This window comes from Pteronotus mesoamericanus, unplaced genomic scaffold (genome assembly GCF_021234165.1).
Source record: "Pteronotus mesoamericanus isolate MK-2021 breed Mesoamerican mustached bat unplaced genomic scaffold, CSHL_Meso_final contig_101, whole genome shotgun sequence".
Taxonomy (NCBI): Eukaryota; Metazoa; Chordata; class Mammalia; order Chiroptera; family Mormoopidae; genus Pteronotus; species Pteronotus mesoamericanus.
Window position 1 is genome coordinate 3075710 of NW_026555001.1, and position 288358 is coordinate 3364067.

The following is a 288358-nucleotide window of genomic DNA, read 5'->3' on the forward strand; positions in this document are numbered from 1 at the left end:
CTTGTTCTCCACCCATATCAGGCTTCTGCACGAAGCAGGTGCTCACTGAACATTCGCTAAGTGGCCTGGCTAATAAGTCTTCTCTTTTTATCCCCCGACCTCCACCCACCATTATTTGGAAGACTTTCCTTCCCCTTAAAATTCTGAGGAATAAAGGACATTGCTTCTTCCTTCCTCAAAACAAAAGGAAGACTCCTCCCTGACAATTGAGTTTTGTATTAAGTAATTGATTGGTCCAGACCATTACTCCATTAACTGTACTTTAGACAGCAGCTCCTGCCTCCCTTCCTCCCTCCTCCTCCTTCTCTCTACACTGAAGTCATGGTGTCTAATTTAGTCCACCATCATAATTTCTACCCACAGCAAGCTGATACCATTGCAAGCAAGCACAGCCTTAGACTATTCTGAGACAAAGAGGCAGAGACCCAAGAAAGAAAATTAAGGCGCATATTCATTTCTGCCTCTGTTCCCTGCTCAGTCACTTGCCTATTGTCCTATTGTACTATAGAGCTTGCTCTTTTACAAGAATATCTGTGGCTCAAAAGTACATTGCAAAGACACAGACTGAAATTCCCTTAATTCTGTAGTAAATTTATATATATATAGTTCTTTTCTTGTAATATATATATATAACAAAAAAGAGGAAATGCAAGTATTGATTCCCTCTAATTGATTTATGAATTTGAATTGTTTTCATTTGAGAGAAAATTACAAAAACAAAGGACCAGAAGGGTTAAATCATCACAGAACGGCCTGTCCTCATTACTTGTGTGAAGTCCCCACTGCATCACAGGGACAGCATGTTAAATCAATAGAGACTTGAGCTGTTAATTTCCAAAACGGAAGAGATGATTGAACTAAAATAGCCTATGTCGAGTCTCTGCCCACTGGGGACGGAAGTCCCTTTAGTTTCAGGTCTTTCTACAATTAGGTAAGTTCCAGGAAGATCATGAGCCACTTTAAAAATTTCCTTATTTGTTTTTTGAGGGGAGAGGAAGGGAGGGAATACTCTGCTGACATAAAAGTTTTAGTTTTGTATAGCACTAATTTTACAATAAGGTGATAAAAATATAAGTGACATGTGATGAGGGTGGGGTGGGGCTGGGGAAGTGGAGACACATCAAGGTCAGTAACAGGTAGGTCTCTTGCCTGTTTTTAATTTCATCTTCTCTCCTTCCCTGGGATATGCCTCTGCATTGAGAGTGGAGAGGAGGAAATGCCACTTTTACATTACACTGATTTCTGGCCGTCTCTCTTTATTTCCTTTCAAGCAGAGGCTTGCTTGCATAGGCTCATGATCAGTGACTTTTGATCAGGTTTGCATGGTCAAATATTTGCAGGGTCCAGTGAGGACCAAGGTGATACAATAAAGGGCAGCTTTTACTACAAGTCACTTCATGATGCCACTTCTTGGTGGGTCTGTTCCTTGTGAACTGTGATAGGTGTCATCACCCCGATGACCTTTCACATACACAGACTGTGGAAATTCACAGAGAACTAGGCATTTTCAAATAAATGTCATCTGATCCTAATTTTTTAATGAGCTCCTCCCTTTCATTTCTCATTCTTGTTCATGACTTCTTCAAACTAAGAGTCTGTTGCAGCTGGCTAGGGATTCTTTTTTTTTTTTTTTTTTTTTTTTTTTTAATCTAAAAAGAATTCCTTTCATTTTTAGAATAGCCATGAATTCTAAGCTGTCATCTCTGAGATATTCCCCAGGAGAAGTGAACAGCCACTCTCCACTGGCTTTTCCCTCTGTGGCTGGAGTGGATATGAAGGAAAAGGAGGTGTTCCTCCAGCCCATCACCTCCTGAAGGAGCTCCCTCCTCCCAAAGAGTAGCTGTTCTCCCCTGGCAAGGGGTGAGAGGCAGGCAGGATTTTGAGATCAGGAAGGGTATGTCTATTCAGCTCCTTTTTCAACCCCTGTCTTTCCCCGCACCCTGCCATCGGGTCTGTGGATGGGCCAGCTCTGGTGCCAAGCTAGTCCTCACCAGAGTAGGTGAGAGAGTAGCAGTGCCCCCGCCTCCGCCCCCGCCCCCGCCTCCGCCCCCAGCATCACCACCATCCATTCCCTCAGTTATACAGTCGGGGGGCCTAGCTGCAAACTTAGTTCACACATGGCCTGTGAGCTGCGGCACTTCCTGCCTCTTGTAGATGGGGCTGCCTTCACTCTAGAGTGGTGATACTTGGTCCTCCCCACATCAGAATTCTCTGAAAAGCTTTTAAAAATGCCCAGTCCTGGATCTACTTTAGAGGTCTTGAAACCAAACTGCTGGAGGTAGGGACCAGGCAAGTGAGTTTTCAAAGCTCCTGAGTGAGAGGAGAGAATGTGCTTCCTACTGCGCACTGCCACCTTAAGGCACCTGGCAAGTCAGTGCCTTTGAGCTGGCCTCTAGTGATGGCCCTGTGACAGCCAAATGCTACACGCAATCTCACTGAGACCTCCCGCACTCACTTTCTGTCTTTCTTGTCCTGCTCTCCATCAGACCTGGGTGCTGTCTTGCTCCTGCTCAGTTCATATTTCCTCTCTTGACAGACTCTTGCCTTAACTCCATTCAACTCTGCTCTCTTTGGCCAAGGCCAGGGTGGCCCACATACGCCTTTCTCGCAACTGTTCACAAGCCTAAAAGTCTATTTGGAGCGTCCCTTCTTGTATTCCCTCCATCCATCACTTATTGAGCATCTATGATGTGTTAGGTTCAATGCCAAGTGCTTCATATTATTACCACGTTTAATCCTTACAACATCCTAATGAGACAGAGATCCCGAGACATAAAAAACCTTGCCCATGTGCCTTACTTCAGGTTTGGTTTTCAAACACAGGGTGGCTGACTCCAAAACCCATGGTCCCCACCTTGCTACACTGCTCCTCAGTGGAAAAGACTGGTTTCTACCTGGAAGTGTTCACAGTCTAGTCAGAAAGACACACACAGGAGACAAGCATGGGGGTGAGAGGGAGGAGACTGGGACTGTGGGAGCAGGTAGGAGGGGCATCCACCCAGAGAAGAGTCCTGGAGAAGATGATACTGTGAGTTGAACCTCAAACAATAAGTAATAGTTATTCAAATGAAGAACCTCACATACATAGATGTGGAATCCAGAGAAGTCTAGGCTTCCTCAGGGACGTGCAAGAAGTTCAATATGGCTGGAGGATGATGTGGAAGGAGTAAGAGGTAGAGAGGGACAGGCAGGTGGGGCAGGGCATGAGCCCTTCAGTCATGCTAGAAAATTTTGTACTTTATCATAGGATCAGTGAAGATTTAAAGTAAAAGAGAAATGAAAATCAAAGTTGCATTTAGGAGGAAGGGAACATGCATGACTGGAGCCAGGGAGAACAGTTAAGAGATTATAGCGCAAATTCTGGTGAAGTTGTGACCAGGACTAAGACATTGTCAGTAAACTGGCAAAGAGGGGAGAAAGTTAGGAGCTATTTAGAAGGCAGACACAACTGGTTTTGATGAAAGGCCAAATATGATGGGTGAGAACAAGAAAGACTCAAGAATTAATCCTTTCCTTGAAATAAAGAACATCCAAAGAAAAGCAGGTTGGGAAAAGCTGGTGAGTTCCTTTGGACGTGTTAAGTTAGGGGTTCAGTGGGATATGAAGGTCTAGAGTTCAGGAAAGGGGTCTAGACTACACCTAAAGTAGGAAGTCAGGAAGGTGGTCAGTGACTCCAAAGGTGCAATAAGGTACCATTACAGAGTGAGCAGAACAAGGAGAGGTGCGTCAGCAATGACTATTAGAAGGAAGCCCACCTTCCCTCTAGAACTTGAGTATTACTTTGATCCCTGGATTGCTTATTCAGGACCCTGACATCCTTGCCCTCTTGCCAGTTCCTTTCCCTGAAAGAAAATGTACCCTTTTTTGTGCCCTCATCTATTTGCTGGTACCCTCCACGAATGTTCAGCTCTTTCAGAACCACATCTCTGCTGGATCTAATTCCTACATGCTTGCCTGGAATCTCTCCCTGCCACGCACCACCAACCAAACAGAACACTGTGGTACCACCATTTGCCCAGGCTTTCTTTCCCCTTGGGCACTGTATCGTGAATAAATCAAGCTCCCTTGTGGGGCCAGCTTCTGGAATCAGGTTAGTTCCTTCTGGCCCAAATGCTATACCCTAAGTTGGCAGGGTCCTCCCTGTTTACTCTCATTCCCTTTTGGCCCAGGGCTGTGGCCTGATCCAGCATGCCTCACTTCCCAGCCTGTGGAACAGGAATGCAGGCCCCTGAAGATGCTGAGGCTGAGGCTGAAGCTGATGAAGCCTGGGGTTGGGGCAGGGGTTCCCTGGTCTACCCAGCTGCACAGAGCAGGGAAGAGGGAACACAGTGGAGGCTAACAGAATGGAAAAGTAGAACACCAGAATTTGCTCCCAGCGGAGACTGGCTGTGGAATACCTTAAATTAGAAGTCTCAAAAAATGTGTTAGGGATCCCTGTTGCCCTGGCTGGTTCTGGGTGTGGTTCTTTCCAATGGAGGATGATTGGTGATGTTTTTCCAGCCCTATAATTCTACTTGCGATGAGGTAGAATTAAAGCTGAAATGTGAGTTCATAAATGGCCTAGTTGGTGAATAAGAGTTTAAATCTCCTCAAAAAAGTTAAATACAAAATCATACTAAACTCCATAGCCATCTGTCTGTGATGATCTAATTTCAAAATTGAGTACAATTAATTTTTAATCCTCGGTCAGCTTTCCCACTGCCACCTGTCCCTCTCCTCCCCACCTCCCCCATCGGATAGTGTGTGCTCAGAGAACTCGAGACCATTTTAAATATTAACTGGAGCCACACCTACCTAGGAAGATGAATCCACACACACGCCTCCTCTTCTTCCGCCTATTATTACTAGTATAGTTGCTCATATATTTCTAAATGTAGTTCTGGTTAAAAATAAATTTTGTAAACTAGGAATGTGGGGTGTGCCTGCCTCCACAAAAATCCCTTTGTTCTCTGTTGAGAAGTGAGCAGAGATGCAGAAGTAGAAAGCCAGAGCTGCCTTTAAGGAAAAGATACTGCGCCGGTGTTTCACAGTGTTTCAGCATCCGTCTTTCTGTTAGAAGCAGGGGTCTCTGAATTTAGGGGAGAGGTCCGGGTGCTTCAAGGTTTTATGGTATAGACTTCCTTCCACAACTACTCAGTTTTGGATGGGAAGAAATTCCATAAGAAAGGGTACAGGAATAGACAGGCATGGCAGGCTAAGGCCAGTTATCACCAGGAAGCTGACATGATCAAGCATCCTCCAAGAACAGCTGACCAGGGCTGAATCAGCTAGGTCAGGAAGCTGTCACCAGCATCCTGAGAGGCCAGCATACTTCGGGAAGGGAGCTCTTCTGAGGGAGGTCCTCTGCTGAGTGAGGCCTTTTCTCTGGATGAATTGAACCATGCATATTTTTAATGAGCCTTGTTCTCCTTAACACTGGAGTTCTCATCTTCTGTGACAGACACACTCACCCTTGGGGTCAGGAATACCAGGGTCTCATGTGCTGGCAACAGCACAGATCTTTGTAGAAAGGACCAGGAAGAGGGCAGTGAGTCCTGGGGATATGATAGAGTGGACCATGCTCAGTGAACTCAGAAGCCAGAAGAGAGTTGCTACTTGTTCGATACCATTCTAAATAAACCCTGGGTTGTTCACATCCCAGGATTATTTGATTTAGGCAACCTAACTGTCCTGTACCCAAAAGACAGCTGGCAACAGTATCAAGCCAAAAAGGAGAAAACAAACCTTAGAGACAGCCATCTGTGAACACTGCCCACCAGTAATTTCTAGAAGCTACCAAATTTGTATTCACCTGTGCCAGAACCAGTGTTGCCCCTGAGACCTCCTGAAGACACCAACGTTAGCTGTTTAATAATTGATCTGAAATGTGTGACTAAAGAAACTATAGCGTGGAGGGTTTAAGCATTTACTTTGACATGGACCCTAGGAAGTGCCACAGAAGATTAGCCAAAGTTAGGCTCTTAAATGGAGACAAAAACATCTAATTGAGGAATGACCCATCTTGGGAAAACAAGGCTGATGATGAGAAATGGGCCGGGCCTGGAAGCTAGAATCTCTTTTCAGTGAGTCATGAGGAGAGGGCATTCAGGGGCTGAAAACTCATGTCAGCTACACGTGGGCTCTGCAGAAAGAAATTCGATCACAAGTACAATACCTTGAACCACAGGTACTGCAAAGAAAATAAAGTAGTCGCTAGTAAAAACAAAACAAAACAAGGCAATTATTAACATCAGGAAAAATAAAAGATAACAAAGAAAAATAATATACACTACAATGCTCTGCTTTCCTTGCATGTGTATTATGCAAACACCAAATATTAATTTAACCAAAAATTATAATATCATTATATAGGGAGGACTAGGGGGTTAAAACACAGGGATAGCTGAAAAGAGTGTTAAATCTTCATTTACAATAAGAGGAAGATAATATATCTAAGTTGTTAAACCCAAAGAGAATAGCACATGCATATTATATAAATTATGGCAAAGTGTTAATGCCAGAAGCAATAAGAAGACTAAGGGGAGTGGGAAGGAATGAGGAAGGAAACTGCTGAATTTCATTAGACTTTTAATGTTATTTGACTTTTTAAATTATAGGCATGCATTCATTAAAATAATTTTTAAGTGGTCTTTCTCCAGAAAGACACGATAGAACAGAATATCTTTACAGTTACGAATGTGTTGAAAAGGCCGATTAACTTTAAGCTCCAAATACACTGGATAACATAGGAAAAAGTTAGGAAGGAAGAGGAAGGCCTAAGGCCCCCTTACTTGATTTAGGCAAAGTTTGGTAACAGTTAAGTTTAATAACAAGAGCGCTTAATCTGTACCTAGATCTTGCATGTTTTTAAATCTTGTTATTGCTCATATAATATTTATAATAGAATTTATTAAAACTTCTTTCAAAAGGAGGTAGTTTGGGAACAGAAATATACTGAGTGGATCATGCTCTATATACTGTTCCTTTCATTGTCCATACAGGAAGAATGTCTAACCAGTAGGCCTGTGCATACATAAACACCATTGTTACTCAGCTACCCAAAGAGCAAGTGGACTAGGAGGAATTAATCATCTTCCATAAGATTTGAGAAAATGATTGTCATGGATTTAATCCATTTCTTTATTCCTAACTCTTTTTCAGAAAATATAATATTCTGAAATATAAAGGAGTTTGTCCAAATTTGTCTTTTGGTGGCAGGTAACACTGTTAAAGTAAACATGTCATCACATCGAATGGACAACTAATGTTGAGCAGACCTTTACCCTTTAACATAGGATTCCTTAACCTTAACGCTGTTAACATTTGGGGTTAGGTAATTCTTTGTTGTGGGGGTCTACACTGAGCATTGCAGGGTGTTTCAAAGTATACCTGGCTTCACACACTAGATACCAGTAGCATCCATTCTCCCTAGCTATGACAACCAAAAAATGTCTTCAGTAGCTCATCAAAGATTTAGGTTTAGTCTATATGATTAACTCTGCAGAAAAGAACATCTAAACAGTGATTAAAATTTATTATACCGCTCTGCATCTGATAACTGAGACATGTTAAGTGAGAAGTTTCTCCCTAAAGTATAATTAGGCTATGTAAATTACTCAAGTATTTTTAAACCTGGAATAAAATTGAAAATGAAAAGAATCCCATCATGACATCCTGACACATTGGTTAAGTCTTTCTCCAGGGAGGGGAATCTTGCTCCCAACATCTTCATAATTGCTGCCTCAACTGACGCTGCTTCAGCTTTCAAGAAACCTCGGGTAGAACCATAGGGGTCTGAGCAAGCAAAGGCATGCCAGTGAGGATTCCTGGCCAGAGTGAGGAGTTCTGGCTCTGGGACATAAATAGCTGCTTCATCATCAAAGCCTCCTGCCCAAGAGAAGGCTTTCATGAGAACTCAGGCTCATTGTGTGAAAATTCAGATGACTGAACTATAATTAGCTCGATTAGTCAACATTTTAATTCATAGGATTCTGGCTTTGATGTACTCCTTTCTCACAGAATCAAAGCTAATAATTCTGGAATCATAATTGGGAGCTGAGTGCCAGCTTGAAGCTTGGGGAGCTCCCTTACCTCTTTGGCAAGCCCTGCTTCCAAGACAGCCACTTCCTGGCCAAGAATGAACCTGGCCCAGGCACCTCCACCTTGACCCGTAGCTCCATGCTTCAGAGAATATTTCTGAGCACCTCCTCTCTGTGAGTCAAGATCTCCAGCATTGAGGTTCTAAATTTGTAGTGGTTGACCTCAAACTATGATGTCAGTACCTCCAAAGCCTGAACACATACATAATAGGTGCTCAATAAACTTTTTCTTTTTTTAAATATTACTTAACGAACAGTGAGGCAGATCATTGGTTGGCTCCTTATGCAATAACCATCTGTCCTGTTTCAGGAATAAAAACCCAATTTAAACAACTGATTGTCTTCTTGTTCAAACATAAGCACATGAGATAATTCTGGCCAATGAAATATGATGAGAAGTCTGCTGGGGGGATTCTCAGAAAGATTTCCTTGCTTAAAAAGACATACATACAAAGAGACAGTTTTCTTCTGCTATTGGATGTGGTTGTGTTTCCATGTGACACCTAGGACTATGCCCCCTACCTTGAAACTCTGAGGAAGGCTACCTGAGGACAAAACAGACAGGCTAGGGATGCATCAGAGGTGGAAGAATATGTGGCTTCTATGACATTGTTAAGCTGTGGATCAGCCATCCTTGAAGCTTCTTCTGGATTTCTTAAGTAGATGATACATTTTCCTTATTGTTAACCTATTCTCAGTTGGATTTCCTGTTGCTTATAGCCAAAAGTATTCTAATTAATCTAAGTGATTCACCAGATCTTTTTGCATAGTAAGGGATTTAGGTAAAAGCTTAGCCTGTTGGGAACTGGATTATAACAGCCACTACTTACTGAGCATGAACCACAGACATGCTCTGGAACCATGTGAACATTGACTCTAAATCTCACAAAAACTCCATGATGTGATGTTTATTATTTGCATTTTATAGCTGAGGAAACTGAGGCTTTGATAACATAAGCAAACTTATGCAAATCACCTGGCTACTGTACCAGGCAACTCAGATTCAAACCCAGACATAGTCTGACTCTGTTTTTCTCTATATTCCACCTCTCATTAGCTTTCCAAAGACATGGTGGAAGACATGAGGGTGAATGCACACAGGAAGGCTACTTGGTTCAGTGCTATAAGATAGAAGGGACAAAGGAATGGACATCACATCTCCTGAAACTGTCTAAATGGGTAATGAAACCACTGTCCTCAAAACATCTCTTACCAGAGACCTTGGAAACTGCTTCCAAACAAGGGGTGGGAAACTCTCCAACATTTTGACATGGGGCCTCCAAATTAGTCCTGCAAACCTGGTCATTGCACTTAGAATTTGCAAAGGCCATAGATGGCTTCTTTCAAGCATTTTACCGAGGAATATCCTGCCTGTCATACTCATGACACAGTCTCTGAAGACAAGATTAAAAATGTCTTTTAATCCTAAACAGAAAAATATCTGTTTCCTGTGCCCCCAAACACTCCCGATTTCTGCCCCAACACACAAATGGGATGGGTGGAGGAGGGCAAAGGGGGGGAAATTGAGACAACTGTAGTAGAATAAACATGACTTAAAAATATAAAAAAATAAAAAGAAAAACTTATTTAAAAAATGTAACACAGAAATAAAACTAAAGTCTATTTTTTCTAATTAAAAATAAAACCCCCACAAAAATAAGGCACCCAGTAAAGACTAAGAAGAATACTGTAATGGTGCAAGGCTCTTGGGAATAAGCTCTGGTCCTGGTTTGCTCAAGAGAGGATTGATTCTGGTAAAGACTTGTAAAGTGCTAGAGACTGAGTTTTATTTTGGACGGACCCCACAGGACATGAGTGGGCAAGGGTGAGGGTTTCTCTGTACAAAGCCCTATTGAACCATTCCCTGTCCTTATATGACCCTGACCAAGAAAACTGATATATCCCATACCCTCCCTGCTTCTATTTTCTTCCCTTGTAAAACAGGAATAATAGAAACCAGTTGGCCATAAAAATCCAGAGATGAATATCAGCATCTGACTGCTGAGAGCTCCCAGGGTTGTATGAGACAGAATAGGGGTCATTGCGGTATCATCTCCAGTTTCCACTTGTCTCCCCCTCCCTTCCCCAACTCCCATCAGCCTCATGCATTGGATGGTCACCAAAGACGGAAGTTTATTCACATTTCCTGAGGCACTGTAAAAAACTGATACATGAGCTAATCTCTGCACATCATACACCCCAAGAACTCACTTAGAGCTGGCTTGCTGGCATGGCATGGGGACAAAGCTGGAGAGGCAGGAGAAGATCCAGGTTTCTTGGGTCCAGGAGATCCCTGGAAGCCTAGGCAAGAGGCTATGTCCACGAGACTGTCATCTCACTGGGCCAAATGCAGCTAAGAGGCCAAGGAAGAGAAAGGTGACCAGCAGATGAAGCAATGTGGTGCTCACTGGTGACCATGGGAGGGGCAGTTTGGGACTGAAATGCTAATGAGTTGTGTTAAGGGCAGAACAGGAGGGAAAGAAGCGTCTACAGACAACTCTTAGAAGAAATTTTGCTATGAAAGAGATCAGAGAAATGGAAGAGGATGTGAAATCAAGGGGAGTTTAAGATAAGAGATATTAGAGCATCTTTATAAGCTGATGAGAATATTCTTTCCAGAGGGAAAAATTAAGAATGCTGGAGAGAGAAGTGATATTTATGAAAGGGAAAGCTTTAGGAAGGGGAAAAGTGGGGGGTACTTTTTTCTCTCAGTGTGAGATCTTTCTGGTTACTTCACTTGCTCTGGTCTTCTGATGGACATCTGCTCCATGTGCCCTCTAAGGGCAGCCTGATCCAGGACAGGGTCAAGAGGTATTAGAAAGATTCCAAGCTAAGAGCTTCTCTTAGTGTTCTGTACAGTTTTAGGATCGAAGCTGTGGCAATCTGCTCCTTGGTTCATGCCCTGATTTCCCGGTGTATTATCCCCAAGGGCTGGAGCAGATGAATCTACTCCACATTTTTCAAAGGTCAAAAATTTTATATCTGAGCTCTCTCAACAATATTAATATAACCCTTAATATGGGCCAGACATTGCATTTATTGACACACTTACTGTTATCACCCCACCGAGGCATGGAAACGGAAGCACGGAAATGTTAAATGACATGCTAGAGGTCATATATCTGAGAAGTGGAGGAGCTGGGAGCGGAACCCAGTTAGTGGGGTCCTAGAAGCCCATCTCTTTAACCTCCCCCACATTCTGTTTGCTCCCCTTGGCTCTTCTTCTAGAAGACCTAGGATCATTTAAACCTATAGAACCACTTTTGGCCTGCCTTGACTCAGGAGGCCCTATGCCAGGACCACACACACACACACACACACACACACACACACACACGCCCGCGTGTGCACTCACACACACACACACATGTGACTGGTCCTGTACCCATGAGGAATGCTGCCCACGCAGGGAGGGAGGACTCTGAGCTGCTGCTTTCCTGACTTCCTATTTATATCAGGTCAGACCCGGGCAGGAAACAGATGGCACACTCAAATTGGGTAATTTGAGGAGAGTTGAATAAAAGGGCTATTTACAAAGGTGTGGGCAGGATGTAGGGAAACCACAGAAGTAGTGCAATAAGTAACAGCTACTTGACCACCTCTAGGCTTGAAGGGATAAGGGGAGGTGTGAACACCAGAAGCTGTAGAGCAGGCCCTGTGCGGTTGGCCACCTGACAAGAGCTGTGACCATGGGTCAAGGGATGCAGCCAGCCCGAAGGTGACCTCCTTCCCAGGTCTCCCTCACACTTTTCCTTCCCTTTGATCTCCTGCCTCGGACTCCCACTGGCTAAACTGAATTGAAAGCCAAAGGGTAGGGGGACCCACTGATACCGTTTGCAGCATGTAGTGGGCATGCAAGGGTGGAGAGTGGATCTAGAAGGGCAAACAGAAGTATCCAGCATTGTAATCAACTTAAAGTGAAGAATGGGGCTCTGGAGCCAGGCTGACTGGGTTCCGGTGCCACCTGCCTCTTACTTTCCACGTGACTCTGAGAAGTTACTTAACCTCCCGATGCATCAGTTTCTTCATCTGTAAAGTGGGCCACCTCACAATAGCTGTGGCCATAATAACACCAACCTCACAGAGTTGTAGTGAGTGTTAATCTTAGTTTATCTCATTTAGAGATGACACAGGTAAATACTTAGCATATAGTAGGCACTCAGTAAATGCCAGTTCCTTGCCTTTCTCACCTCCTTCAGGTAAATGTGTAGGGATGAGGTCCTCTAATTTATATATGACCCTATTTTATATCGTTGATAAATATTGCTTGATTGATGATTTGAAGGGGCCTTTCTTTCCTTGGAGGTCTCAGGATATCCTGAGCACTGTCCAGTCTGTCCTTGGAGGCTGCAGCAGTTACTGTGGATTCAAAAGTTCTTTTTGGGATTAATGACACAGTCCTAGTTCTTTTCATGGGTGGTTGCAAGGTTACTAGAGTGTTGGTCTTATAATTTATTAAACTGTACATTTGTTTTATGCCGTTGCCTTCATTTGTTTAATATTCAACAAATTAGAAGTTTTAAAAACATTAAAAAAATTTCCTATAACCATACAAAATAAAAAATAATTCACTGTTTGCTTTCTCTCCATTTGCTCCTTCCTGTGATTAAATGGATCTGAATTATTACCCGGTTCTTGACAAAAAGCATTTGAAAAGGTGCTTTTTGTGGTGGTAAGTGAGCCTGCGGCCTTTTATTTCTTCCTACTCATGTATTTATTCTGAGACTGGGTCTAATGCTTGTCCAGACTGTACACCTGAAGACAGCTATAGGGAATGCTCCCTGCTCTGGAACTTTCTTTGAACTTCTTAGTTCTTGTTGACTAGCTCCAAGTCCCTGCCCTTTTATGCACCATTTGACCCCCAGCAAGAGGCTTTCTCTTTCCTCTCTCAGCCTCTTTCAGGCCCCTGAGTGCTGGGAGTGTGGGGCTCCTGCCTTGCACCAAGCGCCTCTGCCGTTGTTGTCAGGCCCCGTCCCCAGTCCACTCTCAAGTACATGCCAAAGTGGAGGAATGCTTTTCCAAGCCATTTACCTGGCATTCTCTCTTCTACTATAATGTCTCTTTCAACATGCCTTTCATTATGTGCTTTCCAAAAGGAACAAAAAACTCCCTATGACGATAAATTCTACCAGACTCAAAGTTGCACAGTGGCAGGAACTGTGTCTTTTCATGTTTTTATAACTCATACTGTCTGAGTGGTTGACATAGATTAGAGCTCAGGAGATGGTTCTTGATTCAAACTGAATAGAATTTTCTGTCCCTGCCTGCCTGCAGGGAAACCATCTATTTCTCCAGGCCAGCATGATCGCTTTGGTGGGTTGCACACTGCTTGAGGAGAGGGATTTGGCCTTCTCTGGGAGTTTGTTTTTATATGGAAGTAGAAGCAGAAGTGTGTGAAAGGATGAAATGGGAGGTTGATAGGGAGGAACCAGCACTTAGGAAAGTTGGAGGCTTGTTTATTTTAACACGAATTCACAGATGATTTTCTTTCTTCTCCTTAGCATAAGATGCTTCTACCCTCTTCTTGTAAAGGATTGCATAGCTGAGGAATTGTATTTGTTTATCTTGCTTCTTGAACAGTCACACACACACTCCCAGCCCCTTTCAGTCCCTGCCTACCAAAGCTGGCCCAGCGCTTTTGATGTTTTTACTTCTGCCAAAATGACACAGGGCCTGGAGATGAGAAAGTGAGCTGGGACTTTCAGATTCTTTGTGCCTCACTTTTCCTCATCGGTAGCTGGGAAGTGTGGGAGTAATAAATAAGCAGTGATAAATAAGTGGTGCTTGTTGTTGTTGGGACAAAAAGTTCCAGCCTGTAAAAGGCGTGATTTATGGCGATGAGACATTCAGATCCAATTCCTGGGTGAGGGCATCTGAGGCAGGGGCCTCAAGGTGTCTCCCCACAATGAATCAGGGCTGGTCAACCGACTGACCAAATCAGCTGTTTCCCTTATTCTGCCAAGTTCTGAAGTCCAAATGCTTTCTTGCTGAGTAGTTATTTTATAAGGGGAAAAGGGAAGTAAAAAGCCAGATTCCAGAGGGCTCTCGGCTGGCGCTGGCGATGCTTCCCAGACACCACTGTAACATCTAGGCTCCCCTCTCTCCCCAGTTCGGGGCTTCAAATCTAAAGTGACAAGCCCATAGCACAGACCAACGCGTCGCTTCTCCTCCTAAAGATGAAAATTCCAAGGGTTTGTAAATAAACACTCCTCGCAGCACAATTTCATTGTCCAGAAGAACAGCATGTTTGTCCCGACGCCCACAGAAGGGCCTTTTGCCAAAACGAATGGGAAATCATTGGCCCAATTAACATCCTGTGATCTTAGATCTAAAAATGACCGGGAACCGGGTAAACAAGGTGACGTAAGCGGCCGGGCGAGGGGTGGCTCTCTACTGCCACCTGGAGGAGGGCGTCAGCCATGGCGCAGAGGCTCTGGGCTGCGAGGAAGCGAGCCTGGGCCCAATGGAACCAACTGGAGGAACAGGCGGGAGGCGGGGAAGAAGCTAGGAGAGTGGGAGAACACAGAGGAGGCTAAACGGAGACGAGAGAATCCCCTTTGCGACCTCAGCTACAGGAAAATGAGGTCTGTGTTATCCAGGCCATTGGACGCTGTGGCGTTAACCCTGCTGACTTCCTCCTGGGAACATTCCTTAAGACTCAGGCACCATAACTCGCGCTAGAAAAAAATTACGGCCACAACTGTGTGGGGACAAGATCGCCAACGTTTCAGGCTCTTGATAAAAAAAACAATTCTGTTTTTGAAAATAGAAGCGTGGCAAGGATATGCTAATAACAAAGGGCCACCGGATTTTCTGTTGTACTTTGGGCTACCCCGTGACTTAAGTGGGGGAGGGAGTGCAGGCGTGTAACAACGGTCCTGATTTACTTTCTTGTCAGGCTACTGTGAGAATGAGGCTGCCGAGCTTTGTGCGTTATGTAACCGCGCGCTGGGAGATGCCCCAGAAATGCGCTGGGGGCTAGGTCAACTACATGTCATCACTTTCCCCCTTGCAGACGATCCATAAAAGAACAACAGAAAGCTGATTTTTAACTTAATAAAAATAAAAACAAAACAAAACCCACTTTACTTTTGGGTTAGTCAGCTTTTGCTGCGTTGCAAATCACCTCTAAGTCTCAGTGGCTTGGGACAACAAACACTTATTTTTCTTGCTCATGGGTCCGCAGGTCATCCTTGCTCTGATCTCAGCTAGGCTTACCTGGCTGACTGAAGCTAATCTGGACTCCAGGCTTAGGGTCAAATACAGGTCTGCTCCACGTGGGTTTCATTTCTGGACCCACGTGAAAGGACAATGGTTCCCTGCCCCTTCAAGAGGCCAAGTCAAAGCAAATAAACACATTTGAAGCCTCTGTTTTCTGTCGTGTCTGCTAATACTCCATTGGCTAAGGCAAATCCAACATCAGTGGGGGTGGGGGGCTGGGAGTGGGATATACCCTGCTTATACTCCTAAGCTGATCCAGACTGGAATTTAACCAGTGGGTCATTGTCTGCTCCCTGGACACATCTGCTTCTTGTGGGAAAATTGTGAAGCAAGAATGGCCTAGACAATCCTTATGTAGTATTGGTGGTCATCACCTCAAATTCATTGTTGCCTAATAGACCATTTAATGCCTTTTTATTTACTTCTCCCACTCGCTATACCCTCTACTTGTGACATTGTGTGTTCAGGAATACAATACCCTTGGCCATGTCCAGTCTACCTTATGACGTTCTGTCTTATGACAGGATTTACTCAAAACTCCCTGTGCGGGGAGGGTAGACATTACCTATGCAGGTATCATCTGTGGAATGAAAACAATAGGCAGAGAGTCTTTGAGGAGGCAGCATGCTGAGAAGAGTGCTAGACTTGAGAAGCAACAACCTGGGTTTCTAAGTCCCGATTCTGCCAGTACTGTATCAGAATTTGTTGGAAGGGTTGGCAGAGAACTTTAAAGCCTTATTGAGTAGCTTGGACTTTATCCTGTGCACTGGGGCAGGGCAGGGTCAGATCAGAGTTTTTGAATAACGTTTTTGGCAATAGTGTGGAGGGTGGATTGAAGGAGAAAAACTGGATTGGAGGCAAGAAGGTGGTTAGGATATAGTCCAGGTGAAAGGTAACGGAGGCATAGACCGGGAACAAAGTACTGGAGAAGGAAAAAGAGACTTTACAAGCAGAAATGACAAGAAGGACTGAAAGACTAATCAAATATGAGAAGAAAGAAAGGGGAAGAGGGAGTCAAAGCTGAATCTAGGCTCCAGAGTGTATCATACAAATAGGAGCAATACTGTTTCTCAAACTCTTTGTTACAACTGCATAAATAAATGTATGCATGGGTGGACAGGCATTGTAAAATGGATTTCTTTCCAGGGTCGGCCCCCCTCCCCAAATTATACAAAATGGACTTTATCAGTGTTTCCCAAACTTCAGTCATTTGCATACGTCATTCACAATTTTTGCCATATTCAGATAACACTGGCATCATTAATATTTTTTATTGTTCTTTAAATGAAGTCATTTTTTTTTACCTAAACACTTACTGCAGGCTTATCCTAAAAAATATATATGTGAAATTATGATGTTTATGTGCCAATTTTGTCTTTATAAATATTGAAACAAATACAAGGCCATTAAAATTAAAATGGATCTCTACAGGGGCTGGCAAAAGTAGGTTTACAGTTGTGTGTATGGAAAACAACTTTTACAATACAATAATCATACAAAAATAAACTCTGTTTCCCATACTCAGAACTGTAAACCTAGTTTTGTCCACCCCTGTGTATTAGCTATAATAATAAAAGCATTATTTCCCATGTCCTCAGTTGTATGCAGGCCAGATGGAGGGAACCCCTGACCCAGATGATAGCTAAAGTCACTAGGATTACACAGATTTTGCTTTCTTCTCTCTCCTCTTGGTTTCCATTCAGGCTGTATCAGTGTCCATCCCTGGATGGCAGGTCTGGTGTTTGCATCCGTCGTTGGCAAGGCCTGGCCCTGCAGGTAACGACCTTTAGCGGAGCTAGGCTGGAGATTGTCTTCCAAACAAATGGGTGCTGACCTGGAATGTCTTTTTAGTTCAATATCTCAAACCCCCAGTCTCTGAAAGCCACTGCAAGAGCAGGCAAGGCAAACGAGCTGGGTCTCTGGCATTCTGCAGCCGAGAGTGCACATGGGACCTCGTGATGGCCCTTTGCTTCTTCAGCGTCCTTCCTGATACCCGCCCTGGGGCCACGTGCACAGGTCTGAATGTGGAGGGTTGCAATTCAAACTGCTTTTGTGCGCATTTGATGTATAAAGATTTCTATAGACCCTTCCAAGGTAAAGTGATGTTATTTCTGCGCTAATGGTTGGATGACAGGAAGTATATCACCAAAGTTCCCTGAGCCTCATTTCCCCCTGTATAAAATGCGGGGTTGGGCTGGTGAGCATGAGTGTCTCACTCTAACATCTTGCTGTCCTCAACAGTTTGGGGACAGTTGCATTTCTTCTTCTTTGAACTCTTTATTCAAGTCCTTGCCCTTTTTTTCTCTTAATGGATTGTTTGTTCTTGTATGTGAAAGTTATTATCATCATTGTATGAAAATGTTTTATGTATATTTTATCTTATCCTTTGTCACTGATATTGCAAATATTTTTTCCCAGTATTGTTTCAATGGTTGTTTCTGTGAGAATAAGGAGAGCATCCCCATTTCATGGAGGTATTTCAACTTAAAAAAGCCATTCCCCTCGCCAAAAGCCCCAAACTGACAATCTTTTCCACAGAGTTTCTGCTTAAAAAGAGCTTTTTCATTCCAAGATTATAAAAATATGCGCTCAGTTTATCTTCTGGAAATTTAATGAATTCATGTATTCTATTTTAAAATTTTAGAACTTTTAAAATGTATTTTATATAAGGAGTGAGATATTTATTTTCTTTTTCGAGTAGGTGCACCATTTATTGAATTATCTATCATCATCACAGATTTAAAAAATACTATCTTTATGAAATTTTTAAATCATTGTTATATGCATATAACAGTAAAAGCTATTATCAGTTCTACTACGGCATATTTTAACTATTGTACTAATGGAATTATTATTTTTATTTACTTATATTTTAAAACTATAGCAACAATATTTACTTCCAACCTCACTACCACCATTTTAATGCATTTAAAAATTTATCATAAATGGTTATTATAACGAGTGTCAATATATAAAGTGCTCAGAAAGAGAAGACTTTTCTATCATTATAATTAATAGAGTTAATCATAGCAATTAATATAAATAAGACATGAATCACAATTGTAAAGAACTCAGTTTCTATGATTTGGGGGATAGTAGGACTAGGACGCAGGGAGATTATTTCCTGTACAAAACTGGAAAGTTAGAGACATTTTCTCCCCAGGGTGCCCCCTCCCTACTCCAAGTACCCACTGTTCTCTCCTCTCTACCTTACGTCATCTCTTCAAATCTACTGTCAGATCTTCACTCACCCTGAGGTGCTGATGACCCGTCACTGTCCAGTGCAGCTGTTCTCATTAAAGTGTGCGGTATGTGGGAATTAACTTGAAGAATAGAGTGTCAAAGTTTGAAATACTTTACTTTTTAATAAATCTGAGTTGACTCAGTGTTTCCCCTGAAATAGGTTCACCTGATCTTACTTATGCACTTTTGTGAGAGAAGAAAAAGGTGTGCTGGTAATTGTCTGTGACCTCTTCGTCACAACCCAGGGGGGTAATGATGAATCTACCGTTAGTAGCTGAGGCCACTTCAAATTGCTGTGTGAGTGAGTTGAGCTTATATGGCTGCTTTTATTTTCTTTTTAATGTTGTCCAAGAATAATTTTTAATAACTTCACCATAGCTATATTGCAAGTGAGAAAGAATGATGCTGGAAACATGTGTTAGTAAAGTTGTAAATATTATGATTACTTAATGAAAGATAGATAAAGTAATAACAAATGAAATGTACACTACTATTATTCACAATGGGTACTCAATAAATATTTGTTGAATTAATGAGTAAATTAATATTTAAAACATCAAAAAATAGGGTTAGTTTATGCTTTTCTGAAATATTTATTCACTTTTAATATAATCTATGGTGTTAAAAACAATTGTTTCAAAAATGTTTTTTAAAATAGAGTTTAATATTGTCTTAAAAGTTATTTTATATACTTTATCATAAAAATGTCTATTTTTAGGAGCAGAACATAAGTCCTAAGTGATAAAACAAGACATAGAGAACAAGAGAATGATAATATTTGAGTATAAAAGGAGTGGCGATTGGCCTCTAAATTTTGTACAGAATCCTCCTCAGGCATATCTTACCCTACCATGTATGTAAGATACTTTTGTCAATACCTTCTCTACTTCAGAAATATCTTCACTACTGTTTGCTTTATTTCTTTGCCTGCTCCCCTGAAGCTATTTCATTTGTTAAATGAAACAAAATTGGCCCTGGCCAGTGTGGCTCCCTTGGTTGGAGTGTTGTCCACTCCATTTGGGGGGTTGTGGGTTCAATCCCCTATCTGGGTACGGATGTGAGTCAACCTGATTGATGCTTTTCTCTTGCATTGATGTTTCTCTTTCTCCTCTCCTCTTTCTCTAAAAGCAATGAAAAAATGCCCTTGGGTGAGAATTAAAACATTTATTAAAAACAAAACTGAATTCTCCAATAGGAGCAAGTCTTTGTCCTTCAAAGTAAAGAAAAAATTTGAAAAACAAAAATTTGAGAGTTGGGACCCTAAGCTAATATTCCCAGTGCCTACACATATTCACAAGTGCAATTCAGAGCCTTCAGCTAGAGGAAGGAGGCCCCCAGAATAAAACTGAGACAATAGCCCACAGGTTGAACCTCTGAAACACACCTGAGGGCAGCCACCACCCCCCAAACCTTGTCCACTTGTAGAGTCAACCCTGCTGTGCTGCTGTGTTTTTGCGTCCCATGTGTCATTTCTGATTGCTGGAAGGAAAGTGGAGCTGGGACAATTATTGGGGGCCAATGACCAGAAGTGCTACTTTTACCAGTTGAGTAGAATATAGACAATCTTTCCATCCTCAGCCTGCTCACCCTGGTCAAAGAGGAGGATAATTGAGGTCTCTCTGGCTTATCAAATATTTGCCTCAGAGTCCTTACTAGAGGCTCATTGACTTGGGATTTCAGTTCCTACTCCCCAAGCAATTTTCCCAGCAACGAAAGGTTTTCAGTCCTTTTAAATTCATCTAAGGACACAAGCTATGCAGAACAGTCAGGATATAAGCTATGTGAGCAACAAATAACAAAGCACTAATTGCCTCTAGTGGGCATAGAGTTTCAGTGACTTCATGTTGGCTAAATATAGGCAAACACTTGGTGTGTTGTGCGTGCCAGGGAGAACCATGATGCAATTATCCCTCCCCTCTTGATTGAAGGGGGAGGACAAGGGTCAGAAGGCAAGAACAAGATTGCTTAATAAATGGTCACTTGTAATGGTCTCAAACTCCACTGTGTCCATGGTTTGTACACACACACACACACACACACACACATAAAACAAAGCAAACATTACTATATAACTTTAAAACTACATAAGTACTAAAATTCTGACCATAGTTAAAAATAATGGCTTTTGTTTTTAATTTAATTGCTTCAGTTTTCTTTTTAACCTTTATAGCAAATTCACATCCACCTTAAAATTTTAGAAATAAATAACTGCTAATTTTTATTGAGCAATTAACAGATGCCAGGCACTGCCTGCTCTAAGGGCTTTACATTATCAACCCAAGTTATTCTCACAATAACTCTCTGAATGAGGTGTAATCATTAATCCCTGTTTTACAATTGAAAAAGAACAAGCGATGGGTTGGGTTCAGTAAGTTATTTAAGGTCATCTAGTTAGAAAAGTGAAGACTGAGAGTTAAACTCAAGTTTGCTTGATACTGAATGTCCTTCTCTTAAGCTCTAGACCAGCGCCGTTCAACAGACATACCCTGTGAGCCACATATATAATTTAAATTTTTCCAGTAGTCACATTAGAAGAAGCAAAAAGAAACAAGTGAGATTAATTTTGATAATGTTCTACTTAATTCAATATATCAAAAATATTATCATTTCAACATGTAATCAAAATGAAAAATAATGAAATATTTCACATTCTTCTTTTCATATAAAGTCTTAAAAATCCTCTATGTATTTTCCACTTACAGCACATCTCAATTTGGACTCGCCACATTTCAAGTGCTCAATAGGCACATGTCCAGTGGCTACTATATTGGATAATGCAGATGTAGAACATTTTCAGCATGGCAGACAGTTCCATTGGCCATAGCTGCTCTAGATTCCTCTAGTAGTCAAAAAGAAAAAAAGTCACCTATACACTCCATCTATTTCAGTGTATTGAATGCCTCTTGTTTTCTGGTATGTATATACATATATAGATATACTGTCATCCAGATGAAGGCCATATATAATTTTAATCAATTTTTTTAATGATAAATTTTTTTCTTTAATGAAAGTGTGCAACCCTCCAGAGGTTTTGCCTCTGCATAGGTAAGTGAGGCAGCTTTGATGTGCTGAAAATAGCATGGGACCTGGAGTCAGAGGGCTCCACCACTGACCACCTGTGTGACATTGGATAAGCTATTCTCCAACCTTTGGTTATCTCATGTGAGGATGAAACAAGATAATAGTACATAAAAAATGCCTTATAATCAAAGCCCCTTTTAATAAGTATAACTCATTCTTCTTATAACATGGACAATATATTCTTATACAAGGTGGGGCAAAAGTAGGTTTCCAGTTTTGAGTATATGAAACACAGAGTTTATTATTGTATTATTATTTATTAATTATTGTTTCTTTCTATACAAACAACTATAAGTCTACCTTTGTCCCATCCTGTATATGTAGTGTGTGTGTACTCAATCAAACTACAGCGATTTCAGGTAATGGTCACTCCAAAGGGTTTAGTTTTACACTCCTAACCCAGGCAGAGTTTTTGTTGATCAGTGATAATGGTGGCATTTTTCCTACAGTAAGTGCACTGTCTCTTCCCCCTCTTCTCCCTTTTTGCATGTGAATGTTGTAATGTTCTTCTATCTTGGGCCTAGCAGAAGTTGCTGCATGAAGAGGAAGCCTGATTTTAGGAACAATCTCTCTCACCTCCACCCTTGTTTGATGTGTCTTGCACAGCCCACCAGGGAAAGCATAGTATTGGCCCAGAACGAGAAGAGTCTGCAGGGGCAACTTGAAGCCACCATAGCCACTTGATCTTCCTCAGCAGGCACATATTTTAACTATGAGGGCAGAAAACAATCATGATTCTTCATCTCTACAGATGGCTATCAGCATACACTCTCCAATCAATAAGGAATCTATGAAACTCTTGAGTTTTCACAGGGTCCAGTGAAATGACTTTCATAGGGTTCAGGATACATTATCTCAAAATATGGCACCTTGGTATACTAAATATTTTAAGCTGAAAGTGTTTGAAGGAATAAGAAAGAATATCTTTCTGACCTTCCCCTGCCTTTTGCCCCTTAAATAGGTCATAAGATCCTCATGTGAAGTGCCCTCCCTATTCTTGGAGTAAAGGGGCATCTTTATATTTGAAGATGGAGGGATACTGAAGGGAATTCAAACTCACAAGACTTCTTAAGTTTCTCCAATTTACTACCCTTAGCTCATACCCTTCAGTTCCCTATCATGTTTTTCTACAACTTTCCACTTTTTATCAAACCTAGCATAAAAACACTCAGGTTTAACTGGTCCTTCAGGTCTTCATTCCTTATGAAGGCTCTTGTGTCACATACAATTTATATTAAATAAATGTGTATATATTTACCTTGTTAACATGTCTTTTGTTTCAGGGAACCAGCTAAGAACCTAGAAAGTTAGAAGGAAAAAAATTTTTCCTCCCCTAGAAGTTGTTAGAGCAATAAGGCACCGCTGATTTTAGAAACTACAGTGATTTCCAATGTAGATTTCCAGCAAAAAGAAAGTAAACATTGGCTTATAAACCATGATAAAAGCCTTAGATAGTGGCTTGGCACCACCAGGTGTAGGAATACAAAAACATCCAGCAACCAACAAGGTAAAATTCACAATGTCTAGAATATAATCAAAGATTTTTAGGCACACAAAGAAGCAGAAAAACATAAATATAAATAGGAAAGAAATAAATCAATCAAAACTGACCCAGACTGACACAGGTGTTAGAATTAGCAGAGGATGTTGAAACATTACAAATGTTTCACATATTCAAATATGTGAACATGTATTTCACATATTCAAAATTTTAAGTGAATAGAAGATACAAAAACCACTCTAATAATCTTCTAAAAATGAAAATTATATTGAGATGAAAAATACAATGGATAGGAAAAATAACTGATTAATAGATATTAGAGAAGAAAATATTAGTGAATTTGAAGATACAGCAAAAATCCAACCCAAAACAAAACTATCATATGTATGTGTGTGTGTGTGTGTGTGTGTATTGAACATAAATAAGTAAATAATAAAGTGCTAGTGAGCTTTGGGATAGCTTTAAACAGCCCCATATATGTGTAATTGTGGTTCCTGAAAAAGAGGAGCACAAAAATCCTGTTTGAAGGAATAAATGTCCAAAAAATTTCTAATTTGATGAAAACTATAAACCCACAAATTTATGAAACTCGGTAAACCCCAAATACAAGAAACATGAAGAAAACTACACTGAAAACTTTAAAGTGTCAAGTTGAGTGAATATGCATTTACTTACTCTTATGCCTCTAAGTCTAGATATGAATTTAAAATAAAATAAAATCTGTCCTTTGCTAACAGAGAAAGCCTTAAAGGTCCCTGACTGCCTTCATGGGGACTGTGGAGGAATCAAGAAGTCTAGGCAAATTGATTGATGGTCATCTCTACCACCTCCTGTAGGGCCACGCACTGTCTCTGTGAATGGCTACCCCTCAAACTGTGTAGCGCACAGTCTGTTCATCTGTATCCAGTCATGCTAGTACGCTCTGTCTCCTTCTGTCATCCCACCCTGGTAGTCACCAACTCCAAGAAAAAAAGAGAAGAAAAAAAAAATCCCTTCTCGCAACATCTGTTTGCTATCTTAGTGTTTAACCTCTCCATTTAGACTATAAAATCCTTGAGGGCAGCCCATATGTCTACACAGAAACATCTGGCACACAGATGTATATACAGCAGGCATGCAGTCAAGATTTGTGGATACACCAATTGATTGAAACATCCAACCCAAGCTTTGTCGCTGAGTGTGGAGGGTACAAGTACCCCCAAATCCCTCTGGAGGATCTGGATGCTCTCCATATTGACCCTTGCTGTACCCTCTGGTGACGGACTCAGGACAGAAGCAGTGGGTGTTGGCACTGCACTTTGGAATCTTCATTACAGTCTCTCCTCTAAGAAACTATCACACTATGCTCATTCTACTAGTAAAACAATTTTCACTTGTAGTAAATGTTACCTGTACGTGTCTCCCTTCCCCCGCAGAGTGTGAAAACTTGATGCAACATTAGCACATTAGAAGGCAGTCAACAACTTAGCGTAAAAAAGAAAACAAACATAAACAAATATGTTCAAGAAAGAAATCCTTTTCAGGTAGGATGTGGAAACTGCAGCTAGTGTAACAAAAGCAAACAGAATGGGGACTCTTCAGAGCAGCACGGAGCAGGCGGAGGCATGGCCCCTGGTCTCCAAATGTTCCATTTCCTGTGTGATGGACCCCCTCTAACCTACCCAGACCTAATTCAACCTCCTCTTTTTCCCACCCCAGTGCTGAAAAGACCATGTTTCTGCTTTCAAATTTACTTGTTATAATTTTTGCCTCAGGAGGCAAAACAAAATAATAGCTAAGCTTGCACATCAATGAGCTGCCTGTTTGCCTTGTAAAGGAAAACAACATCAAACAACCATTTTGCACTTTGGATTTTGATCCACAATAAAATGTTCCACTGGAAAGCAGTATTAACTTCTCACTGACTCCAGGTCAATGTTGCTTAATGAAACTTGATGTGACCTCCTCTTTCTCTACTCCTGCATTCACGCTGCTCACCACACCCACCCCATAGTGCTTATACATTCCCATTCAGCCTCTTTCCAACTGATTAATCAGAGTATTTTCCTCTTGTCTTTTGAAACACAGATGGTAGCACTCGGGTGTCAATCTGGGGACCTGTTGCTCTTAGGGTAATGCTAACATCTGCTTTTGTCAGCTCTAGGGGTGCCTCACAGAAATTCCTAGTTGCTACAGTTCCAGGCAGATCCTATTCTTTGCTTAAGGTAGCCTCTGGCCATTGGGTAACAGGGATGGGAGGGAGTCTTTCAGTTTTCGCTTTCTATCCCAGAAAGTGACTGCAGAAGTCGCACTGCACTGATTTCACAGTCCCTTTCTTCCTCAGATGCGCTCCTCCCACCTTGTTACCTAGTAATCAGTACCCAATCATTCCAGAAATGCCAAGCATTGTGTCCTTTATCTGCCTTATCTCATTTGTTCATCTTGACAGATCTATGACTGTTACTACTACAACTATCCCCATTTCCTACACAAAAGTGAGCCTTGCCCTGGCTGGGTAGCTCAGTTGGTTAGAGTGTCATCCTGACATGCCCAGGTTGTGGGTTCAATCCCATTGGTTGATTCAACATACAAGAATCAACCAATGAATGTATAAGTGGAACAACAAAGCATTGCTTTTTTTCTCTCTCTCTCTCTCTCTCTTCCCCCTTCTTCTCTCTCTAAAAACAATCAAAAAATTAAAAATTACTAAAACAAAAAGAAACAAACTGGGCCTTAGAGAGGTTAATTAATTTACCCAAACCCACACAGATAATAGCTCGCTAAATGTGACCTGACACAAGTTCTGTCTGACCCCTAAATCCTAGCTCCTAACCTTTGTGGCATCAGGTCTATGCAATGTTGCTCTTCATGTTACTTGGGTTCTTATTAATCTTAGTATAATGATGACAAAAACTGAGACTCAAAGAAGGTAAGTAATGTATCCAGATTCATCCAGCGTATAAGAAGTGATTCTAGGGTTCAAACCCAGTCCAGCTGACTGCAGAACATAGCCATAGTTGACTGGGATTGCATTTTCTGCCCACACCTTTGCTGACACTGGTTCTACCCCCAACGCCACCCACACCTGCCCCCTAGTCCTCTCAGCTCCTAGCAAAACATGACCCTCCTTTCCATCCTTGACTCCCATCTTCTCTGCCAAAGTAAATACTCTCCTTCTGGCACTCCTCAAGTCCTGTCTTCTCCAGAAACTCTCCAGAAGAGAGCTCCTATTGCTGTACTTGTCTCAGCCATCCATTTGTCAGGCCTCAATATCGCTGTGTACTGCCATATGTATTTATACTGTGTGCCATGAGCATTGACAGTGGAGATGTCTGAACTCCTGGACTGACCCACATGCTCCTTGGTCCTATATTTCTTTGAACCACTCACCATACACCGTGCCTGACATTCAGAAAGGGTGAGAATGAAGGGATAGTTAGTTGAAATGGTGTGAGCAAGTTCAGCAGATATTTATTTAATGTCCACTAAGTGCTACCTGCTGTGGTAGGCCTTTTTACACATGTCATCTCACTTCAGTTTATTTCAACCACTCCTGCATGTTCATTGGCTTCCCTTTCATCACAGTGCACAAGATCGTGGCTTCTGTGTGCTTATGGGGCAAAAATTGGTCTACTTCAGTTTTATGGTAAACAAAAACAAAAGAACACGTTTCCTGAGTCTCAGAAGCAGACAGCTACTTACAAGGTGCTGCTTGAAGAGAATTTAGGCAGAATTCCTCCCTCTGAAATGCCCATCCCACTGACTGTCATTACAGATTTATTCTCTTAGACAAAATATTTTATTGCTTCTCTGAGGTCCCCTCTAAAACATACCTCCTCTCCCACCTTCTCCATAAACATTAAGCCTTATCAGTAGACAATAACTGAGAATCAGGAGGAATGGAACACAGGACAAGTTTTTGGTGCCAGGGAAAGCAGTCCAACTCTTCAGCATGGCTCAGAATACCTATCATAATCTGGTCCTCGCCTGCCTTGCTAGCTTCTCCCTCATCACTTTCATAGATGGCCTTTGCAACCCTCTCATGCTGTAACATTCAACATCTTTCTTACCTTTCATCATTCCACACGCTTGTTTGCTTTCTGGAGTTCAGGTATACTGTGCCTGCTCCTTTGGCTGCCTAACTCCTATTCATACTTCAAATTTCACTTCTAACAGCACTTCTTCCAGGAATCCTTCCCTATTCGTCTTAGTATGGGTTGGATGTCTTGACCATGTATCGCCATAGCTTCTTGTGCTTTCCTCACCACAGCATGTAATACGCTGTATCATGTGAGTACTTATTACCTGTGTCCCTAATCGATTGTAAGCAACAAGGGCACAAGTTCCATGTCGGACTTTTCATTAACCCAGCACCAGACACAGCCAGGCACATAGTAGTCACTCAAGAAATGTTCATTGAGTGAATCAATAAGTTGGGCCTTGATGGACAGATGGGAGTATTAGGGACAGACTTCGTCTTCTTCACATGTTGTCAAGGGCTTGCCTTGCAGAGCTTCATTTAGTTTTCCTAACTCCAGAGAAGTGTATGTAGATCACAAAGATCCTGAAAATGCAAACAATTTATGCAGTCCATTCCCAAACTTAAATGTACAACTCAGAGCATATGCCATTTCCTTTTGATGGGAAACAATGTGCCAATGTTCCTGGAGTCTATGTGCCCATCTTAGAAGTTTCAGATATCGCTCTAGGCTTCCTATACCATATTAGCATGAATGGGATTTCCAGGGTCCTGGGGGACATTCTAAAGATGATCTTGAAGCCAATGGTCAGATTCCCATTGTCCAAAGGTGGGAAGACAATGACTGTCCTTTAATCTCTGAGATGTGCTTGAGAGAGGCCAAGAACTCTGTCTGATGAAGGAGAGTGATGGAAGCCAGGTGCTCTGTGTTGGGTAATGTGGGCAACACAGGTCTATGTTTAATAGCTTCCGGGGAGGCATGGTCCATGTCTCTGAGGTAGAGAAAGGAACTGGAAACAGAGCTACTTTTAAAGAGTCAAAACAGATATAATCACAAGAAGCCAAGCATCCCAAGCTTGGCTGAATGACTCATTCAGGGAACACTTCTTCCCATTTGAGCTTATAATCATGGTAGTAGTCACAGGTGGTTATTTTTCAGCGCTTACAATGTGCCCACTCCCGGTTCTTGGTGCTTTACGAGTAGTCACTAAATAATTCTCACCATACCTTATGATGAGGCTGGTCCCTATTTTTACTCCCCATTTCACAAATTAGGATACTGAGGCAGGGATCTATTAGGTGGCTAACCCAGGATCACACTAGTAAGTGGAGGAGAAGGGATTTGAACCCATAGACTCTGACTTCAGAGCCCACAGGCTGAGCTGAGATCCTTGGCAAGAGTGAAGATTGGGCATTAGTGCAGATGACTGGAATGACGATCCAGTGGGGGAACTAAGGCTCATTGGTGGACGGTACCACGTTGTTCTCCTACGCAATACTTTTAAGCTTTTCTTGTGCTGTGTGTCTGACACTGGGCCAGAAACTGGGTACACGAAGGTCAGCAGAATCCAGTGCCTGGTGTAGCCAAGCTCTCAGTCTCAAGGGTGGACAGTTCCGTGTAAGGGCTATCATGGCTGAGACATGGGAGCCAAGATGGGAAATCGCTGCCTGCTTGGCGAGGATTTATGGAGGGAAGAGGTATTTATCTGGCTCTAGGAGAGTGAGAATTGTGATTCCTGCTTTATCTCTTTGCCTTCAAATTATGTCCAGGAAATAGTGCACCTGAAGGCTAAGGACTATGTTTTACTTAACTTCATGTCTTCAAGTGTTAGGGATAATGAATGGCACATAGTAGGTGTTCAATAAGTGTATATGGAATAAATTAATGAGTAAACTGATTAAACAAAATTGATTGTAAAGAACTCTAAGTTAGGAGAAGAAGCCGGCAAAACAAATTTTTAGGAGATCCAGGTAGGAATAACAGCCAGAGTGAGTGATGCACAGTAAGAAAAAATCCTTTACAACCAACTCTTTGCTGACAGTGAGCAAGTCTTCTGGAAGCCTCTGCTCTCTGACTGTGTCCCTCTCTACATCTGGAAGGCTGAGGGCAGAGAGTGATTGTTCCTTGCAGGGTCCTCCAGGATGCTGTCATTGTATCTGGAACCTGGGCAGGAAGGCTACTTCCCAGAGAAAGTTAGTAGAACCTTTAATCAGATCACATACATCACTCCAGAAAGCCCTCCAAATACCACAGATGTTGTGGCAACTGGCTGCTTCTGGCAAATCTAGCTTCCAACCAGCAGAGTGGGACCTGCATGATTTTATCACCCATCGTAGGTCACCTTTGGGCCCTTTCAGATTATTCTCAAGATGGAGAGGGAATGATAAAACCCCAGTGTCAAGTTCTCTTTATGAAAGAACTTATAAAAAAAATTCATCGATTATCATTATATCAAGTTAAAAAAAAACACCTAAATAATCTAATAAAGATTAGTTAAATTATGGCATGCCTATGCCATTAGATATTTAGTAATCATTTAGAATGATGGTATAGATTAGTATTGACATGAGAAGATATTTAAGACATTAATAAGTGAAAAAATAAATTATAAAATGGCTTGTAGATATATGTGTACATGTGGATAGTTTATATACACAGAAGAAAAACCCCTGGGACCTTATACATCAAAATGTTAAGTGTTGGTTATTCCGAGTTGTAAGCCTCATAGATAATTTTTAGTTTGTTTTCTATATCTATTCTTAATTTGCCTACAATGAACAATCAGCAAGTAATCATAAAAGGTTTGCCTGAGTGACTCTCTTGGATGACTTTAAAAGCAGCCAGCCTGACCCTGGGGTTTCGTCAACTCCTCCCCACCATGAGAATAATATGCGAGGCTCAGAGGTGGTCTGGAATAGGTGATAAGATCATGCCAGGTCACAGGCTGCTGATTGGAAGTTGGAATGGCAGGGAGCTGGCAATGGCAGTAGAATCTGCTGTGTTTGGGAGTTGTTCTTTTCTGGATAGCAATATATAGTTCTGATTGCAAGCATTATTAATTTTCTCCTTTCTGCCCTTTTTTTCCCAAAGTCAATGGCGGCACTGGCAAGTGATTGTACCTGAGACTGGGAGGTGGGAACTCTTCCACCTACTGAGATGGCCCAGGTCAGCTCTGATAACCCTCCCCCCCACCCCCAGTTTAATTTCTTCTCCTTCTCCAGTCTAGTTCAGCTCAATCAGGGGTGAACCTGAGCTGGAAGCAGATCATTTTACTCACCATTATTTCATTGTCTGCATTTCCCTCCTGCCCTGGAGGCCAGCTCACTTTTCCTCTGTAAATTATTTACATACAAACACTCAGAAAAGATCCTTGATCTTCTCCTCCCAATTCCTCCAGGGTCTTGCCCTCCAGCATTTTAACTCTCTCCCTTTGTTTTCTCCCTGGACATCTTCCTTAGTTCTGGGTCTATCTGTCAACTACACTTAGGGCTGGAGTTTGGGGGAAATGAGGAACTGGGTCAAAGGCATCAGCTCCCAAAGATCCAGACCCTTGGGCTATTTAGCAACATAAAGATTTCTCTCCTTGGCTAGAATTGGAATGGCCTCCACAGTCTTGCTAAGATGTTCCATCAAAGAGAAGAATAAGGGAGCTCTTTCCCACTTAGCCCTTTTCTCATACCTGCCAATGAGCATCCCCATACAGGTGTACACAGAGAGAGGAATGTACCACATCCAGAAATGACATGCACACAGTCATGTATGCCTGCTGGTTCCACATACACATTCTGAGACACATATAGACAAACACCAACATCTCTTTTCCTTGGCATCCATACCTATAAACAACAGACAGGCATTCATAGAGGCATTTGAACACATATACAACATGCAGACATGCACAGATACAACTGCGTACCCTCACACATGCAGATCTCAATACTTGCACACGTATTTAATCACACGACACAGACATAAGCACACATAAACTTACCACAGGCAGAGAAAACAACTGACAGATGATCTATGGCTAGACAGAGACCATACCACCCACCTTGACCCTGGAGTTGCTTTGTTTTGTAGGAAGTTTTTGTAGAAAGTTGGCTGAGTTTGGCAATGAGTTCAGCCCTCTTCTGTCTCCTGCCCCCCAGTCAGCTTCCTCCTCCCTCTCGCCCCATTTTTCATCCATAGCTGTGCCTGGCCAAGGGGAATGCTAATCGCCATGACAGGAACTGTTTCCACCTGTTTACATCCCTGCTCGCCTCCCCCTAATGCCATTTCAGACTCTGCCAAGCAGCAGAGGAGGCCTGCTGCGCGGGCCCTTGTGCGAGGGGGAAAGGAATGAGCTAGAGGACAGTTCGAGTGTGAAAAGAACCCGTCGTTAAGTGACTCCCCATTCCAACAGCCACACACAAGATGCACATAATTGCTTTTAGCACAGTGGGATGGATAGAGATACAAAAGGTCAAATCAAGTATTCGTCCCATAATATCTTTGCTAAGCAGCAGTGTCAGACATTGGAAAAGCATATTCATGAATTGAGTTGCCAGAGTGTGAGGCAGGCTTTTCAGAGGCGGCTGTGTGTTCCCTCTTTGAGGTGTGCCTGCCGTGGTGATTGGATTCACACGGAGCAAGTGACTTCTCAATGCTCAACAAAGCTCAGTCTGTGAATTGGACTAAATAGACTACTTGGCAGGCAGCTGAGATAACTATGCTAAGTGAATGCCATAGTTGCTCCCACTTCCCTTATGCCCGAGCCTACTGGAAAATGTAGGATAAAGGCCAAACTTCTGAGTGTGGCATTCAAGGCCTCCCACCATCTGATATAAATCTATGCTTCTAGGCACTCCCCTACATGAATGCAGATGCCCACGCCACTGGGCCCTTCACTGGGCTGAATGCATCCTGACACTCACTCCTTTGAGGACCTTGCTCGTGGTATTCCCCAAAGGGCAATGTCTGTCCTTCTTATCCATTCAAATCCTATTTGCTATTCAAGCTTGACTCAAGTCCTAATCCCACCAGTCCTTTCCTTGTCCCCCTACCTAGAAGTGACTATACCCTTCTTTGAAGGAGATGGCAGCAGAATATTAGAGGAGGAGGACAACTCTGGATCTTGGGATCAGACTTAAATATTGATGAGCTCACTAAGACTGGCATGTTGAGAACAGTCTGTGAGGCGGGGAGGGAGAGCAGAAGCAGAGGGCAGTTTGGAGGCTATTTGCATCATCCAGGGGAGGGGGGTGGAGGACTTGAGCCAGGGGATAGCCATAGAAGTGGTGAGCAAAGGTTAGACTCTGTCACATTTGAAGGTAAGTCTCAAAGGAATTGTCCAAGGACTGGTTGTGGGGTATTAAAAAAAAATTAAAGATGACCACAAGATTTTTGGCCTAAGCATTTACTGATATATAGAAAGAACAAATTTGGATGGTGGATAGTAAGAGTTTACTTTTAAATGTATTGAAGGTAGCTATTGGGCATCCAAGTAGAGATGTCAAGACTGGAAAGGACAAGTAGTAAGACACCGGAAGAGGCGATACCCTGAAAGTATTTCAAGAAGGAATGTATGATCAGCCATGTCAAATACAGCGAATAGGCCAAGGAAGAGGAGACTAAAAACTGACCATTAATTATATTTAGCTATTTGGAGGCCTTTGGAGACCTTGACAGTGTGGTTTTATGAAATAGTGGAGGTAAAAATCTGAATTGCAGTGATTTCAAGAGGGATAGTAAACTTCTGAGAAAATTCGCAATAAAGGAAAGCAGATCAATGGGGTAGAGTAGTGGAATCAAAACAGGGTATTTTTTAATGGGAAAAAAATGCTGTCTTCAAAACAAATTTGCCCATGCCCTCTACTCTCTTCTGTTCCTCTCACCCAAAGACACGGGCTGCTTCAGGTTTTACCAAAACGAAGTGCCCTGTTGAGCTCTCAGTGATGAAAGAAATCCCCTTCCAAGTTTCCCTGAAAACTGGGATAACTCTTGCTTATTTTAAGGCCAGTCCTGAGGCTCTGGCCACGTCAAACTTTCTCCTGCTCGACGCCATAGCTAATTTATCACTCTCAAATTTCTCTTCTAAACCCATGAAGGATGGGTGACATTTTTCAGAAGAGTCATATATTTTCTAGTAAGTAATATTGGCAAATCACAGAGTTCTTCCTAGCAACTTAAAAAGATATAGCAAATAATTTAAAATTATTTAATTATTTAATAATGTCCTTCTCTAAAGGGAAAAAATATCTGGCATAGCAACTACAGAATTGTTAAGTGCATTTTGAGTTTTCAGAAAATATACTGTGGGCCAGGGTACATAATTTCATTAGCTATTGTATGGAGTGAGCTAGTGCCAGGGGGTCTGTAATGTCTCCATTATTACCAACCCCCAGTGGGGTTTAATCACCTTCTGGGCTATTTGCAGCTATGTTTTCCCATTTCAAATCACATTTGGCTAAAATTAAGCCTATGAGTTACACTTTGGGATGTAAACATGCAACATTTTCCATCAGTGTATTATACTGGTTAAAGTGTTTCTGTGCAATGTGAAGGAAAAGTAAAATAAAAATATCCAACTTAGTGTGAGACCTTGAGAGCCACTGGCTTTGTAATTTCCTTGAAGGTCATCTCCAGTAGGGAAATAGCTGGGAGGGCCACTCATCTTGCATTGGCTGTATGGCTGGGACCCCGTCAACCTCACATCAACATTTGTGAAAAGGTCAGTTGCCCCTCTCAAGGCAACAAGTCTCTTTGAAATGGCAATTCGGGGTTGGCTCCTGGGTTCTCTGTGGTTGCTGGCTTCACAGAGCTGCCAGTTAGAATTGCACAGTGGTTGTGAATGGTGCCTCCTAACATTGTCTATTGCACAACCTACACGATCATATGCAGCAGCCCTGCTTCACGGAGCTTACATGGGTAGAAGAGAATGATAGAGGGCAAGTACTTGGAGTTTCTTCATGGACAACGGCCCTGCCTTACTGCCACTGAGTCCCTTTCTGTGCCATTCCAAGGGAGAGGGCTCTCAACCTGCCACTACCATCTCGTTGTTCAAAAATACCTTACATATGATATTGACTGCTGGGTTTGCAACCATGATGCACAAAGGAACCCACAACCCAAATGTGGCCTTGCGCTGCTTCTATTTGCTCAGAAAAATGGTTCCAAGGTCTCCATACAGAAAGCAGCAGAATCTCATGACAGCCAGAGAACCTGTGTCCTGCACACTGCCAGCTGAGGCTGAACCAGCAGTTCCTACTGCTGAAAAAGTGCCACCACCCAGGCATTCAGGAGCCACTTCTCTCTCCTCCCCTCTCCTCCTCCACAGCCTCCTCCGGTTTTTCCTATACTTCTTCCCTGTCCTCAGAACACTGGCTCTACCGTGGAAAACACTCACCCCTTGTGGTCTCTGAGAGGTTTTGGGTCTCTCAGAGGGAAATTAAAAGGTAATCGCCTATCTGTCCTTAATATCAGTTATATCTTACCCAAGACTCTAATTAAGGACTGAATTGTGTGTCTCCCGCAAATTCCTACATTGAACTTTAACCCCCAATGTGATGGTATTTGACAGCTGCAGGCAACCCCAGAACAGTGTGGGAGTGAGGGGTGCCGATCCACCCGTCGAAAAATCTTTGTATAACTTTCAACTCTCCCCGAACTTAACTATAGACATTGCTGAGTCTCAGTTTTAGCTTCTTCCATCCATCCTGGTCCCTTCATCCCACAGTGTGACCCAGAATTTCCACTTTATAGAGAGTGAATTACCTTTAGTCAGTTCTCACAAGACCAAATCCTATCACTCAATTGTGATGCCGGTAAAATAAAAGAGAGGCACTGCCTTGTTTTTCACAGCTTCCCCCTCGGTGGTCTCTGACCATTGAGGACTTCCCTCATTCACTGAGCTGATTGTTGCTTCAGAGTTTTGGCTTCTCTTCGACACATCCCTAGCCAGCACTGTGTCCTTTCTCCTTCCCTTCCTTGTCCTCAGTCTTCAGGTTGTGGAGCCTTTATGGAATATTCTCTGGTCTAATCTGACCTCCAACAAGCAGCCTCTTTTGTTGCTTTCTCTTCCTGACAAGCCTGATTTATCTTGATGTGCTGACCTTTGGGACGCTGTGGCCGGCCGTGCTGACCTCTTTGGGGAGCTCAGCTTCTGTGGTACTCAGGAACCCCCCTCCCGAGGGCTGTAACAGCTTATTCTTCATGACGTTTGAGCTTGTTTTTCTAAAAAGGACCGAGGAGGGCAGCCCATGCCATGACTAAAGCTGTGAACATCTGTCTTTTCTTAGGAGGTCTTTCTCTCTCCCCAGCTGCCTACTGGGCAAGAGCCAGGGGCTGGGGGTGGGGTGGCGGGGAAACCTCAACCACCATCGCATCAGTTAGATTATAGTCTTTTAGATGCTGGACACGCTGACAAAAGAGGCAAAACATGATGCATCATATCATGTGTATTATATTATAATCGTGCATTGTATCATTTTGGATTAGTTTGCTAGAACTGTCATAACAAAATACCACAGACTAGGTGGCTTAAACAACAGAAGTATATTTTCTCACAACTCTCGTGACCATTAAGTCCAAGGTCAAGGTGCCAACAGAATTGCTTTCCTCCGTCCTTGGCTTGCAGATGGCCACCCTCTTGCTGTCTCTTCACACGATGCTCCCTCTGCATGCACTCCTGGGGTTTGCGTGCCCTAGTATCCTCTTCACGTGAGGACGCTAGTCACACTGGATTAGGGCCCCCCCCAATAGCCTCATTGTGCCTTAATTACCTCTTTAAAGGCCCTATCTCCAAATATAGCTGCCTATCCAGGGGTAGGCATTCAGCATATGGATTTTGAAGGGATGCGATGCTGTCATGATATTATCCCCCAATCCCATCATCAGCTTGCAGTGAGATCATGAAAAAAAGAAACCTCTCAAATTGCAGCGTGGGAGATTTCAGCTGCAGGTTGAACAAAGATTCAGGGATATCCCAAGTTGAGAACCTGGGGTGGAATCAACTGGAAGTGAGGAAGCAGAAAGAAAGATAAGGCAAGCATCCTAGAAAACATACATTCCCATTCACTGGGGACCATTTCTAGAACTCAGAGGTTAAACTAAATGAATTTTTAATATTAATTAATGTGGATACACTAATTCATTTGATCATTCATTTAATGGACATTCACTAAGCTCTCACCATGTAACAGACATGAGGAATCTAGAAGTATACCAGGGAAGGTTCTTGCCCCCATGGAGGACTTATACTTATGATTTGGAAACCCGGGGTGGGATGGGAGGAGCTCTGTCTCTATTAATTTATTTCCCATTTCCTTGAATGTTAATGAAACCACAGCTGAGTGTACAGGCTTGTACACATCCCTGCTGGCACTCAGTAGTCCCGACACTCTGGGCAAGACCCTGTATCCCTGTATTTGACAGACACTTGACAGAAGCTTGCATAAAGCATAACCTCCCCAGGTTTGGCACATCTGAAAGACCATGCACCTTGATTCAGCTCAGGGAAGCTGGAGACATTTCTTAGCCCCACACCTGGGGCAGGCAGGTGGGAGGAGGTGTGGCTGGCACCAAAGTGGAGTCACAATAGCCGCAAGCCATGAGGTTTGGGATCCAGGAGGCCCTGGCCTGATGCCACTGCAGGTGCTATCAGGCAGGCAGGCAGTCCCGAACCAGACGCCTCTTCCCCTTGCTTCCACCCTCACCGAAGCTCAGTCACAACCTCTCTGGGGAGCCCACCAGATGCTTCTGGGATCTGCCTGAGAGGGGGTGTCAGCTCCCAGCAGAGGAAAAGCTGCCAGTACCAGATGCTTCGGCTAGGAAGTGCTAGACGCCTCCATCTGGAAGGTAAGTCTGCCACCCAGTGTCTAAATCGGGGAGGTGCAGGGGCAAAAAGCTTTCCTTGGCCTGCCAGCTGGCCCTGCTCAGCCTGCGGCTTATCTTTTGGCTCTCCTCAGTGTTGGCAAACCACTCTGCTTTTACAGTGAACTTTATTTTTTTAGAAACAGCTAAAAGTCATTCTAAGCTAAATGGTTACTGATGGGAATACAAAGAAATAACATAGTTCTTCCTCTGTGGTTTCTAACCACCTAAAGACAGGTGACTATTTTGGGAAAAAAAATACACACACACATATTTTCAACAAGTGTCTTGAGGGGATTAACAGTCTCATTATTTTAAAGTCAACAATGTATACCATGGGACTCCACTAAAGTATATTTTTATGGAATTTAAAATACATCTCCCCCCAAGAAAAGAGTGTTGGTCCCGCTTTTTCCATGCAGGCCTGTCTTTTTTAAGAAAGGAAGAATAACCTGTCTGATTTATTCTGCTGCTGACTGAGTAGGGCGTTGTCCACGTAGGCTGATGGAGCTCATTCTCCACTCAATCCTGCTACCTCAGAGCTGAGTATTAAACCCAGAAACTGGGCCCTGTCTACAAGACTGTGTGTCATGGGGCTTTCTTCAGAGATTTCAGATCTAGGAGGGACACTGGGCAGGAGAGCAACTCTATTTTTGTTTCTCAAAGAAGATGCGGAGCCCAGTGCCCACATCAGGATGGCAAAGAGCCTGGAGTCCATCTGAGGACACAGAGGGAGGGACCAGGAAGTCAGCATCAGAGGCTCAGATATTTGGTTTCTGGGGTCAGTGGTTGAATGGCCTCCACTTCCCTGAAGAGGAACAGGAGAATCAGAGCCCCCAGCTGAGCCTGACTAGGATGGGAGAGGCTCAAGAGAGACTTCCCCACACCAGCAACGCCAGTCCCTGGAGGTAAGGCCTAAGGTCCTCAGCAGCCCTGAGCTCCCTGTGTCCTGGAAAAGGCTTCTCCTGCAACTCCTAAAAAGAGCTCCTTTTTCCTGGAGCAAAGGATAGGCCCCTCTCCTAGGATCCACACTGACTTCAATATTATCTGAGCACAAAGCATCACTTCAGTTGGAACAAGGTTGAACTAATCTTTGTAAATATGGAACAAGGCCAGGACAATCCTCACTTGGCACCGAGTGCTAGCATCTCCAGTATTCTGGAGCTGGAAGAATCCCAGCTAACAAATATAGAAGGAATAAAATAATTTTTTAAAAATCACTAAAACTCCAAATTAATTAGTGGACCTTGGTAAAAATCATCAATAGATGCTAAAATCATCAGATGAAAGGTTAGCAGGGAACTTTGTGAACTGACACTACTGAAACCTACTGATCAATCTTGGCATTGTTAAAAGAGAAACAACCAGGAAGTATATGCCTAATAGTAACAGTACCACTATGAAGTATTGGTGCCTAAACATATTGATCTTCAGCCTAAGTAAGTGCCTAAATATAACTACCAGTTTACAGGAAAGACAGAGAGTAGAGGAACATGTTACCTTACTCCACAAGAAAGCAGTCAGACAAATACAGAACACAAGACATTACTCAGAACAAGTGCCTTGGTTCCTCCCCAAATCAAAGGCAAAAAGAGACTGCTTTACAATAAAAGAGACACAGCTATGTGAAATATGTGGATTTGGAAAAAACCCACCATAAAAAAGATGTCTGAGATAATCATGAAATTTAAATTTAGAGGACATTGAGGAATTACTGTTAATTTTGTTAGGTATAAATAATGACGTAGAATGTAAAAAAGTTATCAATTAGGAATAAAAACTGAAATATTTCAGATGAAATGATAAGTTATCTAATAACTGCTTTAAAATACACCAGCAGGAAAATAGGAAGGGACAGACAAAACAAGATTGGCAGAATGTTGGTAATTATTGACGCTAGGCAATGGATACCTGGAAATTCTTCTTATTCTAATTTTGAATAAACCTAGAAATTTCCATAACAAAGGAAACGCAAACACACACACTGTTGTGCCCTTAACTCTCATGCAGATCCCAGTTCATATCATATTAAGTAAAATTCAACCTCAGTCTGGGGTCTGGGGGGAACAGGTAGAAATGTAGAAGAGGTGAGGAATACCACTGGGAAAGCTTGGGAGACCCTTCCTTCAAACATTTTGGATTTGAAATAACATTTGAAACAACAAGATAACACTACACACCTATTAGAATGGTGAAAGTTCAGAACACTGACAACACCAAATGCTGGCGAGGGTGTGGAACTCTCCCAATGGGAACTCTCATTCATTGTTGGTGGGAATGCAATGTGTCAGCTGCTCTGCATGATCCTATCATGGTGGATCCATGTCATAATATACAGGGGTGGGCAAAAGGAGGTTTACAGTTATAATACAAATAAATAATATAATAATTAATAAATGATAAGAGAATAAATTCAGTGTTGCATGTACTCACAGCGGTAAACCTACTTTTACCCACCCACGTATTTGTCCAAGCCCATAGAAAATATGGAAACCAAGGATGAATCTTAATGTAAAGTAAAGACTTTGGATGATAATGATGGGTCAGTGTAGGTTAACCAATTGTGACAACTACCACTCTGTTGGGGGATGTTGATAATGACGGAGGCTATGCATGTGTGGGTCAGGGAGTACACGGGAAATCTTTGTACCTTCCAATCAATTTTGTCGCGAACTTAAAACTTACCTAAAAAATAAAGTCTGTTTAAAAAAGACAATTCACATCATCTTTTAAAAGATACTCTACAGTCTCCCAAATGGACAGAAGCCTTCTATGTGAGAAGAATCTAAAAAGCTACTTCTTGGCAATGCTGGGGACTGACTACTAACAGACCCGAAACTCAGCATCTCCCTCAGACACACATGCAAAGATGCCTTCAAGGCACACATTGCCAAGCTACAATACAACAGGAAGAACAAATGACCATGTGTGCTGTCTGTCACACCCACAAAGGCATACGCAGATTGCACACATGTGACCTGGCCTAGGACAAACACTAGCACAGCCACTGGGATGTGTGCAAATGTCCAAATACTCACAAGGTTCAAGAATCCTCACTTGCCAGACAGTGCTAAAATAGAAATACAAATACAAACAAATGACTTAGTAGCACTGAACATTGATGCGTGGCTACATAGAGGGGGAAGGCTTTGGAAACTGAAAAAAAAATTCTCAAATGTTCACCTTAGTACTTCTGGAGTATCTCTGTTAACTTGAGGATACATCTGAAGCTGTGTCTCAAAAAAAAAAAAAAGTCAAAAGAAAAAAGAGAATATTTGACTTTCTTGCGTTTAATTCTTCTCACACCACACATTCCCTCTAAGAGAGCTCATCTAAACAGAAGCCTCACTCAGTGCCTATATGCTAATGACTTCCAATTCTTTCTTGCTGGCTCATGCCTGTCTCTGGATCTGCAGACCTGTATATCCAACTGCCTACTGACCATTTCCTCTTGGTATTGTATTGTAATTAAGGTACAGACTCAGCGTATTTTTTTGCTCATACAACAATTCAGAGGTAGAAGGCATTGCCATCCTCAACATGTGCTTTTCATTTCTGAGCCCAAGGTGGCTGTTTCAGTTCTGGTTATCATCTTTCAGCCAGTGGAAAGGAGAAGAGTCAGCAGAGTTCATACCCAATCCTTCTAAGAGTAAGACACACATCACTTCTTCTCACATCCCACTGACTAGGGTTTGGTCACATGGCCACTTTCTGCAAGAGGAGGTGGGTCATAAAGACTTTAGCTGAGTGGCCAGGTGCCAGCTAAAACTAATGACATTGAACAGAAAGACATTGGGGGATAATTGGAAGTCAGCCATATCCCTCAGATATTTCAAACTCAATATAAATAAAAGTAAACGCATCATCTTCTTCTTCTCCTCTCCCACAACTGTGCCTCCTCCAATCCCTAGCTTGATAAATGATGTACCACTTACCCAACCACCCAAGTAGGTTTGTAAGGTTAAATATAGGATTCCCAGTTGAATTTGAATTTCAGTTAAGGAATCTTTTTTTTTTTAATCAATGTCCCAAATACTGAAAGTACTTTTATTTGCTAAATCTAGCAATCCTACACCCAAGCCAGAAGCCTTGGAGCCATCCTGAATTCCTCCCTGTTTTTCCATTTTCAGTTGCCTTCCAAGTCATGCTGATTCTTTTCTAGATTTCTTATTCTGTCCTCTCTCCTCTCTCTCCACTGTGACTTCCCTGGTTCAGGCCATTGCGCCCTCTCTCTCAAGCTCCTGCAATTGCCTCCCACTTGGCCTTTCCGTTTCCAGCCTTACCCCTTCTAATTCCTGCTATGCACACAGGTAAACTTATCTTCCTAAAAGGCACTCCTGACCGTAGCACTCCCCTGCTTAAAATCCTTCCTTGCCTCCCCACGGCTTTCAGGATAAACTCAAGACTGATTAGCTTAGTCGATAAAGCCCCTGGTCATTTGATTTTTCTCTCCCTCTCTCGTCCCAGACTTCTCAGGCTCTAACCCATCACACATGCTCCAGGCACATCAAGTTTCTAGGAGTCCAAAAGGGTACCACACCATCCCTTTTGATGGTATATGTCCATATATTCTTATTTCTACCACCGTTCCCACACCCATCCTACTCTTCTCCTTTGCCTGGCTAAATCCTACTCATTCTGTTTAAAAACCTAGTTTAAATGTCACTTTCTCCAAGAAATCTTCCTAATTTATTGTTTTAAGCACATGTTTTTGCCCCCATAGCCCTAGACACACTATATTACAAACAGTTGACTTATCTGTGTGTTTCTCCAACTACTAAGTTCCTTCAGTGCAAGGACTGTGTCTTGTCTACATAAAGTCATCAGCTGATACAGTAACAGCACTAATAAAAATTAATAAATGTTTATTGTATGAATGATGGTTCTTTAGCTTAATATGATCCTACTCCCATCCCTGGCTGGTCCAATATGTCTCAGTAGGACACTCTCCTCTATTTCCAGAAGTGGTCCTTCCTGCCTGTTGTATCTTTATCTTCACTAAAACTCTGGGCTTTGATTTCTATGGCTCAACCATGATGAAAAAGCTTCTCATCCACTCCATTACACTCTTACCTAATGGATGTTGGAATGAAGCAATGACACCTTGTCAAGTGAGGCCCTAGCCAGTCCCCCACCCAAGCTGAATTTCAGTTTGTCATTCCAGCTGACATCGGGCAGCTGTTGGATGAGAGATTTTCTCTCGCCCTCCCAACACTACCGTTTGCCCTCGGCCCTACCTCATCCCCTGGGGAACAACTCTATTTTTTTGGCTTGTTTGTTTCGGACCACAGCAGTGTTTAGCAGGAGCAGGCAGCCATGCCTTGTCTGAGCTGTGATCTAACACCATCTGACAGGTGGGTTTCGGGGCGTCTCTGGGGCCGTGGCCTGTTTAGTGGATTTACCACTCTAAACTCAATTACAGAGACTTTCACGCTCCACAGGCAATTCCAGTCCCTTTTTGATAAAAACTCCAGTGAGTAAATAAGTCATGATGGTGATAGGGGCTGCCATTTAATATTCATTGAAGTACACATGTTTGGAAATTGGAAGCAGAGTTTAATCCATTTTCATATTTATATCAACATGAAGCTTTAAAAAAGATCCCTCCTTTTCTCCAGCAACTTTGTCAATGTCTTGTTTGGAAAAGTAAAGGTAAACTGGACATACATTTTATTTTTTTAAAAAATTAGAAATATCTGAAGTTATAGTTATTAAATTGTGAGTTTGGGATCTATTAATTTTCAACTCAGAACCAATTCTTGCATTTCATTTGAACTACTGGGAGAGGCAAGTAACAGATGGGTCATTGCCATTTCTGGCAGCTAGATTTTTGGATCTAACTTTGCAATGGGAGCTCAGTGAAAAAAAAGGGGTTGGGAATATGGTGATCTTGCCCTGAAGATCTTACAATTTAGGGGAACATTTCATAGCCATCCCAAGTAAATGCAAAAACACCCCTTTTAAAATAAAGGTAAGATTCACAAAATAACAAATGTTCATGCTCACCCGTAAGTTACAGGGCTGCTCACTCAGGGAGATCTGAAATCTGGAGAGAAAGAGTTAACACAGTGAGGGGTGTCAGGCATTGTTCTGTTCTCCCTTCCCCCTACTCCCTCCCCCCACCTTTTTTTTTTTGACTAAGGATGAATGTTTAAGTATGGTGCCATGGTTGAAGGCGTCTCTTTTAATAATGTAGCACATGGCTTCCTGAGGGGACAGCAGCTGATTTGGAAACTGAATATGGTACACTCTAAATTCTCCTCTCCGACGAAGGCTGACTAACTGATAAGTGCCATAAGCTAGCATGGGGACTCATTCTGTCAAATCAACTTGCCGGAAAGGCCCTGTGCGGAATCTTATCCAGTCTCCGGGAGCTAATGTGAGCAGACACTTGTGACATTAGATAGTGCAGCAGGCCTGGCATGAAGAAAGAGTTCACCATCCATGGACAAGGTGGTCTTTAGATGACAAGGATAAAGAAATCAGTGCAAATTTGTTAATGTAACAACTTGGAAAAGTATGCTTTAAAAAAAAAGGCTGCTCTATGGGGAGAGAGGATCTGAAAAAAAAAGAAGGCGATAACAGAATTTAGAAGTTTTCTTTGGGCTTTCTGTACCTTTTTGACATTGTCTTTTCTCCTGATCCTTCTTCTAGCCTGGGGTATCTTCAGTGAAGGGAGTGAGTCCCAAACTTTGTCATTCCACAAGCCACTTTTCCATCTAAAACTGAATAAAGTAAAAGAAAAGTAAGGAAAAGAAAAGCAATGAAGAGGGGAAAAGTTCTGTGCCTTTGCCTTACTGGAGTGAATAACATCTTTCCTATTTCAGATGGGTGATCATCTGACTTTCTAAGTAAGAACTGTTACCTGTCTAATCTTGGTACATTAGTGCTGGAGGAAAGCTGAAGTGATCATTACCTAGGAAGACATATGGTGATAAGAGGATGCTACCTCTGTGTCTGATACAACATATAAATAGATGTCTATAACTGGATCAAGTATTTTAAGAATTACAACATTAGAAGGGAAGATGTAGTTATTAATATCAGATAGACAAATTTGATGATGTTGGGTGTCTAATTCAGAGAGGTGGTTTTGCCAGTTTTTTTTCCTCAATGGGGTCAAGTTTATAAAAATAGAAATTTGGTATAGCATGCTTATTCCAAATAATATGACATGTCTTTAAGTATGATATGCTGAATCAGCTCCTCCATGGCAGCTGTGACAGCACGGTTTCTGGACAGAGACACCTGAGTTCAGGGCCTGGTTCTGCCACTTATTAGTTTGTGATTTGGGGGAAGTTGTTTGGGAAAAACATTTACCTCGTTAGATGATTCTGAAAACACCTGCCTCATAGAGCATTATAAGATAATACATGTGAAGTTCTGAGGTCAGTGTCTGGGGTAACTAAGTGCTTCCTGGATTTGGTCACAATTATTATTTAAATGAACCTGGGTTCCCAGAGGTTCTTACTGATTGTAACTAAAAAGAAGGGTTCTGTGGTCAAACAAGCTTAGGAACCAGGTTTAACATAAACATTTTTTTAAACCATTTTCTCTGAGTCTTCACTATGGAAATGTATATATTATGAATATCCAAGGAAGAATTTACTTTCTAATATTTGACCACATAAACCTTTTTCACAGCTGATGCTGTTTCCCAAGTGAAAAAACAACAGTATTCCTAACACCTGCATTAGAATTTAAATTTTGAGTCATGGGGCCTGAACCAGTAGAACAGTAATTTAAAGCATGGTAATTGGTTACCATATCAACCTCACTGGTCTCAAAATACTCCCATCTTAACAGCATTTTGTAAAGTGGGATTGGCAGGAGGCAGAATAGTGTATGCTTAAAATAGAGACACTGGAGTTGGGCAGACCTGGGTTTCAACGTGTCAAACAAGCTATTTAATATCTCCGAGTGTCAGTGTCCTTGGCTGTAAAAGGATAGTAATAGTGATATTTACCTTCTAGGCTTGCTATATGAATTCAGTCAGGTAATGCCTGGCTCTTAGCTATTTTGATGTATATATTCCAACAGAGGGGCTAATATTTGTCAACAAATAATGCATTAGTTATTCTGTTCTTAACTAACTACTGTACTTATTCAGAGCACTTGGTGCCTCTAAGGTTGCAGTTAAAAAGAAAAAAGCACTGGAATGGGAATAAGCACCTCTGGGTTTTAGGCATCTTTTGCATTTAAGTAGTTAGTTGATGGACATACATGGCATGTTTAGCAAGATTACCACATACCTCTGAGCTCACTTCTCTCATCCGTGAAAAACAACAACTATCTAACAGCAGCACACCTTGCCCACTTGTCTCAGGGTTATTGGGAGTATCAGAAATGCTTATGTACTATGATTTTCTTAAACTATAAAGGCTTATAGCTTTTTCAGAAATAACTTATATGTTTACTGTAGTCCAGGCACTATACTAGGTGTTTTAATTCTCCCTATGAGCTGGTTTTACTACACCTACTTTAGAGATTAGGAAGAGACTGAGACTCAGGGAGGCTAAGTACTGCAAATTTCCCCCAAAATCACCTGGCTAATAAGTGGTAGAGCCAAGAATCAACTCCAGATCTGGCTGAATCCAAAGCTCTTAGAACCACTGTGCTTTAAAAAATAATAACATTAAAATACATTTTAAGTTTGAAATTAGTACTGGCCACATAAAATTCATCTCTTCACCAGGTTTTACAGACACCTTTTTGATGTTGTGAAAGTCCTTACCTTGGACAACAGTCATTAGTTAAATGAATGAAGATGAAGCATTGCGTAGAAAATAGAATGGTCAACACAGGATGATTATTTACGGACACTGGCTTATTTGAGTAACTTTCCCTGTAACCTAGGTATATTTCACTAGCATATATTTGAGGGCACAAACTCCTGGAAGCCCAGTCACCTGTGTTAATTGATCTCTATGTCCTGAGAGTTCCTGGATGACAAGTTGACATGCATGGCAAGTAGCTTCATGAGCTGCAGTAGAACAAGATCTGTTAGAGAAGGAAAATCCATACTAGCGATATGCTATAAAACACTTTTTGTTAGTTACATATATTCCTTTACTTTCATTTCCTAAGAATAGCTCAGCTGTCAAAGCATTTCCAAGATTTCCATAGATTCGTCAAATACTGTGCGATCGAATTATTGCTCTGAGAGAAGCTACAATTAAAACACATTAATCATTGTAACAAAGGATCCTTATTGAGGCTGACAAAAATGGTAAAATCTGATGAATAATTAGTCTGGTTAATCTTTTAAAAGTGAATTAAACTGCTAACAAGTTAAATCACTGTGATTTTCAAAATAAGCCTCCAGGGTGAGTAGAGAATGGGGATATTATCATCATTTTAAAAGGTACTTGCTTTATTTTCCTCATCTCTGGGCTTGTACTGGAAGCCCTGGATTAGAATTAGGGGGGCCCTGAAGATCAGCTGGGAGAATGAAGTTGGTCAAAGTGTGAAGGCATGTTCTTCACTCCCCCACCAATGATCTCTAAATATTTTTAAGAGAGTCACACAGTGGATGGAAGAGGAGCCATGCATGACCTTTAAATCTGATCCAGAACTCAAATGGCACCTGGTTACCAGCCATTCTCAATGACCTCAACTGGATCCACCATGTGGTTCTGATTTTGTCCCCACTGTAAGTCAACAAACCATGACAATGAGGTCACTCTTGTAGTTTTCCCTTATGCCCTTTTCTCTAGTCAGATGGCTTTCCTTCCAGACACCTCTCCTCTTTGCATTTCAATTACTGTGGAAGATCTGCCATACTCTGAAGTAAAGTGAAATGGGCAAATATGAACTCAGCCATGGGAAATGGACAGAAGAGGACTTTTGAGCTAAAGTCTTGACTCTGGCTGTGCTTCCACAACTCAAGAGTTTCAGTGGTTCTGTGATGAATGGTCCAGACTCCCCTCAGGAAGGAAGGGCTAATTCCCCCAGCTACTGGGAGGGATAATAGATTTGGCCCTCAGCTGTTAGCCTGGAGTGAAGAAAAACTGAACACCCTCTCCAAGGTCACAGTTCCTTCAAGGGGTAGCTGACATCCAATTACTGATCAATATGGGGGTAAAGACTGGCCCAACTTGGGACAACTGAAGAGTCATCCAGTTGCCACAGCTCTTTGTGGGGTTGGCTAAAGTCTTTGTTGGGATGGCATCACTGCCCAATTTCTCCCTTGGGGTCTTGACAAAAAAAATCTGTAAAGAGAATACACAATACCCGTAAAGACTGGTATGTCCTAGGATCTCCCCAATCACTCTGAGGCCATTTCCTAGCCATTTAAAACTCTTTAATATGCTAGTGATACTGTTGCCTCAGGTCATTTTGAGAAAATGACAAATTTACAGTCATCTTCCCATGAATCAGGTCCCTATCTCTCTTAGGCTTGAACCCAGAAAATCTTAACAAAACTATACAGTATCAAAGAAAAATTTGGGAAACAGGCTAAAATTGGGCCTTAAAGAAAGTCAAAGTGGAACTGGCCCAGGATAAAGGAAGTTCTATTAACTCCTTTCCAATGCAAAAAGTCTATTGTGAGGAAACTGTTGAACTCTTCTTTGACTTCCTATTGAAAGAAACAAGATTGAAGGAGAAAGGATTTTGACTAGAATTTACTAAAGATTATTGAAATCTTTAGAGAGATTAAATCAGACTACTATGTGTTTTTGTATGTGCTTAATTTTTTTCTTTTTAGGATGGCTTTTTAAGTATTATTTTGGTTTATAACTATGTAACGTATTTATATGGCTTCAAAGTTAAATCTACAAAACAATGCATATTCAAAGAATTCTAACTATCTCTAAGCCTCTCATTCTATTCTCTCCTTCTCCTAAAAGAAGCATTTCTGTTTTTACTTTGTTTTGGCTTGTATTCCTTTTTAAAACATCTCTTTCTCCCTTTTTACTCTCTATTTCTCTTCATTCATTTATCTATTGCACTTATTCTCTTTTGTAGTCTTCACTTCCTAATGTAGTCTTCATGTCTGAAATACATCTTTCCCTTTATTTCTAATTCTTTCCTGGATATATAGCCTCATTTACAATTTTTAAAATTCTAAGTTGTCATTTTTTTATATCCTCTATTATGTTCTCAATTTCTTTTAGCTCATTTGAAATATTAAGACAACTTTTCTTCTGTTTTGTGAGCATATCTTCTAACTAGTTTTAATGGGAGGAGGGGAGAGAACATTTCCTTGGTGTCCCAGCTTCAGCAACCTTCATCTTCGCTCCTCTCTATGCACCTCCACCAATGACTGTGCTTAGGAACTGACCCTCTGGATTCCACCTTCATCACTCCTCCAGTAGCTTGCTCTGCCAATTGCTGTCTCTTTTCTTTTCTGTACTTTGAACCTCTCCCTCTCTACTAGAACTTTTCCTTCATCCTATTCATACTTGTATCTATCCTACGCTTTAAAAATTAAGACAAATCACACCCCTCCCCATTTTATATCCTCCTTCAGCCACCTTTTTCCTCTAATTCTTTTCTCAGCCAAGAGAAGGTTTTGCGAGGTCTATTTCCATTCATGCATTTCCCATTCCCTTGTCAATCCATGCCATCTAGTCTATGTTACACACCTTTGCTGAAATGCTCTTTCTAAGGTCCCCACCAACCTTCCTGTTGTTAATTTTAATTTTTTAATTTTCACCTACATGACCTCTTTCTACTCTGGGGCACCATTGAGCACTTCCTCTTTTCTGAAATGTTATCCTTTGCCAGTTTTCTTCAGTTTTTCCCTTCTCAGCCAACCACATAAATTTGCTGTTCTTGGGGTTCCATTCTTGGCCCTCACCTCTTCCCATTTTGCCCCCTCTCCCTGGGTGATCTCAACTACTGCTTCAGTTTCCACTATAATTCAAATGCTAACAACTTTCTATTGACTTAATTATTTTCTTATACTCCACTTTATTCAAAAACACACTTTAGATATCTCACACCAATATACATTAAAAAATTAACTGAGAAACTCTACACCAAGTTGAGGAGGGGCATACAAATAAGGTAGAACACAAAATTTGGTTTTCTAAGTGTTCTTAGTTTTCAAACTTTCTTTAACAGCGAGTTTCTCTGTTAAAAATGAAATACCATGTGGCATCCCAACAGTTCAACTGATCCAGTTGAAACAATTGCAGTTGAAAGGGGAAGCAGGGCCCTGTTCTTCCTCCTCCTGCCTATCTTCACCTGCCTGGCAGCCTCTGAGGTTTAACAGAACAACTTTGAGAAGCCACTGTCCTAACTTAGTTTCAAGGGTAAGTTCAGAGAATCAAATCTTGAATGAAGTGCTTTAGATAGTTCTTCGTAAAAATTAGGGAAACAGTTATTTATGAATATACTAAGAAAATTAGTACAACTATTTTGGAAGACAATTTGGCAATACCTATAAATAAGGACTGGACTTTTATTTCCCCCTGCTTGTTCAATAACTGTTTGTTGAGTGCATTAAATAATGAATCCCTTCCCATGACACCTAAGGAAACAGAGCAAATAAGTAATTGACCTATGTTAAACAGAAAGTCTTTTGGTAAAATTTGCAAAGCAAGATATTTCTAAATAGAAAGTTTTCTAGGAGGAATTCCCATAGCAACCTTATGAGAATCAAAAGAATCCATTTTGATTTCATCTTCTCTCTGTTCTTCCAGTTTCTGCCTCTCTCTGCCCTTTAATATCATAGAAATATCCCAGGAAAATTCAATGTAAAGATAAGAAACATGAAAATCCACTAGAGATGTCTAAAAATGAATTGAATGTCAAGAGGAATGGGGTTTGGGGGGAAAGACAAGACCAGGTGTGGGAAATGCCCTCCATCCTAAAGTAGACCTGTGAGGACTTCCCTCTTAACCCCCGACCCACCAGGTACAAAGTTCTCAGAATTAGGAGGAGTGAGGGGGCAATAAACCTGGATCTCTAAAGGCTGAAGTAAAACCAAAGGAAAGAATATAAGACTGAATCCTGGGGAGAGGATCAGAGAGTTTCCAGTTTCCTGAGGATCCACCGCTAGCCCAGGTCAGCAGGTAACAGGAGGCCAGACATCTTGGCTGGGAAGTGTCTCAAGTTCCCCTTCTCTTTATCACCTTGTGAGTGATAAACACTCCAAGTGACTCATGTTCCCAACAGCTATTTGGTCACTTGCATTCAGGTATGATAACCAATCCACAGGATGGCTCACAGGGAACCCTGAGCAGTGCCACAGCCTTGACCGTTCGAGTTGCCCCACGAAGGTAAAATATGACATGAGATGAATATCCAGTGTTGATACAAGTGTTCAGTGTGGGTAACTGAATCTGCTTCCCCAGCAGAGAAACACAGTAGTCCACATACATAATGGCTATACTGATTAAAATGTTATGTTTTGAGGCAGAAAAAGATTCCTTACATTATAGTCAGACTGAGAATTGCATGTCAGGCTGAAGCATAATACAAATTAAACAGATGAGTAACAAACCCGTCTGGAGAGGAGCTCATAATGGAAATACTGATGGGATATAATTATGATCTGGATTTTGAGCATTACATTCTATTCAAGATACCTTCAGTATACAGTAGTTATGTAAAATACCTATACAGTGTTGTCAAGTGGCATTTTAGAAAAGCATTAGGGTAAAGTTAATTTTTAAGAGCTTCAAAAACCACAGTGATGAGTAAATGAGAAGGCCAACACCGCTTTCTCTTTGCTACAAAGGAATTCAACAGGGGAGAGGGAGGGGAGTGACTAGTAGCAATTCACTCAGGTCCTGCCTGTTTTTTCTTTACTTCTAACAGGCTCATAGTCTATGTTGAAGGTCTATTTGAAGGACTGGTGCGCAAGTGTGTCCTGATATACAGAATTTTCCCACCTAATTAAACTCAGTAAAGGCTCATGAGTTGCCCTGTGGCACATACAACATGAGTCACAATTATTTATCTCAAGGAATGTACAGTCTAGTGAAGAAGAGATAACCCAAATGCATAAAGTACCAGTATGCAAAGCTATGCACTGTAGATACTACTGGGTCTTAAGTCTCCTTATTAAGTTGTGGGATTAGGAAAAAACCTATGAAAACAAAGAACTTAAAAGATAGCCCCAGCCAGTGTGGTTCAGTTGTTTGGACATAATACAGCAAATCAAAAAGTTGTGGGTTCAATTCCCAGTCAGAGCACATGCCTGAGTTGCAGATTCGGTCTGGGTAGGGGCACATACAGAAGGCAACTGATAGATTTGTCTCTCTTGCATCAATGTTTCTCTCACTTTCTTTCTCCCTCTGTTTCCCTCTCTCTAAAATGAAAAATATTTTTTTAAAGATGGGTAAAATATTCAGGAAGAGACAAAGTGAAGAGCAATTAGGGCATGCCAGGCTGAGGGAACAGTGAGAACTATGGTGCAGAGGCCCCTCAGGTCTGATTTGGGCAGAACACTAGGTAAGAGAAGTAGAACCTACCAGTGGGTGATAGTCATTGGTATGCAGTCAGCCTGGAGAGTAAGACTGGGAGAAGATCCCATGCTAAAAACTCAGAACAACAAGACTGCATTTTCTACCAAAGTTTTGTTATCAGGAAGTAATCCCACCAGAGTTAGGTTAATGTTCTCTAATAAGAGCAAAACTGAATGTGCCCCTCAGTGACAGAATTGTCTCTTTTTTAAAAAAGATGTGCTGCGGATGCTTTTTGTAGGCCCTAAATAACTTTACACATTTCTTTCCATCCTTTTCTTTCTCTTTTAAGCAAAGAATACTATTCTACCCTGGCTCCAGCCCATGAGATACCATTTAGGCCCAACCTCAAGCTAAGCCTGATTGTGAATTATGCAGATGAGAATTAATACATTTTAAAAAAACCAAAATATACTCATAGAATTAGGCCAACCAGCCTCTGCAGGGTGTGTGTGTGTGTGTGTGTGTGTGTTTTCTTTTTGTCCTTTTCTATCTTCTTCGGCCTAGCAGGAGGCAAACTGGGGCTCTCAGACTGGAGATAACTGGCTGATCCTTTTTTTAAAAAAAAATCCTCACCCAAGGACATTTTTTCATTGCTTTCAGAGGGAGAGAGAAAAACATTTATGTGTGAGAGAAGCATCAATTGGTTGCTTCTATATGCATGGGGATGAGACTTGCTACCTAGATATGTGCCCCAAACGGGAATTGAACCCATGACACTTTGGTTATGAGATGATACTCCAACCAACTGATCCACACTGACCAGGGCTAATTGGCTGGTCTTAAGGTGCTCAGTATCATGGACAACTGAGTACTATGTCTTGGTACTCAGGAAAAGTTGACTTAAGAAGGGCAAAAATGTCACTTTAAAAATATCCCTATTTTCTTATTCAAAGGTCTTCAATATTTGTAGAAAGAATGAGTCTTAATTTTCTGAAAGCATTGATTTTTCTGTGCCCATGGGTACGTGTGTGTGCACATATGCACGTATCTGTACACCAAGTCTCTGAAGAGAGTGCATACAGGGCTCTCCTCTCCCTAGTGGGAGTTCAAAGAAAGGGACTCTCGTAGAAATGTTAGTCTTTTAAATTGACCAAGAGATTCCATTCGACTAGTTTGGTGTGACAGGTATACAACAGCAAGTCAGCTCCACAGCCTGGAGAGGAAGCAGGTGGCCAAGGTATCGCTGTCCGTGGTGCTGACACATCACTGTGAACTAGGAAGACGTGGTTGTTTCTCTTAACTCCGGGACACTGGTGAATTGAAAGGCCCTTGTGAGCTCTTATGTCAAAATACTCATAGTTGTATGTATTTTATTTTCTATTTTTGGATGTCAATACTTTTAATGGTTCACACCTTGTTTTTTTTCTGGAATATTCATAATAAAAATACATGAAACAATGAGTTTTAATACATTGGGCAATTATAAACATCTAAACAAGACAAATCCATAAATTATGATCCTTCTTGTGGGGACAGAACCTTCCATTCCAGTAAGCAGAGAGAACTACAACTGCCTATTGTTTTAATTTCAGAGATTGGCATAGTTGGAAATAAAACAAATAAAAATAAATAAAACTCAACACAGTCAACTGCCTCAATCCCTCTATCCATTTTTCCTTTTCTCATTCTAACCCTATAACCAGATGGGGTGAGGGCACGAGGAAGAGCTCTATGGGACAGAGTTAGGTGCTCTATGGACTGAATACCAGGCAGACACGTAAGTTTCCTGAGATTACCAATAAATGTGCTTTGAATCAACCACTTGGTGCTGGAGCTGAGAAATACAAGCAGAGTGAAGGGAAGAAAAAAGGAGCTACCAGAACTACTTGTGGGAAGTCTGATATCCACAGCACATATTTAAAATCCAACTTACATAGTGCAAAGATGGCCTGAATATAATCCTTAGTCAGTACATTTACATAGAAACATGTAAGTGTGGAGTTAATACCTCTTTGTAATAAGACAAATTGGAATGCTAATAAAACATAAACACTTCTGCCAAAATCATACCAGGTACATTCATTCCTTCAACAGAAGTCAAAACCATTTGGTTCTTAAACAAAAATCCTTCACATTCACTTGTGTTCAATAATAATAACTTAATAACAGCTTCCTTTAAAAAGCAATGATCACAAAATAATTAAATCACAAGTGTGGAAATATCTATTTTCCTACAAATGTAGTGTTTAGGAAAGGATAGGTATATGTATACTCACATGAAAAATAGAGCCATGATATTTTGTTCTTTGCTTAAAGCTACCAAAAAAGTTTTAAATAAGTGCTAAGTATTTCAGCTCACTTAGATCAGCATGCAATAAACTAAGGACATCTATTGTTTTTCCCCCATTTAAGGTGCACATCTGCCTCCATGAGGAATAATGATGGAAATCACAATAGCCTACCAAGTTCCATGCAGTGGAATATTACCTCAAATAGGCTAGCCAAGTTGCTATTTTCTTTTCTAAACAAAACTAAAAATAATAATAAGTGATGTAGCATATGGGGGCAAATTTGGCCAAGATCAATCATAAATTTACTGGTTTTGACATGTATGTATCTTATTAGGGGTGACACAGCTCAGTCGAGTAGAACAAGTCAGTTGAGTAGAATAGTACGTTTGAGCCCCAGGGTAGTTCTCTTTCATGGGACAAGCCTATTAGCCTCCAAGTGAGCCAAAACATGTCTTCAAGCAAGTAAACTTACCTGCATACTCAAGAGATGATGTGCTTTCAGATAAAAATTGAAAGCTAACTTTTTAAACTCTAATATCATTAACACTTTTTTTTATTATATTTGGTTGACTCCTTAGTGGCTGCCAGTCCTCCTGAGCCCCTCCAAAATTGATGAGGTGATAGTCATAGGACTCAGAAAGATCCTTCAAACAACTCATTAAATTTTTTTTAATTTATTGATTTGAGAGAGAACAAGAAAGAAACTGAAATTGAGAGATTTGTTATTCCACTTAATTCATGCATTTATTGGTTGATTCTTGTATGACCCCTGACTGGGGATGGAACAGGCAACCTTGGCATATTGGAACTACACTCGAAACAACTAAGCTACCCAGCCAGAGTCAGAGCCATTAATTTTTAGTAGGTTTTGAAGTCTGCACTCCTGAAAAGCCTCTAGGGTTGGAACATGGCTGCCTATTTTTCTCTGTTTCACAAACACAATGGGTACATCAGTTTCTGAGATCAGTTCCAACAATGCTCCCTTGAGGCCCATCCCATCCTTTGAACATAAACTCTAGGATATCATGCTCTTCTTCAGGAGTCTCACCACTTTCTGCCCCCATGCAATGAAAAACTGAACTGTATTTTATTTTCTATCTTAAGGGAAACTTTAATTTTTACTATGTTGCAGAACAAAATTATGATTTACACATCCCAATGTATGCAGAGAATTAGCATACACTGAAAGTTCTGTCAGATTTCAGTTAATTACAAAATCTCCCCCTCTGGAAAGCACATGAACTATCTACTCTTCCCCATATCTACCTATAACTCGACCTGGCTTTGAAAACACTCTACAATTTTATCACAATGCTTGCATAGCCCTATCTCCTACTTTCAGCACACACCCTTAGCAACAGTGAGAGCAATTGCCTTTTCACCTCTCACATGCCTCTGTCATTGCCCTGTTTCTTGGCTCATTCTGGTTCCCAGATTGCAATCTCCCCTCAACTGCTGTGACTTTCTGCCCATAAAAACTCTACCCAGAATCCGAGACCTAGCTCCTCCATGAAACCTCCATGAGAGCCAACTTTTTTAATTCATTCTCTTCTCTTAATTCCTTCAGAATTTATTATTTGGCATTTCCTCTTGGACAGCAGTGCATTTGGAAGGGAATCTCAACTTTAATTCCCTGCCATTGTGGTACAACATACAGAGCATGTGTTTTAGTATTGGACATTTCCCGATTTCAATTCTAGCACCTCCAATTCCTAGTTTGAGTAAAGTTTTTAACCTTTTGGAGCCTCTCTTCTTCACTAACTATGAAAAATTATATTAACATATCTATTATGAAATTATATATGCAGTATAAATTACTTGGCATACAATAGTCTCTCAATAAGTTTTTGCTCTCTTCTTCTTCCCTCAGTAGCCTACATAACACATAGCACCATGTTGAACACATGGTAAATGTGGCTTTACTGAAATGCATACACAATTCAGCGTGCCTACTCCACCTTGCTATATGATCCACCTGCAAGAAACTGGACATATCTGATCAAGCACATTTTAGGCAGAGAAACAAACATAAGCCTAAGAGAACAAACATAAAAGAGACCATTTGGAAAAAACATTGGCTCTTGAAATGCTTATTGTTAAGATTAATTTTATGTGTCAACTTGAACGGGCTAAGGGATGTCCAGAAAGCTGGCAAAACATTATTTCTGGGTGTATCTGTGAGGGTGTTTCCTGAAGAGCTTAGCATTTGAATAGGAAGACTAAGTAAAGAAGATCAAGCTCACCAATATGGGCATCATCCAACCTTCTATGGGTCTGAAGAGAAAAAAAGGTGAAGGGAGAATTTCCTCTCCTTCTGAGCCAGCATATCCATCTTCTCCTGCCCTTGGACATTGAGGAGCTCCTGGATCTCAAGCTTTTTGATTCAGACCGGGACTTACACCATTAGTTCTCCCCCCACCCCCCCAATTCTTGGGACTTCAGACTTAGACTAGGGTTGGTTCCCACAGTTCTCAGTTCTTCGGATTTGGTCTAAATTATACCACCAGTTTTTCTGGTTCTTCATCTTGCAGACAGCAGTTTGTGGTACTTCTTGACTTCCATGGCCCTGTGAACCAAGTCCTATAATAAATTTCATCTGCCTGTCTGTCTGCCCGTCTGCATATATACCCTATTGGTTCTGATTCTTTAGAAAACCCTGACTAATACAGTCATGTTCTCAGTTGGGGTCTGATGAATGAGTGCAAATACTCTAAAGGCATTCATGGACATGGATGATGATGGAATATACAACATAGATGTGGAAATTTGACTCCTTAGCAACCTATGCCCCCAAATCTTTAAAATTCAAAGCAGTGTTGGAGGAAATTTCCGCTTGCTAGAGCATGCTGAATTTGGACATTCTCCCCCTGACATTTTTTATTTTCTATTATCAGACAGGGCAGAATTTCTTCTGAAAAAGAGAAGAGAAAGAAGATACACAGAATATCAGTTTTAAGTGTTATTTTTGTTCTTGGAAAGGCTTCTCATAGGCTTTAAAAGAAAGCTTTTTTATTTCCTTCAGAGATGTATTTTGATAGAATTATCCAAGCCTTGTCAGGGAGAACAAAATTTTGTGAGCCTACCATACCAGTAAAATGCCAAATTATAGGCTGTAATTTTTTTTGTTTTATTATCTCTGGGTCCAGTCAAAAAGAGAAAAGAGTTTGAATCCAGAACTATTAGCATTTGGAGACAAAAGAGAGCCTTCACTGCAGCCTTCCCCCAAGGCTTGCTTCCCCAGCCCCACAGGCTCCATCATTCAGGTGGGAAGATGCTGTACCCACCCTCCTGTCTCTGCCCACCCCCCGCCAACCCCGCCACACACTTCTCTTCTGGAGATTCAAGGAGTTTACTAATAGGATTAATAGGATCAATTTCCTCAGTAACCTTCAAAACCTTTAAGCCAGCTTTATAATGAGCACCAGGACACCCTGGTGCTCTCCTCTCTCTAAAAAAAAAGAGTAACATTTTACTGAGGGCATTATGCCTGCACTGGTCTATCCTGGTCACAAAGAAGTAGAACAATGCAGTGAAGAGTTTAGACTTTAATACCAGACACACATGGATGTGAATCTCAGCTCTACCACTGCCCAGCTCTGCTATATTAGGCAAATTACCTAATCTCTTTGGGCCTCTGTTTCTTTATTTGTAAAGAGGAGATAATAAGGTCCATGTTGAGGGGTCATGGTTAGGATGAAAAAGATATGTAAAATGCCTAATGTACTGACTGGCTTGCAGTAGGAGCTCAATAAATGATATACTGTTATTATAAGTAAAACCTGGGACTATGACATCTGAGAGACAGACTTTAGGTTTCGGAGACACCACAGGAATTTGTGGGTGGAAACAGGTACCAAGAGGGAGCAAGTGGGTAAAGCTAAAGAAATGGGCGGGGGTCATATCATATAGGATCTCATGCAGACATGGTAAGGACTTCGGATTTTTGTTTAGAGTGTGATGGAAAAGGTGTAAGAGTTTTGAGTAGGGGAATAAAATGCCTAGATTTGTGTGTTAAAAATGTGACTTGCGTTGCTCTGTGAAAACAGACTGTAGATGAAAACAGGCAAGAAATGTTATGAAGTGCAACGTGTCTTGATGGTGCTGTTGACAGGACTTGATGGCCTGGATGCACCAAGTGAGACAGAAAAGAGGAGCACATATGATCTTTAGGTTTTTGCTCTAAGGAATTCAGAGAATGGAAGAGTGATTAAAAAAAAGGGAAGATGTTAGAGAAGCAGTTTGAGACACGGTTATCTTTTAAACATCTGAGTGGGAATTGGAGACTGGACCTCAGAGGAGCAGTGAGACAGCAATTTTGGTGCCATCATAATAGAAATGGTACATAAAAAGCCACAAGACTAGAAGAGTTTGCCAAAGTAGACAGAGAAAAAAATGCAAAAACTGAAGCCCAGGACACTGTTGGCAATGTTGAGAGTTTGGAGAAAGGAGAAAATCCTATAAAATAGATATCGGAGAAATATTCTCCTCTGGATTTGGCAACACAAATGAAATGGTAAATGAAATGGTGCAGACAAAAGCTTGACCTGAATAAGTTCAAGGGTGAACAAAAACAGATGAAGCAGAGGGGAAAAAGAGTGTAGACAACTCTTTTCAGGAATTTTATTGTAAAGGAAAAAGTAGGGAGTGGTTTCTGGAGGGAGGAGAGTCTAGAGGTTTTTTCTTTCTTTCTTTCTTTTTTTTTTTTTTTTAAGATGAAATGCATACTAACGGGATTCAGTGAGCAGACAAGGGAACTTAATGGTGCAGGAGAAAAGAAGAGAATTTCAGGAGCGAAGTCCTAAGCAGGAAAGAGATGAGCTCTGAAATAAGTGGGGTGATTGGTCTGAGACACAATGGGTTGTAAGGGAACAGAAGGCCAAGTCTATTGGCACAGATGCAAGAAGCTGGTAGAATAACTGTCTTGCATATTCCAGAACAGAGCCTGGGCCAGGGCAAATTACTGGAGAGTATTTTATTTTGGGGGAAGGTGGCATTCTATCAGCTTGAAATTTTGCAGCACAATATAGGGAAAGTTAATTTTATTTTTCCCCTGGTTCCCTCCCACTGACTCCTCCTGCAGTCTCTGTGGCTGTCTAGCCAGACTCCAGCATGGACACTGCATGCTAATGAGATGACACTTGGTCCAATCCCAGGCACTTGTTTCTGAATAATTAATCTGGCACTTTACCAGCCCCTACAAGCCATGGATTTTCTGATGATTAAATAAAAGGCCAAGGCTCTTAACAACCATCAACTAGCTCTTCAGTATGGTTTGGCTCCATGTCTTATGAACACACTGGGAAGTCTGGACCGATCTGATGAAAGGAAAACATCCCCCGTCCCCAACCTTGGCCCTCCACCAAACCATAGCTCAGATAGCAGGGGGTTCAGCTTAGTCATTCCAAGAAGATGAAGGAAGATAGGATAGGAAGACAATTCTGACCCTTCACATCCATTTCAAGCATCACCTGAAGCCTCTCTCTCCCCCAAGTCCCTTCCAACCATTCAAGTGTCTTGTTTTTGTTGCTTTCTGGCAATTCTCACATCTCCCTCCTCCAGTCTCATATTTCTCCTGAATGTGATCAACATCAGCTTAAGTTCCCCAAACTGCGTGACTCAAGCCCTAAATTCAGAATAAAAGAAAGCCTTCTTTCTTCTGAGAATTAAAAAAAAACAAACCCAGATTGCTCTCAGCTCAAATTTGAAAATGCCAGACAGAAGCCCCCCCTTTTAAACCAGCTTTGAGACTGTCTCTGAAGATGACTGGAAGAGAAAGAGGATGCGTTAGCAACCGGCTTTGAGAGGTCCTGCTGGCACTGCAGAGCTTGCTGAATTCACGAGGGGCATCAGAGGCACTGACGTGACAGGGGTTGTTGTGGCAGAAGCAACTGGAAAATGTCCTGAGACTGAAACACAGATAGATTAACATCACCCTGGTGGACACTAATGACTTGCACTTTGAAGTGCCAGAGGCTCACACTGTCAGTTAAGACAAGGGGAAGAAAAACCAAACACATTTCTAGTCTCCAAAGACCTTAGACGTCCCAGACTCTGCAGGCAAATGCAGCCGTCAGGAATTTCTGTAGCTGGGCAGCCCCTCTGCGCCACTCGGGGAATAGTTGCCAGAGTTGCCGTGTGCAGTGTAGTCAATAAAGACGAATCAAACAATCACGGAAACCTTCCTAGAGGTTGTTAGTAATGATTCAACTTATAATTCAGTGCAATCAAGCCTACAGCATTTCCAAATACCAACCTTCTCTTGGCAGTACTTAGTAAAACACTCTTTCCTCTGAACATTTTTACAAGCTCAACAAATGGGTTTCCAAACAAGTTTTATGATTCGCCATTGACAGGTAATTAGAAAGTCTTCCCAATGACTGGGCACCTAGATAAAGTAATTTTGTCCCAGTGTGGACTTTTGTAGGAACTAAACAAGAACCAAATAGGACAGGCTTGCTGGAAGCTTTCTCAGAAGGAAAATCTTTCAAGAAAGGAATGTTCCCACACCAATTGATTAGCAAACTAAATGCAGGCTTTGAGTAGTGCAGAGCAACAAAAGGCTATCTGATGTGACTGAAGGAAGGAATATCTGGTTTAATATATGGAAGTGCAAAGGGATAGGAACTGATAAAATGTAATGACAATCTCATGAATTCAGTCCTTGAATGAATCTAAAATTCCCAAGTAACAGGTTTCGAAAGTCAATTTAGCACTTTTAATTTTGGTCAACAAATAACAGTGCACTGCATCAGGTTCTACACGCAAGGGGAGAAGTAAAACCAAATGTGACATCTCAATTTATGATACAGTTGAGAAGGCAAGACTCACTGAATAAAAGAGGATATAATTAAATGTCAAATTGCAATTCTGATTTTAAGTTAATGTAAGATGTTGAGAAATAAGAGAAATCAGTGTTGGCTAGGGTGGAAGAGTTCCTGGGAGGAGCAACCTATACATGTCTTTTACTGGCCTGCCTGCAATTGTCATCTTTATTACTGTGCCTTTCCATCACAGCAGTTATTTTAAAACAGTCCCGGGTAGCGGTTAAACATCCTGGCTCTGGAACCGGCCTGTCTGGGCTTCAAACCTGGCTCAACCATTTACTGGCTGTGTGATCTTGATCAACTTAGCCTTTCTGTGCCTCAGTTTCCTCGTATATAAAATGCAGTTAGTAACAGAATCCACCTTATAGAACTATTGTGAACGTTAAATGAGTTAATTTATGTAATACGCTCATGAAATTTATAATTAGGTGTGAGTCAGAATAACCTGGGAAGTTTATAGAGAATATATATGTCAAGGAATCTGTTCAATTTGAAAAAACAAAGCCTCCTAGAGCAGCAGATTATATTTGGGGAGATAGTGGTAGTGAGTAGTGTAGTCCCATATTTCTAGGTGATTTCCATTCCTCCCCATCAGGCGTGGTAGGCAAGATGGGCAACCAAGGACAGCTGCCATCGTTGTCCTTGTAACTTAATGCAAAGGAAATTCATATATTCTTTCCTAAGCCCAAGTAAACTCTATTAGTCTTCCTCTCTAAATCAAACGGAAATGATCAGAAGGTAAGTCACATGAAAGTTTTCAACTTTTGAAAGAAATTTTCAACCCTTAGACACAAGCTAAAACTGAAATTCTACATTATCTATTTCTCAGAGACATTAAATATATTTCCTAGTTCCTTAAAAATAAAACAAACAAAAAATCATTTAACCAGGAAATGTAAGAGTTTCATGTCACATTTTAGGAATTAACTATGACTATGAATTATACTTCCTAAAGTTTATGTTTAGGAATTAACTATGACTATGAATTATACTTCCTAAAGTTTATGTTCAGCTGTTACAAGAATTTTAACTGTTTTCTGTCTTGAAAGGACCCAGTTGTTTAGTCTATTGAAATGCTGATTATGTTGGACTACTATTCTATATTGATTTATTCTGACACTATCTGCCCTGTGGGAAACACACAAACTTTCAGCTTTCACACGTGGTAACACTGGGAAAATATCAGCAACAACCCCTTGTTGCCAGTGCTGGTTACTTTCTTACAGCAAATGACCCTGCATCTGTCTTCCTGGTTTGTGGGCTTATGAAAGAATTATTGTTTGACAGAGTGCTGCTGAAGGGTGTAACAATAACAAATTGGGCCTCCACTTATAATGAGAATCTTGGGTCTGTGTGCAAATAAGGGTCTAAGCAGGCCATTTTTTGAATAATTGGGAATTATATACATGAATAAATTTGGATATGAAAGATGTAGTCACAGATGGAAGAAGCCCTTGATTCATCAGACAAGTTGCCTTAAGAGAAGATACAATCATAGCTAAACATTAAATCTGCTGCTTAAAATGTTAAGGCTTTTAGGCAAAATAGGCTTTTAAACTCAAGACAATAACTCGGTTCTTTGCTAACCCTATTTTGAATATATTTGTGTGAAAACTGGAGGAGACTCCAAAGAGGCTGACAAACAATTATGAGTGATCAGCTATTTTCTGATCCTTTGTGATTCATCATAAACTGTTAGGATGCCAAAAAAAAAAAAAAAAGATTAATTGACCAAAGTGAAATGAAATTAACGTCCACTGCCTTGTAAATTTCCCATTCAGGGCATTGAATACCATGATTTCAGCTCAGATTTTGAAGATAAATACAATACATGCAATACTTGACTATTTAGTCAAGGTCACTGACCTGTTTTCTCTTAGATTGTCCAATAAAAAAAATGACAACAGCCAACACAATAGCTGTCTGGTGTGAATGAATCAAAATTACACCTATTTTTGTCAGATCAGCAAAAAAATATACTTTTTGGTGTGCCACAAAATTTTAATAATTAATTTCTGTGTGCCAGGAGATGAAAAAGGTTGAAAATCACTATCTTAGACTGTAATGGCTACAAGCTCAGATATTTTATGTTTTATGGAAGATGATTTAGCAACAACACTGAGTTTTGATGTTAGGGCAACTTTTCACTGGAGAAGTGAATCAAGCATGTTGTTCCATGGACAGGTTTCCAGCTCTGAGGTACCGATTGGTACGTCTGTTGGCCTGGTGGACATGACTGAATACAGTGTTCTTCAAACTCCAAGTCATTCTGTATTAATGAGTAGTAAAATCAAAATATAACCAGCATTTAAGACTTTTTCTTTATAAACATTTAAAAATATACACTAAGTAGAGGGAACTCTAAAATGAACCCCTACACACTCATCAGCCTGATTCAATGAATATCAACATATTGTCACATTTGCTTCTTATATCATTTTGTTCTTTCTTTTATTCTTTGGAGAAGTATCTTAAATTAACATTCCAGACAGCAAGTTAATTCACTTCTATATATTCCAGCACACAGCTCTAAAAAAAATTTCTTACATACCCACAAAGCCCATTATGACACCTTAAAAAGTTAGCAGTAGTTCTTGGTATTGCTCAATGTACCTCAAATGTCTAAAAATGTCTTCTTATAGCTGGTTTGTTCAAATTAGAATCAATCAGCATTCAGCTGTGTGCAGTGGCAGTATCGTAGCCAATGAGATTTATCTGAGGTGCAATTACTGCTAATTGAAAACTTTTCCCAACACCCCACCATGATGACTTCAAATATAGTCGGCTCTGGCAATTTTTGACAGTCTTTATGGAAACTGAGAAGAAGAAAAAAAGAATCAATCAGCATTCTTAAAAAAATGTAATAGAAGAAAATAGGTTAGTAAATACCCAAGTGGATCACATGTAATACGACTCATTATTTTCTTGAGAAATTTTTGTATGTCTGTATTTGTGTCATTTATAAAATGTATTTTCTTACCATTGGTCTTAGTCACAGAAGCGTGAAAGACATTGGTTTAGTGATTCTTTCAAGGCTGATATGTGGGTCCGAAAACCACTTTCTGTAGTTTAAGGAGTGATATATGTATGTACAGGAAGGAACTCTCTCTCTTTGCTCTTGCTGTTCCCTGTGCTTAGAACTCCCTTTGCCATCATGTCTACTATTTTACACCTTCCCTAGCCTCCAAAAGCTGAAATGTCATTCCTACCATGAAAACTTCTGTTCTCTTGCCCAGCTGCCACTTCGTTTGCCTCTTCTTTGGGACACTCATCACACTGCCTTATGTAATGATTACCTGTATAGAATAGTATGTGTTTTATCCTCTCTATAAATTAAGATCGTCAAGTATAGAATGCGTAACTTCTTTGCCCTGGGATGTAACTTGTCCTGTGCTCAGCTTACTTACACAAAGCACTTAACAATTGAATAAACTGAGTTAGGAGTTTGAGACACTAGCTATTGCTTACTAGCAGTGAAGATGTTGGTGTCAAACCGACTGCAAGGAAAGACTGGAGAAGAACCCAAATTCAAGAGGTGTAGACTTGATCTTGCAAAGCAACAACAATAATAATTGTAGCTATATTATCTTCCTATGTGCCTGGTACTGTAAGTATAATACTTATTTTAACTAATATTCTGACATCAAAATTACAACTAAACTATAGAACAAATATCATTTAGAACTGTCAGAAGTTGAGCTGAATGGAAGTCCTACAACTATGGAATTAAAGAAGAAATCACATTAAGACTGGTAGGAGGTGTGGAGACGAGAAGAGGGCTGGTCCCAGCCCTACACCAAGCCCTCCAGCCCAAGGTTCCAGTGCCAGGGAGATAAGTCTCCATAACTTCTGGCTGTAAAAACCAGTGAGGATTAAGGCTGTGAGAAACAGAAACTTCTGGAGTCCCAGGCAGTTCCTCTGACAAGGTCCCCACACAAACTTACTCAGACTCACTCCCTCTGAGCTCTAGTGACAGGGTAGCAGATTGAAAGGCATCAGAGACAAATGGGGAGGAACTAAATTGTCTGGCATCAGAGCAAGAGCTGGGGGACAGCTTTCACTCAGACAGAAGCGCTGGAGGCCACTGTTTCTTTTCTGAGACTTTCCCACATGGAGCAGAGCAACAGAACTGGCAGGTGGGTGCCATATCTAAGACTTCATCAACCTGGCTCACACTGTTTGCCCCACCTTGGTGATTCTTTGAGGCCCTTCCCCACCCTACTTTTGGGCCCACCAAACTGGTGGTTTTTCCATACAAATGGCTTATCTTGGCCCATGCTTCTGATTTTCCTAAATTCTCTCAAACAAACAGCATCTGTCTTCAGTGAGCCCCCTATCTGTTGATTAGTAGCCCCAGGCACAGCACTAGCAGCAGCTGGCCTTGGTTCACAGCTTGCCCTCACCTGGGTACCTCCAAGCCCAGAACAAGTAGCAACCACCTGCAGATTGCTCTGTAGCTTATGCTGTGTGATCCTGGACAGGACACAGGTGGTAGCTGACCTTGGATGATCCAACATCAATCAAGGCTGAACTACAACAGGAGGACATACACAGCTTACACGGTGGGCACACCTTGAGTACCCCACTTGGGGAATATGAAAGGCTATGTCACTGGACCCTACAGGACACCTACTACATTAGGCCACTCTACCAAGCCTGAGAGACATAGCAGCTACTTAATACAAAGAAACAAAAAAAGGGAGGTTGCCAAAATGAGGAGACAAAGAAACACGGCACAAATGGAGGAACAGAACAAAACCTCAGGAAAAAAAAACTAAAAAAAATGGAGAAAAGCAATCTACTAGATGCAGAGTTCAAAACACTGGTTATGAGAAGGCTCAATGAACTTAGTGAGAACCTCAACAGCACACAAAAAAAAAAAAAATCCAGGCACAAACGAAGGTAACACTAATTGAAATAAAGATTAATTTACAGGAAAATGACAGTAGAGTGGATGAAGCCGAGAAACAAATCAGTGATCTGGAACATAAGGAGCCAAAAACAACCAATTGGAACAGCAAGAAGAAAAAAGAATAAAAAAAAAAATGAAGATAGTGTATGGAACCTCTGGGATAACTTCAAGTTTACCAACATTTGCATCATGGGGGTGTGAGAAGAGAGAAAGCAAGAAATTGAACACCTATTTGAAAAAAATGACAATACGTCTCTAACTTTGTGAAGGAGATAGATATACGAGTCCAGGAAGAACAGAGTCCCAAACAAGATGAACCCAAAGAGGCCCACACCAAGATACATTATAATTAAAATGCCAAAGTTTAAATACAAAGAGAGGATCTTAAAAACGGCAAGGAAAAAGCAGGTAATTGCTTGCAAGGGAGCTCCCATAAGAATGTCAGCTGATATCTCAAAAGAAACTTTGCAGGCTAGAAGGGATTGGCAAAAATATTCAAAGTGATGAAAAGCAAGGACCTACAACTGAGATTAGTCTACCCAGCAAAGCTATCATTTGGAACTGAAGGACAGATAAAGAGCTACCCAGACAAGAAAAAGGTAAAGGAGTTCATCACCACCAAACCAGTATTACATTAAATTTTAAAGGGTCTTCTTTAAGAAGAAGATCAAAAATATGAACAATAAAATGGCAATAAATATGTACCTATCAACAATCAAATCTAAAAAACAAAACAAACAAACAGCAGAAAAACAGTCACATGGTTTTCATGGTTGTCAGATAGGAGGGGGGTTGGAGGGATGGGCAAAAAAGGTGAAGGGATCAAGAAGTGCAAATTATTAGTTACAGAATAGTCATGGGAATGTCAAGTACTGCATAGAAATAAAGTAGCAAAAGAACATGTATGCAGGACCCATGGGCGTAGATAATGCAGTGTGGAGATTGCCTGAGGGAGTTGGGGAGATGGTGGAGTGGGCAAAGGCAGAAAAATTGGACTGTAATAGTACAAACAAGAAAATATAATTTAAAAAATAAAATAAAATATTTTGGATCATGAAAAAGAAAACTTAATATTCCCCCCTAAAATCCTAGAAGGAAAGGATAGGTTATCACCAGTTTTACACATGAAGAAATGGAGCAGTTAAGTACTTTTCCAAATTCTACCTCCTAAGCTGTCCTTCTAATAAGATTCTGTTCAGAAGGTATACCATTCACTGGGACAGGCAGGGGTCCTAATTTCCTAACCAATGTTTGAATCCATTTCATAATTCAGAATAAGCAAAGGGAGGAATCAAGGATGATCAACTTGGACTTCTCTTCCACTTTGTCACAGCTTCTGGAATCTAAAGACATCTGAGAACTTAGGAAGTCTCACTGAAAAACAAGCAAATACCACTTTTTCTCTCTTACACACACATATGAAACACAGAGACACATGTGCATCTTGCATGTGTTGAGAACTAGTCATTCTTCTAATTCCAACCTAAGGAATCTTTCCCTGGGAACCTTTTTACTTCCAGGTGAGGCATACTCTCATGGAAACATGTTTCTTTTTCAAAATGCCTGTTTCAATGTATAACTCATTTAGTGTGATTATTTGATGAACATCTGCCTTGCCCTCTGGAAGGTAACCTCCATAACTGTAAGGACCGCTCCTGCTTTTGCCCATCATATTTTTTTTTTCTAGCACTTAATTTGCTGCTTGGAAGATCTTAGGTGTTCAATAAACAATGAATACATTCATGAGTGAAGAAATGAATGCCTAGATAAATTTCAATAGAGGCTTCATACTTCTAGGGGTATCTGGGTTTAAAACAGAGATAATGTTGGTTGGAGACTAAAGGTTTCAGAGACAGTAGCAACTAAGCGAGATCATCAATTCATTCTCACCACTACTTCTACCAGCCTCAGTACACCTGTAACCACATAGCTTGTCTTTCCTTCTATGACAATGGCTGCACTATCTGGATTCTCCTCTAAAGTCAACCCCTTCATTTTTGTCCAGATCCCATGCCCTCTCGTCTACTCAGTGTACTCTTTCTCCTCTGCACTATCAATTTTTCATTCTCTACTGCAGCACTGACCAACAGAATTTTCTATAGTGATGGCAATTTTGTGTCTGTGCTGTTCAATATGGTAGTTTCTAGCTACTAGTGGCTATTGAGTACTTGAAATGTGGAACTGAGGAAATGAATTTTAAAAATTTAGGTTAAATTAAATTAAATAACTACATAAGAACAATTCCCATCAGCATCAAAAATGCTGTTATTTCACCTTAAAAAATGTATCTCTATAAATTGGTAGTTACAAAATAGTCATGGGGATGTAAGCAAAACATAGGGAATATAATCAATAACATAGCAATAACTACGCATGGTGCCAGGTGGGGTACTAGAAATATTGAGGGGAACATTACATAAAGTATATGATTGTTTAGCCACTAAGCTGTGAAACCAACATAATAAAATTGAAAGAAAAGAAAACACTAATCTCCCTGATTTCACACCTCCTTCTAGAAAACCACCCCCTTTCTTGGCCCAGTCCTTCACAGTATAGTCTACAAAGGCTTGTCTATTCTCCCTGTTTCTACTTCCCCTTTCCATGTTAAGTTCACTTAAATCAATCTTTTAATTCAGCATATCATCAAAATTGCTCTTTGTGGCATCACCAGGGACCTGCAAATTGCGAAGTCCTCTGGTCAATGTTGAGTGCTCATTTTACCAGAACAAACGACAACATGTGGTTGGTAATGCCCTCCTTGAAAGACTTCCCTCTCTCTGTTATTTGAGATTCCATCTCTTTCTCTTCATTCTCCTCCTACCTCTCTGGCTATTCTTTCTCAGTGTCTAGTGCTGGATTTTCATTTCCACATCTTCTAACTATTGAAATGTGACAAGCCTCAGTTGCTGGATCTTATTTTGTGTCTACGTATATTTTCCTCCTAGATGTTCCATGGCTTAAAATATTAGGTAAAGTCTGTAGATTCCCAAATGTATCTCTAATTCTGAACTCCAGACTTGAATGTCACATAGCCAATTCCCTACTCAAGCTTGACATTTGGATGTCTAACAGGCACCTCAAGCTTAATATTCCAGAAGATCACTGTTGATTTTGATCTTTAAATCTGTTTTCCCTCAGTCCTCCCAATTTTAATCAGCGCCATCTCCCTCTTTCTCAGGCCAAACATTTTGGAGTCATCCTTGACTTATACCCAGGCCTCGGTATATCCTGGTTCTACTATTTAAACAGAGTGAAAATTGACTCTTCCTCATTATCTCACCTGCCACCCACTCCATCCAGCTCACTACCATCTCTAGTCTAGATTATTCCAAGAGCTTTCTCACTCATCTCCCCACTTTTATTTACCTTTATTCCTTTAAAACACCTCTCCAAAAAGTAGCCAGAGTGATCCTTTAAAACTACAAATGGTTTCATATCATAGCGACACACCATACTTTACAATGGTTTCCTATCCCATTCCGAACAAAAATCGGAGTTCTTATAGCTGCATATCAACACTCTGCAATATCTGCCCCTCACCTACATCTGACCTCTATGCCCGCCAACCCTCCCCTCCCTGCCCTGCTCTTTTTTCACATCCACCGTCCCCCTTTCTCCTCTTTGAAGGGGCTACAGGTGTCCTTCTCAATCCCTACGGCGATTTATTTTACATCACAGTTCTTATGTATTCCCAGTTTAAATTACGGAATGCTTAATCGGAGACGAGACTTGGTCTGTTTTGGTCTCTGCTGTATCCCCATCTCAAAGAGAGCCCGGCACTCAATGTATGTTCCATAAATGTGTTGAAATGAGTGAATAAATAAATTATATTCCTAATGCCTAAGAGTATAACCCAGAGTAAACCACTGAACCTTTCTCTGGATCTCATTTTCCTCATCTCTCAAGGGAGAGATGAGTTTGATAATTTGAAAATACACACTTTTTTTTTTTTTCCAGTAAATATGTAATGCAATCTACTCGGTAGACTGACCCTGAGTATGTGCCTAAGCTACAAGAAAAAGTCACACAGTCCTTGCTCTCAAGAAGCTGTCCAGGGGGATAAACAGCCAAACGGGAAATGACCGTGGAAGGCTTCCAAAGGAAGCTTCGGAGGGCTCACCTGGGAACGGGAAGGATAAAGCTAGGTGAAGAGGGAGCGGAAGCCTGCTCCGGGCTTCCCGCGTGTGCACAGGGAACCCTTCCAGACTGTAAAGCCTGTGAAAGCAAGAGCCTCCTGTTTAATCCCCAGATTTGGCTCCAGACTCTCAAACCTACGGCTCTTATCTCTCACGCTAGTACATATACTGACGGAAGGGGCAGCGTAGGAGTTAGGGAAGATAACGAGTTTAGTTCCAGCTTTAAAACTATAAGACCTTAGTCAGACCCCATCTGTTTCATAACGCGAGGCACTGCTTATGGACCTAGGATTGGACCTCTGTATTCCTTTACACTGCCCCCTGGCCCCGATAATACTAATCACGTTATAGGTAATCCTGGAGGTCCCTAGCACAGTGCAAAGGTCCTCAACGGTTTTTCGTCCCACGTTTCTGAGAGTTACGGCGCGCTCCCAAGAGGGAGCGCGGCAACTTCAACACGGAGCAGCAGCCACCGAACGCCGGCGGCAACCCCAGCCTCTGCAGAGAGCGCCTCTGCACGCAGGGATCTTCATAGTCGGCTGTTCCCGAGAGCACTCCGGAGTTCCGGTCGGTTGGCCCCCCGCAAGCCCCTGCGCTAACCTGGGAGGAGTCGACCTCTTCCGACTCTACCAACTGAAGAGCGTAGGGGTGCAGCGACTGCACTTGCTGAGACGAAACACAGAAGACAGGAAGAGAAGCTCCATTCAATAACACGTCAAGCCACATTGTCATTTAAATGTTGTGTGTGTCTCGTGTCTCCTCAGAGACGTAGGCTTTTTACACCTTCTAAGCTAAAACGACACTTGCCTCCCCTGATGTCTGGCGCGCTGGGCCTTTGGTTTCTCCCGCGCCGGGCGACCCTGAGGTCACGTGCTCCCCCTGTCCTTCTTGCGGAACGTGCGAAGTGCTGGGGACAGCCGAGCCATGGCAGCCCTTCTCAGACCCGCACGCTGGCTCCTCCGGGCTGGGGTGGCTGCGCGCCTCCCGCTCTCCCTACGCCTCCTCGCGGGCGGCCCGGGCCGGCCGCACGCCGCGGTCTGTCAGCCCGCTGCACGCGCCGCGCCTGTCGCCGGGTGAGTGCCTCAGCTCTCCTGCAGCTCAGGCATCTCCCGGGGTCGTTGACGCTGGTGGGGGACAGGTGCTTCCTGTGCCCTTTTTCGAGCCGGTCTGCCCGCTCCAGAGCCAAGCATCCCGGGGCCTCGGACCATGCTCTCCACCAGGGGTGTTCGGGTGACTGGGTTGGTCGCCTTCAGAAGGTCATGGCCGCGGGCATGGCTTGTTTCCGGCTTGAAGTCTGCCTTCGGGCTACCTTCAGCCTGGGACGCTGAGAGGGGTCCTGAAGGCTGCTGCGAGGTCGGGTGGCACTCCTGTCTTCAAGGTTGACCAGCTTGTGTTCTGTCCCTTGTGCAAGCATTATTGGTGATTAGCAGTAACCACCGAGGAGTTAGTTTTCGAGTGTTACTTATTTTTGGGGGGTGGGGGGAGAATAGGTTGGGAATTGGGAGAGTTAGGAGTCGCTTAGAGATAGATGTTTAATAATGATCAGCTTGGGTCTTTGCCTGAATTTTCTTGGAGTTTTCCCTGTAGTATTTACGAAGGTGTGATTTGGGTTGGAAATTGTCACAGTAGGCTCAGTAAGTGTCAGTGAATGAGAAGTGAACATGTGCAAGGCACTTCCGGGGCGGGGGTCTGGCGGGGAGTCTGGGGGGTGCAGAGGCAAGTTAAATTCTCAGCGGGTGTCAAGAGTGTGAGTAAATGCCCGCAGGGACTGAGGATTATCAGGAGATAGATTTGGTATTAGACTTTTCGGGGGTGGGGGACAGGAAGCTTGATGAAAGTGTTCATTTGAATAGTATTCTGACCAGCTGAGAACGGGACGTGGGCACTGAGGTTTTAGGTTTGGGGGAAAGCTGGTTTTTGGAAGGACTAATATTTAAAGTAAAGGTATTTTGGGAGTCAGTGTAAGGACTAAGAGCTAAGGATCTGGAATAGGCCAGGGCTGGACTGCTGACCCCTGTATTTATTTGTATAATGCAATTGGACAGGTTACTTAACATCTCCAGGCCTATTTCCTTAGTTATAAGGTAAGAGTAGCAATAATGTTGGTGGTATTGTATGTAAAGCACTTAGCATGGGACCTGGTACCTAATACATGCTTTATTAGTTTCTAGAATAATAACTATGATTACATGGGTCTTTGTGGACCATCCTGGAACCCTACTCTCTACATAAAATTATATGGAGGAAATGTTTTATGACTTCTTAACAACTTAGTTACATATTTGGGAGTGCAGCCTACTTGTAATCTGGAGCCTGCCTAGATTTTCTCATTAGGCCTCAATAGTTAACCTTCATGCCTCTGCTTTCTTGACACTGCTACGGCTTTTGGTTTTCAAAGAGTTTTTTTTGACAAAGAAAGTCATGCCAACTCCTCTTTTGATGTCATTCATCTTCAATGTCGCATGTGAGGGAACCCAGTCTAGGAGAAAGGGTATTATAAAAGGTTTGGGTGGTCATCAGACCTGGGTTCCATTTACTTGGTGGGAAATCTTAACTTCTTTGATCCTCAGTTTCATTATTTGTAAAGCAAAGATAACAGGTCTGCTTCTTTGTAAAGTTGATTTCTTGTCTTTTAGGACTCAACTTAAATGCCCTTCCTTTCTTTCCTTTCCTTCCTTTCCATCCTTTCCGTATTCCTCATGCAAGGACATGCTTATTGATTTTACAGAGAGGGGAAGGGAGGGACAGAAACATCGACGTGAGAGAGAAACACTGATAAACTGCCTCCAGTACGCACCCAAACCAGGGGTTGCCGGGACCTGCAACCTAGGCATGTGCCCTGACCAGCAATGGAAGCTGTGACCTTTTGGTTTATGGGACGACTCTCCAGCCAGCTGAGCCACACCAGCCAGGGGATATGCTGTTTCTTCAGGCAAGCCTTACCTCAACACTCTCAAAAAACTACCCTCTTTTAGTTTTTATCAAAGCATGTCTCACTTGTCTGATATTATTTACCTTTTCTCTTGTTTTCTTAGTAGAAAATGAGTTACATGAGAGCAGAACTTTGACTTGTTCACCCCTGTGGTGCTCAGCTCATAGCAAGTGAAGTATTTGTTCCCTTTTTCTCCTGGTCACTGTAAACTTTTTCTATGCAATCTTTTATCCTTCAGCCTCTAAGCATGCCCCACATGAAAGACAGAACCTTTCCTGGGAATCTGGGAATCAAGACTTACTCTAGATGCTTCCCAATCTCTCTTCCCTGTCTGTACTCCCATCCTTCATTTCCTCACTTCATATTCACTCTTCTACCCACTGCAATAACCACCGCAAAAGCCATCGTTGTCTTGTTTATTAATTTTTTATTGTATATTTTTAAATTATAAAACCCATGTGTCTTGAGGAACAATTGCAAAATACAGGGGGGAAAGCAGTAAACTAAAAATTTCCCTTAAGTCCCTCATTGATATATATATATATATATATCTTCTTTTAATCACTTATGTATGTGGGAGATGATCGATGTTCAAGGCCTTGACCTCTGGCGCATCACTCTGACTTCCTTTTCCCCTTTGAGAGACCCTTTTCTTGGCATCAGTGACACCAGTTTTCCTTGATTTTCTTTTTCGGCGTTTTCTCACTCATTTTGTTGCTTCCCTTTTCCTCTGTTTGTCTCTTAAATGCTTATGTTTTGTCCTTAGTCTTTTTTTTAAATTATTATTATTAATCTTTCTATTTTCAGGGCATCAGTTCCTACCTACCTATCTGATGATGGCATTATTTCTCCTCCTGTACAAAGACTATCTATTTAGACATCTATTGGTTGAACTACAGGTACTTCAGACCCATCACATCTCACATTGGACTTGTCTTTCCTCCCAAATCTGTTCCTTATGGGTTCCCTTCTTTAGTGAATATTGCTATTTCTGTTTCTTCGAGATTTCTTATTCATACACCATTGACACCTTTCCACTATGTGTTGCTTGCACAGATTAGTAAGTCCTGTTTTATCTCCTTCATCTGGAATGAATCCCTTCTTCCTCCAGCCTCCACGTCAATCTCTGCTCTCCTTGGTAATTTTATCATGTCATTTTCTTACAGTCAGGTACTGGTGGCTTCCATTAGGTCCAGGATAAGTTGCTTCATGATATGGAGATGCCTCTGGAGCTTCACTTACGGGTTTTTCCCATTGTATTCTATTGGGTTGGCCAAAAAGTCTGTTTAGTTTTTTCCATAAAATAAAAGACTACATTTTCATTTTCACTAATAACTGTATTGATTTGTATATTTTGAGTATGTAAGCTGTCTCCCATGTGGTGTAACATTAATTGTTCTCAATTAACATCTCGATTTGCTCACTATCAAACTATTTTTGACATGTTCAGTCATCCCCAGCACCTTCTCCATACACTGCACAAATCTTTTTTTACATTTCAGTTGTGTTTTTACCTTTCTTGAAATAATAAAGCATAGTATGCTGAAAATGTTGCATATTTTCTTCAATCTTCAATATTAAAATGACCAAACAAAAATTCACCACTATTGATAGTTTGTTTTTTTTAATGCATGCCAATATGACAGCTGTCACAATACAATCTAACAAAATTGTTTCAAATGAAGTTAAAGACAGCTAAGTGCTACAAGAGCCAACTTGGGGAAAAAAAGCAAATGAACTTTTTGGTCAACCCAATATATTCTAGTTATACCAAATTACTGTTTTGCAGTCAGCAGCACTTCTGAAACTATAATGAGCATTAGAATTCCTTGGGGATCTGATTATGTAGGTCTAGGCACAGGACTGAGATTCTGCATTTCTAACAAGCCCCCAGATGATAAAGATGCTGCTGCAATGTGGACCAGCAAGGCTCTGATGGACCATGTTGTCTTTCTGCTTGCCTTTGAATATAGTGTTCACTTTTGAAATTTGTCTCCCTTCACACCTACTCAAATTAAATCTTGGCTACTTCTCTTACTTGACTGCTCCTTTCTTATGCTTTCCCTCACAGCCTGAATCACTGCAGCATCTATTAACGTGATTACATGTGTACTCACCAGTACTCCAGACCTGGTTGTAAGTTCCTTGAAAGCAGGAACTTTGTCTTACTCTTTTTGCCTTGAGTTGAGTATATCAGTGAAAATCACAGACATTGAGGAAGGAATACGAGATGCAAAGACATTTGAAGGAGTACTTAATCCACAAATTCACCCTGATCTTTATTTCCTGAATGTCCTGTCTGAGGAGGAAAGATGAATATTACAATATTAAGTGAAATTATTAGAATTTATTGATCTGTTTTCAAAAAGTGGAGCACCAAAAACTATATATTTTTATATTCTTTAGCCTTACTCTTCATTTTCCTATCTCAGCACTTCCTTTGTTTTTTTAAACAAATATTTTCTTAAAAACCAGCTCTTAACCCTATCCTCTGTGGGGAGGTAAAGGAGCAACATTTTTAAATAATTTATATGTTAATTTATATGTTAATTTTTAAAATTATGTTTATTGATTTTTAGAGAGAAAGTCGGGGGCGGGGAGATAGAGAAACATTGATTGGTTGCACCCATCTGAATGCACCCCCCCTGGGAATCGAACCCACAACCTAGGTATGTGCCCTGGCTGAGGATTGAACCCACAACTTTTTGGTATATAGGATGATGCTCCAACAAACTGAGCCATCCAGCCAGGGCAAGGAGCAGTACTTTTGCTTTCTCACACTTTTTTTTCTTACACTTCTGGATCAGAAGCTGCTTATATTTTTCTTGAGAATTTTAAGAATAATAGTTGTGTCCTTCAGAGGAAAGATTAGCTTTCGGCTAAATCAGTTTGGAAGTTGATGTAGATTGATGGTTGGCTCAAAGCTGAAGATCACATATTGCCCAATGACAGAATGATGTGACTTCTTCAACGATGGAAGGAAAGAAAACTTTCCCTTATTTACCTCATTAAAAAAGATCTTTTCAACAAATACTAAGAGTATGTCTGGATCCTTTGGGGTTGTGATTCAGCCTCTGCCCTTTGTATGTATAAGTTAGTCAATTACAGAGGACTATGATAGGCACAGTACAATGATTACATATGTACTACCCATAGGAGATGAATTTACTGTGGCATTTCAGAGGGAAGAGCAATTTACTGTGGTATTTCAGAAGAGCAGTCACATTTGTTTTGTGGTAGGGGATCACTTGAGTTTGAGAGAGCACGTGGTAATAACTAGACAGTGTCACGGGAAGAGAAGAGCATGAAGAGGCTATGTGGCTATGTGATGGAAGCTGATGTTGCAAAGGCCTGTTGATTCATTGAAGCTACCAAGGTAGATTAGAAAGTTGGTCATTTGATGGTTGGACGCCCTTGGAGTGTTTTGAGAGATACAGGTGTTGACAAAGTTTACATAGACTAATGGAGAGAGAAAGGCTGGAGATGGCCAGACCAGTAGGGACAACATTGGTACTACAGGTTAGGGCTAATAGGGCCTTAACTGGTTGGTGCAGAACTAGGAAAGATACTTCCTTTTCTTCTTGAGAGACAGAGAACAAGAGATTAATTAGGATGTTAGAAGAATTGGGAAGAACAAATTTGGAGATTAATATAAACAATAGTATCTTTAGACCTTTACCATTTTTAAAAAAGATTTTATATATTTCTTTTTAGAGAGGGGAAAAGGGGAGGAGAAAGAGGGAGAAAAACATCAGTGTGTGGTTGCTTCTTGTTTGCCCCTAACTGGGGACCTGGCCTGCAACCCAGGCATGTGCCCTGACTGGGAATCAAACTGGCAACCCTCTGCTTTGCAGTCTGGTGTTCAGTCCACTGAGCTACACCATTTAGGGTAGATCTTTACCATTTTCAAAGTGTATATGTATGAATACATCACACACTTTGTGGGTTAATATTACACAGTAGGAAATTGAAGCTTAGAAGTGTGAGCTGATTTATCTAGCATTTCCAATTGAAATTCAACTACTGTGATTCCCAGTTCTGAAGTGTTTTGAGTATGTTGTAACTTAGGTGCTGGAGGTATTTAAGGACATAAAAACATCAAAAAAAAAGACAGTACCTGATACATTATAAATTTAGGAATTAAAGACTTTCACGGGTAGGTAAGCACATGGTACGATTTCAGAATGTAAACTCCGGAAGAGATCTTTAGAATAATCTACTTCATCCCACTTTTCACTTTGTAGATTTGAGTGTCCACATCACATTATAGGCTCCAAGCTGGTTAACTTGACTCTTCATCACTTCCTGTCATAACTGAGATATCCCTATGAACTGGAGGAGGCTGAGATGGACAGGACATCTGGATAAGGGGAAAGGAATGCATTGGAGTTTCAAGCCAGGAGACTGTTATCAAAGTGTAGGAGGATTGCTTTTTTTGATCTGAAATTCTGTGACTTACCGTAAAGCATAAAGCTGTGTTTGGGGGACAGCTAAACTGGGCAAGACTTTTTAAAGAATTGAAGTTTCGCAAAATAGTTCAGAGAGAAAGTTCATTGTGACAGCTCTACAAAAGATTAGGAAAGGTCAGTCAACAGATGTTTTTTGAGTACTTTCTATAGTAAGAGCTTTATTGAGCAGGAATCAACACACACGCACACACGCACCGCCCCCCCCCCCCCCCCCCGTGTTTTTCTTCAGATGAAGAAACTAACGCTTAGACTACTTGTTAAATAGTATAGCTTGGATTTAAATAGGCCTTTTAAAATAAATCTTATGCTTTCTGCTAATACATTGTAAAAGGAAGAAAATGCTCTAGTAAATATTTAGTTAATATTTATCACACTTTGCCAGGACCTTTATATACACTTTCCCAGTGTTGCTCAAACTTTGGGCATTTGTGTACTGCCTTCAGAGAACTTTTTTGCCAAATCTGAGAACTACCTAAACTATTATTATTTATGTTTAATGTTTTTCTTGACTTTGGTTTTAGGTTTAAACTGACATTTTTATAACTTAATTTTATCTTAAGGGAGTATGCTAGCAAAATAAAGAGCTTGCTATGATGGTTATTTTAAAGTTCTTATTAAAATAAATACAACTACTAAAATGGAAAAATCTTTCTGTGCAATCTAAAACCATCTTCCCTAGCAAAAGTGTGATATTTTGGGAAACACTGCACATCTCACCCAGTCTTTGTGAGGTAAACACTGTTCTCTCTCGGATGATACAAGGTTAGGGAGAGTTGCAGTAACTTGGCCAATGTCACACATTTTGTGAATGGCAGAGCTTGAACTCAGGCCAGGCTGCAGGACTAAAGCCCACACAATTAAAGCTTATGCATTTCCCCCAAGCTATAGAGCCTGCTCTAAGATTCTGCTTATCAAATGTTCATGAAAATGATACATAATAGGATAGGATATATACAGAGGACTAAGTAAGAACTTGTATGTAAAATTTTCTTCACACAGAGGTGAGAATTAACAAATCATGTGGTGCAATTTGTTTCCTGGAACTTGTAATTAAATCAGGTGATGGCTTTGGTGGTACATATTTCTATCCTACCTACACTGCCCGCTGTGTTCTAAGCTTCCGTCAGTCTCCCACCTGGGCTACACTGCAGCAGCTTCCTAAATGGTGTCTCTCTTTTAATTCTTGCTGCTTTCTAATTCTCCACTGACTGTTCTGCCTTGCTTGGAAGGATTTGGCAGATGAGGTATGAAGGATAAGAGGGACTGAGCAATAAAATAATTGTCCTAAGATCTTGAGCTTCAGAGAACAAGATAGTGGTGTAGAGTGGGTAGCTACGGAGCAATATGAAAAGAGTACCAGCCACTTTTAGGAGGAGTCATTTTTAAAAAAATTTAAAATATTAAAACAAGTGGAATCAGTATATATATATAAAATGTAAAAAAAATTATATACGGTGCCAGGTTGGGTCTATTCCACATGTGCAGGGCTGGCTAAACACTTGAAAACCAATTGATGTAATCAATATCAACAGGCTATTGAGAATGCAAGTGGAATAGTTAAGGGATTGGTGATAACATAGTGATATTTGAGATCCCCATTGCCTATAGAATGGTACTACAAAATAAGCTGAGAGAACAGCTTTAGGAAAATCAGTCTCATGTTTTATAAGCATGTCATAAAATCCAAATCCCTTACTTACCAGCCATTGGAGGCTTCCCATTATCTAGGCTCACCTTCCCTAGCTAGGTTTAATTTTTGCCCCTTTCCAGTGTGAGACCCCTTTGCAGACAGATTAGTTTCTTCGATGCCCTTCCACTACATTGCATTCATTTCAGAATGAGACTACCTGAGTACTCATTTTGGCCCTATCATCCTGTCATTAACTAGCTTTTACTGTGACTTTGGGCAGATTGCTTCAGTTTTCCTAACTGTTACTGTAGGATTATAGCCATAATTTTCTATTACCTAGAGCTATAATTAAATGTATAATAGACATTAAGTTAACTACTGATTATATCTATCCTATCATGTATTTGCATCCTTCTTTAAACTCTGATAGCTCAAAAGTGATGCTGAATTGACTCCTAAGAGTCATGAAGGTGAGGAGAATCGGGAAGGGAGAGTTTTCAGAACAAGTGTGATTAGTTTGTGGATATTCCAAGTTAAAAAGGAAGAATAACACTTTAGTAAAGAGTTTACTTTAAAAAATAAGCACTGAGACCATCTAAAACATACAAAGAACTCTTAAAACTCAAGAATGGGACATGCAGATGGCAAATAAGCGTATGAAAAGAAGCGCAACATTATATGTCATTAGGGAATTGCAAATTAAAACAACAATTAAATAACTACTTCATACCTGTTAAAACGACTAAAATCCAAAACGTCTCTGGCATAAAATGCTGGGTATGTAGGGCAATAGGGGACTGTCAGTCATTCTTGCTGGGAATACAAAAGAATACAGAATGGTACAGCCATTTTGGAAGACAGTTTGGCAGTTTTGTACAAAGCAAAATAAATCTAAACTTACATTATGATCCAGCTCAGATATTTACCCAAATGAATTAAAAATTTATATCCACACAAAAACCTGAACATAAGTGTTTCTAAAGGCTTTATTTGTAATTGCCCAGAATTGGAAGCAACCATTATGCTCTTCAGTAGGAGAACAGATAAATCGGGGTACTTTCATACAATGGAATATTAATAAGAAATGAGCTTTTGAGCCACAAAAAACATGGAGAAAACTTGAATGTACGCTAAGTGAAAGAAGCCAGTCTGAAAAAGGTTACATACTGCAGAGGAAAACTCTATAATATTCTGGAAAAGACAAAACTGTAGAGAAAGTAAAAAGTGCTTGCCAGTGGTTCAGGTGGAGGCGATAAGGGATGAGTAGTTGGTGGAGCACAGGGAATTTCTAGGCAGTGGAACTGTTTTGTATGGTACTGCAATCCATTTCATATATTTGTCAAAACCCATAGATAATGTACACACACAGTGAACCCTGTTTTAAGGTACAGACCTTAGTTAATAATGTATTAATATTGGTCATTTGTAACAAATATATCACACTGATACAAGATGTTAATAGAGGAAACTAGGTGGAGGAGGAAGAGGATATATGAGAATTCCTATTTTTTGGACAATTTTTCTGTAAACCTATACATGCTTTGAAAAGTAAAGCGTTAATTTTATTTTTAAAAAGATTTTATTTATTTTAGAGCGAGGGGTAGGGAGGGTGAGAAACATCAGTGTGTGGTTGACTCTCACGTGCCCTCCACCCAGGATCTGGCCCGCAACCCAGGCATGTGCCCTGACTGGGAATCAAACCAGTGACCCTTGTGGTTTGTACACTGAGCCACACCAACCAGGGCGGTAAAGCATTAAGAAAGGCAGAACATTTTGACAGTTGGAGTCTGTTATAATAATCTGGTTCTTTCCCTGGCTGGTGTTTTTTTTTAAGGAATTGCATAATTTTAACTTGGACATTGGTCTTTTAATAAGCTTACACCTTGAAAACATTTGAGATAGTTATTAGAATTTTAGTTATATTTTAGAATCCTTTTTTCATTTGCAGAGGTGGGAAGAGTACTGTAGCGTAAACTACTTCATTTTCCCTTAATTAAACTGCTTTTAGTTAAGGGGGATTTAAAAAAACCTTAAAACGCAGCATATCATTGTCTTAGTTTCAGATGATTCCATATGAAAGGTTATCAGTACACTGTCAAACAATTATTCAAGAGATTTACTTTGCATACAGTTGGTATGTGTGTCTATGATTTTATTTAAAGCAGAAGTCCAAACTTTTTTTCCTACCAGTTTATACTTCCCCTGAGCAAAATGCTGTTGCACTATGAATGTTTTTGGATTTAGTAACTGATAAAAAAGCTGTGTATAAATTTTGCTCAAAAAGACAACCTGTACAGATAGTAGTTGACTTGGTTTATTATTAATTGTGTTTCATTTTATAGACAGCTACTGAGCCAGGTCAGGCTGTATGCCATTGCTGCTGAAAAAAAGAATTATCTTCAAGAGGAGTCCACTTCTCAAAGAAGGAATGCCAGTCAATTTGACTGGGCTCTGATGAGACTAGATAATTCTGTCCGAAGAACTGGCCGCATCCCAAGGAGTCTTCTACAAAAAGTCTTTGATAACACCTGTCAGTCAGGTATTTCTAACTTTTCTATTCAAAACTTTGAACTCTTAGTATGTACTTGTTTGGGGGCAAGCTCTTTGATACTTTTAGTTTTGTTGGTTATTTTTGGTGATCATGATTTACTGTTATGATTGTGATCTTTCCAATTCATCAGGGTAAAGTTTTGAGTAAGACATTTTGTCTCAGATATTTATTTCAAAATCAAATAAAAATTGCCTTTTTGCTTTCCACAGTATAAAAGAGTCACTTTCAGTGGTAGATTTTCTTAGAAGATACTAGTTTTTATTTTCCATTACATAATATCAGCTTTCCCTAAGATCAAATGACAGATTTTCAGAAACATTGATAATCATTTCCCTTTTACTTTCACTTAGCTATTAAAATTTAAGTCACTTATTCAACTTTGAGAATTTGATGGAAGCTCATAAGCCATCTACTCCCCTGACCCCTCACACACACACACAGAAAAGCCCACATGCAAACACATAGTTTTGCATCTAGTTTAAGAGCATTCGCCAGCTTCCTAAAGCCCATCCATGGAGTTTAGTCACATTAAGGAGCTATAGAGTGCAATGATGAGGGATACCGAAAAAGTGTCTATTAAAATTAAGGTGCATTAAAATAATGCTTTTCCTTTTCTCTCTTTGATTTATTCAGAGTTGTCCAACTATTACCATAATCCATTTCAGAACATTTCTGTCACCCCAAAAAGAAACCTCCATATCCTCATCAGCCCCAAAGCCCTCCCATCCCTTCTGGTCCTAGGCAACCACTAGTGTATCTACTATTCGTATAGATATGTTTACTTTATAAAATGGAATCATATAATCAGTGGTTTCTTTTTGTTTTAAAGTCAGCTTTCAGGGACATTTTGAAAAAGAACTTGAATAAGGGAGAAAGAAGTTTATATTATTTTGTAATTGTTTATAAACCTAAAGTTGATATTCAATGGCTTTTAATTGTACAGCTTTGTGTTATTTCATAATATGGTGAGAAATTTAGCCTTTGAATTGCAGTAAGCACTGCTTATCAGTTAGATTCTGTGTATTTTGTAGTCTGTAGTCTTGCAAACTATATAGATTCATAACTTTAGCTGCCTTAAGAAATTGGACTAATTTTGAAAAACTCAGAACTTTTAGTAACATTAAATTATACTTGTGGATTAGGGTAGGATTTCTCCAGTGTACAGGTAGCCTCATAATACTATCTTTAAGGATTGAGAGGTTTTTGAATATTTACAGATTTCAGTTTAAAATTTGATATTTATATGGTATTGTACTATGTTAAATGTTACCCATTAATCTTTTTTTCATAGGTTGCCCAGGCAGTAATCATGCCTTGCTGCTGCTGCGCAGCTGTGGTTCTCTCTTACCTGAACTGAAGTTCTCCGAGAGGACAGAATTCGTTCACAGGATATGGGACAAACTTCAGAAATTGGGTATGATTATTTGAATATGGAATGCATATAAAATGTGTAGATATTTTTTTCCCTGTAGTTAAAAGAAAGTATTCTTTACATAAGTGCTATAGTTAATTTCATGGAAGGACTACCTGATTCATAATTTTTTTTTGTAATATGATTTATTTGGTGAGTTATAGTGACATCTAGGGGCATTAAGAATAAAATAATTTTTCTTAACAGTGTTACTTTTATGGTAAGCTAAAAAGCAAAAGAACAAACTGAAAAGTCCTTTGGTCTGTCAAAGTTATAAATGCACATACCGCTTGACTAAGCAGTTCCATTTGTTAGAATTTAGATGCACGTATTTTCACATTTGCAGAGGGATATTCTTCATTGTAGCTTGTTTGTAATAGTAAGAAAATGAAACCAATTTTAATGTCCCTCGCTTGGGGATTGGTTAAATAAATTTTTGAGTGTTCATAAAATGGAATACTGTGCAACTGTTAAAAAATGGAAGGAATGTTTTATATACTAATATGGGGTGTTCTCCAAAATATAAATAAAAATTACGATGCACAACAGTGTGTATAATACGCTTATTTTGAAGAAAAATGTTTATAAGTTTATGTGCATATAATATTAAAATATTTCTGGAAGAGTGATAAACACTAGACATAATTTTTATTGTGTACCTTTTTATACTTTTTCAATCTTGAACAGTGAACATAGTACCTATTCAAAAAATAAAGTAGCTCAAAAGACCGTTTCATAAAATTCAACGTTCATTACTAATCTTAAAAAATTTAAAAGAATAGATGGATGCTTCTTTTAGATGTTAAAATCTAAAGCCAACAAATAATAAATACTATGTATAATAACAGTGACATGTAGGAGAAAAGATGTGAAAAAATACTAGAAATTATTATTTTTTAGGTCATATGCTTATTTACCTGTAAAATCCCATAAAATTAACTTACAGAAGTTGGAAATATTAAATGGTTAAGAATCCATAACTTTTCCTAGTTAGAAACTTAAATAATAAAAGTATTCAAATGTAGTCACATATATAAAATGTTTAGGAATATCCTTTAAGAAATATGTAGCACTTACATGAAAAAGAAAACAAAAACCTGTAGAATAAAGAGGGAGCCTCATCTCAAAATTTTGAATTCATCTAGAATTAATTGTGTTGACAAGTTAATTTTTTTAAAGTTTTAAAAATAAAGATGAGATAAATGTATTTCATAATGGAAAAGGGTTTTCTAAATGTAAAAGCAACAGAAAAGTGAAGGTAAAGAATTGAGTGTAAAAACTAGAAATGTATATATGCCAATAAATCACATAATTTTAAAAAAATGTTGAACTAAGAAATATTTGTGAAAAAAGTTATGTTCTAAAATACAAAAAAGCCCTTACACAGCAGTCATAATGTTAACACCTTAATAGAAAGATAGACACATTACTTCCTATTGTAATTGTTCACAAACATGTCTTTCCTCTATATCTTGAGAGTGTAATCCATAACATCTTTGTTTCCTAACTTTGCCAGTACCATGATGCTTTCTTTTTACATATTACTCTTGATAAATAGTTGTTGAGTTAATATTGCCAGAAGCCTAGTCAATTGCCAGTGTGACTCTTGTTCACAAACTTGTAAAGCTGTAAGAGATAGTTTAGCTTAGGTAATGTGTCCAAAGTTACAGAATGAGTTATTGACAAGTCTGAGACTGGAACTGAGATTTGCAAATGAAAAACGATTCTGGAGGAAACACTGGAAGTGATAGAATCTTATTTCAGTGTTACCTTTTGCTAAATTTTTAAAAATGGAATTACTTCTGGTGTATGTCTTTGGCCACACCATGATAAATATGTAAGTCTCCCTAACTTCCGTTCAGGTTGTTCAGCTTTTCTGGAATGGTCTTTATTACTCTTTAAATCAACCCAGTTTTCAAGCTAAGGTTTAAATCCATTCCAGAGTTTATCTCCCTTTTGAGTAAGAAATGACCAATGAAATTAACTGGACAGAATAGTAAACATGGGGATAAAAATTAGTCGCTGAGCTCACAGAAGCATTTTTGTCATCTATGACACTATGCCAGTACAGGAGAAATAAGGAGATGAAACTTAGTAGAGTTATATTGAGTAATAATGTTGGCTGAAACCTATATGAAAAGCTAGAATAGATGTTCATCTGGGTTTTGAGCAAGTTTCCCCAGTTTCTCCAACAAACCAGAGTAATACTTTTACAAAATTTTAGAATATAATTTTCTTCAGCCATAGAGTTGTAGACAGCCACTATTAGAGTTCTTCAGCTTGACTTCATGGTTTTTTAGAAGTTTTTAGACCCTATGTGGTAAACTTTTGCATAATCATATTGCAGATGTTAAGTTGCACATGGTTCTCTGTAAAGCCCTATATAAAGTATTATGGTGGATAAGAGATTGGGCTCTCAAGACAGACCACCTAACTTCAAATATATGGTCACTTACTAGCCATGTGGTCTGAGACAAGTAGAAGTCAATTTTCTTCATCTGTAAAATGGGGATGATAATAGTGCTCGCCTCAGAGCTGTTGTGAAGAGTAACTGAGGCTGTATGTGCAGAACATGTAGCAGAGTACCTGAAACATAGTAAGCACTGTACATGTCTACTAAGATAAAAAACAAATATTAATTTAATAGAAAAGGTCTCTGCAGCCTTGAATATCAGACTGAAACCAGATACTGACCACAGGCCTGTGTGGCCACAGGCAGATGAATAAAGATAAGAAATTTAATTCATGAAAATTTAGTAAAACATGTTAGCACTAGATTGATATGATGGCCATGATGTCATGAGTGGGTACAGTAAGGCTGAATGGTAACCTTAATTGATGTGGCCTTAGGTAAGACGGACACAGAAAGAAAACCAAGGGCATTGGAGTACAGGTAATTAACGATAGCAGGCTAGAAATGCTGTTCAGCAACTGAGAATGGAGTAGAAGTGGAACCTTCAAAGACTTTGAGTAGCCTGGTTGGTAAATAAGCATAATTACCAGCATAGTCCTACCTGTATAAAACAGCTACTGTCGTAATCCGTCCATTTCAGTGTATAATGGAGCAAGGACTGCTTTATATAGAAAAATCTTTCAGCCACTTTAAATACAGAGGTAATGTCAGCATTTTCTAACAGGAGGGAATGCTATGCTTCATATGTAAGAGACCTCTTAATATCTGAATAGGCAGTTGATTACTTGTATCTGTATAGTAATTCAGTAATTACTGTCCTACATGGTTAGCTTGCTGTCTCTTCTTACAGGATTTCTATATTTGTGGGTCTAAGTTTGGGGTGAACTACTGAAGTGACCATTTCACTCTTTTTGTTTGTTAAGTTTATACGTGTTTTAGTTGTGATAAAGAATATGATTTTAAGTGCTTTTGTAAAAATTTGATTTAAATTTTATTTGTAGGTACTGTGTATGATGTAAGTCACTATAATGCTTTACTTAAAGTCTACCTTCAAAATGAACATAAATTTTCACCAACTGACTTCTTGGCAAAAATGGAAGAAGCAAACATTCAGCCAAATCGAGTAGGTAGATGCTACTGAAACTGTTCGTCACAGTCACTTTTTTTTTTTAACCCAGAAATATTAAAAATATATTAACTGGCCCATTTCATTGACAGGTAACATACCAAAGGCTGATTGCTGCTTACTGTAATGTGGGAGATATTGAAGGTGCCAGGTATGGAACTCTATAAAAGCATGTATAAGCAAACAAATGTATGTTATGAAATCTAGATATATCCGCTCTTTTAGTGAGACTCTTCTTAGTAAGGGAAATTATTTCAAAAGTATTTCAATCTAGCATATTTGGTAATATGGTTTATATACAGTATAAAATTGTGTAAGGTGAAAAAGTAAAACTTGGTATTTTAATTAAAAATTTGATTTATTGAAGCAGAGGTTTAAAAATATTGCGGTATAAAGCTGACTTTATAATTGATATTTTTTAAAGGAAATGTTCTTAGCCATTTAAACTTCATTCATTTATAAAACTCACTGATTCATATAAAATCAGTTGTGACATTTCTCTGCTTGTGTAAAATTTATTACTACTTTTGGATAGGGGGTTTAGGAAATAAGGTGTAAATGAAAAGGTACAATCTCACTTTTAATCAGTAAATCCTATTAAACTTTTGCTTTTTAAAGGTTAATTTAGTTGTATAGAAGAAACAATCAGATTTTTAAAAACTGTTGTTTTTAACAAGAATACTTCAACACTATTGTACAATGTCAAGGAACGGGGTTTTGTGTGTACATGTTATAGTGAGTGTTTTTGATGTCAATTCCAAGGAGCATTTTTGTTTCTTTTTTATTGCAGCAAGATTCTTGGATTTATGAAGACTAAGGATCTTCCTGTCACAGAGGCAGTATTCAGTGCGCTCGTTACAGGGCATGCAAGAGCTGGGTAATGTTCAACTGAAGGTTTTGTTCTCAAGTGAGGTTTAACTTACAGGAAAATCTCGCAGAAAATTCTTAAACCATGTTTATCCCCTCAAAAATACCTTGAGCATGTGAGATAGAACCTGCACATTTTAAAAATACCACATTCTTAAATTTATCAGTTTCATAAAACTTTTATTAGAAAATGTTTTGTTTTAAACATTGGACCTGATCAAAAGTAACTGACTTTGTAAAATTTAGTAACTGATTTTCTGGTACCCTGAAAAATATTTTTTGTTTTGAAGAATAACTTAATGTTATTCCTCATTAAAAAGGTAAATCTGAGTCATTAACACACTTAGTGAAAGAATGCGAACTATTTAATGTCTATGTAATTATGATACAATTTGATTTTTCTTTTGGAAAAGCTACCTTTAAAAATTTGAGATGTTTATGATCTTTATTATGTCAGAAACTTATAACCAGTTTAGTATGTTTTCCTTTTCTGATGTTACCATGTTTCTAAATGGTACTTAAGAATTTTTAATTTTAATAAGCATAGGTAATAGAGTTTAGATTGCATGATAATGTTTCATTTGACAGTATTACAGTGATCTGTTTTATTTTTTTTCAATTAACTTACAGAGATATGGAGAATGCAGAGAATATTCTCACAGTGATGAAAGAGGCTGGAATTGAGCCTGGTCCAGACACGTATCTAGCCTTATTGAATGCATATGCTGAGAAGGGTGACATTGACCACGTTAAACAGGTATGACTTGTGTTATATAAAGAAACATACTTTAAAATCATTTGTATAAAAACCAAAGGGGAAGAACTGAGGGAGGGAAGGTGGGAGGGGGCAAGGGAAAGAGGTGGGGGGAAGGCAGAGACAAATGTATTTAAAAAGTAAATAAATTAATTAAAAAAAAAAAAAAAACAACAGTATAGGAAATGGAAAGACCAAAGGACTTATATGTACTACCTCTGGACATGAACTAAGGGGGGGATGCAGGTGGGAGGGAGGGTGCAGGGCGGAGGGGAATATAGGGGAGAAAAAAATGGGACAACTGTAATAGCATAATCAATAAAATATACTTAAAAAATTAAAAAAAAAATAAATAAAATAAAATCATTTGTATAAACTTTGTTTTGCATGGAGCAGAATAATTTAGTTCATATCTGTTTTTAAAGGTATCTCTTGTAGACAGTAGTATTGCTAAAAGAATTCCTATAGTTTGTTAACGTAATAACATTGAAATAGAATATTTCTGTTTTATAAAAGAAGTCTCGAATCTTTAGATGATATATGTTCCTAATTTTTAAAACAAAATGTTGGTATTTTAATATATTTAGCTTTAATTTAAAAACACTAGTTTCTAACTTGTATTTCTAATTTCTGGAATTGTCTATAGACTCTGGAGAAGGTGGAAAAGTCTGATCTTTACCTCATGGATCGTGATTTATTGCAAATTATCTTTAGCTTCAGTAAAGCTGGGTATCCTCAGTATGTCTCAGAAATTTTGGACAAAATTGCATATGAAAGAAGATATATTCCAGGTAGTTTTAAAAGTTTTGTTTTCATGATTTTTCTAATAATCTGAATTACTATTTTTACATGATGAAAAAGGCATTCTCTTAACAATAGGGGGTTGTGGTAGATGAACATAGTGCTCTTAAAGCCAGCTTAATAAACTGAAAAACTTGTGTTAACAAATACACAGGAATGCTTTGATTTGGAAGTGCTTCATTATTATTTAGGATATTATCCTTTTGTGTTTGTAGTTCATAAGTTTGTCTTTCATATTGGTTGCAGTGTAAAAATATTATTCAGTTTGATAACAAAAGACATCTTTGATTTCTTTCCAGATGCAATGAACGTTATTTTGCTTTTAGTCACTGAAAAATTGGAAGACACAGCATTGCAAGTTTTGTTAGCATGTCCTGTATCAAAGGAAGAGGGTCTGAGTGACTTCGGCAGTTTCTTTTTACGGCACTGTGTGACTATGAATACGGTATTCTGTCCGTTTTTACATTGTAGACAGTGTAATGGGTGGTGAAATAAGATTTTTTTAAAATCCTCACTGAGGATATGTTAATGATTTTAGAGAGAGAAGAGGGGAGGGGAGGAGAGAGAGAGACAGACAGATAGAACATTGGTGTGAAAGAGAAACATCAATTGGTTTCCTCTAGTAGGCACCCCGACCAAGACTCAAACCCACAACCTACGTACGTGCCCTGACTGGGAATTGACCCTGTAACCTTTTGGTGTATGGGATGATACCCCAACCAGCTTGAATGACCCAGCCAGGGCAAAATAAAATTTTTTAAATGTATAAAAACCTATTAAAGAGATTAAACAAATTTTAAATATAATGAAAACTTTGTTTTTCTGTTGTAAGATGATTGGGTAGAAGAGGATGGGAAGTTCAGATTTTTCAACCCAAAAGTGTTAGAATATTTGCGGAAGGTCAAAGGGTAGGATATTTGTAGATATAGCTGACATGTCCTTTTTATCTCCTACCTAGCCTGCAGAGAAGCTGAAAGACTACTGTAAAAAGTTAAAGGAAGCCCAGATGCATTCATCTCCTTTGCAGTTCACACTCCATTGTGCTTTAGCAGCCAACAAAGCTGGTACTATATTTTCATAATTAAAAACAATAAAAATAAGTTTTTGTGAGGCAGCTTTGTAATATTTCATGGTATTTCTTTCAGATTTGGCAAAAGCTCTAATGAAGGCTCTGAAGGAAGAAGGTTTTCCTCTCAGAACTCATTATTTCTGGCCCTTGCTAGTTGGACATCAGAAGAAGAAAAATGTTCAAGGTTAGATTTTACCTTTTACAGATTTGTAATGGTTCAGAGATCTGGTATAACAGTTTTCATACACATCTAATTGAATTCTTTGGGAAAGTGTACTTACTCGTGAGTATCAAATCTTCCTAGAAAATAAGAGTAAATTTAAATTATAATAAAATATTACGTGTTTTAAAAACTTAAGTGTAATGGGTTTCTTTCATCTTAATTACATTAATTTTATTTCTTAATTCATCTCTGATCTTGATATTCAAACTTGTGTGCCTAGTTTTAAATAGTTCATTATTTTTATGGTTTTCTAGAACTCTGTAGTTCTTGATTTTACATACAGCATTTGAAATTAGTTTGCCTAGTCTCATTAAAGATAAAGTTATACATAATCAGGCCATTTTCCTTGTGGACCAGTCTATTTCTCCTTCCCTGAGCTGACTTACAATAATAGGAAAGACAGAAAAACTTTTATTGCAAAATGAGTGCTCATGACCTGACAGCCTGCTGATTGAAGGACAGAAATGTTCACTCTCAGGTTCTTAAGTACGTTTAAGCATTTAGCATACTTTTCCCTTGTACACATGGGATGTCTATAGGATATGAATAAGAATTGAACAAATATTAAATTTTAGAGTACAGTATCTAATTCTTTGGTTTGCATTATTGGTAATTCAGAAAGAGTAGTATCATAAAAAGATGCTTTTAACAGAAGTACTTCCCCCTTGGGGAAACAAAAAATGGTCTTTTTCATTTTATGTCGAAGTATAATGTGCTTTAGAATGAGATGCAGAGTTGTTAGTATGACATTGGGTGACAAACAAAATGCACAAACAACAAAAAAAGTGCTTTTAGCAGACTTTCATATTGCAATTTTATTTAAAATATATAGCTGTCTTCTGGCTTAAAGGAAATAGTGAAAGAAGTATTCCCTAATTGTTTCAGGCTATAAAAGTCTCTAAATCCTTTTTAGAAAAATCTTTGGAAAACAATATGCTAGTTGATTAACTCTTGCATATCCTACAGTTCTGAAAGCTTGAAGAAGTAACCTTTAAACTGTGTTTTTGAGCCACAGAAAGTTTATATCATTCCATGAAAATATTTGGGTATATTAGTATTGTCCACCTCTACACAGATATGACTATACTTCTGGGGCCCCTGTTAAAATGTTTGTTTCTTCATCAGGTAAATTTGCTTTCCTCAACCTTAGCACTATATCTAGACTTGAATTGGTTACCACATTTTATCTACTTACTACACACAAAAGAATTCAGGTAATTTTTTTCTATAGTTGTAGCTCAAACTAGTAGAAAAGTGGGTTTTATCTTGAATCTGTCCTTTCTTAGAATGTTAGGATTTAGATTTGTGAGATGCCTTGTTGAAAGCTTACCTTCATCATTATATTGATGAAGGAACTGAGAGCAGCAGAAAGATTCAGTGACTGACCTTAAATTCCACACCTAGCCACCAGTAGTGGTGGGATTACATGTGAGAATCTCTGTCCTCCTATTTTAAATACTGTTTTTTAATATCATAACACCTCCATACTAGACATTTGTAAGTATTATGCTGAATTTATTTTATGAAATATTTTTAGCTGTTTGTTAAAACCTAGATACTGATTTTTGCATTAGGGACATTTTAAAAAGTGTTAACCAATTTTTTTAATCAATGAAGGTTTTTAAAAAAACTTCATTTACCTTTCAATTACAGTTGACATGCAGTATTTTACTAGTTTCAGGTGTACAACCTAGTGTTTAAACATTTATGTATCTTAAGAAGTGATCATATCACTAAGTCTATTTCCCAGCCGACTCCATATGTATTTATTGCAATGTTATTGACTGTGTTCCCTGTGCTGTACTTTACATCCCTGTGACTATTTTTGTATCTGGTAATTTGTACTTCTTCATCCCTTTCACCTTTTACACCCATTCCCCCAACTTCCTCCCGGGTAATAAAGGTTTTATTTGGAAAAATAGAAAAGCTAAGAAAGGAACTTGAGAGAGTAAGATACTGTCGATTGTTTTACAGTTTTTAAAAATTAATTTCTTCTTTGTAGGCGGTCCAGAAATATAGTAAAGTAATAATCTACAATCTTCATGTAACAGGGAAATGTCTGTATGTGTTCTATATAGTTTCTTTAGTGTAAGGTAAGCAAGTAACATTTTTATTAGTGTAGTGATGGTCCAGGGAAAGTCACATAGAAACTGGTAGAAATAACAATAAAATAATGGCTGCAGTGATGAAGGATTTGGTGGAGTGTTTCCAGTGGAATAAATAAAACCCTTTAGGATATCAAAGAAAGGTATTTAGGGGTCAGATCAAACTGAACCAAGAGTTTTCAACAATAGGATGGTCAAATTTTTATTGAATCCTAGAATTTTTCTGACTGCAAATTTAGCCATCACAAAGTAGTAAGAAAGACTCTTATAATGACTTCGTCATGGCTCATCTTACTAGTATTTCTCTGTTGGCCTGAATGAGAGGAAATTACCCAGAATGATTGAGGATTTATTTACATCTCTTGGAATATTCAGACAACATAAAAATAAGGATATAGGGAGGGTAAAATATAAGGAAGGGCCAATATGAAAGGCTAAATGGTAGTTGAATGAAGTGTTTGAATAGAGAATACTTTTCAAAAAGTAAGAACTTGGCTTCGAATAAAGAGAGTACTGTGGTTAGAGTCTAAAATCAGGTCATGTAAATGCTCATAGATGGTGAAAGTTGCTCAGTTAAACCATATATCTTTCCCAGAAGTTTGAACTATTTTAATTCTTATAAAATTTTTTGAATGGAAACTTTCCTCTAGATTCATAAACTTCCTTATGATTTCATTTGAAATATTTTTATTAGATTATTTAGTTTTAGTTTAGAATTTCTAAGTTCACGGAGATTTGGGATCTCTGCCTATCTATGTTAATATATGATTATTTTAATCTATTTTTTAAAAAAAGAAACATTTTATTTTTTAGGAGGATATATGTAGGTATGTCAGATCAGTCACCTTTTTTCTTCTTATTGATAGGTGTTTCTTCCTGTCTGTTATATTATTATTACTTTATTAAGATTTTTTTTTATTTTTAGTGAGAAGGAACAGGAGGGAGAACGAGAGGGTGGGAAACATGAATGTGAGAGAGAAACATCAGTTGGTTGCCTCTCTTACGCGCCCTGACTGGCATCTGAACTCACAACCCAGGCATGTGTCCTGACCAGCAGATGAACCAGTGACCTTTTGTTTTGTACAAAAATAAGAATTATCAATTTGTTGGCCATTTTCAGACATTAGAAAATTGAAGTTACCTTAATGCTGCATTTATTCTACATACTTAAGGAAATTTTTAAAATTGTTAAAGTATTTTAAGACAGGTAAAAAAAATTAAATCATTATGGTTTCTACTAACATTTATTTAATATTTTTAGGGTTTCACATTTTTTTTTTAAATTTTTATGACTGCCCTGGGAGGTAAGTAGGGAGGTTTATTATCATTTCTATATTATAGAATTTTACTTACCTTATTTCCCAGTTCTGTTGCTTTTCTGCGTTTTAGACAAAATGCTGAGTACTCTTTCTTCATTATGATTCAGAAAGTAAATGAACTAAACTTTCTGATATTTGTTAATTTATTCCAAGTTCTTCATCTCTGTGCCTTTAAATTTTAACTTACAGGTATAGTGGAAGTCCTCAAAGGAATGCATGAAATGGGAGTAAATCCTGATCAGGAGACATACATAAATTATGTGTTTCCATCCTTTGATAGTATAAAGTCAGTTCGTGCTATTTTGCAGGTAAGTACAAATACAGTTTTTATTTCATAGTTTAAGAGAATATCTTTCCTCCGTAATGTTCTGTGTAACTGAAAAGAAAAGTCATTTGGCTGAGCATTAAAGATGGTCATGTTTGTGTACAACATTTTTCTAAAGTTTTATAAAAATACTGGTTAGTGTAACATCTGTAGTAGTTAAAAAAAGAAACTTGAAAGTAAAGCAGCATTTTTGTGTGTTGAAAGACAATATACCAGTATCAGAAAATATTTAAATAAAACAATATTTGCTCCTTAATCCCACTCTACAGTGCAACTGTAATTTTCATTTTTTGAATATTATATTCCACTTCTATATGAATTTTCACAATACACTCAATGTATTTACTATTCTGTTTTTTTAATTAATCTTTTAATTTTTTACTCCTAAGCACTATTTTTCTACCCAATACTTCCTGTCCACAGGAGAATGGAGAAGGCCTTTGTGAAAGAGCATATGAAGAAATTGACTTAGTATATTGGATCAGCAAGGGTTGCGCTTCCCATTTTCTCCATTTTCAAAACAAAGTGCTATATGCAATTACAAGTGACATGGCAGAGCACCAAATACTTTAATGAGAAATGTTTTGTTCAAAAATACCTGTTTTTTACATGCTTATTCACATAATGCCTTGACTTTTCTACTTTGAGAGTGTTTTCTTTTTTTGAAAGAATTACATAATTACAAACCTCTGAAATGTAGAGTTTATGTCTTGAGTGTTTTTACCTCTCATCCCTGAGTACCATACCCTGCCATGTATAATGTGCATTTTTTAGCCCAAATTTTTGAGGGAAAAATAAGGGTGTGTATTATACATGGGTATAATGATTACATAATCCCATGTAATGCACACAAAAACGTGGATGCACATTATACATGGGAGCACGTTATACGTGGCAAAATATGGTACTTAGAGTATTTTGAGTGTGCTGTATATAATTTACTGTTAAAAAATATATGGAAAAGGTAATTTCCGATATATCGCTCTCTCTCTAAATCTTTTTTTTTCACATGGCACGTTTCCATTACAGCCATTAAAGCATGTAACTCCAATTATTTTTTAATGCTTTCATGCTGGTTTTTTTCCCCCCAAAGATTTTATTTATTTATTTTTAGAGAGATGGGAAGGAGAGAGGGAGAGAAACATCAATATGTGGTTGCCACTTGTGCATCTCCTATTGGGGACCTGGCCCGCAACCCAGGCATGTGCCCTGACTGGGAATCGAACTGGTAACCCTTTGGTTAGCAGGCTGGCACTCAATCCACTGAGCCATGCCAGCCAGGGCAGTTTGCATGCTGTTTTATTGTATGAATATATCATAGTTTATTCATTCTTAGTATTGATTATTAATATTGTGCTGTTATATAGTGATCCAGTAAGTGTATTTTTTTTTTTTTTTTTGGCCGATGTACTTAAAGTTTAAACAAATGATATTGTTGGGAAAAGTGATAAACCATTTGGAGATAAATTAAATTTGACTTTTACCTTGCTGTATGCCTCATAATGTCATTTTAGATCAGTACGTTCGTTTTTATTTTGTTTTAAATTAGAGAATTTTTATAGTGTCATCAATAGTAAATTCTTTTTAGAAAGAAGGCACTATAAGGGTAATAAATTATCTGAATTTGAAGATAGGTATTTAATTTGAAATGTTGGAGCCCATGCTAAAGTTCAGTTATTCAGTTTACTTATTCTAGAAAATGAAAGATTATTAGAATATGGTGATATAAAGAAATGGGAAAACAGGAAATTTAAATAGGATATCAAAATGTTTTTAGCTGAGGCATATTATTGAAATGTGTTTTATCCCTAGGAAAATGGATGTCTACTTGAAAGTAATATATTTTCTCAAGCTGAATTGAAAAGTGAAGCAGTAAATGGAAACTTGGACTACATTTTATCATTTTGTAAGTATGCAACATTAGCAGTGCACTTGATAGATGCTGATTTCAGTTACTATTGAAAGTATACAGGGTAGTTCATGTGCTCATTGCCTACCTCAGTGTAGTTCAAAGTAATTTCCTTGAAAGCAAGGAAGTTTTTAAATGTCTTACGTAAGTCAGACTGATAAGACAGTTTATGATTTGAACTTGTGGATAATTTGGATGTAATTTGAAAGTTAAAAGGACATTGGAGATGTCCAATAGGTAAGACTGGGGACCCAGAAAACTTGGGTTTTGTTTATAATTAAACCACTGATTATTGGATAGTATCTATTTATTTACTTTGTGGGAGTTGTGAAAATCATGTGATAACTGTTTCTGAAAGTGTTTTCTAAACTAACTCCTGTTTTAGCTATAAGTTACATAAAGCCAGTGCTCATTAACAAAAACACAGGAAAGTTTTACTAAATACTTCTAAATGCAGAGGTGCTTTAAAATGTTCATCACATGTTAATAAAATTACCTCCATTGATTGATGAAGAAAGGCATGGAAAAGTTAAATGGTTTGCCCAAAGTTAGTGATTTAGCTAGAACCAAGATTATCTAATTTTAATTTCATTCTTTTCACCATACTGCATTTTAATAAATAGGACATTTCTTAAGATCTTCATTTTTTAGCATTTTTTTGGTGTTTTTTGAGAGTTTTTCAGATCATGTAGAAAAGATATCCCTTAAAATGTTAAAAATTAAGCTATAATTAATATATTTTCAATTTTAGGTGGAAGCTTTGTAAAAACCAGATTATTGGTATATATTACCTGTGTATATGTTATTTAAAATAGTTCATAATATTGTAAGGAAAAGGCAAAATGTTCAGTGTTAAAAAACGGTTATTGTTAGAGGTGTAGTTATTTGAGGTAAATGTTGTGTATTAATGCTGGTTGCTGAATGGATTGATTTGGCCTTCCACTCTGTATAATATATAGATTTTTCATTCTGACAAGATGAAAACAGAAGCATTAGTAGAAGAATCTGGGCACATAAGGTGCATACATGAGAGCTGCCATTTCTCATTATCATCCCATCCTTTCCACTTCATTGTCAACCTCTTGATTTTTCAGACTTGTTTGTTGCTAAGGAAACTAGATGTTTTTTGTCAGCAGCCTTCAACTTGCTGAGATGTTTCTGGTCGCTTTTTTAATGAATAAAAATGTGACAATATTCTGTAAAATACTAATTTGAATAGTATAAAAATAATTTTTCAAGAGATTGCTTATTAAATTTGAAAAAAAATTTCAGGAGCTTTAAGACTAGAGTATTTCAATTCACTCGATCATTGCCTCCCCTCCCCTTTTGATTTAGAGGTTTTTGGAGAGCAGTTGGTTCTTTAGTTGCCAATGTTCACTATAGGCCGCTCCTAGGTCTGCACTTTTGGTCACCACATCACAAGGAATGGCAGGTAGTAAAGAGTCTGTGGAGTAGTAGGAAATATTTTCTCACTTGTGTTTGTAGGCATGGTAAATTAATATTATCAAGCAAAGTAAAGGTTGCTGAAAGACATTTACTTTTAATTCCTTGAGTGACTAAATACAGGTCATTTTTTAAATGAATTTTGCTTTTCAAACGCTGTATAAAACCCTGAGACTTAGACTCCCTGTTCAAGAGATATAACAGGTGATCTAAAACAATTCTCCTTACATGTAAGTTAAATTTTTATTCACATTTAGGGGAGATGAACAAATAATGTTATAATCTAATGTGATTTTTCCCATGAGGTTTTCTTTTTTAAGTTACCCAGGTATCTTAATCTTCTCCTAAACTGTATTTATTGTCTTCAGAATTTGCTTCCACTATGAGTTCCTCAATAATTCAGTCCATCTGATATCATTCAGTAGCCAAAATTCCGCATATTAAAAAAAGATTAAATCAGTTACATGTAACATGGCACCATTTTAATACAGTGACAGGGAAAATACAGTGGCAGGGAAAATAGAATCAGGAGATGCCTACTGTGATTCCACCCTTTGCTAGTTAAGGCCTGATTCTAGTATTAAGGCCGATCAGACATATGGTATCAGCACTGAAACACACAAGGAGGTAGACGGTTAAATAACAAAACAAGTAGTAGAGCAAACAGATGCTCAGAAAAGTGAAAGATCAATATAAATCAGTTACGAGATTTATAAATCAGTTTACGAGGTAAAGACCTATTTTATTATGACTTTAGGTTGTCACTCTTGCATGAATGCTTGCCATTGGTCATAGTGGAAAATAGAATGAGAAAGTGTGAATGGTTTTAAAAGAACCCAACCCAATGCCCAGAAAAAAATTTTCCCCCTCATCTTCCGTCTTTAAAGGGCAGAGGTGCCATAGCATAGTCACAGTCTCTCCCTTGGTAGCGCCACACTTGTCCATTCGTATACAGCCTTGGTATGGGTACCAGGATGATTCTGAGTATGTTGGTAGATTAGTTATTGTCATTTTTATGAAAGAATATTTATAAATACATTAGTTGTATATATTCATGAAAACAGTAAAAGTGCTTTAAGAAGGTAGTTTATATTGCAAATATATATTACTGCATTATCTAGTTAATTTTATATGAAAGCATTTCCATTTTAAAAATAAAACTTCCAAAATGAAAATGAAAAGGTATTGGTATAAATGTGCTTCCAAATAAGATAGTAATTTCAGTTTTTGTTTTTGGTCTGAGATTTAATGATGACTGTTTTCTTCTGCAGTGGAATCAAATACATTGCCTTTCTCGTTTACTTCTTTGAGGGGCAGCCTAATTCTAGGCTTTAGGAGGTAAGACGATCACCGTATATAATGTTCTTTACCTGAATGTGGTCTGATTTCTCCTGTTTTTTTTAACCTGCTGTATAAGGAAAGATGGATATTCTTCCAAATCTTCCAGTGTACAAATTACCTGAAATAATTTCAATCTGTTTTTTATTCTTCCTATTAAGTAGTTGAGTTCAAGTAGCCTTTTATATCACCTTTTCCAAGAAATACACACAGATTTGGTGATGTTCTTGTTTGAAAGAAGAAAGCACTGTTTGAAAATTGCAAGTTGGAGTTATAGATGAATTTACATGTATGTTTGATTTATACTTTGAATATTGAATTACAAGGTGACTTTTATTCAGTATAATACTCCGCCTCCTCTGTGTCCTAAGAAAATGTTAATGACTTTTCCCTTCCACTTTTGTTGTTTTGAAAACATTTAAACATAAAGAAAAATTGAAAGAATAGTGAAGGAAGCATCCACAAACACTTTTATATAGATTTACCATTTGTTGATATTTTGCAATATTTACTTTCTTACATATTTTTAAAATATATATCTATATATTATGTATAGAGAGAGATATATACACACAGACAGAGTGGGGTGAAAGGTTTACAGTTGTTTATATGGAATATAATACAATATATTTACAAGAATAAACTCTGTTTCACGTACTTATATCTGTATACCTACTTTTGCCCAACCTTGTAGATATATACACTTTTTCCTTTTTTTGCTGAACCACTTGAAATTGTAGACTTCATGATACTGTTGATGCCTGATCCTTCATCTTGTATCTCTTAAGAATAAGGTCATCTGCATAATCACAATAGCAATATTACTCTAAAATTAATAATACTATAATATTACCATATTTAGAGTGTCCCAGTTATAAAAGTCTGTTTTATAGCTGTTTTACTTTTTGATTGAGGATTCAATTAGGATCATGCATTGCGTTGATTGCTGTCTCTACATTTTCTTAAAGCAAGAAAAATTCCTTTTTTTGTCTTTTATGACACTTGACTTTTTTTTTTGGAAGAGTCCAGGCTACTTTATCTGTAGAATGTCCCTCCCACATTTTTATTTGTCTGATTTTTTTTTCTCATGATCAGATTTGGATTGAACATTTTAGCAAGAATACTTTATAGGTGATAAGTATTTCTTACTGCATCAGGAAATATTAATGTCAGCTAAGTTTGATCACTTGGGTATTGTGATGGTTCCTATGTGTCTCCCCTGCAAAGGAACCTTAGTTACCCACTTTGTAATTAGTAAGAAGTCTGTGGGGTGATACTTTGAGACGATGTGTGTATCCTGTTACCTAGCTCCTTTCATTTCAGTGGTTTTAGCAGCCACTGGTAGTTCTTGTTGAATCAGTTGTTAACAGTGGTGGTTGCCAAGGGATGGATTTCTAATTTTATCATTTTGCATATATATTGTTAATGACTTTGACTTCTGATATTAACTCAGTGATTTTTAGTCTGCTTATTGGTTGGAGGGCTAGAGTTTTCTATAGACATCTGGGAGTCACCATTGCAGGCAAGAAAAGGCAGAACAAGTAGGTGGGATTCTGTGTTGCTGCCCTTTCTTTAGCCAGTGCAGTTCTACTATTTCCAGTGGCAGTTTTATGTAAATGAATTACAAAAAAGCAAGGGTCTTTGTCTTTAAAAATAAAGTTTGAAAAATACAGAATACATAATCAAGTGGATAAGACATACTAGTAGAATCAGATTTTTAAAAAGAACCCATGATACATTATGAAGTAAAATATAGCAACATTTTCTTATATTTATTCTTGAAAAAAGATTGGGGAATATTTTTCTTATAAACTTCCAGGTGGTAGTTATTTCCTCCTTTAATTTCACTAATGTTGTATTTTCTTAGTTTGAATGTCAGTTATATTTCATGAAACCTAAACTTACGCAAAGTACTTGGACTATAAAGTTCATCCAATGTGATGGAAAGAAACAAATTATCTTCTGACATATATTCAAGTCAGTCATTAAGCTTTTAGTGGCTTAATTGATTAAAGCGTGCAGAGCTGCTTGCCCCTCTAGAGTGTGTATCTAGTTGCTGTGTTATCTCTGTTTCTGCTTTTTAATTTTGTGTCATCATCTTTCCTGTCATATTTTTGGCTGTTACTCTTTTAACAGCTTTCAGTATGTTTATCTTAAGTATACATACTTAAATAATATGCTGTTTCTGATTTATTGCAGGCTGGCAAATTAGGCAACTGAAGTCGTGTTTGTTTGGTTTATTGTACTATCTTCAGTGTGTAGATTAATACTTGGCACATGACCAGTACAATCGAATTAATTATTGAGGCCTTATTTTCTGCCTCTGTTTTTAGGCATTCTCTTTAATTCAGCAAGTTTTTACTGTTGAGACTGGAGATGTTGGTTGGGATTAGATTGTGAAATATTTTAAATAATATAAAGGGACTTGTCCTTTATTTGAAGAAGGTAGACTAACTTGTGCAATGTAGAGGCTTGGCTGAACCAGAGATACATTTGGAATATATTTTCATTTCAGACATTATATTTTTCATTTCTAGAAATTCATTTTTTTTTTTTAATGTCTTCCATGTCTCCTTAACATGCTCATGCTTTTTTCTTCCTTCTCAACTATATGAGGATTTTAATGATAGATATTTTGATGTCCTTGTTTACTAATTTCATCATCTGTATCATTTCTGGGTCTGTTTATTGGTCAATTTTCTCCTCATTATGTGTCATACATTTCTGTTTCTTTGTAATTTCTGTTTGGATGCCAGGTATGGATTTTGTGCTGGTAGATCTGAATTTTTCTTTTTTGGTATTTCTTTAAATATTTTTGAACTTTGTTGTGAGACAGTCTCAAGTTACTTGGAATGGTTTTCTTGGTGTTCACTTTTATGCTCTGTTAGGCAGGACTGGAGCAGCCTTTAGTGTATGATTATTCCCACTACATTAATTTAGCCCTAGTATTGGGGCTGAGTATCCTTCTGAGTACTCTACCCGCTAGCTCCCAGGTATTTGGAAATTACTGGGAATGTGAGCTGTTCAAGTCCCTGTGTGAAATCTAGGAATTGTCTTTTTCAGAGCCTCTGCAAAGATCGCAGGTAGTTTCCTCAGCTTCAGATTGTCTTCTCACTTAGGTGTGCCTTTCAGCTAAAAGCTAAAGACTGAGGGCAACTCTCTGAAGCTCTCCAGGGCTCTCTTTGTTAAGCTTTCTCCTCTGGTACTCTGCCCTGTAAAAATCAGTTTTAACTAGTCTCTTCCAGAAAAGTATTTTAAATCTGTAGGTTCCAAAACTAATTATGTTGATGAATTTTTTAAATTGGAGATATACAAAAGTTTCAGGCCATGGTAATTTGGCATTATTCATAAAAATATGTGCATAATTCGAAGCATTTGTTACTAGAGGTGCTTTCTTTCTTTTCTTCCCACCCCAAAAACTACCAAAAATACAAAATGTAATCAATGTCATTATAGTCCATTATCTTCACTTGGTGGCCTTTTATTTCATTTGATACTGAATCAAATAATATATATTTTTAAATTCCTTTGTCAGCACATTCAGTACAGCTTTTGAAATAGTCACCTATTGTGTGCTTCTCAAGGTCCTTTTGTAACTCTAGTACCTTTAGAATTGGCTGAGTAGGTAGGAGAAATTGAGTGTTTAATGACATTCTCAAGAGTCCACATTAACTACCTGCAACTCCTATAAGGATTATCACATAAGAGGTTGACTTAATTACTCCCTACCAAAAGAATTATTCATAGTTGTCTGAAATGTTAGAAGTTATAGAACATTATATGAAATATCATAGTCACTGGAGCTAATCTAAGGGAAACTTGGGTATGCATTTCAATATGGGAATGCAATTTTTTGAATATTTGGCTACCTTTAGTATATTCTTCCACTTAGTGGTAGGTACAGGGTGTATGAGGCAGTAGTTCCTGGCATCTGTTCTATAACCTATTTTAGGCAAGATTAATTTTTATACTATCCTACAATATTTTGGAAAAACCAACAGTGATGTCTTCTGGTCAGGTGGAGGCGTAGGTAAACACGCCTTGCCTTCTCACACAACTACAGAAAAAATGACAACTAGACTAGAAAACAAGTATCACCCAGATACATCAGAAAATTGAGCTGTGTGGAAGTCGGACAACCAAAGATTTAAAGAAGCGACTTTCATCTAGACATGTAGGAGGGGTGGAAACACAGAGACCCGCAGAGAGGCATGGAGAAGTGGAGCAGTATGGAGACGCATAGCGGCGCAGAGAGGCACAGAGACCTGAACGGGTGATCCCACACCCACATGCGGAGGATAAAAATCGGGAAGGATATCTTAGGAGCAAGGGATATCAGTCCCAGACCAGACCACCTAGCCCAGGGTTCCAGTGCCAGGAAGCTAAGTCCCCGTAACTTCTGGCTCTAAACATCAGTGGGGGTTGGGATGGCGGAAGAAACTGGGATTCACAGGAGACTCCTATTAAAGGGTCTGCAATGGACTTAGGACTTTTAGACAGACCCACTCCCTGTGGAATTAACACCAGGACAACAGCTGGAAGGGCACCAGTGGCATATGAGGAGAAATAGAAGTGACTGGCATCAGGGCGAGTGCCGAATTCCTCCTGGGCAACACTCCAGAGGCCAGGCAGCGGTATTGTTCCCTCTCCTAGCACTTCCCCACACAGAGTCACAGAGCAGTGACACTAATTTCCCTGCCCTGGCGATTACCTACGGCTCTGCCCCATACAACTTACAGGTGTGTTTTTCAACTATAGGCCATGTTACTAAGACAGGGAATCAAAGCACCTCTACCTAATACACAGAAACACACACATATGAAAGCTGCCAAAATGAGACCAAGAAATATGGCCCAAATGAAAGAATAGAACAAAACTCCAGAAAAAGAACCAAACGAAATAGAGATAAGCAATCTATCAGATGCAGAGCTCAAAACACTGATTATAAGGATGCTCCAGGAACTCTTGGGTACTTAAACAGCATAAAAAAAGACCCAGGCAGAAATGAAGGTTACATTAAGTGAAATAAAGAAAAATCTAAAGGGAACCAACAGGGGAGGGGGTGAAGCTGAGAATCAAATCAGCGATTTGGAACATAAGAAAAAAAGCATTCAATCAGAACAGCACGAAGAAAAAAAAGATTTAAAAAAAAAAAATGAGGATAGGCTAAGGAGCCTCTGGAACATCTTCAAATGTACCAACATCTGAATCATAGGAGTGCCTGATGGAGAAGAGGAAGAGCACAAAATTGAAGACTTATTTGAAAAAAATAATGAAAGAAAATTTCCTTAATTTGGTAAAGGAAATAGACATACAAGGCCAGGAGGCACAGAGAGTTTCAAAGAAGACAGACCCAAAGAGGACCACACCAAGGCACATCATAATTAAAATGCCAGCAGGTAAAGAGAATATCTTAAAAACAGCAAGAGAAAAGCAGTTACCTACAGAGGAATTGCCACAGACTCTCAGCTGATTTCTCTAAAGAAACTTTGCGGGCTAGAAGGACTGGTAAGTATTCAAAGTGATGAAATGCAAGGACCTACAATGGAGATCACTCTATCCAGCAAAGCTATCTTGTAGAATAGAAGGGTAGATAAAGTACTTCTCAGACAAGATAAAACTAAAGGAGTTCATAATCACCAAGCTATTATTATATGAAATGTTAAAGGGAATTATATAAGAAGAAGAAGAAGAAGATCAAAACTGTAAACATTAAAATGGCAGTAAATTCACAACTATCAACAATGGAATCTAAGAAAGAAACCAAGCAAACAAGCAGAACAGAAACACAGTCATAGATACAGAGGTCCTTTGGAGGGTTATCAATTGGGAGGGGAAGGGGGTAATGGGGGAAAAGGTGCAGTGATTAAGAAGTACAAATTGGTAGGTACAAAATAGACAGGGAGATGTTAAGAACAGTATAGGAAATGGAGTAGCCAAAGAACTTAACATGCATTACCCATGGACATGAACTAAGGAGAGGGGAACTCTGGAGGGAATGGAGGTACTGGTTAGAGGGGGGCAAAGAGGGAAAAATTGGGACAACAGTAATATCATAATTAAAAAAAATATATTTTTTTAAAAAATGTTTTTTTCCATATCTTTTGAAAGTAACTAAGGGGCAAGTTAGCATTTCTGTAAATCAATATTCTCAGGAAATGATCATTGATTACCAAGCAAGTGCAATGCCTTCCTGAACTTTTCCAATTTATAAATTAAATTGTCTAACATATGTAGGCAAAGTAACCTGTAGAAAACTGTTTAAAATCAATCAATAACTGCTTAGATAAGGTGAGATTATTAAAGATTATTAGGGAATTTTTACTTTTACGTTTTTTTTAAAGGCTATTTTTGAGAGTATATTTTAAAGGGCATTTAGATCTAACTGATAAAGTTAGTAAATTCTCATGTCAAATCCAGGGCAAGAAGATGTTTAGTCTGAATAAGATTTTCTTTCCTCCCAACAGTAATACTGGCTGAACAAAGTTCAAATGAGAAGTAAGACAGTGTACCTTATATATATTACTGAAAACTCCACCACCAGAACTATTGAGTCACTTCAAAGAGACAATATGTCACTGAAGCTTGTTCACAACTTGACAGGGAGTATAACACATCAAAAAGAGAAATGTTTCAGAATTTTTATGGAGCCATTTAAGTATTTGTAGGGTATAGAAAAAGAGTTCTGTGATCTAAGGAGGGATTTTCTGACCTAGTGGCAAGTGGGAGCCTGTATGTTGGTGTGTCTTTTCACATGTTGAAAAACAAAAAATCAAGTTTCTGTTGCTAGTTTTATTGAAGTCACCAAATTAAATGCTAGATATTAAGGTTTTCTTTTTAGTCAGCCTGTGATGTTCCTTTGTGACATTTTTACAGGGGGAAGAGAAATGCTACATAAATGTTGTGAGTGCTCAGAAAATATTAGCTCTTTAGTTTGTGCTGTGGGCTGGGACTATGAGATAAGTAATTCAAGGATGAGTAGGAACCTTGCTTGCCCCCTAGTTGTTCATAGTTGGAGACCAAAGAGTAAGAAAGCAACTGCAAACTAGTCTTGATAATCATGAATGTAGAGAGAAGAGAATCTCTCAAGATGTGCAGAGACAGTGCTGAGTTGAGTGTTGATGGATGAGTAAGAGTGTGTCTACAGGGAGGGAAGGGCATGCCAAGCAAAGTCACTGAGGCTGAGAGAACACTGCATCTGGGAAGGGAGATTGATAAATGGTAGCCCAGGAAAGCACGAAATAATGGCAAGAAATAAAGCCAAAATGGTAGTGCGTGGTTCTTCATTAATGATTTTATTCTGGGTTGTTAGGTTTGGACCTTGAGTCATGGTTTTGAGCCACTGAAAGTTTACATAATGAAGATAACTGACAGTAGATATTTGAAGGGTGGAGGAAAGGGTTCAGGTAAGAGATGAGGAAACAGGACAACATGAAGGGATGTTCCGCAAATTGTGGGATCTTGGAGGAGCCTGTGAGACTTAAGGTGGAGATAATTAGTCTTCCTAATACTGTTTCCTCTTCTGTGAAACAAGGAATTTAAGTACGCACATGCAGTATTGTCTTAAAAATAACAAAATAATACACTTGGAACCTAGTACAGAGGATTACTTTTAAGGAGCAACTAGGGAAAGAGAATTGCTGAAAGAGATTGAGTAGCATCACTGGGAAATTGGCAGATAATGATCAACAGCAGCACATCTCAAAATGTAGGCAAAGAGGACTGGAAAGTGTTGGGTGAGTTTCTGAATATATAGATTAGTGGTAATTTTACCAAGAGTACTTTTGGTGGAGGTTTGTGGCCAGAAGCCAAATTGCATTTGGGAGTGAACATGTGGTAAGGAAATGTTAACTTTTTTTAAAGCTTAGTTTTAAAAGATTCTGCCTGTGTTTTTTTGAATTTTGTCCCACTTACTATGAAGCTGCACATTCAAGGCAGTGCTTTCAAACACTTTCAGGTGTGGAGATATCTGTATAGTTTTGGAAGTTTATCTCCATGCCTTTCCTAGTTACTTCGTGCCACGTTTGAGGGCAATTTAATATCTTAGCAATATTTTTATTCTCTATTGAGTTAATATTTTGATAAAAGAGATATTTAAAATAGCTTTTCTTAAAAAGGAAGCCCAGCTTATTAATGTTGAGAGTTGGAATACAGATGCAAAATTTAGATCAGAGTTGGTATGTATTAATTGTTATTTTCTAGAGTTTTCAGACATTTGCAAAAGGGAAACTCCCAAGTCCTGATCAGTCCAGCTTCAACAGATTTTGGCAAAGTTGTTTCATTTATTTCTTTTGCAACTCTCCTCTGCGCCCCCCCCCCCCCCCCGTTAGATGATAGACCTTTTGTCATTCTATCTGTAAATACTTCAATATACATCTTGGAATTTATTTTAAATAAAAATAACCACTGTATTATTATCACACCTGACAAAATCAACAGTAATTGAGGAGAAGAAGAATTCATCAAATTCCCAAAGGAGTACATGATACACAAAAGGTGAAAAACTGCAAGTCTTGCCACTTAACATTGTGCATTTTTGGACATGGCCTCTCATATCCTCGAAAACTTTGCTATTTCTACTACTCCTCCCTCCATTCCTTAGATGTGATAGACCACTACAGGTTAAGAGTCCATGGAATTAAGGCTGTTCCTAACCTAATGAAAAATGATGCCTAATTTTTTATCATTACAGATTTTTACTGTATCTTACCCTTCACTGCATAGCATTTCATCCTCGTACTTTGAGTTCTCTAATTTACTATTTGGGAGGAATTTTTTTTTTTTTTTTTTTTTTTGCATATGAAAATGTCAAGTAGTCAGAGGAAGCTTGCTCTGTGAGCAGTGGATGGGTGAGATGAAAATGAAAACTCCCTTGTAATAAGCGACAGATGGTCTCCTGCTGCCTCGTGCAGTTTTGATTTTTAGGTCAGTTTATCATTTCTTCTGTTAACTGATTTCTCAAAGTGGTTTTTTTTTTCCCAAATCAAGCAGTATTATAAACACAGGGCTCCGTAACCTTTTTTTCCCCCACCTATAGATAAAATCCCATCTTCTTTTTCAAAACCTTTCCTTAATATGCTTCAGTGGGATGGATGATTTCATCATAAGGAAGAAGATTCTAGAGGAGCATGGAACATATTTTTGTTTTTTATTTGAAATAATTATTGAATTGCAGGAAATTGCAAAGTTAGGACATAGTCTCTGTACTCTCCCCACCGATTTTCCCCCAATGGTTACCATTTTATGTAACTATAGTACATTATCAAAAACAGGAATCATATTGGTGCAATGTGTGTGTACAGTTCTCATATTTTATCACATGTAGATTCGTGTAACCATCACCTGAATGAAGATACAGAACTATTCCATCACTGCAAATATCCCCCTGGTACTAACTCACTATGGTCATACCGCACTCCCTCTGCTGTACCATCTATAATCCAAGACAGCTATTAATTTGTTCTTACTTTCTGTATTTTGTCATTTTGCAGTAGTTATGTAGGTGGATTCAGAAAGTATGTTTTAAGATTGTCCTTTTTAATTCAGCATTAATGCCCCTGAAATCTGTTCAAGTTGTTTTATCAGTTCATTCTGAACATGTTTCTAAAGTACAAAGAAGTGCCCCATTAGGTCCCTGTACCAAAACTCAGTCTACCCAAAACTGCCCGACCTCAAGTTTAAAAAGGCCTTTAACTTTTGTGGGCATTTTACACTGTATATAATATATAATTATAATGAATATATAAATTACAATATATTTACATTGGAAAATTACTATTAAAACACGTAGTCTTAAAGTAGATTATGTATTTGAATTATATAGACAAAGCTTATAGATAATAAGTTAACCAAACTTAGAAGTACTATGGGACCAATGTTCATTGGTTATCTTCTTTTGTAAGTGGATTTTCATTTAAACAGGCAAAATTTGGGTGGGCTTTTCTTTTTGCTTTCTTTGAAAAAATTTCAAATTTACGTAGTTACAAGAATATTATGTTGAACGTCGTGAACGCCATTTACTTTAGCATTTTGCCACATTAGCATTATTCATTCCCTCCATCTGTCTGACAGTCTGTATATACACATACACACATACAGATACACAAAGTTTTTTCGGGACTATTGGGTTAGGTTGTGTATATCATGATCCTTTACCCTTAAGTATGTCAGTATATATAATTCTACAGAACAAGGTTATTTTGTTACACAACCATATCACAGCACATTCAGGAAATTTAATAATAATTGAGTATTTTTGTTTAATATAGTTTATGTTTTAGTTTCATCAATTCTTTTTTCCCGTATTTTCCTATCCTTACAGAATCTAGGTCAGGGATGAATGTTAGTTGTCTTTCTCTTTAAATTCTCTAAGTTGGAACAGTTCTTTAGCATTTGTCTTTTATGACATCAATGTTTTTGGAGAATATAAGCCAGTTATTTTATGGAATGTTCCTCATGATGGTTCCCTGTGGCTGGATTACCACAGGAGTGATGTATTTCTTGGAGAATTAAATCTGAAAACACACAGTGTCCATCAGCATCTCATTAGTGATGTTAAATTTTCATCACCAGATGAAGATGTTATTCAGTTTCTCCATTATATGGGTACTGTCTTTACCATTACAAGTAATAAGCAGTCTGTGGGCAGACACTTTGAGACCATGGAAATATTTTGCTCCATCAAGCTCGCCAAGATTTGGGGATGGTTCTTAATGATTCTTGCCCAAACTAACCTTTATTTTAAGAGTTCAAAGTCAGTGAGAGCTAACCTTTCTAAATTACCTTCGTCTGAAAATTCAACTTGATTTTAGAAACATTTACTTTTTTGTTTTAAAGCTTTGATCTGTGTGCATTTCATAAAGTAATTGCTAGTTCACTAACTTAAAATGGTTTTTAAACCTGAGTTTATTTTTAATCCTTTGCTGCCCTCTGCAGGTCTATGAATATAAATCTTTGGAGCAAGGTAAGTACCCCTAATAATGCAAATCATAAGGTTATGTACAAGCTATTAAGAGCAAAAGTTATAATAGGTATACACATTTATAATATATTATTATGTTAGTTAGAATCTCGAAGTTGATAATTTTAAAACTGCCTTTTGGAGCATGAAATTTATTATTGCAGCAATCTGACTTCCTAGTCCTAAATTCTTCGTAGGGTTTTTAACTTTTCCAGAGGACAGCTGTCATCATTATTCCTTTAACATTTGTCCATTAGGTTTAATAATTAATTTTTAAAGTATATACATTTAGATACACTTGTATAAGTGTATCTTTATATGAATGACATACAGACCAATTTCAAACTGCTGTCTTTTTTAAGAGGTTAATCACTTTTATGCAGGAAGGACATTTCATGTTGAATTGCTCGAAAAATTTGTAACTAAACCAGAATGTGCATTGTTGGTTGAAATTTCCAATTTAAATATTTTTTAAAGTCTAAATTTTATTCAATTTTGCTTTTAGTATTATGCTGCTATTCAGACTATATAGTCAGTTATACTATATGGTGAGGATAGTTATATTTGGAAGTAATTTTTCGACTAGAAGCGTTTTTTATTGTTTTATTCATTAAGTATGTCTTTGTTCAAATTTGGTATTAAATGTGGCTGACTTAATGTACGACTACAACTTCTGATAGAATTTATTGTCTGTCTTTTGTATATGTCTGTGTTGGTTAAAAAACAATTTGTAGGTGATGAATGTTTTGCTTTGTTTTTGAACAGTTTCTACCTCAACTATCCTTTCGATTGCCATTAGCTACAGCATGATTTTCATGGTGGGGGGAAGTGAGATATGGTTAATTTTGTCTAATTTTATATTAGCAAATAAATAGTAGTAAAAATAGCTGCAGTTTGAGTTACTAACATTTACAATTTGTGCCAGGTGCTATTTTAAGCTACTAATTACAAATTTAGTAGTAGAGTACACATAACATGGTTCAAAATTCCTAACTCATATCACTTTGGAAAACAACTGTGTTTTTGTTTTTACTTTCTTTAGCCCAAGGATACATAGTCAAATACCATGTTTAAAAGTTACAAGTCAGTGCTATAGATTTTGTAAAATTTTCATCATAAAATACATGTTTGGATTTTTAAAATTAAAAATTTGCGAGCAGAACTAATGTTAAATAAATGTTGTATATGTCTTTTAGTGTCTGCATTCAATTGATAATAATCCATGAGAACAAATACATTAGAACTTTTGGCCCCGTTTGTTTTAATGCTTTTAAAACGACTGGGAAGATGTTGTTGAAAAACTGAAAAATAAATAAGTAATCCAGGATATTTTACTATATTATTTCTGTAATAACTTCATTTAAAAGGAGGCAACTGGTCCAGTTTCAACAAGACCAAAACAATATTATGAAAAATAATATCGGTTGAAAATTCCTATAAGCTCTTTCCTATTTATAATAATTCGTTTAAAACAGTATATAAACAAATCCGTTTAGAGGCTTTCTTAGTGACATTTCACAAAACATTGCAGTTTTCCTTCAACATGGGTTTGTTTTGGTTTTGTTTTTAAGAGACAAACCTATTATTTAAAAACGAAACAATCTCCTTGGCAGGTGGGGGTGGTGTTAAATTACTGTGATATAGAATAATACCTTACTGGGGAGAAGCTTTATTATTTCAAGAATTCAATTTCAGATTGTATTTGTTCTTGTTTGCTTCTTTTGCTGCAATGCACGAATTTTCTGTCTTACCAGATAACGGAACTGTTGTACAAGGATGGACGTTATTGCCAAGAGCCTCCAGGACCAATGGGTAGCGTTTCAATTTCGATGATTGTAACTTATCCACAAATTCATTCTTCTGTGTAATGATGGGCTAGAAAGATTACAACAGTAAACATTCTCTTTTTGAAAGTGAAATTTGAAAACATTTGATTATAAATCTTTATGTTGATAACCACAGCATTTTGAAATCTATGAGGTGTTTAGTGTTATCTTAGTTATTTTCTTAAAAGACAGCCATGGAAGGCTTTTTATTTTCAGGAATTGAGGAAGTGCTTCTTATAGCACCTATGAAAGTATCCTTAAAAATCAGTAATCCTTAGTGTTTATGTGATTTTAATGTTTTGCAGGTGTTAATTTTAAACATGTCAAGTAGTAAAGAGGTCTTGTAGATTTTTTCCACTTAAATATAAATTATTGCATTATTTGACATTTAATGATTTTCATTTTTTTATATAATGAGGCCTAGAATACATAGTTTTCTATAAGAAGGTACCTTTCTTGAAAGTTCAAATTTTCTATACTAGGTATTAACACATGGCCCTATACATTTTATGCTTGAATGCAGAGAAAAATTACTGTTGTTACAAAACATCTTTGTTAATCTTGGTTTTTCATTGGCTAATAGGCAGCTCTCCACAGGATTACTGTATCTGCTTATTAAAATTATTTAACTTTCTATACACAACATTTAACAATCCTTTCTAATTTTATATGTTTCCCTAAATATTGCTGATAAAAAGTTAGTGTGGAAATGTGTACAGCGCATTATTTATTCTCACTACTGTGATTTGGACAGGAAAGGGGTAAGGTCTTTGGCAGGACCACTTCTGTCATGGAGTGGTATAAAAAAATAAATGGAAGTAAGATTCAGTACTGAAAAGCTGTCACTCGGTCTGAAAATAATTAATATTCCCTTCACTCACCAGTTAGGTATGTGCTCCCAAACCACATAATCTCTATGCCTCAGTGATCATTGTTGCCATTTCAGAGCCTCTCATCAGGGTGACATCTCACACCAAAATGATTTCTTATAAATTAATCTTGATAACATGACAGTCTCAGTAATTTTAGTGGAATGCTTTCTCTTGTTTTTTTCCACAGAAGCTGTTGGCTATTTTCTTTATAACTTGATTGACAGCATGAGTGACTCAGAGGTACAGGCCAAGGAGGAGCGTTTGAGACAATACTTCCATCAGCTGAAGGAGATGGTACCATTTCATTTTTTGCTATATAATGCCTGTCCTGCCTGACATGTATCTATTAGATTTGAAATTGCTGCTTTTAAGTACAACCAGACCACTTCTCAATGACATACACGAGTTGGAGACTTAAATTATGTCTGAGATAATTTCTGTTAGACAAATTTCAGTTTGCTTGTCTAAAACTGAGGGGTTTTTTCCTCCCTTTCCTTTGCACAGAATATAAAAATTCCTGAAAATATCTACAGAGGCATTCGTAATCTACTGGATAGCTACCACGTTCCTGAATTGATTAAGGTGTGTGAGAACTTGTAATGGACTTTCTAAAATAATGCTTAATTTATATTTAAAATCATGTTAAAATGTTATTCATTAAATAGGATGCATAGTCCAAAAAAAAGTTTATTTAAATGACCACAATTAAAACAAGGCTTTTTATTGACTGATGGTAAATACTGTTCATATATTGAAGAATACATTTAAAACATTTATTACAATGGTTAATAAAGTATGAATAGAACTTCTGGAAAATTTTTGAAAGATAGAAAAATAGCAGTAAAATGAGGCAAGACTTTTCAAAATTTGCTTTTGATGTTTGCTAATATATTTTTCCATGTGTTTTCTAATTCTAATTTAAATCCCAATTTTAGGATGTTAATGCATTGGTTGAAAGAGAGAAGACAGACTCTCGAAAAGTAAGTAAGTTTTTTTAGTAGATTCTACATACAGTAGTAACCACATTTAATGAAAATTCTAGACTGTCTTTATAAAATCAGTGATTCCTAACATTTTTGCCTTCAGTATATACCTCTAAGAAGTTAGTAAAAGCTATTCCCCAACTCAGAAAAATCAGCACATCTAAGAAAATTGCATATAATCTTAGGAGGTTCATAATCCTCTAGAGTCCATTCACAGATCCCCAGATTAATATCCTTGATAGCATTTATGACATTTAGGAAAGGTCAGTTTAAAGGCAAGAGTGACAAGGGGTACATTTTCTTTTTGTAGTAAATTTCTTTCCTTTTCTTTCCATTTCTGTAGACTACGCAGCTTACATCATCTGATTTGGAGTCTACACTTGAAAAACTAAAAGCTGAAAATCAACCTATAGGAGATGTCCTAAAGCAACTCATATTAATGCTTTGTTCAGAAGAGGTAACATTTGTTTAAATATTTCAAATATGCTATTAAGGTAAAAAAAAATTCTTTATAGATAAAAGTAAGCAAAGCCAAATACAATATTTATGATTTTTATAATTGATTATTATACATCATGCCTGTGAAGAGTGCAATTAAATGAAAGGTTAACTAATTTCAACTACACCTTGAATGGCATGTTTTCGGGTTGCTGTAGTTTGTTTACAATAATCTGCAAAGTGAATGATAGTAACAGCCGTGATAGGTTTATCATACATGCCAAATGTCCTTTCAAGCCATGGCTCCGGTCTCTTATATCTAGATTGTCAAGCAACTGATACATGCAGTAGTCATTTGCAAGTCAAATATTACTAGGTTGTTAATGCAGGGATTGAAATTCCATTTTCCTGCTGGAAAAAAGCTCTTTCTGAGATAAAGGGTCTCTTGCCTTTTTTTCAGCAGGCATACAGCTGTACTTAGTGTTTATTTTAGTGTGTCTGCAATTTGTGGCGTATCACTAGACTTTTTCAGTTTCTAGTTCAATATAATTTGGTGGTATGCCTGTGATTTTAGAGAACAAATATAACTGAGTTTTAAGATTATAACATGGTACTGTTAAATTCCAAAATATTTCTTCACGTTACTAGGAGAGTAAACTAGACTGTGAGGAACTCTGCAGTGATATATAGTCTGTGTAAGGAAATTGTACTGTGAGTAGGAGGTGACTTGGTACATATATAATCTGGAAGTCTTTTTTTATAATGCAGTACTAAAGCTAAAACATCAAATTTGGCCTAGTGGCCTATTTTGCATTACAGATAACACATTCTAAAACCCTACATATCTATCTTGCCTGTTTTTGAAAAGGTGAATGAAAATTTCAAAGAGTGAGGTGAAGTAAACAGCATGAATCCATTTATTTTTAAAGTACTCTTAACTTTTTCTAGTCAGAAAATAAAACCAGAAATTTTACATTTTCTTTTATATTTATTTCTTCTTTTTTACTTCTGTCCTTTATTTTAGAACATGCAGAAAGCTCTTGAATTGAAAGCAAAATATGAATCAGATATGGCTGTTGGTGGCTATGCAGCTTTAATAAATTTGTGCTGTCGACACGATAATGCAGAAGATGCACTGAACCTGAAACAAGAATTGTGAGTGCCTTCGCGCTGCAGCAAATCATCACTGTTAGAGTTGATACACAGTCCTTGATGGATCATGTAGATTGAACATTAGTTACTTACATAATGTAATTTTTAAAATGTCTTTCTGTCACTGTTTTTGCATAATACGAGACTCCGATTAATTATGGCTTGTTTTCAGCAGAGTCTTTGTTTAAGTATAAGACATTCTATTCCTGTAAAGCCAAGGTTTTTTCTCCACTTTCACAACTGCATATCACAACAGTGGTGATGGTAGCTATTTTATAAGACTTGTTAAACAGCTCCCTTTCTATACTGTAGTTTAAACAATTTTCTGTCCAGTTTTTTAAATATCTTTGGTTTCTCGCCTTTGATAGATTTATCAAATAAAAATATGTCTCTTTGGGCATTTCGTTGTTCATTACAAAGTTAGAATCACCTGAAGTACCACCAAGTGAAAGAGTTCCTATATTCCTATCATTTGAAGATGGAGTGATGCAATGTAAATGTAATGTTAGTTTTATTTCTTTTGTCACTTCAAATATTATAACGTGAATTTGAATATGGCTTCACAAGTAAACCTTAACTGAAATGTAGAGGCGAATATTTAATAACAATTCAGATTATCTGATGAGTTTTTGAAAGTGAGAAAGTGGATATTGCTGTTCTTTTTGCAGTTAATTGACTTCTAACATAATATAAATGTGGCTTTAATTTTTAGTGACCGTTTAGATCCATCTGCTGTTCTTGATACGGGCAAGTATGTAGGCCTTGTAAAAGTGTTGGGAAAACATGGCAATCTCCAAGGTAAGCCTGGTCATATAAAGGAAATATGTGATGCAAGTATCTTGCCACTGGAATAACATGTGAATTGAAATTAATGGTATATCATGTCCTGCAAAGTGCTTGAATACTTTGCATACAAATTTGCATGTGAATCCAACCAGAGCTGCATGGACAGTGTAGGCCATTAGTTTTAATGGATTGGCAAGCTTGTCATTTACATTTGCACAGCTCAGTGCTTTTTGCATTTCTGCAGCTAGTTTTTATTAGCATTGCTGTTTGGATTGAGTTTGAAGATCATGACTTATTGTCATGATTTGCTTATGTGCCTGCACTAATGGCTTTGTTTTTGCTTAAGAACACCTGAAGGCTGAACATAAAACCTCTAAACGTAACTTTTATTTAAGAATATGAATTTTGCAGTAGTCTTTGCCTTAACTTTTGATAACATTAACAAAATATATAATTGACTGAGTTTTTATCTGGAAGTTTGCAGGGAAAGCCTATATGATTATACAGTTCATATTCATACTCTGATTTTCTCATTGTTCAATAATGCTAAGCCTAATACAAATAATTACATTTGATGATATACTCTATTTGTTTCTTAACTTTCTCATTGGGTTTTATTTTGAAACTTCCTATATCATCTTCCTCTTTTCCGTTTATTTCCAGAGAAGATTCAAATACATTTTTTATATTGAAAACTGTATGGACAGAATATTTGATTTGAAAATTGATTTTTTTTCCCCCTAGGAAGCCTTTTTAACACAGAAAACTCTTTATAAGGATTAGCCTGCTTTTTTAAAATCACATTTTGTAAAACGGTCAAAACATTTTGCCTGTGCAATAATTAAGAACAACATTATAAAAATGCACTTATTCCATATCCTAAAATGTTTGTTTCTGCCTTCCTAATGAAGCTTAATGAATCTAATGTATTAACATGCAGTCTTTTGGAAAGCTTTCATTGGCTCTGCTTGGCTAATTAGTATCGACATAGCAAACAGGCCCTATCGGTATCAGACCATTAGTCTGGCTGTATATACAGTGTAAACACATCTTTATTATCTGGCTTCCTGACAAGCCATCTGCTGAAGAAACAATGGTGTGATTTAGCAGATGTTAGCTCTGAACGATAAAAGCATCCATTTAGGAGGATCTTACAGCTATAGGGCAGACCGTACAGGGTTATGTGGTGCAGAGTGGGCACACAGTCTCTATCTGTAATTTGTAGTCAAAGTTGCAGGGAAATGATAAAACCATGCTATTGTGGATTTATAATTGTAGTCTCGTTTAGAAATGCAAGTAGTAATTAACTTGAAATCGGCATTATACACTAGAATTTACATTCCTGCTGGGCTTGAAATGCTGTTTTAATAGCAGTTTGTTTTCCCTACATGAAATTACCTAAGGGTCTTTTGTGTTCTTTCATTGTAGATGCTATTAACATTCTAAAGGAAATGAAAGAGAAGGATGTTCTTATCAAAGACACAACAGTCTTGTCCTTTTTTCACATCCTAAATGGAGCAGCTTTAAGAGGTGAAACTGAAACAGTAAAACAGTTACATGAAGCCATCATGACTCTAGGCTTAACAAAACCATCCACCACCATAAGTTCCCCATTGGTTACTCTGTATCTGGAAAAGTAAGTTCATTGAATTTCGAATTTTAAATGTTGGCAGTAAAAGAATGAGCGTAATCGTTTGGGGATTATACTTTGTAAATATTCTCTGGTATTGTGGAGGCCTTGAAGGTTATATGCCAAGAACAAGAGGACTTACATGGACTAAGTGACCTATAAAATCACCAGCAGCTCTGTGGTCCTATGGATTATGTCTTGATGGGATGATCTCTGGTGAATTTTTGTGGGGCATGTGGTGATATTACATGAAATCAAATTTATCTTTTTCTAGTTTTTAGCCTGGTAAGTGTTAATTATTAAAAAGTATAAGAAAGAAGGATTCCCTGGGGCTTTTGATTATGCATCATGACTGTTAATCAGGTAGCAGTGGCAGCATCTCTTCAGTGTTCCTTTTCTCCATATGGTATTTTATTTTAATTGCATGTATTGATACCAGTACAGTTTTTTAGCTTTGATGAATATTATAGACGATATCTCTGTGCCTTGTGAGAAGATAAATTCTATTTATAGGGCAAGATTTACTCAGTTTAAAATTGTTCTATTTGAAATGCTCATGTTGGTGTCCAATTTAATGTATTATTTGCAATGCAAATCATGAAATCAACCTACTCTCATAATGAGTGAAACATTTTAGTAAGATGATTAAGTACCCTTTATTGTCTTCTTTTCCTTTTGTGTTTGTTTGTTTTTTAATTTCCTAGATCTTAACTCTTTGTCATCTTTTCCATGCTTAATGCAGTTTATAATCTGCTTGTTCCCTGACTGGGACTTTCTGATTTTAATATGGATCTTGTCCTGTCAATGCCAGGAGGAAAATAAAAGCTATGTCTTAGTTCTTATATTTTCCCCAAATTTCTGGTTTTTCTTTATTTATTAGGGGGTATAATTAATTAAATATAATGAAAGGTTTAGTATTGAATTTAAAATGTAGAATTAAAAAAATCTTTTAACTTGCTTTTTGTTCAGAAATGCATATATAAATACATGTGTATACACAAATACATGCACATACATGTTTTGTGAAATAATTCCTTTGCCATCCAATCAAAAAACAGTTTATCGAGTTAGATGATTGGCCAAATCTTAACCTTCACAATCTCAGCATTACATCCTTTTAAAGAAATAGTGATTCAAACAGTTATTGTGTTACTGAGTTCTCATGTTCACAGCCAACTTTATATAGAAATCCTATAATTAATGTGCTTTCTACTAGACTTTTTTGATTGTTTAAAAAAGACCCATCTCTGCAAATTGCATGTGGAGCGCTGCACAGGGATTTGAAAGAATGGGCCCAGTGCCCAGAAGAATTAGGCCCTCCTTCACTACTGGGCAAAAATAAAATAATTAACAATGAAAATGAGGCCATGGTGGAAAAGTATCTTACAAATAGAAGTACTTTGAAGACAGGAGACACAAAAGTCTTCCAGAACAGGTCTGCAGATGGGGCTCATGAACCAGGAGAGCTTACCCAAGGGAGCATGGGAATACCATGGGCTTCAAACCTAACCTGGAGCTTGCTCTGTGCTTTTGATTCTGTAGTATAGTCTGAGGTTTGTACGTCTCAGTAAAACCTAGCTGTCCCTGTTAATTGGACCAGAGAAATCTAAATTAGCATCTTTTCTTTTATGACTTTGTACTCCTTTCATATACAGAGAGAAATTACTATTACCTTTCATTTTTATTTGCCTAGGGTTTGGGGTATGTTTTTTTCCTGTCTTTGCTTTGGAGAGGCATGTCTCCATAAGATCTTTCACATTTATCTGTCATGATAAAAAGTTTTGTGGACTGTTTTAGAGTCATGAGAATAATGAAAAGGAGGCACAGGAAATTTCACATTTATAAATTGCAGAAAACAGTAGTAGCACTCTTAGTTGGGGATAAGTTGAAGGAAAGAAATTGACTTTAAACTTCTTTCCAATTGTGTTTTCCCCAACTGATAGAAGATAGTTAATTAATTCAGAATTTTGACAGGTGCAGTACTAGGATTAAACTAAACTAGTCTGCCAAAACGTCCACATGTATTTGATTTGATTAAAAGTTTAATCTTCAATAATGTAATGTGATTGACCTCAGCAGGTATGAACTCAACTGGGGAATGAGTCTTAATTATTCAAATTTGAGATAAAATTACGAAAAGCATTCCAGAACACCATACAAAATCTTCATTTTTTTCATTCAAAGGCAAGCATGTTTTTGGAATGTCATAGCAAAGACTCTTAAGAGACTATTACTTACACATTGTAATTCTGGAACAAATTCATGAAATTGAGTTCCTTAGAAAGATGATATAAGATACAGTAGATTTTAGTTTTGAGCTGACTTTTCCAGCATCAGAAAGAACACAGAAGAAATTAACACTGTTAGTTTATTATTTGAATAATATATAAAAAGTTTTTGGATATGGAAAATAATGCATTTTGTTTTTATCCATTTGCCAAAATAACAACTGGTTTACCCAGTTAAAAACAAGTTTGTAAACTAATCTGCTTCTGTAATATCAAAATGATAATACTTGCATTGAACAGAAAAATAAGAGTTGAACAAAATTTCCATGAGTTCCATTCACATTAGGATTGTTTTGTAAACCATGTGTCTACATGTAGTCCAAATGTTATTTTAAACATTTTCTTTTGTGGCTATTTAAATTTTGTTTTTAATTAAAATCATTCCTGATTCTGGGAAATGACCTGAATCCTCCATATTAGAGAAGGAAGAAATTCTTTAAAATAGGTTAGAAGAGCTTTTGATTAGTCTTTATGCAATGTTTAAAGGAAATAAAATTAATAAAATCTGGGTCATTAGGTTTAAAGGCATAAGAATTTGTATGATGCAATTTCAGATTCACTTGTTTTATAGCTTGTCTGTTTTGGTTTCATTGCATATGAAAAATATCTCAGGTTGTTTAACTGGATTATTTAGTACAGTTGATCAAGGAAGCTTTAATTTTTGCTTTCCAAAAAGGGTTTTTCTGTGCTGATTTGTGCTATAATCTGTATATGCCCATATACATTTCATGTAAGTGAATCATGGACTTTATATATAAACCTTTCAGAACCCTTACTAAATAATATAATCTTGAGTTCTTCCTAAAGGTCATAATTTCTGTTAGATAACAATGTAGGTTTTAAAACTCACTGTAACACTTTAATATGTTACATAAATGGAAAATATACTTTATTAAATGCTGGTTATTCTGTCATATACACGCCCCTTCAATTTTAGCATCTTTATTTGTACTGGATACTTTTATTATTTATGGGAATGCGTGCCTTCTAGACTAAAACTCTTTATGTGCTGAAAGGAAATTAAGGAGGTTTGCCTCTTTTACTCCATTATTGCAATTAAGAATTTAGCATCATCAGTGCCAAAGGACAAAAGTGTGTCATTTGCCCTAGGGGGACAGGACAGTGATAAGATGATTTTTCGTCAAGGATCATTGGGTCGTAATTAAGTTACATTCATGGCTATTGCTTTTTGAAGGATGATTGGTAAATGACAGGCTTCATGTGCTTAGTGCGGACAGTGTTCAGTAGGGTTTTTTCTCCCTCTGTCAGAAAATCCTGTTGAGCCTGATAATGTAAATGTGGCATTTTATTCTGAACAAAAGAGCAGGGAAATGAGCTATCTTGTCTAATCATTCAGTTGTTTAACACCGACTTCCAGTTTAGACTCAATTGGCTGGAAAGCACTTGACATGTGAAGTTAGTTAGTGCTGTTCCGAACGCATGTTTGAGTAAATTTTAAAGTAAGTGACAGCTAAATTGTACCTAGGGAAATTACAAAGCCTTCAACACAGTTAATTTTTTGGGGAGGATTAGTTGTAATTGCAACACCAGTCTCCTTGAAGATTCCTCATTTATAAATGATGAACAGAAAAAAAAAAAAAAAAAAAACAACATGTAGCTCTTTCACGGGCTGGTTCTTTTAACAGAATAATTTTTGTGAGGATGATGGTTTCTCCTGAATTGATTTCTCTCCAAACAGAACATCTGCTTAAAATTTATAGAATAGTTTGTTTTTAGAATGTTGGGGTGTTTTTTTCCCCTTTTAAAAAACTTTTTTCTCCCCCCAAAGCTCTTATTTTCTCTAGTGATTTCAGATTTTGAGAGCTTTTTAGTCAGTAAGCCCTTTAAGTAAATTGCCACTTCTCTAATACTTTATGCATAATGTTGAAGCACTTTATTCCAATTAAAAATCAATATTTGTCATATTTTAGTTGTTAAAATTAAGTATACTCTCTGGATTGGAAAGTTATTTATTATAGTCAAGGAGACTAGGTCTAAAGCTACTAAAAGCTGAATAGATAATTGTGGTTGTTCTTGGCTAACAATTCAAGATCATATGAAACACATTTGGGATTTTTACAGTTACATATAGTGAGGAATTTCGGTCAGGAGTGCTTTGTTTCCTGGTACCTTTAAGTGGATATTTTTATGATCTGTAAGTGAATGTATGTCCAGCACTTATTTTTCTGTCATGAACATTATAGCATATTTTAATTTTATAATAAGGACTAAAACAAGAGGTAACATACAAAGGTTTGCCTTTTTGGATATTCCTCCATGTAATAATGAAAAATTAAGTTTGTAGTAGTTTTATATATGGTCATATTCCCTTAGAAAAGTGAATTAAAGATTTCTAAAATGAATTTTAATATGAGCCAAGTGAGCCCATTCATGTTAATAAATAAAACTCTCTTTTAAGTGTTTGAATTACTTATTGGATTCAGACTAATATATATGTGTTCTTAAAATTTAGAATCATGGAATCTTTCCTCTGTTCTGCCTTTATTTCATAGATATACAGAATTTTAATAAAGCTTATGTGAAGATAATTTGCATCAATCAAAATATTTTTAAGTGAATGCCTACTTTATTAGCATATAGTTTTATTCACGGAAGTTACATATTTCACTGTATTTTGGGGGGTAGTCTAGTCACTGAGCCATCACAGTGGGTTTTTTTTTTAGAGATAATAGTATGTTGTAGAGTTGATTTTCTTTTAGTATTACTTGAAATTTGTGAAAGCAGTGGCTAAATTTTTCCCAGGCACAGACTTATGATTTTTTGACACATTTGTATATAAAACTTTAGGAATTATGCATACAGAGGTGGGCAAAAGTAGATTTACAGTTCAAAACAAATAATAAAATAATAAAGAGTAATACAAGAATAAACAGTTTTGCATACTCACAGCTATAAACCTACTTTTGCCCATCCCGTATATACTGAAATAAGCATGGACTCAAAGTTTTTAACCCAGAATTAGTGTTATCTACAAGATTTCTTAAAAGGATTGTTGTTATTTTAGGGTAGGGTTTTAAATCAGTTCTAGTATTTTAAAGTATACAAAGGAAATGACAATCATTCTGGGTCACAGAAGCTAGAAGTACACTGATTTGTAGTACTGTGTCCACATTTGGGGTATAAAGTAGTTTCCACATTTTCCTTTAGATATTTTGCTGCTCTTAATGCCTTCATCTTGCCTAATAAAAATGGTATTTTCATGAGATGATTTTCTTTGCTAGTGTGAAATGAAACATTTGAGTTGATGAACCGAATAGGCCCAAATTCATAGACCCTCACATTAGAGTATTACAACTGAGAGGGAACCTAAAGGTCCCTCAGCTCAGCCATTGTGATAATATGCTTTTCATCACCACATCTAGAAATGTATCACATTGCTGCAGCTGACTACATGTAGTACTTATCAGGATTGAAATTCAGAATCTCATGAGTATACAACTATTTTCATTGCAATATGAATTTTACGTACTTTTTCATGTTTTTTATTTCCATTAATCAGAACTGATTAATAATGACATAAAGTTATATGAAAAATGAACCCTTTTATCTCTTTTTAAAGTGACATAATCCAACCACAAGTCAGAATGTAGATAACAGGGATTGAAAAGAATCGACTAGTTGTTAGTTCATTTCTATCAGTACAGTTTGTTTGAAATGTTTCATTATAGATTTCTAATTCTTTTCGTTGGCAACCTGAGGGCAGTAACGTCAGTACTTACATTTCTAACAAATACATGAATTATTTCCATTTTGCTATTCTTGTCTTTCCTGTTGTTGTTCTGAGCGTGTATAATCTTTAGAAGCGTATATTTGGAGACCAAAGACTATTAACATGTCTCTTTGATTGACAGAACAATTATTCATTCATATATTGATAGCTTTGACCTAATGTAGGAGAAATGCAATTGAGACATTACTATTCTAGTTTGGGAATTGATCTGAAAAAGCAAATCATACCACTTTTAAAAAATCAGTATGTGTTAGCTTTTCTCTTAAAAATATTTTAGTAGTTTTCCATTAAATGGAATTGTAGAAAGGTAATAACTGAACTTGTGTCTGAAGCAAGGGAAAATACTGATTATATAAAGCTTTATATCATATGTGGTAGCTACTGTAGCATTTCTCTTGTATGACAGTAATCTAGCCTGCAACATCTACTTGCGGTTTTGAAATTAACCTGTAATTTAGTCTTCACCCCAAATGACAAAAATTCAAATGACTCTGTGGGGTGCTGGAAGATGCACTGTAAACAGGGCTCAGTAAGGGGATAAGGTAGAGTTCCATCAGGATAGACTCGTTTTCACTGTGTCAGTATTATTGCAGTAAAATTAATGCTTCTTCATGGTATTTTACTTTTTTAGTACAGCTTAAAATCTTAATCTAGATAAAATAGTAATTCAGTCTATGGCAACATAACATTTGTATAATGGACCAAAATGTTAGGGCTTCAATAGCAAATTTAAAAAGGCTTTCTTCCTTTTGAAAACTGTTGCATGCAAGAGAGACATGTGTTTTCTCCACTAAGGTTGTCACTGTCATTAGTACTGTGGTCCATGTCTCTAACCATGCCTCTTTTTCTTTTAAAAATACATTTCATACTTTCTTTTTAAAAAAATCTTTAATTTCTTAGTCAAAATTGCATCGACTATTGCATCAGTTAAACAAACAATAGTGCGTTTAATGGAGCACAATCTATAATTAGATATACTCCTTGAAGGTGGGAAGTCCAGGGACCTGATGGCGGTATCTTTCTTGCCCTGTTCTCCTAGTAGTGCTCAGTCAATCTCTAGATGCTTTGATTTCCTTATACACTTAAAAGTGGAGGATGGTGGCATTTAGAATTGGATCAGATAATCTCTACAGTTTTTCCAAGGTCTTACATATTTCTCATACTGTCATTTCCTTTTAAAGGAAAAAGTAGTTTTTGAGGATTCACAAGAATGTATTTTCCCCATTCTTGCTTAAGAAACTTAAACTTAATGAAAATATTTTTTTAATTTATTACCACATAAGAGAAGCCTTGACTTTATATTTGGAAATAATTTTTAAAAGCTTATCCTCTAATGAAAAGCCTTTTAAGAGTTCTTCTAGAATTCAGTGAATTCATAAGAATATCCTAGTTAGAGCAACAATGCATTTCTGTATGTATGAATTCTGAAGTTATTTCCTCCTCATCTGGAGAGGTGACAGTATGAAAAATAAGATAATGTTAAAAGTGCTTGAAATTCCTTGATAGCTGTGGATGGACATTTAATAAAGTTTCCCAAATTTGGAATTATTGAGAACTGTAAAAACATAAGTAGTTAGAAAAAAATTAATATTAATATTTAATTTTAAAATGTTATAGTAGTCATTGTTTTTAGAAATAATGAGTTCTTAGAGTGATGTTGGAGAATATGGTACCGTCATCTATTTTGACTTTTTTTATAGTGCCATTTAGCAGGCAGAATCATAAAAGATGAAGCAGGGGAAACAGGGAACTGCTACTGATGTCTGTACTCTGAACGTGTATTTATATGTAAGGATTGTTTCTCTTACTTTTTTTTCATTTTGGCTTCTTGGTTTTCTGCCTTGAAGCTCAGTTAGTACATTTTGACTGGCCATTGTACATCTCTCTAAACTAAATTAGACTCTTTTTTCAATATATTTGTTTTCAAGGGATGACTTACCTGCTGCTCTTGAAGCCACCATTGAATGTTATGAAAAGTATAAAGTATTACCGAGGATTCATGATGTCTTATGTAAACTAATAGAGAAAGGCGAGACTGATCTAATTCAGAAAGGTTAGTCACCTTTTAATGTCTTGGTGTACGCGAGAGTTCCCTGCCGAGAGTTCGCTGCCACCCTCGCCCCTTGCTCCCGTTGCTGCTTTAATCTTAATGCATTGCTGTGAAGAGAAAATTGAACAAGAAGGCAAAGCACGTCCAGAGAAATGTTGTTACACTTCTAAATTAAAAAGAAAAATATCAGGTAGATTTTAAGTATTATAAACGTCCTTGAGTTTAATAACTGTTCATTTTGTAAAGTTGCCCCCTATTAAATTTTGTTCCACCTCTTGGTGATCTAGCTTTATAAGGACTTTTTACAAACGTCATTGTCACCAGTTCTCTTTGAAGTTAAGTCGTAGTTACTTAATGTCATAAATGTGTGCTGTTAAGTAAAGACTGTGACAGGAAATTGGTTGACATAGCTATAATCTTTAAGATGTTCTAAGTAATTTGTTTTAAAGTTTTCTTGTATTTTTCCAGAACTTCAACTGATTGTGTTTGTCTACATTTTTTTTCTTCTAATATATTTTCTTCTTTCCTCTCTAGCAATGGACTTTGTGAGTCAAGAACAAGGTGAAATGACGATGCTCTATGATCTCTTCTTTGCCTTCCTACAAACAGGAAATTATAAAGAGGCCAAAAAGATCATTGAGGTGTGATTTTAACTACAGTATTCTAATTGTACAGCTATTTAGACTCTTAATTAGAATATGTTTTAAAACTTTAACCTTTAATTATACTTGTTCTGATTCATGTTAATATAATTCAATCCCAATAATGGGGCTGGGGGTAGGAGGAAACTCGGCCAGCTTCTTTATTGTGTATAATTAGAGTTCAAAAAAGGCAGCCTCGTTGTATATTGAATTTGTTTCCTCACTTTGTTAAATTCACTGTTATATATCAAAATGATATTTGCATACATCTTGGATTGTGGAACAATTAAATTAAACTGGCATTCCTGGGTGTAAAGTTACTAATCCTCTTTGCCAAGGAATTCTTTGTTCTTAAAAGCAGTGGAATTTAATTTGCTGCAGTTCATGCTCAGATTTATTTGTAATGCTTGTCTACAAGTTAATCAGCCAAACAAGTGCTGTCTGCAACTGTTTGGCATTTAATTTAAAATTTCTTCTTCCCTATTTTTAAACTGTGGTAAGCAGCTTATAGGAAATAGTAGGTGACAAACCTGGCCTATTTAGGATTTAGTATATTTTATCTAAGCTTGATTGAAATTCTGCTTACTAAAATTAGTAAGTCAACAGGCAACTATAAAGTCTGTCCTAATTATGATTAATTTCACTATAAAACAGTTGTGTCCCCTAAAAAAACATTACCCAGAAGGTAGAACCATAACCTTAAAAAAATATTTAATGTGATTAAATACATTTGTAAACACATCAGTAATCATGTATCTCTCAGATCATACTTTGCCGTTATTCTGTGTCTCTTTCCCAAAGTGCCCATGGTGGATGGTACAGAGAGGTGGTGTTTGGCCTTCTTTTTTGTATATTGATGATTGCTTATTACGAAATTGAAAATGTAGGCACACAACCCATAAAATTATTAGTTTCTATCGATGTTTTTGAAAGAAAAGTCTAGTAAGGAAAAGGAGGACTATGAAATTAATTAAGGACTTTCTTCTCTTTTTGTCTCTTATAACTCATTTGATCCTCCTGCCAGAGGAAAGTGGGACATGCTGTCTTGGAAAGGTGTTTCTGTAGCTTAACTAGTTCATTTGTATTTTCAGAAATGGTATATAAATTATTTCACAGTAAGTGCATAGTATGTCTATCTGAAATTGTGAAGGGCGCTGCCCGCCTGCTGAGTTCTGCTCTTTATGCATGGTTATCAGTGTTAGCAGGGCACCGGTCAGAGAGTAGCAGTGAAGCTCAGGTATTCAGATAATGGTGATGAAAGGTCCTACAGAAGACAGTTATGTGCCTTTGTATGTAATAAGCAAGACAAATAGGAAGAGCCAAAGGCATAAGAGTGAGTTCTCCTTTTGCCATCTACTTGCTAGGGTGATAATGGACAAGTTACTAAACCTTTCTATATTTTCCTATCTATAAAAGGGAATACAGAGTGGGGCAAAAGTAGTTTTACAGTTCAGATGGAAAATATTACAATAATAAATAATAATACAAGAATGGTTTCATGAACTCAGAACTCTAAGTCTATTTTTGCCCCACTGTGAATAGTATCTTTTTTTAATATTCAGTCACATAATGTATGTAAAGTAGCTTACCTGCTTCCTGGATTATGTTAGTAATAAATAGTATTAATTTTCTTTGCTCCTTAAAGGTAGGAATTGTATTTTCTTCTTTACACCACATAATTTATAATATGATGCTTAGCAGAAGGTGTATGCTTATCACATGAATAGGTGAAAGAAGACTGTCTCAATTATCCTAAAGCTTTGCCACTGTGCATCATCACTAAGTGTACTCATTTAGGAATAGCTGTCTACCGATAACAGAATTTTCATAGTGGATATGTATAAAATTGCTTTAAGGATACAGAATAGCTTTATAGAATCCCTGCAGTCCCTTAGAGTAGTTCAGCAAGGTGTGTAATATGAGAATATACTGAAGCACATTTCAGTTGCTTTTTTTAATGGTTAGTTGGAGTTGAATTAAAGCTGGGAACTTGCTTTTTTCATTATTGAAATTTAAGACCTGGAGTTTTTCTTACAGTTTTCTAAGGATTATGGAAAATATAAAAAGTAATGAAAATTAATAAGATAGGACTGTATCAGCATATGAAGGAATATTATAAAATACTGAGCAACATTTTTATCATTTCCCAAAATGAAATAGTGTCTTATCAATGAGTAGATTCATTAGGGTTGAATTTCTAAAGCAAAACATACAATGAAGCTTCTTGGCTTTGAAGCACTGTGGGAGATAAACCAGTGACTAAAATGAACATAGTCTTATGTGTTATTTCTTACATGGATTATTGCAGGAGGGTGGGATTATAGCAGATATTTTGCTTTATACTTTTCTGTATTTTCTGATTTTTCTGAGCATATGTGGGCTGTCCAGAAGGTATCCAGCCATGTACTATGAAAAATAGAGATATTGAAGATACAAGATACAAGCAACATTGTACATGGGACAAAGACACCTCAGTCCCCTTGAAATTAGGCACCTTGGGACCTCACACAGTATTCCCAGTCTCCATCAGCTGCCCCCTTGTATTTTCCTGAATCTCATCAACTGTCTGAAATCACTTCCCTTTCAAAGGTGATTTTAATTTTGGGGAAAGCAGAAGTTGCAGGATGCTAAATCTGGGCTGTAGGGAGGCTGAGTCACCTGCGCAATTTGATGTTTTCTCAAAAAAAAACTGTTCACGAGACATGATGCATGCGTGGGTGCATTGTTGTGATGAAGCTGCCAATCACCAGTTGCCCATGGCCGCAGCCTTCTGAATAATCTGAATAGTACCTGCAGAGAAATGTTCAAGTTTAACACAAAATTTTGATGTAGATTCATTGCTCTACTCAGTCATTTTGAATGTGATGGCCACACAGTACACATGCTCATTCAGTGGCATCTACTGTTCCCGCAGACTAGTACAGTGAAGTCATCATTGTTCAGCCATGCTCACTGCAGTCCACTCTCCTTGGCTGCCAGGTTACATCAATGTCGCACAAACCATTCTCGTTACATTAGCAATGGCTGGACTTTTTCCGGACAGACCTCGGGTATACTCCTTTTTTTAATATATAATCTTTATTGTATTTTTCCATTAGCATTTATTCCCCTTATACACCCCTCCCCCCAGCAGTCATCACCCTGTTCTCCATGTCCATGAGTCCTTTTTCTTTTTTGTTTAATCACCTACCCCCTATCCTCCCCTCTCTAGCTGTCATCCTGCCCTCCCATCTATGAGTCTCTGTTTTGCTTGTTAGTTCAGTTTGTTCATTAGATTCCACATATGAGGGAAATAATATGGTATTTGTCTTTTTCTGACTGGCTTACTTAGCATAATGTTCTCCAGGTCCATCCATACTGTTGCAAAGGATGAAATTTTCTTCTTTTTTACAGCTGAGTAGAATTCTGTTGTGTAAATGTCCCAGAGTTGTTTTATCCTCTCATCTGTTGGACACTTGGGCTGCTTCCATATCTTAGCAATCATAAATAATGCTGCAGTGAACATAGGGCTGCTTGTGTTCTTCCGAATTAGTGTTTTGGGTTCCTTTGGATATATTCCCAGAAGTATTTGCTGGGTCAAAAGGCAGATCCATTTTAATATTTTGAGGTATTGCCATACTGCTTTCCCCAATGGCTGCACCAGTCTGCATTCCCACCAACAGTGCAAAAGGGTTTCCCCTTTCTCCACATCCTTGCCAGCACTTACTGTTTTTTTATTTATTGACGATAGGCATTCTGACAGGTATGAAGTGGTATCTCATCGGGGTTTTTATTTGCATTTCTCTCATGATTAGTGATGTTGAGTATCTTTTCATATGTCTATTGGCCATCTGTATGTCCTCTTTGGAGAAGTGTCTGTTCAGGTCCTTTGCCCATTTTTTAATTGAGTTGTTTGCTTTTTTGGTGTTGAGTTTTGTAAGTACTTTATAAATTTTGGATATTAACCCCTTATCAGATATATCTTCGAATATGGTCTCCCATTTCATACACACACACAGACACACACATACACATATATACACAAACATATTTTTTTTTAAGATTTTATTTCTTTTTAGAGAAAGGAAGGGAGGGAGAAAGAGAGGGAGAGAAACATCAATGTGTGGTTGCATCTTGCGTGCCCCCTACCGGGGACCTTGCCTGTAACCTAGGCATGTGCCCTACACTGGGAATCGAATTGGCGACCCTTTGGTTTGCAGGCCAGTGCTCAATCCACTGACCCACACCAGCTAAGACATATATCCTTATACTCAGAAAAAGTGTTATTTTTCTTCCAAATTAAGAGAGTAAGAAAAAGAAGCTAATCAGACTTAAGATAAACCCTCAGGCAGCTAATATGAAACTCTTTGAATGTGAGATTAATATGTGAAGGGAACTGCTATAGAGACTGAGAAGGGTTAACTGCTGTAAGTATAAATAGTCCTGCAAGTTTAAGAGTAGAACTTATTTACAAATAGGAAACTAGACAAGACTTTCAGAAGGAAATGGTGTATGAGGAGGAGACTGATGGATGTCATAGTACTTACCATTGGGGAGTTTGAAATTAGAGCAAAGAAGTAGAAAAGGGGAAATCACTAAATATCCCTCCCCTCAGCTTTGTTGAGATATAGTGGTAATTGACATATATTATTGTGTAAGTTTAAGGTGTACAGGATATTGATTTGATATATTAATATATCACAAGAGATTACCAAAGTAGCATTAGTTAACACCTCTTTCACTTCATATAATTGCCATTTCTTTTTTGTGGTGAGAACATTTAAGGTCTCTCTTAGAAACTTTCAAGTAAATAATACAGTATTGTTAACTATAATCACCACTCTCTATATCAGATCCCTAGAACCTATTCATCTTATAACTGGAAGTTTGTACTCTGGACCAACTTCTCCCCATTTCCCCTGCCCGTGAGCCCTTGGGCAACCACCAATCTACTTTCTGTTTCTAGAGTTTGAATTTTTAAGATTCCACATATAAGTAATATCATACAGTATTTGCCTTTCTTTTGTCTGACTTATTTCACTTAGCATCATATCCTGAGGGTCTGTCTATGTTGTTGCAAGTGGCAGGATTTCTTTCTTTCTTGTGTCTGAATAATACTCCCTTGTACATAATATATACCACATCTTCTGTATCCATAGACAGACACTTAGGTCATTTCCATGTCTTGACTATTGTGAATAATACTACAATGAATGTGGAGTACATATATCTCTTTGAGATCCTGATTTCATTTCCTTAGACTATATATCCAGGAGTGGATTTGCTGGATCATATGGTATTTCTGTTTTTAATCTTTTGAAGAACCTCTGTACTGTTTTCTGTCATGGCTGAACCAGTTGACATTCGCACCAGCAATGCACAAGGGTTCCCTTCCCTTTCCTCCCCGTCCTTGCCAACACTCATCTCTTGTCTTTTTGATGATAGCCAATTTAACAGATGTGAGATGGTAACTCATTGCAGTTTTGGTTTGCATGCCCAGATGACTAGTGATGTTGAGCATCTTTTCATGTACTTGATGGTCGTTTGTGTATCATCTTTGGAAATATGTTTATTCAGCTCCTCTGTTCATTTCTTAATTGGATTGTTTGTTTTTTTTACCTTTGAGTTGTATGAATTCCTTAAAAATTTGGATATTAACCCCTTATCAGTTATATGACTTGTAGATTTTTCTGCCATTTTGTAGTCTGCCTTTTCATTTTGTTGATTGTTTCTTTCGCTGTGCAGAAGCTTTTTAGTTTGATATAGTCCTGCTTGTTTATTTTTGTTTTAATTACTTGTGTTTTTTGTGTCTTACCCAAAAAATGTTTGCTAAGACCAATATCAAGAAGCTTTTCCCTGTTTTCTTCTAGGAGTTTAATGGTTTCAGATCTTACATTAATGTCTTAAATCCATTGTGAGTTATTTTTTATGAGTGGTATTATCCAGTTTTCTGGATGCTATTTATTATAGAGACTGTCTTGGCTCCCTCATCAAATATTACCTGGTCATATATGCAAGGGTTTATTTCTGGCCTCTTGATTCTGCTCTATTGGTGTATGTGTCTGTTTTTTATATAGTACCATACTGTTTTGATAACTACAGCTTTGTACAATAGTATAGTTTGAAATCAGAAAGTATGATGCCTTCTGCTTTGGGTTTTTTTTTGTTTTTTTTTTTCAGGATTGCTTTGGCTCTTCAAGATCTTTTGTGGTTTCATATGAACTTAAGATTTTTTTTTTATACTTCTGTGAAAAATGCCATTTGGCGTTTTCCTAGGGATTACATTGAATCTGTACATGGCTTTGTTTGGGTAGTATGGACATTTTAATAATATTAATTCTTCTGATCCATGAACAGGAGATGTCTTTCCATTTATTTATGTCTTCAATTTCTTTTATCAAAGTCTTACAGTTTATACTGTACAGATCTTTTACATCCTTGGTTTAATTATTCCTAAATATTTTACTGTTTTCAATACTATTGTGAGTGGTGTTATTTATTTGTTTTTCAGATATTTTGTTGTTTGTGTATAGAAATTAAACTGATTTTTTTGTATGTTGATTTTGTATCCTGCAACTTTACTGAATTCATTGATTAGTTCTATAGTTTTTTGGTATAGTCATTCAGATTTCCTTTGTACAAGATTATATCTGTAACCCTGACTGGTGTGGCTCAGTTGGTTGGGCATTGTCCCACAAAGTGAAAGGTCGCCAGTTTGATTCCTGGTCAGGGCATAGGTCTGGGTTCGGTGCCCAGATGGGATATGTATGAGAGGCAACTCATTGATGTTTCTCTCACATCGCTTTATCTCTTTCTCTCCTTTTCTTTCTCCCTCTCTCCCCTTTCTCTAAAAATAAATAAATAAAATTTTTTTAAAAAAGAATATATCTGCAAACAAAGACAGTTTTACTTCCTTTCCAGTTTTTCAAGTAATTCATCCTGTGGTGTAGGATTTGTGAGAAATATTTTGTAAGGGTAAATTGATCCCAGAGACCTTTTATTATCTGAATAAGCAGGTTGGAGTTCAGTCAGAAAACAGTGGACTGTGAGCAGTGTTAAAAAGAAATTTATACTAGCAAAAGAATGTGTGACAGATTAAAAGGGGTTTGAGGCAGGCAGTGAGATTAATAGGATCTGAATTACGATAATGGTTATAGGGATTTTTAAGACACTTTAGTCAGTTATTTCAAGTGATATTCAATAATTGGAGGATCACGACCTTAGCAGAAGACAGGGAGAATTAACAAAGGCATGAGATCACTTAAGCTCTGACTTAAGATGAACTAAACTCTAACTTAGATCTGATAAAGCAACTGCCATCAAAAACCAGCAAAGCTGGCATTGACATTCTTATCTGAAACTTCCTGAATCAAGCCCTTTGACAAAGGTGGTTGATAACATTTGCATGGCTACCCAGTCTGACCAATTCCCCTCCCTCCCTACTTACTTACTCTCTCCCTCCCAACCCCCTCCCACCCTTCCTCCCTTTCTCTTTCTCTCTCTTTAGCAAATAATTGATCACATACTACAGTCTAGTCCTAGAGATAGACCTTAGAAAGCAGAATCTATAAAATGCAGTAATTGCTGTAAGAGAAACTGCTGTCGAAGAGACCTATTTCAGACTAGATTTTTTCCGAGGAAGTGATGTTTGGGATAAGAATTAAAGGACGAATTGAAAACTAGCTACATAAGGAGTGAAGGCAGAAGCATTGCAATTTGCCTGTGCAAAGGCCCAAATGCAGGAGGTGCTTCCATCCTTTATCCTTATTCTGTCTTGTTGGACCCAATCAGATAGCACTATTAGACCACATCTAGAATGGTACATCATCAAACACTTAATAAGTGTTAGTTTTATTCCATTCTTTCTACGTGCATTTTTTTAAACTGTGTTGAAGTCATTCCTTTAATCTCTTCTGTAGTCTCATCCCCTGCAAGCTAACTGTCCCTAGCGCCTTCCATAATTCTTCTGGCTCGTTCTGGAATGAAATACACCATTGAGGAAATGTTCACACATTATTTTTACAAAATTACATAATAATATCAGGTAAATAAATTTTGTGAACTGTATCTCTCTCACAAATGTTGGTGACCAATCTGATTTTTCTTCTGTGTATAAAGATCCAAGTAAAACTTATGTTATTGTTCAAAATATGCCCAGGTATAACTACTACTCAGTAATCCCATTACTCATCTAGTTATCTTTGTGGGTTTTATATCCATATTCAGTGCATATTTCTTTTAAATATAATTGAAATAAATTGAATCATAAAGCTTAATTCTTTCTTCACCTAGTTGTTGTCTCTGCATTTCCCTTTATGTAATTAAGAACTCCTCTAAACATTATTTTTAATGGTCACATCATTCCATTGCATAAGTGAACTAAGGTTTATTTGTCCATTTCTCCTTTGATAAAAATTTTCACTGTTAGTAATCATCTTAATTCATGTCTTAATCTATAGGTGTATTTGGTTTTCAGATATTTATTTAGAATCATTTCTTAGGGGTGGGTGAAATGTCATTACCATTTGTAAGGACTCTGATACTGACAGGCAAAAGTTTTTGTTGTGTCTTTTTGTAGGTGCTACCTCTTTTATAGTTACTAGTAACAGAGATTTGGACTAAAACCCAGGCTGCCTGAGTTCTAGTTCCACCCTCTTTTTGCTAGAAATTATGATAAAATAGATGGAATTTTTGTTTAAAAAAATACTTGATTCTTTTAGTCAAGTATGTTTTAAGGTCCTTCAGTCACCTCACAGGACGGAAGTGTTACAGGTCATTTAAATAACTTAACACTGGATAATTCTTTTTGTATTTTAAAACTGGACATTAAGTCCAGAGAGATGTTACATACAAGTATAAAAAGTTAAATAATGGTATGAAATGTTAAATAACCATATTAAAAGTTTTATAAAGAAATATATTTAATTTTATTCTATGCCCTTTGAGCAGTTCAGAACTTAGCCAGGCACTGCTAAGTTCTCAAAATATAAACACAAAGATGAGTGAGAGCCTACTTATTCTAATGTCTTCCCTTGAGGTTCAAACATGCTAAACAATACAGCTAATAATATTGGTAATACTTTTATGCTTCTTAAATGATTTTTATGTATCTCTTCATATGAGCTTCACAAAACAACTCTGAGAAGTAACTAGGGAAAAGGAGCTTTGGCATGTGAATATGGATCTTATTTAGTTAGTAGTAGTCATGGAATTTGAAATTGGGTCGTGATTTTCACATTTTCTCTTGGTTTCCTTATACCATTTCTACCTTCATTATCTCATTTTTTAAAAAAAAAAATGATAAGACATTGTATAAGTTTAAGGTATACAATGTGTTGATTTCATACATTTATATATTGCAGTATGACCTCCATTACCTCTAGACCCTTCAGTATCTGAACCACCAGAACAACTTACCCTTTTTCTAAAAGCACTCTGTCCTGACTTTTTCCCTCTCTTATCTGCTGTTATTCTTTATCACACTGCAGTGAGAGTATACTTGCTGTCCTTTCAGGGGAGTGAAACCTTTCTTTTTATAGTTTTGTGTTTGGGATCAAAAGTTTGGATAATGGTGATCTCCCAATCTTTGTTACACATGCTTTTGTTCTTGACTAGATCAAACTTGGGGTTTTACCTTCATTTGCTTTCCCTGATAAGCCAGGGTGGATCTTAGGTATACAGAAGGAATTTTAGAGCTATGTCCGCCCACCTCCCAAATTTTAAGAGATATCAGTTCCCATGACAGTTCATACCCCCTCCCATGAGTCTATTTACTTATCGTCTCCTCTAAACACCTGGTTAAGTGAATCATGTTTAGTTTACCATAGTTAGACTGTTGGTTTGACTTGCTCAACCATGCATATTTTCTTAAGTTTATCTCTGAAGATTTGGGACAAAAGGACAAACACTGAAAGGTCTAATAAGTTCCATGATACCTTTTTCCCTTCCTTGCCATCCTGGCTATGGGGATAAATAGTTGGGTTCTTGTGTTTTTGTTTGACCTATCTCCCTTATGCACTCGATTTCTTCCTAATACTCTGGCTAAACAACAAGAGGCTAGGGGTAGATGTTTGTTTTCCATTTCCAGCAGTAATGGCCAGAAAAATTGAATTAGGTGAAAAATTTTATTTCAGTCAAATTTAAGGTGGTTTTTCTTGAGATAGGTTTTGAAATAAAAGAATATTTTTTTCACTTTAAAGGTAATAATTATTTTTACTAGTGTACATAAAAGCCTATTACAACAAACTTATATCAGTAACATAATGAAATTAAAGTAATGAAAATTATTTTTGATTTCAGATTGCTTTTTGATCTTATACAAGTGAACCTAGTACTAAATCAGGAGTTCATAAAGTGTTCTGAAGCACAGTAACCCAGGTGGAAACAGACATGCCAGTTTTTTTAATACAGTAATTATTTTACTTTCACTGTCCATTAAATAGATTGTATGTAGCAAAAAGCTAGAGGTGAGTCCATTGTTTTAATTAAGCATCAACTGATTTTTGATAAGTTATATTCTACATCCCAATTAGAATTCTATTCTCCTCCATATTTTTATCACATTTTCTATTTCTGCTTTCAACTTGCAGGGTTAAAAATTCAATAAGATGGTAAGAGAAAAGCTAGAAATGTAGACTATTACTGAAGCCTAGGAGATTTAGTTAATCTGGCCTAGATGTTCTTTTGATGATTGAGATTTATGTGAAAGCAGTTCTCAATTTCAAAATGAAACATAGGAATATCTGCCATATAAATCAGCTGTTCTGCCAGTGACAGAGAGATTAATCAGCTACAAACAGGAAGAGTTTGACATAAAAGTTGTGCTGTTTAGAATGTTGGCATTTGGATCAGCAATAATATTGAAAGTTGTAAGTTAATGTAACCCTTGCATTATGCCATGTCTGACAGAGGATTATTGAGTATTTTTTCAAGGACTTTTTGTATGCAGTTGATGTTGGTTTCATTTTCAGTGTAATGCATGTGACACAAAACATAATGGGAGAAAATCCTTGCATAGAAATTATGTGAAAATGTAAATAATAATCATGCCTTAGAATATATTTCAAAAATTAATTTATTCAACATTCATTTCTTGTATCCCAAAATGTGGATATTTGCACTGTTAGGATGAGAGCACTTACACAACTTCTGCTCTACCAATTTCTCTGTCATTTTACCAAAGCTCTGAGATACTAGTTTCTGCTTCAGTTGTTAATTTAACATTGTACAATATTATTTTAAGAAGTAAAAAAAACTAGGACTTAGAAGGTGGCGGGGGGGGGGTACCTGGTTTAGTCAACAAAGCTGAATGGAGAAAGTAAATAAAGGTACCTCCTCTAGACTAGAGCAGCCAGGGCTAATGAGTATGTCGTTTTCTTACCATAATGCCATGATTGAAATGTAGTATTTAATGGTGAAGCCCTCTTACAGATTGAAATACTATAGTTACAGTGACAGATCCTTGGAATTATATGTGAAATGGTGTATCTTTTATCCCAGTATCCAAATTTGTAAAATAATTGCTTCGAAACCAGGGTTATTGACTAAACCTTAGTAATTTCTAATTGAGGATATAACATGTTTCCGTTATTGAAATAAATTCAGACTCTGAACTAATTTTAAGTACTTAGCTCTTTAAGTATATTTTATTGATTATGCTATTACAGTTGTCCCATTTTTTTCCTCATGTTTATCCCCTCTGCCCTGCACCCCCTCCTCCCTCCAACATCCCCCTCTCCCCCACCCCTTAGTTCATGTCCATGGGTCATACATACAAGTTCTTTGGCTTCTCAATTTCCTATGCTATTCAACCTCCCCTTGCCTGTTTCATACCTACCAATTATGCTTCTTATTCCCTGTACCTTTTTCCCCATCCCTCCCCACCCCCTCCGTCCTGATAACCCTCCGTGTGATCTCCATTTCTGTGATTCTGTTCCTGTTCTAGTTGTTTGCTTAGTTTATTTTTTTTTTAGTTTTTTAGGTTCAGTTGTTGATGGTTGTGAGTTTGTTGTCATTTTACTGTTCATAGTTTTGATCTTTAAGCACTTAGCTCTTTAGACATGTTTAAGATACTAGGTAAGCATTTGTGATAGAAGACTTATCAGTAAAATTTTACAAAGCAGTTTTTAAAAGCCATTGGTTTATTATTGTGACAGTTGTTAATAAGTCTGTGTAACATTAGCAATTTTTGCTTCCTGAATATATTGGGGTATCTGAGAGGGAGTGTGGAAGGAGGACGGGAGGACGGGAGGTAGGATGTATTTAGTTTGACATATTTTGGAGTTCATTTAGTTCTTTATTTCAAAGTTTCTACTTGAACTAAACGCTTAACCATTTTAATAACTAAAGATTTATGGAATAAAAGTTGATCTACAAAGCAGCATTTTGAAATCACCCATATCTTCTAGACACAGGTTAAGTATAGGTCTTGTGCTATGCTCTCTTCTAATCCTAAAGGTCTTTAATAACTATGGGTTTAAGTTTATAGGTTTCTTTAATATATATATTTGAAAAGGAGGCAGCAAATCCTTTAAAGGAAAACTATTTGTCTTTAAGGGAAAATTAATATTTAACTAAAGCTTTACCTTTTGTGCTGTATGATTATTTTATTTTACAGACTCCAGGCATCCGAGCTCGGCCTGCAAGACTTCAGTGGTTTTGTGAAAGATGTATTTCAAGTAATCAGGTTTGTGTTTAAGTTATGGTTTAAAGCACCTAAAACTGTGAATAGAAAGCAAGTGTCCTACATGTCATATGAGCACTTGTGGATTTCAGGAGACAGAATGTTATTAATGGAAGTAGTATTGTTTTGGTTGTTTTCCAAATAAGCTATAGCTTAATTCTTGTTCCTGTAGTAGTTCCGAAAAGTTCTGAGTTGGGCCATGAAGATTTTAGCTTGGTTTATCTGACTTGTTTTGAGCAGGTTAACCTTATTTTCTTGGCAATTAAAATCTGCCTCAGTCCTTAGTGACCAGAGGAGTTGCTTGACAGAAACCCAGTGGAAATTCTACTTTACCTCTTTTACCTCCTCCCCTGTAGTTCAGATACCTGTTTATATCCTGCCAAGTAAAAGCCACAGGGGAACAGTAGTATAACATTTGGGTGGACATTCTTTTGAACAGGTACTTATAGGATATACTCAATGAGTCCTCCACCCCTAATATTTTTCACTTCTCCAAAATATACCTGGCGGGTGTTCTCTCAACTAGGTAATTGGTCCTGCTGTGTTCTTGACTCCAAGGAGTCCTTGAATCCTTTAACTTAAAAAAATATATATATTTTAAATAGTGATAAAATACAAGCAACATAAAATTTCTCATTTTAACCATTTTAAGGTGTATGGTTTAGGGGCATTAAGTACATTTACGTCATTGTACTCAGCCCTTTAATTTTTGAAGTAAAGTTAATTTTCCCTTTGGGTAAAGCTAATTTCAAGGATTATTCAACTGAGGTATGTCAACTATAAAATACATTTACTGTACAATCTAGATCCATCTGTCATTCTAATTTTTAAGGTTGAAACTCTAGAAAAATTAGTGGAGCTGACACAGAAGCTATTTGAATGTGACAGAGACCAGCTATACTACAACCTGCTAAAACTATATAGTAAGTAATCTGACTGTTCCTCTTGTTTTCATTCTGATACCTGATACCTTTATACATTCTATTCAAGGCAGTAGGCAGGAAAGGAGTCTTAGGCTTTGAGGAAGCTCCAGGGATTGTCAAGTGTAGAATATTCAAAAGAGGCCCACGTAGAGGCCAGATTGAACTTTATCACAAAATGTTATACCGTATCACTAGACATTATAGTTTCTGATATACTTACTACAGTAATGAGAAGATGAGAAAAGTCTTTATCAGAATTGCACGATTTAATAGGACTTTACAGGATAGATATTCTTTTTCTTCTTTTTATTTAAATTTCTGGGTCAGCTATTTTCATCTCTTTTCATCTCTTGGCGCACATAAACTAACTACTAAAATCCTGCAACACACCAAAAAATACATTTTTTGCCGATCTGACAAAAACATAGGTATAATTAATTGATTCATTCACATCATATGGTTATTGTTGTTGTTGTCATTTTTTTATTTGACAATCTAAGGGGAAAGAAGTCATGGTTCCTAACTAAATTAGTTAGGTATTGACTGTTTTAGAAATTCTTGTAGAACACCAGTTGGAAATTGCTGTATCGCTCATTTCAGTAACTAGGTAATGATCAGCAGTGTTCATGAGTATAGATCTTTTTCCAGAAAAGTGCGTATTGATGTCCAAACTCATTGCTAAGCAGTTTCTCTTTAAAATGTGATCATACTACAATACAGTTTTTGACTCAGTTCTGTTTACAAATATTTTTCTACATTTATCACCTGTAAATGACTACATTGATTAGAATTTAATCAATCTCCTATTGCTAGACATGTGAATAAATTTCAGTTTTCCATATTATAAATTAACATTGCATTAGTCATCTTTGTACCTTAATCTTTTCTCACATCCTTAATTGCTTTTTTAGGCTGAATTGTATTTGTATTAAAGGTTAAAAGTGATTGACGTTTCTGAAACTTTTGATCTGTTACCCAGCAATGCTCTTAATATGTTTTTTACACATCTGGGAACTTGGCAGTCTCTTTTGGGGTATTTGGGTAGAGAGGAACAACACTTAGAATAGTCAGTGAGCTCTTTTTTTTCTTCAGAGATAGTTGATCCAAACTTATTGTCCTCTTTTTCTAATGCGAAATTTTCCTTCACCAAAAATAGTGTGCATAAGTTGATTCATTTATCTTTTTGAACTTGTATTTGTTATTATTGGGAGCTTTATCTTACATCTTGATGGTGTAAGTAAAATAAGACTTGCTGTAAAATTTACATTTCACTTGTTGGTTGCTTTGAAGTATACACTTTATATACATTCTTACAGTTGTTATTTTCACCCTGTATTGTCAGTCTTAAAATTTTGGCTTGAATCATCAAATTGTGGCTCACAATAATGCGGTTGTTATTGACGATATAGAATTTTAAAAGTTATATTTTAGACATTTGGTCCTTAATTTGTGGATTATAACCTATAATGAATACTAATTGTTTCTCTTTCCCCTACATTTTCTCTTTGGAAAAACTGACTATTCCATGCTTAAATTCTAGTTTTATACAAACCTTAGAAAAATATTGAATTTATCCAAATGAGACTCAGCATTTACAGTAGTTCCCATAGAAAACTGTATAAACTGTCATTCAGAAAAAAATTGTAGATTAAGAGACAAACTATAACCATTTTCATACTAGCTGTACTAAAACTGATGATATTTTCCACTTATTCTAGATAGTATGGTGTTCATGGGTGATCTGTTACAAGAAAGTGTCATAATTCAAACTTTAGTTCTATCCTTTCTAATACATTTTGACTTTTCATTGTGATAGCCTTGGAAGATTAGATGCTGAGACCTACAACAAACGTTACATGAAACAACCTCTTCACCTACATAAGGAATATACTATTATATCTAAATGACAATATTTTCACCTTCTTACCAAACATTTTTTATATTGTAAACACTTCAATTTCTTTACATATACAAAATAAAGGTAGTTTGTTCTTTGAATACATAAAGTATTATATCCAAAAATAAAGCTGCTTTACATTTGTAATCTAGCAATAAAAATTTTTTTGAATCTTTTTAAAAACCCAACATTTACAACCTTAGCATGTATTCTACCTCAGAAATTATTTATGTACTATTTTCTTCAGGTACTTATAGCCATTGATATTTTCCCCACACTATACGGTCTTTCCCCCTTCATTATGAAACAAATAAAATATCAATATATTCGAAATTACTAAAGATTTCAACAGTACAAATGGGCGACAGAAGAAAGTGTGAAAATGTCATTGTGTCCACCCAACTTGTCCACTGCCCATCTTTCCAATTCTCTGTCCATTTATATCCAGTATTTTTAATTAAACATCTATTATTTTGGTTATATTCTCTACATGTTTGATAGTCTAGTCTTGTTCCCTGGCTTCCTTTTTTACTTAATATGAAATAAATTCACAGGGAAAGGTAAATGCTTTGTCCATTTAATTACCAATTTTTAAATGGTGGTGTCCTCAGAACCTCTAAATTTGGTCACTGATTTACTTTATTTTATGAGTTCTTCAATTTTTAAAAAATGTTTATGTTTGAATTTGTTACAGCATTACTATTTTTGGTGCTCAGATTGACTCCTCTTTGGCCAGTGGGAACCCCTTCACATAGGTTTTGACATCATTTGACAGACCGTGTTAGTCTTCGATAGTTCCTTGTTTTCAGGCAAAACAAAACAATCCAGACTTATGGGGCGTAATTCCTGTCCTTGACCTGGAGTCTTTATTTTAGAGGGGAATAATATTTTGAGACCATAATCCGGTGATTGACAAATGGGGAAGTTGGAAATTGCCCCATTTTTATGTAAAGTAATATGTAAAAATTTACCAGCTTTGTGAGTAAAACTGTAAACTAGAAATCTTTATCTCTTAGTTTTAATACCATAGAGACCCATGTATAAAGTGCTGTTTTACACACTCATCTTGTAGCCTTAAAATGTAGCCCCACAGCTATCTTTATGCTTGTAAAATTCACTAACAGGTCAAAAATCTTCGGTTTTATACCTTAGGAATTCTCAGTGATATTTAGTAGTGAGGCTCTTTAGGATATTTAGTAAAGAGGAGGCTCTTTAGAGGGAACCATGAGTTCTAGGAAAGAGGTGGGAGTGTAGAGGCGAGAGTCATTCCCTGGTCACAGCACAGGTTCAGGCCTCTTTGACTTTTCATATAACAAGTGTGATTGTTGTACTCATGGTAGAAGGAATTTTAAGCCTCGGATGGATATTGTGAAAGAAGGGCATGGCTTTTCTCTGCCTTTGTGAGCTTTTACACACAGCTGCAGATTTTGGCACACTGGCTAATTTGGTTGCCTCAAATCGATGTGTTTTGTAACCCAGGTACATTTCTGAAAGATACTTTCCCTTGGCGACATGTATAAGGTATAGGAAGGTCCAGAATGTTTGAAAGTATGCAACTACAGGATTCTCTTTAAAAGTGACTAATCAGACTTTTTTTCACATAGTTGAGTAGGGAGAATTCCCTTGGAATAGTTATGTTAGTGTAAAAGTTAAATATTTTACTTTTAACTTTTTAGTTTGGAAATAAAAGTTAATTTTTTTAAAAAAGAGCACCTTAGCAGTGCTGTCCCCCATTCTTGGACACCTTCCTTCACTGTGTGCTCTGTAGTGGACTATACCCTTGGGCTGGAAGCAGAAGCTCTCCCTTTCCCCTTTTTCCGAATTAAAGATTCTGGGGCCTGGTGTTTTGTTTGTAATTTATTTATCAAATTTAGTTTTATACATTCACACACTTGAAGAAATACTTTTACAATTTGAATTTTGCATTACATGAGAACATTTTAATGAAGGAAAAGCATAATTAGTTTATTAGAGTCCTATTTTGAATATTGACTGTAAATTTAAGGGTTTTAAATTAATTAGACTTATTTATTATTAAAGTTTGTATAAAATAAAATTACTCTGAACTTCAGATTAATTTCTGTTGGGGCCACCTTTTAGTATATTCTATGTGAAAGTTTAGGCTGCTTCTACATATGACCTAGGGAAACTTTCTAAATCATTACTTACCTTTTTCTTTATTGCAGGTTTCTGATGGGGTGTGAATATTTTTTGTTCTTTGACTTTTTTACTCCCAGGAATCATTAGTTATCAAAAACTGCTTTTAAATGTTGGGGGGTGGGGTAATCTAGGAAAATTCCATTTGTTTTATTTAGCATTTGGGTATATTTGAGAGACAAATTTACTTAACGTTTTCTGGAACATAGGTGCGTTGATTCAAACCCCCTTCCCTAGAGCTGACCATACACAATTGAGATATTCTATCTTCATATTTGCAAATTTTAAAAAAGAACACATTTAAAACTATTTTTAAATTTTTTTCTGTATGTTAATCCACAAGTATTTACTGAGTGCCTGCTGTGTACCAAGGGCACACAGGTCACCTCAGGCGCAGGAGGGCCCTCACATGGCAGATGATGTCCAGAAGGCTAAGCAGAGGAGCCATCATTTTGGCCACACGGCGCCCCCTTCCATGCTTGTGGGACCACCACCTCCTCAAAGCTTTCTTGGTTCCTTCCCCAGCTCTCCTCCCATTGTCCCAGAGGGCACACCTGTCCTTGGCCATGGGACATCTTCTTGTGTTTAGGCCAAGGAAACAAGGGACACTGGGTTCCTTGCTGAACCCTGGGAGCAGCAGTGTCCAGATTTACAGATGGGAAACAGGCTGGTGGCTGGACAGGGCGTGGATTTGAACAGGGAGCTGAGGGCTTTCTGCAGAACACCTCCCCTCAACTCCATGCCTTGGTCCTGCCTGGCAGCTGAGCTTTATCTCCTCCCCGGTCCCTCGGCTGCTGTTCTACCCTGCTCCCGGAAACCCTCGGCAGACCAGGCCTCTGGGAATGCAGGGCACGGCGGGAGCTCCCCGAGTCTTGTGTCTTCCCCTCTCTGTGGGCCCCAATAGCCTCCTGGACACCATCTGCCATGCAGCCGCCCTGGTCCTCTACCCTTTGTGGCTCCAAAGTGAGAGTCTGGAGTGGTTTCTTTGTGTTTAGTAGTTATTTAGAACTTAATGTGTCCCACGACATTTTTTTATCTTCTGCTAGTTTTTCACAAGCAGAAGTCTGTTGAATGATTTGATCTTTTCTCTTTTGAAGACCCATTAGGTGTTTAAGTCTAAAGTCCTTTTTTTTTGGCTTTAGTAGATTTAATTGAATTTATTAGGGTGACATTGGTTAATAAAATTATATAGGTTAAAGTCTTGATTTTTAAGCTTTTGCTGTTTGTGAAGACTAGGTTACCACATAGAAGGAACTAGCTTTTTCAACATGAAGGAATCTGCCTACTTCCTTCCAATAAACTTCCTTTCCTTTTAATACTTCCTTCGTCTGATAGCAATGTCTGTTGAGATAAAAAAAAATTATCACACACTGTCATAGAAATTTTACAAGTCAACCAAAGAGACAGAATTCTCCCTACTCAAATATGTGAAAAAAGTTTGTTGATTAGTCACTTTTAAAGAAAATCATACAGTTGCACACTTTCAAATGTTTTAGACCGTCAGCCGTGTACTGTACTTGGACATGTAGCCATTATCTTTCCAAAGACTGAACTACCTGTCTCTGATTTTGATTTCAGCAGTAGGCAGTTTCTCAGTACTTTAAAAAGACAGACTTTTTATCAACAGGATTTTTAAGGTGTTTACCAAAATGCCAGGGGGTTTTTTTGTTGGTTTTGTTTTTTAATAAGTAAGGAATTTCTGTAGTTTAAAAATCAAAAGATGTGCAGAAAAGAAGCCATATTACCTTTGGTCCACAATCACCTTTTCATTTCCCTGGAGGCAGTACTTGAAATAATGCTTGCTTCAACATCAGATAAGAAAAAGTCCCAAATATTTTCATGAATTCTACTTAATATGCTCATTAATTTCTGTTTCATCAAATTTTATAGAAATAAATGGTGACTGGCAAAGAGCTGATGCTGTCTGGAATAAAATGCAAGAAGAAAATATTATTCCTCGTGGGAAGACATTAAGATTATTAGCAGAAATCCTTAGAAACAATAATCAGGAGGTTCCATTTGATGTACCTGAGGTAATTTGTTTTTAACTGTAAGCATAATAGATTTTTGTTTCAGTATAACTTTAGGTCATAGATCACCCCAGTTTTATACTGAAAAGATCACTGTATATACCACTTTTTGTGTAACTGAATAATTTTGTTTTTTAAGTTGTGGTATGAGGATGAAGAATATTCCCTGAATTCTTCAGCACCCTCAGTTGGAGAGACTAATTTCCAGAAAGATCTATCAAATGCCTGCCAAAAGAAGAAAAGCAAAGGTAAGCATGCATACTGGGGTCTTCCTTCTAATAGCAACATGGGATCTAAGGCACCAAAATTAAAAGTGTTCTAAGGTAGAGGCAGAACTTAAATTATATATATTAATTCTATTTTATTTTTTAAATTAACAAAGACATTTTGGGGAAATCGGGAAAATTTGAATATTGACTGAGTAGTAGGTAATATTAAGTGCATTGCTTTCATTTTTATTAGATATTATCATGATACGATCTATAGGAAAATGTCCTTAAATTTGGGGATATATAATGAAATATTGAGAGAAAAAAAAATCTAAATTTCTAGAATTTCTTTTCAAATACTTAAGCAATAAAGAACAAAGATAAATATGGCAAAATGTTAATAATAATTTTTAAAGGTAGGTTACAGGTGTGGGGGTAGTTCATTACATTATTCTTTAGAATTTTATGTACATTTGAACTTTTTCATAATGAATACTAAAAGAGGTATACATTTTCTCCGAAAACACACTTTGAGCCCTGGCTGGTGTATCTTAGTTGGTTGGAGCATTGTCCTGTAGGTCATGGGTTGGATCCTTGGTCAGGGCGCATGCCTGCGTTATGGATTTGGTTCCAGTTGGGACGTGTACAAGAGATACCTGACCAGTGTTTCTCTCCCCCTCTCTAAAATCAATAACCATGTCCTCAGGTGAGGATTAAAAAAAAACTTATGCTTTGAAAATAGCATTATCAGGAATGGTTTTGGGGAAATTTATTACATGTTCTGCTTTAATTTGAAAGCAAAAAACAGTTAGGGCATTAACCACCCTAATCATAGTGTGTGTTGAAGTAATTAAACAATACAGTAATCTTCCTTTATCCATGGGGGATACGTTCCAAGGCCTCCAGTGGATGACCAAAACCACAGTAGTACTGAGCCCTATATATACATCCCGTGTTTTTTCCTATATATGCATATTGATGATAGGGTTTAATTTATAAATTAGGAACACTAAGAGATTAACAACAATAACTAATAATAAAATAGAACAATATACTGTAATAAAAGTTATGTGAATGTGACATTATTAATTAAAATAAGTGGTACTTGAACATAAGCACTGCAGAAACAAGACAGTTGATCTGATAACCAAGCCAGCTATTAAGTGAATCTAATGAGAGGGTTGCATATATGGCATGGATGCGCTGGACAAAGGGCATCCTGGGCAGCTTCGTGCAAGATTTCAACATGCAACCCAGAACAATGAATGATTTCACACGTATAAATTTTTTTAATTTCTGGAATTTTCCATTTAATATTTTTGGACCACAGTTGACCAAGAAACCATAGATAAAGGAGGGACATGAGCTTTGTTTCTGGGTTTCCTTCCCTTTCTCTGGTGGTAAACTTTCCTGAAGGCATGCCTGCTTCTATTATGAGTACTTCGTAAGTTTTACGACTGTCTTGAATGCTGATGCCTGAGGTTGCTGATTGCATTCTAGCTATTTTCACTTAGACTTTGTTGTACTCTCCCAAAATTAGATATTACTATTGTTTCATATATTTTTGTTAATTTTTCTCCATAGAATGGTACCATTATTTTTAAGTCCTTCAGTTTTTGTGTGGATTTTCAAGTATGCTTTATGATAGTTTAACTATTATTATGCAGCAGAATTTTTTTTTTTTTTTCATTTTAGTATGACAGTTTTGAGCTCTGGTCAGTAGAAAGAAATCAGTTTAGAAATGTATAGAGCCACTTAATTTCTTAACTAGAAATTTTGTGACCCAATGGGAAATATACAAAATAAGACTAAGCTAAGCTCCTATGCTTTGTCAATCATACAGAGGTTAGTCAATGTTCATTGCTAAATATTCAGTCTGTACATTCTTGAGTCTTTCCCCATGCAACTGTTGAACCTAAATGTAGAATTGATTATCATTATCATTATTTTAAAAATATTTTAATGGAGTTTTGATTTGTTTCTGTTTAAAGATTCCCAAACTTCTTCATGTATTGCCTTTTTTTAAAAATTGCTGTTTAGGTAAAAAAAAAATAAATAAATAACCAGTTATTAAGTAAATAAGTATATAAGTAAATAAGTAAATTAAGTATAACGTGGTATTTATTATAAAGGTAAAGCTACATTCCTCTTCTGGTTTTAATATACAGTTTGCACTTACCTAATTGTTTTCATCCTGTTAATTTTTTCAGAGCTTTTAGTCCCTTTTGGGTATATCTAGGGTTTGGATGCTTAGCAAAATATGAATACTTTGAAAAGATAATGCTTGCTTGTATTGAGTACTTTGAGAAATGAATACTTGCATTAGCGCTTCATCAATTTCTGATAGTTATGTATACTAAACGGGACAAAGTGACCTTCCCACCAGAAACGAACCTGTGGCGAGTGAGTTTGGTGTATTACAATGACAGCTTTTTTTTTTTAATTACTAGAAAATAATAAACACAGCCATATCAATTTGTATGAAGACTACAACTTTTAGGAAACAACTAGTAAGATTTTCTAGATTATTTTATTGATCTTAAATATTTAAATTGTACTTACTTATTTTTATTCAGCAATCTAGTGAACTGTTATATATGCCTATTGGGAAGTAGACAGTAATCATATTACATTTTAATTTCTTAGCCCCCTTAAAAGGAAAATAATATGCATTGTGTACTGAATGATACATTCTATCTGTTCTAAAAGTTAAGATACAAATATTAATGTATTATCTTTTCTCTCTTGTTTTCTGTGAATTTTCCTTGAAAGGATAATTTTTTGATATGTCACTTCAGTTTGAGATGCTAATGCAAAGTCCTCTAATTATAAATACAAGCATGGTTTCTGCTTTCAGAAACCTCTAAAATAACTTGTAATGTTCTTCTGAGCATTAATACCATGTTCATTCCTAGCTCTGTGCTCTGTATTTCCTTACATTGAGCTTTATATCCATAGAAGGTTGTATGTGGTAGTTCATTTATGCCCAATCTTTACTGTGATTTGTTTGTATACACCAGAGAGTGGATTGTAGTTTCAGTTGGATGTTTATAGCCAAGCAATTTTATTTCAGAAAAGTAAGTGACTGAAAAGTGTAGTTACTTCTCTTTTGGTAACATCTTTTCATTCACTGACAGTTATTGTGAACAAGTGAAATAAAACTGTTAATCAGTCAAACAAATGTTGCTTAGTTTACTTGTTAGATATCTGTATATTTGAAAATTGTATGTTTTTGTATAAGTCCTGTCGTAGCCAAATAATTTGATCTCCTAATTTTAGAATTATAGGCTATATTCACTTTAATGCTATTGTGTGGAAATGTTAACCATTGTAACCACCCACTTATAGATTACAGATAGCTTTAAAATGAATCTTTTGCTCCCCTCAATCTAAATTATACCTCTGGTTTATTTGGACTTTAAGACACATTTTGCCGTTTATTTCGAAACTGCTATCTTTTGAAAAACAAATTAAGAAGAGCTGTTTCTTGTTTTTATTGGCATGAAAACAATATTGACTTTTGAAAGTGAATTTGAAAAAAATAACTTTAAAAGGAGACCCTTTCAGGTACCATCCATTTGGATTAAGTAGTTTCCAAAACTCACTTTATATTTTAAAGATTAAAAAGGCAACAGCATTTGCTTGTGTGGGCAGTGTGTGTCTCTGTAGAGTGGTGTAGTGGGTGAGTTTTAAAAGAAACAAATATGTGGGTATAGGTCTTTGTTTTAGGGGTTTTTTTCCCCTCCTCTTTGCCATTTCAGTTATGTCATCTTATTTTGTGTTGTTTTCTTTGTAGATGCATATAATATTTTCCTGAAAGCACAAAAGCAAAATGTTGTGTTTGATAGCGGAACTTACAACAATCTTATAAAATTACTGTTGACAAAGGATAGCTTTACAGAAGCGATGCAAGTGAAAGATTGGTAAGTATTAGTCTATTTATTAAACCTCTCACTCAAACAACTATCACTTCTCATTAAGGATTTTTCTAATGATGTATTGTAGTAGCAGTTGCTTAATTATCCTCAACTACCCACAAAAATTATATTTCTAATTTTATGGGTCTTTTTAACCTATAACATATATAACTTTACTCACCCAACATGGTGCAATAACTTTTATTTACCTTATGTAACCTCGTAACTTATTTATGATATCCATATGTAAGTAATTTTTATCATATCCTGTTTCTTGTTCAGCAGCTAGATCCATGTACCTTTTGTGGTGGGAGCAATATGATACCAGGAAGACACCAAGGGCCTTGAACTTAGGCAAGACTTTGAATCTTACTTGAAAGTTCTGTGACCTTTCTTGTATCTGAGCCTCAGTTTTTCTTATATACGATGAGTGGATGACAATATTTACATTAAAGATTTCTTATAAATAATGAAAGAGATAGGAGGAAATAGAGAAAATTTAGATACTCAACACATTTTAAATACCTTTCCCCCGTTTTGTTGTGTTTTTTTTTTTTGGTTTTTTTTTTTTTTTTTTGAAGCCTGCCTGGTAGTATTGGGTATTAGTGGTAGTAGTGGTTTTGTCCCTCTAGCTAGTTCCCTAGAGTGAAATACTTTATTAACCAGAGCAAGAGTAAAGTTTTCATACCTGGTGTGTCAGTTAACTCACGGGTCCCCAACCCCCAGGCCATGAGCAGAGCTCACCTGAGCTCTGACTCCTTCCCCCCACTCCCACAGTCTTCCATGAAAGCACGCCAAGAAGGCCAAGGGTGGGGGAACCGCTGATTAACTGACTCTTATTCCCCAAGTAGTTATCTTGAACAGTTGAGTAATCAGAGTCCTAGAAAGGAGTAAGGAGTAGAGCAAGGTCTGCTCTGGAATGGAGACCTGTCCTGTTGATGAGTCCATAGCTTTATTTTCAATGGCAGAGGTCACCCTTTTCTTAGTATATTGTGAGTTCTGAAATAATCTCTGTTGGCTAACTTTTGGCCTTTAAACTTTTTTACCAAAATTTTATATTCAAAAGTCTAAAATCTATAGAAAAATTGCAAGCTCCCTTCAATTAGTACTCATAAACCCTTTAATTCACCAAATGTTAATATTTTGCTACAATTGCCTTACTTTCTCACACACATAGTTGAGCCTTCAAATTTTTTGTCTCAGCCCTTTTGAAATATTAGAATCTTGAGTAGAAAATGGATGCTTGCCATTCTTGCAATTTGCTAGAAAACCTGGTGTAAATACAAGTGTTATATTAAAGTTATGCACCATATGGCCATATTTACTGTTGTTCAGTGCATTTTGAAAAATGTGTTGCATATGACTGTACTTGTCTGTGGAAATATATATTCACAGAAACATGTACAGTATATATGGATATATACATATATGGTATATGGATACATATGTATGTACACATACCATATATAACTACAGTCTTGACTCATCATTTGTATGTTGATATTGGACAGTCACACTAAGACTTTTTAAGTTCAAGAATACTCACTGCATCCTCAATTAGTGACTCAGAAAATTTGACAGTGAACAGCATCCTGTTACCGCTAATCATTGAGGTCATCAAGGGGGTATGGGTTTTTCCCAGAATTATTTTCTCAGGAAATCGTTATCTAAACTCTCTCCCAACACTGCCTATTATAATCAAAGGTGTTCTGAAGCAACAGTGGTTTGGAAGGAATGGGAGGCAGGAAAAAGAGAGGGGCATTTTGTGTTGAGAAGTGGGTATGAATAAGTGAGGGGATAGAAGCAAAGAAGGAAAACTTTAAAAAAAAAACAAAACACAAAAAACTTTTAATCCTGAGGTTGGTTTCAAAGATCTCTAAATTACTTCCCAAAAGCACAGATGATAATTTTATTATTTTTACTGAGCTTCTTCTAGAACAGGGAGCCTCGCATTCTGGTAGCATAAAAAGATTCCCTGCAGCCAAAGGTTCTGATTCAGCTGACTAGGAATCTGCATTTTACTAAAACACGCAGGTGATTCAAGAATCATGTCAAGCATTTCAACTGCATACCAGTAATAGTGAATCGTACTAATGTCTCTCACATAAATATATTATAAAACATACTCAAAAAATAAAAATTTTTCAGAAGATTTAAAAAGAGGTTTAAATATTGTTTTGCCTCACCCTAGAACATTCACACAATGTGCATGCTTCTTGTTGAAGACAATGGTCTTGTAGTTTTTCGAACTGCACTTGTAACCAGTTGGTGGATCATGGAGCCAACCTAGTGGGACATTTTCTTAATTAAACATCAAAGCACTTTATGTACTAAAACTGCTTAGCGACTGGCATGTGTTATAAAAACCTCATTTCTTACTATGTTTGTCTGTGAATCTTGATCACACAAGTGTGTAATTTGCCAGCCTAGAAGATGGTTACAAGCTCTGCCCTTCTGTTTCCCTTTATGTCCACAACCTGGAAAATGTAAGCGTCTCTTCTTTCCTTCCCTCCCTCTCTAGATCTTCATGGAGCCTTTCTGTACTTTTGAGGTCACCATTATCTTAGCTATCTTACTCTTCGAGTATCATGCAGCTGCCTTCTCCAAGTAGCTGTGTGGGCCTAAGAAATCCTAGATTCAAAGCCGCCAAGTGCCCAGAGGCACCTGATCTTGGGATTGAATGCACTTCCTTTCCCTCCAACCAATGAAATGTTATATTTGACAGTGAAGAATTGTATCTTGGGTCAGATCTACACTGAGTACTTTTGAAAACAACTCTAGACAGGGAAATCAGAAGTGGAAGTTGTAGTTCCAGTTTCCAACTAATGAACTGTGTTACTGAAGAAATATCATGTAACTTCTCTGGATTCATTTCCTGGTTCATTATCAACATGAGGCCAGGTTATCTCTTCCCCTTCTATTTCTGTGTCCATGATCAGAGCAGAAAAGAATTGTTGCTTTGTTTTGTAGGCATCTTTATTATAATATGGTGTAACCAAATGAGCCACTGTAGCAAGAGGCGGTTCCTTGCTATGATTCTGGTGCTATTACTCTCAGTTAATAAATAGCAATCTGTTGTTAAAGTTACCTACTACATGATGCCACCTGTTCAGTCTTAGGAGCAATGGTTTTCCTCTGAATTAAAAGGCGCAGTCTTTGGGTTTTGCTGTACCTTTGCTGTCAGCAATGTGTTGCAGATTCACTTGACCTCTAATAAGATTTCTTCAATTTCACTAACAAGGTCATTTAACCTTCCCAGCTAGTAATAGAACCTCAGAAGTAACAGTAAGAGCTGCCTTTAAAAAATTTTAAAGAAACCAACTTTTTTTCACTTTTAGTTAGAATTACATTTCTTCATGTTTCAAAGTAAAACTTTACGTATAGTGAATTATTTCACGGGAGTGGAATTGCTTATTCAAAGAAAAGTAACGGATATAAATTATTGTTTAAAATTGCTGATGACACTAAACTGTACTTTAGAAAATTTGAGAATCATACAGAGTAGCATCACCTTATTTTTCGAGAATAGTACTTTGTTTTCTCTTGTTCCTGCCAGCTTCTTATTTTATTCTATCTATAAATACTGCTAAATCAGCCACTGATGGTTTTTACCGGATTGGCCAGTTTTTCTTATCAAAAGTAAGATAAATTATAATCACCAACTATTGTTCTGTATACAAATTAAGTAAGTATTTATATCCATACACCAGTCATTGCTCTGAAATCTTTCAGGTGAAACTCTCCCTATAATACTATAATCTTTGGCTAAGACAGATTAATTCTTGCAGTTGATTGTAAGTTAAAAGATTTATATCCTTTATTCTTTGTAATTATTTCCTTTCTTTTGGCACTTCTAAAAATGGAAAGAAAGTTTCTAGAATTCTGTGTTGTTCAATCCAGTGGCCATTGTATATGTGCTTGTTTAAATTAATTAAAATTAAATATAATTATTTCCATTCCTCTATCCTATATAGCCAGCCCCGTGTGGCTTGTGGCTGCCTTACTGGACAACGTGCATAAAGAATAATCCCATTGTTAAAGGAAGTTTGATTTGACAAACCTGGACTAGATCGTTTTCCAAAAGAAAAGATAAAAATTATGGATCAGAAGTAAACTTACTGTATTGTATTCTGTTGTATTCTATAAACAAGTCCTACACAAAGATCTCTTCCAGTAACTTTTATAGTTGTTTTTTTTTTTTCCCCATTTTGCCAGTTTGGAACATATTTTGGAGGTGACTGATCAATTCTACATATGTAAAACTTAAGTGATCGGTATATGATGAAGTTTACTAATCTGACTTTTATATGTGTATTGAGTAGGCAGCTTCTTAAGGTGGGAAAGATGATCTGTGTTTTGAGGTTTTTGAAATGTTTGTAATTCACACTTCATGTCAGTTAAAAAAGAGAAGTTTTGTTACTTTGTGGTTTTAATAAATTTTATGTAATATTTTCAAGTAAGTATGGGATACATGTAATAATATCTTCATAAGAAGTGAGCTTAATTTTAATAGAATCTACTGTTTACTTAATCACGCTAAAGATTGAGAAAGTAAATCCTTTATGTTAGGCAGTTTATAGTCTCATGCAGGAGTTGTTGACTTAAGAGCTTTGACAGATGGTACAAAGGAAAAAAGTCAAACAGCAGTGGGTGCTTTGGTGGGATTAAGAGGATCGGTTGGGGGATAAGAAAATCCTGTGCCCAGGGACTGCGGGGTGAACCTCAGAGGCTGGAAGTGGCAGCGGACGGGCACATCACAGTGTTTTTGGAGGATTTTCTTGGGATTGATGAGAATAATTTAGCAGTGACCCTGCTGTTCTCGAAATCTGCCCAGCTTAGATATTCATGTTGGCAGGCTGAGGTTGGTGGCAGCGAGATTATCGCTGAGCTTGATAAGGCAAATGGCAGCAATGCTTTTGCTCCTTGTGACCTGTGGAGATTTCCTGATTTTTTTCCTGGGGGCATTACAGATCCTGAAATTGCATCACAGGACCTGTGCCAGCAATGTAGCGCACAGAAATTATCTATGACTAGGGTTTTCTTTGGTTTGTTTTTTTAAAGTCACGTAGGTTTTAGTCATGAGCAAAGCAATATTTTTTGCTCTTGTGTTTTAAAAAGTTGGGGGGAGGTGTTCATTTTATTTATTTATTTATTTATTCGTTTTAAATTTAAGGCCAGGACAGGATTGTGGTGTGAAATTTTTAATTTTAATATAAGAACGGTTTTAGTTTTGCAGTATGTTCACCTTTAAAAACTGCATGTATCTAGATGACAGAAATTTAAAAATTAATCAACCAAATGATATGGGGTTAGTTAGTAATATGCTTTAGTTTATACTTAAAATATACAGTGCTGAAAGTAAGTGTTCATTTTTGTTGCTGAAAGAACAGTTTTACATTTTATAATTATGGTGAATGTAGAAAAAAGAGGAAAAAGGATCTAGCTTAGGATACAGCAGAACAATGCAGGGCATGCAGTTATTTTAGTCATCTAATATGTCAGCATTCAAGAATCCGAACCGATTGTTTAAAAAAAATCTTGTACTTTGTTTCTTTTGTTGCTCATTTCCAACTTTGTCATCTGTCAGAATGCAAAAAAAAATTATCCTTCTATAACCATTGACAGGATAACACAAAAGCTGTCTCCAGGTCGATATTTTGCAGCAATATTTTTAACATACGAACAGTAGTTTTTATAATTTCACCTTGGTGCTCAACCATTTATTATCGTATCAGAAGCATGTCAGTAATTCCTTTCTAAATGTCTGCTTCTTTTAGCGCTGAGACCCACATCAAGGGCTTCACACTGAACGATGCTGCCAACAGCCTCCTCATCATAACGCAAGTTAGGCGGGATTATTTGAAAGGTATGTCACAATGCTTGACCTTTACGTCACATTAATGCCTCTGCAGATTTTTCTTGTAACGCCCTTCGAATACTTGGATAAAGGAGTCCATTTAGCAAATTACCTGCTTATCAAGAGCCTTTTGTGGTAGCTGAGAGACGTAAATTACTGTACATGCATTTATAATACAGCTTGAATATGAATGTACTTGTCATTTGACCACTTAGTCCAGTTTCCATTCCATTTAACACAAGATGGGTTTTCTTAAGATGAATCACAGCTCTTCAGACATGCAAAATTTGTGTTCCAGAACGAGAGAAAGTACAGGCTTTCAAGTACGTTAAAATTCACAGCACAAGTCACTTTGCTTTGGAAATTAACATACTTTAGAGCATCTGAAACAATTCCCAGCAGTTGTTTCTTGCATATTGTGTTGGTTGTGTGTGAGACAGCAAATGAGTTAAATTGAGTGTTAAATGTGCAGGATTGTGCACCAAATGATTATAATATTGATTTTTAAAACTTAATCTAATACTTTTTTAATAGTTCATAATACCAACAGCAATAAAACACAGTGTTTGTTTGGAGTTTGAAATTTAGAGTTTTTAACTTAATAATAAGAGGATAATACCAGAAAGATGTGGAGATGACTTTGGGGAGGATTGGGAGCAGGAGCCGATTGTTTGGTGGAAGCTATTTGTGGGTTTGTAGAGGAGTGGATTTGAGTCTGGAGGTCTTATGAATGAGCTCTCCATGGGGGGAAATGATGAATCTTAACTTTAGGTAAGCATCTTTTCACGTTTAAGTTTACATTTGAATTTTAGTCAGTACAGTAACACCACAATTTTTCCAGTAGAACAAAACCCTCTTAAATCTTTAAAGGAGGTTGAAAGAGCTCTTTAACTGTTTGTTACCGGTTTCTCCCTCAGCCTGTAATAATGGTGTTATTCCTCACATGTATGTTTATTAAATAATTCCACATCCCTCCGAGAAAGTTGCTATCCCGTTGTGCAGCTTTAATGTTGTCTGTAATACTAAAATGTGCTTGTGTGTAGATGTCTGCCCACTTTATTAGTACAGACTATGTAAGTGATGATTTCTCCCTTTGCAACATTTTTGCCTCAGCATTCCACAAGCAGGACCAGCATATATAGAGTCTTTTTGGACAGCCTTAAGTCATAATTGAGAGATGTAGGGTGTGTTATTAAAATTTTTAATGCTTTTATTTTCAAAACAGGCTTTCTGTCAAATTGATATTTTAGTGTGTGTATACACACATACTCTTAGATATGAAGATAAGAATAAAACACTTTAATTTTAAGGGGTTAATTTTTGAGCTGAATCTGAACTGAATTTGTTTAACCTGACTACTCCCCTTTACGTACATGTTAGGTACCCCGGGAAAACTACACGAAACTTTGTGATGTAATTTTCACATCTCAGTTATTCAGTTCATCTGGAGGTTGGCTAAGAGCAGGAGCCAGGAGCCCACTGTTCCCTCACTACTACCTCCGCCCCCACATACCGCCTCCTGTGCTTACCGCAGACTTAGCTGTCATTAAAATGATGACTGGCAAGGATGGGGGTGGTGTTGGCACTGTCCCAGTGCCCTTATTTTGCTCGATGGCTGAGTTTTGAATTTTTAAAATCCCCTTTTTCAGGTTCCTTTTTCTCAGTCCCATCTAAAGCAGGAAAAAAAATAATAGAGCCAGTTTAATTATAATCTAATTTTATAAACTAATGCTGTTCTGGAATATTAATAGCTGATATGTGTCACAATTGCAATATACTGAATATGTATAGTAAACTAGGTGAGAATAAGAAAAGGATCAGGGGGAGGGGTATGGATAGGTACCCATTTTTCTTGTCCCTTAAGTCATAAACTATAGAGAAGGCAGGTCCTGGGGATTATGACTTAGGTTCTAAGGTTCTATGCTCCTTTTGAACAGACACAATATGATCTATTCTTGATCCTCTACTGTCATGCACACATGTACCCATGGATGCAGACTATGGGATGGGTACATTCTTGGATTATTGTGTAGCAATATGATCTTAGCCAAATTATTTAAACTCTTTGTCCCTCTGTTTCTCTCCTATAAAATTGGTACTTGGGATAGTTGTGAGTGTAGTTGCTTATTACTGTGTCAGGCATGTGGTAAATGTTCAACAAATGTAGTTCAAGCTCAATAAATGCTAGTTACTACCATCATCATCATTATCTTATTTTTGTTATTATTTTGATTCACTGATAGAAAAATCCTCCCTAGCTGACAATATTCTTGGTTAATGAGAATTTTCTGAAGTTGATTATCTATGTATGACCACCAGTTAAGAAGATTTTATCAAACTTATTTTTTATAAATTATATTACTAACATTTTTGTTTCCTATATATATGTATTTGTAAAATTTTATTGAATATGCCTTTTAAACTATTTCCTATTTTCTTTCCCCTGTTGAGAATTGCTGGTTTAGTTTATAAATCTGGAGTCATTATACATTGTTTATTCAGTAATAAACACTGAATTTATTATGTCTTTTACTTTATCACTTTTAGTAGACTGTTTAATAATTACCTTTTCCCCTTTCTTCTGTAAAAGATAGGCTCTTATTTGGAAAGCTGCTTTGGGAGTCTGATTTTTGTCTAGGTTACATTGCTTTGATTGCTGAAAAGCCATGAAGTTCTTTTTATGCTAAGTATTACATTTTCTGTCCAGTCCACCACTTTATTTAATATAATGATTTCACTATACTTGTACATGAGTCTGTAAATCAGAAGTCTATTCCAGATTTATCCATAATCAGGTACTAGTAAGTATCATGCTTAAAAAAAAAAAGAAAAAAGAAAACCCTCCTGTGGCTAGATCCATGGGAATCTGATGAGCTTTAATGCCTCTGAAAAATGAATCTACAAGGTGTTATTTAATCATGTAAAATGAATTAGTGTGAAAATTGAATGTTCCAGTTTGGCTACTCCTGTGCGATCGATCCTGTTTGGAACTAGAGAAAGACATTGCTTTCAAGAAAGAATCTTTGGAATATTAGAAGAATTTGATAATCATGTAATCTTTTAGTATAATAAAATCTGGGAATGCATTTATTTGGGTAGAAATTCCATAATTTTGGAAACTATTTGATTTTTAAAATTCTTATTTATATGCCTTTGAACTTGGCAACTTTCTTGAAATTTGTCACTAAATGTTACCCCAGAATGGTACCCACAGTCTTTGAGTAACATTTGTTACTTTCTCTGTGACTTAAAGAAGACATTTCTCTGGTCTCTGATACCTTATAGGTAGTCAAATAAATTATTATTTTTATAAACTATTAGTATTTTCTATAATCTAGAATAAATTATTCATAGCTTTTTGTCTATAGCCAGTTGGTGCTCATATTTAAAAGCTGGTTTTCAAAGTGCATTAAAGTCAGTATGATTCATAATAGAAAAACTCGGTTGCCTGCTCTTCTATTGTAGAGGCTCTAGCAACACTCAAAATGGCCTTGGATCTGAAGCAAACTCCTTCTAGGATCGCAGTCACCCGCCTGATTCAGGCGTGTGCTTTGAAGGGGGATTTAGAAGGCACACAAGCAATTCAGAAGATGGTAAATGGACTCGAAGATTCAATTGGACTTTCAAATATGGTTTTCATCAATAACATTGCTTTGGCACAAATAAAGAAGTGAGTATTTTTAAGCTTTCTTTTTCTCCAGTGGATACTGGAAAGAGCATTATCTCTAATACCAGCTGTTAAAACTTCCTAAAGCTATTAGAAACCATACTATTAGGGAATAAGTTATTGTTATATGTTATAAATTAAATCTTAGCTTTGAATTAAATCTTAGAATAAAGAACATTTATCAGATTTTTCAAATTCGTAAAATTTGTTCTGTAGTTAGTAACTTTTCTCATTCATATAGGCCAGTCCCTTGTTGTGGAAACACTTGGTTACAGAGTGAAAAAAGCAAGTTCATTGATTGTCAGCAACACTGAGGGCAATGCTCCGCTAGAACATTGTGAAGCAGAGGGCCCAGCAAGCTTTTCAGAACTAGGAAGCTTTGTTCTATCCACCCTCCTGTCCACCTAGCCCTGGCATCACACACCCACAGAGAGGGAGCTACGTAGAGGTGATTCTCTTCACCACCACCTCTAGGTTCCTTGTCAAGCGTCACGACTGTAGACAGAAATAAGAACTTGACTTTTCTCAACTTTGGTCAAGTTAAAGATTCATGGAGATAATTACAGAATTGACCCTGTTCAGGCCTTTAGAAAAATATATTCTTAAGTATTTAATCTTACATACATTTAATGGGTTGTGATACTAAAATGTAATGTTTGTGTTTTTTGTCTGTTTCTATTTCTTTGGGCAGAGAAAAAGTAGTGTTTTGTTTTTCCTTTTAAAACTATTTCCCCAAATAGAACTTTTTACTTTCCCTTTAATGAGAAAATGTGATTATGTTAAGTTGGAAGATCAAGGAAATTATCTAAGAGCTGGATGAATTTTTAAATGTTATCATATAAACACAGTTTTTTAATAAGATGTGGAGAATATGTTTTTCCTAACTAAAACCCATAAGAAAAATTTATTGTAATGGAGTATTCATATTTAGTTAAGGAATTATTATGTTTTAGGTAAATAATTTCAACATGAAATTGATTATTTGGATTTGGAATGCCATAAATGTAAAGTAGCAACTAAAGAGCACATTAATCAACAAGTTGTAAAGATAATTTTTATTGTAACTTGTTAAGTAAAGCCATGTGATTCACTTTTTAATGTAAATGTGAAGATACTTCGTTCTGAAAAGTTTAGTATAAATTGAATATTTTTCAAATGTTCTGTAGTACCTGACAGAAAAAATTGTAGTGACTGGGTTGACAGACTTGAAAATACACCTTTTAAAGACATAATTAGTATTTTTAAGAATCCTGAGATGGTATATAGTCTCTTTACTTCATCCAGTAGTGACCGTTGTAGATTATAAAGCCAAAGTTGTAGCACTTTTACTTTACATCTAAAGAGCTGCAAAATGAAGTTAAATGCTTACAATATTTTTATCATCATTAGTGTTTCTGTGTATATAGTTGTTTGATTTTTATCTGTAGAGCAGTGTTTTAAATAAGCAACTACTTCACTTATTGTAGCATAAAATTCTGCTACGTAATTGTAATCCAGTTCAACTGGCCTGGTGTTTTTTATCTGGTTAATTGTGAATGTATCTCCCTTTTTTCCTAAAGCATTTGCATGTGTGAATCCCAAGTAAGTTCTCAAACGAAAACTGTCTGCACTACTAATACAAGAGCAAATATTTCTTTATAATTTATTTTACTTTTACAGCAATAACATAGATGTTGCCATAGAAAACATTGAAAATATGCTTACTTCGGGGAATCAGACTGTGGAAACCCAATACTTTGGTTTGGCGTACTTATTCAGAAAAGTAATAGAGGAGCAGTTGGAACCAGCCCTTGAAAAGAGTAAGTTAGCTGTTCTTGTTAAAATAATCAGAAGCACATTTTCTCTCCAGTGAGACTGGACCACATTTCTTCGGTAGATGATTTAAACAAAAGATTTTTCTTACCTTTCACTTTTTTTAGTAAGCATCATGGCAGAGAGATTGGCCAATCAGTTTGCAGTGTACAAACCAGTCACCGACCTTTTCCTTCAGCTCGTGGATGCAGGCAAGGTGGATGACGCCAGAGCTCTCCTGCAGGTAATGGCCCACCGCACACAGAGCCGTAGGGCTGGTGGCTAGTGAGAGGTAAACTGAGAAATTACTTAAGTGTGTGCTAGAATATTAGAAATGAAGTGTAGTGCTGCTGGCACATTTAAGTCCGTTGCAATTAAGGTTGCATGATAAGGACTGGATTGTAAATTGTAGGTTGCTGGTTTTAAACATGCCAAATCAGACAAGAAATGTCCTTCGATTTAGTGGGGAAGGGACAAGAGGGAAGAACTTCTTTTGCTGAAACGATTTAAAAACAAATATTTCTGTGCAGATAGGTAATGCAAAACAATTCCTTTGATTTCCTACTTTAATTTCTCTAATGCTGTAAATATTGTGTATCACCATGGCAACACAGTTTGCAAACAAAAAGTAGGAAATGTTTCCTTTTCAAGTACAGCTTCGCACTTGAATACTCAAACATTCTCAGTGCCTCATTCAAGGTTTATTAAGAGTTGAATTTGCTTTCTATTCACTTGTGTGTCACAGACACATTAAATGACAAATGCAGGTCTCTGTGGCCCGCACTCTCAGTTAAATTAGCAATCTTCAGGGAAGGAGACAACTGCATTCATGCTATTTTAACAGCACTAAATATAAAGCTACTCCAAGTGCCAAACCGGTGGGTGATCAGAGCTGCCACTGGCAATGTACACAAACAGGCACCACCAGGGAGCCCCTTCCCAGCAGGTGGCAGTCAAACAGTCACCGTGATCCTGCCAGCGGCTGTGTTTGTGTAGACTCCCTGTGTCAAGTTGAGGTCTGGGACCAATTTCTGATAGTAAATAGTATTATATTCACTTACATTTTTATGAGCTGTGAAACATTGTACGTAGTAGATAGGGATGATAAAACTACCCGTTTGCCTGAGCCCAGGTTTTGATCCTTAAAGTTCATCTAGTCTGACAGTAGAATCCAAGCCATTTTTAAAAGGCATGCGTGGGAAATATCTCTCTGTTAACAGTTTTGTAAAAAGTGTAAATTGGCACTGTCTCTAAGGCTTTTGTATTTTTGCTTCTGGACAGAAAAGTATTAATTGGAAATTTTTTTTTGTTTCTTTACCTTTAAAAAAACATAACAGAAAAGACAGTTTATGACAGCTAGGGATTTCACCAATTTTTTTTATTTTGCTGCCTTTGGTGTTTTAAGCTCTGTCTTGAAATAAACTCTAATGCTTTATCTTTGTACATATCTAAGTGTACCTACTAGGGATATATGCATATCTAATTATACATGTGGTAGTATTCATACAATTTTAACACATTATTTTAATGGTTCTTTCGAAAGGTGGCACCTGATACTCCTCTAGCGCCTTGGTCTGAGCTGGACTCTTTCAGGGCTCCTCTTAGTGCAGCTGACAGCAGCCTGGGGTGGGAGACGCAGGGGCCTTGCCTGCTGCCCTCAGGGCTGCATTGATGGCCTGTCAGGGGCCCTTGGTCACAGCTGAGTGTTGATAGAACAAGCAGCACTCTTCTCGGTTTCACGTCTTCAGTAGACTGAGGTTTCAAGTAATAAACGCTTTACCCATCCTCTACCTGCCTGTCAGGCAGTAAAAGGTTATTCTCACTGTGCTGAAGAATGCTTTAGTCACAGATGTCGAAAACATCAGTTTATAATGTAAATGTTCTGTGTGTCCCCAAAAGTTCTTTTTATATTATTCGTTTTAGTATTGACACTGTTTTAAAGCTTTGAAAGAGGATTGTGCTTTTTGGAAACTTAAGGAATGACATCTACGAAGAGTGTAAACTAAAATATTGTCTTGCCATATTTGATTTTACTATAGGATCTAAGATTGGATAGACACTTGATTTATCTGGTCTGTCATATAAACTTTTTTTTTTTTGAGTTTAACTTTTGTCTCTTTCCCTAGCACTAGCTGTCTTTTGCAATGAAAGCCTTTTATAAAATAGGGAGATTGAAATCAGTCCTTTTGTATGCATAAGTGTAGGTAATTATACTTTAAAGAGAACGTGCTTTGTACATTTTAATTTTTATAAAGAAACGAGCAGTTATCTCCCTGACACCTTATTAAATGTATAATTAACCTTATGATCCCTAGCTCACTTGTGAATGCTTGGCAGTATAATTGGAGAGGAATAGTGTTTCTTTTTTTCCTCTTTCTTTGCAGTCCTAAACCTTATTCTGTGGTTGTTGAAGCATTAGTTTAAATTTTCCCTTGTCTTTTTAAACAAACTTCATACTTGAAACACCAAGGACAGCATTCAAAAAAGCTTGACATAGCTTGCACTTGTTTTCTTTTTTCTTGCCTTAAAAAAAATTGGTCAACTCTTAGGCCCTCCTATTAGTAATAATACATTACTGTATTATTGTGAACTTTCTTAATTGGAAATACTCACCTTGGTCTGCTTGTTTATCAGAAATCTTCACTTACTGAATAATGTTTTAATTTTTAGAGATGTGGAGCAATTGCTGAACAAACCCCAATTTTCTTCGTGTTCTGTATAAGGAGTTCTCAGAGACCGGGAAAGGTACTGTGCTTAACTTGCTGACAAATCAATGAGGCTATAAGCCAAAAAGATACAAGTATCACAGAAAAACTTACTGATTCAAGACCTGTCTGTACTTATCTTTACTTTTCTGTACTTGATAGAAAGTCAGTTCTGGCTCCTTAGTTGTACTGGAGGTGCAAAACAAGTTCACGCAGTGAATTCACCATGCACATAGTTACGCATTAAGAGCCCAAGAAGGGGCCCTGAGAAATGGAAGATGAAAATCCTGTTGCTTAGGTCACTTGGTACAGGTAACAGTGCAGAAGCGCTCCTCCCATTAGGTGGCTATTTTTAACCATTTATCAGCTGTAAACCATTGGAGATGTTAACCATTTGGCCTTAAAACTGGTAAGTGCCAGGGATTAATGTACACTTACTTTATAAACACTAAAAGATGCATGTGTGGTATGTAAAACAGAACAAAATCCTATTTTTGATGTTAAAAAGAATAAAAGCATATTTCCAAAAATAGTTATTTAGATCTGATTATACTGGTTAAGCACCAGGACCCCCATTCTTCGTTTATTTGGGCACATTATGAAGTTTCAAACTGAGCACCAATTATAATGTTTGTTTTATTGTGAAACATTGAAGTTGTTTCCAGTCTGGGAAGTCTAAGTTTTAATTCCTACGTACTTCACACACACATAAACACACTTAAAACAATTTGTTTTTACCTAATTGCAAACTTTATTTCTGGCTCGTGTATTTTTTACAGAAAGGGACTTTTTGAAAATATTGAGTTGCCCTTTTTTTTCCTTTCAAAGAGACTAATTTTTAAAAATTGGTGATTAAAAAGTTTAAGAAATCTAAAAAGCGCTGGTCACTTCACATATGGGGCTATGCCAAGTAAAGCACCTCCTTACCTTGCTCTTAAGATGGAACGGGAAATGTACCAACATTCCTCCCTGGAGACTTCACATCACAGCAAGTTCGTGAGAGGTGCAGGTGCAGGTGTAGGTTGAATAAACATGCTAAAAAGTGATTTCAGATTTTTAAAAATTCCAGTTATAGGGCCTGCATGTTTGACAGAATAATTAAGCCAGATTTAGCTTCTTTTGGTGAGATGGAAAGAGGGCATAAAGCTATCTAAAATCTACCTTTGCTTTATCCAGCAATGTTGAAGTGTTTGGAAATATTCAGTGGTTAGTTACTAGGGTGCAGCACTTCTCGATTTACCTCAGGAATTGAAAACTGAAAGCAGTCAAGTAAAAATTCCAGTGAGACCTGCAAATGCTCTGTTTATATATCAAGTAGGGAAAACTTCAGAATGTTTGGCTGAATTTATCACATTTCACCAAGAAATTTTGGAAGTGAAAGAAACAGTTATTATCTCTTCTACTTTTGGGGATCTTGTAACTTCTTGCTGTGGCTACCAACTGACAAAAGAAACCATCTTTGTAACATTTTAGGAAAATATTCATGGAAATGTAAATGGGAGTGTATTAACTTGAAAAATACTTGTTCATTTTGTCTGTAAATTGTTAAATCAACATCAAATACTGAGGTACAGCCATACCTCATTTTATTGCATTTTGCTTAATTGACACTTAATAGATGTTGCTTTTTTCCTTTCCTTTTTTTTTTTTTTTTTTTTTTTTACCAAATTGAAGGCAAAAAGGTGTACGGTGCACCTGCACCTGCACCATCCACCAGGAAAAAAAATAAAAAAATTAAAGAAATTAAAAAACCACGACTTGCTTTATTACAATACTTGCTTTCCCTCAATTTTCTGGAACTATAGTATCTCTGAGGTATGCCTGCATACAGAAGGGGAAATAGTCCATTAAATTAAGTAGGCAGTTTTATTATGATTATTGTCAAGATTTTGTGATATAGTGTCTGTATATCAGTGTTGCATTTCACAGTATTTTGACCTGTATTTTGATTCCTTAGGCACAAACATTGAAATCTTTGTTAGAATTGATTCCTGAATTAAGTGAAAAGGAAGAAGCATACAGTTTCATCATGAAAAGCTATGGTAATAAGTGTAATCTGTCTATATTATTTAAGTGATTTAAATATTTGTACTGTAGTCAACTAAATCTTCAGCCCAAAGGTAATAATCCTAAATGTTAAGTAATTATATATATTTTAAAAAAATATTTCATTTATTTATTTTCATTTATTTATTTTTAGAGAGAGGAGGAGGGAGAAAGAGAGGGAAAGACACATCAATGTATGGTTGCCTCTAGCGTGCCTCCCACTAGACCTGGCCTGCAACCCAGGAATGTGTCCTGACTGGGAATCAAACCAGCAACCCTTTGGTTTGCAGGCCAGCGCTCAATCCACTGAGCTATACCAACCAGGGCTTATATGAGTTATTTATTTAGCTTTAGAATGTTTACAAACTGTAAGAAAAATATGAAACTGTTTATATACCTTGAACATAAAACAAGTATCACCAAGCCTTTTGAGAGTGGCCCTTGTGTGTTAAGCAGCATTCCAGGCCCCTGGAAAGAGTTGCAAGTCCACTTGAGTATACATACTGGGAACAATCCAGTCTCCCCAGGACCCTGCCACCTGGAACATTACATGAAATAGGTGTATACTTGTCGTCTTGCTCCTTCAGTACCCTGCCTGCCTTCTTAGGCCTTTAAATTAACAGGCCCTTAACTAAAAAGTGGGCTCCCGAATATTAAGTCACAGTTGAAATTCCCATCTTTTAAGCAGTTTCTTCCCTGATTGCCACTCACCACATATGAGAGGGAACCAATCTAAAATTTCCTCAGTGATCAAGATTAATTTAGTGTTTCTAAGTTTTGATCCCTGTCCATCGGCCACCCACTGAGTTGCTCACTTTAGGCAAGGGGTAAATAAAGAATTGCTTTTTTGATTTTATTGTTGGCAAGACAACAGACTGCAATCAGAATTAGTAAATTAGTTCTCCACTTTTCTACCCTTGTCTGGGGAATGTGATGTATGAGGTCTGTCCAGAAAGTGTCCAGCCATGTAATAAAAAGAGACATTTTTTGAAGACAAAAGAAACACTGCACATAGGACAATGACACCTCAGTCCCCTTCAAAGTAGGCATCTTGGCACCTCATACACTTCTCCCAATTGCTATCAGCTGCCCCTAGTATTTTGAATCTCGTCAATGGTCTGAAATCTCTTGCCTTTCAAAGGTGATTTTAGTTTTCTAAAAGCCAGAAGTTGCAGAATGCCAATCTGAGCTTTAGAGGGGCTGGGTCACCTCGGTGATTGGATGTTTTTCCAAAAAACTGCACAAAACGTGCTGCATGAGGGGACACATTGTTGCGATGAAGCTGCCAATCACCAGTCATAGCTGCAGCCTTCTGAATCATCCAAATAGTTTCCGCAGAGGAATGTTCAAGCTTAACAGAAAATTTTGATGAGCATTCATTGCTCTACTCAGTCATTTTGACAGCATCCACCACACAGTACACATGCTCATTCAGCAGCATCTACTGCCCCCACTGACTAGTACAGTGAAGTCGTCCTTGTTCATGCAGGCACGTTACAGCCCACTCTACTTGGCTGCCAGGTTACATTGATATTGCTCAAACTGTTCTCATTAATATTAGCAGTGGCTGGGCTTTTCCCGGACAGACCTCATCGTATTTCCAAACATTGCTATAATCATAAAACTCAAAATTCCATGTGGGGAACTGACAGATTAAATAGTAACTAACATGAAATGGGGTCAAATGGCCAAAAACTACTAAATTGTGTAATCCCACTTGGGAATTGGGAGGGCGAGGAGCAGAGAGATCAGGAAGTGGTGAAGGGAACATGGGAGAGTTTTCTGAGCAGCACCTGGAAGATGGTAGCTTCCGAGCTGAGCCCCTGGCAGTGTCAGGATTGACACAGGAAATTGAATTCACCCAACCAACAACCCACAGGGAGCTGTTCATCCCCAGAGGCATCCATCCTCGCTCCCTAATGCAGGAGGAAATCTTGCATTAATTCCTCAGCTTCTCACATCCACCCTAGAGGCTCATCCTGGTGCTGCTACAGTTGGGACTGATCATAGAACATCAGTGTAGGCTAAGGGGGTTATTAGGTGCTTAGATAATTAACAATTACCAACAGTAGCAGAGCTGCTGTAATCTTCGCAGTAAACTTAAAAAGAAAACTTCCACAAATCAGCCTTAGTGGAGAGCTAGCTAAACCTAGCTCCTAGATACTCCGTCATCCATTTAAGTGAAATATTAGTGTAACTTGTTAATATTATATAGATGTATATAGACTTTTATGTATATTAATTTCATATGCATTTTTTTTGTCATAGCTAACATTCCTCATATTTGCTTATTTTATAATAGAAGAATGTATTGAAAGTTCTCTTGGTGTGGTTTAGCTGATGATCTTGATATTGATGTAGATAAAAATTTCTACATAATTTATGTGCCCCTCACCACAAAATTCTGGAATTAACTCAATTTCATAGTGTGATTTTATGCAGAAGAGAGTTGAATGGCGTGTGCTTACCCTGTGGTTGAGGGACTTCAGTTTGTGGTCACTTTTATAATCATGGACCTTTTAAAATAGTCTTATCTGTCATTTTCTTTTCTTTCATGGTGACTAACACTGAATGAGGTGTGGGGAAGGAGTGAGGGAGCTTGTAGATTCTGAATGCGGCTTTTCGCTAAAAGTAGTTAAGTGTTCATTTGCCTTGGGATAAAGGGATCCAGAGTCCTTGAATAGCTAAGTGTTTTGGGAAAACAGGAAGATGAGTTGTCTTTATCTATGATTAATTAGTATCTTTTTCTTCAGTGTTGGACAGTGATGTCTCGTCTGCTAAAGTACTGTATGAAAACTTGACTGCAAAGAATGTAAAATTGGATAATCTGTTTCTCAAGCGTTACGCAGTTTTGCTGAAGAAGGCTGGAGAGTCTGTCCCTTTCACTGAACCCCCTGTGAGTATTTCTTAATTAAGGGGAAAAAGATTACCTCCACATATTTGTGTATGCTTCACAACAATGTGTGCAAAAAATAAGTTGAATACTTAATTACATGAGGATTAGATCTCTGTGAAGAACCCTCAGGGGACAGTTTCAGGAACTGAACCCTCATGCCTTGGCTGTGGGTGGGGGAGGGCATAGCTCTGTGGGACTGAGGTTTAAAATACAAAGTCAGTTTCAGACCTTCACCTATAGGTATGAGTTTATCAAATGTCCTTGGGGTGGCTTTCTCATCATCTCAACTGGAAATAGGATTTAATAACCTATATTTCAATAGCCAAGCATATTATGATACTATAATTGCTTATTTATTTTAAATAAGTTTGTTTTTATTTCTTCATCTAGGAAATTTTTTATTGAGGTTTAATTGACATATTTCAATTAGTACAGTGTAATGATTTGATATTTGTATATATTACAAAATGACACCACAATAAGTCCAGTTGACATCCATCACCTTACCTAGGAATGAAATTTTTTTCTTGTGATAAAGACTTCTAATCACTCTGCTAGCTACTTTCAAATATACAGTACAGTATCATTAACTACTAATCACCGTGCTGTATATTACATCCCCATGACTTACTGGTTTTATAACTGGAAATTTGTTCCTTTTGACCCCTTTCACCCATTTCACTCACCATCCCCCTCAGGCAACCAGCAGCCTGTTCTCTGTATTTGTGAGCTCGGTTTTGTGTTTTGTTTTTTAGATTCCACATATAAGTGAGATATATAGTGTTTATCTTTTTCTGTCTGAGTTATTCACTTAGCATAATGCCCTCAAGGTCCATTTGTGTTGTAGCAAATGGCAAGATTTCTTTCTTTTTATGGTTGAATAATATTCCTCTGTGTATGTGTAGTGCATCTTTTCTATCCATTCGTCCATTGACGGACAGTTGTTGCCATGCCTCGGCTATTGCAAATAATGCTGTAGTGAACATGAGGTTGCACGTATCTCCCGAATTAGGGTTTTTGTTTTCTTTGAATAAATACCCATGGAATTGCTGGGTCATATGGGAGTTCTATTTTTAAATTTTTGAGGAACCTCCATACTGTTTTCCACAATAACTATACCAGTTTGCATCCCTAGAAACAGTGCATGGGGTTCCTCTTTCTTCACAGCCTTGCCAGCACTTGCCTTTTATCGCAGCCATTCTGGCAGGTGTGAGGTGGCATGCATTTCCCTGATGGTTAGTGACAGTGAGCATCGTTCCTTGTATCTGTTGGCATCTGTATGTCTTTGTTGGAAAAATGTCTATTTGGATCTTCTGACCATTTTTTAGAGGGTTTTTTTTTTTTTTATCGATTTGTATGTGTTCCTTCATATTTTAAATATTAACCCCTTCTTAGGTGTATGATTTTCAGATAATTTCTACCATTTATTCAGTAGGCTGCCTAGAAAGTTTTGTTTAATCATTGTATTTAACAAAGAGGAATCACACATGCAGAATTTCTTTTTACTGTGTCATTAAACTGTATGTCACTACACCATGTGTACCTTCCATACCCAGTTATAAATACCTACACGCACATGCACACGCACACACACAAGCTCCTGGTGCTAGCACTAACTCGGACTGAAATCGGGGCCCTCGAACAGGCGGTTTCGGGGAACATCAAGGAGTACTAAAGCTTGAGAGCGCATGGCTGCAGTGGGCCCAGCAGTCTTTGCTGCCTGTTTGCAATATTTTGTGATTTTTAAGTTTTGTACTATCATCTCTTGCTAGTAATTTTATCTTACCTTCCCTCCCTTTTTGTCTCCTTAACAGGAAAGCTTTGAATTTTATGCAAAGCAGCTAAAGGAATTAAGGGAAAACCCTTTGTGAAACAAGCAGGCACTACTTTGTTTTGTGTGTATTTGTGATTCTGTATCTAAAGTGTTATTTTTTAAATGTATTTGAAAGGACAAAAACAAATAAATGAAAAATTACTCTGTTTATGTGCTTGTATTTATTTGTAATAGAGAATATGATATACTCAAAAGCTTATTGACAATAACTATGTGTACTTGGTCACCAGAATTTTTGAGTTTTGCGTATAATATAAATCTGTGGCATTCTCTCTGGGGCTCCTGGTATATGAAGCCGTAATTTTTCAGTCTTCTCCCAATGATTCTTCAAGTCCTGTACTTAATTTTATTTATTATTTTCATAAAAAGTTATTTCTTTACTTAAGACTTGCTTGTTAATATTGTTCATCTGAAAAGTTTTGAAACTGGACAAAGTGATGTTCAATGAGCTTTCTAATGTTTACTATTCTGTGACATATCAATTCTTTATAGAGTGTGAAGCCCTGCGTAATTTTCCAGTTTTGTCAAGTGTTGGCACTGGAAGGCATCTTTAGTAGTCATCAAATCCAGTGCTCATGATTTTCCAGCAAGAAGCAGAGACTCAAGGGGCCTGTCGGGGTTCTGTTTGCCAACACTGGAGGTTCCTCACCTTACTTTACCTTCTACCACAGGGGCTTCCGGTAGCCTCCATTCACAGAAACCTCTGGAACTGAGCCTGAGTCATGACTTAAATCGTGAAATAGAGCAAGGCATTTCCACCCATTTTGGTTTCAGGTCTTTGTAGGCACAAAATACATCCACACTGGGCTTGTTACTTTGTACTCATATTCTATAAACATATGATTTAACATACAACAGAGTGAAATCTTGGTTTGTATTCAGGTTTTTCCAAATTATCTCCAAACTGGCTTTTATGCCTGTCACTGTCTACTGTATAAGTGGAAACTATAAAGAATTTAAGATGGTAGTCTAAACAGTTTGCCATTACAAAGGTATGGGGATTAGGCAATTAATTACTGAAGAAGTGGAAAATGTTTTATTTGAGAATTATCCCCATTTTGTTAAATTCCTTGTCTGTGTGAATGAAATTGTGGACTACCTCCTGTTTTGACAACTTACTTGGTCCCACTGTTTACACGAGGGGGCAGCCTTGCATTGGGGAAGTAAGCTGGCCTTGGCTGCTTGAGCTGCTAACCTGTGTCTTGTGGGACCAGCCTCCTGCACCCGGAGCCTACAGACGGATTGAGAGGGAGGGATGATGGAGGAAAGCCAAGAAATAACTGTTACGGCATTGGCCGTGCTTTTCTTCATCTTTTTTGTAGAGTTAGACCTAAGGGATCGGGCCCGGCTGGTTCCCAGCCCTGCCCGCAGGACCGACTGCCGCTTTCCTGTGTGCGCCCCTCAGCACCGGACCTGCGCCTGTTGGAGTTAACGATAGTGTCTGATTTGCCACGAGCCTCCCTCCAGTAGTGATTCCACTGAGGCAGACCTTGTTTTCTGCAGTTGTGCTCATAGTTGAGCTATGTTTTATTAGTGTTCATTAACCTAAGTTTCTAAAAGGAGCCATAACCTTAGGGCATAGTCTGGGCTTTGCATCTGTGGGGAAACTGAGAGCACAATCTCAGCAACATGGAGTGACTCCAAGCCATCGCCGTATGTTGACTCTGATAAACGTGGGTGTAATACAGAGGAAATGGGTACAGATCCTCAGCCAGCATTCTAAACATTGGGTCATTAAACATGGGGTGTGTATTAACAAAGGACTACATTGTCATGTATCTTTAGCACTGAGTGGTTTTCCATTTTGTATTTAAAATTTAATAACTGTATATTCTAGGTGAGCTTATGAATGCTTTCTAAATATCTACCCGTGAAATTGAAATAAATAGAACTACAGAGTAAATACAACTACAGCAACACTTAATCACACATTTTAGACTCAAAGCAAACAGCTAATTGTAAAAAGTAAATGTCATTGTAAACTTTTGGAAACTAGTGTTTCATATATATATTGAACATCCATGTATTTGAACCTAATATAATTTTAATGTGAAATGTTTCAAATAAATTGTATTCCAAAAACCTGTGGGCTTCTTTTTATCTTGGCAAACCGCTTTTAGCCAACTCAAGGATTTTACTCTTGAAATTTTGAATTAGAAATTTGGTGACCTCTGGTGTTACCAGCCTTTCCTTGGCGTCCATTTGTGTGGAGAACCAGTGAAGTCACTTCCTGTCTGTTAAGGACAAGCAGACAGCTAATTTGAGATCCCTGGGTACAAAGTTGGCAAGAATTAGTAGGGTTGGATATATGATAAATTAACACTTAAAATGTAAGGGGCTTTATCTTGAAGTGTCAGAGCGGGAGTGTTTTACAGCTGCTTAAATGACTCAGATCCACCCCCGGGCGCTGTCTTCTGCGCACCTTTCCTCTCTGCCCTCACCCTAATTCCTTTCTCCTGAATGCATCCTAGGCTGGCATCAGTGTCACCTCTGCCACTTTCTTGGGTCCTCTCTCCACCTGGCAGATTAATTTTTCTCTCTCCAGGGCTCCTGAAGCCAGTGAAAGTGAGCAAGTATTACCCAGGTTGTGAACTCCCTGAGGACCAGTTATTGTTACATGTTTGTGTCCCCAGGCCAAGCACAAGCCTGGCTTTGAGTTCAGGGTAAATCCAGTTGCCTGTAGTCGGTTCTATGGCCTCTTCGTAGCTAACACCGAATGTGCACTATCATGTGCCAGGCACCTGTCTTGCCTTATATTCCGGGCAAGAAAACATGGACTTAAAAGAAGTTAATATGCCCAGAATCACAGTTATGTATCAATGGCTAGTACTCTGACTAGTCATTTAGTTACTATGAGAATACAATAAGCAGTCCAGCTAAAAGTAAAACTGGAATCTCTAAGAGCAGTCTATTTTAAACTTCACAAGTGTTCTCAGTCTCTGGACAGCTTACACTGTAGTTATTTTCTTCCATTTAATCAAATACCCATTGCCTGGCATAATCGCAGAGTCTGCAAATTCCAGTAAATTATTAAGCAAGCTTTATTGTGCAAATTGTTCTTCCCGGTACAATTTATTTCTGAAGCCTGCAATGACTGAACTGCACACTTTTTTTCATGTCTTTGAGCACAATTTTCATTTAATATTTGTTTTTATGACAAAACAATATTTGTAGAGTTTTTATAAGTGGAGGCAACATTCCTGAAGTATGGTGGAATTCACAGCAGCAGGAGGTACAAAATCATGGTAATTTATTGCTTTACTGTTGTACAGCCATGCACACGAGTGTTTCCATTAGAAGTGCATCCTGGGGACTTTACAAAGCCCATATTATGCAGCCTTAGTCCAAATAAAAGAAATGGCATTAGCAAATTCAAAATAGGCACTTATCTTTTTCTTTGCATAGAAGAAAAGAAACATTGTGTGCAGGTAGAGCAAAAACCTTAAACCAATCTCAGGCTGAGGGCCGGGCACATTGTCTGGACAGTGGTCTGCTCTCGGGTCCAGGCTTGACGGTTCTGTCGTAAGTGGTATCCCAGCCCTGCCCCAGGTGTGCACCTGCTGAAATTCTCTGCATTATTTCCCTGCCTTTGCCGTGTCCTCCCCAAGAACGTGACCAACCAGTGAGAATGGAGCTTGTCACTGGTGCAGGCCCTGTAAGCGTCCTTGAGGGAATCAATGGGCATGACACCTCTTTCCAAGTCGTTTTTTTAATGAGATGCATGGTTTGTGTGCATTGGAGGGTTTTCTCACACACTTCTTTTCACGAGAGATCAAAAATGACACTTCATAGCTCAGAGTGTGGATATTGGGGGTTGAGGCCCAAGAAGTCTTTTAAAGCTGTGTTCTCACATGTAAACAGTTGAGTGCTGTGAGAAGGAGGGCTCTCTGCCATGAGATGAGGGTCAAGATCACCTCTGCTGAGCACAAGCCCAGCACAAGAGTGAATCGACAACAAAATTCTATTTTTAACATAGGGCAGAAGAGCTTTTCAGCAGTTTGGGGAAACAAGGAATACCTTCAATTTTACAAAAAGGCAAGACCACCATACCAACAATAAATGTGAGCACTATTCCACAGAAAGCTGGTGTTAACTAACTGTGGAGTTGATGTGTGTTTGAAAATCTCAACCCAGAGCTTGAAACATTACTGTTTTAATTATTAGCTGCTAACATCACGTGCTCTGCCGTTCCTGCCTGGCAGCCAAAAGGGGCCCTGATCTGCCTGCCTCCTTCCCTGCAGATGCTGCCTCAGGCAGACCCAGTGATCGGACTTGGCTCTGAACCCCAGGCCCCTTTAAAGGAAGAATCAGTCATGTCAAAAACAAATGACAGATGACTTCAGATTTGAATTACCTAGTTTAGGCAATTTGCAAATAAGGATTTTTATTTTCAGGCATGAACATTTGATAAAGTTTCCAGATAAGCACAGGTCAACCAACAAGAGGCTTCCTCACTCTCCCCTCTGAGCCCCTTGCTCCTTGGAGCCTGCCTGGTGCTCCCGGCTCATGCCTGGGCCCAAAGGACAGTGGCACAGGTTGGCTGCGTGGAATCCTTCTGCGAAGTGACCAAGTCATTTGAGTCTCAGTAGAACCCCGAGCCCCAGGACTGTAGTTAACACTTGGATTTGGTGGAGATTTAAATACCACTGCTGCTAGCTGTTTAATCTGAGATCAAAACCAGAAGATAAGCAGCAGAAAGAAAAAAGCAAACGCATGACCTACCTCTGTGAGCCTGACCAGGGAGACTAACTGGACCCAGGGCAGGATTATGTCTTAAATGATGTTTATAGAAACAAGAGCAGTTAAATCACATCAGGAAATATTTGAGTCAATACAGGTAATCATTTTCTACTTAATTAAAATTTCCCCGTCAATAGCATAACTTATTGTTGGAGTGCTTAAAATGCAAATTCCAAAACCTTTACCTTTGGATCAAGGGTCTGCAAACCAGAGCCTTGGGCCCAATCCAGCCTGCTGCCTGTTTTTGTAAATAATGTTTCATTGGAACACAGCCATGCCACCCATACTTTAGAATGGTCTGCGGTCACTCTGCAGCAAGAGTCAAGTAGTTGTGCCAAAGACTTCATGGCCCGTGAAGCCTAAAATATTGGCTCTCTGACCCTGGACAGGAAAAGTGTGCCATCTCTGCTTCTGATAATGCCGCGTAAGCAGATCTCTTACCCCCCTGCAGTGCAGGGAGGGCTAACTGAACTGTGCCTCTAGAACAGTGGAGGGTTCTCCCTGGCCTCACCAGCCCTAGGAACCATTTCTAAAAATCAGGCTGTTGGAATCAGAATCTCTCGGGGTAGTTCCACACTGGTATTTGGTTAAAGCACCATGATGGGCAAGCAGGGTGGAGAACAAGGATGCTCTAGGGGAAAAAAATACCGGAAAGAAAGGGCGGCTGTTGGCATTTCTCCATCCTGGCTGCCTTGGGCCTCTGTCGCTCGCCCCTGCAGCCCTGCACACCAGAGCCCACGGAGTTAGTTACTGAAGGTGCTGCAGTCTGAGCATCTAGAACTCTCATTGGGGCCGATGATGCACCTCAGTGGCTGTCAGCCCTCTCTGTGCCTCAGAATCACTGGGGAATTAAAGAAAAAACCCAATGTCCTCTTTCTCTGGCTCCCTTCTCCATTCAGGTCAAAGCCACTCGGTGATCATCTCAGGGGGGAGGGTGGTGGCCGTGGTGGGCCAAAGGAAAACGAGGGAGGCATTTGTGCAGACTCAGGGACAGCTTGACGCGGGAGTTACCGCCCACACAGGGTGAGGAGGGTCAGAAGGCGTGCAGGTGCACTGTAGATGGGAGATTGGTTATATACAGGGGATTAACTGAATGAATGAAAACATTAAGGATCACGGAAGCCAAGTTTCTCACAGTTGGAGGAGGAGGTTACAACTGTGAAAAGAGGGAGGACTGGAATCAACTCTGTGGTGCTGGACTGGAGTTTGAATATTAATATTCCTTAGCTTGCCCACTGACAGGGCCTGAGAGCAGGGACACCCTGATAGTAATGAGCGTACTTATCACTCCCACCTTGGCTTTTAAATACCCTTTTCAACTAAAAGGAACCAATATCCTTTAGAGGAATGTCTGCTTCCCGGACAGGGTAGGAATGTACAAGATGAGCCTGAAACACTTCGTTGTGAAAGAAAGTGTTCAAGGAAGGATGGAGGTATGTTCAAAGGAGACGGAAGCCAGCCTAAGAGCGCTCCCGTGGCCGAATCAGGGACAATTTGAGCATCAAAATTAATAACGATAGCAAAGGACTATGAAACAATGAATGAAATAGGAAACCACAAGTTTACATTCATAAGTTTTAAAATGAATAAATGGAAAGTGAACATCATAAAAATGGGACAAACTGAAATCACCTGATAGGACGCAATGAGACGAATATATCGCTTCTGTGACATACCTGCCAAAGGGGCGGGCATGACCTCGATTTAATCTTGAAAATATACCAGAAAAATCAAAATTGAGAGCTATTCTACAAAATCTTTGTGCCAAGTTCAGGAAAATCAAGGAAAGTTGAGGATTGTAAACTGAAGACCAAAGAGAACTGTCCACTAGAGCGACACTCGACCCTGAGCTGGATCCTTTCATTGTGAGTGACACTGTGAGGGAAATGAGTGAATCTTGAATGGGGTTTGCCCATTGGATGGCGGCGATTACAGTGTTACCATGTGGATATCCTGAGCTTGATAGTTGCATTGTGTAAGAGCACTGCTCCTCACACTCGAATGTGCATACAAATCACCCAGGGATCTTCTTAAGATGCAGATTCTGATTCGGTGGGCCCGGGTGGGGCCTGCGATTCCGCCTGTCTAACCACTATCTAACCAGTTCCCAGGGGAGGCCCGTGCTGTTGGCCAGAGGACCACACTCGAAGTCATGGGGCCTAGGGAACCTGTGGTGAACACTGTTTGCCTCTTATACACCCACTGTACCCCCTCTTTTGGCTGCAGATTCTAGTTTTCCTTTGGGAAAAATCCCCTCCCTGCTCCCTGTACTCCTGTTTTGGGTCACATGGTCCTCAATGCTGAGACAGGAAGCATGTGGCCTGGGCCTGCTCCAATCCATGCCCTGGCCGCTGTGAGAGGTCCAAGCTGGTCCCAAGGCCCAGCCAGTGAGATGCAACTGTAAGAGCCCTGGCTGCGCTGGCACAGCTGCTATAAAATTCTTCACCATTGGGAACCTTTCTAGGATTCCCAGCCTTTCAGAGGCTCAGGCCTTGCCTTCTGCCCTCTAACCTCTAAAGGCTTAAAGGGCTTTTCTGACTGTCACATGACTCCACCACGTAGTGGTTCTGTGACCCTCCTTAGCATACTAAATTTATCTGTGCCTCAGTTTCCTCATCTATTAAAATGGGATACCGCGACCCCACCACAAAGTTTATTCTGAGAAGTGAATGTCATTGACATAACGTGTTTTGTACAGTACCTGGCTCAGAAGAGATGCTCGATTAATTTTTAATTGTTCAGTTTGGCTTTTGGAGTCCATGACACCACACAAAGAGAAAGGTAGCAAGTCACTGGTAGATTTTAGGTCATCTTCTGTATTGAGAGGATCTTATCGCAAAGTTTGGGGGCTCTGGAAGATGAGGCCAGTATTCCACTAGCTATTATGGTTTTGCTTCCTCTGAGCCCTATCAGTTCTTGCATGGTTTGGAAGCAGCTCAAATGCCCATCTGAGGTGAATGGATAAAAAAGCAGTGGTACATCTACACAATTGAATTTTACTTGGCCAAAAAAAGAAGGAAATCTTACCTTTTGTGACAGCATGGATGGACCTGGAGAACATTATGCTAAGTGAAATAAGCCAGTCAGAGGAAGACAAATACCATATGATTTCACTTACATGTGGAATCTAATGAACAAAATTAACTAATGAACAAAATAGAAAGAGACTCATAAATACAGAGAAGAGACTGACAGCTGTCAGAAGGGAGAGTACTGGGGAGCTGGGTGATAAAGGTTAATGGATTAAGCCAAAAAAAACCCCCCAAAACAACCCTCAGACATAGACAACAGTATGGTGATTACCAAAGGGAAAGGTGGGTAGGGGAGGTAGAAGGGGGTAAATCAGGGATAAATGGTGGTAGAAGGAGACTTGACTTGGGGTGGTCAATACACAATAAGAAATATTCTTGCATGTCCCAGTTATTTGATTCCTACCTAATTTGCCTCCATCCTGTATTGAGTTGCCTATATAAATGCGTATCAAAAGGTAATAAATTAGCAACGTTGTAGGTGTCCCAAGTAAGGTTTTCACGTTCCCGGTAATCTTAGGCTCTGACCAATGATCAGAAATCCCTTTCTACTGTCTTTATTCTACTGCCATCCTGTGGCCAGCTTGTGCCACTGCAGCACTGTAGGCCGGATGTAGCTGAGCAGCTGAGTTCACACTGTCCTCCTTATGCCTGGGAAGGGGCTCCTTGGGGGAAAGGGAGTGCAATGGAAGGAACTGCTGGCGTCCAGTGGGCAGGAGGCTGGGCGTGCATCACCAGTCTTGACTTGACTTCTGTTTGATGAATTTTAAGGACACATAGTACAGGGCCACGAAGCCACCACTGATGCCGATGAGGATGAAGTAGATGGCGTAGAGCGGGTACGAGTCCAAGTGCATAGAGCTGAGGATCTGGGGACACAGACACCAGTGAGCTCCTTAAGAAGATGCTCAGATGGATGCCACGTACGGGGAGTCCAGGTCCTCAGCTACTTACTTTGTCTCCTTGGACAGGGATGGTGAGGTTGCCGACCGCGAGGTGGTAAATTTGCCCTTTAAACTGAATCTGCATCAGCCCTTCGAAACACCACCGGAGGAAGGACACGTTGGAAATCCAGGCAGGCACTGAGGGCAGCAAGAGTCACGTCATTTGCACGGGCTAGCCCCTTGCTTCCTACAAAGTGTGCCTGGGGAGAGGCCCTGTCCCTGGGGAAGCAAGTCCCCAGAAGCAGCAGGGAGGGGAGAGGACAAGAGGTGAAAGGGCAGAGGGACAGTCTGGGACGTGGACTGGGGCGGGAGGCTGAGGGGCCCATGGGGCAGAGGAGTGGTGGCGGGGGTCACCTGAGGCTGGTCCCTAACAACTGCAGAGAGTAATTAATGAGGTGTCCCTCCAGCATGTGCCCAGCCCCCAGAGCCGACACACTGTGGAGACTCAGCAGCCCCAAACTAGAGACTGGGGAGCCTCTGTCCTGACCTGTGGAGGCATGAAGCTGAGCGAAGGAGGAGGAAACCGAACCCTGCCTTGTGGGTCAAGAAAGGCCTGGCAGGAAGAGGAGTGTGCGGTGTGGGGGCTTCGGAAGAGCTGGGCGAAGGGCAGGGAGTGAGCCGCCCGCCTCCCCCCCACAGATTTGCCCTTAGAAAGCTCACTGTGCACAGGTGAGGGCTGAGAGGGGCGTGGAGGCGCCAGCGTACAGAGGCCAGGCTGTTGCCTTGGCCCAAGATCGGATGATAAGACCAGGGCTAGGGGATAAGGCAACGGGACATTTTAGAAAGACTTGGGAGGCAGAATGGACCTGACCCCCTGGTGATGCAGAGGGTGAGCGACAGTCAAAGGTGACTTCCAGGTGTCAGCTGGAGTTTATAGAAAAGTGTCATCCATATCCCCTTGTGGAGTTATTCCCTTGGCACGCAGGACAGCTGGCCAAGGCACCTGCTCCTTGAATTGGACCTAAATGATGAGTTCTCTTCTCCAGGCCAAAGCAGGCGTAAGCCACAGAAGGCCTTAAAGAGCTTGAGCAGGTGAGGGGAGCAAACCTCACCTGTCCACAGGTTGTCCAAGCTTATCATGAAGCCCCCGGTCAGGTAGAAGGAGTTGTAGAGAGCGTTGCCAAAGAAAGAGGACATGTGGAAGGTGGGGAGCAGGGCGGCGGTGCACAGGGCCATGACCCTGCAGCAGAAGACCACCAGCCACACCAGCAGGAAGTGCAGCAGGAAGGGCTCGGGGCTCGGACGCAGGTTGGCCAGCCAGTAGGTGGGCATTCCATAGATGAAGATGTAGGCGCAGTGCTCTGGAAGCTCCCCTAGGATCTGCAAAGGGCAGCCCTTGCAAGGACATGGAGCCAACGTCTTCGTTTGGCGCTATCTTTTATGAAGAGCTAAGGAGAGCAGCCCCCAGCGATGCTGACCTTCCCTCTCACAGACGGCCAGGCTGCAGCAGGTGCATGCGGCGCGGGGGACTCTCGAGCTCCCTGCTGCCTTCCCCCTGCAGAAACCATGTGCTTCCTCTGAGGCAGGTCAGAGCAGCTTCCCAAAGTGGGGATCTGTGCTCCTAAGACCTGGTTTCAAGTTCCCACCCGCTCTGCCCGGCCCTTGTAGCTTGTGGCCTGGACACCGCCACACAACCCCTCTGAGCCTCCGCTTCCTTGCAAGGAGAATAGTAACCTTGCCTGACCTGCTCCAGGGTTCGCGGTGGGACTGGAGAGGCGAAGTGTACTGGATGTTTCCCCCCTTTCCGTTTTTAGGGCTGCTGACCAGGAAAGCGTTTTTAAAAAATAGCCCTGACTGGTGTGGCTCAGTGGATTGAGCACCGGACTTCGAAGCAAAGCGTTGCCGGCTGGATTCCCAGTCAGGGCACCTGCCTGGGTTGTGGGCCAGCTCCCCAGTAGGGGGTGCGTGAGAGGCAACCACATGGATGTTTCTTTCCCTCTTTCCCCCTCCCTCCTCCTCTCTCTAAAAATAAATAAGTAAACTTTAAAATATATATACACATCAAGTCTCCGAAACTCCCCTAGGGTAGGTGGCATCTACAACTGCAGAGGATGATGGCTCCCTGGCTCAGCAGAAGGTGTCTCTGTAACTTCTGTACAATGTGGTGCAACTTTCTCTGCCCCTACACCCGACCTGGGGCGGTCACTCGCTCTCAGCCCTGACCAGTCACCTTGGCAAAGAAATAGGGCCCGGCAGTGTAGAGCCCGTCTTCCAGTTCATAGTAAAGCATCGCCCTCTCCGAGTGACCTAAAAGAGGGGAGTGAAAAAGTGAAATTCATTCATAGTGTTTCTGTTTCCTGGTCTCTCCCAATACAATTAAAAGTAGTCATTGTGCCTACATGTCTTATATTTTTAAAAAATTAGGCAGAGTAAAACCATCCTGATTTAGATGCTTGTTATCCTGTGACTTGTACATTGCTGTCAAGTACAAGCCCTGCAAGGAGAGGAAGGCCTACTGCTCCCTGGTAATTTGCTTTCATTTGCATATTAATATTAATGTGTGAACTTTGAAAACAATGATCTTTTATGTCACAGTCATGGTGACATTTTTCAGTAAACCTGTTTTCCCTGGGAGCTCGGAGCCACGCAGGAGGGCTTGGGACCAGCTCGGAGGGTGGCTGATGCCGCGTCCTCTGGCTGCTCCTAGTGAGGGTCGTGCAGAGCGAGGGACTCACATTTGGCAATGACGTCCAGGATCACGTTGAAAGGGATGAGAGCTCCGATCATGAACAGGAGGGCCGCCGTGTCCATGAAGGAGAGCCGGACGGCCCCGTGGCCGTAGTAGAGGAACCCGATGACCAGGGACATGAGGCAGGCCTCTGCCCCATGGATGAGGAGGGTGGGGAGGTCCCGGAAGTCGTTGGAAATCTGACGACTTAGAAAACAAAAGAGAGAGGTGCCGAGGGAACAAGGTACACCCGCCCTGTGACCCGGCCACGTCATTCAATCTCAGTAACGCTCCTGGTTCTCATCTGTGACCACTTCCCAGAGTTACTGTGGATGTCAAGTGAGCTCCCTGCTGAGAGAGCCTGTCTCATGATAAATACTCGGTAAATGATTGGGTTACTTTTATCATCACTGTATCTGCCTTGCAATTTTACTTAAAGAAGTCATCCCGAGGAAATAGCTAATCAGGTGTGTAAAGAGGTATGTACAAAGATGTTGGCTGGAGGCACTTGTACCAGCAACAGCCTCTAAATAATCTGGCTATCAGTATGGACTCAGCAGGTAAATGAGCTACGGCCAGACTGGAATGCCGAGGAAGACCTGACCAGATGGGAGGTAGAGGTGCTATTCTAAGTAAGCCTCCCCCTAAACAACCCCCCAAAATGATGACAGAGCAAAGAACAATATGCAAACTATAATCCCAGAACAAAGAACAACAGGCGGAGTATAACCCTATTTATGTGCATGGAAACGTCTTGGAGAGGCTCCCACCAAAACTGGGGCCTGGCTTCCTCTGACGGCCAGTAGGACAGGGAAGCTCCCCGCTGCTGGAGGTTCTCTGGTACACTCTGAATTGTTCAGAAGGGTCTCATGAGATTTCTATGATCATCTGGCCAGTAAGGATATTTTGATTTTGTTTAAAGAATAAAAGCAGCAGGAATGCTCTCTGTCACAAGGGAGGGCTGATACTGTCTTGGTGATGCTGGTTTTTTCCAAATGAGTTACCTCTTTAAATTCACTTCGAATTTCCCTCCCCCAAATTCCCTTTACATAGAAAGGGCTTAATTTGATACAAGACTTTTGGGGCAGGGCGGGGTGGCGTGGGGTTGGGGGTGTGAAGCGGCAGGCAATTACCGGATCAGCGTGGTGAACTGCTGCACGGGGCCGGGCAGCCCCGTGGGAGTCGGGGGCTGGTTGGTGTCCCTTGGGAGAACGAGGCTGTCAGGACAGAGAGTGTGTCATGGGGGGGTGGGCGTGTGGGGGTGTGGGGGTGGCCGTCTGTGGGAGGGCTCTCTGCACCCTGAGCGACCCGGCCAGCCTCACCTTTCTGAAAAAGTGCCCACTCCGGGCTCCCTGGCCTCCGCCCGCCAGACGAAGTCATTGAAGCCACGCACTTTCTCCCGAAACAAGGCTGCAAGCGACTGTGCCTTCTCCGTGGTGGCTACTTCCTGCTCTCTGCTCTGCCTGTCTATGCTGGTCAGATCCACTGTAGGCAGAGGATGTGGGGCCATGGGTGACCTCTCCCCGCATGTGCCCACGGGGGAGGTCAGAGCAGCGAGGGCAGCGAGGTCTGGCCCAGGGCAAGGGCTGGAGGATCAGGAAGGGGGCCACAGAGGAGGGCCCAGTCCCACTCCTATGCTCATGACAGGGACTTGGGGCCGAGGAGGGGGCACTGGACCCTCAGATCCGAAGGCCACAGCGCAGTTACGCCCTGGCTCCAGCTCCGGCTGCCCAGGCAGCTTGGGGGAGGGCTCAGCCTCCCGGGAGGACTGGCCGGGCGAGCTGCCCAGGGGACCTGGCCAGGCAGGGCTGGGCAGGCTGGCCCCCTGGAGTCCTAGCTCTTCCTGTAAATCAGTGATTTGGCTTTTCAAGCAGCCCGCCCAGATGGGAAGAACGTTTTAGCCGATGGGTGCCAGCGTCTCACCAACTACAAATAAAATTCTCACTGCCCCCCAGGACGGGAGCCAGCATGACAAGCTGGAGAACCAGGCCAACCCCTCCCACCTCCACGTTACCCTGTGGGGATGCCTGGGAGCCCCAGACCACAGGCCTGCTGCCACGGGGCCGCCACAATGCTAGGACGGTGCGCCCCGCCCGGTCACAGCCGAGGCCTTCCCAGGCCTCCCCATTTCTCCCTTGGTGGCGGGAGCGGGGGGTTAGCTCTCAACCTCTCTTCCTCTCCCCTCCTGTCATTTTCATGGATACTGTCTAGGAGGGTCTTATCAAGTGTCATGTGTCCCCACTTTGTGCAAGGCTGGAGCTCAGAAAGCCAGATTCTCTGGGCAACGCCAGCCCCTGCACCCCTGATGGTGACGGTGACCTGCCCCAGGGCTTACAAGCAAGAGCTCCCGCCAAAAATTAATAATTAAAAAAATAAAGAAAAAGAGTTTTTCAGGTCTGTTACAGGCATTTGACTTCTGGTAACCCCGCTCCGGGGTTACTGCAGTTTCCCCTGGCGGCCAGGTTGGCAGCTGCCCTCTGCCCCCTTATCTGGGCATGGCTGGCCTAAGGCCGACACGCCGGCAGGAAGCCAGGCTGGCACCTGCACACAGGGAGGGAGGGTGAGTTCCATGTGGCTTCACCCAGGATGAGGGCGCCGTCCTCCCAGGAGGGAGGGTGGGTGCGGGGAGGAGGGAGCAGGATACAGGGCCCCGAGTCAGGGCAGGGGCTGGGAATCCCAATTCTGCACCTCACAGCCTTGCAAGAGGTTTAATTTTGGGGATTCCCATCTTCTCACCCACATGGATGGAGAGGACCTTGGCCTGGCAGGGCTGTGAGGGTTAAAGGGACACCCTCTTGTGCTGTGGTGCCTTTAGGTCCAGTGTCTGCCCTCAAGGAGATGGTTCTTGTCACCATGTTTACGGTGCATCCCTTGCTACACCAGGCCGTGCTGGGAGGCAGGCTGAGCCACAGGAAAAGCCATGGCAGCTGCTTCCTCTGGCCCTCGGACAACTACACGGAGTGCCCAGCAGCCACCATGCTCCTCAGCACCAGGACCCGCGCACCTGCGTGCAGGGAAGGCACCTGGAAAGGTAGCTCTCTCCAAAGGAAGGAGGACAATGTCCACGTTTCTCCTGAAGGCCACATGCTGTGGGCTCAGGACCCCGATGGAAAGGCATCGCTGATGCTGATGGAGCAACTTTCCTATCTAGAGATTCCCTGGCTGAGACAACCGCAAAGGCGCTGAGCTGGCCTGCATCCTGGGACCCCGTCCAGCACCGGTGCCTCCCTCCACCACCCGCGCCTTCAGGTTCCGTGTCTCTGTGGGTGTAGCTGCAAGGTTTTCTGGAGGCTTCCCAATCTCAACTATCCCATTTCACATATAGAGTCTGAATAAACACCACGGTTATAGACATTGTCCAAACTCTCTTGGGTTGTTACATCCCTTCCAATTTGGAGCATCCAGGCTTCTTACCTATTGTGCACACAAGGGTGGCTGTGTCAGAAGCTGATTTTCTCAGGCCCTCATCTCTAGCATTTGATGCTTGGCAAACTGACCCAGTGTGCCCACCACCATCCTCAGTTCTGCTCTCCCCCCGGGCTCTGGGGAGCCCTGGGTATCAGGGCACAGGCCTGGCTGGCTCACCATAGAAGTCAGCAGGGTTGCTGTAGCGAGGACAGGGGTAGCCGACTGCCGTGAAATACTGGACCATGTGCTGTGCTGCCCCTAAGTAGATGGTGATGCCAGATGTCATCAGAAGGACCAAGTCGAACAGCCTGAAGATGTCTGACCGAGGCTGGTGGAGGGAGATGAGCACCAACCGGTTGCCCTTGGCCAGCCTGGACAGGGTTCTCACCAGGTTGTGGGCCGTGAAGCTGTCGAGCCCAGAGGTGGGCTCATCCAGAATGAGGATTCCTTCCCGAAGGAGAGAGGAGCCTGGTAAGTCGGCAGGACTCTGGCTGGCCCAGGCCAAGCCAGGTGGGCGACACAGGCCCCCCTCATGCCCGCCCAGCCCCCACAGTCCTCACCTGGGTTCCACAGAAGCTGCACCCCGATGCTGACTCTCCGCCGCTCGCCCCCTGACACGCCCCGGACGTAGGTGTTCCCCACGCGCGTGTTGGCACACTGCCGCAGCCGCAGCTCCGCGATCACGTCGTCCACCTGAGGACGAAAGGAGCCCAGGGCTTCTGAGGCCACTTCCGTGGGCCTCCCTCAGGGCCAGGCATCTTTCGCCCCAAAGTATAAGAATGCCTGCTCCTCAGAAAGGCTGTAAAGCTCCAGCCTTCATTTCCCTGGTGTACACTTTGTTCCCTGATCTGCCCACACGGCCTGAGCAGTTCCCATGGACCATGCTGCATGTTGGGAACATGGCCTCGTCTTGGGGACAAGACAGTTGGGCTCCCTGCTCAGATGAAGGACCACAAAACAAGTAAACAAACACTCATTACACATTACGTCCTTGCTGTGAAGGGAACCAACTGAGCTGAGGGCTACGGGGCTTTAAAGGACGGCCGCAGGGCAGGGCTGAGCATGTGATGGGCTTTTCCAGGTGGGTGGGGGGTGATGAGCTGGGTCCTGAGGCCAGGAGGGAAGGGCAGGGAGGGGAAGGATGTCATGGCTTCTCGGGGTCACCGGGGTCAGTTAGTTACCCTTTTGTCACGCTGGGCCTGGGAGAAAGTTCTGGGCAGGCGCAGCTGGGCCACGAAAGCCAGGGTCTCGCGGACAGTCAGGTTGGGGAGCAGCTGGTCATGCTGGCGCACGTGGGCCACGCACTTCCTCACCAGCTGAGGCGTGCTGGGCTGCCCGTTGATCCAGATCTGGCCTGACTTCACTTTGCCACCATGGCCTCGCCCGGTGATCACGTCCAGCAAAGATGCTCTCCCACGGCCTGCGAAGCCACCAGAGGCATCCCGAGGTCAGAGGTTCTGCGGGGCCAGCCTGGAAGCCGCTGCTGCCTGCACAGTCTCCGGCTGCCCTGGGCTGCTCCGTCCTCGCAGAAGTGACCCGTCCTAGGGAAGTGGCCCAGCACTCAGCCCTAGATGAGGCAGCGCCAGTGGCTGGAGCTCAGGCCTGTGCCCACAGCCACGGGAGCACCCTTGGGGTGCTGGAGGCTCACTGGTGCTGGCGGTTGAGGCCAGGTCCGCCAGTGGCTGAGTGACAGAAGGAGGGAGCTCTGGCTGCCACAAGCCTGCCGGTGCCAGGAGGGCTTATCCCCTCCCTCAGAAGCAAGGCTGGTGTTAATTGCACTGTGAAGCATCACTATTTTGGGCTGACAGATCTGCCAGCGAGTTTCACCATTCAAGCTGACTTTGTAGGAAGGACTAATTTGGAGCATGAATAGGGTGTCTTTTAAAAATGCAAAAGTGAGTCTATTTTCAGAAATAAGGGAGGAAAAAATAGAGAACAGATGTGGAAAAGATTTAAAAACTATAACACCATGTACACATATGTTCTGAGTTCCTCCTCATCTTTTATATGCTCTTATTTTATCAATAATACTTTTTACTCTCTCTAAAAAAAGGAGGGGATCCATGGCACGCAAATTAACACCACCCTCTTCTGAATGACATAGCAACTGCCATTGATCTGGGGAAGTCTGTGCCAGTTTGTGCCAGGTTCCGGAAAGCGTCCGAGGAGGCTCTGACAGCCATTTAAGGTGGGCAAGAGAATCGGGCTCAGGATCTGAGAACACCTTCCTGCGGACAAGCTGGAAAGAGCTCTGTCCAGTTCGTCCAGGTGGGGTTTTGGTTTCCTCGCTATGAATTCTTTTTAGAACGCAAATTTTCCAAGTTGTTTCCAAACAAGGAAAGTGCCAACGTACATCATGTAACAGCTCTGTGCCATGAGCCAAGTGCCTCCTGCAGGCAACCCCACGGGCCCTGTGCAAAAAACAAAAATCAAGAAGCTTCCCCAGGGATCCTTCTGCAGAGAGAGCACAGGTTTTCAGAGCTGACCTTCCGACAGCCTGCTGGGTGCACCTCCTTCAAGGCCCCTGAGAACGGAGGTGGAGCAAAACAGCCAGGAAAGAAACCAGGGAGGTGGGCTCTTGTCCTGCGCTCTGCTTGGCCTCGGACGGATGTCCACTTGTCTGTGGGAGCACAGGGGATGGGGCCAACATTCGCAGGGACTGTGGGATTCCCAGCCAGGGAGGGGCAAGGCCACGTTTCCTAAACATGCCTTTGTGAGAGGAGTGGGTGGCCCTCCAGCACCTGGTATGGCTGGGGAGACCCTCATGAAATGGCTGGAGTAAATCCATTCAGGGGAGAGTACCTTTGAGCTGCTGATTCAACAGAAGGAGCTAAAATGCCTGGGGCCGTTTTATTTTATTTTATTTTTAAAAAATTATAACCAGAATTGTGTGTAACGTGTTGTGGAGTAAGAGTCACAGGAAGTATCATGGATAAACCTTTCTAAGGAATCATCTTCATAATTGCAGCCATGGAAACCTGAAGCTAAACACACGGACTGGAGGGTCAAAGGACCTGGGGACTGCTCGGCGTCACCTTTCCAAGCTTTGCCTCAGCTACAAATCAGGGAGCTAACAGCCACAGGGCTGCGTGCAGCGAGGATGAACCATGATGCCTCTAGGCTGTGCGGCAGCGCCTGGTGAGGCCCCATGGGTCTCTGAGATTCTTAATTCATGAAGAGAACGCGGATAAAACAAGAAAAGCCACCAGGAGTTATGAAGAAAAATAAAACTGGCCTATGGAGTAGCTCCTTTTTTCTTGTTTAGATCAGAATGGCAGGGACGGGACCATGCAAGTGGGACTTGACGCATGGGGTTGTGCCAGTTACAAAGTGCATTTACACACATCTGATCTTTGGTTAGACAATAAACAGAACTTCCCTATCTGAAGACCGTAAAAATTTGGAGTAGATGTTCAAAAAGTTGACTAATCTGGAAATGATTAATTAGAAGAGATAAAGTGCCGTCAGTTATCCCCTGTGCGGGAGAAGTGCCTTACTCTGAGAATGTAATCAGGGGACCAAAGTCCCAGTTCTAGGGCTGCCTGAAATGTCTGTCCTTAGGCGGTGTGTTTGTGTGTGTGCCCATGTGTGTAGAGCGGGGGAGGACACTAGAAATATTGAGGGCTAGATAATTTAAACACCCTCCTTTTAAGATGCTCCCAAACAAGTAAGGAAAAAGAAAGGTGGAACACAATGACAAGAATTAACTCTCTCCTCCAAGCCCCCTTTCAGCTCTGGCGTTCTGCGGCTCTTAGGTTTGGCCCGTGGAAGTGCCCATTTGAGGCCCTCTAAGGATCTGGGCCTGCGCACATGGCTGAAGGTGGCGCTCGGCCTTGGGGGGCCTGTGTTTGCGCACTGTCTGACCATGACCGGGGAACGATGAATGCTCTTGTGGTGGAGGAGTCCCCTGTAAAGATCGTTCCATTCTGAGGCTGCCATCATCATTCTGATGATCTTGGAAAGGTTTTTGCCTTGTCTCAGCGCAGGTGTTACAGACAGAACCTCTGGCTGCAGCTGCAAGAGGCACGTCCTCATTCCACTCCAGTGACTCTCAGCAACCACCTGAGAGCTGGTCAATGGAGGAGCAGAGACTCGAACCCAGGTCTTTCTGACCCAGAACCCGGGCTCTCAGATGCTCCGCCAGAGTATTCTACTGGTCAGTAAAGTGCTCTGTGAGAAGCCTCCGTTTGCCCAAGGGGCCGTTCTGCATCCCGTTGCCCCACTGTCTGCCCTCAGCGGTACCTGAGCTCCCTATGATGGCCAGCATCTGCCCACTCCTCACTTTGAAGCTCAGATTCTGGATGCCCAGCTCACAAGAGTCCTTGTGAGATGCCCAAGGCATCTTGAACTGAGCCAGCTGCTCAAACCAAGGCACCTGGGAGGCCACGTCCACCTGTGGGGAGACATCAGAAGGCTCCTCAGAGAACTGAACGGCCCGGGAGTGTCAGCAGCTTCCGTGCAGCTCGCTCCACAGACACCCGCCTGCTGACAACAGCAGGCCCGAGGGGCTCCCCAGCCAGGCTCCCCCCACACGGAGGCTGGCATCCCCCAGGCCGAGAACCTGAAGTTGCCACTTCCAAGTCTGAAGATAACACATGGAAAATGCGTGTCATAGCAGATCAGAAAAAAATACAACATGGAGTAAAATGATGTCTTTACTCAATATTAATAGTAATTTACCGAATGTTTACTATGTGCAAGGCAGTGTAGTAATCCATTTATATTCATTATCTCAATCTACATTGTGAAGCTATAACATAGGGACGAGAATAATCTCTGGTCTACAGATAAAGCTCAGAGCAGCTAAGTAGCTTGTTCAAGGGCACGTGGCTAGTGAGTGGCAGAGCAGAGAAAGGTCAGGGCGTGGCTCGTCAGCTGGTTCTCACTCGCCTCCGCCTCCACGGGAAGCGGGCCTTGGGCCTCGGAGGCGCACCATCCCAGGCCCCACCCTATCCCACCTGGGCCAGCTGGCGTCTGCCCCTGGGGCGGCGTGGGGAATAGGGGTCTTTGAAATCCTGACCGTCTCTGAAAGACACTTGCACTCTGTTTTTATTAGCTTCCCTGACAGCATATTTTACCAAAAAAGGATACAAAAACAAAAAACATCTACAGAAAGTCCGCGGTTTAGTTAACAGCATCACACCACTGCAGGTATCTTTGTTTTGATAACTGTGCTGTGGGTGAGCAGAACGCTGGCGTTGGGGAAGTGGGACAAAGGGTAGTGGGAACTCTGGGGGAAATCTGTACTATTTTTGCAACTTTTTCAAAAGTCTAAAATTATTTCAAAATATAAAATTAAAAAAGAGTTAGAGATTCCTCCCCGCCCCATACGGTCACACAGTTTGCTTCAAATTTTAGCAAAGGCCTCATTCTCTATTTATGCCTCAAAACCTGCTATAAAAAGTGTAGCTGAAGGAAGTCCGGCCCTTGGACCCATCGTGGGGACAACCTTAAGGACTGAGCTCTGTCTTCGGGAGAAGACGGCCCGCCCTTCCTCTTAGGGGACTGTTTGGCCTTCCCTCTCCGCTCTTCCCACCTTGTTTTTAAGTGTGCCTCTACCTGGTAGTTGAGGCCTTGGACCTCCAAGGTGTTGGACTGGCCAGTGTAGGTGAAGTACAGGCTGTTGTCACTTTCAGAGGAGAACAAGCTGTCCTGGAGGCCCTGCAGGGAGACACGACAAGGTGAGGGGCTCCTTCAGGAGCTGCTGAGGACACAGGATAAAGCAGAGGGGGTACCCGACAGGCGAGAGCAGAAGCGGGCATGGTTGAGATCCTGAATTGGTAAGACGTGGGTTTTGGGGAGAGGAACCCAATAGGAGCCTCGATGGAGGCACATCTCCTCTTCCCTACCGAGGGAGCTTCAGGACTTGCCCCTGCAGTATGGCTCTGGCCCCAGGGAACCTCAGCTGCAGGCTGGCGGACCGTGAACCCAAGCAGCCCACAGTGGACGGGGCTCAGTCTCGGGACTGGAGGGAGCTCTGTGAGCCTCTGGTCTGGGAAGACCGGACCCAGGACTTGCACTTTAACTGTTCTTCTCTAAATCTGAACTAGTATCTCCTAATGCCAAAGATACTTCCCGTATCCAGCACGTGCGAGGGAAATATCTTGTTGCTGTTATTGTTGGAGTGGTGCTATATTTGAATGTACATCGAACAAATCAATGTTCTGATCAGCTGATACCTTTGAATGGTGTTAACCATCTGCAACTCTGAATTACTTCTATTTTATCAATTCAATCATTTAATCATTGACGCCTAGGGGAAAGAAAAAAAACAAACCCCTGCCTAGTAAAGTTTACGTTTTCTAATGCATTCAAATTTTCTTCCATTTCTGCAGCGCAGGGGAAAGTACGTGTTTGCGAATGAGTTCCTGTTGACTCTGGTCTGCTTCCCTCAGAGATGCGTTCCTCCAATCAGTCAAGCAGCCAGCAAACACTCACTGGGAGCCCACATCACACTTCAGGCATGGAGTTTGGGATGAAACCATGAAAAGGAGTCTTTGAGAAGCTTAGATTTTAGTGGATGAGATGGGTGATTCGGATGGAGCAGCACAGCCCAGGGCGTAGAGGCAGGTTGACCTCAAGCACCCTGTCGGGCTGTGTCTTCACTGTGTATACAACGTGCTGAATGTGAAAATGCTGTGACTTGCGATTCATGTGAAGACAATACCCAACAGTCTTTGCCAAAGCCTCCCTGCAGTGGCGGAGGTGAGAGGTCCTTGGAAAGGGAGCCGCAGAGCTGTGGAAGTGGAAGGACATAAATACAGGGGACAGTGAGTGGCAGGCCCACTGCGGGTAGTCTCCAGGTTTCTGGCAGAGTATGCGAGCAGCAGACCATAGCTACTTACCTTGTTTAAAGTTAGAACTATTGCCATAAAGATCTTAAATGATACAGTAGGACGTGGGAAAGAGCAGCTAATTTGGCAGAAGCAGCACTCTTTTTGGGGAACAGAGAGGGATACATAGGGAAGGGGGGTCGAGGGGGGTGGGGGTCGGGCTGCCCAGCTTTTGGTAACTAGTGGTGAGTACATAGGGGCTGGCTATTCTTTAAACTGAATTATCTGAAATATTTCAAAATATGTTTTCAGACTGAGAGAGCTGGCCAGCAAGTAGAACTCCAGAATTCTACTTCTACCTTGATCCCCAGCAGCTAACGCCTCCAAGGCAAGAGCCAGAGGGGCGTCAGGGTGGCGGGGGGAGGGGAGGGCGTCTGCCCCTCAGAGGCGGCCGTGAAGCTCCCAAGAGGGCCAAGAGCAGGTCGCAGAGCTGCTGGGTCCCAGCGGGCCTGCGGCCCTGACCCTCACTCACCACCTCCGCCGCCAGCGTTCGCACCGCCTAGTTTTACCTCTTCATTTTGTTAAAGTATCAGAAATCCTATCAGCTGCTAATATGTTTATTTGTTTGTTTGTTCCTTAAACAACAAATATCTGCAGGAAGGATCTCAGTCAATAGGTATAAGATAGGAGTTAGCTCAGAAATTGCTTCTGCGAACAAACACCTGGCCTGCCCCCAGTTAGATTTCCGGGCTGCTGAGAGAGGGAGGCTGGACATTGTGGAATCTGGAGCAATATATGGAGGGGATCTCAAGCCTGGGGGGGCTTCCCTTTCCCAGGCTGGTAGGTACTCTGAGGAGGTGGAGGGTGCTAGGGCCCAGAGGAGAGAGGCATCGGGATGGAAAGGCGGGTAAAAGGCAAAGGGCAGCAGAGCGGTCTGTGCACCCTGCTCTCAGCTTCCCCTGTCCCTTCACCAGGACAGGCCGGCCGGGGCCTGGGGGGGCGGGCCGGGATGGGGTGGCGCCCAGACCCCAGCCACCAGCAAGGGACTGTGCCTTTGGGAACAACGCAGGCAGCTCAACTTTCGGAAAAGAGAATTTATGGCCTCTGTTCCATTTTGAAATATTTTCGTTGGCTCCCTGGAAGGATTTGTTAGACTCTTCCTGAGGTTTTGACAAACCCTCTGTATTTTTCAAATACTTAAATATCTACTCGGCTGACATCTTAATCAGTATGACTGTCAGAACATCACTTGAATTTCTGACAGGTGACACCCAAAAAAGCAAAAGCAGATTTATTTGTAGGTAACCAGCTCGGCTCCTGCTGGGCTACACTGTAATTTCTCCTCCTATTAACTTTTGATCACATCCCTGAGTCAGAGGCACGGTGAGGAAGAGAGCCAGGGGTGCATGGGGCACAAGGCCCTTGTTCTGAGATGAGGAGCCCCTGCTTTGGGCCAGCAGCGCCCTGCTGAGGACTCACGCCTGGGGAGAGGCGTGGGGTTGGCCCTTGGCGGGCGCTGAGCTGGGCCTCTCCTAAAACGTTCAGATCAGACCTCGCACAGCTCTGCCCTGAGGCCTGGGCCCCTCTCGTCCTCCTCTGGTCATGACCCTGCCCTTGAACTGAGGAGTCTGTGGGCTAAGGGCACTAGCCTCTCCGGATTCCCAGGCCCCCCAAATTCCCTGTGCAAAGGATCCCAAGCCCACTCTCGGGGTCCACATGAGCCTTGTCCCAGGCCCACCCTCCTGCACTCGGACAGTTCAGCCACTGGGCACCCCAGGCCAGAGGAGAGGGTGCACGGAGCATGAATGGGCAGGATGGTGTGTGAGGTCACGTGCGGAGCTGGGGCTGGGCAGAGATGGAGGACAGGCTGTGGTGCAGGCGAAGAGCTGGTTTCCCCAAGCCAGCACATGCCAGCTGTCCCTCCAAGAAGTCCTAGAATTTTTATTTTATTTTGTTTTATTGATTTTGAGAGAGAGAGAGAGAGAGAGAGAGAGAGAGAGAGACATCAATTTGTTGTTCCACTTACTGATGCATTCATTGGTTGATTCGTGTATGTGCCCTGACCAGGGATCGAACCTGCAGCTGTGGTGTATCCGAACAGCATTCTAACCATCTGAGCTACCTGGCCAGGACTGAAGTCCCAGAATTTTTAAATTTACACTTGGCATTCCAGGTTGTGGGAAAGGTATATGAAGGTAAGAGGATAGAAACTTTTTAATTAACAGTTCTTAGCTTGATGAATAGCTTTAAAATATCTAGACATACGACATATAGCCCTCATCTTCTCATTCTTTTGGCACCTTGAGTAACAGAACTGGAGAAAAGAACATTGGGAATAACAGTGTTTCTGGATGTTGGCTTCAGGCAGTTCTTTGCCATCCAAGCTGTGGTGACTAAGCTGTCAGGACTTCCAGGCAGAAAGTTATCCACCCTGAGCTTCCATCTATGCAGGCTGTGAGCATTGCGGTCGTGGCTCCTGGGAGTCATTTTCCAGTGGGGACTGGCCCGCGGGTGCTCCCAGAGCAGAGCTGGTCATTCACCGTGGCTGCAGAGCTCCTAGGGATGGTGGTTTCCTTGGGCCTGGCCACAGTCAGCAACTCAGGCCAGCCCAGGGCGCCTGTGGCCTTCCTGTTGTGTGGTCCTTGTCCCTTCTCTCCCTCTTCCCCAGAGCAGGCAAAAGCAGAAGGGTAGGGTGGGGGGAGGCAAAGGTGGATGGTGGGGATCTGTTTCCCTTCAACTGTCCCATTTAGCCTCCTGCTTCAAATCCCACCCACACCCCAATTTTAGTCCAAGGCCATTTCTCAAGTAAACATTTCTCACGTAAAATGAGGCCAGAAACCTTGAGCCAACCTCTTGGCCCTCTGACTGTCACCTACTCCTTCCAGCTCTCTCTGGGATCGCACAGCTGTCTGCTCTAGCGATATCTTGAACATAAATTTCAATGTTCTCATAAATGTCACCTGCCATCCTATCTCACCAGTTTACTGTCACTGAGATTCTGAGCTCGACAGCCACACAGGCAAAGGAGACCCCTCAGAGCCTTTGGTGTGTGAGCACATTTCTATGACAGAGTCTCATTTGTAAAAAGCTAAGGCAGCCCAAGTTGCCGGCAAGAACATCGCTTCCCTGCAGGTGCACACCTCAGGGCAGGAAGTGACGTCAGAGGTCCCCTACCAACCCCCCGACCCTGACTTGGCCCTTTGACGCCCAGGAAATGAAGTCCTGCTGCCTTGGTCTCGCTCTGCTTGTGGCGCCTGGTGCTCGGTTAGGACAGAAGTTTCCTGAAGGGGGGAAAGCGAGGTCTGATCCACGCTCACCCACCAGGACCGAGGGGACTCCCCAGCACTCACCGACACACCCTGGGGAGCGGTCCTGATCCGAAGCCCTCTGTCCTCCAGGGCCGGCTCAGCCATGGGGCCCAGCATTGTCTGCGCCCCTTGCTGCCGATTCCTGTGGACCTTAGCTGTCCTCTGCCAGTGCCAGTGTTTTCCCTCCGTCCCGGAGCTGAGCAACCTCTGGCCCTTGTCTGATGAGCCACCGTCTCTCTCCCAGCATTCCTCCCTGGCAAACGTTCCCACAAACACAGAGTGTGTGCTCTGCCCACTGCCAAGATAATATGCACGTTCCGGCTAAAGGTACATCAGATAATGGCATCTGTGGCCAAGCCCCATCCTGCCGCTGGGGAGGCCTCAGGAGGGACTCCAGGGTCAGGTGAGGAGCCGGCAGGGCTGTCTGCTGCTGTCTCCTCAGCAGAGGTCACTCCGGGGAGGATCTGGCACCAGATAATCCTCCTGCCCTTGCTGCCTGTTGACCATGAGTGAACTCCCACCTTTCACCCCGGTGGGGTCCTCAGGAGTCCAAATAAATAAAGGCGTCCAGTGCTCATCAGAGGAGCTTCCTGCAGCGGCGTCCAAGCCTCGACACAGCCTGGGCATTCTCCACGTCTCCTACAGTGTCAGGTAAGGCAGGCAAGGCCCAGGCTCTCCTCACGCCTCTGCTGGCTTCTCACTAATGAGGGCTGGGGATGGAGGCTTTGGCTCCCTGAGGAGAGAACCCTGTGGAGAGAGAAGAGGGAAGGGCTGCCAGGGATAAATGAGGAACAAGGGTGAACGGCCCCTCCTCCTGCCCATGGCAGGACCTGGAAGCTGTGGCAAATATAGCAGCTGTGCTCTGCCTCATCCCCTGTGCCCCTTGCTCCTTCCCGTGGGTCCCCCTTGTGTACGCCCTGTTCGATGTGGATGGAGAGGCCTTGGGGAATGGGGGTGCTTTCAGCACAAGAGGTAATGAAGCCTGGTGAAAAAGTACAGGGTCAACGGAAGGAATATTGCCATCTCCCAGGCAGCCAGAGAGCTGGCACGCAGAGCAGCTGCCGTGCAGCCGCTGTACACAGGCGATCTTCAGTCACTGCTTGCCAGGGTCTACAGAGGGGGACACTGAGGCTAAACACTCTTAGAAACTTGTCCGGAGACAACTGGGGTGGGGCAGAGCTGGCCTCTGTGCTGGGGGACAAAGGTGTGGACCCTTCCAAGACCCCGCTCTGCTTCTCCCCTCGTGGGGTCTCCTTTACAGCAATCGTGCAGGGCCCTGGTGGGACATCACATCTTGCCGGCGGCGGCGGAACAGGCAGATCCTGAGAGATGTCTCCCTGTACGTGGAGAGTGGGCAGATCATGTGCATCCTGGGGAGCTCAGGTAAGCTTGAGGAGGAGTGCTCTACATTCTCAGGGAGGGCTCCAAAAAGGCTGTGCCGCTAGATTTGAACATCACATTGAGGAAACGGGTTTAAGTCGCTACAAGAGGTCTAGGCCCTGGTGGTGTGGCTTGGTGGATTGAGTGCGGGCCTGCGAACCAAAGGGTTGCTGGTTCAATTCCCAGTCAGGACACATGCCTGGCCTGCAGGCCAGGTTCTCAACAGGGGACACATGAGAAGCAAGCACGCATTGATGTTTCTCTCCCTCTTTCACTCTCCCCTCCCCTCTCGCTAAAAATAAATAAAATCTTTAAAAAAAAAAAAAAAAAGGCTGTAACAAATTTCAGTTGCAACAAGTTTGATATTAGAATGAAATCCAATGACATGTCTGTGAATGGAAGGAACCTGATGTGAAATCTTTAGAAATGTCCTTGAAAAAGAATAAAGTTCCGCCTGACATGTAAGTTAATTCATATTTCAAAGTACCAAAAACACGTAGCACAATACTTGGCCAGTAATGGTGCTCCATAAACGCAACTTCACTCATCTGTACCCTGCCTAGAGACAGGAAAAGGAATGTAAGAAGCACAAAGATGCCCATTGGTTCCCCATATTCATGGGTCTTTTTTAATCATGATATATTTCAAACATACAGACAAGGATAGACAATGAAATAATGCTCATGTATTAACATCTGGCTTTATAAATCTTTCCCCCCCCCTCAAAGAATTTACTTATTTATCCCACAACCCAAGCATGTGCCCTGATGGGGAATCAAACCAGTGACTGTTTGGTCCATAGTCTGCTCAGTCCACTGAGCCACAGCAGCCATGGCAAGCCTTTATAAATCTTAACATGATATCGTATTTGATTCAGATCCTTCTTTTAAGGAATTAAATATTACAGGTTCCACTCAGGCTATGTGCCCATTTCCCAGTGCGTCCTTCTCTTTCACGGTAATTACACTGGAGGCTGAATTCAGTGCCTGTGCCTGTGTCCCTGCGTCAGCCAGTCATTGTCCTGGGAGGGTGCGGAAGGCAATGCCCTGAGACAGTCACAGCTGGGAATCCTCAGCAGCTGGGGGACAGGTGCATTGGCCCTAAGAGGGGATCCGTGTAGTGTCCACTACACTATGTTATCCTGCACATGTTCACATTGAGAGATTCAGACACATTGGTTTCTCAAAGGAGCCTCTGGATTGAGCTCTTGTTTGCAAGTTGTTGACATGTCCTGACTCTCCACTTGCATTACTCTCTTTAATAGAGGTGGATAATGGGAGTCCATGGTTATGACAGGCACGGTCAGCTGCTTTCCGCCTGAGGAGTCAAATCCATAGCCACTCCCCTGCGATGGCGGTGGGGCAGCTGGATGGTGACGGAAGTGTTAAGGTTAAATGAAAAGGAATTCGCTAAGACTTCCAGTTTCCTGAGATTTCCTGTCTGTTCCTATTTCCAATTTTTAAACCATTTCTAACTATATTCATGTACCATAACAGCCAGGGCCATTCTAACTTTTATTTGAATAATTATAACACACTCCTTTGAAAAGAACAGAAGCTGAGTTACTCTTGTAATAACCTGTCACTTGTTGCCTTCGTTGTGGAGGATAAACAATGGCGGCTTGTGGCACACGGCAGGGGTTGAACCCACCTTCTCAGAAGCGTGTCCCCCAAGCCAGGGTCATGCTTCATGCGCCTCTCAGCAGGACAGTGGTGGGGGTTCTTGATCTGAGATCTAGGGGATCATGGGTTTGTTTCTGATGATACCTAATCATGGTTTTATGACAATATCCATCCTTTTACACCGAACATAAATTCACAGTAGACTGCAAGTTCTACAGGGTGGGAGCCCCACCCCCCTCTTCCTGCTGTATCCCCCACAACTAGAACAGGGCTGGCCACATAGTGAGGGCTTAATAAATATTTGTGGAATCAATATATAAGCAAATGAATCAATTTTATGAATTATTCTTAGTGTTTTATAAAATGACATGATTTCATCGGTGTCTTATCTAAAGAAGCATTGTTTATCATATCTATATTAGCGAGGCAAAAGATGACGTAGGTGTTCAAAATCTCACTAAAGAATGGTCCAGCACAAGTTTACCCAGGGTCATCCAACGCTGCAGGGAAAGCTAACTTTATCTGACTCGTTATTTGCTATCGATTAGGATGTAGGCTCTGCACTGCGTGTTCCTTTGCAGAAGACTAGTTACAAACAATTTCTGTCCTTTTAGGCAAGATGACCCCAAAGGTCATGGTTTTACTGCCCTGTTTAGTCTAGACCTTTTTTGTTTCTTTTTTCCCCCTTTTTAAATATAGTAAAATATACATAATGTAAAATTTACCGTTTTAGCCATTTTTAAGTGCACCGTTCAGTGGTATGAAATACATTCACGGTATTTGCAACCGCCACCACCGTGCGTCCCCATCACTCTTTTCTTCTTGTAGAACTGGAGCCCCGGACCGATTAAACAATAACTCCTTCTCCCCTCCCCCCGCAACCACCGTTACACTGTCTGCCTTCACAATTTTGACTACTCTAGCTACCTCATATAAGGGAAATGATACAATATTTGTCTTTTTGTGATTGGCTTATTTCACTTAGCATAATGTCCTCAAGATTCATCCATATTGTAGCTTACTGCAGAACTTCCTTCCTTTTGAAGGCTGAATTCTATTCCATGGTGTGATATATCTCACATTTTGCTTATCCATTCATCCATTAATGAATGCTTGGTTCTAACTGTTGTGAACAATACTACCATGAACAAGAGTGTACAAATATCTCTTTGAAACCCTGCTTTCAATTCTTTTGGATACATATACAGAAGTAGAATTGCTGGATCATATGGTAATTCTATTTTTAATTTTCTGAGGACCTGCCACATTGTGTTCCACAGTGGTTGTACCGTTTTATATTCCTCCGACAGTGCACAAGAGTTCCAATTTCTCCCCATTCTTGCCAACACTTGTTATTTCCTGTTTTGTTTTTTTTTTTAATAGTAACCATCCTAATGAGTGTGAGCTGGTATCTTATCGTAGTTCTGATTTGCAGTTCCCTAATGATTAGTGGTGTTTAACATTTTTTCATGTGCTTATTGGCATATATATATAATTTATTTATTAAAAAATTTATTCAAGTCTTTTGCCCAATCTTGAATCAGGTTGTTTATTTTTTGTTGTTCAGTTTTAGAAGTACTCTATGTATTGTGGGTAGTAATCCCTTATCGGGTATATTGTTTACAAATATTTTCTCCCATTCTGTAGGTTGCCTTTTTACACAAAGGATAGTGTCTTTTGATGCACAAAAATTGTTTAATTTTTATGAAGTCCAATTTGTCTTTGGTGTCATATCTAGGGCATTGACCATTTTTGCCTCTAACTTTGCAACTTATTCTAACCTTTTATTCTCCACTGACTATACATAGTATTTAACATGAGCTTTCTCATCCTACTGGTACCTTCATTCATGAGTTAATAAATACTTGACACATATTCAAAAAAGACTATTAATTCTCTGTTTTCATGTAAAAACAGTATCACCAAACTGACTTAACACAGTAAAAGTCATTCATTATCTCACAGGTTTTTCCGAGTCAGAATTTGGAAGCAACAGTCGTGTAGTCCTGCCTGGGACCCCTGATGAGGTGGTAGGAGTCAGCTGGGGCCGCATGCGCGGGGCCGGAGAGTCAGTGCTGGCTAGTGGGCTGGTGCGGGCGGTTGCTCAGTGAGAATGTGTGACATGAGAAAAGCAGGAGGCCCAGGACAGACCCCTCAGGGTCACCCACAGAAGGCTGAGAAGGAGCAGCCAGGCCAGCAGGATTAAACCAAGAGGATAAAGTGGCATCAAAACCAAGAGAGAAATTTACAGAAAAGGGCTGGTAACACTGTTGGATGTTGCTGAGGGTGTAACGACACGCAGGAAAAGGCCAATGCATTTGGCACCAAGAAAGTACCTTGCTGAGCGTAGGGAGCCCAGTTTGGATGTAGCAATGGGACTGGCATCCAGGCTGCAGGGTGCTGGGTGCTTCTGCCAGAGCTGGGACGGGATGCCAGAAATGGAAGGCCAGGGAGGCTTCTAGTTAGAGAACCACATGCAAGGCCTGATATGGTGACGGGGACATTTCAGGGCTCATTTGGAAAGACAACCCCAATGCAGTCACATTTCATTTCTTTACAGTCACCCTCCTCGCTTCGCCACGTTGACCTCTACCTGAACAAACACTGGGGCTAATCCTGAGCTTTGTCAGCCCTGGGGTGGCTAAGAAGATAGCAGTTAAGACAGAGTGTGTCTGGCTTCTTTATCTTTGTACCCCTTGCAGCAACGAGCAGTTTCTTTACAATACTGGAACAAAAGATTTTTCTCTTTAGTTTCACACAAGCCATCACATTCAGGCAGTTGGGTCAGCACAGCTCCTCGGTGGGAAAGGTCCTAGCAACACCCCCTGGGCGGCACTCACCCCCGTCAGTGTGGCTGAGACGAACATGGTTTGACCAAAGGGCTCGCTAAGCTAGAGCTTTTCAAACTCTAATATCATGGGGTTACCCAGGGATATTGTGAAAAAAGCGGACTCTGATTCAGCAGCTGTGGCCCCAGCCTGATATTCTGCGCTTCTAACAAGCTATCAGGTGATGCTGATGCTGCTGGTCCCCAGACCTCCCTTGATTAGCAGCGTTCTAGGCAGGGTCCCTACTTTCAGGAACCACCAGATGACCCCAGGGGATCACAGAAAGAAATTCGGATGTCCTAGGACTAGATATTTCCAAGAGCCGTGGTTTTCCTTTTATTTTGAGCCTATAATGTCTTTTTTTCAACGGGAAACAGCTTTAAAGCAAATAAACAGGCAGACAAAGCCCCTCTAGTACCAGCAAAACAAGAGAAAGGTCTTGTGCCTCCTCTTATCCAGGGCACAAGCAGGAAAGGGTCATTCATGCCATGAGAGTTCGAGACACGAGGCTAAAGAGAAAATAAGTCAGGCCTGGACCCCTGACTGGCCCACCGAAGGTCTTGGGAAGTTCCTGAGATGCCTCAGGGAGGAACCTTCTCCAGGGCCTTCTCTCCTCGCCCACCAGGCTCGGGGAAAACCACGCTGCTGGATGCCATGTCCGGGAGGCTGCGGCGCAAGGGGACCTTGCTCGGGGAGGTGTGCGTGAACGGCCAGGCGCTGCGCACGGACCAGTTCCAGGACTGCTTCTCCTACGTCCTGCAGGTGGGCGCGTCCCCGGCCCTAGCCCGCTGCAACCGGGAGCTGGGCTACGCTGACGCCTCCCTCTCCCGCAGAGCGACACTCTGCTGAGCAGCCTCACGGTGCGCGAGACGCTGGGCTACACGGCGCTGCTGGCCATCCGCGGTGGCTCCCGTGGCTTCATCCAGAAGAAGGTGCGTGCTGCCTGTCCTCACCGCGGCCTGGGCGTGGGGCCAGGGTTTCCGTGCCCCTGAGCAGGGGCACCCAAGGGCGCAACCCCAGTGACTTCACACCCACTCTTCCCTCCACTTACTCATTTCTCCACTTCAGAGTCTAGACCTGCGCAGTCCAGTGTGGCAGCCACTAGTCAGGCACCCGCGTTGAGTACTTGAAATGTGACTAGTCCTAACTGAGATGTGCTGTGAGTGTACAATACACGCAGGATTTTAAAAACAGTCTGAGAAACAGAATGTGAAACATCTCAATAATTTAAAAATTTTGATTATAGTTTGAAACAATTTTTACTGTACTGGGTTAAATTATATCATGAAAATTAATTTCACTTGCTGCTTTTTACTTTCTAAAATGTGGCTGGTAAGATAGTGAAATTCTGCATGTGGCTTGCATTGTATTTCTAGCCCATGGTGCTGTCCTGGGAGCTCTGTGTTTGAACAGATATGGTTCAATTCCCCACTGTGCTTTGCCCTGCCACCTTGTTGAGATTTTTCTCAGCTTGCTTTGAGGCATCTTGAATATGCCTCATCCAAACTGTATTAAGGTAATAAAGGAAGGGACTATTGAATTGTCACCTCTTTCCACATTTTAAAAAAAGATCTTATTTATTTTTAGAGAGAGGGAAAATGAGGGAGAAAAGGAGGGAGAGAACTATCAATGTGTGGTTGCCTCTTACACACCCCCTACTGGGGACCTGGCCTGCAACCCAGGCATGTGCCCCGACTGGGGTTCGAGCCCTGCGACCCTTTGGTTCGCAGGCCGGCGCTCAGTCCACCAAACCATACCAGCCAGGGCTCTCTCCACATTTTTATCTGTTTCTTTAAATGCACCCAGTTTGGAAAGAGCCACAGGAAATTTACCTGGACACTCTGCCTCATTTCTGAAGGCCTGAACAGGAGTGCGCAGAGAACGGAGGGCAGGCAGATGTGCCATGCAAAGCAGGTACAGTTCCCTGGGAAATGGGTCCCCAGAGCTGCCAGAGGAGGCCAGCGACATCTGCCCCAGAGGCTCCACCACCCTGAGGCCTCAGCCAGGCTTCTGGTGGGCACACAAGTACCTCCGCAGTCCAGCCTGCAGGGCTGGCCTTTCTTTAATGCCATTGAGGCTTCGAGGGAATCCTCCATCTCAGCGGAGCATTCAGCAAGTTACCCCATTTTTACCAGGCATTGCTGACCCTGTCCCCAGGGACTTGCTCATCCTGTCTCTGTGCGGGCCCTCAGGCAGGGCTTGGAGGGTGGAGCTAGGTCTGTCTGGGAGTCCTAGATGGTCCTGCAGTGTAGCTTTCACTCCAGAGGCACTTTGGCAAGGGCTCCGGCCCTCAAGAGGGACCTCCATCCTCTCAGAGCGATGCCTAAGCTCTTTCTTCCCTGAAGTTACCTGAGAGTGCTCACAAGGCATTGCAGGGTTCTTGCTCTTCTACCAGGTTAAGTTCTGGGCTCTCATAACTGGCTGGTGTCAGTCAGCCTTGTTCACACACAGCATCTCATTTCTTTCTGGCACCCACCCTGTGAGGGAGGCGTTATCTCCTGACCCCCAAGGAGATTCAGATCTGACAGCTGGGACTGGCTGAGCTTTTTTTTATTTTTAGGCTTCTAGATTTTAATTTTAATGACTTCTAAACAACATAATTTAATACCAGATGCTTCAATATCCATTATAATCACTGAACTGTGGTATCAGCATTATTTATATCTGATCAGCTATACAAAACTCAGCAAGTTTTCTTATGAAAAAAGGCAGTAGAAGTCACAAAGAATAAGGGAGAGATCACTAATTAAAGGGACTTGACCCCAGGTCCTGTAGCTCCATCATGTCGCCCTGAGCCCCTCTGTGGTCTGAGAAGACAGAGGTCAGAGTCTTCAGCCCACAGTGGCACAGGCATGTTCACACACATGGTTTGGTGGCCCTGCCGGCGAGTGACAGGCGAGCACCTCTGTAGGCTTTCTCCGCTTGCTTTAGTATTCATCCCTCTAAAATGTTTCGGAGAAGACGCCATTGCTGTTTGGGTGGGAGAAAGGCAGTCACGAATGGACTTCGGAATTAGCAATCCACTTATGTCACTTACTGCATCAGGAGGACCTCAGAAAGTCACTGAGCTCTTTCCCCAGAAAATGCACGTCTGCATAAATATTCAGAAAGTTCGTGGATACCTTCAAGTCAACCGATGGCGACTTTGCCTCCTGGTGAATGGTCCCTCTCCCTGGCAGGCCCTAAATGTCCTGCAAAGGTTCTCCCTGCTTGGGAGCACTTTCTGGGCAAATCTAGTCCACAGAGGGCAAAGCTCTGCCATGTACTTTAGTGAGAAGGAAGTGCTGGTGATAATTGACAGGGCGCAGCACGTCCCCTGGACCTGCTCCAGTCCCCCGAGGAACCTGAACATCAGCCACGGCTGACACGGGCAGGCCGTGTCTTCTGGGCTCTGGGGCTACCCCTCATGCTTCACGGACCACTTGAGAGAAGCACAGATAGTCCTGCTCTCGACCCCAGCTCTGCCATTTGCAAATGGCGTGGCCTTGGGCAAGTTATGGACTCTCTGAGGATCTGTTTTCTCCTCTGTGACACACAGAATAGTAATGTATCTCTCCTGGAGGTGTGAGAATTAAGTCGGTTTCTAAGGACACGTAACATAGAGAAGGTTGATGGCCCTGGTGGTCCCTTCTAACACTCTGAATTCCATTCCCAGTAGCATTTGTAAAACATGGGACAGGCTTCCTGCCCGGGTGGGAGACATCTGAAACAGATGAAGTAAATGTCTCCTCTGTCCACCCTTTCCTTTGGAGCCAGGAGGGGCCAGCTTTACTCCTCTCTCGCTTTTGCAGAGCAGGTGAAAGGAACGCTCAGGAATCTGTCCTGGCTGTTGGGTGCATAAACCTGGCCAGGGCAGGAGAGCTCAGTTCCAGAAACTTCTACTCTGATTGCAGGGGGAGGTCCTTCTTTTTTCTACAACAAATCATACTGGTTTTTTTATACATGTTTAGCCCCCTTGTTATTATTGCTTTGTATCTGTTTAGATGCATCTCTTCTTTTGGTCAAAGCTCTGTCCCTGCTGTTGATCCCGCCCCCTGCGTCCTCCACTGCTCCATAAACCATCCTCCTTTACTCTGATCTAGTTTATATTTTTTTATGCAGGGTTTTTTTTTTCAATTATAAAAGCAACACATTGTCAGTAGAGGTGTATGGGAACAAAACTCATTACCATATATAGATGGCTGTGCTCAGTCCCTTTCTCTCTGATTTGCCCTGGGCCTTCTGCAGGTTGGGGTAATCGGTGAGGGGTCCTTTGAAGGGTCTCTGCAGAGGGCATATGCTGAGGAGGGACAGAAGGAGACGAGGAAAAGACCAACCTTCTTGATTAGAGAGTCAGTAAGGAATTTTTTTTTTTTTTGGTTATTGTTGTGGGAGTTGAGAATGAAGAATAGGGAGAGGTTTAAGGGAACTGAAGGATATAAGAAGTAGAATGAAGAGAATGTGGGGAGGAGGAATTTTAAGAAGTATGTCTGCAGGTTATAAACCGTTCCCCTTTGAAGTCCTTAAGAAGATTCAAGTAAAGATTGGCATTACTTTTAATTACTTTTGATAGCTAGATTCTATTTCTTTGATGCAAAACCCCACTGAAATTAGACCACAGGGGACTCCAGGACTTATTTGGGTTACGTAAGGGAAATCAGGTTTATTTTAAACCAAATTGATTTTTTAAAACATATAAAACATTGATCCTAGTAAAGTTTCAAAAACCAAACATAAAAAAAATAACAGGCTATATTGCAACTATGCCTTTGGGGGATTTTTCTGTGTGGGTTGGACTGAAAATAGGAGTCCAGTGAAGCCTCCACTGTTTCCTGGAGAATTTCCTGGAAGCCAGTGTAAGCAGTTTTTGTTGCTCTAAGGACTTTTAAAAACAATTCATAGTACTTATTTTAGTCAGCTGCATGTATTATGCTGTGATTAGAACCAAATTGGATTTTATTGCAACAGGTGTGCTTTCCCTGGGGTGTGGTGCGTCTGAAAGCGGCCGGGGGACTGGCGGGAGGTGTGTCGCCTCCCCTGGCCACCCTCAGGCTGTGCACCCGAACGGCCGCCCCACGGTGAGCGACCGCCCTGGGCCGTGTGTCTCCTACAGGTGGAGGCAGTCATGGCGGAACTGAGTCTGAGCCACGTGGCAGACCGACTGATCGGCAACCACAACTTCGGGGGAATTTCCCACGGCGAGCGGCGCCGCGTCTCCATCGCCGCCCAGCTCCTCCAGGATCCCAGTAAGTGGGACCCGGCCCGGCGGCTGGCTGCCGCCTGGGTGTCCTCCGCGTGTCTGCAGATTCAACAGGCCCTTCCTCCACAGTCCCCGTTTGGAAAGAGATTTTCCCTGGGATTTTTCAAACTGCAGACCTAACTTTCTTGAAAGCACTATGTAGTTCCCGAATACTCTTTCCTCATTCAAGTACCAAACGACTTCTTGGACTCAGAAGTGCTCATTTGTGTTTTGTGGTTCAACTCGGGTGTTCCATGAACACGGGGCCCTGCCCTGTGCAGCCTCACGCGCTATAGAAGCAGTACCACTGTGTTTGCTGTGGCGAGCCATGAGCCTCGGTGTCACTACAAGCATTTATGAAATGGCCGGCATTAAAGTAGAACTTTGAAAAGTCCTACTGCAGAGTGATCGGGTTGAGGGGAGGGGCCGTCAAGGTGGGCAGGCTGTCATCTGGCTCCCCTGCCTGGTTTGGTCATTCTCCCCTCCACCTGGGGAAACCTCCCCACTGCATGTACCTGGACATAGAATTGCCTCTGGATACTTTTTTCACACCGCGGGACTGCCCACTCTCCGGGTGGTGCTTGGTCACTAGAAGGCAAGTAAGAGAGATGCTCTTAGGAGCGCTTGCCACTTTCAGGGTAGAAAGAAACTACAGTTAAATCCTTTAAAACACCTGATTTCACAGGTTCTAGTTCTTTTGCAATTCCAAAGATCTTAGTATTTGAAAGTGCTGGCCATGAAAACAGTCATGTTTTTTTAACTACCCTCCTCTCAGCCTTTTAAAGATCTTATTTCTAGAGAGAGTTAGGTAAGGGAGGGAGAAAAAAGGAAGGGAAACCTCGATGTGTAAGAGAAACTTGGATAGGTTGTCTCTTGTACACCTCCAACCAGGAACCTGGCCGGCAACCCAGGCGCGTGCCCTGACGGGGAATCAAACTGGGGACTCCTTGCCTACCAGGAGGGTGCCCAGCCCACTGAGCCACACTGGTCAGGGCACCTCTCAGCTGTTTAAAAACAACATGGTGCCAGCCCTCGTTCTCTCAGGGGATGGAGCCCAAAGAGTCCACGATACCATGTGCGAGGCCTGATCTGGCTGCTGCCCTGCTCCCTCAAGGATTACGCCTGAAATGCGCTCTAGAGCTGGGAGTTGGGTCAAGTTATTTCTCCTGAGCTCAGGCAGAAAGGCAGCTTACAGGCAGGTACCTCTCACTATGCACTGTCTGGGTGGGGTAAAACAGCTCAAATTAGAAACTGTTCAAAATTCTGAGTTTAGAGCCCAGCGTCGGGCTCGGCAGAGACTCTGAAGCCTGCCCCTTCTTTGCTGGCAGCGGTCATGCTGTTTGATGAGCCAACGACGGGCCTGGACTGCATGACTGCAAATCAGATCGTCGTCCTCCTGGCAGGGCTGGCTCGCAGGGACCGCATCGTGATCCTCACCATCCACCAGCCCCGCTCCGAGCTCTTCCAGGTGAGAGGGAACGCTCCTTGTTCCTGCTCAGATCATCGGGGGTGGTACACGTGTATGTTGAGCTGAGGCTCGTGGGGTGGAGATGAGTTGGCCCTCGCCAACCAGCGCACCTGGAGCCAGTAGCTCCCGATATGGGAAGGGCAAAGGATGGAAGCTCACTTTCTTCAGCACCTACCATTTACCAAATACCTTCTATGCACTGGCTCATTTAATCCACACAGTCCTGTGAGGTGCATATCAGTAGTTTCACTCTACAGAGAAGAGTGAGACTTAGAATTGATACAAAATTGAGCCACGATCACACAGCAAAGAAGCTGGAATTGGAAGTCCAGCTGGCTTCAAAGATTGTTTTTCTACAAACTCAGATAGTTTTCTTCCAAAATTCTCTTTATCCTCCCAGGAACCTCTTAGGAAGTTATTTGCCTTTTATAGACAACAATCTGAGATTTAAAAAAAATTTGTCCAAGGAGATTTACTCAGTGGCACGGCTGGGACTCACACCCAGGTCCACTGAGCAGGCTCAGTTCTTCTCTGCCGCAGACGTGACGCCGGCCGCAGGCTGGATGCTCGGGGCGGGCGGCGCTAAAAAGAATAGGGGGCATTTTGAGTGTCTCCAATGGATGTAGTGAGAATGCTGATGCAATCAAAGGACTGGCTGCTTGGGAACTTTGCTCTATAATATGGTAACTTTTTAAAAAAATGTTCTTTATTGATTTGAGAGAGGGAGAGAGAGAGAAACATTGATTTGTTCCACTGACTTATACATTCATTGCTTTCCCTGACTGGAGATCAAACCTGCAACCTTGTTATATCAGGATGATGCTCTAATCACTGAACTCCCCCCACCAGGGCCTGGGATGTGGTGACTCGATTACACACTAACACTGTCTGTCATCCCATCAGCTTTTTGACAAAATCGCCATCCTGAGTTTTGGAGAGCTGGCTTTCTGCGGGACACCAGTGGAAATGCTTGAGTTCTTCAGTGGCTGCGGCTACCCTTGTCCAGAACATTCAAATCCTTTTGATTTTTATAGTAAGTTTTTCATTCACATTGCCCACCATCTTAAAAAATTTTTTTTGAACTTTATTATCTCAGATTTCTGCCTGGATGGCACCAGGGTTTTATTTTTGCTTTTGTTTTGGTGTTTTAATCCTCAACAAATTAATTTGGCTGGGTCAATTAACTTGCCATAACCTGTCAGAAACACGTGGGAGATCTTAAATCGAGGCATGCCTACATTGTCAGAGAAAGATTAGCAGCGCTTCTGAATTCTCCCATACAGCCCCATTGGGATCCTCATGGCCCTAGTCTTAGCTTTAAAATATCCTGATTTTATAGGTGGCTGTTGAGAACAGGTATTATTCTGGCAGGATGAGGTATTACAGTTAGTACTCCTAAACCAATGATGAAACACAGACATATATTATTAGCTATTGTGTATTCATGTTCCTTTAAAAACACATGGATCATTTCTTTTGGGAAAAAATTTTAGTGGACCTGACATCAGTGGATACCCAAACCAAAGAACGAGAAATGGAAACCTACAGGCGAGTCCAGATGATTGAGTCTGCCTACAAAGAGTCAGCAATTTATCACGAGATCTTGGAGCACATTGAAAGAAAAAAACACCTAAAAACATTATCGATGGTTCCTTTCAAAGCCAAGAACTCCCCTGGAGCTCTTTCTAAACTATGTGTTCTCTTGAGGTAAGAGTCACCCCATTTTAGGCACTTAGACATCCCCCAATAAAAGAAAAGGAATTAAAACGGGGTTGTCTTTCAGGAGAGTGACGAGAAACTTAATGAGAAATAAGCTGGCAGTGATTATGCGTCTGGTTCAGAATTTGATCATGGGTTTGTTCGTCATTTTCTTCCTTCTGCGGGTCCAGAACGATGTGCTAAAAGGTGCTTTCCAGGACCGCATGGGTCTCCTGTACCAGTTTGTGGGTGCCATGCCCTACACAGGCATGCTCAACGCGGTGAATCTGTGTAAGTGCCATGCCGGGAGGTGTACCCTGGGGGGCAGGGGTGAGGGGGCTCCTCTCTCCCTGAACACCTCCCCTTTCCACCCCGTCACCTTGCAAGACTTCACCGTTACCAGCACATTTCTGAGCTCAACCCGGGCCCTCTCCAGATCCTCTCTGGGGAAAGGTAACTCCTGGGCTAGCAACCCCTAGTGTGAATTAGTTCACTAAGTGGATCTCTGAGAGTCTCTAAGGATCCAGGGAAACGTGAAATTATATGGTGCTGATGGACATGGTTTGGAGAGGTTTATCAAAAGGCTATCCCTGGTATCCTAGCTTGGCTGTTAGGACGCGCAGTCCAAGGGCATAGACACCTGGCCAACTTTGCCCTGTTACATTCTTTTTGGAGCCTATTTTAGTACAGCCAGAACCTAATTGTCAAACTCAGTGGGAGTCCAGAAGCAATACCTCGTGGCCTGATGTCCTGTGCTAAGACCCCGCACAAAAAGAGGACAGAAAGGCTCACATCACTCATTTGTGCCCCTTTTGCATGTGCATTCTTGAATTGGTGACACCATTCCCCCTACTTTGGGGAGAAGGAAATAAATTATGACAACTTTTGCAACCATGTTATAATTCAGGTAAGAGTGTAGATTTGAGGTGGGGGTGTTAACCCTAACTATGTGGATGGCAGATTCCCTCTTTCGATAGTGTGAGAGCCCCCGCTGGTCCTCACCATCCAGCTCCGGTAACCGACCTCAGGCTCAGCTGGGGCTCGCCCTCCCCGACTCAGCTCTGCGGTGACCGGCTGTTCTGCAACTTGCCTTCCGTGCCCAGTTCCTGTGCTGCGAGCCATCAGTGACCAGGAGAGCCAGGACGGCCTGTACCAGAAGTGGCAGATGCTGCTGGCCTACATGCTGCACGCCCTCCCCTTCAGCGTCATCGCCACCGTGGCTTTCAGCAGCGTGTGCTACTGGTAAGGGGTGTCCGCAGGTGTCAGTGCTCTGGGCCAGGCCCCCCGTGCAGCCCCGGACAGCCGGTGGGACCCGTAGAGAAAAAGCTCCAGGGTGGAGAACCACAAGGTTCTTCGTATTTTCCCCACCTCAGCACGCCTCATTAGTGGAACTATTAACGTGCTCCATCACAGGTGGAGTCCCGGTCCCCCCTGCAGCAAGTACGGTGGAAACCCTTCCCAAAATCTGTAAGTTGCCACATTCCAACGCACATCTGGCCCTAAAGTGTTTCAAATAATGGGTTATGGTCATAAACAAATCCCCAAATGACTTTAATTCAAGCAAGTTTAAGGTTAGTATGGTAAGGAAGCACAGTTACTCTGCTAAGGGAAGAAAAAAATCCTAATAGCTAACACATGTTGAGCACTTGCTTTATGTCAGGCACTAAGAGCTTTAAATGTACTAATTCATGTAATCCTTAAAACCATTCTATAAAGGTGATATTATAATTTCCTTGTTTGTTGGCCAGGAAACAGGCACAGGTGGAATAAGTGGCCTTCCCCCATCTCACGTCCATTACCCCAAATTAATTACAAATGAGACCGAGTCTACTGGGCTGGGTGGGCAGAGGGACCCTTGGAGGCTTTTTGGAGAACTTGAGAGACAGCAGCATTTCAACAGATGGAAGAGGGAACGCGGGCATTCAGAGGAAGCAGTATCAGGGACGTAGGTTCAGAAGCGAAAATGCAGGCGGCCATTCCAGAGACCAGTTTCAGGTGCACTGAGGGGAATGAAGGATTCGGGAGAGGAGTGGAAAGCTTACCTGCCAGCCTGGGAGCCTGGCAGGGGAGCTGCCGAGGGTCGGGCTGAGGGGCTGAAGTGGATTTGATAATGGGATGTGGGAGAGGGGTTTGGATGCATCTGTGATGGGGCTCTGGAGGGTGAGGCGGGCAGAGACGCTGGACAGCCAGCCCAGTGAGGAGCCCCGGCCACCATGTGTGGCGAGGGCAGAGGCCTTAAGAGAGTAGCAGTGGCAACAGAAAGGGGGTGGGGGGATCACTTTGAGAAGCTGGGAAAGTAAAACTGAATGTTTGTTGAGGGTAAAGAAAGTCATGGGTGATGCCCAAGGGAATGGGAAAGTGGCAGCATTTTTATCAAGTTTGCCAGGAAAGAGAATGGATTTGGTTCTGAACACATTACACCTGGGAGGCTACAGGACTGCCAACTGGTGATCTCAACCTGAGGTTTGGGCAATAGATGGAAGGAAAGACAGAGGAAGTAGGAGTCAAGAGCTAGGAATGGATCCTATAGGAGAGAATGTCTGAAAGGGAGGCAGCAAAGCGGTCTGAGTGCAACACCTTAAGGCAGGTGGCAAGAGGAAAGTGATCCAATGACAGAGGCAAAGGGGTGGTCAGACAGGCAGAAGGAGAAGCAGGATCAAATAGCATCAGAAGCCCAGGGAGGAGAGAGTTCCGGGAGGTATAGTACACCCTTTCAGTGGTGCACACTTTCAAGGCGATGAGGCATCATATTAGGAGGCCATGGGTGGACTTCCAAAAAAATAAAAGTTTCGGCAGCATGGTGGGGGTGCAAGGCAGGCTTCCAAGGGGCTGAAGAGTGGGATGGAGGAAGCAGATGCTGTCTGAGAAGCTTGGAGGAGCAGGGCAGGAGGAAGAGGGGCAGCTGCTTAAATGATGATCAGGCTCAAGAAACGCTTGCTTTAGGGTACGGTCAATAAGACCATCTGGGTAAAAACATTACAAGGAGACTAGAGGAAATTAAAGAAATATTGGATCATTCACAACTGAAGTTTACAGAGCAGACTGAGGTCAGGACAGGGAAATCAGTATAACATGGGATCAAGGTTGGCAAAGATGGAGTGGGAAGAGAAGGATCGAGAGAAACTCATGAACTGGGAGATGACTCCATCCGCTGAGCACGGGGGAGAGAGTTTGAAACTGGGGAGAGGGGGCAATTTAAAGCAAACGTTTATATTGGCCACCACGGGACGTGGCCAATAAGCAACGAGGAATAATTAGGGGTGAGTCTGGAGACAGCTGAGACAAAGTGACAGAGGGAATTCAATTAGTATAGGATGATGCCTCATTGAACACACCTTGAGATGCTTAAGTGAGACAGCAAGGGTCCCCAGGTGTGGAGACTGGCAAGGCAAAGAAAGCAGAAGGGGACAAGGATCTGAAGCAGTGAGGGCTTTGGAAAAGCAGAAACAGGAGGGAGGCCATGATGGGAGAGGGCATTTTTCTGAATCTGAAATCTTGGAAATGGAACTGTTTTTAGTAACATTTAAGTCCAAAACATGGTGAGTGACCACGTTTAGATGGATGGAGCCCCTGGAATCAATCAGTTTACCTAATTAGGAGGCATTGACGTTGATGTTTCATCAAGAAGGTCAAAGACCTTGAGGATATGAGAGTGGATAGGAGTGGAAAGAATGACCCTGGTCTGGGCGCTATGAATTCATCAAAGGTGAGAGAATGTCTTAAAAGCCACAGAGGATTGCGCTGGATAAGAGAATTAAAGTCTCAGCAAACATCATGATTTGTGAGAGAGGAAAGGTCTTGAAGAGTGGTGGGGTTGGGTGGATGTAAGACATGCCAACTCCTTTTCCTAACTCTACAAATGGAAGAGAGAGCAGCCATGTCTAATGGTTGTTGTGAATGTTATCACTGGAGAAATGCTATTTGGCGAAAGTAATGTAAGAGTTAAGGGGCATGGATATTGGGTAGTCTATTTACAAGAAAATGAAGGTCAAATTGATGGAAAGCGTTGAATAAAAGGCAAGAATGGAATGGAGCAGACCTGGGAGGGCTAATTCAATGAAAGATGGAAGCAGTGAAGTGTTTCCACACTATCGATAACCCCACGCGGCATGGATGAGGTTCAGGGAGGGGCAGGCTGAGCGGCAGGCTGGGTGAGCCGCCCCAGCCTTAAGGTGGTAGGTTAGCTTGGGTAGGAGCAGTGCTAGCTAGGCGAACCAACGTGGTTATTTATGGAGAAGCCTGGTGAGTTCAACAACCCTATTCACTGCAGTTAGTTGTACTGTTGTTTGAATAGTAATATTTTCCCACGGGAGCTAAAGGAGCTATAAAAGAGAAAAGATGGCTCACATTGAGTTGGAGCCAGTAGAAACAATTGGTGGTAATAAATGGTCTCAAATGCTGGCTCTGTGCCCGAAAAGCCTTTCAGAGGGAGTTTGACTTGCCCTGCAGACTCTTCCCTGCCATAACCCCACAGACTCATTCTTAGAAGGCAAGTGTGCTGTTTTTCTTAAATGGTAATCCTTGCAGAGAAACTAAAGACTTTACATGTTTTTAGGACTCTGGGCTTGTACCCCGAGGTTGCCAGATTTGGATACTTCTCTGCGGCTCTCCTGGCCCCCCACTTGATTGGCGAATTCCTAACTCTTGTGCTACTTGGAATGGTCCAAGATCCAAATGTGGTCAACAGTATAGTGGCTCTGCTCTGCATTGCTGGGGTGCTGGTGGGATCTGGATTCGTAAGGTAGGTCACGAGTCAAAGGATCAAGGCCAGTATGATTTGTTAAGATCACCTGATGATGACTGTCATTAAGGATCCAGAGGAGAGCTGTGTGATACTAGTTAAAGTATCACCTGATAGCCTGGGGCATTTAGTGTGATTGCCAATCACACTAAAGTTAGACTTTAGACTGTTCACCATTTGTTCAGTAAGATGTCTTCACATTGAGAATAGGGAAATGATGATTTAGGCATGATATCAATATGATTCACAAGTAATAAGCCATTAAAATAATAGGAGGAAAACCAACCCAGAAAAAAACCACAGCCTGTATTACAAGTTAAATAACACATGTTTAGTTCATTTCTGCCCCTGTACTGGTAAGTCTCTATTCCAGTTCCCCATCCTCACTTATGTTTAGGAGGTAAGATTAGTCAAATAAGAAAAGAGCCCACAGAATAAAAGGTTGTGCGGGAAGGCATCAGAACTAGAGATACACAACAAATGTTAAGAGTAATTAGCTCTGGGTGATATATTTTTATTTCTTTATTCACATTTTCCTATATTTTGTGAATTTTCTGTAATGGACAGGTATCATTTTGTAACCAAGAAAAAGACATCTAAATAAATAAAAAGCATATGCACAATAAAGGCAATATTTTTATATTAAAAAAGATATAAATAAAGTAATATAAAAGTGCTATAAATACATTTGAAAAAGTCATGGCAGGAAGGATGGAAAATTTTAGGAAGATAAAAGTGATGCCAGACAGGTGATGTGAGAGGGAGCTAGTGAGTTAACTATGGGACCCCCAGGAAATGAGCAAAAGACACTGTTTTTTTAAGTTAAAAGTCAAATAAACAAGAAAGTTATCGAGTATCTAAGTATTTATATGTTCAATTAGTTAACTCGCAGAGCAATCCGTGTTCAGGAAGAACACTAACCTCTGACTTGACTTAGCTCCAGTCACGTGGCCACCCAGAGAGGGGACTGAGCCTGGAGTCAGAGGCTTGCTCTGCCACTGGGCTGCCGAATGACCGTGGGCAGGCCACTTTCTATCTAAATGAGTTTCCTCATTTATAAAGTGGAGATAATGACCTTGGCTCCACTCGCCTCAAGGGATCCCGAGGAACAAATGACATAATCAGTGTGAAAACACTTCATAAGCGGCAGCGTGTTATATAAAGGCGAGCTATTATAAAGTGAAGTGAGCTGGGATTTGATCAGTCACGGAGGATTTTTTTTTTTTTTTAAATAATGACACCGTTACGTTGTATTTGTCCATAGTGCCTAAGTGAAAAATACACAAATCAAATCACCCCACGGGCATGGCATCAAGCCAGCAGGGTATAGATCCAGCCTTGGACAGCTGAGTTGGGTCTATTTCCTCTTTCGTACCAATTCCAATCATTACGGGCTCCAAACAATCTGGCAATATTTCATGTATTTGGTTTGTAGGAAAAGAGGATTAATTGTTCTTAGAAGAGAGGCAGTGGCCAACATTAACAAATGCTTTTAGGTTCTTTGCAAACTCTCAACATCCCAAGGCTTCACCTGGCTTCCACTCCCACCTTGAAACTCCACTTTCAAAAACCACATCGACCTCTTACTCATTCATTTATATTTTTCCCTCAAGTCATCATCTTTCCTGGCTGACTGCCTGCAACATCTGAGCTGTTGGCTGCCTCTTCCTTTAAGCCCAATTGGAGATATGTTCAGTGCTCTTTCTACTTCCAGACTCATGCACGTTCCTGGGGCGTGGGGTATACACCGTACAGGAATGTAGGAGAAGGAAAGTAAAAGTCCTCTGAAGCATCACAACCCAGAGTTAAATTCTGTTGTGTATCTTGCTAGACATTTACATAATTTTTTTTAATAAAAATGAGATCATACTATTGTGAGGGGGTGAAGTATGCATAAGGTTTTCCCCATTTAACAATATAATGTGGACAGTCCCCTAAAAATAAATTTAGACCTGCGGTTCCTGTCCCTCGAGGGTACTCCGAGGGCTTCCACGACAGCCTGGTTCTCCTCCTGTGTCTTTCACGGTCCCTCCATCCAGTTCCAGGCCTTTATCCTTGCACACTTGAACTTCCGCTGTAGCCTGCTCCCCCTCTTTTTTTTTTTTTTTTTTTTGCTGTGCCTCATCTGCCCTTATTCTGGTCCACCCTACTTGCTGATGCTGCATTTTCTGAAAACACAGATTTCAACATGACCTTTCTTATGGTCCTTCAGTGTCTGTCCACTGCAAGACCCTGAAGCAGCTGGCTCCTGGCTGTCATTCCAAACTCACCTCCCTCTGCTCCCACTTCGCAGGCTCTGCTCCCGCCTTTCTAGCCCATTCAGTCCCCTAGGCAGCCCTCGACATGCCTGTGCTCATAAGCATTGTGCCTTCCTGGGGCATCCTTCCTCTTCCCTACTTCCTCCCCAGATTCCTGTCTATCCTGTCCAATTAGCAGCCTCTCAATATGGCTGATCCAATTTAGTGCCTCAGAAAACTGCCAAGAACTGAAAGTCATGGAGTTTGGCAGGGGGAGTCACTTGGGAATAGCTGAAACCACAAATACTATATACGAGAATATTATTGACATATGTTACTGTTGGTTTTTTTTTAATACTTTCTAGGCACAAATCATTCACCACTGTGTACTTTTATAGTCTAAAGGTTATAAAGTCTATGTCTCCAGCTGCATTGTGAGTTCTTTAGGGGTAGGATACTTCCTTTGAATTCCTCAAGCACCTAGAACTAGTGCTTTGCAAATAGAAAGAATTTAATATATATTTGCTGATTGATAGAAGCTGTGTAATGGACCAAGAAGTCCACAAGGTCATCAAGAGGTTTCTCCTGAAATGAGCTGAAGAGGAGACATGGTTCCTTTTCACAATGAATATCTGCTTGCTCTTTCCTTCCCTTCCCTTTATATGGTAGTTCAGTTCTTACTTCACATACTGACACCATCAAGTATGTTTAATCAAAAATAGCCTCCTCTGATGTGATGTGTGTTAGGCATGTCTTTCCTTTTACAATTATATCAGTGGTGCTTACCAAAAAAATTAAACACCAAGCCATCATCAGGGGATTGATTGATAAATTAAGTTTCTACTCTAATCAACCACCAAGCTCCCCAGTCTCGGGGTGCGTAGGGGAGGTGGCCTATTGAGGGTTCGTTCTCTCTCTTTCTCTCTTCCTCTCTCTCTAAAATGAATAAAAAACCCATATCCTTGGGTAAGGAAAAACATGATAGAGTACTATGCTTACTGACTTTGAAGGATGCCTGAGACATATATTTGGTTGAAAAACAGCAGGTTAGGAAAGAGCATGAAAAGTTTAATCCCATTTTTGTAAAATCTTATAAATGCACACATCTACACGTGTCACGTGTATCTCCAAAATGTTAGCAATAGTTGTTCCTGGGCAGTGGTATTTCTCTACTTCTTAGTATTGTTTGGAGTTTTTTATCGTAAGCATAATTTTTTATAGTGAGATGGAAACTCTATTCATGCAGGCCAACACAAAATAAGGGCTTTCTTTTTTCATTTATTAGGACTATTACCACAGCCTACTGAATTTCATCTCTCTCTCTCTTTTTCTTTTTCTTAAGAAACATAGAAGAAATGCCCATTCCTTTTAAAATCTTCACTTATTTTACATTCCAAAAATACTGCTCTGAGATTCTTGTAGTCAATGAATTCTATGGACGGAATTTCACTTGTGGTAAGTATTCTATTTTGGAGTATTATTTTTACGTATTCCTCTGAGGAAGCAATTTCCTGAGGGAAATACAGGTATTTTTAAAATAAAAGCTATGTCTTGTGATAAATAGACTTAAAACCTTGTTTTGAAATAAAAGTCTAACATTTTCTCTGGTTTTTAAAATGCAATAAGCAGCGGTCAAGTCAGACACCTGTCCAAGATCAATGGCTTAAGGCCACTCTGACGTCGTTAGGACATGACAGGCGTGACTCTCACTGAGGGAAACTCTAGCGCAGGCCGGGTGGAATCAGTGTCTGCTGAGCAGGTTGAAGCGGGGTGCGGGGGGCTTCTTGTTCCCCAAATATGCACAGGATAGAGCCGAGGGAAGCCATTTGTGGCAAAAGGTCGTTCCCCAGAGAGGGCCATGGGCTTCACAAGGCCCTCCTGGCCATCGGCAGCCCCAGGCCATTCTGTGATGACAACTGAAGGACAGGTGGCATCTGGTAGCTGTTTTAAATACCTTCAGGCGATAACATCAGTAATCTTAGGGTATTCAGTCCTAAGTGACCGTAAGTGATTATGATTTTTATCAGTGCTGTGAGAATGAACATAAATGTATACCCAAAATGGAAACCCATTTCCATCTTCAAATGCAGCCAAGGCCATGAACACTCACCGTTGCTTCACCTAATAATGATTTCAGGGCTGTCCCAAGTGCCCTGAATCTCTCATGGAGAAGGGTACTTCGCAGGGTGCAAAGCATTTAGTGGGCATTTGGTAAATACTTGCTGATTTACCAAATGAAGTTCTTAGTCAGCAGGTATTTACCAAATGCCCGTATCTCACAATGTCGATCGTTTTCCCGGACAGGCAGCTCAAATGGTTCTGTGACGACGAATCCAATGTGTGCCTTCAGTCAAGGAACCCAATTCATCGAGAGAATCTGCCCGGGTGCAACGTCCAGATTCACAGCAGACTTCCTGATTCTGTACGCCTTTGTCCCGGCCCTAGTCATCCTGGGGATAGCTGTTTTTAAAGTAAGGGATCATCTCATTAGCAGATAGTGAAGCACATTGTTGTGCAAACAGAACTTAAGCTCCTTGATGTGCGGGGCTGCTGTGAACGTCTGAAATGAAAATGCCAAGGCTTTCTTTCTTGATGGTACATTTGAGGTCCTTTAAACCAGTAAGATTCCTTTTGTGCCCTTGGATCCACGCAGACCTTGGATGCTCTTCCAGCTTGCAGGGACATGTGGTATTTGGACATTGTGACTAAGCCAGTCCAAAAATGTAGGTAATAATAATCCATAAAATTATGGAGACTGTACTATTTGTTTTCTTTGCTTTAGACAGAAAAATAGGTTGGTTAAAAAATTATGCTTATGTTTGATAAAGGATTCAGTAAAAAGAAAATATTTGAATAGTTACTAACGGTAAGTAACAGAAAAGGGAGTTGTACGTACGTGTGATTAAAGCAAAGCATCCTGCAGAACTGGGTAAGGACGCTTTCGTTGTCATATAAAAACCCGTAATTCTGTGCACGTGTGCACATGAGGGTTCTGAGTTACCTGATCACATCAAGACAAGGGTGGGCAGATGTTGGATGATGAAGACCACTGATACAGGGCACTCAGTGATTTTAGGGAGTTAAGATGAAAAGCTTCATGAATGGGCTGAACTGAGAACCCACCACATCAGACCAACCTCTGGTATTGTTTTTAAAAATTAGTTGACTATTCTTCACTTTCCACTTCGTTTACTTATAAAATTAAATGTTATTAAATAAAGTGAATGTACTGAGAAATGACATCTTTAAGGCTGGAGAGCAGCTGTTATTTAAAGTCCATATAAAAAGATGCTTAACTGGCATATTTACACTCAGAAGAACAGGGTTACACACTAGGAGTTCATGTTCTTGAATTGTAAAGGGAAAGAATGCTGATAAGTACAAACACCTATATTACATATTTTTAGGGATCAAATGTATATAGATTGTATATAAATGGTTTATATATTAAATGACTGATTATCTTTCTGGTTGATCATAAAGTAATTCATGTATAAGTCTGAAATAAAACTGTCTCAATGTTACCATGGTAACTCTGACTAAGAATATCTTAGAGAGTACAAGAACTTTGTTCAGTTACTATGACCTAACTTTACAAGAATGATAAATCATAGCATTAGAAATGTCTCACATTATAGTACGAAGGATCATTTCGTTGTAAAATTCTATTTCTTAGAACAGTATTTAAGGATCTGGAGACATTGGTAAATTACCAGAATAGTATTGTCAGTTTTTATAAAAGGTCTTTGACACTGATGATTATGGTATAATAGTTACATAATGCCTTACAGATTATATATGTCACATCAGTTATAGACAACTCTGGAGATGATAATCTATTAAAGTAGTTCAAAGGGAGTCCCACAGGAACCTCTTTTGAAATCACTGATTTCAACTTACTAAAGATATGGGTGTACAATGTAAGTGGAAACATTTTCTACTATTCATATGCAGATGACTTTCATTCTAGCTCAGAAACATTTGGAAAATTGACATGGCACGTGACTTTAAGCTATTAAATGTTAGTGATACCATCTTAGAGAAACACAATGACTTTCAATATGTGACAGTTTGTGTCTTAAATCAAAAATGGACAAGTGATGTGTAAGAAAATCAAATTATATCACAAAAATTCTAATACTATTGTGGAATAGGCTCTTTCTTCCCACCCAGTCAATGATGTTGCTGAGATTGTAATGCTCACTGTTAATTTAAAGGGAGACCTTTCTCCACAGCACTCAGGCACGTGCCTGTCAGCTCCTTGAACTGAGGTTCCTCGGACACACACTGCCAATCCTGTTCTCAGTAGTGCTGGAACCACATATTCTGCAACCAGTTTAGGAAGTCTTATTCCATGGCAACAATCAGATAGCTGGCTATTCGCTCACATACCGCTCATCAGTCCTGGTGTTCTTGGGGTTAGTAGGTGTGCTTCTCTCAAGCGACGTGCATGGCACATTAGAGTCAACATATTTTACAGTGGAAATGGAAGAACACAGAGTAAATAACTTTCCTAGTTAGTAACAGCAATTTTACTTACTCCAAATTGAACTTGGATAGCAGGTACACAAACCTACAAGATTAAGAAGGCTTCTTAAAAGCTATTCCACCTTGGAAATAATCTTGGTTATTACCAACTCATGGAGTTGTGGTCTGCCTATTGACAGAATATCTCCTTAAAACTGCCTGTTCTTCAAAAAGTTATACTAAAAAAAAAAACTATCTCAGAATCACCAGAGGTGCTGATTTAAAAATACAGTTCCCTGAGCCCCATTCCAGACTCACTGAATCCAGATTTCTGTGTGTGGGGACTTGGGGATGTGCATTTCCTTCAGGTGCCTTTGTGCCTCACCATTAGGTAAAATTAAGATGCTTGTGAACGTGAACCTAATTCTAGTTTCCTACCAGCCATAAGGGAGAACTCTTCAGAGAAGGAATGTGTCTAATGTGAGCACTTCACCTTATTCCTGTTACTAAACGTTCCTGCTTTCATATTCCTGAAAACATAGAAGCAAAAAATTTACAACTGCTGAACAAAGTATACATTCTTAATCATGTTAGAGGTAGGTAGCAGAAGATTCTTTTTATTTTTTTAAAAATATTACACATAGTTACACATTTTTTCCTTTTAAAAATACTTGTAAATATCCTGTGGGTGGCACTAATATAAGAAATTCACTTTTCCTTTAACAAATTACATATTTTAACTTTATTTATTTATTACCACAAAGCTAGTTTATGAATTGGCTATTTTTAATATTGACTAATAAATAGCTAATTTATTAATTAACTAGTATTAATAAAATAATCTTACATGTATTTGGGAAAGAAGAAATGTTTACTATTGTTGAATTAGGTTTAAGAATCCAGCTCAATTTGTTTCCAAGACTTGGAAGAACTTCTTTTGTATTGTTCCAGTTCCTAAAACAAAAATATGTATTGTAGTACTTTAAAAAAATCAAATTTAAAAATAAAACTAGGCATCTCAAACTCCCTTAGCAGTTTTAGATATAACAATGTATCTTTGACAGCATTTTCAAAATTTCTTGACAATTATTTTGTAAATGATTATACTTAGTATTTATTTTCTAGAATGTAGAATCTTGGGAGCTTCTGAGGCACTTACAGCAGAATTTAATAAAGTTTCTGGCAAAACTATATATGATATAGTGCATACAAATTGTCTTCAACTAGTAAAGTATTTTAAGTACTGAAAAGTGACCTTATTTTTTAATTGTTTTGTTGTTAAACTTGTCAAAACCTACTTGAAGTTAGCAAAGTATCAATATTTAAAATGTAGAGATCCTTTGGCCTAGCAGTTCTATCTTAAGAGATTTATCATATAGAAAAATACAGAAGAGCACAAGGATATAAGTAGACGGATATGTACTGCACTGTGTATATTGATACACAATTGGAAGTTATTTAGATGGTCTCTCCGTAAAGGCCGATTAAATACATTAGTACACACTCACACGTGGCTGCATAGCCAGCCAGCAAAATAATGGTGGTCATATGTATGTGAAAAAAGCAAATAGCTGGAGAGAGCAGAATACTACCATTTTCCATTATATACCATGAGGTCTGTCTGGACCATTGTTAATATAACAAGAACAGTTGTTAATAAGAATGGTTGTGTAACACATCGTTGTAACCTGGCAGCCAAGGAGAGAGGTCTGTAATGCTCATGTGTGAACAATGATGTCTTCACTGTACTAGTCAGTGGAGGCCGTAGACGCTGTTGAGTGAGCATGTGTACTGTGGGGCCATTGCATTCAAAATGACTGAGTGGGTAGAGCAATAAATCTGCACCAAATTTTGCATTAAGCTTGAACATTCCTCCATGAAGCCTATTTGGATGATTCAGAAGGCCACAGCTGTGGGCAACTGGTGATTGGCAGCTTCATCAGACAATGTGCCTGCTTGTGCATCTCATCTCATTCAGGGTTTTTTGGTGAAATATCAAATCACCCACGTGACTCAGCCCCATTACAGCCCAGATTTGGCACTCTGCAGCTTCTGTCTTTTCCCAAAACTAAAATCGCCTTTGAAAGGGAAGAGATTTCAGACCATCAGTGATTCAGGAAAATACAGTGGGGCAGCTGATGGCAGCTGAGAAAACTGTGAGGTCCCAAGGTACCTATTTTGAAGGGGACTGAAGTATCATTGTCCTATATACAATGTGTCTTGTACCTTGTATCTTCTTCAATAAATGTCTCTATTTCTCATATTACATGGCTGGATACCTTCTGGGCAGTCCTCCTACACTTCTATATATTTTGAGTATTTTCACAATGAGCATATGTTACTTTTAAATATTTTTTATTTTTCAATTATAGTTTACATTCATTAGTATTGTTTTAGTTTCAGGTGTATTGCATGGTGGTTAGATAATCATATCCTTTACAAAGTGATTCTTTCAATATTTGCAGTACCCACTTGGCACTGTGCAGAGTTGTTACAATATTATTGCCTATATTCCCTAAGCTGTACTTTACATCCCCGAGACTATTTTGTAACTGTTACAATTCATAAAATCAAGATAAATTTTAGTGGGAGTGTAAATCTTACATGAGACCATGACATGCAAAAGGGATCATCTATGAGGCTGCCTCCTCCCCGCCTCTTACATGTTGTTCAAACTGTACCAAGTAAAATGTTATTTCAGATAAGCCAAAAGTGATTACCCTGCAAGATAAGGCAAACACTGCCCTTTGGCTAACATTAATTGAAGTTCACGGTTGCTAGGAAAAGAAAATTCTATTCTCACTTTCGGAAAAATTGCAGACTGCTTCATTCATACCTATACTCTAAGTCATTACAATTTAAATGTTAAAAGTTTCAAAACTGTGTATAGGCTTTGGAAGAATTTTTATACTAATAACTCTGATGAAGTCTTGACAGCATGGTTTATTTTTTCTAATGAAGTTAATTCAGTTCACGAGATACCTACTACTTAAGATTTCAAAGATTGTTAAGTCATAAAATAAGCCCCAATGATTATTTGTACCAGTGATAAAGATGAGGGCATTGCTTTGGGACCCTTTGCTAGTAGGATGTCCGTTCCTCCAACAGCAAACTTAGAAGAATGTGGCTGGTCACATAGGCCATGCCAGAGGGAGGATAAAGAATAATTAGCTAGTATGATACAGAACTCACGGTGTCCACTAGATCCTGCAGTACTGCTATCACGTGAACTCAAAATAACGTGAGAATGCTTTAAAGGACTAGTAAGTAAGCGGGTTTTCTTTTCACTGCAGTTCTTTATGGCTGCTTCAGAGAGCCATTTTAAAAGTAAAAGCAAAAGCAAGAATGATCTCCATGCTGCCTCTTTAAAATCTCTAAAGTTTTCAAGTATAAGTGGGTCACAGTGTTATAATGCTTAAACAGGATCTTCAGTAAAGGATAGTAAGAACACTTTTCCCTACACATGTAAATTGTGTGTGTGTGTGCACGCGTGTGCGTGTGCAGGCGTGTAAATTATAAGCCTAAGGATTATAAGCAAATTGACTTTTAAAAATGGATTTAATACTGGGGGGACCACTCTGTAAAGTACATGACTGTCTAACTATGCTATACATCCAAAACTAATACAGAATAATATTGAATGTAGACTGTAATTTTAAAAAAACAATAATTCAAAATAGATATGTATGGTGGGCCAAGGAGACCTTAAAAATAATTGTTGACCCAAACTTTTTTTTTCTTTGACAATAAAAATATAGGAAAGAAGTAGAAGGGGTCAGCAAGTACCTGTTTGGGTTTTATTTTTTTTGTTTTGTTTTTGTTTTAAAGCAAATCCTTTCTATACTGACATTCCCTTAAAGTCAGGGATGCTATAAAACTAGAGGGCTGGCTGGTGTAGCTCAGCGGATTGAGCACCAGCCTGTGAACGAAAATGTCAGTGGTTCGATTCCCAGATAGGATGCATGCCTGGGTTGCAGGTTTAGACCCCAGTAGGGGCACATTCAAGAAGCAACTGATTGATATTTCCCTCCTTCTTTTTCTCCCTCCCTTCCCCTCTCTCTACAAATAAATAAATGAGATTATTAAAAAATCAGAGAGCTATGAAAAATAGTAAATACTGAAGAAGTATTTTCTGGTGACCATGTGAAGTCTAGCAAAAGAGAGAACTTTGATGGGTAAACATGGCTCACCTCCTTGCACAACCACATCAAAATTACAACTAAAATATAGACCAACCAGCACTCAGAACCTTCAGAAATTGAGTTGAATGGAAGTCTAACAAGTACAGAATTAAAGAAACTGCATCTATCCAGAATGGTAGGAGGGGTGGAGATGTGGAATAGGCTGGTCCACATCCAACATGTGGTCTATAAAAATTCAGAAGGGATCTCTCGGGAGTGAAGAGTCCCAGCCCCACAACAGGCCCCCCAGCCTAGGGTTCCAGTGCCAGGAAGATAAGTCCCTATAACTTCTGTCTGCAAAAACCAGAGGGGACTGAGTCAGTGGAAGAGACTGCTGGATTCCTAAGCAGTTCCCCTTGAAGAACCCACATGTGGTTTTACTTGGACTTGCTCCCTCTGCGCCCCAGCACTGGGGTCACAGCTTCGAAGGAACTGAAGTGTATGGCGTCAAGGCAGGAGCAGGGAGACAGCTTTCTCCCAGACAGAAAGGCAGGCAGAGGCCACTATCCTTTTTCTGAGCCTTCTTCCTGCAGAGCCACAGAACTGGCAGGCTGGTGCCATATCTGAGACTCCATCAACCTGGCTAATGCTATTTGCCCCACCCAGGAGATCCTCTGAGACTCTGTCCCACCCAAGTTACAGGACCACCCAAACTGTTAACAGTGGCTTTTCCATGTGAATGGCTGGTCTTGGTTCATGCTTCACAACTTCCTAAATCCTATCAAACAAGCAAAGCCAACCTCAGTAAGCACCACCCCACCACTCCCCCACCCCCCCACCCTGTACCTCTTGCTAAGTGGCCCCTGGCCTGCACTGGCAGCAGCCAGCCTGGATTCACAGCTTGGCTTTGCCTAGGAATCTCTAAGCCCAGCACAGGTAACAGCCATCTCAGATTGCTTTATAGCTCATGCAGGGTGGCTCTAGGCAGAACACAGGTGAAGGCTCACCTTGGCCTGCACCACCGTGGAAACCCCAGAGTCTGTGCACCCTGTGGACACCTACAGACCACATCAGAGCACCACCACCCTGCCCCTCCATAGCTGATCCTCCACGAAGGGTGGAGGTTGGTGGTCAGTACTCACAGCCAGTATTTGCAGCTCACTGACCTGGGTAAATCCCTCCCATTGACCTGCCAACAGCAATCAAGGCTCAACTACAAGAAGAGGGTGTGCTCAGCCCACACAGACGGTGCACCTCGGGTACCCAGCTTGGGTGATAGAAGAGGCTGTGCCACTGGGCCCTACAGGACACCTACCACATTAGGCCATGCTACCAAGAGAGGGAGTCATAGAAGCTCTACCTAATACACAGAGACAAACAAAGGGAGGCTGCCAAAATGAGGAGACCAAGAAACATGGCCCAGGATAGATCAAAATCCCACAAAAAGAGCTAAACAAAATGGATATAAGCAATCTATCAGATGCAGAGTTCAAAACACTGGTTATAAGGATGCTCAAGGAACTTAGTGAAGACCTAAACAGCATAAAAAAGATACAGTCAGAAACAAAGGATACACTAATTGAAATAAAGAATAACTTACAGTGAATCAACAGGAGAGTGGATGAAGCTGAGAATCAAATGAATGATTTGGAACATGAGGAGGAAAAAGAACCAATCGCAACAACAAGAAGAAAAAAGAATCCAAAAAAAACAAGGATAGTGTAAGCCTCCTCTGGGACTACTTGAAGCTTTCCAACATTTGCATCACAGCGGTGCCAGAAGAAGAAGCAAAACAGCAAGAAATTGGAAATCTATTTGAAAAAATTTCCCTAATTGGTGAAGGAAACAAACATGCAAGTGCAGGAAGCACAGAGAGTCCCAAACAAGATGGATGCAAAGAGGCCCACTCCAAGGCACATCCTATTTCAAATGCCAAAGGTTAAAGATAAAGGGAGAATCTTAAAGGTGACAAGAGAAAAGCAGTTAGTTACCCACAGGGGAGTTCCCATAAGACTGTCAGCTGATTTCTCAAAAGAAACTTTGCAGGCTAGAAGGGATTGGCAAGAAATATTCAAAGTCATGAACCCAGAAAAGATATCATTTAGAATTGAAGGGCACATAAAGAGCTTCCCAGACAAGAAAAAACTGAAGGAGTTCATCATCAGCAAACCATTATGGTATGACATGTTAAAAGGAATTATTTAAGAAAAAGAAGATCAAAACTATGAGCAATAAAATCACAAGAAATACATATCTATCAACAATTGAACCTAAAAAACGAAGTAAGCAAACAAGAAGAACAGAGACAGAATCATGGATATGGAGAGCATTTTGATGGTTGCCAGGTGGGAGGGAGTATGGGGGACTGGGTGAAGACGTGAGGGGATTAAGAAGTACAAATAGGTAGTCATGGAACAGCCATGGGGATGTAAAGTACAGTACAGGAAATGGAGTAGCCAAAGAACTTATACACATGACCCACGGACATGAACTGTAAGGGGACTGCCTGAGGGAGTGGGGCGTGCTGGGTGGAGGGGGTCAAGGGGGAAAAATCAGGACAACTGTAATAGCATAATCAATAAAATACAGTTAAAAAATAAAAAAGAACTTTGAGTAATTCAAGGAAAGAGAGTTAATTAGTAAAGATACTTAGTCTAAAGGAAAGACACAAGGGGTCTTAAGACGGATCCTCAGACTGTGAAGGCTGATTCCACAGACTGGCAGGATCTCCATGCATCTGTGGGGACTGGAGCAAGAGCAGTTTTGGACAGCAGTAAATGACACGTCCTACTACCAGACTTACATAAGGTGGTATGGAAGGTTGTGTCTCGTGCCTCCCCCACTGGCAGGATCAGTTGATGGAAGTGTGGTTTAAATGCAGTTTTTTTTAGGGGCAGAGTGATGGACACATCTTCCTTGCCTAATGACTAATTATATGACTTGAGGCTTTTTTTGAAGGTTCAGATGTTGGGTGAACTGAATGGACTGCATGAGCTAGCCTCTCCATCTTACAAGTAATGTGCTCTAATTCCACTGCCAATGCCTGAACTTTATTTTTTGTTTTATTCTCGATGATTATTTAAGCCACTAATAATGGAGATTGGGGGTGGGGAGAGGGTCGATAGGAGGATCACATCTGGTCTCAGACAACTCAAGGCCAGCCCTCCACTATATTTTAATGAGACAGGATGTCATCTTTCCTTCCAAAGCACAAGAATCAAATGTAACTATTTGGGTTAATGGTATGCAGACACAGAATACAGTAGAGACTTCTTTAAACATTTACAATAAGGACCAACTGTTCTGTAATTATGGAAAACTGTGAACAAGACTTTTTAAATGAATATTATTGCTCCAAATGGCGAATCAAATCAAATCAAAAGATTATATTGCTATTTTCACTGAAAAATGTTTAGTGGAATAAATCATAATAAAAAAAGATAGGCAACATGAAGAAAGAACTGTAGACAAATGGCTAGGTTTTCACCTAATACAGATGCATTCTTTCATTGGCTGTGTTAATAAAGTTGGCATTAACTATCTTGTTCATATAAAAAACTAAAATGTATTTTTCAATGTTTAGAGAGAAAGTATTAAGAATATTTCACAATTTATGGAGAATTTTCTCATTCTTAAGTCAGCTTCTGTGTGAATCAGAACACAACTGTAAACAATGTAAGGCCCTGAAACTACTTTGGAAGAGCATGAAATAATTAAAATATTGGATACTATAAAGTCAAGTTTAGATATCAATTAAATAATTGAGCATCAACTGATAATCATTAGGGTAACTTTAAAGCAGGAGCATAAAATTACCCTACGGTACTAAGTGTGCAAACTGAAATCAGTGCAATTTATCTACTGAAACACCACAAATGAAACTCGTTTAGAGGCAAAATTTGGATAGTATAACATTTCAGGTAGGTTAAAAAAATCTCTCAGCCAAGAGAGGACAGGATTTAGTGAGGCAGCAGTATGGCACAGAGCTCATGAAGAATGATAGTGTAAGCATTAGGGAGCCGCTGCTTTCCAGTTCCACTCAAAATTCTTATGGTTTTAAGTCAGTTAGGGAAGATGGATTTGAATGTGAAAACATGATACTTAGAAATACCCTAGCCCTTTAATTATACTTATGTACATAAATGTAATAAAAGGGATCATTAAGCAATATAAACAGATACTCTTATCAACAAAAGCAGTTAGCCACTAACTTCTAGGTAAATATTAATTCAGTGATGACTTCTAACTAATCTCTCTAGCTGGGATATACATAATAAGAGTTATTTGAGGTCTTTTTACTGTTCTTACAACATGCCTTTCACTTTTTCTGAAATTGAGGTGTAATTGACACACTTACCGAAGTTTCAGATGTACAACATAATGATTCAATATTTGTATATATTGTGAAATGGCCACCACCAATAAGCCAACATCTGTCAACAAATCGTTACGGATTTTTTCCTTGTGATTAGAACTAAGATCTACTCTCTTAGCAACTTTCAAATATGCAGCACAATATTATTAACTATACTTGTCATGCTGTATATCACCATGACTTATTTTATAATTGAAAGTTTGTACGTTTTGACGCCCTTCACCCATTTGGTTTATCACCTACCCTCTGCCTCTGGCAACCACCAATCTGGTCTTTGTATCTATGAGCTTGGTTTTTGCTCTTGTTGTTGTTTAGATTCCACATATAAGTGAGATCATATGGTACTTGTTTTTCTTTTTCTGACATATACCCTCAAGGTCTACCCATGCTGTTGCAAATGACAAGATTTAATATTTTTTATGGCTGAATCATATTCCACTGTGTTTGTGTGTATATGTGTGTATTCTGTATCCATTCATCTATCACTGGACACTTAGGTTCTTTCCATGTTGTGGCTATCATAAATAAAGCTGCAATGAACATGAGGGTGTGTGTATCTTTTTGAATTAGTGTCTTCATTTTCTTAGAATAAATTCCCCAAAGTGGAATTGACCAATCATACAGTAGTTCTACTTTTAATTTTTTAAGGAACCTCTATTGTCTTTGCATAGTGACCATACCAAGTCACATTCTCATAAACAGTACACAAGTGTTCTCTTTTCTCCACATCCTCACCAATACTTGCTGTTTCTTGTCTTTCTGATAATAACAATTCTGACAGATGTAATGTACTATCTCTCTGTGGTTTTGATTTGCATTTCCCTGATGACTAGTGATGTTAAGCATCTTTTCATGTACTGTTGACCATCTGTATGCCTTTTTTGTAAAAATGTCTATTCAGTTCCTCTACCCATTTTGTAATTGGATTGTTTGCTTGGTGTTGAACTGTAGAAATTCTTTACGTATTTCTGATATTAATCCCTTATTAGGTATATGCTTGCAAATATTTCTCCCATTCAGTAGGTTGTCTTTTCATTTTGTTGATGGTTTCCTTTGCTGTTCAGACTTTTTAGTTTGATGTAGTCCCACTTACTCATTTTTGCTTTTGTTGCTAAACACAAAAAGATCCCTGAGAAGACAAATGTCAAGGAACTCACTGTTTTTATCTAAGAGTTTTATGGTTTCAGGTCTTATATTCAAGTCTTTAATCCATTTTGAGTTAATTATTGTGTATGGTGTAAGACAGTGGTCTACATCTACAAAAACTAGAACAACAAAAAACAAAGCCCAGAGCAAGTAGACAAGGACTTCATCTCCAAAATATATAAAGAACTCACGTGACTCCGCACCAGGAAGACAAACAATCCAATTAAAAAATGGGCAAAGGACCTGAATAGACACTTCTCCAAGGAGGACATACAGAGGGCCCATAGACATATGAAAAGATGCTCAATATCACTAACCATTGGAGAGAGGCAAATTAAAGCCACCATGAGATACCACTTCACACAGGTTAGAATGGCCATCATTAATAAATCAACTAGCAACAAGTGCAGGCGAGGTTGTGGAGAAAAGGGAACCCTTGTACACTGTTAGTGGGAATGCAGACTGGTGCAGCCACTATGGAAAACAGAATGGAATTTCCTTAAAAAACTAAAGATGAAACTGCCTTTTGATCCAGTGACCCCACTGCTGTGACTATATTCTAAGACTCCTGAATCACCAATTCAAAAGAACCTATGCATCCCAATGCTCACAGCAGCATTATTTACAATAGCCAAGTGCTGGAAACAGCCTAAGTGCCTATCAGTAAATGGGTGGATCAAAAACTGTGGTACATTTCCACAATGGAATAGTACACAGCAGAAAGAAAGAACTCCTACCCTTCAAACAGCATGGATGGAACTGGAGAACATTATGCTAGGTGAAATAAGACAGGCAGTTAAAGACAAATACCATATGATCTCAACTATAATTGGAAGCTAATCAACAAAACAAATGAGCAAAATGGCCTGAGACTTGGAAATAAAGACCAAACTGACAGTGACCAGAGGGGAGGCGGGGCGGTGGGGGGGAATAACAGCGGAAAGGAGGGGAAGGGGCAAGCAAAGGAACATGAATAGAGGACACACGGGCACGGACAATGGGGGGGGCTGACTGTGGGAGTGGGGGGGATGGGGTGGGGGAGAGCAATGGGGAAAAGGGAGGGACAACTGTGACTCAACAACAATTAAAAAAAAAGATAGTCATCCAATTTAATTCTTTTGCACGTGGCTTTCCAATTTTCCCAAAATCGTTTATTGAAGCAACAGACTGTCCTTTCTCCCACTGCATGTCCTTGGCTTCTCCGTCATAAATTAATTGATCATAAATAAGTGGGTTTATTTTGCTCAAATGATCTGTGCATCTGCTATCATGCCAATCCAGTACTGTTTTTAATTCCTAAAACTCTTTGATATAGTTTGAAATCAGGAAACATGATGCCTCCAGCTTTGTTCCTTTTCAAGATTGCTTTGGCTATTCGGGATCTTTATAGTTCCATACAGATTTTAGGATGGTTTTACCTATTTCTGTTGAAATATGCCATTGGGCTTTTGATAGGGATTGCAACATGCCTGTTACTTTGCTACAGCTATGATCCCTCTAAATATTCATGACATACTTTTCAAGTCTCCTGGACTAGATCTAAATACAATGTTTTGCTTACTTATGTTAGGGTCCCCGATCATGAAAGGATAGTGCTAAGGGAAGTACCCAGTGGATGGTTGCTTTTAGGTTGTCCTTGCAACAACATAACCGCCCGAGTTACATAGCTCTACAGGTCCCTCCTGAGAAGCTGTCAGGGCATTCAATATATAGTGTTTATTCTACACAGGCTTACATACATAAGGTCAGATTCTACACAGTGTCTCATTTTATCATACTACAAGGAGATCTGGGAAGGTCTAAGTATTGGGTCATGACAAATTGACCAAGTTTTGCATTCGTACCTCAGACTTGTGTATCACAAACAGTGCTACCTGGACATGTATGGAATTCCCCATTTTTAACCACCTTCCTGAGAGATCCTGGATTTTTCAGCTATGTTCATGCGCTTTCATACTGGGTAATAATTAATTTTTCTGGCACAGAAAAGTATCGGTATGTATGAATGTCCTAATAAAAAACAAGCCCTTTTAAATAATCCCCCACACAAAAGAATATTATCAAAGTGTCCTCCCAGCAGCTAGGTAAGAATCACTACCCATCATAAACTGAAAAACCCAAAAAAGATATGTGAACATTGAGTTATCTCTGAGTGGTGGAGTGATAGGTGGTTCTTAATTCCTTCTTGATACATATCAAACTTTTTTTTCTAAAGTGAAGGTGTACTATCTAAATAATTATATAGTTTTAAAAAACCTGTCAAGTAAATAAATTGCGACAAATCTATGGAATTCTAGAGGTATTTTTTGTGATAATTCAAGATGAAATAAAACAATGTTTAGGATAATACCTGATCCTTCTGAAGTCTCATTTCATCAACTTCACTTTCAGCATACTGAGGGTCTTTTGCAGGGTCTTTGATGTCCTTCAGCGTGTTGGTACTCTGAAATGACAAGTCCCCAAATCATTTCATGCCCATAACCCAAACCCTTCGGTGCCTACCATCTGTCTCACAAACAGGTTCCCTTCCTTAGCCAGCCGTGGAGGCGCCTGATGACTGTTTATTACCGCCCTGAGGGCCCTTTCAAATTCCATCAGGTCCTCTTTCCTTCCCCTCCTCTCAGATGATTGTGTCTCCCTTGTCTAGCAGCCAGTGAGATCTGCTGGAAGGCAGAGCAAGAACTGTGTCTTAACCCACCTTTTAACCCCTCACAGGGCCCCATAGACAGGAGGTTTTAAGTGACTGATTTTTGAGCATGAGAGTTGAACACCAAGTTATCATAATAGGCCCATTGGGACATTTCCCAATAACTGTTGAATAATGCTAACAATTTTTGCTTTAAAAGAATGAGGAATATATACCTTTGGCGGGAAGAGCTTTTCATACACTTTTTTCCACAACTCCATTGGTGTACGGGCATGAAACTTTCCAATATCGTTATCAGGAACTGGAGGCGATCCTAAAATTGGAAGGTTTACTTCAACGATGGCACTGATCAAAACATTCAAACTCTGTCAATAAAACTGATGACATATAAGTATAAATCTTACATCACTCATGTCTCTTCTTTCTACTGTAGTCGCTGTTAAAATTTACCCCAACCAAGCACAGCAAGGCAGGTTCCAGTATCAGAAGAAGAGAAGACAATAATGAGTAAACTGGAATTCTCTTTCCTCACACTTCAATTGCTACCAAGCAAAAATATACAAGTTTGATATTCTCCTGTGCATGTGAGTTTGTAAGAAAACAGTCTTACGTGCTGTTGGTTAGAGTACAAATTGGGACAACTAATTTGGAGAATAATTTGGTACTACTATATACTATTTATAAAAATACTACATGCCCTATTAACGAGCAATTCCAGCTTTGGGTGTTTAGCCTACAACACCTGCATGTGTGTATTAAGGATTTCACACTGCAGCATCATTTCATTTGTGGAAAATTGGCCACCACTGAAAAAGCCACCAATAGAAGGATAGTGAACCAGAGTACTGCATAACACTACCCAGCAGTCAAAATACCAAATAGACCCACTTGTATATATAACATTAATATGGAAAAACCACTATGGCACATTGAGTAAAAGAGACACATTTCAAAATGATAGATATAGAATGACACAATTATGTTAAAACAAATATTTTTTATACCATATACACGTACATAGAAAATGGTCTGGGAAGATAAGTTACCAAACTTGACCTTCATATGTTCTATCTTAACATTTTATAAGGAAAAGGTCTTTATATATTGCATGTATAATTTCATTTGAAATTTTCAAAAAATTTGGGCTACTTCTTGGTAATTTTCAATATATAATCTGAGATTTTTTTTTCATTATGTTTCAGCATCTATGTTGTTCACTAAAATTGTTTCACTGTTGACCTTTCAGGGCCTCCTGACACTTTGGTGGGAAAGAAATTTATGCAATCCATGAGTTTTATTCAGCTTTCCCAATTTGTTTTACTTGTCATTTGTGTATGTGTATTAAGTTCGATACAATTTTATCACCTTTGTAGGTTCAAGTATCCACTACCAGTCAAGATACTGAACAATTCCATTGTCAGGATGATCCCTTGTGTGCCCTTTTATAATCACACTCACCTCCTTCCCAACCTACCCCTTCTCCCTCCCCACCCACTGTCTTGTCCCTAACATCTGATATTTACTAATCTTTCCTCTATTTCTAAAATTTTCTATAAAAAGAATCATATTGTATGTAACCTTTTCTGGTTGGCTTTTTTCACTCAGCATAATTCCCTGGAGGTTCATTCATGTTCTGTATATCAATAGTTTGTTCCTTTTTATTGTTGAGTAGTATTCCACAGTAGAAATATATCACAGTTTATCTCTTCACCTGTTGAATGAAAGCTGGGTTGTATCCAGTTTTGGGCTGTTACCAATAAAGTTGCTATGAGCATTTTTGTACAGATTTTTATGTGAACATAAGTTTTAATTTCTTTAGGATAAATTGTAGTGCAATTTCTAGGCCATATGGTAGCTGCATGCTTATTTTATAAGAAGCCGTCAAACTGTTTTCAAGACCAGATATACCATTTTATATTCCTACCAGCAATGTACAAGTAATCAGTTTCTTCACATCTTTGTCAGCATTTGGGATTGTACTATTTTTTATTTTAGTTGTTCTGAGAGTATGAGATGAAAACTCATTGTACTTTCAATTTAAATTTTCCTAATAATTAATTATATTAAACATGTTTTCATGTACTTATTTGCCATTTGTGTGTACATCCTCTTCAATAAAAATGTCTTCTTGCCATTCCCTTCTGGCTTGTAGTGTTTCTGTTGAGAAGTCAGCTGCTAGCTGTACCGAGGCTCCCTTATATGTTACTAGCTGTTTCTCCCTTGCTGCCTTTAGGATTCTCTCTTGGTCTTTGATATTTGCCATTTTAATTATGATGTATCTTGGAGTGGACCTCATTCAGTTTCTCTTGAATGGGACCCTCTGTGCTTTCTGGATTTGTGTGACTTTTTCTCTTCTCCAATTAGGGAAGTTTTCCATCATTACTTTTTCAAACAGGCTCTCTATCCCTTGCTCCTCTTCTATTCCTTCTGGTGTCCCTATTACATTTCACATTGTCCTGCATTTCCCTAAATGCTTCTTCATTCTTTTTGAGTCTTTTTTCATTTTCTTGCTCTTTCTGGGAGCTTTTTTCTACCTTATCCTCCAGCACACTGATTCATTCTTCTGCTTCATCTAGCCTGCTTTGGATTCCTTCTACTGTGTTCTTCAATTCAGAAATTGTATTCTTCATTTCCTCTTGTCTCTTATTGATAGTTTCTATGTCCTTTTTTTCACACTGATATAGTTTGCAGTAAGTTCCTCGTAGTTTCCCTGTAGTTTTTTGTAATTCTCTCTGAGCTCTCTGAGCTCTCTGTGCTCACTGAACTCATCGAGCTTCCTTAGAACTGTTGTTTTGAACTCAATATCTGATAGTTTACTTGCTTATATTTCATTTTGTTCTGTTTCTGGGGATTCCTCCTTTCCCTTCAACTGGGGGGGGGGTTTCCTTTGTCTTCCCATTATTTGTGAGACTCTTCTTTTTTGTTTCTGCTTCTTAAATTGCTCTGTCTTGATTTCTTGATTTTGTGGTGTGAACTTCTTTGGTAGGAGACCACTGTTTATACTCTCTGGATGTGCCTCTGATGATGTCAGATGTTGACCCTGTCTGACCTCGGGCATCTGTTCAAGACTTCCAGGAATCTACTGTTTTGTGGCTGTCTCCTTCAGTTGTTAACCTAGTACTTTGCACTCAGCAGGCCGGCTTAGAAACCACAGGGTGGGGCAGAATCCCTCCTGGGGGTGGGGTTATTGTGTCCTCTCACGCTACTCCCACTAAGGGGAGTGGTCTGCCTGAGCAAGATGGCTGCTGCCATATGGGGTAGGAGTCAGCACCGAGATCCTGCCAGCTACTCTCTGTTCTCTCCTCAAAGCCTCCTTCCCCAGTCTCTCCTCAGGCGCCTCTAACCCACTCTGCCCCCGCCTTTGCCGGAGACAATGGTAAGTGGCTGCAAATTAAAATTTATGCATTGGTCCTTTAAATGGCTCTTTGCATCTCCAGCCACCTGTCTATGGCAGAGAGCACACTGCCTCTTTTCGCAGCTGGCTGTTATCTGTGTACTTTTTGGGCTCTGGTGCTGTAGGCTGAAGATCCCCACTTATGGTTTAGGCCCCACTCTTCTCAGGGGGATCCAACTGGCCTTTTCAATATCCTTCTGGTGCTGCCGCCTGTGGGCACTCCGCCCGCCTTCTCAAGTCTCTACCACACTCCTTACCAGTTAGGTTGTGCTAAAGCTGATTCTTCTGTTTGTCCAAGGTTATAAGGCTCCTCTCTTGCTGTTGTTCAGTTGCTTGTTCCAGGTGATTTTTCCACAATTTAGTTGTAATTCCAGATTGGTTCTGGGAGGAGGTCAGTGTGACTTCCACTTACTCCTCCACCATCTTGATTCTCCCCTGCTTTTGCTGTTAATTTCTTTATGTATTCTAGATATTAGTCATTTGTTGGGTATGTGGTTTGAAAATGTTTCTCACTGCTACTGAAATTAAGTTGGTACTAACTATAATTATAAAAAAATCAGTCTCCATGATCACTCCTTAACCATCTCTATTCCTTTCATTCCAATTCAATGTATAATCTCATCACAAAGATCTCTCTATATTTGAAGTCAAGTCAACTGCAGCTTGTAAGAGTAATTGGGAATGGGAAATAAAAAGTGCTGTGCACTAGAGTTTAAAACTAAACTATGACAACTTTAGGGTATAGAGGTGCTAGGCCCAAAAATCTTCAAAATGAAACTAGCTTCTGTAGGAAGATGAGGAGCTTGACCAAACAAAATTGTAAAATTCCTTTGCTTCAGAAGCCTATAGCATCTATAAGTTTAGGAAGTACATCCCACTAGATGAGGCCAGCTATTTTCATAGTGAAACATTAAGGGATACCTAATTAGTACAACTGTGTTCCTTTTGGTTTATTCTATCATTTGAATCTCTGTTTTTCATCATTACCCTTAATATATGCGTAGCTTTGAATTTCCTGACTATTCTATGTTACTGGTTTTCTTCTAAGTCCAAGGAGTTAAAATTTAAAAGTACCTGGAAATCAGTGAGGGGAAGGAAATACATTCAAATTTTTTAGTGGAATAGAAATCAGAAATCAGTCTCTCATGTGGCAACATCCCTTCCATCACAAATATGTCAATGTGATGTGTTGCAGCAATACTGTATATACAACTAAATACATAAGAAATAACAGCAATAATAATGAAACCAGAAATGTTGGAGGTGAAGTGAACACCGAGTAGGATAAAATCAATAAGCAATTAAAAAAATATTGAAGAAACTTAATAAGTTCACCAACCTATATGACTTAAAGAATCCAATCCTGCTGTGATAAAGAGTGGTTTATTCTGATCCACACATATTGATTTGCTACATGGATAAGAAGAAAAAGATTCTAATTTAGTTTAGCAATCGAATATCTTGCCACACACATTCTACTGTAAATATACAGCCAAGTTTTATATCTAGCAGCTGGGGAGAACATGGCCCCAATCCAAGGGGAGAATATTCACATAAGTGATTTCAAAAATTAAAGGGTAGCATTAATAAAGGTTTTACAGGAGAAAAAAAGGGACAGACTCAAATTACATTAAGTCAAAACCAAGGAAAGTAGCAAGGTTAAAAAAATTACATACTAAAATTACTGATTCCATTTGAAATCAATTAAGAAAGGGGGACGGAAGGCTACTAAAAGGAGGGGAAAAAGTAAATGAAATCGGTGGAAGAAGTATAATAGTATCATTTTATTTAGGTCTCAAGCTATCCTATAACATTTTAGTTGTCAATCTGAAAAATACTTAAATAATGTAAGAAGCAGAAGAGAATATACAATTATCTCTCTAAGAACATATATCTGGGGCACTTACCTGGTCAAGAAACAAAAGACTCATAAGAACAATAGTCAAATGAGACAATACTGGCCAAAAAATAATAAAAAGATATTAAAAAATATATTTTAACAGTACCTTTTGCCAATGCCAAATGCCAGTTGGTTGATAACTCCACGTATTTTTAGTAACAGAGCTTCTGATTTACTGGTAAACTGAAACAGACAAACAAACAACAACAACAAAACCCCAGGAGAATAAATGATATAATCTGCTTTCATAATCACAGAAACAGGGAACCTAAATATGGCTTTGAATAAGTACAGATTACAGACAGAATTACTGTGTATTTGCCCAACAAATACTTATGTTTGAATAGACAAAAAATAAATTAAATTAAATTTAAAAACCCCGAATAAAGGAAAAAAAAGAATTCTGGATAAATTTGTCTTAACTCACTCTTCAAAATTCATGAGTATGAGATATTGAAGGAATTTGTGTTTGTGCACTAATCACTTCAGCTACTCCCACATATGGGTCATAATCATTGCCAAAGTGCAATCTGGTGGGTACAAAATGGGAGGTATGCAGCACAAATCACTTTTTTATCCAAAGACACGTTACTGCCTTTAAAGCACTTAACATGGGAGCTGCAGGCTAGTCTAACAATACTGAAACTCACTATAACAATTTTTTAACTCCTTTTCTGAATTGCCTTTGGATCTTGCAAAATAAGCCACTGAATGTTCCCAGTGGTGGCATGTGACTAGAACAACAAAACCCGAACACTTGCAAGAATGAAAGGGAGTGGGTATTATTAATAATTAAGCTCAGATATCAAGTGACAGCCAGGACATATGGTTACCGTAAAAATCTTTTAGGACTAAGTTTGATTTTTGAAAATATGAAAAGTTACTAAGCCAAATCATAATGACTAAGATGTATGAAAGTGGGAAAATCAATCTTGAACCAAAATGAAAAGTTCTTGTAAGGCAAAGAGATCAATTTTCAGGGTAAGAGTCATTCTGGATTAAGAACAGGCTCCCAGGAAAAGAATTCAATGAAGAGTGCTCATGTGAATGTGTAAGATTTGATACATTTATTTTTTAAAAATTGAAACAATTTTAATGCTTCTATTGAGAAATTTTTAAAAATATATACAATTTGAATTTTAAAAACATAATTTTTTTCTTCATTGTTATAATAATAATAATTATTATTATTATGTTTCCTATGTAGAGAGGAAAAAACCTCATTGTAAATGTATTGCATAGGACTACGGGGCTGGGAGGATATGAGAAGCCTTCTAATTCACACCGCCTCCTTCTGCCTTGGAAACACCCTCTACACACAGCTGTGGAGCTTCTGCTTGGATAAATTAAAAGCCTAGGAACTCATCTCCCAAGGCAACCCATTCCATTTTCAGATAATAGTAGTAGTCGTAAATTATTTCTTATTTTGAGCTAAACTCTTTCTATTGATTCCTTGTTCTTGACTCTAAGAGAGCAACACATACATTTAACCCGTTTTCCATGGCACAGTCCTTCAAATATTTAAAGAGCATCATCACATTCTAGGTGACAACATAATTTTATACGGCTCTTCATATATAATAATTTTAAGTCCCCTACCATCCTGGTAGCTTTTTTGTTTTTCACTGAATCTGGTCCTACTTATCAATGCTTTTCTATTTTTGTTTTTATTAACCTATTAGGTTGCTCATACTATTTCAATCAGTATCCTTGATTCAATTATAAAGTATCAGCTATAATGTTGAAAAAGATCAACATTATCATTGAATGTTGTAAAGCACCACCCCATGCTCTCCCTTGCATGGGGCGTAGGGTAAGAGTGGGGGTGAAATTGAAAGATGGGGCAGGTAACGTTGGCTACTCCCTTCTTGGTTTAGGAAGCTAGAAAAGCTTCTGGTTCCCTTTGTGGTCCAGAAGGCCTCCCCTAAACCCAACCTCAGATCCCTTGGGCTTACAGAAAGCTGAGATGGATCCCTCCTCAAATCCTTTCCTTGTCCCCAGTCTTCTATGGTCTTCTGGTCCATGTTCAACCCCAGGCCTGCTGTGGCTGGAGAGACCTAACTTCCTCTGAATTTGTACCCATGAGACCAGACCTGGTCCTGATGGATCATCAGATGTGGTCTGTTCCTGGAGAATGATAGGGATTTCCCTTGGCTCTGTAACCTGAACTAAATATGGGTCCTGATCTGAGGCAAAAATAAGAATCTACAAGATACATGGCCTTTGCTTCTGTACCCTGCGTGAGGTATTCACGATAAATTCTCTATATCTTTTCAAAATAGTAAAGAAGAATGTTTCCAAAGTACTCTGTCAACCTAGTATGTAAGCAAATACCAACATAAAAGGTGATGATTTTAAAGAAAATACATAATGAAATTTACTTGGAGTATTCTGAAGAGTTTAAAAATTTAAACATAGATTGTATTTATTATTTTAGTCATAATACACTAGCCTGGAAGGCCAGGGGCTAGACCACATTGTCTCTTAAGTTCCTGTGAGCTCTTTGACTCAGAAGGAAAAAGACTATCCAAATCGGGGGCGGGGCGGGGAGTATTTTTAAAATAAAAAAATGCTTTTATGTTTTATTGCATTAAAGGATACCCAGCAAATCTGGCCCTGCTGTGGAAGATAATGATAACAATAATTACAATAACCAATATTTATTGAGCAATACTTTGTTTCTGGCCTTGTGCTAAGCATTTCACAATATTCCCTCTTTTAATCCTTGTGACCCTAAGAAGAAGGTACTGGTTTTGTCCATCTTAACATGGAGGAGACTGAGGCCCAGGTGAGATTATGTGACTTCAAGATCACTTATCTAGTAAACGGTTGCCCTGAGATTTACACCTACTCAACAGCCCGCCCCATCCATGTTTTTAACCTCTGCAAAAAACAGCATTTTTTTAAGTTTAAAAAAGGACACGTTGTTAAAGGTTCCCCCCACCTTTCCTTTTAAGAGAATACCAATTTTAATTCCTAAGGGGAAGCTAAAATAAAGAAACAACCAGATACATAAATAACCACTTTATCTCTGTACAATTGGGGTTTATGGATACAAGCAATTCATAACTTTTGCACCAGAGAAATAGTAGACCCTCTAGCAGTGTGTTTGTAGATTTACTATAAAACACTCTGTGACGACAGTTTTTTGGCAATGAGGGATAAAAGGAGGAAATGATATGTATCAGTTAAAGCATTAGTTTTTATAACTGTTCATGAAGTTATTAATATTTCTAAATTTGGTATTGTCCATTCAAGCCCAAAGGATAGAAAATGTACGAACCATCAATGATGCTCCATAATAATGTGCAACAAATCGAAGCGTCTTGCATATTACCTTTCTCTTCTCAGAATCAAAATCCTGAAGAAATATTATTAAAATGAAAAACAAGTTGAGAGAACCAAATATCTGTAGCATAAAGATATAAATTATTAAATGTAGAAACAGATTATCTCTTAGTTGTTTTTATTTTTTTAACACACTTGCAAAATTAGGATTCCATTACCTTGACATTTGTTTCTATAGAAAGTTGAAAAATAGCTGCAGCCTTCTAGAGCTACAACTGTCAGATCTTCCCTTGTTTAAATACTTAGCTCAATAGAATTTAGAAATCAGCACACATTTCATAGTGTGGAATACCCTAAGGATTCTCTGACAAGCAAAGATAAGAAAAAACCAATTTTCTACTTTCCTCAATTTAAAAGTTGGGAAGTAAGTCCTATCCCTTAGTGACTGGATTCAGGATTCATTTCTAAATCTTCTACCTTATCCCCATTCCACAGTATTTATTGTTCTTACCTATTTCCTTTCCCAACTATATCCTCTTTTCTAAAATCTTTTAAGATGTGTGACTCTTTGACCCCTCTGAGAGAGATTTCTTATTTCAATATTACATTTGTTCCTTTCCCACAGCACAGACGTGTGCAACAAACTCAGCCAGAAGGGGAAGAGCTTACCTGAAAAACATCATATTTACTTCCAATTATGACCAGAGGTATTGGAAATGGGTCAATTAATTCACGATCCTGTTAATAAATATATTTCATGGATTTATCAGAATAACTTCAAAAACATACCATTTTAAGTCTCTTCATAGGTGTTGGCTGTTTCCTTGACATACAGTTTTTCCCAATAATTAACTTTCACTTAATAAACTGTATTTCTCAAGTATAAAACTAGAAACAGAAATTCCCTAAATTACTAAAATTTTTTTTCTTTTTTGTGCTCTGTCCTTTTCTTATATAACATGTCATCTTTTTTTTTTTTTTAACTATTTTGTGTTAACTGTTGAAATAGCATTTATACTGTGTTCATGGGAACCATAAACCATTAGTTTGTCCTGATATTACCTATGTAAAACACATTCATATAAACTCTGGGCAATATAAAACACTGCTCTTAGCCTTCTAGAAGATGATATTCATGATTGTATGCAGAGAATTTGTCACCACTGCAACTTAAAACTTAATTACTTGTCAAATGATAAAAGTACTGACTACGTGACATTGAATATAAAATATAGAACAATGGTGAAGGCTGTTTAAACTCTTAGCCTTGCTCAAAGTTTTAGCTTCATTTAGTTTTCTGCCAGATGACATTTGTACAGTCTGGTTTTTTAAATCTTCATTTTATAAAATCAATATCAAACTGCTACTTTAAAACTATTTCCCTTGATTGTTATAATATGCCATAACAATCACAGAAGATGTCTAAGAAGACATAGGAAATCTTTTCCCTTGTTTTTCTCTTACTGAGGTTTTATTAAATTGCTATAATTTTCCAGTGAGCAAGTTCATCTACATCAAATGAATCTCAAGTCATGCATAAAAATTAAAGTTGTTGCGATGTTATCTTTAACTATGTATGGGCTAAGGATTCCAAGAATAATCTCAATAGTGACTCACTGGATGGTCCTTCTGCATGTTACTCCACATCTTCTGTCTCATTTCTGAAGCTGCTTTAGAATCTGTCTTTCCCAGTTTCATTATCACTTTATCTACATGGCTTTTTGTGGCTTGCAGCAGATTTTCCATGGTGGGCCAAAGGTCATTAGGTTTTGAAAGATCCAGAACAAGAACAATAGAAAATGTCCTAAAGAAATAAAAAACATCTTTCAAAATTAACCTCAAAATAATTACCACTTTGAAACCCTACTATACTGAAAGTTATTATCTAAGAATAACACTATGGCTTATGAAAGAAAAACACAGAGCAACTTTTTAGACAAAAAACCAAAAAAGCAACATCAAAGTTAGAGCCTTATTTATTTGAGTACTTTTTTTCCTCGTGATATTTGTGTTACAACCAATAGTGACACTGAAGTTTTTGTCTGAACTAATAATAATTCAGTTCAAATAATCTGTAAGCAGTTGGGTCCAATGATGCGATGTTTTGATCCAATTTTCCTATATGGTCCAAAGAAGGGAAACTACAATAGCTGCAGCACAATCAGGTAAAGGGAAAGAAAACAGATTTGCTGATGGACCTTGCTAGGAGACTACTTAGCTTATTTAATCTTCACAACACCTCTTCCAAAAAGATGTCTTGAAATCCGTTTGATGAATTAGAAGTCTGAGGTACAGATTTATTTAACTAGGAAATTGTAGAGCTGGTTTTTAGAATCAAAGCCGCATGTCTCTGCTAAGGCACGCTGCCTCTGAGAAAGCACACCCCTAAGCACCACGCACGCCACATGCCGGTGTACTCACGGCCCACAGCAGACAGAAATCTAAACCTTGCAACCACAAAACAAAAGGGCCCAATTTACAACTGGGCACACGACTCCAACGGACGGTTCTCCAAAGGAGATATATAGATACCAATAAACATATGAAAGGATGCCTAACGTTAATCATTAGCGAAATGTAAATCAAAATCACAATTAGATACCACTTTGCACCCGTTAAGATAGCTATAATTAAAAAAACAAAAACAAAAAACAAAACACCAGAAAATAACAAGTGTTGGTGAGGAGAAAGAGAAATTAGAACAGTCATGCATTTCTGGTGGGACTATAAAATGGTACAGCGGCCACTGTGGAAAACAGTGTGGTTGTTCCTCAAAAAATTAAAGATAGAATTACCATATGATCCAGCAATTCCACTTCTGGGGGTACTGAAATCAGAGACTCAAAGAGATATATGTGTACACCAACAGTCATAGCAGCACTAGACACAACAGCCAAAAGGTGAAAACAACCCAAATCTTCATCAGTGGATGAATGGGTAAACAAAATGTGATATAGACATACAATGAAAATATTATTCAGCCTTATAAAGGAAGGAAATTCTGACCTACTATAATACAAATGAATCTTGAAGACAGTATGCTAAGTGAAATATGCCAGACTCAAAAGTATGAGATGAGTATTGTATGATTTCATTTATAATAGGTACCTAAAGTACTAAAATTCATAGATAAAGAAAGTAGAATGGTGGTTGCCAGGGGGTTGGGGAAGGGGAAATAGGGAGCTCTTGTTTAATAGGGGTGGAGTTTCAGTTTGGGAAGTTGAAAAAGCTCCGGAGATGGATGGTATGATGACTGCACAATAATGTGAATATACTGTAATGTTACTAAACTGCACACTTAAAGTGGCTAAAATGGTAAATGTTATGATATTTTTACCACAGTAAAAAAAAACCCCAAAATAAATAAACAAGTATTTCAGAAAATAGTCATAATAAATATGTAGAGCCATGATCATGTGCCAATATATCCTTGATTAATGGGGCAAACACCATTAGTAGATATAGCAAGGAATTATAATACAGGGGTGTACAAAAGTAGGTTAATAATAATAATACAATAAATAATAAATAATAATACAAGAATAAACTTGTATTGTATATTCACAAATGTAAACTTACATTTGCCTAGCCCAGTATGTTACTTATTTTATACAGTAGTCAATTATTTTGCTAAATTTGAGCAAACAAGCTATTTTGTGTAATTTCAAGCAAACCAATAACTAAGTTCTATAAATTAAGAAAGTAATGTTTTAGACATTAACAAGATTTTCTATTAAATTACTGAGACACAAAATTGTCTAGCCAATCACATTTATGTCATTTTAATAAGCTCATAAACAAGTTTGCTTAACTGCAACAATATTTTATATATATATATTTTAATAGTAAGGAAACTAATTTTATTTTCATTAACATGTGGGAAACATTGTCAGGAAAACATCATCAAAGAGAGGGCTAATGTTTAAAAAGAGGTAACTAGGGTTTAACATCTTTTTATTGTGGTGAAATATATATAAAATTTATTATCTTTCCAAATGGAAAATAACTTTGTTTTAAGCAAAAGAGAAATTGAAAAGTTAACAATTGAAGACAATTGAACAATTTCTTTTTCAAGATTAAAATGTGTGTTCCCATTGCATTGGAAATACCTGTGTTACTTTTACCTTCGTAGCAAATGACAGCTAATAAAAAGTTAAAAAGAAAAAAATAAACCCAACCTCTTAAAACAGGCAATCAGACCACAAGAGATATTCTATTGCAATTTATCTAAAGTTGTGGAAGTGTTCAATATAGCTATAATTATTTTATGAACAGTCATTTTAAAGATAAACAATGCTAACAGCATTTGGCAATATTATTTTCTCAATTTGCTGGGTTTTGTCCAACACAAGGAAATTATGTGTCAAATTAATTCCATCATAAAACACTCTGAGATTTGCAAATTCATGAGGAGTGAAATGTTTTCCATGAATTCTTTAACCACTCAGCACCCTACTTTGGACCCAGGCCTATGATTCCCCTTCCCTCTGAGCATAGCCTTGACCTCTCCGTTCCTTTAGAGCAGGCTCCAGCTGCCATGGGGTTCCAGGAAAAGGCATAGTGAGAACTCACAAAGTCAGGCACTAAAGAAGCTGGTGGAAATATTTGGCTTTCACAAGTGCAAAGGGCCCAAACGCTAACTGGCACCTCTGGTTCCTTGGGCTCCTCCTCATCCTGGCCCGCTCTTCCCAACCACACCACCCTGAGCCACCCTAGCACCCAGGCAGCCTCACTCATATTCTCTGCTAAAGGAGGACAAATGAAAAGCTAGAGAGCAGTAAAATTCCATGTTTCTGAAAAACAATGTCATGGAGAAATGGTGGTTATAAGTGAAAAGGCCAAATCTAAATGTGTATATAAAACATCTTAAATCTGTGCAAAGTATATTTACAAACACTGAAAACCCTGAAAGAAATACTTTGACATGTTTACAGTGGTTATTTTTTCTGTGATTATGGGGGCTCTTTCTTTGTACCTTCTACTATTTTTTTTAAGATTTCCATATGAGCATACATTAAAATTATATTTAAGAGAAAAAAAATCACTAGACAAAAAAAGCTAACATTACCTATAATCAGCCATGAAAAAACATTCATGCTGTTAATAAGAAATAACTCCATACTCTCAGATCTCAATGGCTGAAAAAGAATAAACAATTGTCAGGCCCTTTGTATTTGGTCCATGCCGCAATAATGGTTTGTGTTAAACCCCGACAAAAGGAAGCTATTTCAACTTTAAATATTTTTGTTTTCCTTGACTAAGATGGGTTCCCAGAAGTATTGTGAGAAATGTCACGATTTTTCAATATCTGATTTGGCCTACACGTGGGAGACACTGTCAGGAAAACATCATCAAAGAGAGAGTTTGAGGTTTTCCCCAAAGTTCCATTTCTTTAAGGTCAGCAAATGGAGATTTTCTTCCTCCTCTAACTCACCTTCCCCTTTGCTGAAGTTTATATTAATTAGCACTAAACTCGAAGGCAGGCTTATAATATCCAGCTAAGGAAAAACGTCAGGGTTGAGTTAGCTCACACTAGGATAAGTATTGGAAAGAATTCAAATTTTAAATTTATTTTTGCCAAGTGACTTCATTGCGCAAGTGTTATTTGACATATTTTTGTTTGTTTGTTTGCAGGCTTGCAAAATATGTGAGCTGTCTCACTGCAGCACAGGCCAGAACCTTAGTTCTTTTTAAGTCTCTTTGAAAGCATTGCAGTTTAAGCGCATAGAAAGGAAGTGAGCACAAGCCTTCCCCGATATAAAACTGTCCCCCAAAAATCTGGTTCACAAAAGCCTACACGGAGTCCTCCCGTGGGCTCCTGGGTACTTACTGACAACTGTCCCTGGAGCCGGCTCACTTACCTTAAGGTGTCACTCATGATCGGTACACTGATTAAGTCCAATAAAGAGGTTCCGCCACCTAGTTCCCAAAAGTGGGCAATATCTTTTGGCTGAGAAAAGAAGTTTTTTTATATTAAAATTTTGGATTTTTAAAAAGTTGTAAATACTTATACTACATTAGCACCAGCCAGTACTAAATATGGATATAAAATAGCATAGTCCTCTCTCCTTTCTTGGTGGTCAAAATTTTCCTCTTTCTTTATCCCTCAAAGTGCACCAAAACGTCTATTTCAAAGAACAAAGATGAAACATTAAGACTATATATGTATACATAAATAACCTAATTCTAGTAATACCTTAGTAGAAGACATGAACAGTGCCCCAATTCTACAAATATCACATGTAGCAGACACTCAAATTCGATATAAAAATAATTTGTCAAAAACATTTCGTATTCTTTTTGAAAGCAGTTATAATTATAAATCGAAATGAAATAGTTGAAGAGGAAAACATCCTGATTTGGGGAGGTAGAAGCTCGCAAAATAAGTTAGACATACAGGTAAGGCAGGAGGAAATGGGACAGACAGGCAGCAGTCCCAGCCGCCCACCAGGATCCCCGGAGCCAAGGATGAGCGAAGCGTCTGTGCCTGGTGGCCCTGGGGATTCTGACAGGCAGGCTCCCGCTGGCAATACAAGTGGTTGGTGGAGGAACGAGAGAGACTCAACAGCCGCTTCCCTTTTTACAGGACTCTTAAATATTAGGGGATTGAGAGGGTTGGGCAGCCAGGGAGCGTGGAAACCGGACCATGGCAGCTGTAGTCTGCTAGCTAAGGGCACCCCTGCTCCTGCCCTCTCGCCGAGGCGCCTTCAGGACGCGTGAAGAGCTGACAAAGCGCTTCCCTTTAGAACTCGTAGAGGACATTACATTTGAGAAAGACTTGAATCTTCTAGAATGAATATGGACAAGCTCAACTTGGTAGCACAAAATTGAGAGGAAAAAATAGGTGGAAAAGAATCTCATGAATTTTTATGTACCTGTTAACCATGAACTTGGAAGAGACAGATGGTCATTAAAGCAAGTTTTAGATGAATATATATACAAGGTCTGGTACAAATAATGTCCCTTTTTTATTATGAAATCATAAGCATGTAATTCTGTAACATACAATATCACACTCAAGCATACCATATGACATTTTAGGTGAAATCTTCAAATTAAAACCATAAATTATTATACCCATATTTTTACCCTACCAACTACACTCAAGCAGGCGTTACTTCTGCTGGACCCTGTGTATATTTGTCAAGAATATATACAGGGATAACATATAAGATATAATAAAAATACATATATTCTTGATAAATCATCAGCTCACCATCACTAAAATTGTTTTGCTAGTGATATCTGAATCATTAATGTTGGTAGGGGCAGTAATTTTTCCTTGGAAAATCTCAATTGATTTACAATTTTATGAAAGGAAATTTTTAGAGCTCTTCTAAAAAGTTAAGCTTATAAAAGTTTTGTCAGAGTTTCCATTTCTAAGTTTATCACTCATGTCAAAATTCATGTAAGTAACAAAAATGAAGTTTTTCTGCATCTCAATATATTATGTTCTTTTTTCTTTTTAATTTCAGTTTTACTAAGCAACTTTCATTGCTGAATCCAGGAAGAAGCATCAGGCAGTTTTAACCATTTACATATTGTCTAATGATCAAACATTTGTACTAGATCAATCTATAAAAATTTGCCTGTGCTATGGGAGAAGTGGGACCTTCTATTCTAGATTATTCTTCCATATGGCTAATTTTATTTAAGAAATGGCTTGCCCTGGCCAGTCTAGCTCAGTTGGTTGGAGTGTGGTCCCATACTCCAAAGAGTGGGGGGTTCAATTCCTGGTCAGGGCACATCCCTAGGTCGCAGGTTTGATCCAAGGTCAGGGTGCGGGTGGAAGGCCACACCGATCGAGGTTTCTCTCTGACCTTCCACCCCTCACCATAAATAAAAATTAAAGAAAAAAAAGAAATAGCCTCTTGTCATGTGGGGACTCCAAAAGAGAATTCAATTGAGGCCTTTAAAAAATCCTCCAAAAATACACTATAAACTCTTCCTCTACCCGGAACAATTTTTAACTTTACTCTGAAGAGACACTAAAACAAGTGAAAGTAAGATTATAATCAATTAGAACCTATATTCTGAAATATTTTTTACCAACTTCAGAATATATTTGCTATTAATTTGCATTTTGACTGGTATATTTTCATAAATATTCCACAGATCAAACATATTTTTAGAAGATTTTTTGGGGGGGAAGACAGAAGCTAACACGTATTATTCTCATTTGAAAGAAGAAAAAGTCACATTAACACAATTATTAAAATATGCCCCAAAACCACACAATAAAGTTACAAAGTAATTATATTCTAGCATTTTAAGACATAACAAATGAAAAGGCTAAAATATTTTCAGTTCAGGGTAGCTTCATGATGAGTTGCATTTAAAGTTGAAAAGTACGTAGCTATGAAGGGTACAGCTGGATGTATTTATTGATTGTAGATAAGATGGCAAATGTAAAACAAAGTCAGCATCATTACTTCTCCCTCTACGGGCATAGCAATATCACGTCAAAAGACTCACTGTATTATGCCCTTTTGCTCTTCTTCCGTATGTATATTCCAAAGCTAAGGTTGGTTTTGGCGGCTCATCCCTGTACAATAAAGGCAGATAGTATTGCCATTATTTTCTTAAGCTAGCATCTTATCCAATTCATTTTTGCTTCCTCTTAAACCTTTATTAGTGGAGAAGTTACCTTGTATTATAACATTGAGGTAAAAATGATTTAAAAATCAATAAGCCTTCAAAAAACCATCTTAATGGATTTTAGTGGTAGCTGCAGAGGTAAATAACGGCACCTGCATGATGTGGTCGCCCCAAGAGACATGCTGGGGCCAGGGGAGAAGGCAGTGGGGCTGGCAGTGCTGGTGGCTGTGTTAGGGCACAGGCTTCCCGTACCCAGGCTGTGTGGGAAGCACCAGCATCAGGTTTGTGCTCAGCCTTGGTACGGGCAGCGGGGAATCTAACAACTATCAATTTCACGCAGACATCAGTGGGGACTTAAATACCGTTCTCTATGTTAAATCACAGCTCAAACATCAACATCATTTAGCTAGTGAGAGCTACAAACAAATGACATTAGTAATTCCTAAAAATCAACAGATAATTTGAAAAATATTAAAGTGATTTGATGAATTGTTTACATCACAGCTTACCTTGCTTGGTAAGCAGTTTTATGGTATTGTATATAGAGATCTATCTATTTAAATTTTATTGTAGTAGGAACACATAACATAAATGGGTAATCTTAACCATTTTTAAGTTCAGTAATATTAAGTATATTCATATTGTTGTGCAACCAAACTTTTGAACTTTTTTCATCTTATAAAACTGAAACTCCAACCCCATTAAACAACTCCCCAGTGTCCCCTTTCTCCAGCCCCTGGTAAGCGCCATTCTACTTTCTATGATTCTGACTCAGCTAGGTACCTCATGTAAGTGGAATCATGGAGTATTTGTTTTCTTGTGACTAGCATGTTTCCTTTAGCATTTGTCCTCAAGGTTCATTCATGCAGTAGCATGCGATAGGATTTTGCTCCTTTTTAAGGCTGAACAGTGTTTGTATTTATTTATTTTTAATTTGGAGAACAAAAAAGAATTTTAATTTGTGATTTATATATTTATGCTTATTGAATATTTTGTATATTATCCCTGCATGTATCTTTTTTCATACATATATAGAATGATGTTTGGTTTTATTTCCTGAAAAATAAAAATTTCCTTTATGAAACAAAATACTGCTTTTAAGTCAAAACTTATAAACTCTGATATTTAAGCTAGAATTTGAAGCACTGTCCTTTTTCTAAGTATACTATCAAGGAACCACAATTCCTAACTTTCAGTTCAATTGATTATTTCATCCTATGCTGCGGCTGTGCTGGAGGACGTGTTCGTAATGGGAAACGCACCCAGCCTGCAAAGAGCCAGGATTCCTAGGGTGGAAGAATGAGGCAGGTGTCACTGTGGATATTTCTTCTAAAAAACAATTTTGCTGATAAAAGAAATTACACAAAACCAGGGTTCTATTATTTGTATTCTTTAATAATATTTTTCAAATGAATGATGTTTCTTTAATGTGATCTTAAGACCAAATTCCATCTCTTGATGTTTTGGGGAAAGTTGTAAGGAAGGCATTGGAATAAAGGGAACAAAGAAATATCCAAAAGTGGTTGGAGGCTTTCCTTATCAACTTCTTGCAATTATAATTATAATCCTAAATCTTAATCTGTTGTCATGCTTCTACAGTAAAGAAGGTTAAGAAGTATATAAAACGAATGGTAAAATGTACAGTTGGAGGACCAACATTGTGCTTCAAAATTGTATCTGTAAGTAATTTAAAGATTTTGACTAGCATTCAAATAAACATGGACTAGATAGAATAAAAATAATTTAAATATCACAGAAGCATAGCCAAAACGGAAGTAAGTACTAGCAAATACTGTGTAGGTACAATAATTTACCCACCAATAGAGAAATCCAGTATTAACACTGTATAATTTCTTTTTGGTTTTTGTTGATTTCATCTTTAAAGAAGTTCTTAAAGACTATACTAAGAATTCACTAAGAAGTAAATTATTTTGTTTGGGTCTCACAATTGTTCTCCTTCCATATATCTTTTAGGATCTAACTGGCCCTATACATCCAGAATAAGCCCAAAATATAGTCTAAAATTTAACATAACACTTACCTGTCAAGGCACCTTAGAATAATAGTAGTCTTTCCCTGGAAATTCAAAAAAGCAATACTGTGTTAATGTCATCCATATGCAAAATCTTACAATTGTGGCCCAAAATAGCTTTTTAATCACTTGAATGATAAATTACCTGGAAACTAGAAACTTTCAGAATTGTTCCTAAGTTTGATAAGTGGAAAAAGTTAACTGTCAACTTCACATCACAGTGTAACTACACTGCTATTATTATAATTATAAAGTCCCTTAGATGACAAATACTAGCAAATCATACCTCACTTTAGTGGTCAACTTGGCAGCTGTCTTAAATTTTCTCTCTACTCTTCAGTGCTAATTACTGGTTAAGCTGATGATTAGTGTCTTCTAAAGTATTTGAATTCCAATTGTTGAAGCAGAAATAAAAAAGATAACATACAAATAAAGGACATGTTGCCCATATGTTCAAAGTAAGCAATCCACATATTGGGTTAGAGCATTTTTTTTTTTTTATTTCTAGAGGATATACTTATTCTAATTATTTTTTTAGGACCACATACATAAATTATTTTAATAGAAGTAATAAAAAATACAAACAGACTGTAAAAAGGGCCCAATCTAATAAAATTAAGAACACAAACAATAGCATAAATGAAAGACAGATCTCAAGCTCAACCTAAGCGAACAGGGTTATGTGTAATTACTATGTCTTTTTATACAATAACAAAAGTTCAGCATCTGGAAAAAGAGAATCTAGCAGACCTGCTCTAGTCTAATGTAGTTAAACAAAACCTCAAAAATTCTGATCCATCCTGAGAATTATACATTAGAATAATTTTAGCTGAGAGTTACTAAGATCACGACAGAGAATCCATGCCTGTTATAAGGTTCCCGATACAGAAGACATGGCTGAAAGAAATGAAGATAAAGCTGAAACAGATACTCAGGGAGATAAGATGGTTGCCAGTAACTATTGGAAGGGCAATTTTACAATATTTGAAGATTTAATAAGTAGAAGAGGAATTAGATTTATACCTATAGTTTTACAGGTAGGAATTAGGACCAAAGGGTGAAAGTTAACCATGAAAAAAAGGAAGTTTTCTACTAACTAGGAATTACCAAATATTGAAACAGGCTACAGTTGTGAAAGAGATATTCAAACCTAAACTATACAACCACTGTTTGCAGTGGCCCTTAACCTTTCTGGGAGGTGCTTGTATGCTGGGAAAATCTAATTTTCCAGAAAAATGCACTGACATACAATCACACACCGTTTCGCATACATTTCTAGGGATTTCGCTGACCCCAAGGAGTACCTCCACAGTCCCCAGGGTAAGAATCCCTACTGCAGAAGACAAGCATAGCTCCACGTTCCCTTCAATTCCTGCGACCCTAGTTACATGTATCATAACCTATACAGTCCATGTTTTTATTACCTACATGCTTGTTTCAGTTGTACAAGTCACCTATAAATGTGACCCTCAGATCAGCATTTGTGGTACCTTTATGCAAATGGAGAAAAGACGACTCCTTGGGCCAGCTAGTTAGAAACAAGTGCCCCCTCCTCCAACTGCTGAGGCCCACTGACAAGTGTTCAGGCTGATGGAAGTACCCACCCACCCAGGAGCAGGACCCTCACAGGGGTACAACCAGATCCAATGTAACCAGCAGGCCGGAGATTCGTGATAACGGTTCGAGTTGAAGTGTCCACATTTTTATCACAGTATTAAAATAAATTTTACCACTGGTTGTTAAATCATCACAATTCTTAAAAGAAAAGTCAGAAAAAATGCATTACCCCATTTTTACTGCCAATGAAGAAAACAGATTTTTCTCCAATGTCCACGCCATCTCCTTCACTTTCATTACTTCCCCGTTTTTCCACTTCAGCTTTTGCAATTTCCCAGAGAGTTTCACTAAATAAGAGGCAGAAAAACAAAATTCAGAGAGACAAGAATCCTTTCCAATATTTATTTCACGCTCAGAGAAATTTTATTTCAGTCAAATTTTTAAAACAAATCCGTGCTATTTTCTGGAGGATAATAAACTGGTAAAACTTCTGAGGATTAGTCTTTTTTTTTTTTTTTTTTTTTTTGTGCTGGTTCGTCAAAGAAGGCTGAAAATGATACGCAGAAACTTATCACCAGGATTTGAAGTTTTCTTATTCTGGGGCTTCCAGGCAAGTTTGAAAGCTGTGTGTGTTAGATTCTGAGTCACATACTAATGTACAACTTTGGGAAATGAACAACTTGAAAATCAACATGTAGGAAGGGGGGGAATGTGTAAAACCAGAGTATCAAATAATCTCTGCTCCCTCAAATGTTTCTATTTTTTAAAAATTACATTTTTGGCTCAAGATGCCCCTATTTTTAATAGAGAAAATATAAAGGAAAAAGTCACCCAAAATCACATTTTGAAAATCATTCTTTCATTCCTATCTCTGCACACATATATAATTTTACACAAATAAGATTATATCATTTTAAAATTAAGTCCTACGTGAGAAGTGGAGTACTTAACTAAAAAAATATGAGCAAGATCTGATGTGTTGTAAGCCTGAATCTGCTACTTTCTATATGCTAACTTGGGCAAATTATCCAACTTCTCTGGATCCTTCATTCCTCCAATAAATATTTATTGGGCACCAATATATGCAAGCTTCTGTCCTAGTCCCCAGACTCACCTCTGTCTCTACATCTCTAAAAAGACAACAAAAAAGAATACCAACCTTATAAGATTGTCATGATTGATTATTAAAATCTATCATTTAGTTTAGGGCTTGGCCTATTTATAATTACCTGAAATTATTGAGCACTTATAATTTTTATTATTCAAGGAGCAAGGAAGAAGAAAGGGGCTATAGAAAACCGGAATGGGTGTGTCTAAAGGAGAGCACTAAAATTCACACATTCATTTTGGTGAGACCCCAGGGACTCAGTCCAGGCCTGTGTACTCTTTATTTACATACCATGGTTATTGGCTTTCCAAGCTCTCAAAGAGGAGAGAAGAGGGTGCTGCAACCAGTTATGTCACTGGTGGAGTTATACCTATAGCCAGGACTTTACATTTGTAACCAATTATATGGTGATGAGAAGCTGACAATTTTTTTCACTAAGATTCATAGATAGGCTTCTTAGATATCACACTGCCCATCCAGAGTGAGAAAACCCCATTTCTCCTGTGCTGTGATGGACTCCAGGAACCCTCTCTTCCTTCTGTCCCTATAAGCTGTTCAGAGACGGTTTAGGTATGGGCCTTGGGAAGAGGTAATTAAAACTGGCATCACAGATCTTAAGAGCTAAAATGTATTAGAGGTCAATATCCCCTCCTCCGCCACTCCCCTCTTTTAAACGCGATCTTACACTTTTCAGTGCTGTCGCAAGTCACCCCGCCCCCGCGCCCCGTCCCCGTTTATTGCTGTTGTGAACGAACCCCTGCAGCAGCAGGGAGGTCCCTAAGGAAGTGGTCTAGTTTACCGCCTGAACCCCTGATTATAGGGCGTTCCCTGGCCTGCAAGAAACTTACGGAATAAGTGAATAGTTTGAGTTGAACGATGTTTCAAAATCTCCTACTTTCCTACTTTGGGAACTTCTCTACCTACTTTCCTCAGAATCCGCACGCGCAAGACGGGAAGTTCCTACGGGTCTCTGACCACCCAGACCGGGGTTGCAAGCAAAAGACCTACAATTTCTTCCCCCAACTGGATCCCGTGAGGGCTCTTCTCCTAAAATATACCCCCAGCGGCCTCTCCTTCCCTCGGCTTTCCATGGCAGGGTGGGAAAGAAGGAAGGCTACTGAGGGGAGCGTAACCAAGCCCTGGGCAAGCAAAGACGCGGAGATACCTGGGCATTGTGGCTCTGCAGCCTCAGGGTCCGAGATCCGCGAAAGGCCCAGTTTAGAATTAGACCTCAAGCTCAGATCTGGGCCCGGGAATGCATGCTCTTCGGTTGCCATGGGAGCAACGTCACAGGCTGGGTTGCGTGCGGTAGAAGGGCTTCATGGGAAATGTAGTTCTCCGCATTCTTTTTCAAGTCTCAAGCTCAGCCTTATCCCCCAGGCTATGAGAGAACGAGGTGATACGGTAACAAACACTTTAACTTAAAATCGCTGGACTGGAAGTGTTCTTTTATTGAAAAACTATTCTCAGAGTACCGAATATATGCCAGGGTTCTCCTGTCTCGTTTGTTCTCTCTCTCTTGGCTCCTCTCTCTCTCTCCGGTTAGTTTTCTTTCCCCAGTAGCAATAATTTGGAAAAGGAGAGTGACGCAATCTCCTGAGCTGTTTTATAGTGATTTATTAATGGCAAAGAATATTATGATTTTAATATTTTCCGGCTTTCTGCTTGTTGTTTCGGGTTTTATGCAACAGCACATCATTCATTAATAAGGTAATAGAGTAAATGCATCTCCACAATACTTCACTTACTTTACTTCCAAATCAATATTGAGTACTGAGTTATTACTATGTGCAAGACTCTGTGTTACACGGAGTAAGAATGAAGAGATGAGTAAGACAAGATCTTTACCCTTGAGAAAGACAAATAATACTTATTATAATAACCCACAGGAAGACAGTGATGCAAACTATTACAGAGAGGTACCAAATATTACATAAAAACGAGTGACTAATTATGCCCAGTGAAGTTAGTGGAACATTCATGGCAGTGACAGCATTTGATCTGTCTTGAATGCCGAGTAGACCGAGGTTTTCCAGCTCAAGACGTCCTGGATATTTGAAGGAGACACTTGTCTTCCACCCTCCTGCCACCTGGCTTGGTTTCTATGGTGTAATGTTCAGGAACACGGACTTTAGAGTGAGATAGATGTAGATACAAATCCTGACTCAGCCACAATAAATTGCCACCTTGCCACAAAGGGTAAATTACTCAGTTTCTCTGGACCTTGGTTTTCCAATCCTGTAAAGCAGGGGGAAATATATATATATATATATATCTATATATATATCTATATCTATATCTATATCTATATCTATATCTATATATATATATATATATATATATATATAACATAACTTATCTGTGCCCAACACCTTATAAGTGCATAAGGCTGGTTACTATCATGTGGTAAGCTGCTGATCAGCAACTTTGAACAAAGAAACAAAAGAATCACATTCTTGGAAATGAAGCAGGTGTTTGGGGGACAGTGGGGGGTGGGGAGGGGAGAGAGAGAGAGAGAGGCATTTACTTCAGATAAAATCTTCCAGGACAAATCCTCCTTACACTTAGGTGCATTCTGGAGACTGAAGACTCCAATTGCACCAAAGAAGGAATGTAATGGGAGTGGAGTTCAATGGAAAAAGGATGATTGCAAAGGAGGTTGATACATATACCACTGAATCAGCATCTATTAATGTATCCTGGGGCTAGCCAGCCTATAGGCTCACAAATTGATGTGGAATTTTGGAATCACTTTCCATGTTACTTAGGAAGTCCTGTTGATATGGATAATAATTGCAGCTAACATTTTGCCAAGTGCTTGCTATGTACTAGTCACAATACTAGAATTTTAAACATGTAATTGTTTGGATAACTGGTAAGAAAGAAAGTGAAGGTTATCTGGCTTGGCCCTGCTCATCAGCATTGACTCAGTTGATTCAGTTGATCTGATAAAGCACTGAGTTCCCTTTTCTGCTCTTATGCCTTCTGACATTTTATACTTGGACAAAGTGACCTTTCTTGGTAGGTGAAAACTGTTCTCAAGGTAAGAACATACAAAATTTGAACTCCCTTACTAGATGACCCCAAGAAGACTCAAGGATTTCAACAGTGGCAATGGAGGAGACAATTTTATGTTGCTCGACGGATGGAATGAGCAACCGTGCAGAACAATAAAGAAGTGTGCAGGGTGTATTTGGGGAACTGTGAATGGTTCGGGGTGGAAACCTATAAAGTTTCTGGTGGGGCTAAGGTGGGAGAGCAAACTGGACAAGTAGATGGGCTACAGTAAAGGATTTTGCAGACTGGGTTTTTACGTGTTGATTATGAGAAACCAAATAAGATTCCAAATAGGGGTGTGCCATGACTAGACCTGAATTTCAATAAGATAATTTTTTGCAGCTGTGTGAAGGATATTTTGGAGTCTGGAAGTTCATATGGAAGATATTAACAAGAGCCCAGAAAGTGACAGTCAGATTTTTTACATTTTCCCCTCTTGTTTTCAAAGTTATATAAGCTTATTGTAGAAAAAAATAGTATACAGAAGAAATGAAGGTGGTAAATAAGCAAATCCCAGAAGTAATAAGTATTAAATATTTTGGTGTATTTAATTCTAATCTTTTTTTCTCACACAGTTGTACTTTTACTGTAAATTAGCATTCTCATTTGAACATGTATTTCTTTATGTCAATTAAAGTAAAACTCATGGTAAACATATCTTTTATGACTGCATAATATTTCACTACATAGATTTAAAAAAATAATATATTTAAGTATTCTCCTAATATTGAGTGTTTGAAGTGGCTCAGGGTAAACACCTAACATGATTTGGGCTAAGGGCCCTTTTCTGGGATTTTCCAAACTAGAAATGGGAAAATCAAGTCATTCCCCCTCTGGAGGGGACTGGCATATTTTCCCCTAAATGAAGAAGTTATTCTGTAGCAGAACATGAAGCAGACACAGAATAAATATGAAGAGAAAATACTGGCACATATCCCGTGGTTCTGGTTGTCCCTGAGGCTCCTCTGTGTCTTCATCTTTCTTATGATCTAGTTGTCCTGCTCTCTCTCTGAGACATCTTAGTATCCTTGTAGTGAATTTTTTTGTTTGTTTGTTAGTTTGGGTTGAGTTTTGGAACTTACAACAGAAAAAAAAGAGTGCTAATAGACAATAGTTACTAGACACCAGAAAGTGGGAGTCTGGGGAAAGGGAGAAAAGTCAATGTTTCTCTCTTGGGCAACCAATGAGTTGGTGATCCTGTGAATCAACTGTTAGGGGCACAGAGTAGGAAAACCAAGCTTAGAGGACACGGTGAGTTTGAGATACCATCCAATAGACAGACCATTTGGAGTCCATTGAATGTGTTAGTTAGGAGGTCAATGGTAACCTTATGTAAAAAAGTTTCAGTAGATCAGTGGGGCGTTACATTGGTGTTCACAATACCACAACCCTGGGGAAAAATAATCTTGTAATCTATGCATAATCCAGAAGCTAATAACTGTCCTTTTGCTCCCTCCTCCAGCCCTTGGCAACCACCTTCCTACTTTCTGTTTCTATGATTTTGGCTACTTCAAATATTTCATATGAATGGAATGATAGAGTATGTGACCTTTTGTGACTAGTTTATTTTGCTTAGCATATTGTCCTTGGGTTCATCCACATTGTAGCATATGACAGGATTTCCTACTTCCTTTTTAAAAACTTGTTTAAAGATGAAATTCTTAATTTTTATAAATCATGCATTCATAGACTTTTCTTAAGGCTGCATAACATTCCATTGTATGTACATACCACATTTTCTTTATCCGTTTATCTGTTGATGGACATTTGTGTTGCTTCTGCCTCCTGGCTATTGTGAGTAATGCTGTGATGAATGCGGATGGGCACATCTCTGAGATCTTGTTTTGATTTATTTTCGATGTATACCCAGTAGTGGGATTGCTGGGTCATACAGTAATTCTATTTTTAATTTTCTGAGGAACTCTCTTACTCTTTTCCATCATGACTATACCATTTTATATTCCCACCACGTAAGTACACAGGGGTTCTAACTCCTCTGCCTCCTCGTCCACACTTACTATTTTCTGTTTGGGTACCGGCCACCCTGGTGTGTGTAAGGTGATCTCTCATCATGGCTTCGATTTGCATTTCTCTAATGATTAGTGATGTTAAGCATCTTCCCCAGCACTTATTGGCCACTTGTACATCTTCTTTGGAGAAGCATCTATTCAAGTGCTTTGCCCATTTTAGGCCATTTAGGTAAATCAGGTTATTTTGGTTTCTGTTGTTGAATTATAACTATTCTGGATATTAACCCCTTATTAGACATATGACTTGCAATTATTTTCTCTCATTTTGCAGGTTGCTTTTTCACTTTCTTTTTTTTTTGATGTGCAGGAGTTTTTAAGTTTGGTATAGTCCCATCTGTATATTCTTTACTTTATTGCTTGTGCTTTAGAAGAGCCATCTGATTTTAATAAAGCCACCAATATAACCTAGCAGCAGCTCCTTCAGGAAGAAATACCACCCCCTTCCACCCTCGACCCACAACGATTGAAAGACTATATAGAAAAGTGCTAGAAGGAAGGGTGCTCTGTATTCAGGTACTGTGGTGAACATCTGTATCTTGTTCTGGAGTTATCTGCACATAGATATGGCCCTAGTAAGCGGGGGTTTTTTTTTGTTTTTTTTTTTCTTGCTTATTAATAGAACCCAAAATACTTAGGGCATACAGTCAAGATTTTTGGACTGATGTTGATTATCCACCTGCCTCCAGAATTGTGGTGACTGTGTTCAGTTTAGATGAAATCGTAACATGGAGCAAATGTGTATCTCATCTCCTCAGCCCAGCCTCTGCTGGGCCCAGTCAGCGCTGCGCTGCAGCACCGACCCATCCGCACCGAAATGCCCACGGAAAGCCTGGGTCTCGGTCCTGCTGGCCTATGGACGAACCTCACTTCATCCTAAATACCTTTGTGTGCACTTTACATTAATTTGGAGTTTAAAGTTACTCCTGTAACCATAAAATCCCTTTCTTTTTTTGGAGAAAAGAGAATAGGGGAAAGAGTGACAGGAGACGCAATTTTCACACAAACCATTTAGGAGAAAATCCTTTCTACTCTGTTATTCCTGCCTCTCATTTCCCCCATTTCAGTCCCCACAATCCTGGAGCCCACAAATCAGCCCAGAGACTCTGCACTAAGAGATTCCAAATTCCATGGCAGCTCTGGGGGGCGGGTTGATGCAGGGGTGAAATGTGTCCTTGGCACCCCAAGAACACTAAAAGCCTTTTTCTAGAGAAATATGGTTATCCATGGTGGTTAATGCTTCAGGCTTATACTTCAGTACAATTATGGGTTAAACGTGTTGTTCCAGGAACCTGATCACCATGTATTTTTTTTTATGAAAAAATTTCCAAACAACCAACTAATAAACACAATTTTAGAACAAAGAGTCTTTATAAGTTGTGACTAACTTTTTTTTGTAAATTGAGAGTTAAGTTCATTTCCAAGCTATGGCAGTATATTATTTTAAGGACACACACACAAAAAATCCAGAACCACTTAAAATACATTTTTAGAACAGAGTCTCTTCAACTCATCTATATGAAATAAGCTCCCTTAAGGGCTTATTATGAAATCATGAGAGAACCCCATGATTTATACAGTTTGTATATGTGTCAATATGCGTACAGATGTATTAAAATTACAATTTGCCCAACAGCTTCCTTTTATATGGATAAAACAAAGCAACACTGAAGACAAAGCATTAAAGCAAGAGAAAGAGGTAATAACTACCATTTTCACTAGTAGTACACCTCAGCTTTGACAATGAAAACATTAGGTATTTCTTGAAGATTATTCAAAAGATAATGCTCAAAATGGGTTTTGTAAATCATTTATTATGATTGAAAGGGAAGAAAATGATAGGAGACAAATATTACAATTAAACATGTAACATTATTCTCTTGTAGCCAATCATAATAACATACTTTGAATTTTTAAAATGTCTATGTAATTTCCCAGAAAATAAAATTTTCACATCATCAGTTACAGAAAATTGATTTCTTTCCATCAAAATATTTTATCTCTGCTCTATCAAAAACTAATGCTGAGTCTAGGGTACTACAGTTTAAGCTAAGCCTTCACAACTTGTTTAAATTTGATTTTGGGGTGCTTACCAAACAGGAACTATTGCCTTGAGAATAAAGTTCTCACACATATTTAACAGCTCTGCCAAACCTCTGGTTCACCAGCTAATGAGTTTTAAACGGTTTTCTGGGAACTCAGAAACTCTATTGCAACCTAGCCAAAAAGCCTCCTGAGACTCATCCCAAACTGGTAACGTTTATTCTGCTTACACAGTAAGTGGTTGTGGGTCAAAAGATTTAGGGGCAATAGTAAACTGAAATAGATTATATTTCTGTCTTTTTTTCCCCCCCATTACCAATAAAGCAACATCTTACTTCATTGTATTTCTGTGTCTTTTTTTTTGTCATTACCAATACAGCACACTTTACTTGAGCAGGGCACTTCTTGGCTCTGCCCTTTCTTGGGACGCTAATGTGGAAGAGGCTTAGTGTGAGAGCAGTATATTGCCATAGGGAGAAAGCAGAAAAGAAGACAACATGAAGGCTCTGCTAACAAATCAATTCAGCAGCTAATTTCTTTTTCCCTAAATTGGTTAAAAAAAAATACCATACACAAGGTGATAAATATAGGTCCAAAAATAAATACAAATATTCTGCACATAAATAAAATTAAGTATACTGATGATTACTATTGCAATTAAACATTTTATAATTTTCATGTCTTATCACAGTTTCATATGTTTCATGAATATCAATTACCTTGTTCTGGCACATACTGAATGTACTGACCACTTATATAACCTAGTAAAATAATATATTTCTAGGCTCTTTGAACTAAAATTTTACCTCCTTTGACAAAAATATTAGTTTCTTTTTTCTGTTAAATTTATTTCTGTGAATTTATTTTCAAAGGACAATGAAAAAGAACTGTATGAGGCAAAGCTTTAAGATCTGTCTTTGTTTTCAAAGATATTATTATTTAAAAAAGTGAGGTCAAGAGGACCCAGCACCAAATGCAATGAAATGTGGGCAATATTCCAGTATACTCAGGCTATGTTGACAACCAAGGAATATCAGAAATCATTGTCTCCTTTTAAATTTTAAACTCTAATAATCTGAAAATGCTTCCTAATACCACATAGGAGGTTCTTGCTACCTACCTCCTGTTTTTTCATACAAGGCCAGAAGATTTACTGTACTTGCTCAAAAAATTTACACGTAAACACTACCTGCAGCTGTTTCTTACACTGGGTATTCTCTTTCTTTCCAAACACATTAATTAAAATCATTTAATTACAGTACTTAGTTTTTTGGCAGTAAATATTTCCAAGTAATCAACTGGTTTGCCAAATGAGAGGTTGGAATCTCCTTTTCTAAGACTGCCAGAATTAAAAAAAAAAAAAAAAAAAAAGCCATATTGCATGATGTGTTTGATGGTAAAGGAGAAAAAAATTATAAATTCTATCTCATTTAATCCAGGAGTACATCAGTGTGTATGCAAATTTTGTTTTGTGTTTATTAGTTTTCATTTGAATATTTATTAATCAAAAGCATATAACTCCCATTTATTTTAAAGTCTGGAATTCTAGTATGCGGGAGCCACGTTGCCAGGATGAAAATAAACTTATCTGGAGCTGATGCAGCCATTGCTTAGAAAACAAAGAGTGAATGTCCAGGCCCCACGTTTTCAGAGTAAAGTGGGGCCTTTGGTGGGCCTGCTGCTGGAGAGAAGGGGCTGGCTTCCCATCGTCCTGGTTTGGGGTCCCTGGTTCCGGGCTGAGAGCAGCGCTGGAGCAGAGAGGTGGTGAAATGCAGCCTTTTGCTGATGGAAGTTGTTTATATAACTGGCGATTAAGAGAGTGATTTCAAGAATCTGAAAACAAGACAGATAGAACTGTTATGCTCCTGAGAAGTTCCAAAAGAAATTAAGAGTTCGCCATGGCCTCCATTTGCCAGTGGCCAGGCTACCAGCATTCCCTTCTAGGCAGATGAAACAACGAAGTACATCTATGTTCAGCACCATCAAGGCAAGTACCTATTTTCCATTACTTAAACCAGTAGAAAGAGTGAGTCTTAAAAAACCGTCAAATTTAGTGACAATATTAGAAAATGTGTCAGTAGTACAACTCTGTCTTAAAGCCACATTTGTGAACATATGAATTAAGAGAGGCCTGGAGGGTATTATGTTAAGTGAAATAAGTCACAGAAAGACAAATACCATATGATTTTATTTATGTGCAGAATCTAAAAACACAAAACAAACAAAACAGAAACAGACTCAGATACAGAGAACAAAGTGATGATTGCCAGAGACAGTGTGGGGGCTGGAAGGGAGAAAAAGGTGAAGGGGGTTGAGAGGGACAACTGCCTAGTTATAAAATAAATGAGTCATGGGGAGGTAAAGTATAGCATAGGGAACGCAGTCAATAATACCATAATAATTTTACATAGTGACAGATGGTTATTAGACTTATCATGGTGATCACTTCATAAAGTAAGTAGGTGTTGAGTCACTGTGTTGTACACCTGAATCTAATGTGACATGGTATATCAACTATTAATATAAGAAAAAGAAAGTTTATTGCTATTTAAACTAGAGTACTGAGTATGCTGCGATCCTCTGCAGCATCTGCCTGCACTTGAGCACAGATTTAATAAGAATGATATCTGCCATCTTTTAAAAAGCTTCAGATTCTAAAAAAGTAAACTCTTCTAGTTGAGAATTTTGTTAAAATCTTAGGAAAAATCAATTTCTCATTCTTTTTTACAAAAATTGGAATTACATGTTAGAATGCAATCTTATTTATTGCTTTTAGTTGCAGACATGAAAACCACAGAGTTTGCTCAAAATAGTAAAGAAACAAGTATGTTTTAATTATAAAACCTTAATCTTCCTACTAATGGGTCCATAAGTGAATTATTCCAAGTAAATAAGATAATGCATATACAGTACCTGACAACAACTTACACCAAGGATATTTTTTTTAAATCTTCCGTATAACAAGCATTGGGCTAAATACGTTACAATTTCTTCATTTAATTTCTAATCTGCCCCCTGCCCCCAAAAGGTAGCATCATACAACTTTTTTAGATGAAGAAACTAAGGCTTTAGGAAGATGAGGTAAGCCAGAATTTAGATCTAGGGCTGTATGATTATAAAAGAAGTCTGTTTTCTCATCTGGAACTTAGTCTTTGTATAATAAATGTTTTAGTATGAAAAAAAATAGCATAAAAAGTTGGTGGAAAGGCTTCTACTCACCTTGGGTTTTGCCATGGCAAAAAGTAATTTTTCTGTTGGTTTGTCCTTTGAATGTGCATTGTTAATTACTATCATAAAATCATCTTGATAGCCTCCAAAGGTCATTAGACTCTTGTACACATAGGTGACTATTAACCTCTTCAAAGAGAAGCAAATATATTATACACTCTTTATTTTTAAAGAAAGATGAGAAATGATTAGTAACTTATCTCCATTAAGTGCTGATATTAATTAGGATGTAATACAAAATATTCCCTAAAATCAAATTTGTAGTGATCCAAAATAGATAGTATACTAATTTTATTTAGGCATCATTTACCTTTATAATTAAAATACATTTTTATTATGAAACAAAAAATTCACTGCAAAAAAAAAAGAAAATACAAGGAGAAAACAAAAAGTATCTATTAATATATTCTATCATCCAGTGGAAAAACCACTGTGAATATTTTTGTATGTCCTTTAAGATATATATAATCTACATATATATATTTTAGGTGGAACCATTTGAAACTAATACTTTTTAAGGTAAAAAATGATCAAATATTGACAAATCCATATGGTTCACCCTGATATATACATTTTGATTTACACAGACAGAAACAGTATCATGCATGCTGCTTCTTTTTTAACAACATATTGTGAAACTCTTTCCATGACAACAAATGTACTTGTATAACATCATTGAAAGTGATTTTACAGACAATTTTTTATTTAACTAAACTCCTATGGCAGAATATTTAAATCACTTTTATTTGTTACTATCTTAAGTAATACTCCAATGCATATTTTTCAACATATTTCATAATACACATATGTAATGATGTTTTTGGTTCTAAACCTCAGCAGGTGGAATTGCTACCTCAAGAAAGTGAGGACAATGTTAAAAGGATTTTGAACTCCTCCAGAAAGGTTATACCCATTTTGTATTCCCAGCACCACAGTCTTGCTAACACTGGATATCATCATTCTTTTGAATCTGCCAACCTGACTGGTGAAAAGTAGAATCTCATTGTTTTAAATGGGATTTATTTGATTACTATGGAGATTAACATTTTAAAATATGTCTACTGAACATTTGTATTTCTTCTGTGAATTGCCTTGGTCCATTTGTCTATTGGTGTGTTTATCATTTCCTTATTGTTTTCTTAAGACAGCCATGTTTAGCCCTGGCTGGTGTGGCTCAGTGGATTGAGTGCCAGCCTGGGAACCAAAGGGTCACCAGTTCAGTTCCCAGTCTAGGGCCCATGCTTGGGTTGCAGGCCAGGTCCCCAGTAGGGGGTGCGCAAAATGCAACCATACATTGATGCTTCCCTCTCCCTCCCTTCCCCTCTCTAAAAATAAATAAATAAAATATTTTAAAAAGCCATGTTTATAAAGGATACCAACCCTTTATCATATATGCAGCGAATATTTTTCCTAGTGTGTTGCTAAAACAATTTTTAAAATATAATTCAAAGACCTACAGCCTAAAAGGAAAGGAATCTGCTCATCTAATGATTAGTTTGTGAGACTCTGAGCAGACCATTCCAGCACTAAATGACCCGAGAGCCGCAGCCCACATGTCTACTTCCTGGCCTGTGCGTGCCTCTCCCACGACCCAGAGAACAGGTTTACCGAGCGAAGGTGACTCAATGCTGGCGTACAGTTCTTTGTTGGCTTTAAGTCACTGACTTTACAATCTCTCTTCAGGTTATCCATTCAAGAACTAAAAGTCATTCAAAAGCATAGACTCCTTCAAAAAATTTTTTAAAACAATTTTAAGGAGAAACAGTTACTGTAATACTAAAGGATACTTTGGTTTCTAAAAAATTCTCACTGATCACTGACCACAGGTAAGATAGCTCACCACAGCAACCAAGTAAAATTCAGCAATTCCTACTTCCAGGTTAAAAAAATTTTTCTTACTACATAATATGATACATATGATATAAATAAATGAACACATAGAAAGCATAGGTTGATTTTATACTTAATCACATAAAAAGTTCACCTAAAAAGTGCTAAGACACTGTATAAGTAAGAGTAAACTGGTAAGTGATATTATAGGAAATTATAGAAATCGTTATAGAAGACTTAGTGAAACTCAACTTCAACTCTGATAACTAAAGTTTCAATTTTAATGTTATTTTTTCATTTTACACAGAAAGCAATCTTCCTAACATTGTAAATGAATAGTCATTTTATAAATACAACCATGATTGCAATTTAGTGGTGGAATCTTAATATTCTTCTCATACACAACACAGGCCTACCTTGTTTTACTGTGCTTCAGGTTATTGCATTTCACATACATTGTGTTTTCACAGATTGAAGGTGAAATCCACCAGCAAAAAGTTTATGATTCACTAAAAGCTTTGGTAATGGTTAGCAGTTTTTAGCAATAAAGTATTTTTTAATTAAGATATGCACCTTTTTTAGACATAATACTACTGGCACACTTAACAGGCTACAATATAGTATAAATAAAACTTTTATATGCACTGGGAAACCAAAAAAACTGTGACGTGTTTTTTTGTGGTATCTGCTTTATTGCGATGGTGTGGAAGCAAACTTCAGTATCTCCAAGGTATGCCTGTCTAATCTTGTTTTAAAAGATGAAATTGTGCCCTGACTGGTGTGGCTCAGTTGACTGAGCGCTGGCCTGTGAACCAAAAGGAAGCTGGTTTCATTCCTGGTCAGGGCACTTGCCTGGTTTGCGGGCCAGGCCCCCGGTTAAGGGTGTGCAAGAGTCAACTGATTGCTGTGTCTCTCTTGCATCGACGCTTCTCTCCTCTTTCTCTTTCCCTTCCCCTCTCTCAAAAAATAAATAAATAAAATCTTAAAAAAAAAGATGAAATTATAATCATAGTGGTATGTTTGTAAAATGACTATTCATTACATAGTATTAGGAAGAAAATCAGATTAAGATATCATTACCTACTGTTTATAGAACACTGAGCGATGGAAATAATTGGCAATGCAAAACTTTAGGATATAATCTTACCATGGAGTTGTATTCTAAGATGCTTAAACCATCCTCATGTATAGCCAGCCACAGGAAAGTACTTCCAAGTGATGATGGAGTTGTGGGCTATAAAGAGGTGAAAATACACAAATAAATGGTAAGCAAAATTACAGAAGTATTTTTCAGCCTAAATACAATGCAACATGTGAAACAACAACAACTTATTAAAAATCTCTCTTGGGGAGGAGGCAGTGTGGCAGAATGGAAAGAGCAGCGAGTCTGATATGAGGAGACTCAGATTTGAGATCCCAAATTGCCATTTATTAACGTGTGCATTTGGACAAGCTACTTAACCAGCCCGCAGGTAGGGTTAGTCTCTCCGTCCTGTTTCCGCATCATTCTCTGTGTTGCTCTCGGCCATATTCTCCATAGAGCAGTTGTTCCCAGGCCTATTGCAACACTGCATTGTAAGTTCCTGGAAGCTGGAGTACAACCCATCTGAAACCACGAGCTCACGTATCCCCTAGAGTTTAGCTCTGTGTTTGACGCACGGAACTCATTAAATCCCAAATAAAATGAGCAAATGAGTGAGAGAGGAAATGCTTGAATGGATGATGAATGGACGAATGAATGAAAAGAAGAAAGCGAAGTTCAGGGGCTGTCTTTAGTCTAATGATGAGGCTCATGAGTGTAAGAAATAATTTGAGGTATGGGGACAAGGAGCAGCGGGGGAAAGATAGGGAAGCTGACGGCTTTCCTGCCTTTTTCTTAATGTCCTTTCATTATCTTCTTGAAACTGTTGGGAATTTTCTTTTCAAAAGCCGAACATATAAAAATGTATAAACCTGGGGTTACTGTTACCACTGTCTCATTTTATTGAACTGAATCGCCCCCCATTCTCTCTTACTTTTGCAAGAAACAACTTGGCACCAAAAAATGGCCACTTCCTGGCTACTGTCAAATAAATTCGCACACAGTCAGCGGCACTGTGTCCCCGCAGGGCCATCCATCTGGTTGACAGTCGCTGGCAAAGCTGCCTAAAAAAAAAAAAAAAAAAAAAAAAAAAAAGAACAGAACAAAAGCGAAAACATAAAATGTGGATTATTCTCCTGAGACAAAGGTCTCCTAAGCCAACCCGAGGCACAAGTGGGATACCTGGGCAAAAGCTGGGTAAAGCTGTTACTTTGGGCTCCCATCTAAGCACTGCCCACGCCCTGTCCTAACTTTTTGTGGTATTCCTTTCACTAAATTCTCAGTCTTAGTGCTCTCTGCATGGCAGAGGTCTCCTGCTCCCCACCCACTTTAGGTGCATTTAAAAATTGGATTAGCTAACATCAAACCTTAGTGTTAATTAGTTTGAAAGGTAATTTCTCATGGGAGTAACTTTTATTTTTAAAGAAAAATACAAGAAGTTGTGACCAAAGAATGAATCCCTGGCAGTGGAATTTTAGGTACCACCACTCCTGGTTTGGAGAGCTGCTGGAGGTAGGGAAAACCTCTTAAAAACCACTTATTCTACAGAGACAAAAGACTGATCTCAAAAGTAGGAAAAACTCACGGTGAATTGGATTTCCTCTAGTTTTTAATCTACAGCTTTTCTTTATATGCTATCAAAAATTGAAACTCCAAATTAGTTAAACTTAATTTAAAATTTTATATTAAAAATCTTGTGTGGCATACCCTAAGAGATAACAAAAAATATTTTGGTAAACCTTTCATAAAATTAAACATATTGACCATTTTTTTCTTTTATTTGTTACCAGAATTAGTTTGGAGGAGAATGAATAAGATCAAATGAAAAGTAGATCTTCCAAATGAAGGTAAAAATTCTTTCATTAAAAAAATTTTAAATCTAGGTTCTAAATTTTTAGGCATATCTTAAAGCAAAAAGGAAACAGGACTCATGAACCTGGACAACAGCGTGGTGACTGGGAGGTGGGAGAGGGGGTATAAGGGGGGTAAATGATAACTGAAAAAAATACATTAAAAAATAAATTTAAAAAAACACCTATAACTTCTTGGGATTCAACACTATTAACAAGTCTTAAGAAAAGGTCATGCACAATACAATATTTTTCATCTTTAAAATAACAAAAAATAAAGTGCTTTTTTAAAGAGTTACAAGCAGTTCCTTACCTTAATTGTTCTTCAGAGGTGTCATCTCTATATCTTTTAGGATAAAATTTCTCTATGACTTGTTTTAGAGTTTGATTTGCTTTGCACTGATTAGTAACATGCCCTGCTGGAGTTGAAAAAGGTCTTTCAAAATCTCCAATCTCCACCTAATTGGAAACCCAAAAAAGAGAAAATACAGGATATTGAGAAGAGATTTAAAAAAGAAAATCAGTTTTATTCTTTCTAAACATTCTTTATAATATAATATATAATTATATACAATTATAATATGTAATTACATAGAATATATATCAATAAATCTACTTGTCATGATTGTGTGATTTTGGAATTTATAATAATATGTTAAGTATTATTATTAAAATCTAAATTCCATTTGAATGCTAATTTTGAAAAAAGTCTGTAACTTAAACATTTCCATTCCAGTTCTACATTAAACATCCGAGGTTAACATCACCAGCTAGTAGTATTTGCTAAAGGGCCCCACTACTCTACTGTTGCCTGTTACAGCACAGGAAAACTTTTCATTTTTAAGGTACCATTTTAATTGAAAATAACAAGTAAAAATAGAAGTGAAAAATGAAAGACAGAAAATGTTACAAAGCGAAAATAAATCTCAAAAAAGTATTACATGAACTTTTTAAGGGTCTTTACTGAATAAACTGTGCCCAAGAACTATATTCTCATTCCTCACTTCTTAGAATTTCTCCATCATTGTAACTGTATCCATCCCTCTACTGCATTATTCTGGTACTCCTGGGAACAAACGCCTCTTCCTCCCTGAATGAATGTTCAATCCTTATCTCTATTAACGAGTTACACAGATGCCATCCCCTGTCCACCGGTCCAACTCCCCACCCATCCATCGCTCCATCCCTCACCCACCCATTCATTCACCCAAACCTACACTGAGTCCCCTTTATATGTCAGGCACTGTGCTAAGTGACATGAGAAAGAAAAAACTTGAGCATAGCCTTTATCCTCAAAGAGTTAACTGCCTAGTAGGGAGACTGACGTATAAACAAATGCTTGTGATAAACTGAGTTAAGTGCCTTGTATAGGGTACCAAAGGAGGGACCAAGGAGTGAATTGGGTGGGGGACATTCAGATCCTATAGAACATTCACGTCTTTCCTGTAACACTCCTCGACAAGTGGATGGGGGGCTCCATCAGTACTGGGACGGGCTTACAGAAGAAAGTCCCAGGTCATCATTTCAAAAGGGCCTTTGGCCTCCAGCTAAGCTGTGAGTACAGCCAGCCTCGAGATTCTGACCCCTTTGGCTTCCGTTGTCTGGCTCTTAATCTGACCAGTTACTGTCTCAGTTCTTCAGCTGGGCTTCATCCTCACAGTCCGTTTGTTGGTTTCATAGCTTGGCTTTGCTGTCCAGCCGTCATCCCCATCTCCTCCCTGATCGGGTGGGCTTCCTAATTTCCTCACACCAAATAAACGTTTTCCCCCAGAGTAAGCTTTTCCTTGTCTCTCCCCAATCACCAAGTAGTACTCAGCACAGCTACCTGTGAAACCTGCGAGCAGATGTTAACCTCCAAGGACACAGCAGCTGGACAAACAATAGTTATAAAAACAGTAGGCCATTCAAGGAAGCTTTGTCTCTTAGGGAACCCTATGGCAGTAAATCCCCAAGCTTAATGTCTCCCTGCTCTGAAGCCTAGCATACTGTGTGGCACAGAATGAGCGCAATAACGTTTGGAGAACAAATGAAAATCCAGATAATTCCCAGCATGCCTCACATCAACATGATGCCTTAGCAGACACTACAGACAATTAACAGTGAGCTCCAAGATTTCCTAATTAAGACAGAGAATATCCACAAGGACCTACATACGAGTATATTCAAGTCTATAGCAGAAAAAACTGTTTTCTTCTACAGAGCTCATATTTCTTTAGTATATTTCATTTATCTTTATAAACAGTACTCTGAGGAAAAGCAAATAGAAGCTTTAATTTTTTTTTCCTTTTGTAGATGGAGAAATTACACTTTATTCATTAGAAATGTGCTCAGAATTTTGTAGGCGTATGGTCTTACCTTTCTAGCCCTTCCTCATAGTCACCTAAAAATGTTAGAAGTACTATTTCCAAAGTATATTACGATTTTTTTTGGAGAAGCTTGCCTGCCAAAATTAAAAATTAACATAAGACTAACTTAAATTTTAGTAAAAATGAGAGTGATTTTAACAGAGGATCTGTGCCTTCAGTGGACTAAAGCCCAGAAGGGCACATGACAGGAAATGATTCCTAATTCTGTCATTAAGGAAATCTGGGAACCATGTCTCTTTTCTTCAGCTTGTCATGACTTGCAGAAAGAGAACACTCAGTGCAGTACTAGTGCTTTAAACTTTGGATAAAATTATTGTAAAAGTAAACTAATTGTCTACTATTCATTCATTCAAGACATTTATGGATAATGGACTATGCATAAGGCACTGGATGAGAGACAAGGATGAATGGGGACAGCCCTTGCCCTTAGGGAGGCCACAGTTAGAAGTCCAAAGCAGAAACAAACAAATAACAATAAACCACTGAGGTCAGGACAGTAATAGATTTGTGCAAGCCGTTATGGAAACGCCAAGAGGAACATTTAACCACCCACGCAGAATTCAGGAGGGATTCCTGGAATAAGTGAGACCTCAGATAAAAATTAAAGAATAAGCTGAAGTTAGCAAGTAAAGGGACAGGGATAGAGATGTTTCTGGAAGAGGAGACACACAAGCGAAGTCTAAGAGATAAGAAAAAGCGAGTCGTATGCGCGTCAGGAAACTGTGCAGGAAGCCACACTTTGTGCTGTGCTGGAGCATAAAGTTCACGGCAGGGAGTGTTACAAGATGAAGCTGGAGGGGCAGGCAGAGTTTAGGTCATGAAAGCCTTTCCATGTAAACAAGGGAACAACATGGCTAAGTCTACGTGTTGCTCTATCTCCATCCCAGTTACTAGTGCTACGTGACAAACCACCATGGCATAGATTCCAGGCCTAGACCTTAAGCAAATAGCAGCTTCCACTTCTTGCGTCTCTTTCAGGATGTTGCTCCTGCTAACCAAGCACCATTCCGTGAGGAAGCACATAAGGAGTCCCGGCTGATAGCCCCAGCAGAGGTTCCACCTGACGGCCAGCGTCAGCCACCAGACGTGTGTGCAAACGACCTGAAGATGATTCCAGCCCCCCAGCTGGAGAGTCACAACCAGCCTTCAAGCAGAGACAAGGTGTCCTTACACATTCCTGCCCAAATTGTTATTGTTTAAAGTGACTGAGTCTTGGAGTCATTTGTTAGGAAGCCATTGGTGACGGAACAATCTCTCTACCATCTGTGCGGAGGATAAATTTGTGGGGGTTCAGAGCAGAGAAAACCCAGCGGTCAGAAGCCTGATGCCCGACAGCAGGCAGGCTGCGGTGCTGGTCAGGATGTGCTGGCAACTGCGCAACCATGACCCATATGCAAGTCGGGCACTGTGCGGGGACCCACAGTTTACGCTTCGTAAGGAGCACAAAATTCAAGATAGGGAGTATTAAGAGATGAAGCTGGAGTGAACAAAGCCCAGGAGTGAAAGCAGGCAGGGCACGGTGACTGAGGGGACAGGGCGAAGGGGAGGGCACAGTCAGTGATGATTCCTGGATCGGAAGCTTGCCTGCGGTTCGAAGCAGTAGCCCATGAAGATACAGAATGTGAACCAAGAAAAGGGAACATGATTAGTTCAGTCCCAGATGTGGTGAATTTAAGAAGCCCTTAAAAGTAGGAACTAGAGAGAAAAGATTTGGGAGTCAATGGTAAAGGTGGTAGAAAAAAATGAAGAGAGTTAATTAGATGTCCTGGGACATTGTGTAGAGCGAGGAGACTGAAAACTGATGACATGCCACAGAGTTACCTTAACTAATGTGTGCGAAGACTGAGGTGTGGTGGAGACTGTGAGTTGCCTCTTAGGAGCATTCTCTCCTTCCTACCAAGTCATGAAAACCTTGATTTTATCTGGGCTCATTGTCGCCCATGTAAAACTACATTCTCTGGCCTGGCTGGTGTCTCAGTGGATTGAGTGCTGACCCTCAAACCAAAGGGTCACCGGTGTGATTCCCAGTCAGGGCACATGCCTGGGTTGCAGGCCAGGTCCCCAGTTGGGGACATGCAAGAGGAAACCGCACATTGATGTTTCTCTCCCTTCCTTCCCCCTCTCTAAAAATAAATAAATAAAATCTTAAAAAGAAAAAAAAAAGACTACATTCTCCAGTCTCTCTTCCAGGCTGGCAAGGCCACGTGACTAAGTTTTGGCCAGAGGGACATAAAACTTCTCCAAGGCAGAGGACACGCTCTTCTTCAGCCCGTCCTTTGTTCTCATGCCTGGAACACTGATGTCATATCTGCAGCTCTGGAGACCTCCAGGACCATGAAGATGACACGCTGGGGACAGCGGAGCAGAGAGCAGGATGAGGCCCATGTCCCCGATGACTTTGGAGAGGTGCCAGCCTGCCTATCCCTCTATGTGCGAGATAAATATACTTCTATTTCGATTGTCACTATTAATTTGCCTGTGTGTGTTTTTAGAGAAGTCTTAACTTACTCCTAATTGAAACAACAGGTAAATAAAAGAAAATGCTTTAGCTTGTTAAAGACTGATCCCTTTTAGGGGAGAGGGTGATGTCGGCATGGCGTCCTTAGCCCCATAGCTCTTCACTCATCAAACTCTTTTATTAAATGCAAAGCCTAGTGGTATACTTTCAAGATAATTAAGCTCTGGTTGGTTCCCTTTATGGAATACTGTCTCATTCCACATCACTGCAATTGTCAGCAATTTGGAGTCAAACTGTAATTATAATGCCTGTAATTTTTAAGGTGTTAATCATAGCAAAAGGAATTTAAAGAATCACTAAAGGTTTATTGTTTTACTACATTTAACTCAGTGTTGAAATTAGTATTTTATCTTTACAAAATATTTCTCCATATAGCAGGGAAGTTACCTGAGCTAAAAGAGCCGCCATTTCTAATGCCAGGTCCTTGTTCAGAGGAAAAAGTCCATTTATTATTTGGTCATTTGTCTGATACATTAACAGCAACTTTTCTCTGTCAGTCTCTCCACGAGCTTGCATGGAGAAATACAGTCTGTAAAAAATAGAAGAAAATTTTAATTAAATGAAATTGTTACAAAGAAAGGGTTATTCTAATACAGTTCTCTGTGTGATACAAATTTAGATCATTGCCATCTGTTAATAGCTTCTTTTTCTGTTCTGTACAATATTTTCAGCAAATCAAGGAAAACCTGTTTTGTAGTTGAGGTTGAGGAATGCTTCTATGGTATTTTTTGTGCCCTGAAATACCAGATCTCTAAGTGTCACTGAGGAAGGAAATAAGACACTGAGTGAAATGAAGTATGCCCTTTCTTGTGAGGAATGCTGATGTATCCCTTCATTTCAATGGGTTGAACAAACTCAATTTTCAAAACACTCATGATTTTCTTAAAACACCAGGAAACAGGAAATGAAGGTTTCGATTTACAATCAACTTCACATCGGAGGGGGGCAGTTTACTTTGGGACTCTAAAAGCTAATATTTGTACATTTAAATGTTTTGACTTTTTGCAGCTTCAGAAGCTTTTGTTTGCCTAGCTCTCCATCAGTTCAGGGACCCTCTTTGTTTATTTGCTGTGTTATTTCTTTGAATGTGAGATCTCTGGGGCTCTGACTTCGGGCTGCAGACCAGGTCTGGAGCGCTGTAAACGCTGTGGCAGTGGGGCGGGAAGGCGACACCTTGACGTTCCTTTACTATTGTCATGACAACACAGCGGCAGGAAAAGAGATTTAGATCCAGCAATTGTTAGGTGTGTGTCCAACTGCCTCTGAATTTTCAGCCTTTTTCTCCCTATACCCTTGAGAGAGGGGCCACACTGCTGTCAGTTACAGCAGGGGACCCCGACCTCTGGGCCGCAGACTGATATGGGTCCAGGCCTGTTAGGAAGCAGGCGCATAGCAGGTGAGCTTGAATGTTGCGCTTGAATAATCCTGAGACCATCCTCCTGACCCTGGTCCATGGGAAAACTGTCTTCCACGAAACCAGTCCCTGGTGCCACAAAGGTTGGGGAGTACTGAGTTATAGTACCTCGCGCAGTCATTATCTCAAATAGCAGGGGTTGAGAGGGTGGCAGGTCAGAATGTCAGAGGAAGCATGGGGGGATGTACTTTGAAAAGCTTTTCTTCCCCACGATGCTGAAAATTCTTTCCACCCACCCTACCTTAAGAGTCACTGTCTTGGCCACTCATTCAGGGTGGCTTCTTGAAAACGCACATCCTAAATGCTATTTTTATCTGTAACTACATGATGACAAATTGTTAACTAATTGAGGAATATGGCTGGGTAATAGAAATAGATTCTAAATTCAAAATGATGTTAGCAAAGTGATAGATGACAGAGAATAGAGAGGAAAGCTCTCCTTTTTTGGCATGAAAACATTTGGTACAAAGATTATCATCTCTGCTTGAATCTAAGAACTCTGTCTTATTCATCACTGTAAGCCACTAGTGTTTAGCTAAGTGGTACCACTGAACATTCTGAACAAAAGTTTGAGTTGGTAATACAGCTAGGCAGGGGAAAAAGAACCAAATGTAAGAATGGCTCCAGCCAAAAAGAGCTAACATGCATTTTCAAACATTTCTGGCATGCAAACTAAATTGAACCTTGGAATACAAATGAAGCACCATAAGCAAAGAATGGAAAAATAATCGCAGACCTTTACACAGGAATACAGCATGCAGGAATTACAGGCTCAAGCCTGTAATGAAACAGTTTGGGCTCTGACAATTATACAGCGATTTAGAGAGAACACGGAGAGCAACTAAAGAGTCACAAAAATGACCAAGAAGTCAAGAAAACTCAAACCCACAGATCCTGAATAGGAACGGCACCAGGAGAAGGTATTGAGTCTCTCCCAGTATGATCAGTTCCCCCAGCCCTTAAGAAGCAGAGAAAGTGGGCCTCTGTCGCAGCAGGCGGGCAGGGCACAGGTGAGCTGGCAGGGGAATCCTCACATGTCCACCCCCTTGCTGGACCAGGAAGCTGAATATGGTGGGGAAAATCCCATCACTATGTGGACCAGAGCCACTACACGTGTGTACACAGCTCCGAATTCAGCAGAGCCCGCCGCACTGCTGGGTAATCCTTCCGTTTGCCTCCAACCGGCTCCACGTTTCATTCCTTGGAGCACTTATTTCCTACTGCCTCTTTTCTCATCATCTTACAAACCTACTGAGAGCCTGACTTCACTCACCACTTCCCTTCCCTCTATCTTCTGTCGTCTGCTGATAACACTACTACAACTATAGTTGTGACCCCCTTTCCTGTCCTCCTCCTGCCTCAATGGCCACCGCTCGAGTCATCTACTCAGAAGTCAGCACCCTGAAGTCTTTCTCTATGTCCCCACCACAGCTTGTACCTATATGTGTTTCATTCAAGATAAGAGCAGACATGGATGGGGCATTCGCTGTGTGGTAGCCTCTAATCCAAAGGCTGTACCTTAGCCCCCAGTCAGCCCTTCAGACACCTCCAGAGGGAGCTACTGCTTTTATCTCCATTTCATTTCAACAGTGTCTGAGGGGTAGGTGGCAAGTGACTTGCTCACAGACACGCAGTGAGTAGGGGAACCAGGAGTCTAACCCAGCCGGTTTCTCTCCAGAGCCCGCGTTCACCACTTTGCTGTGCTGTTCTTATTCACCACATTAATCACATTGCTGAGAGTGTGTGTCTGTCTCTCCCTACGGACTGCAGGGCTCTGAAGGGCGGGGAAATCCTATTCATCTTTGGATCCCCGGGGCTTCAACAAGGGCTGGTGCTGGCAGATGCTAAACAGTTGTTTACTGCGTGAATGGAGAAATAAATGATAGTGGGAATTGCTAAATATGGGAATTATTTGTCAAAAAAAAAAAAAAAAAAAGCTTGAATGAATCCCCTTTCTGTAGCCTTGGGCAAATGACTTAACTCCCTGAAGCTTCAGTTTCCTGATCTGTAAGATGGAAATGGTAATAATACCTACTTCATAGGGGTGCTGTTATGATTATAGGAGATGACACATAAAAAGAGCACATCACAGGGCCTGGTGTGTGGTAAGTGCTCAGTACATGTCGGTTATTATTATTATTATTATTATTATCATTATCATCATCATCATTCTTCTCTAGAGGAATTTAGAATCACATGAGTCTCTTCATGCTGGAATTTTTTTTTTTTTTTTGGTGTTATCATAGCTGGGAAAAATGGGATAAATTAGATGACCTGTCAAGATGCTTCTTGGCTTAGGAGCCCATGGACACAGGCACTCCTACGCTCAGCTAAACGGTGGCAGAGATGGGAATGTTAAGCTTTGCTCCAGAAAACAATAACAACAAAGGACTACTAAAAATGATCTTTTATTTCAAAGAGGCGTAAGGAAGAGTTGTCCTCTTCAGGGAAGGATCCTTGCCAGTTTTGTTTTGTTAAAAACCTGCCTTGACCTTGCAATGTCAAATATACAGTAAGACACCACATTAAATAAGGCAGTGTAAATATAAATAGAATTTAAACATTAGTTTATAATTGGTCATCTATGAGAAGAACTTTAAAACCTATTAGTAATATATTGACACCTTCAATCTAAATAATTAAAATTCTATAACTTACTAAATCTTAAATTAGAATTCCATGGTAAAGAGCTGGGATTTCAGTTTTTCTTACAGTGCTGCTCATCCACGGCTGCATGACAAGTCACCGCCAGTCCCTTCCTAACTGTGTCACTGGAAATTAGGGCTCATTGTCCAAGCTATTTATACATATGTGCAAAGCAAGACCATATTTAGAAACAAAGCACTTTCTCATAGCTGTGGCTATCCAGCTATTTCAGACTTCTGTTAAAAATTAAACCTTTTGGTAGAGTTGCTTTTCTTCTGATATCAAAACTACTGTCATGAGGGTTTTTTGTTTTTTTGTTTTTTTTTTAAAAAAGGTAATCATTATGATGAGTTCTTCATGACTCTCTTTGTCCTTTCTAGGGGCATTTGCTAGACTTTTATTCTTACCTGTGTCTTTCAGACCACCTTTCTCCATTTCAACCAAATTTCATTTTGGTTCCAACCATAGCCATCACAGGCAGAATTAGTGTTATTAAATAAACGTGCATAAAGTACGGCAGTATTAGAAATAGTCTTAGACATGAAAGTAATTCTATTTAGTGCCAACAAAACCAAACAAGACTTCTTGAGCCTCTTCTACAGGAAGACACACAGCAGGTCAGGTCTAGGAGCTGGCTCCCTTCTACCAGGACTGACGAAGAGACAGGGCAGCAGGCGGGGGCCTCTAGACTAGTGCTTCTCAAAACCCAGCACACCTCAGGATGGTGACAACACAGGTTCCTGGGCCCTACTCCAGAGATTCTGACTCATGAAGGCCAAAGTGTGCCTCGATAATTCGTATTTCTAGGGCATTTCCATGTGGTGCTGAAGCTGCAGGCCCAGGGCTCACACGTTGGGAATCACTGTTTCAGCGCTCACAGAACTGAAACGATCACCTGGAAGCTCCAAGTCTGCCAGCCTGCTGTTCTTCCAGGCACCAAAGGGCCACACATAAAGGCTGTCATCATGGAAACAGGTTCCTCCAGCAGCAAGCCTATTAGATTTCCATCATCTAAGTAATCTTGCTTATCTCTAGAAAAGCATGATTTTTAAACCTTAGATCCCAGAGCTTAACTGTCACCTTCTTATGTCCTCAGAACTCTTGCTTATGAGCCCCCTGAATAGAGAAGTTCCAGTGGCCCACAGCCACCATTACCCAGATCAAACCGTGTGCGGCCCTTTAGTGGCTGGCTCTACGAGAGGTTTCCAGGATATGAATGTGCCATATTTATTTAACTGTTCCTCTATTATTCAATATACTGTAAGTCCCTCATACACTCTACATACTTCTAAAAAATATGGCAAAAAAGGTATTGGGAAATACCAGAATATTCTTGCCCACTTATGTGGATATTTCTATGGGACAGGTTACTAGAAAAGAAACCCTGAACTGGATCAAAGGCTAGTGCATTATTTATATTATATTAGTGCCTTCACTTCTTACATTCCAAAAGTAGGCCTCTTTGAAAGAAGTCAATGCTACACCAATAATTCCACCAGATGCCTGGTCTGGTATTTTATGGGGTATAAGAGCTGAATAAAATCAGCAAAATACCTTTTTTTTTGTATAGTTAATAAGACCTGGTCAGTGAACACTATGTATTAAGTACCACCTTCTGCTAATACACAGCTGTGGCTGGATAGCCACAGCTATGAGAAAAGAATATTAAAAAAGACAGAGAGAAAAAAATCTGGTTTCTGAACATATGCCAAGGTATATTAAGATCGTATCTATTGAGAAGTATATGCCCTTGCCCCGCTGGCTTTTCAACAATTTCTGAAGCCCTGAGAGACCTCCTTCTATAGGCTTATGAACACTCTTCCCTGCCCATTTTCATGCCCCCACCGCAGCCCTGTTCAGACCTTGACTTTCACCGTTCCCCCAAAGCCTCCTGATGTCTCCGGCTATAGTCAGGCTTCTCGTCTTGTGCCCTCACAGAACCACACTCTTCTCTTTCTATTGAATGATTAATGACTGTCTTCCTCATTAGCTCATTATTTCTAAAAGTTCAGGGATTGTGTTTGTGTCTGTTTTTATTATTATTTTATCCAGAGCATCTAGCTAAGTGCCTGCTTATAATTGAAGCTCAGTAAATACTGAGAGATAGAGAAAGAGAGAGAGAAAGAGAGAGAGAGAGGGAGGATATGAAAGAATGAGAATGAATGATAGGAAAAGGAAAATAAAAGGAAAGACTTTTAAAAGTCTTGGGTAACTTAAATATTTCTTCTTACTACAGATCTGTAGTACTGAGTCTTTATGAAAAATGTAGTAATAGTGTTCAAGAAAAATTTGAAAGTGAAAAATTCACCCTAAGACAGCAGCTATTTTTTCCTGTAATTTTCTTCTAATCTTTGTCCAAATGCATATTTTTATAAAATGTAATTATTCATGACATTAAGAGACAAGAATTAGAAATAAAATTTTATGTGACCATTTCTTCCTGAAGTACAGTTATCATTCATAGAAAAAATATGCAAATACATTGAATGCACTTTAAGAGCCTCAAAATAAATTTAAGGCTCTTTAGTAGGAAATTAAATTGTAGATGCATAATTTGAAGTGTATACTCCTACTTTGGTTTTTGGCGATGGTATTACACACCTGTTTTTATAAGTTAGACGAACAGTTCTCGTACCTTCCCATTTCCCAGGCTGCTGTTCTTTGGAAGCCTGTTCCCACTTAGAAATAATGTCACAAATCTAGAAGGAAAGTGAAAAATGGAGATTTATAATACTTTTCATATTGGTATATTTTGAAGACAAGCATGTCTTACATTGAAAAGTTTCCAGTTAACATGATCAAAACAAATGGACTGGAGCTTTTTGTTTCAAGCTAAAGTGCAGCTCTTGAGTTTAGGATTGAATTATAAATTGCCCTTTGGTCCACTTATCCCTTTGGACACACATTAACTTTGGACAGTACAATACATTTTTTTTATTCAGAAAGGAATCTTAATGAAGGCCTGCATAAGACTGGAAACAACAAGATTCCTGGAATTTTTTCATGATTTAGTCACTGAAGAAGCAACTTTTCTACCTTCTGAGTTTATAAAGATTGAAGTCATACCAAAGAAATCTGGAATACAATCTTAAGATTCTTTGATTGGTAAAGAACAAAAATTCTTCAGGAATCAAATAAATGTTTGTTTATTTAACTGATCATTTACAGAAATGTAAGTAAGTTTTCAAAAATATGTGGTAAAGTTATTTACCAAAGCCCCTGATATTTACTCAGCTGGCATCAGCCCACAATGCTAGCTTATCTCCTTGAGTAATTTATTAACAATAGTGTTCTAGGAATGTCTGTCTCAAAAATTCACATTTGGATTTGTTGAGTTAAACAGGATATACTTGGTGCTGAGGAAAAAAAAATAAATTGATTTATCTAGATTTCTCAATATGCAGTAGAATATATAGGCAAAGAGGTATGGAGGAAAACCGTTATCTATTAACTGGCATGCCTAATGAACTACGTATGAGCTCTAGCAGTGTTCTGTAGAACCCCACACAGCCCGAACAGGTTGTTCTCCAAGTGGAGCTAGGCTTTGAGAGTTACTGATATTGCATATGCTCTAAACCTGTAAGCTATTACTTATAAATCTAGTTCTTTCCCTACTCTGCTCCAATTCTGTCATCTCCAATCCCAGAAATACCTTCACCTGTAACAAGGCACTTATTCCTAAGGGCAATCAAGGACCACATCAAGCAGGGAAAGGGGCCAGATCCAGCTCTAGCTGTTAGTTGTAAGTCACTTCCAGCTCTGGGCCTCAGTGTCCTCATTTGCAAAATTTTGTAATTCTCTAAGGTTCCTTTTGGTTCTGTAATTCTATATTTCTAATTGTTGCCATCATTAGAAACTTTATTAGTTATTTTATTGAAAATCTTCCAATTCTGTCTTTGCTCATGGTTTTCCTTATGTCTTCATTTCCACAGATCTGTTTTCTACCCATTCTTCAAAACCCAGTTCAGATCTTCCCTAATTTCCATTGTTGGGCTTAATTTCTCCCTCTGTGGAACGTTCACAGCACTCTTAAAATATTCATCACTTTCTAGTTTAAAGTTACCAGTGTATAAAGCTGCTCTCCCCTAAGCAAATTATAAGCATGCTGTGGGCAGGGGCTATTTCTGAAACTTCTTTGTATTTTCCACAGAGTCCAATCCAATTCCTGGGATGCAATAAATAAAATAGTTCAATAAATGTTGCTGAGTGAATAAATAAAATGGAAGGCCATTTTATTAGAGCTTCCACACCTCTACCATATTACCCTAATATTTAGGATATTATTACTACTATTAATCCTCTAGCATGACGTGTGTGTGTGTGCGCGCGCGCGCGCAGATTTTATATTAAGAATTCCATGGCTTCAACAAAGTATTGCAAGTTCTTTTACTGTGAAGATTAGATTGTTTAATTTTTTTGAAAACTCCTGAACTAAACTTGTTGCAAATAGCAAATGGTAGTAGCTTCTTTGCTGTTTGCTGGGTGTGCCTCCTTAAAAGAACTTGGTTTTACCTTGATGTTTCCTTGAAGACAATGCTCTAAATCCCTGCCAGAAGGATCGTCAGTGAACAATGCAAATCCAGACTGTGCTGGCTTCCTCATTCCTGTATCCTGGTTCAAAGTATTCAAAAATTCTTCCACTGTAGTGGATGCGTCGAATCCAACTACCTAAATAGAAATAACAAAATTGTTCTCTGAATAAAAAGGTATGCACATTTCAAACTTCGATTTCAGGAGGGAAACAGGACATACCCAGTGCATGATTAATGATGCCCTACATTTATCTGGGTGCTTTAACTTTTTCCCCCCAAAGTGCCACTGGAGAAAATTAATGTCTTTAGTCATTAGCTTGCTGTAGGAATTCAGAATCTTGGCTTCAGCCAAATAACAGGAATTCAAAATAGGCAGATCATTTGACAGCTGTAAACATTTTGCACAGATATTATGCCTACCCATTAAAAGCAAACCAAGAGCTACAGTGCAATATGTAATCTTCAAGCAGATGAAAAAAAAATAAACAAGAAATGACCTTAAAACAAATGAACTTTTATGTATTTAATATTTGTTTCTTTAATAGGCAGTTAAGTATCTGAGTTCTGTGATAAAAGGCGTATGGCTACAAAGGTTAATCACTAGCTTTGGAACATGCTTGCTTCACTTAATAAGCGAGTATCTAGATCTGAGAGTTGGGAGGGCCCACATAATTTTTTCCAGATAATTCCTGAGATTTGGAGACTTTAAAGAGACTGAACTTGCACACACCCAATATCAGTAATCATTTCCTCATCTAGCAGGTGAACTGGTGACCTCAACCGAAGTATTTTTGTTTTTCTCCATCAGAACTGTAAAGGCAGGGAAACTTCTCCCTTATTTGGTTCAGTATAGATTTGTTTTCAGTGTGAATCCTTTTTAGCAAAGCTGTTTCAAAACTCAGCTGTTCTGAATTCATTTGCAAGTTTACCACGGCCAACTGCTGACAAAGGTAGGCAGACAGTCTCATTTCTCAGTTGTCCAGAGTTTATATTGTACATAGGACTCTAGGCTAAGCATGTTTCCTTCCGGGTAGAAAGTCTAACCTACCTGATAGATCCCATTCATGAAGTGCACAGGGATACTGAAGGGCAAAGAATGATGATAAGGATTTCGAAGAAGGGTTGAAAGAATTTCCATTCTTGAGGGCCTTGCTTCTCGATCTCCATTTTGTTGTGTTCTTTCTACACATCGCTGGCAATAAATGGCATATTTTCCAAATTCTGTCCTATAACACAAAACTTAAGGTAAAGCCTAAGAATAAATTTAATTAAGACAACCTAATAATATATAAAGTCATTAAGAAAGCTTTCCTTGGTGTACAGTATTACAATATACTATGCTAATTCTGACAGCGATTTTTCTCTTTTCATGATAGTATTAAACCTTTGTTACTTTTCTTATATTCTAGCTTTTCTTCCTTTTTTTTTGGAGGGACACAATTCAGCTCATAATATGACCCCCTACTGCTGTTCGCTGTACCTCCCAAATAAACTACTTTCACTCAAATTCTTATCTCAGGGACTGCTTCTGGAGAAATTCAAATAAAAGATATCAAAAGATAAGGACTCTTGAAAAAAACAACCAAATCACCCCTAATATACTCTTAATATTCACACTTCAGGCCTTTTGCCTTGTATTATTGGCTTTTTACGCAATCTGCTCGCAGTGATGGCTGGAACTATGCTTTATTGTCTTCTCATTGCTCTTCGGGCAGTGCCTTGGATGCGATGTTGCCTGATTAGCTCAAGTCAATGACATCAGTTCTTGTTTGTTGTACCTTCTTAGCTTTTGCCACTGACTAAATGAAACTTTCCCACAAATCATTCTTCATCTTTATCATATTATTATAGTCACAATATGAATTTAAAAATACCAGTCATTATATAGTCGGTATGTGGGGGGACCCAAAAATACCCGACTTTTTTTATAAAAAATTGTGTATTTTACTCATATTCTTACATGTTTAAACTTCAGTCACTTTCAAAGTACTCTCCATTTGATGCAACACACTGAGGTGTTTTCTCCACTGCTCAAAACAGTTTGTGAACTCATTGCTTTTGATGCTGTTTAGTGCTTCTGCTGTTTTTTAGTTTCACCTCTTCCACATAGCCAAAATGTTTTCCCTTTGAGGACTTTATTCATCCAAGCACACAAAAAAATAGTCACTCGAGCAAGATTGGGTGAATGGGGCGGGGGGGGGAACACAGGGGTCATGCTGTTTTTGGTCAAAAAACTGCTAAACATGCAGCACGGTGTGGACAGATGCACTCGTAAATCACCCATCATAAAATGGGTAAACATGTTGGAAGAGTCTTCAAACAAAATTCACTGAAGCCAAACGCAGATTCTCACAACACCAGCTGGTACACTGACACAGATAGGTTCCTAGAACACTCACCTAGCAGGAGAAACGTCTACTGCTAAGGGGCCCGCCCTCTGGAAGATAATTCCAGGGTTTTTTTGGTCCCCCCACTTGTATAGTAATTATATTAACAAATGCAAAGAAAATACCTGTATAAAGAATAGCATAGTTCTTAAGAAACACATGATGTAGCAGAGTTCTTGTTTGAAGAACTTGGAGGTTAGTGTTTGACTGCTAACCAAGGTAAGAAAATATCTTCAAACAGAAATATATGTCCTCTTTATCTATGAAACATGAGTGTCTTAAAAGATGTTAAGCATTAAACAAAACCACTGGAGTAAATCAATGTAAAAGCTGGATAGAAATCTCATTTGTCCTCATTTGTTATATATAATTTTTACTCTCTTAATAAAAGCAGACTGATAACACCTCTAAATATATTTGTATTCAAGTGTCTACTCGGCAGACTTTAAAATGTCACCCTCTGGTGCTCTGGGTGATCTGTCAGTGATTGCAACTGAAGTCACATGACCTTGATCACAGAGCCCCCAAAACATATTAATAACTAGAGAATACTTATCTACTGCTTCGAAGTTGTTTTTTTGTTTCTTTCTGTTTGTTGGTTTGTTTACCTTACTCACAGAGTCTATTTAAGTGACCCAATATGCAACTCTTAGACAAAATGACCCTGGTAACCCTTGGCTGGGTGCCCTGGGACCCAGTGTAGAAAGCCATTGTGACAGCTGGATTTTAAATGTCTTTTTACAAGGAAATAAAAAGTCTGCAGAAATTCAAATACACATAAGTATAAAAGGAGGGAAGACCCTCAGGGAAGTTTTCCATGTAAAATAATTCAATGTGAAGAAAAATAGTCATAGGGAAAACTAGGGAAACAAAATGGTTGCTGTTAGAACAATAATACTAAGTCATTCATACTTGAAATATACACAGACCTTTCACTTAAAAACTTTGTCAGATTTCAAGGTTTCATGGCAATCTTCCATAAGAGATTTCACATAACAAATGAAATATTTTCCAAGCTCCACATAAATGATAACCAAAGGTTCCCTGTACCAACATTTGTTTCACACATTCTTCTACAAATGTGCCAGGCAGATTTCTAAATACTTAGGATTTATTGTAGACTTTCGGAGGCCACATAAACGGTTCTGCTGACTAGTTTTCTGCACACCTGGAATCTGCATTCCTCTTTAGGTGGAGCCTGAGGAGCCACAGGAAAGGATGGTGGGGGAGGAAGAGCCCAACGCAGAGCGCCAAGAGCTGCCAGGCCTGGGCAGAGAGAAGCAGTGCAGGTTAGATGCCACATGGCAGAGATCCGAATCAGAACCTGTTTGACTGGCAAAGCTGATAGTCTTTCCTTTTTTTCCCCTCTGTGGTTTTCAAGGTTTTGTTTATTTTCGTAGTGGGTAGCCTTTCTTGACTCCAAATGTGTCCGCTTCTTCCATGTATACATTATATTCTTAGCGCATTTATAATACATAAAAACATTAAAAAGCCACATTGGGTCAAGTCCATAATCCATCTAGTTATGCATAGAGTCATCTACAACTAAGATACCAAAAGACCTGTAGATATGGTAATCCATTTGACATCATACTCAAAGAGTAGGAATCCTGCTTTTTTGTTGCTGTTGTTCATTTATGTATTTACTCATTCATTGAAATGTAAGTAATGGCCTTGAGAAAGGGCAGATTGAAAAATAGTAAAATATCATATACCCCAAAACAAAACCAATCTACTTGCACATGCTTATATATACATACAAAAATAAGGGGCAAGTATATAAATATTAATAGAGATTAGGTAACAGGATTATATGTGACTTTTCCTTTTCTCTATTCTTTCCTATTTTTTATTTTTATTCTTTGCTATTTTAAATTGTTTTCCATTAAGCAAGTACCGCTTCAACACTTTTTTAAATGCTATATGAAAGAGGAGGAGGAGAAAACAAAGCATTGTCCTTGTTCTTTTTGAGTTACCTACAATCAAAAACCGTTTTAAGTATAACCAACAGAAGGAACAACTAACTGCATGGGAGTCAGGGAAGAATTCACAGGAGAGATGTTGCTTGGGGTGGACTGTAAAGTCTGTAGGTGGGAACAAAGAAGGGGGATCCAAGGAATAGGAATAATGCCAGATGTAAGGCAGAAAATAATGCAAAGACAGGGTGTGTTTCAAGAATCAGGCGCTCTTATGCCTTCACTGAGTGCTGGAGGCAAGATGTACAAAATGAGGTGGAGAGAGGCTGCTGGAGCCAGAAAATGAAGGGCACTCAATGCAAATGAAGCTTAAACTTCAGAATCCCTCTCATGCACAGGCCCTTCTGTGTAAGGTCCTGGGGGAAGCCCTATCAACTGTGTTTACGTATGTTGTGACATACGGTCATATGTTCTTTTAAAATGTGGAAAAGGAGTACAAATTACTAATTGTATAAGCTCCATGTCCCAAAAAACCTGGATCCACACCTAAGAGTCCCGTATGATAGGGCAAGAAATTTCTATTTTATCCTGTAGTTAACAGGAGTCAGTGAGCAAAGATTAAAACAGGCATTCACTGAGGAGTAAACATAAGTGACTAAAA

At 39.4% G+C, this 288358-nt stretch overlaps 5 protein-coding genes and 1 pseudogene across 6 annotated transcripts in view; 3 read left to right on the top strand and 3 right to left on the bottom strand.

The window, feature by feature from the left end:
- The first annotated feature begins 63082 nt into the window (after positions 1-63082).
- LOC129068049 (uncharacterized) lies at positions 63083-63232 on the top strand (annotated as a pseudogene).
- A 7097-nt stretch (positions 63233-70329) lies between these two features.
- On the top strand, positions 70330-172189 carry LRPPRC (leucine rich pentatricopeptide repeat containing). Its single transcript, XM_054567173.1, has 38 exons — positions 70330-70528; positions 80829-81025; positions 82329-82451; positions 85863-85984; positions 86080-86138; positions 86778-86864; positions 87485-87611; positions 88255-88399; positions 88709-88854; positions 89368-89473; positions 89555-89662; positions 93315-93433; positions 95263-95356; positions 98074-98140; positions 109076-109103; positions 110855-110912; positions 111986-112092; positions 112303-112380; positions 112734-112778; positions 113125-113238; positions 114244-114374; positions 115084-115169; positions 116586-116793; positions 124755-124879; positions 125411-125517; positions 138113-138181; positions 139011-139101; positions 145046-145188; positions 145325-145433; positions 149191-149317; positions 155089-155177; positions 158634-158838; positions 160495-160634; positions 160755-160870; positions 163297-163371; positions 165289-165373; positions 168131-168273; positions 170088-172189. The coding sequence occupies exons 1-38, from the start codon at positions 70380-70382 to the stop codon at positions 170142-170144; spliced, it is 4185 nt and encodes a 1394-aa protein (XP_054423148.1). The 5' UTR covers positions 70330-70379; the 3' UTR covers positions 170145-172189.
- Positions 172190-177579: 5390 nt separating this feature from the next.
- Positions 177580-195344, bottom strand: ABCG8 (ATP binding cassette subfamily G member 8). The gene is given in 14 exon segments (XM_054567185.1): positions 177580-178745; positions 178831-178958; positions 179873-180140; positions 180991-181067; positions 181496-181695; positions 182622-182705; positions 182811-182973; positions 185074-185343; positions 185457-185589; positions 186078-186316; positions 189139-189289; positions 190456-190557; positions 195020-195280; positions 195282-195344. Coding segments are annotated over 14 exon segments (2256 nt in total). The 5' UTR covers positions 195324-195344; the 3' UTR covers positions 177580-178607.
- A 3-nt stretch (positions 195345-195347) lies between these two features.
- Positions 195348-218856, top strand: ABCG5 (ATP binding cassette subfamily G member 5). The gene is made up of 13 exons (XM_054567198.1): positions 195348-195628; positions 196239-196360; positions 201433-201569; positions 201641-201739; positions 205900-206032; positions 207354-207493; positions 208397-208526; positions 208987-209200; positions 209277-209482; positions 210295-210433; positions 213747-213932; positions 217512-217624; positions 218474-218856. The coding sequence occupies exons 1-13, from the start codon at positions 195483-195485 to the stop codon at positions 218665-218667; spliced, it is 1959 nt and encodes a 652-aa protein (XP_054423173.1). The 5' UTR covers positions 195348-195482; the 3' UTR covers positions 218668-218856.
- Positions 218857-221255: 2399 nt separating this feature from the next.
- On the bottom strand, positions 221256-256089 carry DYNC2LI1 (dynein cytoplasmic 2 light intermediate chain 1). Its single transcript, XM_054567211.1, has 13 exons — positions 255968-256089; positions 253924-254041; positions 252147-252181; positions 249983-250052; positions 247369-247457; positions 243125-243311; positions 242177-242245; positions 241503-241580; positions 238326-238402; positions 237659-237729; positions 233141-233238; positions 232629-232721; positions 221256-221590 (listed from the first exon to the last, which is right to left on the bottom strand). The coding sequence occupies exons 1-13, from the start codon at positions 255973-255975 to the stop codon at positions 221528-221530; spliced, it is 1056 nt and encodes a 351-aa protein (XP_054423186.1). The 5' UTR covers positions 255976-256089; the 3' UTR covers positions 221256-221527.
- Positions 256090-263310: 7221 nt separating this feature from the next.
- PLEKHH2 (pleckstrin homology, MyTH4 and FERM domain containing H2) overlaps positions 263311-288358 on the bottom strand; it is a 94813-nt gene continuing 69765 nt past the window's right edge. Inside the window, exons 21-30 of one of the 2 annotated variants that reach the window (XM_054567224.1) lie at positions 286950-287047; positions 284439-284620; positions 283375-283526; positions 281464-281561; positions 275190-275331; positions 270232-270377; positions 269003-269132; positions 268135-268221; positions 265149-265286; positions 263311-263762 (exon numbers count right to left, since the gene is read on the bottom strand). In XM_054567224.1, coding sequence (XP_054423199.1) covers positions 263577-263762; positions 265149-265286; positions 268135-268221; positions 269003-269132; positions 270232-270377; positions 275190-275331; positions 281464-281561; positions 283375-283526; positions 284439-284620; positions 286950-287047 — 1359 coding nt within the window. In that variant the 3' untranslated portion in view covers positions 263311-263576. The remainder of the gene's footprint in view (positions 263763-265148; positions 265287-268134; positions 268222-269002; positions 269133-270231; positions 270378-275189; positions 275332-281463; positions 281562-283374; positions 283527-284438; positions 284621-286949; positions 287048-288358) is intronic. The other variant, XM_054567233.1, reaches the window with a different exon arrangement.

Coding starts and splice junctions, on each gene's coding strand:
- DYNC2LI1 (XM_054567211.1), bottom strand. Junction 250,053..252,146: donor ATTCTAAGGTGCCTTGACAG/GTAAGTGTTATG, acceptor TTTATTGTACAG/GGATGAGCCGCCAAAACCAA. Junction 247,458..249,982: donor GAGCAAAAGGGCATAATACA/GTGAGTCTTTTG, acceptor TTCTTTTCTCAG/CCAAAAGATATTGCCCACTT.
- LRPPRC (XM_054567173.1), top strand. CDS start 70,380: ATGGCAGCCCTTCTCAGACCCGCACGCTGGCTCCTCCGGGCTGGGGTG. Junction 109,104..110,854: donor ATATAAATCTTTGGAGCAAG/GTAAGTACCCCT, acceptor CTGTCTTACCAG/ATAACGGAACTGTTGTACAA. Junction 155,178..158,633: donor TAGGCGGGATTATTTGAAAG/GTATGTCACAAT, acceptor CTTCTATTGTAG/AGGCTCTAGCAACACTCAAA.
- ABCG5 (XM_054567198.1), top strand. CDS start 195,483: ATGAGTGAACTCCCACCTTTCACCCCGGTGGGGTCCTCAGGAGTCCAA. Junction 201,740..205,899: donor GTGGCTTCATCCAGAAGAAG/GTGCGTGCTGCC, acceptor TGTCTCCTACAG/GTGGAGGCAGTCATGGCGGA. Junction 208,527..208,986: donor AAATCCTTTTGATTTTTATA/GTAAGTTTTTCA, acceptor AAAAAATTTTAG/TGGACCTGACATCAGTGGAT.